General features: G+C 42.6%; 12 protein-coding genes across 15 annotated transcripts; 5 read left to right on the top strand and 7 right to left on the bottom strand.

Moving 5' to 3' along the window:
* Window positions 1–7,823: 7,823 nt before the first annotated feature.
* On the bottom strand, window positions 7,824–35,908 carry ccdc9b (coiled-coil domain containing 9B). 4 transcript variants are annotated; one of them, XM_080850061.1, is made up of 14 exons: window positions 35,682–35,908; window positions 29,955–30,050; window positions 28,737–28,835; window positions 28,020–28,184; window positions 27,357–27,506; window positions 22,668–22,745; window positions 16,958–17,142; window positions 13,987–14,036; window positions 13,534–13,584; window positions 13,315–13,417; window positions 12,271–12,304; window positions 10,780–12,007; window positions 10,121–10,203; window positions 7,824–9,256 (listed from the first exon to the last, which is right to left on the bottom strand). In XM_080850061.1, the coding sequence occupies exons 1-14, from the start codon at window positions 35,691–35,693 to the stop codon at window positions 9,230–9,232; spliced, it is 2,361 nt and encodes a 786-aa protein (XP_080706187.1). In that variant the 5' UTR covers window positions 35,694–35,908; the 3' UTR covers window positions 7,824–9,229. The 4 variants fall into 4 exon arrangements, with proteins under 4 accessions (XP_080706187.1, XP_080706188.1, XP_080706190.1 ...); XM_080850062.1 differs by having other exon boundaries at window positions 28,020–28,181; XM_080850064.1 differs by having other exon boundaries at window positions 29,955–30,040.
* Window positions 35,909–54,878: 18,970 nt separating this feature from the next.
* Window positions 54,879–76,425, bottom strand: mthfd1b (methylenetetrahydrofolate dehydrogenase (NADP+ dependent) 1b). The gene is made up of 28 exons (XM_080849827.1): window positions 76,324–76,425; window positions 71,952–72,036; window positions 71,513–71,572; window positions 71,239–71,292; window positions 70,944–71,080; window positions 70,016–70,116; window positions 69,542–69,678; window positions 68,992–69,103; window positions 68,606–68,733; window positions 67,650–67,747; window positions 67,027–67,200; window positions 66,547–66,683; window positions 66,138–66,184; window positions 65,935–66,042; window positions 65,627–65,701; window positions 65,212–65,314; window positions 64,929–65,005; window positions 63,825–63,965; window positions 61,938–62,006; window positions 61,136–61,247; window positions 60,663–60,802; window positions 59,609–59,650; window positions 58,379–58,479; window positions 57,622–57,799; window positions 56,571–56,678; window positions 56,041–56,193; window positions 55,773–55,884; window positions 54,879–55,536 (listed from the first exon to the last, which is right to left on the bottom strand). Exons 1-27 carry the CDS (start codon window positions 76,359–76,361, stop codon window positions 55,795–55,797), a joined length of 2,805 nt encoding a protein of 934 aa, XP_080705953.1. The 5' UTR covers window positions 76,362–76,425; the 3' UTR covers window positions 54,879–55,536; window positions 55,773–55,794.
* Window positions 76,426–77,435: 1,010 nt separating this feature from the next.
* Window positions 77,436–83,868, top strand: dorip1 (dopamine receptor interacting protein 1). The gene is made up of 5 exons (XM_080850654.1): window positions 77,436–77,603; window positions 79,950–80,474; window positions 81,162–81,251; window positions 81,415–81,549; window positions 82,078–83,868. Exons 1-5 carry the CDS (start codon window positions 77,518–77,520, stop codon window positions 82,262–82,264), a joined length of 1,023 nt encoding a protein of 340 aa, XP_080706780.1. The 5' UTR covers window positions 77,436–77,517; the 3' UTR covers window positions 82,265–83,868.
* A 5,570-nt stretch (window positions 83,869–89,438) lies between these two features.
* klhl28 (kelch like family member 28) lies at window positions 89,439–96,552 on the bottom strand. The gene is made up of 6 exons (XM_080850603.1): window positions 96,477–96,552; window positions 94,005–94,268; window positions 92,900–93,537; window positions 92,045–92,488; window positions 90,056–90,264; window positions 89,439–89,716 (listed from the first exon to the last, which is right to left on the bottom strand). Exons 2-6 carry the CDS (start codon window positions 94,266–94,268, stop codon window positions 89,553–89,555), a joined length of 1,719 nt encoding a protein of 572 aa, XP_080706729.1. The 5' UTR covers window positions 96,477–96,552; the 3' UTR covers window positions 89,439–89,552.
* A 1,795-nt stretch (window positions 96,553–98,347) lies between these two features.
* On the top strand, window positions 98,348–120,785 carry togaram1 (TOG array regulator of axonemal microtubules 1). Its single transcript, XM_080850342.1, has 22 exons — window positions 98,348–99,569; window positions 102,488–102,554; window positions 107,770–107,892; window positions 108,414–108,671; window positions 108,999–109,294; window positions 109,670–109,899; window positions 110,207–110,298; window positions 110,447–110,614; window positions 111,022–111,093; window positions 111,975–112,147; window positions 113,589–113,757; window positions 113,986–114,216; window positions 114,640–114,763; window positions 115,025–115,130; window positions 115,509–115,741; window positions 116,461–116,619; window positions 117,104–117,230; window positions 117,724–117,833; window positions 118,155–118,338; window positions 118,560–118,779; window positions 119,040–119,126; window positions 119,573–120,785. Exons 1-22 carry the CDS (start codon window positions 98,508–98,510, stop codon window positions 119,833–119,835), a joined length of 4,554 nt encoding a protein of 1,517 aa, XP_080706468.1. The 5' UTR covers window positions 98,348–98,507; the 3' UTR covers window positions 119,836–120,785.
* Window positions 120,786–121,599: 814 nt separating this feature from the next.
* fancm (FA complementation group M) lies at window positions 121,600–179,308 on the top strand (the record flags this gene model as incomplete). The annotated part of the gene is made up of 23 exons (XM_080850766.1): window positions 121,600–122,254; window positions 122,334–122,506; window positions 122,680–122,757; window positions 123,151–123,309; window positions 145,930–146,061; window positions 146,519–146,651; window positions 146,970–147,062; window positions 147,167–147,259; window positions 147,500–147,684; window positions 152,698–152,904; window positions 153,215–153,455; window positions 154,818–154,972; window positions 155,202–155,357; window positions 163,510–165,277; window positions 166,183–166,268; window positions 169,830–169,907; window positions 170,224–170,337; window positions 170,625–170,784; window positions 171,415–171,524; window positions 172,153–172,695; window positions 175,069–175,396; window positions 177,380–177,671; window positions 179,200–179,308. 23 exons carry the CDS (start codon window positions 121,600–121,602, stop codon window positions 179,306–179,308), a joined length of 6,048 nt encoding a protein of 2,015 aa, XP_080706892.1.
* soul3 (heme-binding protein soul3) lies at window positions 126,385–140,966 on the bottom strand. Its single transcript, XM_080850767.1, has 5 exons — window positions 140,411–140,966; window positions 131,519–131,613; window positions 129,751–129,892; window positions 129,228–129,411; window positions 126,385–128,847 (listed from the first exon to the last, which is right to left on the bottom strand). The coding sequence occupies exons 1-5, from the start codon at window positions 140,670–140,672 to the stop codon at window positions 128,676–128,678; spliced, it is 855 nt and encodes a 284-aa protein (XP_080706893.1). The 5' UTR covers window positions 140,673–140,966; the 3' UTR covers window positions 126,385–128,675.
* A 2,512-nt stretch (window positions 179,309–181,820) lies between the features above and the next one.
* On the bottom strand, window positions 181,821–191,856 carry slc25a29l (solute carrier family 25 member 29-like). Its single transcript, XM_080849782.1, has 4 exons — window positions 191,535–191,856; window positions 188,559–188,602; window positions 186,176–186,259; window positions 181,821–184,408 (listed from the first exon to the last, which is right to left on the bottom strand). Exons 1-4 carry the CDS (start codon window positions 191,560–191,562, stop codon window positions 183,653–183,655), a joined length of 912 nt encoding a protein of 303 aa, XP_080705908.1. The 5' UTR covers window positions 191,563–191,856; the 3' UTR covers window positions 181,821–183,652.
* A 949-nt stretch (window positions 191,857–192,805) lies between these two features.
* slc25a47b (solute carrier family 25 member 47b) lies at window positions 192,806–195,539 on the top strand. The gene is made up of 6 exons (XM_080850791.1): window positions 192,806–192,913; window positions 193,197–193,240; window positions 193,339–193,410; window positions 193,488–193,670; window positions 193,960–194,224; window positions 194,392–195,539. The coding sequence occupies exons 1-6, from the start codon at window positions 192,877–192,879 to the stop codon at window positions 194,667–194,669; spliced, it is 879 nt and encodes a 292-aa protein (XP_080706917.1). The 5' UTR covers window positions 192,806–192,876; the 3' UTR covers window positions 194,670–195,539.
* Window positions 195,540–195,947: 408 nt separating this feature from the next.
* On the bottom strand, window positions 195,948–202,728 carry wars1 (tryptophanyl-tRNA synthetase 1). The gene is made up of 11 exons (XM_080849849.1): window positions 202,718–202,728; window positions 202,156–202,287; window positions 201,868–202,078; window positions 201,591–201,699; window positions 201,388–201,507; window positions 200,899–201,081; window positions 200,235–200,335; window positions 199,898–200,010; window positions 197,148–197,321; window positions 196,676–196,816; window positions 195,948–196,165 (listed from the first exon to the last, which is right to left on the bottom strand). Exons 2-11 carry the CDS (start codon window positions 202,267–202,269, stop codon window positions 196,007–196,009), a joined length of 1,425 nt encoding a protein of 474 aa, XP_080705975.1. The 5' UTR covers window positions 202,270–202,287; window positions 202,718–202,728; the 3' UTR covers window positions 195,948–196,006.
* Window positions 202,729–203,636: 908 nt separating this feature from the next.
* wdr25 (WD repeat domain 25) lies at window positions 203,637–224,410 on the top strand (the record flags this gene model as incomplete). The annotated part of the gene is made up of 6 exons (XM_080849757.1): window positions 203,637–204,287; window positions 213,667–213,814; window positions 222,656–222,786; window positions 223,078–223,248; window positions 223,585–223,725; window positions 224,118–224,410. 6 exons carry the CDS (start codon window positions 203,637–203,639, stop codon window positions 224,337–224,339), a joined length of 1,464 nt encoding a protein of 487 aa, XP_080705883.1. The 3' UTR covers window positions 224,340–224,410.
* Window positions 224,411–228,719: 4,309 nt separating this feature from the next.
* Window positions 228,720–273,460, bottom strand: begain (brain-enriched guanylate kinase-associated; the record flags this gene model as incomplete). The annotated part of the gene is made up of 7 exons (XM_080850709.1): window positions 228,720–230,402; window positions 232,413–232,496; window positions 236,655–236,762; window positions 245,301–245,367; window positions 247,961–248,122; window positions 267,770–267,798; window positions 273,041–273,460. The coding sequence occupies 7 exons, from the start codon at window positions 273,458–273,460 to the stop codon at window positions 228,720–228,722; spliced, it is 2,553 nt and encodes an 850-aa protein (XP_080706835.1).
* Between the last annotated feature and the right edge of the window lie 14,898 nt (window positions 273,461–288,358).

Raw genomic sequence — 288,358 nt, 5'->3', positions numbered from 1 at the left:
TAGTATGTGCTGCTGGTTGAAAACACTGGGCCGCATCATAGTGGAATGTAAACCTCGTGGTCTTCTCGTCTGGGGCCGCTTGTTTTGCACGGAAATAAACAGTCGAGAGGGGAGGGGTTGGATGATGCAAATATTTGCGCCACCGACTTGACTTGTCCATAAATGCCCCTAACATGTGAGGTTGCCATGGCGACGGTGTCTGAGGTGTGTGGCTTTCATTTATGATGGACGAGGGATTGGTGTGACAGGAATTAGTGGGGGGTAGCAATTCAATGCTGATAGCTTTAAAGAGCCAGCGCAGTTGACTTCATCCCGGTCACATAAACGGTTAGTTGAGCTGATGTTGTATGTGAGAGTAGGTTTTCTCTGGGTCGGTTGTCAAGCTTTCCCGTGCTCCGAAAAGTATGTTTTTTATCCAGTTTTCTTTGACCATTTGGGATTAACTGAAACCGATTAGTAGGCTAATACGTTTGGATAGTGAAAAGCCCATTATCTCAGGGGTAAAAAAATAAAGAATAATTTTGTTTTGCACTGCTTGAGGGGTTATGGTAAGGTACATGTCCCATATACAACTACCCCATATTAATAAAATATTATTGATTTACAATGAAATCATTCAAGGACAATTCAATGACAATTTTCTTACAAACTGTGTATCTGTTTCAGGCTTTGAAATTGCATTTAGCCTACCATTTTCGGGACATAACATAAAAAGAAAAAAGACAAAGAATCATGAAATTAAATCATTTAACTATTCAGGTTGGTCTGGAAACGTAAACAGAGATTTAACAGCTTTTGTCCTTGTCCATCAGACATGTGTGGCTTGTCTCGCATGGTAGAGGATACTTTCTATCTCTCGTATTTTCTCGTTCCTCTCTTGCACATTTCCCTCCGATCCTTGTCACGCGTAAATCTGAGTTATTGACATGCGCCTAATAAGTAAATACGGCGAACAAATATTCCTGCGTTATTCCAGATTAAAACCACGTGTGCAAGCTGCCATCCTGTTAATTATTAATGCAGCCCGCAGCGTATAATAGCACGATGAGGTAGCTTAAGGCAGGGCTGTTCAATTAACACCCGGTATGTTGTCAAAGAGAAACACGTCATTTTAATTATCAACTGGGTCAAAGATTCGTTACAGAAATGGAGAGTGTTTGAATGGCGTCACTTGCACTCAGGGGGCAAACTTTAACCTGGCTCTCCTCTCTGTTGTCGTCAGCGACGGCGACGCGATCATTCTTAACGCTTCCCTCCTGTGTGTGAACCCACTCCCTCCTTAGCCGGGAAACAGGTGCCAGTGACATAAGGTGATATGCGTCTGGAAGCCAAGGCGCGATTTCTCCAGCCCTGGGCCCTATAAAAGAATATAACCATACATTACTGCTACAAACTTCACAGAATCCTAGTTCATCCACCTGCCTTCTTCATTTAATAATTCACTGTATGCAGTTGAATTTTGCATTATGTTCTATGAGGGCCCCTGGGTCGGTGTAGGGCCCTTGGAATCATCTGCAAATGGGGCAAAGCATGGGATTGGAGGTCTGATGTCAAAAGGCAACTTCAAGGCCCACAGTGTATTGTTGTGACTGCTATGAGACCAGATATGGTTTCACAATGCAAGTGTGTTGTTTACTTTATTGAGTTAACAATTCCCCTTGAAGATGCAATTGAAGAAGGCTTTGAGAGGAAGTATGCGAGGTTGGCCAACACACACAAGACTAGTGGTGACTGGTGCTAGAGGCTTTGTTGCTAAATCAATCACAACGCAGGATGGATTTAGGGTTTTGAGGACAATCAGTCAATAAAAGAAGCTTTAAAGAAGTTGTCTGAGGCTGCTGAAGGAGCTAGCCGGTGGTTATTCCTGAGGCACACACAGCTTAATTGGGGTCTTGTGAATGAACCTGTCCGACGTGAAGAAGCCTGTTGTCGCAAGATGTTTGGGTGCCTTATGTGACCAGGGTTCGTATCCCATTTATTCCCTTGCCTTAATCAGTTGAAATAGATCTGTTTGATTCATCTGGCTCCTAAACTGTAAACCTTGAGGTGCAGTAAGTATCCCATTGTATACTAGAAAAGTTAAACAAAACAAAAAACAATCACTCATAGCTTCACAACAATTATATAGTTTTGGACGCTAACTCAACACCCTCCCACAATATTATTGGACTAACTTCATTACCTTCATTATCTGTCCCATAGGATGGAAACAACATATGAAGAAAGTAATTCTGGGAAACACTGTCTATTCATTGCTCACAGAGAATTATATAATTTTTGTGCTGAAGATTGTTTAGCAAATACCCTAGTGCTCCATAGACCTGGAGAGGTGTTTAGTGTTGTTATACCTTTGTGTAAAATCAGCCAAGTCAATAAGTCATACTGCACTCACACAAAGGATAGTCAAAAATAGATTTCATGTAATTCAACAGCAGAAGAAAAACAAAAAACAGTATGATTGTGCCTCAGACTGTCTTTGCTCTGATAGTACCCCTGGATTTGCCAATGATCCTGTCTCTTTCTCCAAAGATAGTATTGCTAAAGAGTGATTTGGTCTAACCTGACCTCTATCAGTTTAAAAAAACTTTAAAAAACGGCCATGCTGTATCAGACACCAGACATGATGGTGTGTCTGTTGTTAGATGGAGATTGTGGATAATGTAACAGGAAGACCAACGTGTATGAATCCCTTTCCATTATGCATTCATTATAGGCATGGTAAACACAGAATGGTTATTTAATGCATATGAACACACACAAACACACACACGCACACACAAACCCTCTCCCCTGGCTGTGACGGATGTCCACATGTTTACCCTCAGATGTGTGTTTTGCACGTTGTGAAAAATGCATGCGTGCGGAGAGCATCTCACATCTCTGCTAAATCAGAGAGTTTAATAGAGCATAACAAACGTTGTGAACATGTGTCAGAACAAAGGAGGGAGAGGGAGAGAGAGGCAAGGAGAGGAGAGCGGTAGAGAAAGAGAGAGGGTAAGAGGGAAGAAGAGGAGGGAGAAGAGAGAGAGAGGAAGAGAAAAATTGTCAACAGGCCCATTTCCAGTAGGTATGACATGAGGAGCGTGATGATAAGATGAGGGAAATAGAAGGGAAGAAATGATGTTGATGTTAAACAAAGAGAAGTCAGGCATGTTTAGAGCCCCATCAAAGCACTGCAGTGTCTTAAGCTAGCAGACCCAGAGAAACCTCTTCAGCTCCTCTCTTTCTGTCATTCTGTCATCTCTCTCCAAAGAACATACACACGCCTACAAATTTCAATCAAGCTTTAAGCATTTATCTGTCATGTGTTCAGAAAAAAAGTGACATAATCCTCCCCCCTACACACACACACACACGCACACACGCACACACGCACACACACACACACACACACACACACACACACACACACACACACTTTAAATCCTCTCTAAAAACCAAATCCACACTTTATTCAGCTCTCTCCCACTAGCTCAACTGTCCTCACACCCACTGGCTTTGTGCACCTGCAATTACCATGCCATCTCCGCAGGGCTGGAGTAGCTAAGAGCAGTTAGCATGCCATTTCCGCAGCGCTAGAGTTGCTAAGAGCTGGTGAGTGCCAGTCCATGACATTTTCCACCCAAGAGGAGGTGTCTCAGCGAAAAACAATCAGAGGAAACAAAAGCAGAAAAAAGACAATAAAGAAACAAATAAGTAAATATAGCTGCAAGCAGCGATGGCGGTTTCCTCCTCCAGACATTGCGAACCAGGGAAAAATGTATTTTTGTGACAATTTGTCACTGTATAGAAAGATCCATGCTGCAGACTTGCCAATGGGATATTACATTTCAAATGCATTACTTTGAAGATCCTCAAGGGCCATGGCTTCAAGCTAAGAGTGAGAAGGGGTGTGGTCATCCCTACATTTCCTTAAATGTTGTGTGTGTGTGCTTGCGCGTGTCAAAGGAGCCTGAGCCTGTCCCTGTGTGTGTGTGTGTGCGTGTGTGTGTGTGTGTGTGTGTGTGTGAGAGAGAGAGAGAGAGAGAGAGAATCTGGAGCACACACGCGCGGAGGAGCAGAGAGAGAGACCTTCTACTGAAAATCACCCTAGAAATTAGCCAAGCATGCATGTTTCAAATATTCACCAAAAATCCACTTTTCATCTTACAGTCAACTTTTTTTCAGATTTGTGTACTTAACATTCTCAAGTGTCTTCACATGAACTTGTGATTGAATCAGAGTATCACTTTTTGACCTGTTGATGTGTAAAGCATTATTTTAGCGTTAACAATGTATCCAATTTGCTTTATATCAATCATTTTTTAAGATATGAAGTTGCCTTTGCACATGGGAACATGTTGTAGTGTCTTCCAGTGACATATCAAGTTTGGTGTTGATTTGTCAAAGATTTGCCAAGATATGACTTCACTTCCTGTTTGGCGCCTTTTCTGCTGAATTTGAGTGGCTGTACCGGACAACTTAACTTGTCGTAACTTTTGTGAGGCTAGGTCTGACCATCATCTCTGGTGATTTTGAAGAAGATTTGCCAAAAATTGTAGGAGGAGTAGGCTTTCAAAGGTTTTTGATAAAACCGGAAATAGCGGAAAATCAATATAACCGGAAATTGACGCCATAGGGTCTGTTAAATTCGTCTTGATCCAGGGAATCCAATGGTACCTCATTTTGAAAATCGGTCATACGGTTCAAAAGTTGCGTGTGTTACAAAAGTCCAACTTTGACCTGTTGGTGGCGCTAGAGTGGTGTAATGAGAGCCATGAAACTTGGTGTGAATGAAGAAGGGACTGTCCTTAATGAGTGTGCCAAATTTCACAAAAAGTTACCATATGGTTCTATGGGCTGCCATTGACTCCCATGGCAGGAGAATAATAATACCTACGATAACAATAGGTTACCTCCTACCGGAGGAAACCTAATGAGTTACAAACAACAACCCCAAAACAAGAGGACAACAATGAAAAAAAAAGATCAATACACAAATAAAGGTTTGACACAACAGGACTAAAACTGCAGAGGAGTGTGGAGAAGACAAAGTGCAGCAGTCTGTAAACAACAGGACAACAAAGAGAGAGTCACCTGACTCAGGGACCTGTAGAGGCATACAGGAGGCTGCCCTAGAGAGAGGCCGTGGAAAAATGTAATTAAAAGACTAACAGGCCTGTTGTGAGGGGGGTAGCCAGAACACCAGGCCCCTGGGAGGGGTGGAGGGGGACTTTTGAAATTAATCAAATGCTAATCCCATGTGAGCAGCTCTAAGAGTCAACGCCCTTATATGTATCGCAAGGTTTTTCAGAACAGTTTCGGTTCGAGATTTGATACAACAAACCGTAACATACCAGATGTTGATGTTTTTGTTGACATGAACACATCAGTGCTGTAAATGTGTTCTGTCCACCTTCCCCTGTAAGGAAAGTGACTGAAACCTGCAAGTATGTACATTCGTGGGTTAGGCATCACAGAGAAGAACCATTACTACAGTACATTACATTCAACAACACAGCAACAATATATGTAAAAGTGGCATTTTGTGTTGTTAACATCTTAGTCTGAATCTCATTGGCAGCTGGCACTGAATTATCAACTCGGGATACAAAGTCTTTTCTTTATTTCTATTATTAATATGTTGAAAGCACCTGCATATGATTTTCTGATATAGTTTGCAGGCTAATAAAATGTCAAAACCACAAAGAGATTTTGCAAAAGCATGTTTACAATTGCACCTCATAAATATATAAGTGCATTCACTATTTAGTCAATAAAGTAAAGCAAAAATAAATGCTTTGGTAGAAGTGGCATTTACAGTAGTCTGCTATTTCATATAATACAAGTCATGAAATAACATGGCATGGTTTAAGTGAAAGTTGTTAAACAAAAGAGCCCTGCACGGAGAGAGCAGTGTTGCAGGGCTGAGGGGTTGGATGGCACCAGGTGCAGTGGCGGGCTGGATGAGTCTCTCCAGACCTGTGCTGTAGTCTTGACTCAAGCTCCAGGTCTGCCCTGCTGTGCTTTGTTGTCAGGAGTTACGCGCACGTCACACTCACCATCCCGCTTCTCTGGGGACGCAGGAGGAGAAGAGGAAACACAGGGGCACACAGACAGGATTGTCGCAGTTTGGGATAATTCCGCGGGCAGATGCACACGCTTCGCCCAGTTGTTAGACTGATACAGACTTATTGTCGGTGCTAATCCTAAAAGACGAGCACAGACACCACACAAAGCTTCAAGAGATTTGCTAAACCACTTATGCTTTATTAAGTCCAAACTTTCTCTTCACATTAAGTGGCAGATGCAGGATGTTAGTTACCAACAGTGCTAATACAGTATCAATTAGGTACAGCATTTGTGCCTTTTATCAAGTGAACTTCAGAGATGAGCTTGTTCCATTACTTAGACATTTCAGGCACAATCCGATATATTACTTGACATGAAAAACACACTTTAGCATGTGTATGATCTGTAAATAAGGTGACATTTCATTTCCAGACAGATTTCCAAGGCATTACATTATGCACAAAGTAGGTTGCTCGAGGTATCAGTTTTTTATATACAACAATGTTTCATTTTTGTTTCCTTATTTCAGTTCCAAGTATGTGGAGTGTGGGTACACCTTGGCACAGGTACTCTCTGACACAGGGAGGGATGTGATTCATGCCAAATGAGGACCATATTCATTGGAGTAATGCGCTCTTTGAAGAGCAGCAGTAAATCAGTTTAATTAGTCAACATATAAGGTTTGTCACATTATCTGATTTATCAATTTGCAGTTTTAGCATTTAAATGTCAAGAATTTTCATTTGAGTTGCATGTTTTTAATACAAAGCTCCCTTCAAATACTCTAAAATGACACAGTGTGATAAGATATGGGCAGGAGAAGACATTTCCCATTGCCAGGTTATGGCTTTATACTAGTGCACGTGTGCAACATCCTTGAATCAGATATGACCCAATAATAAGCACACACCTTACTCTAAACCGTCAACATCAGAGGCAGCTCAATCCAAAGACAGCTGACTCCATGATAGGCTTTCCCAAAAGCATTGTGAAATGGTTGTGGCACAGGAAAGTTTGGTCCTAGCATATCAGTGCTTTTGGAAAACACAGCCCAGCCTCGTTGCGTTTCCTGAAAGCTACTATCATTAAATATTAAAATGGTTATTTTTTTTAACACTCTCTCTCTCCATGGTAACCACGATGGTTGCTGAAGCGATGCTTTTGGGAGACGTGGTCCACATCAGTCCCTGGTTAGGCACAGACAGGCTGGATTCACAGCTGACCAAGGCTAGACCTGTTCCAGCATCTGCTGTCGCCTGACCCTGGGCTCCCACCAAACCATCCTCCAGTGTCCTGCTGAAGGACACACTGATAGACAGCTAGGTGGAGCTGAGATTTCCCCAGGGGCCCTGTGACTGGGCGCTCTCTACCTCCTGTGATGAGGCCAAATGCCCTGACACCTGGCATGGTGGAGCTGCACATGGCTTAACAATGTGATAACACTGATCATTCAGCCACTGGCTCTGTCGACCATTTTGGCTCTGTAATCTGGAAACTGAAATGTGTTACTGAAATGCCTGACAGGATTATATAACTTTTTTTCCCCTTTCAACAAGACGATGATTACGCATGGAAATGAAAAGGATGGACACTCAGACTCACAACTGGGGAGGTGTGTCATAGCTCAAGTTAGAGAACATTTTGATTGCCAAACGGGAGATGTGTTTGGCTGCAATGCACAAAAGAACAACCAAATAATATTGTACAGGGAAGTGATCACACACACACAGCATATTCTTGAGTTTAGCTTAATTTCTTTCATTTATTGCAGATTGAACAATATGTCGATTATTAACATTGATAACTTTTAAAGAGTCTGGCAGCCCAAAAATGACTGCCTGGGATGAACCACAGGGAAAGAACACAGAGTCAAGAGCAAACTTCAACTCTTTAATAACTTTGCACAGATATTCAAACAGAGTCCGTGGTATAAGTAACAATATCAATTGCTTGATTCTATTATTCTTAACAAAATAAATTACTCTTTTACGATAATTTTGCTTTGAATTAAATAGGATACCTTGAAAACATAGCTTACATGGAATACAAACCCAAGCTGAACTGGATCTAGGGGAGCCCATGTCTACTTTTCAAAGCTAACTGTAAACATTGAGTGACTATTACTGAAAAGTTAATAGCTTATTTCTTGAGTGCAAACATATGTTTAAGTCTTAAATACTGAGCGGCTGGCATACAATGCCTTTATCTCACGTGGCCTCCTACTGTATAACACTGTTAAGGCATGAATAGACACAATTTCAAAAAAGATCAGTACCATGCAGTTTGTGAACTAACGGAGAACAAATAATCTGGTATCTGAAAGCCACTGAAGAACAATATTCAGATGTGAAAATCTTTCGAAAGAAAAATTAAATCCACCTGAAACTGAACTTTTTTAAACATTACAACACTGCTTAGGTGAACTGACTGAACAGCAGTACCTGAACCTTAGTAAGTCCGAAATAAACACATATAAGGCCATAGGATAAAAATTAAAAGTACCCAAGTCATAGAATAACTTTCCAGTCTTGTGACTTCTGTTGGAACTAACAATGCTGAGTTTGTTTTTCAATAAAAACCTTTCTGAATGCAGTCCCAGATACCATACCAAGTGGACTGAAAAAAACAACATTGGAGCCCTGTAATGGTATATACAAATACGCTCAATTGCACTAATAAGAACAAGTGTTAGGGCTTTACCATTTAAAAAAACTTCATTCAAGTTCAAGCAAACCAGACAATCATCCCTACGTAAGTTTACTAGTCATGTTCAACCACAAAACCCCTGTGGTCTTTTCAAATATTTGATACAAAATAAAGTGCTTGTAAACATCATAATTTTAAGCAGGTCGAAAAACCTAAAAGGACTTCCATCATTTGAACATTTCCTACAGTCTAACATACTGTCTACCATCTAAGCCAACATTCGTTACCTTTATCCAACAGTGATCAGGTGGTTTATATAAACAGCTTCATACAACAAAATTGTCCACAAAACACATTCATAGTGCTATTGAGGTTTTTTTTTAGCATTATGTAAGCGTTTGACATCTCTCAAAGTTTCTAAGAGTTAGAAATCCAAAGTTCAGAAAAAAGGCATTCTTTTTAAAACGTCTTTTGGTTTTAGTTTTTCCATCTCATTTAAACTTCTCTGATTCCAAACTTGGATCTGCGCCGCTTAGACCACTTTCCCATCCTCCCGTGCCTGCAATGCAGACAAAGACACAAAACAGGAAGTGAGAAAAACAAATGCTTTTTTTCTTTTTCTTCTTCAAACCACTTCCCTTACATAACAGGACAGTAATACATCACCCATCTTTCCCCTTTTTTTTCTCCTCTAACAGCTTTTGTCAAACCACTTTAGCTCTGCAGCTGAGCTCTTACTGAAAGGCTCGGCCAGGAGAGGATTTGCAATGCAAATGAACACGGCCAACTCGCTGTGCAGTCCTCTTCACTTCCAGCTGCTAAATGTAGGCTGCCGATAGAGCGCTCCACGGCACACAGGGCCCATCATATAACAGCTCCTCATCATTGATTATTCCTTTCTTTTGTCTATCAATCCATCCATGATTGCGTGTTTATCTTTACAGCAGATGCGCCTTCACCAAAGTAATTTACAGGTGAGCAATTCAAATTGAGTATTGGTGCAGAAGATTTCACTTGACATACATATCTTTACACCTGATGTGGATCTATTTAAAGATGCAGTTCACAATTTGGTTTTGTGAACAGTTGTTGAAATTTGAGCTCAATAGCTAATGAAATTAAACGGCTCCCTTCCGTGCCGCTGAAGCACTGTGTTGATTGACTTGGATTGTTTATGGCTAGGTACGAACACCAGAGTTATTTTCCATACACAGCTAGAAGACCGTGTGGAGCAATTCACTGAATCTGGCAAAAAGCGTATGGGATTAGAATCACTGACTAGACCTTTAAGTACACTGACCACCTGTCCATCTATCCATCCTTCCATCCATCCATCCATCTATCCATCCCTCAATCCATCCGTCCATCCACTCATACATACAACCATAGATACCTACTGTATACACCAGTATAAATCTCTTACCTTCTCTTTGCTGGTAACATGGTCTGGATGTGCGTCCCCGGTGTTTAGACTGAGCACAGACAGGCTGGAGTCAATCAGCTCCTCTGCGTGGGATGACATACATAAGCGGCCATAAGTAAACCTCCTTCAGTTCATCCCTAACAGTCTGCCTGCTGGATGTGCTGGAACGTCTCTGAAGGACCCTCCATAATATCTGTATTATAACTCATTGAACACTGTGCATGGTAATGTTGTAATGGTATAGGTAATGTATCCCTTCACTGTCAAGATACTCTAAACATCAAGAAAACGACACTAAGTTCTGCATTAACAAACCATAAGAAATACTGTCTAGGAATAAACCAAGCCAAACCAATGCTGAGAAGAAGCGGAAAGAAAGACTGTGAGCCCAGTGGGTGTGTTATTGCCAGTAAACTCCTATTCGGCAGGAGCTTTACCTAATTTAAAGAAACATTGTGGAGAACTGAAATTAATAGGTCACATATTTAATACTTTTACATCAGGCTCCTGACATCAGTTTTCTATGTTATCATGAGCAAAACGCAGGAATGTCACATAGTAGCAGTACGTGAATATCTTAGACACATGACACTGCTTTCTTACGACCACACTGCTTAAATGCTACAATGAAATGTAATGTGTCTGTGATGCAATCTCACCTGTGACTCTGCTTGTGGTCGTCTTGGTCTGCTCTGGGGCCTGCTGGTCTGGGGACTGCTGGTGGTGAGCCTGCTGGTCTGGGGCCTGCTGGTGGTGAGCCTGCTGCTCTGGAACCTTCTGGTCTGGGGCCTGCTGGTGGTGAGCCTGCTGGTGGTGAGCCTGCTGGTCTGGATCCTGCCGGTCTGGGGCCTGCTGGTCTGGGGCCTGCTGCTCTGGAGCCTGCTGCTCTGGGGCCTGCTGCTCTGGAACCTGCTGGTCTGGGGCCTGCTGCTCTGGAGCCTTCTGCTCTGGGGCCTGCTGCTCTGGGGCCTGCTGCTCTAGGGCCTTCTGCTCTGGGGCCTGCTGCTCTGGGGCCTGCTGCTCTAGGGCCTTCTGCTCTGGGGCCTGCTGCTCTGGGGCCTGCTTCTCTGGAGCCTGCTGCTCTAGGGCTAGATGTAGTGTTGTGGAGGCCTCTCCCTCTGTCTCTACGGTCAGTACGCTCTCAGCTGCCTTGGTCATTTCAGAGGCCATGGAGTGTGGAGGCTTCTGGGCTTCTCCATCTGGCTGTTTGTCCTCCTCCTTCTCTGTCTCCTTCTTCACATTGTCAGTCTCCTTCACTTGCTCCTTCTCGTTGTCTGCCTTCTCCTCCTGTGCTTCTTGTGCTGGTGCTGCAGGGCTGCAGTCCTCTGTGCTTGTGGGGCTGAGATGACGAGTGTCCTGGTCCTCCTGGTGCCTACTGTCAGTCTCCTCCTCCTGCTGCTCTGTCTGCTGCAGCTGCTGTGTCTGCTGCTGTGCCTGCTGTTGCTGTGGCTGTGATGGCTGCGGTTTGACTGTGGTGCTGTCTGGCTCTGCCTCAGACACGTCTGTCTTTGTCTGCAAAGAGGCCCCTTTCAACAAGCTTCCCTTGGTCTCTACAACAACGACGTTGAGGTTCCTCTGGACGTGGGCGCCCTGGACAAGTTTCTCGGAGAACCGGACCTTCTTCTCGGTTCCTTTGGGCGAGGCCGTCTCTGCGTTTCCTCGTTTGTCTGTGTCATCATCATCATCAGATGATGCATCCGTCTGCTTTGTTTTCAGGGAAACCGACCCAGTCTCAGCGCCACTGTCATCATCAGCAGCAGCATCAGTGGCGGCACTGGCTGCTGTCCCGTCTGAGTTCTGGGGTGCATCAGACTCAGTGGAGGGGTTATCGGGGTCACAGAGGGCGTCGAGCTCCTCTAGGAACTCCTCTAGACTTGTCTCTAAGGGCTGGAGGTCAGACAGGGGTGACAATACATCACGTCATGTACCACAACCAATGTCCTTTACATACAGTCATTTCTTGATATACTAGCAATGTATTAGAAACACAAATCTTAGAGGTATTATAATTGGAATGATCTATAATTACTCTCTGCACTTAATATATTTTAAAATATTTGAGAACATTGATAAATTACATATCTTCCAATGTCCTACTCAAGTATTATTGACTTAAAATTATATTTTATTATTATTATATAACCACTTGCCTGATTGTCTTCATCCGTGTCCTTTATGTCCCATCTGCAATTAAAAGAAAACATTATAAGCTTTAAGTAGTTGTTGTTATTTTTGTATTTTATTTGCTATTGGCACTGAAGTGATTGCAGAAATACAGAAATTGGTGTTGAATTTAACAGTGGATGCAAACTTCTGCACCATTGTACTTGTATTGATTGGCTTGTGACACAGAGGAACAACATCCTATACTTCACAAGTTTGACACATTGACTGACAGCTCTGAGGTAACAACTGAAGTAAGACAGCTGAGGTGTGTGTCTGTGGAGAACAGAAGAGTGAAAATCACACAAAAAGGAAGGTGACAGACTCATCTATCATACATTATTCGGCATCATTCATTTGATGTTAATGCAATACTGCATTTTCAAGCCAAAGGATCATCTCATTCACACAAAACAGATGGACCTGTTATTCCATTATTTTATGCTTGCAAGAACCTGAAAGGAGACCAAATTACTGACAGCTGGGGCCAACTACACATGTCATGTTTATTACCTCAAAGCACATTATGGCTATGCTGTTCCAATTGTTGCAGTCTAAAATGAAAGCAGATGCATAGGTCTTACACATTCAGATGAATTAAGGATGGCGAGGATTTTCTGCCATTCTAAAACCTGGGCATAACTGGCTAGCCGTTCTATGAGATGACTTCCGAGTAGTGACAGTTGTCAGACCAAAGTTTTGCAACATTTAAAGGTATAGCCCTTTATTTTAATCCACATTTGCTGTCAAATTCAGCAGCATTCTCCTTGTGTTCCTCTAGCTGTCTGTCCAGTGTGTGTGTTCAAAAAACACTGGTGCTCATGTGCAGTCCTGGCTCTGTATGTGGGACACAAAGTGTCTTGGACCGAGCAATACACCATTCTAACCAATCATCCCGCTCCAACATTGCTTTAGGAGCACTGAAGGGAGGGGCGTATTTGATTGTCTTTCACCAGCATCAACGACAACGACCACACCTATGAACCATATTATAGCATGACTGCAACGACTTTTAGGGGCAGGAGCGTCACCTCCGAGCTCTTCCAGTCAGACGGTCCTTTCCCTTGGCTTTGCTTCCCACCACCACCGATGGGGAATTCTTCCCCTTCCTGTCTCGGCCTCTGCCATGCTGACCTGAGCAGGACAAGGACAAGGACAAGATTGTGAGGCATCCCAGTGGCCAGGTATTGTGGGGACAAAAACATGCATTAGGGATGAGGTAGGGTTTAGTGAAAGATATATTGTCCCACCCTGTGATTCGCCGGCTGATTTTGGGTGGCCTCTTCTGGGAGCTCTGCCTCCTACAAAATCAAAAGTGGTTAAAATGAGTTACTTGGCTTCTGTTTTAAAAGGAGACAGACACCAGGATGGCCAAGGTGTTGGACTTAAAATCTAATGGACGACTGTCCTGTTACTAATATCAAGTCATGTTCTTTAAGATTTCGAAGTGGCAGGAATGTGAAATACGTTACAATTGTGGTTAAAAGTGTCAGTAAACCAGGTGTCAGTAAACCTGACCGACTGAGTTCCAAAGATTCCTGACTCCTTGTATGAGAGAGACAGGCATGTTAACAGCCTTTAAGTTCAGCATTACCAAATCATTATGGAAATAACACACTGAAATGAATGCAGAATAAACTTCCAGATTTAACAAAAATAGTTAAAGAGGGTGCATGCCTGACTGCCAGTTATGTTATACTTACCTCTGTTTGAGTGTGGCCGCTCTGTTTCCCCTGGGGTTTTATCTGAAAACCTGACGACAGCATTTGCACACAGAAATAAAAAACTTCAGTATACATTTTGGTTTCCAGAGAAAAGTATCAAGAGCCCGAGGACACAAATCTATTAAACATAAGTAAAAAATATGTCATACAAATGTGTGAAGAAAAAAGACAACTGTCTTAGAGTCTAAACAAAGAAAAAAGAGGACATCACATTGTTATATGGGGGCACTATCTGCACTGAATCCTGTGCAGAGAACAGCTTGAAGATTAAAGATTTTGGGACAGGGTTGAGTTATCTTGGTTTGCAAATGCCAGCCTGTCTTGTAACCCTAACCGAGACTAATGTTATTGCCATAAAAACATTTTGAAAACAAACTTGTGCCACGTTATTACAGTTGCATCAGTATAGATGATTATCTAAAGATAAAAGTAAAGGACTGGTATTTAGCCAACTCTGAAGCGTTACCTAATAACTTTAATGTCACAATTGTCCTTAAAGATAGGTAAATGTATGTAATAGGGCTTTATGTCCATAGTGCTGGGGTACAATTCTCAAGGCTGACAGATCCATGACATCAATATGGGCCATCAACAGAACTTCAGGCAAGCTATGATAAAGTTTATATTACTATTTTCTGTAACTGTCAACTTACATTACACCATACTTTATTAGAAGGGAATTACGATAACTGGCTCAATATGATTCATTCTTGCTCATGTAGATTCACTAGATGAATACGATACTAGTAATGTTATGGTTATTGGATTGACTTGCGAGAGACCACAACTACTTGAATCACTGAGCTTTTCTGCACATCCAGCTGGGAAATGGAATCTGCCAACCACACATACATTATTAATAGAGATGAGTAAGCAACTCAGTATAATCCTGTGAGATATCCTCGTCTCAGAATCTGTTCCCATACTTCTGACCGCAGCAGCACCACCACAGTGATCTCAACCTCCCGTACTGATTTTCCACTGGGATGAATGGGAACGAAGTGGTTGTGACCTTCACATCAGTAGCGTTCTAGATATGACTCTGCAGCAGCATCTGATACTTAATTGCAGTGTTTACGGTCTTATTTGCAGTATTCAGAGGCAGCATGGTGGCCCCCTTCTGTCTGAGAGGTGTTTGTAAACACATCCCAGTCACAGCAGCAATCCAGGTTCTCAAAGGCCGAGATCCTCTCCTCAATTAGGAGTCATTCCCTCCCCTGCCCTCTCTCTCTCTCTCTGGTTTGTCCTCAAACTCTGCCTAATAAGGCAAGGCATTCCAACACACACTAAAAATAGTCTCTCTCTCTCTACCCTCATGCTTTGCTTCTTTTCAAAGCCTTTTGAAATCACTCATGTGGGGGGGCAGATTGTGTTCATTTGTGCAGTGGTCCACTCAGGCCTGCTGTGGCTTGCTTGGACTCAGAGAGAAAATATTATCTCCAATGCCCCCCCACCCCCACAGATCAGTGACTGGCCATAACACACACACACATAACGCATGTTCATTACAGCACAACAACGCACATTCCATCTGTGCACGGCAAAACAGCTCTCCTCTCCCACACACTATTTAATCATAGACATTTGCATGGGAGCCCATGGGCTGGGGTCATCCGTGCCCTTTGACCCTCCTTGACAGAGGGCCTGGGTTTGATGGAGAATGGGTTCACTACAGGAAAGTCACTGCCTATTTATAACAGTTTCAGATACTAATTTTATTTGCCCTTGCACTACCATAGGTGGCAATGTGATCTAAATGCTCTGGAGGATGTTGCCATCTGTTTTTAATGGCAGAACTGAGACCTTAGGGAATACGAAAAACGAGCAGTCACAATTAACTCAAACGGCAGACTCAAATCAAATGCTTCCCTGCAAATGTGCCTTTAAAATGCCTTTAAATGCTGGGGTATGCTGAAAGTAACTGGCAAGGGGTCATTTGAATTTCATCAGGATTAATCAGTATGCCACAGAATGGAGCTAGTACAGTTTTACTCTCACTAGACATCTAATGGTGGTAATAATCAGGGACGTTTGTACAAAGGCAGGCATACCTGCTACACTGTTTAAGAAACAAAGAGTATTTCCATTTTTTAGGCAACTTGTCATGCTACTCTACTGCTTACCAACAGCCTCTACTGATAACAGGTGACAGATATTTACTCAAAAAAATGTCCACAGCTTCACTAATTTAGCACAAATTCAAAATGATGTAATTGAAATGTACCGCTGTTTACGCAGGTCTGTGTGTCGTTTCAATCAGTGTCCAATGTATTATTCCTGTCAAATGACTTGATTGACCAGATCTTGTGATTGAATTTTGTCTTGTGATGCCCAGAGTTTAAAATGTCAGTTGAATCATTTCATTGTGGCTCCTTGTGGAATGACGTACACACATTACCTTTCCACTGACAAACGAACAAATAAGGACAGTCTGACAGTAGCCTGAAAATGCAGCCTAGTAGTTTCAACATCCCCATGACGACAAATGAAGAGAAAAGTTGAATTCTACAGCCATGTTAAAATGTTAGTAAGTAAGCAGCTTCAATCAAGGCAGCTGAAAAAAAAAGTGTGAGATTTTTTAAACGAGTATGTTAGCATGGCATATGTGATGAATGTATGGATTGTATGTTAATATGGCTTATGGGATTAATTGGAATAAGGAAATGAAATGCAAGCAAGACACTATCTATATCTTCACCATCATTAAGGGTGCAACTAAATGCAGGCAGACAACAAGAGGAGTCCATTCATATTTAATAACTGAATATATGTTCTTACAAACTGATGCTTGCAAACGTGCAACAGACGATTCAAAAGAAAGCAGTTTTGTTAAGCTGGCATGCATCCACACCCACAAAAAGACCAAACAAATAAGAAACAAAACAAAACCAACAAAGTGTAAATATGAAACAAAAGAAAAAGGAAACCAAAACAAAAGCAGACAGCTTACACAAGCTGTGGCTTGTCCAGGTCCCAGGCTCTCCTCCACTGTCCCTTGGCGTTCTGGTGACGGGCCACACGGTCGCGGTCAATCTGCTCACGCTCGGCCTTCCAGCGCGTGTACTCCAGCTGCTCCTCGCGGGAGGTGGGGATGGTCAGGTCGGCCAGAGGTGGTGGATCCAGCCACACTGCATCCTGGGAAAGAGGAGGAGAACACAATGCCATGAATTATGTGAAAGCCAAGTTGACCAAAATACAAAATATATGGTTTCTTTTCTTTTTCTCCTTTTGGAACAATTGTACACTCTATAAGCATGTGAGCCTTCGCCACTGGGTGCCTTACCCACACAATAGGATGATGAGATAATATTAATAAGAGAACTAGTAAGTTACGATTTCAGTTATGAAATGTACAAAGTAGAGGATGTCAAGAACTCTCAAAAGTGGAGTTTACATACTGACACAAATGATTACACATGCAAAAATCAGTCAGTAAGTTTCTGGAAGCCGCCCAAGTAGTACTCTCTGTTGGACTAGTAAGTTACTTATTTGCTGTCATGCTTCGTCTTGTGTTGCACTTTCTGTCCTCCGTTGTGCTGCTTTCAAAAAGCACATTTCATCACAGCATCATTTCATTTAATTCATCAGGGCTAGAGAGAACTGACTGAATGATGGGGATTCATGGTGAAATGTGTTCTTCAGTGTGTCCAGGTTATATTCTAATCACCCATAGGGAGTACACTGCTGAAATTATGTGTACAAAAGGGTTATATTGGAAGGGTTGTTGATGTTTTGTGGCATGATTTCATGAAATAAAAATGTGTTTATTTAATAAAGCTTTCAGCCAAAAGGACATATCAGTTAACGGTCACAGGATCCAACTTGAAGTAGACACAAAAGTCCACAAAAGACTAAATTGGCCAAATTAGAGTACAGTGTGGCACAGTATAGGAGGGGAAGGGGCTATTGTTCAAAAACAGTGGGCAAAATAAGAGCAAACATCAGGAGCATGGTTTTAAATAGATGATTATAAAACAAGATTGCAATTATAACCTCACTGAAACCATGCCAATATCTCAGTTTTAAATTTGAGATGATAGTTAGGAAAGACGGGATTGGGGGAGATATTTTGTTCAAGAATTCAGTCAGATCAAGGAAAACATGCCTTCCTCAAAGGGTCAATAGCATACTAGTAAAACCTGTCTGCTTTTACAGCTGTAGACACCCTCACAGTTCACCACATACACATTACTCCATGGTTCACAATCTACGGGGGAACTACAGTGCACTTATAAAGGCAAGGAGAACACAAAAAAGGTCCCGAGGCAGGTTCTTGGAAACCATGACATTTGGGACAAATGTCCTTTAACTGTGCATACAAAGTACTTCTGGACAAACATACTATACACGCACACAACTTACATACCGGTATATACTACCGGTACATACTACTAATAAATCCATACAACATACGCTGCTTATATTACGTACTTAATACACAGATATTACATAATTTGCTTACTCTGCACAACCTGATTGTATTTCACACATACGAAGGTGGTGGCGAGGCGTTCTGAAGCATTGCCAGTTTCTATGGCCTCGATAGGAGGTCCTGCATTTAACCTTCTCGCTCTCTTCTCCCCATTGAGCTGAAAATTGCTTTCCCTTGTGGTGGTGGCGGCACTGGAAATAATAAGCCTGCGGACTGAGCTTCCCCTGCCATACGCGTCTATTCCTGAGTCTCCTCTGTGAAAGGTCAAGCTGTTTTTCATTGGCCTCGCTCCTGGGGAGATGGAGGGCTCTGAGCCAGAGGCCTGTCTGTGTCCTTCACTTCTCTTCTCTTCTCCTCTCTACCCCCTCCCCTCCCCTCCTCTCTACCCCCTCCATTCTCCTCTCCTCCTCTTTCCAGATCAGAAACTAAAGAGCAAGTTTCTCTACATAGTGTGGGGCGACAAGGCTTTTACAGCATCTGTTTGTGATTATGGCCATGTAATAGTTCGCTTGTCCTGAATGACGCAGGATCTCTCCTCTCCAACTCATATCCAAAAATAAACAGAAAGCTTGGTGTCGGTAGTCCCTACAGTGTCTGTCCATGATCATCACTGTCGAATGGTCCCCTTGTCCTGAATGACGCAGTTCTCTCCTCTCCTCTCCGCTCCTCCTCCTCAGGCTGATACTAAGCAACAAGTTTGGTGTCAGTGGTCCCACCACAGCATCTGTCCATGGTGATAGATGTCTAATGGTACTATTGTCCTGAAACACGCAGTTCCTCTCATTTCCTGAACTGAAGGATCCTGTTTGTGATCTGGGATGTTATTTACAGTCTCTCCCATGGTCCCCTTTTCAGCTGTGTGGTCAGCAGGGTTAGTGTGTATATGACGCATGATATCTGTCCATGTCAACAAGTGTTTCTCTCACAGGTTTCTTGTTATCAATGATGCCTTGTGCCTCCCATTTTGAGTTTCAAGAAGAGTTTCCTGTTTGTGGTCCCTTCCGCCACGGCGAATGACCCTGTTAGTTCCATTAAGCTCAGTCATGGCATCACCATTCACACTGGTCTTCACTCTTAGCCAGCAATTTGTCATGGTCAGCTAGATGTCTCACCGTCCCACCCCACAACCAAAAGATAACTGAATTTCTGTGGTCACTATACGGCCACTGACCACTGCTTTACGGTCTCCTCTCTTGTTGTTCCATTATCTTCTCTAAGGGCATCACTGTTCACACTGTTATATCATTGTCTGCAGTCAAAACAAAAACAACAAAAACAAAATGAAAGAAAGTGATTTAAACCTACCAACTACGACAAAGACATCTAGATACACAAACTAACTTGCACTTGCTTGAGTTTTTTTGACTGTGACTCACCTCACACAAAGGGGGCTCTCTTATTCCATGCAGGCAGTGGAAACAAATTGCTTCACCGGCAATAAACATCTATGCTATTCCATTCTATTAGGTTCCAAATGGGCAAGTGGATGTGGGGTAATGACGAGGTAGACAGACCAGCTGGCAGAGTGGCCGTCATAAAGCACTCCATGGCAGACAGGGCTGGCAGAGTGGCCAGCCGAATAAGACAAAATGAAGATGGAGGAGGAATCGATGAAGAATTTATGGTTTGTGGTCGTCTTGTGTACACATCTGTATCCATAAGCACTTAATTTCCCAAGACTGGAGAGCCTTGAGGCTTACATTATCTGAGGCATGTTGTTTTGGTTTTTGTTGTTGGTACCCTAGGGTCTGAGCAGAACACATGTCATGTGTGAAGTCCATACTCAGCATCATCAGCTCTTAAGAGTATCCAGCCGAACAGTGATGGACCACAATCAGTCCTCCCCTCTTAAGGGTTCTTCAGTCGTCGACAATCTACAAAAATCAAAATGTCTCCCTAGAAGCTCAAGCTATACCCTTCTTCATTCCTCTAGTTAAAAGGCATATAGTAAAATCCAACCTACCTCTCGTGGCTCTCAAAACTGTTATCTTAGAAAGTCTCGTTTTGAAGTGTTATCTTAAAATACATCAATAGCCCTGCTAAAAACAAACAGATTAGATCCCTCATTCTGACTTGAAGGAAGAGAGTCTTGGGAGACAGCGACACAGTTCCCTCTCCAGGTTCTCACTCCCGCAGGTCCATCCCCACAGGAGTACTGTGAGTGTTCATCTCCCTCGCCATCTGTTTTCTATGGGCCTTCCCAGCATGCCAGCTCTACTGGGGCCCAAAGGGTACAGGTGAAGGGGATGTTAGAGTATGTGTGTGTGTGTGTGTGTGTGTAAGTGCATGTGTGTACAAGTGTGTTTATGCGTGTGTGTGTAAGTGCGTGTGTGTACGTGTGTGTTGCACAGTAGGGCACAGTCACTGCCCAAAGGGACGAAGGCTCCCATGAGATAGTCTCCTTTGGTCTCCCCACCCTGTCAATCTCTTTCTGTCTTAATTAGCACATTCAATTTCCGGCCACCGCAGGGGACCCTGGGAACACACTGTGTCCAGCAGGGAGGCTGCCTCCACCCCCAGGCACTCTCAATCAATCACCGCTGGTGTGCTGTGCCGCTGAGGAGGCCGAGTAGCCTACAAGATGGCAGAGACCCAGTGGGGTGTTGGGGCCTTGGATGAGAATAATCAGTAAAGAGACGGAGGCACCGGAGGTGAAGTCAGAGCGATCCCCCCCACCCCCCACCACCACCACCTCTCCCCGCCCTGCCCTGCCCAGACTGCTCACACAGCCACAGGTGAGGAACACAGATGCACTGAGCTGTGCTGCTGCAAACACAGCACAGAACAACAGAAGACCTGGCTCACCTGTGTGCTCAGGTGTGACAAACACACACACAGACACATTACACGCACTCATGGGCATGAAAGTAACACACTGTTCTAGGAAACGGCTGAGCAAAAAAAATGAAAAAAATGATGAGTGAGCTCTTTAATGGAGCCAATATTCTATTTAAATGACTGAGGCAAATGGCCTTGGATGGAGTGGGATGATGTAGTGCACCAGTGACAAGGACAAACGACACTGCGCACAGTCCCAGGAGGAGGAGGGGGGAGCAGAAGCAGCTACAAAACAACAGGGCGGCACAACACCTGCGCTCCAGTCAACCTCCATCACACGCAACACGACTGGCGGGGCCAGCAACTCCAGTTAAACCAACTAGAGAAAACACACACAAACACACAAACTATTCCTACATGGCCCCATGAATCAGATTTAATAGAAAATGGTGCAAAAAAACGGTGAAACAACTCAAGTTGCGTAACAGGCAATCTGTGGCCTGAAAAATAAAATAAAAAAACTACAATCATTGTGCCAAACTACAATCATTGTACAATCAAGGCCCTTCTTTTCTCACCACTTCTCCTGTGCTCTCTCCTCATCCTCCTCTCTCTCTTTCCTCATGCTCCTCTCACTCTCCCTCTCCTCATCCTCCTCTCTCTCCTCATGCTCCCCTCTCTCTCTCTCTCTCCTCGTCCTCTCTCTCACCCTCTCTCCTCGTCCTCTCTCTCACCCTCTCTCCTCACGCTTCTCTCTCTCTCTCTCATCTTCCATCCTCTCTCCCTCCTTTCTCATCCTAATCTTCATCTCCTTCTCTCCTCGTCCTCCTCCTCTCTCTCCCTCTCCTCTATTCCTCTCTCACTCTACCTCCTCCTCTTGTTTCTCCCTCTCTACCCCGTTTCGTCCTCCTCTGTCTGTTCTCCTGGGCAGCTGTGTGTCCTGTTCAGGATCCTGCTCTTCCTGACACCTCTGCTGCTCTGCTTTATGTGACTCTCAGTGGGGCACCAGCGGGGGCGGATGAAGCAATATGCAGGTCAAGGAAGGGGTTCAGGACACACACACACACACACACACACACACACACACATAAATAGATCATACACACAAATGTGCACACACATGCATGCATGCATGCGCTCAGAACACACACACACACACACACACACACACACACACACACACACACACACACACTTTGAACATATATACATCCACATACAGACATCATAAATGCAGACAGGAATAGGTACACATACATTAATTACATTCAAACATAAACACACACACACACACACACACACACGGGTCAATTTGCAGCTCCCTGTGGTTGGAAGGCCATGCAGCATTTTGGCAGTGCTGGGAAAGAGTGGTTTGTGTGTGTGTGTGTGTGTGTGTGTGTGCGTGAGAGAGTGAGAGAGCGAGAGCGAGAGAGAGAGAGAGTGTTCTTACCTGGTAATAGGGGTCACACTCGGACAGCCAGTGAGACTCTTCCGCTGCAGCTTGACCCTCCTGCCTAGCCCCATCCTCCTGCAATCACAGAGAAAAGGAGGGATAGAGGAAGAGATAGAGAGAGAGAGAGAGAGAGAGAGAGACCAGGGGAAAGAATGAGAAGGAGGATGACGTAAGACAGAGCGAGGAGGAGAAAATGACAAATGCTTGATCAGTTCTGGAGATGACAATGGGCTTCCTTCTAAAAACACACAATAACCTGTGTGGTAATAAAAAAGCCCCTATATCACAGAAACATTTATACAGAGAAACAATCCAACAATAGTCTAGCAATGTTTCATTGGAAAAAAATATATACAGTTTTGACTGCTGACATCTAAGTGAAAAGGTAGAAAGTAATGAACACAATTTCCACAAGATTCCTTATTGTTTCCTGCCACACTGATTATTGGGGAAGATGTGCATTTGTAGATTATCGAGGATAACATAACATTCCATTCCATTGTCAACCTGACAGAGAGGCCCAGCCAGTAACACTGACAAGACAAGTGTCGCTCTATATTTGCCTGACTGAGGTGGGAGAAAACACACACACACACACACACACACACACACACACACGGCTATTTGGGGTTGCGTGAGGCAGCAGAAGAGGCATCACACATGCAGTCAAAGGTCTATGCTGCCCCCCAGTGGACAAACAGAGGCTGTGTCCAAATTCACCAACATGCTAACATCTCCCTCCCACTGTTCCAACTCATAGTTATTGTTTTCCTCTCAGCAGGGGGCAGAAGGAGAGTGCATAAAAAGGACACAGAGGATTTACATAGCTGTGCTTGATATGCTAAACCTCTCGGTTGGACAGCCTGAGAAGGACAGTGAGAGTTTCCAAGTAATCAACCAGTCTTGGCCACATTCTGATTACCTGTTTTTAGAACTTTTGATATGTGTATGTAATACTGTGCTTTTTATATTCTGTTATGTGTTTAGTCCTAGTGCGTATGTGTGTGTGTGTGTGTGTGTGTGTGTGTATGAATATGATGGTCTATTCATAGTGCTTATGTTAGGTTGTGCTCTGTGTTTCCACTTCAAATGGAAATTAACTAGTGTCTACAATTATTGAACAAAGCATTTTTTCTCTTTTCTGAGCTAATGTATTATGTACATGGTCCATAACGTAATACAAATAAATAAATAGATAAACAAATAAAGTACAGGACATTTCTTGTCCACTTTCTTATACAACCTAATGCCTCTTTAGGTTGAGTCTATCTAGTGGACTGGCTGGAGTTGCACTCAAACCTGTACTGGGAATCTGGAAGGGTAGCTAAACAGTATCAGGGAGAGAGTGGGGTTGGCATGGTTATGGCTGTGGGTGTGGTGGGAGCAGACAAACCCAGTGTCACTGCAGGATTTACGACACCTCTAATGACTCTTGAAAAAGCACAAATACAGTGACACAAACTCTCACACACACACACACACACACACACACACACACACACACTGACTCATACAAGCACACACACACACACACTAACTAAAACATGCACACACACACACACACACACACACACACACACACACATAATGTGTCCTCCTTCACTCCCTCTTCTCTCTCTACTGTGCAGCTCTGGCTCCCTGCCACCTCGCTCTCTGGTCTGCAGCATAATGAGTCTATTCAGAGCTGAGAGCAGCCAAATGTTAATTAGATTAAATCATTCTTTTCACTGGGGTGGGAAACAATATGCCAAAGAAGAGAGGAAGAGGGATGGTGAGAGGGAGAGAGACAACATAGAGGAAAAAATAGAGAAAAATAATACAGAGAGCGACTTCTAAAAACCCACTGTTCGGATGTGGGGAGACAGTTTGGTTTGTCCATTAGTGTGCTACCCAATAGTGGATAGTCGCTCTCCTCTCCACTGACAGCTGCTGTAATCTCAGTGCGACTGCACCACAGCTGAACCCTCTGGCACGGCGGCCATGACCATGGGGTGCAGGACCCCTCAGCCACGGAGACACAAACACCAAATGAATATACACCTATGTTCACACACACACACACAAACACACACACACACACACACATCACAGAGAAGCATGCACAAAGCCTGCACTTCACACACTCTCTCTCTCTCTGTCTCTCTCAAACACACACACACACACACACACACACACACACACACACACACACACACGTGAAGTTGCACCCTCCCAGCCTATGTGCGTGGGTGTGTATTTTAGATGCTTGAGTCTTACATGTGTCTCTTCGTGAGCATTCAAAGACGAACACTGTGCAAGCAAAGCTGTGTGTGTATGAAGAGTCTGTGTTCAGACAAGCAAGTGTGTGTGTGTGTGTGTGTCAGATGAGTCTTCTGACTGAGCGAATTTGGCATTCCAGGGCACCCGGCTGATCGTGCGGGCCAAGTAACACCCCCAGAGCTGGGCCAACAGCTGTTCCCTGGGCTGGGCGGGTCGGTCCCCTGACACATGGCACAGAGGAGGAACCATGGCATGACGACCGTGAGCAGAGTAACGGCACATGCTCTCAGACTCCCAGTTATGTAAGCCCACTGCACATATGACACCAAGGTTAAATAGAACCCTTTACTACTAAGCCAGCTTCTCTTTCCACAGATATTTACTTAATATACATAGTACACAGATATATATAGTAAACATAAGCACATACAGACAGACATGCAGACAGATACACAGCCAGCTAGATAAATAAATGGAAAAGTTGTATAATAAACAAATAGGTAAACCTGGTCAGCTGGACAAGCCAACACATAGACAGGGATGAACGGTTAGACTTTTACGAACTACAGGAAGAGATAGATAGATGGCATGAACTCCTTGAGTAAGCTAATGAATCAGACAGAAAGAGGACAGTAAAGCAAGGACAAACATGACGACACACACACACACGTATACATACATACACTCAGTCTCACATGTGCATGTACACACACAAACACACACACACACACACTTAAAGTACTACTAAGGAGATGCATTTCAATTGCGATCAGTACTTGACAGGCAGCTCCTATAAAAAACAAAAACCTCTCCCTTGTCAATCAATTAGGTGGCCCCGCCCCCTGACCTGTGGCCAGTGTGTTAGAAGAGAGCAGGGGAGGGGCTTCCTCTTATGTCTGACACTTATGCAAAACAGGGCAGCGGGGTGGAGAACTCAGACAGGGGAGGAGAGGAGGGGGTACCAGACAACAGATAGAGAGCGTGACAGAGAGGAGGGAGAGAGAGAGAGAGAGAGAGAGAGAGAGAGGGACAGAGAAGAGAGAAAGAGAACAAGAGGGTGGGTGAGAGGAGGAAGAAGGGTGGAAGAGGAAAAGAAAAGAGGAAGACTCATGGGGAAAATGAAAGAGGGAAAAAAGAGAGTGAAGCGAGTTTCTACTATGAACTGCGAACAAGGTCAGGAGAATCAGGTCTGGCGTTTCCCTTTCACACGTGTAGCGTTCTCACCTGGAAATATTCTGTTTGGTTTATCGCATGGTCACACGACACAGGACAACACAGGACGACACAGGAGAGCGACAAAGCCTTTTCGCTCGTCACTTATAGGTGTTCCTGGCTGGTGGCTACCAGGATATAGAACTAAACATGTAGGCTACACATTATTTAGCCAGGAATGCCCCATAAGTGACCAGCGACAGGGGTTTGCCTCTCTCCTGTGTCACTGTACAGTCAACCAAATGGAGTATTTCCAGTAGGTGAGAATGCGTTTGACACGGCAAATCAAATGATTTAGCTCACCAGGTAGAGCTGGAATTCCCATCACTAGCGTGCACAGATGTGCACCAGAACGACAGAGAGTGAGATCGAGAGTGAGAGACACATGTGCATCATTTTAAGAAAGTGAGCGTCTGATGGTGTATAAAATAAATTAAAAACAGACAGACCAGACAGAGAGGGGTAGTGAGCTAGTGAGTGAATGAATGAATGAATGAATGAATGAATGAATGAATGAATGAATGAATTAATTCATTCATTCATTCATTAATTAATTAATGAAATAATGAATGAGCAAGCAGACCGATCGACAGAGAGACTGGTACTAAATTGAATGAGAGAGAAGGGAGAGAGTTACACTCAACAGGTGGTTCATGAGTGGTTATGAATAAGAGGGAGTGAATGAGTGAGTGACTGATAGAGCAGACTGCGACTAGACTGAGAAAGAGAGGAAAGAGGGGAGACTGAGAGACAGGGAGACAGACTGAGAGAGGGAGACCAGACGGAGAGTGTGTGAGTGAGCCTGCTGAAGTGAACTGATTAACAGACATCACGCTGATTTATGCCAGGACTTCAGCTCCTGCACTCTCATCTGCTGCCGTGGGAACACACTACACTGCTTAAATTGGCTAGTGTGGGAATGTAAGTGTGCATGTGAGTGTGTGTGTGTGTGTGTGTGTGTGTGTGTGTGTGTGTGTGTGTGTGTGTGTCTGTGTGTGTGTGTGTGAACACAAGCTATCAACAGTATTTGTGCCTGTATCTTTCCTTGTTGTGTTGGCATATCACTGTGTGCAAGAAATTGGTGCATGTTTCCCATCACTATATGTGTGTGTGTGCACATGTTTGGCAACTGTGTTTGTGTGTGTGTGAGTTTTGGGTTTCTGTATGTTTTTATTTGTGTGTATGAGTGTGTGTGTGTGTGTGTTGAGAGCGCACCTGTGTCTGAGAGGTCCTCTTGCGAGACTGGCAGTGTCTTCCTCTCCTGGAGGACTCGATGCAGTTCTCTTCCTCATCCTCAGTGCTGATCTTGATCCCACCAGGTCTCTGAGGGTTGGGATCCGCAGACTCACTCACCACTCGGGTGCCCTGAGGTCCGGGCACACACACACACACACACACACACACACACACACACAAGTTGGCTAAATCTTCACCTAACCTTAACTGCAAACCTTAAAATCTTCAAAATACAAGTAGTTCACCCCTATATGCCAAAAAACCCACAAATCACCATGACAACAATGTGCAGCATTTCCATAAACAAATACGGAACACTTTTGAGCGTAGCCCCCAGATCCAGAGAGCACCAGCCAGCACTTTCACATACTTTCTCATGAAATGCTTAAACTTAATGTTTTTGAACTATATTCTTAACCAGCATGGAGCATACTGTGCGTTTATTGCCACTGTCTAGAAGCCTTCTCACATAAAGCGCATTTATATAGAGGTCCTTCATAAGGAAACATTATGTCATTATTAAAAAAAATGACAAATAATATAATCTCATTATACATCATATTACGATACTCAGCATACTGTGACATCATGGGGGCAAGCGCTGGTCCTCTTGTGTATCCTTTCCCCAGGTGTCATCCTCACCTTATTGTTTCCCACCATGGTGACGAAGAGTTGGCGTCTCTTGCCCCGGCCCATGCTGAACTGGTTGGGGCCACCGTCGGCTGCCTCTCCCCCACCTTTTGGGCCCTTGTCCTGGGGGGAGCCACCGCCGGACCCAGCTTTCTTCATCACCACCCGCGGCTCCTGCTTGAAGATGGAAGATGGACGTGCCAAGAGAAGCGGGGAGGAAGAAAGAAAGAAGCAACAGATAGAGAGAGAGAGGAGAACCTCTTCAGTACCTAGCTGTTTGTTCGACTTATCTGGATATGTCTGACAGCATGTGGCAGGAACCTCCCCCCCACACAGAAAAACAACTAGAGCCATACACATAAATACACATACACATATATTGTATCTGTCTGTTTGCCCACTTGCTTCTATTTGCCATACAGAGTACCAAGTATCAAAAACATTGACAAGGGGAGCTGGGGGGGGTCTACATGCATGGTCTCACCATCATTGCAAAACAGGTCTATGCCATGATCAATTTAAGGTAGCATTACCATAAGCTAGCATAAATTCCCACCCAAGACAAATTATATACCCTCACTTTTAAACAAAGTTTATCTACTGTTGAACATGATCACGAATAGGCCTATTTTTCTAAAGCTACCTACAGGTAGTTTGTGTGCACAATAAAGAACCATTCAGTATACTGGTTTATGAATACCTGCGCAGCCTCCACACACACACACTCACATTAGTGGTCTTGTTGATGGTGATGGAGAGCTCCTCTGACTTACGGCTCTGCAGAGCCATGCCCTCCTGCTCCGCCTTCTTCTTGTCCTCCTCCACCTCCTGATGGACAGTTAAAAAAAGATGGAGATGGAGAGTGAGCAAGAGGGAGAGAGTGAGAAAGAGTGGGAGAGAGATCTGGAACAAAAGAAAACACAGCTTGGGGGAGAAAGTGCTATTCCTTCCTGCCCCGCTCCTGGAGCTCCAGAGATAGGGTAAGGTGTCACCAGCACCAGTCATGGGTACCCCACGCAGGGAGTACCACACTGATGAAGATGGAGATCTGCACTGTACAATAAGTTACTTTGGATAAGAGTGCTGAACTATGAATGGCAAGTGTATAAGTTGATCCCTCCCTTGCAATCTGACTGTATGAAACACATGTCATTTTGTATGCCTGTACTCATAAAAATCTTTAATATAGAAGTACTGTTTATATGGGACAGAGTTCAACCAACAATCATCAAATTCAAATCATCAAGTTCAACAATGCAGGACAATCTGAAGGAACATTTTATGTGTGATGGAGCAGTTTGTGTGCACCTTCTTATAAATCTCAGTCAATATTCCAAGCAGTCAATATTTATTTATAGTTCTGGAATGTAAAGCTAGGTTATGTTTGCATGAGAGGATGAAGACTGAGATTAGGAGTGAGGGAGTAAGAGAAAGTACAGAAAGGACAAGTAGATGAGAGATGGAGAGAAGAAGAGGGAGAGAAGGAGATACATTAACATAGAATGGACAGAGACAGAGTGTGAACACAGAAAAGGTGAGGGTAGAGAGGGAAGACGACCAAAGAAAGAAGCAGAAGAAAGAGAGACAAATGGACAAGAATATGGATGGACAGGAAAGGAGGAGGAGGAAAAAAGAGAAAATAAGCGATTTGACACTACATGATCAACTGCATCGGAAAACGAAGACATTCTGGCTGCGAGGGTAAGATGAGGGGGCGAGTATGTGATGGGGCACACAGCATGAGAAAGAAGGAGAGAAAGAGAAAGAGAGAGAGAGAGAGTATGTAATGGGGCACACAGCAGAGAGAGAAGGAGAGAAAGGCTAAGTGATTATGTGAGTGAGGAAGAGAAAAACAAATAGAAACAGAGAGAAAAAGAATAAAATAAATAAAGAAATAGAATAAGTGAGAGAGAGAAAGCAGGAGAGAGAGAGAGACATGCCACCCACCTGGTACCTCTTCATCAGTGCCTCATTCTTCCTCCTCAGAGCCACAATCTTCTTGTCTAGCTCCTCGTCCCTCTGCTTCATCATTTCTGTGGGACTCTTCAGCCAAGGCACCGAGGGTGAAAGATGGCACACAGCACAGAATAAAACAAATAAACACACGGTGGAGATGAACCCAATCATACATTTAATTCAATAGCCAGTGTTTGAACACTCCAACATATGCTTTTCCATTGGTAATATGGCCAACATCCACAAGATTGACATTACCAGGCCATGAAACAGACTTTAACAAATTCATATGCCTTACGAGTGTTATTGATTTGTCCACTGCAACAGCTTAAGACAGCATCTTGAAATCATTCAAGGTGATGGAGCTCATATCAGCAACTTAAGTTTGCAATGTCCCCCTCATTAATCACCAGTAAATATGCAATATCTTCTGTGAAGATGTACATTATCCTAAGTGCATTATTGTCTGTGAAAGACATAATATCAATTTAATTATAGTAATACTGTATATGCATTCTGGTAATTAACACAAAACTCAATCCCAATAATGTTTCACAAAGATACACACGTGTTTCTTTATCAATAGGAGATAAAACTGAATATAAAATAGCCAGCGCTGCTCCAAAATAAACTAAATACATTTAAAAAACTTCAAAAGGCAGGCAGACTCACTATAATAACTGTGTGATACCTCCCACACAATAGTGCCCTTTGAGTATACAACCTTTTCTGAGATGCTAGGCTTTCAGACACTGTAATGGTAGTTCCCAGACAAAACAACATATTTCGAAAAATTTCTGAGAGCAAAATAAATCCATCTCGTGTCTGTATGTGAAAAAGGCATAAATGCTTTTTATTTGCTGTTGCTGATTGCAGAGGCCATGTATAGACCACAGCTCTGTGACAGAGTCTTTCTATGTGACTCAGCCTCTCTAGACTCCCTTGCAGGGACAGAGTTAGCTGGCTTTTCAAACCTCATCTCTTCTGGGTCTTCAAGATACACCAAGCCAAGGCATTCTCTGGCACCAGTTTCCTCAGATGGTGGAAAACGAGCAAACAGTGGTCTCTGATTGCAGTCCACTTAGGTCCAACAGAAGACGCAGATGCAGACATTTCCTGGCCGTGTGTCCCCCGTTCATCAATCATCGTATCAGGATGAAGTGTGACACAAACATGTGATCAGAGTGACCATATCTTCAAGTGCCCATATCATCAGCCACTGAACACTGACATATCAACATCACAAGATATCTCTTCTCCTGATTCAATCTCCCTGAGTATGTTAACAAGCACTCTCCAGTTTCTGTCTGACCTGATCCGTCTATGTGTACGTATGGTACAGTAGCTGCGCTGTTATGTAGCGAGTGTCTAACACATGGGCAGAGCATTACTGTGATGAGTGTCACACGGGGGGGAATGTGAGACTACAGCATCTCAGGCATTCAGCCGTCAGCAGGGTTACCCTGGAGAGGAACACAGTATCACACCACCCTCATCAGAGAGAATACACACACACACACACACACACACACACACCTTCCACAAAGTGTCAGACAACACCGCTCACACCACTGTGAGGACTCACATTTAGAAACAATGTGCATTTCTACAGGGGTTCGCTAATAGGCATAAGGTCCTACAGCTCCCTTAAATTGCAATGCAGATCATGACAGCCACAGTTAACCTGATACTCACTGAGATCACACCAGCCTTTTACCCAGAAACCCTCATTACCATGTTCTAAGAAGAAGCATCACAGCTCTTCTATGGCAATGAGTTGAAGAATCTTTCAAAGGTCTGGGTTTAAAAAGCAAAGACAAAAGAACAAAACAGCAATTTAGAAGCTTGCAGTCAAAGAGCTTTTACAGACAAGTTACAAGTGCCTACTAGGATCGTTCAAGAAACACTGACAGACGTTGCAAAGTGACAATCTACAGCTCTAGGCTCTTAATGTCAGACAAACAATGTCAAAGTGAATACATGAATGAATTCTGTGTCTTTTGTGGTCCTTTCTTGAGACAGCGACTCAGTGCTGTATCCTCTGATCCCAGAGTGGCTGGCTGGGCCCATCCTCCTGCAGGCAGGATAAACTTGTGCGCTCTTATCCCTACAGGGATACTCTATTATGGGCTAGGCATGTCTGAGTAATACTGTTACTTTAAATGGCCGCAGGACTGGGAGATTGAGTGTGTTGCGTGTGAGCTGCGTCTGTTGGGAGTCGAAAGGGCACGTGTCTGACAAGGCCCAGAAGTGTCAGATCTTTCTCACAGCTTCTTTTCAGCTGTCCTTAGTTCTTCCATTCAATCTGTCTCTTTACTTCCTGTCCCCTTCCCACACATCTCACTGCCCATTTCCTTCAGAACTGCAAATGTACAAAAGACCTGGATAGGTACTGAGTGTCTCAAAACACAGTGGGTTTGTGATCCCTATGGCAAAGTATACAAAAGAGGTGGAAGACATGCCTCAATGCTAAAGCTGAGTTGGTGTATCTTATGAATGACCCGCTTATGACCTGCTCTCTGTACTTAACAGCATAAACGTAAGTACTTGGTGACAGTTTCTGAAGTCTCCTGAAGTGTCAGGGCACTCCTGGTACTAAACGCGCCGCTAGTTTACAGAAGGAGGTCACAGCCCAGTATTTTCAAACTTTCAAACTTGATAGTCAGGAACTCAAGGCCAAAACGCTTCGCAGCTATAAAACCCAACAGTGCTTTAGCATCCAAGAGGGCTTGAAAACTGGGTTGTTTGGCACCACACTGTTTTAACTAGTGTACCTAACCATCTTCCCAAGCATGGAGAGCACAGATAGATGGGACCCATTTTCTGGACGCGTTTGTAATAAATCAGGACACACTCACAGAGACACAAAACCACAGCACTGTCAGAATGAAGAGAAACAGGAGCAATGGACAGACAAAAGAGGTTCCATAAGTCTCCTTTATTGACCTTAATGGGGGAGAGAAATAAAGTAAGAGAGAAAGAAAGTGAGCGAGTGAGAGAGAGAAAGAGAAAGTGAGGAGAAGAATAAAAGAGAGAGAGGGGGAGAGGGAGAGGGAGGAGGCTGGGAGTCAGCTGAGCATTCTCACGGCTCCATGTGTTTACACGAGTGAGCACAAACTTGACCCTCACTGAAGCCTCCCCTGGGTGAATACCTATTCAAAGGCAAATGCAGTGAGTGGGGTGCTGCCAAAAACGCCACTGGCTCCACCGTGTTCTCTCTCTCTCTTGCTCGCTCACGGCTCTCACTCCCACGCACAGAGCGGTGCTCGTTTAGCGCTGATGCAGGCCTTCATAGTGGCCCCCGCACAGGGGCTGTCAGATCAAATCCAAAGTGTTTTTCCTGCGGCTTAAAAGTCGGACGTGACATTCGCAAGGAGCTTTTTATCTGTGCACTTTGAACTCTTACTCCTGTATACGGCAACACACTATATACACCTCTCATTGAAAAAGACATACACGCAAATAATTGATCTCGCTCTGACACACACTTTTACTTTCTACAAGGTACAAATATAAACAGATCCCGCTCTCTCTCGGCCTCCATCCTACCAAGACAAACATTAATTATTTCAGACACAACACAGACAAACATAAACATGTGCTTTTGTGCATGCATACACACACAGTCACACAGACAAACACATAAAAACACGCACATACAAGCTAAAACATCCCATGGACTTGCCTTCGAGATCACAAAGCTAAGTGGAAGGACGTTGTTATTCCTGTCCACGTGCATGTCACGATGCGTCCACGCTGACGCATCACACACACAGTGCATGAGAGCACGCTCCGCGCACACGCTTACTCACCTACGGCTCACTGCTGATCAAAACCCATTTCTGACGTGGACATTTCTAAGGGAGACCAGAGCGGCCATCAGCACAACACAAGCTGGCCAAAGAGAGGGAGAAAGAACGAGAGGGCGAGAGTGAGAGAGCTGGCGTGGGGGCTGCAGAATCAGCATGGTAGAGGCGCCAGGGCGGAATACGCAGTTCCCTCACCCTGCTCAGCCTGGCATGAAAAGACACAGGGCACAATGCCCAGTCTGTCAATGGCAAGGGGAGAGGGAGACAGGCAGAGAGAGAAAAAAGGGAGGGAGAAAGCAGGGGAAACAGAAAGGTAAAGAGAAACACATGAAGTGTGCAGGGAAAAGCTGAAGGGGCGGATAAATAAAAGAGTGGTAAAGAGAATGGCAGACAGGGTGAAAATAAAGGGAGAGAGAGAGCTGGAGCTCTGCAGCGGCTGCCGTTCACCCGCTGTTGCCACAGTGAAGAGGGGAAAGAGAGAATCCTCGCCGCTCCATGTGGCATTCTGCTGAAAGCAGAACAATGACTCACAGCGTTCTCTATCTCTCCCTCAGTGTTTCTCTCGCTCTCTCTTGCTCTTGTAGCGAGCTGAGCACCCGGGTCTGTGCGTACGGAACCCTCCTGGGCAGCGCCACTGCGCCACGGAAAGGAAGGAATGGAGTGCCAGCCCACGGACTCATGAAGCACACCTGCCCCGGAATTCTTTCTTCCCCTACGCAGTCTGGGGTCTGCTTTCCATTTTGTTCTACATGCTGCAGTTGGACGGGGGATAAGGGGCTGATTTTGTTTACTTACTGAGGGCTGTATGTTTCATGCGGGGAAATAAGTTGCCCGGCCAATCCCCTTCTATCCCCAGTGGACGTGCCAAGCTTAGCGACCATCGGTAACTCACTTAAGATTCCCAGCATTCCTGTTTTTTGTTAGCATACCAGGACAGATTGATAGCTTAACAGCACATAATCAGGTGCAAAAAAACAGAGCGCTTTTTGAGCCACCAGGAGCATTCTCACAACGCTCGACCAATGATTCAAAAGTTGCCCAAATCAAATGGCAGATAACCAGGAAAGGGCAGCACCAGCAGCAGCAATAGGCCCGGGTAGAGATAGAGATGTTGCTGATTGGCTTGGCTCTTTGACAGGCTGAGATGAGAAGCTGGAGCGGGTGAGAAGAGCACAGCCCCAGCGGTCTTGGTTGTCATGGGGGTGCCTAAACACAACAGGCCACAGCCACGGTGGGCAGGAACAGAGAGAGGAATGAGGTCACACAAGCACGCTCTCTCACACTCACACATACACATGCAAACAGACAAAACTGTCAGAGAGGGAGCTAGTCTGCGTCCCACCAGAGCAGAAAAATAATTAAAAAAAAACCTTGTTGTTGTTGTTGTTGTTGTTGATCATGCAGTTAATAACCACCGTAGCTAAAATGTTTCCCACTTGCTTGTTGAGCTAATGTTTGTGAGCTAGTCTCCCATGGGCCTGGCCCTCTCTCCTCTCCCTTACCGTCCACCATGCTCAGTGTCCTGCACCGAGGCGAGCAGCCCCAGCTAACTGGGCTCTCTGGCGGAGCAGCTCTGCTTCAGCTGGCCACGGCTCTCTGCGCACGGTCAGACATGCGACGGTAGCAGCTTTAGTTTCATACTGGGCACCCAGACCGACGGGCAGAGGGGGAGAGTGGTCGGACTTCTCTACTCTATTCTGATCAGCTCAGGAGTAAAAACATATATAGCCGACAGACGATAGTGATGAAAGCAAGAGGTAGAGGAAACGTGAGAAAGATTATGACAGCCTGATGAGAAAGGGTTAGAAAGAGAGAGAGAGGAAGAGAAAGAAGGGAGAAACACGAGTAGAGGGAGAGAGGGAGAGGGAGAGAAAGAGAGAGAGACAGCGGAGACAGATAGAGGACTCACGGGTCTCTGCATGTCAGTGGCTAAAGCTGGGATCCTTCCAAAGGCACGGCAGCCGACGCGGCAGGGGGAACTGCGTGGAGTCTGCGATCATGCCTCGACTACAAAAAAGCCAAGTTGGGCAGCGAGCCAAGACGTCTGACAAAACACACCGTGAGCAACCCTGCTGACGGATTTCAGAGCACTAGGCTGCCTGTCTGCCTCTCCCTCTCTCTCACTCCCTGCCTCTCCCTTTCTTTCTCTCTCTCTCACTCCCTCCCTCTCCCGCTTGCTCAGTTGCTCCCCTCGCCCTCCCTCCCTCCCTCTCTCACGCTCTCCCCTTCTCTCACTCCTGTTCCCTCTTGAGCACTATTGGTCTCTTGCTGGAGCACTTGCTCCAAGTTAAAATTACCCTGAGTCCTGCACTGCCCCCTTCACATCCCCCCCCCCACACACACTCTCTCTCTCTCTCTCTCTATTCTCCCTCCCTCCTCACACCCACCACCACATACATCTCATTTCAGGAGATACAGAACATTTGGCAATTAAGCATTTAACTTAAACAGCAACCACCACCAAACAGAATCATCCACCAAAACAAACCAAGACTGCAATCTGAATCTGCCACTCTGAGTCTAATTCCTACAGTCCTCAGCCTGATAGGTTCCCTGTGTGTGAGAATTAATAACAAGAACCATTAATATATAGTCTGGCTCTCACACTCGGTCAGGCAGACCCTCTTTGTGACATCTGCCTGATCCATGCTCGGGGTGCAGGGATGGGGGTGTGGCTCCAAGGGGGATCCCCAGAAGGGTGCAAGGAAGAGGAGAGGAGGGTATGGGAGCGGACGGGAGGAGTGGGGAGGCCCAAGCAGCCGTCTGGAGGATTTCCCAGAGTTCTCTGTGTGCTGGGCGTGGAGTCGGTAGGCTTTCCATCTGGGGTGTCTCTCTGAGCTACATCCACACTCTCACTCTCTCTCTCTCCCTCCTTTCCTTCCTTCCTCCCTCCCTCCCTCCCTTTCCCTTTTCCTTCCCTTCCTCTCACTCACACACACACACACACACACACACACACACACACACACACACACACCAAGCCCTGGCCCAAACCCTGAGGAGATACAGGGAAGCTTGTGACTCACATTGTTGAATTTCTTCCAAGACGGCTTCAGCAGCACAGGCAAACAGGGCCGCTTTTGACTGGCCATTACGTGTGCCATCTGTACATTCTGTCTCTGGCTAGGGACGGACTGAACTACACTAATGAAAGATTAATAGGTCACATGGATACAATTTGGCAGGGAATGCTAAATACAAACAATACAAAAATCTCAACCAGGACTGAGGTTTTGCTATAAAAAACAAGCGAAAATATTTAAAGTATTTAGACACCTCATCAAATGATCTGAGGGAGTAGCCCTTTCAGCGTCTGACAATCACCTGCACAGTCACAGCCTTCTGTGAACTGAGACGCCTACTGTCAAACGATCACTCTACATTCATTAGAGGGTAAGCTTATTCTAATATTATTAGGGTACTGATATTCACGCACGAGTGGCAAATGAATCACTGCATGTAGCAAAGGAAAATAAGAAAATAAAACCATGTTATGTTATGTCAAACGTTAGACCCTAGTTATGAACATAGGCCAAACCTAACAAGTCGGTCTCGAATGATGCAACGAGGTGATAAAAAAAGCTGCTATCTTACAAAAAAAAGTGGAAGAACAATGGCATTAAATGCTTAATTACTGCAAACTGTAAAGCTACCGATATGGCTAATCAAGCAAAGCCTTCGGTAATATCACGCTGGCATTATCCTGTCATCCTCAATGCATTATCATAAGATTGGTCATGCTACGCTAAGGCTAGCTGGCATTAGCCTCCCATCTTCAATGCATTACCATTTCTTATGCTACGCGAAAGGCTCATTTCAATTTTTATTGATTTTTTATGCTACACTTAAGGCATATTTCACCAGCTACAAAACTTTAAGTTACCACCATAAACGAGACTATATTTAACTTTACCAGTGTAATTAGCCTATACATGCGGGCCTTACAAAACAAAACTTTGCTGTCACAGCAACTGATCGGTGATTGGTAAAAGTTAACTTTCTTTTGAAACTCGCTTTAATCAAACTTAATATAATGACCACGCTAACAATAAATGCACTTACATTATCAATGAAGCCAAGGTTAACAGAAGGAGGAAAAGAATGAAGCATGATGGAACGTGCCATGCGGTGGTTTCAAACCCCTTCTAGGGTTCCCTAACGTGAGTCTATTGCCAGAGTGACAGGATGTCTAACCAAACAAATCTTTGATTTGCTGTACGGGGGTTGGTCTAGATATCTGCACGTCTGGGCCTACACCTTCATAAATCATTATCCAAGTATTACTTAAAACGAATAGTACTAGTGGCTACTAACATACTTTGTTACTCCATCTGCAAGGCCATGAGAACGGGAGTTTTAGATTAGCCTCCAAACATTTTACAAACGGCATGAGGCCTTATTTGTGAAGGAAAGACTGTAATAAATGTTTCAATGAAAATTTCCTTAACAAAATTATACATGCAAAGATTCACAATCCGTCAAGGTTTACATCATTCTGAGTCAAAGATCAGAAAATAGTCCTGTGCACCTGATAAGCAGCATCAGGTCAACCTCTTGGGTATTGAAGCCTACTCTTGGCAGTCAGTGCATGGTGGATAAAAGTCATCATCTTTCTCAACATCGTGGAGGTATTGAGCACAATGAATAGGCCACAACATGCCACATGAGTAGATTTTTTTTCAGTGTGGTCATTGCAGTCATGGTCTTTCTTTCACATATACAGCCGCGAAAAAAATTAAGAGACCACTTTGAAAAAAGTATCAGTTTTTCTTTTTTTTACTATTTATTGGTATGTGTTTGAGTAAAATTAACATTTTTGTTTCATTCTATAAGCTACTGACAACATTTCTACTGAATTACAAATAAAAATACTGTCATTTGGAGCATTTTTTGCAGAAAAATGACAATTGGTCAAAATAACAAAAAAGATGCGTTTTTCCAGATATTGATTTCTGATCTCTTCCTAAGTTGAAGCATAAGTATTTTGTAGTTTAAGAATGAATATGAACTTGTTTTCTTTGCATTATTCGAGATCTGAAAACATCTGAAAATTTTGCTATTTTGACCAATTGTCATTTTTCTGCAAATAAATACTCTAAATGAAAATATTTTTATTTGAAATTTGGTAGAAATGTTGTCAGTAATATATAGAATAAAACTAAAATGTTAACTTTACTTTAACTCATACCAATAAATAGTAATAATTTTGTATAATATAATTTTGAAGTGGTCTCTTAATTTTTTCCGCGGCTGTACCTGCACCCCAGACAGCATGTTGATATCATCAAAAAGATCCTCAATCGGTAAGAAGTAATAGGCATAACAATGAAAAAATTAACACTTCCAGCAAATTCAACTGGCAGATTAATTCGTATCATTAAGATGATATATACATGATACATACAAAAATGATAGTGGATAAGATGTGGAGATAGAATTCAAGTGTAGAACAGCTTAGTGGGTATACAGTGTGCTCGTAATTTAGGTGTAACACAAGCGGGGTAGAATATGAGTTAATGCATGACGCTGTGATCGGGATGGGTAGGTGTAGGCAGAGGGTTTCTGCAAGGAGATCAGATGTAGATACTACAGCAGCATCCCACAGGGGAGACAGTCTAGACTAGGAGGGGAAGAAAAGAGACAAAGTGAGTGGGCAGATCTCGCCTGCCTAATACAGTACTTAATGGTTATGGTAATGAAGAAGAATGTTTTCACAGCCATCTGCGTAGCGGGTCACACTATAAGAGAGAGAATATTTGGTTACAGCCAAATGTTAGTAAACATCAATTTGATAATTAGAAATACATTAAGGTAAACAATTAACAGTAGGTAATAAGGTCACTTTATCAGTATTAATGCCATAGCATAATATGATATAGAAGGAGTAAGAGGGAGAGGCTGTCTGGCATGGTGTGTAGGAATTTTGTTTATATTTAGTTTTGTTGAGTATTGGATGGCTGGCATGATGCATGAGAATTTTAGTTATACAATGACAGCTAATGGTCATCGTCACCCAACCAAGGGTAAGGCAAAGAGCCAACATCTTTGCTTCTGTCATCTCAGAGAGGACTGAAACCAAAAAAGAAAGAGATGTTTTTGATTGTTTTATGTTTACCATGTAAAACAGGTGAAGAAAAAGCAGGTGCATATGGAAGGCTTATGAAATATACAAGGACTGTGCCTGACACTGCAGGCTACAAGACACACATACACTCACACAAACACACACTCTCATTCAGACACACACACACACACATGCACTAACACAAACACACACATACTTACACCCACAGACAGTATGCGTAGGTGCCACAAGTGAAACAAAGTTACCATAAGAACCCATAAGAATGATATTATATATAATACTATAATACTGTCATAATTAATATTTGTGTCATGTGTTCAATAATTCTCAGAGGATGGAGGATGACTAGTATGTCTAGAACTTTAAACCAAAGTATATTTTAGTTAGCTTTATCAAAGATGCACACTGTAAGGTAGCTGGCTGAGAGGGGAGTTGGGGGCGTCGTATTTATGATTTGCCCGGAGCAGCAGATGGGGTTGCACCGGCCCTGGTTGGGAGGCAAACATTTTTTATTTGTAGAAAAGTGAATTGATGGAGGAGCCACCCTTTGTAATGTGGCAGCCACATTTAAGAGTATCTTTGCAATTACAAAGTTTGTGTTAAAGACACCTGACCAACAGCTTGTGTTGGTAAGGCCGAAATACTCGAAATCCAGAGAATGAATTTACTCAAGACATTATGGGCTCTCAACACCTTTCAAATAGTCAATTCAAATAGCTTATTTGATATCTGATTTGTATATATGAAATAAGACATTCCAAAGTCATTACAAAACAAAACCAATAGACAAACAAAACAGACCAAAACTACACTCAACTCAATTATTTTGAGATTACTGTCTGGCTATCGGGTGCAGGGCCGTGTTTAACGAATGGGCTGACTGGGCTGCAGCCCCGGGCCTCGCCACCAGGGGGGCCTCAGGTCGCCCGATGTCGAGTGAGTCAACGGCACCGCACCGCGCATAACATTAGAAACATTCAGAGTGAAACAAATTATAATGCGCAAAAATGTCCGGTCAAAGAAAGCACGAGAGTGGGGCCAAAAGACTGGTCCGTGGACCGTGACCTTCTAATCGCAAAAGCCCTCAAGTACAAAGTAAGACTGAAGAAGATTTATTCACATTTCTAAACTTTGCTTTGGTTCGCACCACATCATTAAGACAGGGATAAACGCTTTTAATAACGCGCTTTCAAATACGATGATGCAGGTAACAAGCCAGGCTTCCCGGTTCCATCTAAATAGGCCTAATAAAACGTAAATTCTGTCAGCAATTGAAGATGTATGAGTTCTTATCCTCACGCATATCGCTGCAGATTAGGCTAATTCATTGAAAATTATAGACAAATTATGTGCAAGCCAGTTAGACATAGCTAAGTGAAATGTTTTAGCTTAGCTATAGAATCTTCCATTTTCGCAGTCATGATAAAATATTAGTGTAGAGGTTTTCACTGAGGTTTTTTGTCAGATCAGCAGGACTAAATAGGTTCTACACTCAGTCCAGTTTGTGAGGTATTGCGCAATCTGAGATGAAGCACAGCTCGTCGTTGCCTCATCGTCTTGCTGTCTCCTGTCTGTTTGAACAGGACATGCGCAAATTCAGCGATTTTGATTATAAAACTGCTCGAAATGATTGGAATCATGCAGAAAATACATTTATATCACAGACCAGTAGAAAATATTTATTTCCTTTGATCGTTATTTGTTTTTTTTACTTTAATGATGACAGGTGAAGCTCTGCCTCCCCTGACCGCACGTTGGTGCTCTCGCATAGAAACGTGGGCGCGGAGCCAAGCTGTTGCCTCACTAATAGGCATATGCTTAATCAATTCGTTATTTCATTCCCTGGCTATTTAGCCTTGTTTTTGCTTTTGAATGAATGGAAATATGTATACATTTGCATTATTGGTTTATTATTGTCTACAGTGTAGTCTACTACATACATACATTTTATCCTTGGCTTTAAACTGATCATATTTATAGAGTGGTTCTGTGGACTTTAAAACACTGATGTGACCGTGCACCTGGCGTGGGTTTGTGTGCGTGTCACGATGTGCGTCGGGGCGATATAGGGGCCTCATCCTGGTAATTAGCCCCAGGCCTCAAAATGTCTTAATCCGGCCCTGATCGGGTGGGGTACAGGCATCAAGCTCTTATTGTAGCAAAAAAAACAGCACCTGTGACAGTGGAATTTGTAGTTGTTTATCAGTAAATTTGAAGTCATAGAGAAAAAATGCTTTAAGAGTTACAAACTTAGTTTAGAGTTACACCTTCTCAAATTCTTCAATGCAGGTGCACAAATCCTATTATACGATTCACACAATAAAACTCATACACAGTTTAACTGCAGTTGATAAACATAATTCAAACACTCATCAAAAAACAGAACTTGTAGATTTTTTGGGGGGTACCCCAAATTGAGATTGAGTTTATCTCTTTCTCACTGTCTATCACCCGTGTCTCAACCACAGTGGAGAAACGGGGAGGGCGAATTTGAAACCACAAACGGTAGCCCTTGGCAGACTGACACGGCCCCTTGTCCGACGGATAGTTCGTTGGGAGAAGCAGCTCTCTTTGGGGGTTGGAAAGACACGACGGAATGGCTAGCACCCACTAGTGGTCTGGCCTTAGCATCACTTCTGGGTAGGATGCTTCGTAGTGCCTCCCCACTGCGAAGCGATGCCTGAATAGCATTGAGTGACTGACCAAACAGGCCACCAGGAGCAACGGGATAAATCTTCTCCAGTTGTGATGAAGAACAGCCCCGACTTGGTCAAGGAACTGTGTGTAACCGAGCACCAAGGCTGCTTATTCCAGGACGAAGTTAACTCTGTTATGAAATCCAGAAAGAGTGATAGGCACTGTTTCACTGTCGTAGGAGACTGAGGCAGAAACAATCCAGTGAACCTGGTGGGTCTCTGGACTGGAGGGGGGGAGGCCACATCCAGCTTCTGAGTCTGTCCCACTCTGTGTCCTACAGGTAGCTGGAAACTCAGACTGGGCTCCCAGTAAGTTCCTCATTGGACAGGCCATGCTCATCTATGCCAAAGTCAAAAATATTGAAGGGTCGAAGGCCTTGTTTTGTTGCAGTCGATGTAGGCAGCGAGCTTGTGCAGGCCAACTGACAGCCGGGCTAAACAGTAGATAGATGGAGACACAAGGCCCTTTGAACCTATTGCAAATAAGTCAAAAACACTTTCCCTGTGCTGACTAATGTCTAGCCTACTTGTTTAGTTCTGTAACCTGGCTTATGTTCAGCTCTGACAAAACGTAGCAAAACATTGATTTAAATGGAAAAGGTGGTGCATTGTACACCCTCTTGTGTAAGGCAAGCGCAGCTGAGAAGACAATTTTTTACGTTCTTTGTGAATAATTCTCGAACGTACCCCAAAGGCTGTTGCACGCCATTTCACAGCGCTCTGAGGAAACATGTCATAGCAAAACAGTGCCTCAGGTAACCACAAGCGATTAACTACACATAACAATGGACGTGTTGTTTGGCTGTAGCTGAGTAAGAGGGCAACACTAGTCTCTGGTTGACATGAGAAGGAGCACTTAATTTTTTTTTTTAAATGCATAATATAAATAATCTTCTACGCCCTACTGGAATTTTGCGCTCTACCCAACGCCTATGTTGTCCTGCTCCCAACCCGAGGAGCTGGATTCCTATGTGCAACAAGGGCGTCAGTTTGTTTTTAGAAGTGGTGGGGACAATAACCATAAGCTTGAGTGTGGTTTGAGTACCCTTATGTAAGCTTTTCATCCATTCAACGTTGCTTATGTAAGTGCTGGGTACCCTTATGTAAGCTATTCATCCATTCAACGTTGCATTACAATATGCTATATAGTGTATTGTCAGGTGTTGAAAATCCCATTCGAACAATAAAAGTTGAAAACCACAGATTGTGTTTTGGCTTGTTTTGCAAAACTGCGTTGAAAACACCAGGCCAGGGTATTGGCTCGGGATATGTAATACTATTACACATAGGACACAGAACAGTATTGGTAACTTAACACTTCTCTTGACATCAAAAAAGTTTACCAGACGAAAAATGTCAGATTGTAAAGGGTGTACGAAATATAACGAGGTGCTGATCATCAGCCAGTGGCGTAACAATGACTTGACTTCCCCCTTACCGTCGTAAAGTCATCAGAAACAATTATAATGCAATCCAGCGAGACGCAAGCTAATGTACTTATGATGTACAATACACATTAAGGGTTGCTACACTATGATGTCATGAAAACACCAATGAACACAGTATTTCATCGATCAAACTGATTTTGGAGAAACAGTGTAAAATGAGCAGTAGACAACACTTGGGGAAACATTAATACAACTTCTTCAGGGGGTTATCAAACATTATTGTGAATTACGAACATTTACATGGATTTATGGGAACGGCCGCTCGGCGCCTGCTGCAACCAAATGAACTTCGACATTGACTACGACATTGAAGCGAAAAAATACATTAGAAGTAGCATTAGGCGTATTATAAAACGTAACATGCATGACGTTTAGAATGGCATTCTACGGTAAGAAACAATAGCAGAGCCATGCACACCTCGCCAAAGGCTGATGTAACCAAGTGGTTATCCACAATCTGAGCTTTTGCTATTTGTTGCAATCATGACTGCTGAGAGATCGCTGCTTGAAAAGCAGGACGTGAACTATAGGAGTTGACAGTATATCAGACAGTAAACGCTATGTGACTAGCCTACCCTGGTGGGAGCTAAGTTCCGGTATTCAATAAGAGGAGGAGCGCACGATGCGCTACGCCTCATCTGGTGAATGAGACGCGCATTGCATGCAATCTGAGGCGTAGCGCACGAAGCGGGCCGATCGAGGCGCATTGCGCATTGCCTAATAAACGTGGTTGACACGGCGCACATAGCCTACTATAAACGTGGTTGAGACTCTTATTACAGCTCTTACTCTTTCTCACAGACAAAACAAATAGCTACACGCTCAAGCAATGTCATTTATTTTTTAAAGAGACAAAACAAATAGCTACACGGTCAAGCAATGTCATTTATTTCTTTAAGAGGAGGAGCGCACGATGCGAGTCGCCTCACCTGGTGAATGAGACGCGCATTGCATGCGATCTGAGGCGTAGCGCACGAAGCGGGCCGATCGAGGCGCATTGCGCATTGCCTAATAAACGTGGTTGACACGGCGCACATAGCCTAGGCTACTATAAACGTGGTTGAGACTCTTATTAAAGCTCTTACTCTTTCTCACAGACAAAACAAATAGCTACACGGTCAAGCAATGTCATTTATTTTTTTAAAGAGACAAAACAAATAGCTACACGGTCAAGCATTGTCATTTATTTCTTTAAAGAGACAAATCAAATAGCTATATGGTCAAGCATTGTCATTTATTTCCACGGAAAAAACGAAAACGAATCCAACTTACATTACCACTGCACACTGACAACCTTACAGATAATGTAGCCTATATAAGTTGTACTAGCATTTGTATTTAAAGTTTACAATTTAATCTACCAAAGAACTCACCGTTAAACAATACAACTCCCACAAGTTGACAATGATAACATGACGCAAATGTTGCGCGCGCACATGTGATTGACAACACTGGCGCACACAGGGGGTTGTGGTCAGCTTTACACATGAACTTCCCCAAAAATCAAGAGGTCAAAAAATTAGATTAGATTAGATTAATTAGATTAGATTCAACTTTATTGTCATTGCACAGAGTGCAAGTACTGAGACAACGGGTTCTTACCAGAAGTACAGATAGCAAGAGTTCAGAGTAGGCTATTCTATATTCTATAGTGGTAATATAAAATAAATAGATGGGATGTACCTATACAGTACAGATATGACAGTACAAGATATATGGGGTATGAGCAGTAGTAACATTGGCAGCAATAGTTGGTCATTAGTGCAGATTTGATATAGGTAGATGCAAAGGGCTGATGCAGGAGTAAGTACATGTGAAGGTAGCAATAGAAGTTATGAATGAGGTAAGAGGCATGATAAGATATACAGTGGTGGCCAAAATTATTAGAACACCTGACAGATCTGAGAATGATTACCTTTTTTTTGCCTCCAAAACATGATTTAATTTCATAATGTTCATGAAACATGCAGATGGCTGTTCTGAGCACAACAAATATCAGATGAAGTGAGTCCTACTGTTTTTATCCACTTTTATTATTTAATATGTGGTACGCCCACCTTTTGCAGCAATTACAGCAGCACATCTCTCTGGCATAGAGTCAATATATTTCTTGAGAACTTCAACACAAATGTTATCCCATGCCTTCTGCAACTCAAGCCAAAGGCTTTCCTTGGAATTTCCAATAGATCTGTCGAGTTTATTTTCCAACTTGCCTCGAATTTGCTTGATGGGTTTGAAGTCCAGACTTTGAGAGGGCCGGTCCATCATTTTCAATGTTCCAGCAGATTCCTTGTCGCCAGTAGATCCGGCAATAGTTAAAATAATGTTTAGGGTCATTGTCCTCTTGGAAAATAAATCCAGGCTCAATAAGATGTCTCCAAGAAGGAACTCTGTGCCTCACCAGAATGTTGTGGTATACTTTTGTATCCATGATGCCATCAATTTAGCCAAAGTCACCTGTTCCTGAGGCTTAAATTGCACCTCACACTATAATACTACCCCCTCCTTGTAAACTGTTGGCAAGAGACACCAATTTTTATATCTCTCCCCCTCACTTCGTGGAACATCCACGCTTTGCTTGTTGCCAAACTATTCAAACCTGGACTCATCAGTACACAACACTTAAACCAATCTTTCTTTGTCCATTTCTTGTGTTCTTTTGCAAAATTCAGGCGTTACACTCAATTGTTCTCTTTCAGTAATGTTTCTTTGCTGCTATTCTGCCAAAAAAACCTTCTTCTCACAGTTTTCGACGGACAGTTCTTGAAGACACTGTTGCACCATTAGTCATTGTGATGTTGATCTTGTAAAGTCTTTTTTAAGAAATAAATCACATTGAAATAAATTGCATTGTGAATTTTATTTTTCTTTCGAGCTTTAATAAGAGTCAACCACGTTTATTAGGCAATGTGCGCACGCAATGCGCCTCGAGCGACTCTCTTCGTGCGCTACGCCTCAGATCGCATGCAATGCGCGTCTCATTCACCAAGTGAGTCGACTCGCATCGTGCGCTCCTCCTCTCATTGAATACTAGTTCTTACCTGCTGGTGGGCCTTATTTCCGTTGGGCTGGGGGTCAGAGACGTAGCCTTCTCCTGAACTCTCTTCGCCACAAATCCAAATGAAGATAATTTGGGCAGTTTTGCCACCCTTTCATCCTGCTCTTTGCGTTCATGCCGCTTCCTACAGACACTTTTGAGTTTGAAGGGCACGGGGGAGCCTACTTATCGCTTTTTCAACATGCAATGCAACACAACACAGGGTGGGAAACAATCGCAACATTGTGGGTGGGCTATAGAATCTTTGACAACAAAATAACCCAGAAATCCTTGCAATTGTTCGATGGCAATATTACTTAATAAAAACCTGTTTCATTCAGCAAAAAGGCAAATGAGGCTAAATTAATTATTTGCTGTTGTCAAGACTGACTATTGTACAAATGGTTATTGGGCAAGTGATGGCTCATAATTATGAATAACTGTCACCGTAATTGAGAAATGTTTGCGAATTGATTGGATTGGATCATACGCAAGACGTACATTAGACGATTTCGATTGAGTATGTGGGGAGTTTTTTGGCCGCAATTGGTTTGCACATTTTAAAGTGGTGGGGGCAAAATTCAAATTAAGAATAGTGGTGGGGACATGTCCCCCCCGTCCCCCCCTTAACTGACGCCTATGCTGTTGCGGAATTATTTTGATGATGGGTTGATACCTTACCTAACCCTAAATTGGATAAGAGAATACCAAGTGTGCCATACTCTTTTTTCACAGTATAGTTTTGTGAGGTGATGGGCAAATCTAGGTTTCAAAGATTTCTATTTCACATCACAACTTCTTTTTTGCTCCAGGCTGTCTTTATGGATGGGTAGGCCTAGTGTTTGTAGCAATTAAGCATCCTATTTCTCAACACTTTTCTTGTCTTGCATATGGTAGACAATTGACTCTTGTTTGGAATAATCACAATACACCTTTGTTTTAAAAAGAAAATAAGATGGGCAACAGCTAGTATGTCTTAGTAGACAGATCATACCTTGCAGGGGCAATTCCACTGGGCAACAAGCACCGCAAAATGGATTCGCGCTGCAGACTTTATGTGGTGCCAACCTCGTTGTCCATCAATGAAATTAGGGTCCACAGTTGGGAGGCCACATTCTGTTTACAATTGCTGCTATCAAACCAGAAAATCCACACCTCACCTGAGGTAACTGCCACTGGAGTATAATGAACGCCATTGACAGTTGACATTGATAAGTCTGACTGAAAACAGAACTTAGTTGCACACACCCACAGTTATTGCACAGGAATGTCTGTTTGGAGAGTTTTTGTCTTTGATGACTCTCTTTCTTTTCACATGTTTGTCTTTCTTTTTTGGCTGGCTTGAGATGGTCCACCCAGTTACCTGTCTTCCACTCTCTGGGTGTGACCAGTGTGAAATCGCTATATATATATCCATCAGTTACGGACCTGCTGCAGCAGCGGAGGCAAACCTCCTGGATTGGGTAAGTGTTGAGTGCAGTGATTTATGCAAGGGCTGTTTTGCAGTTGTTCACTGGTTTATGAGACTTGTGATGGAAATGAGTTTGATGTATGCTTTTACGGATTTATACTTGGAAATAGAGAATTTTAACTTTGAATGATAGATTGTGAGAGGCAAACCAAAAGCTGCAAACACCAATGGAGATGCTAACAAATTGTACATGAAATAATGCTGTTTGATATGGTTTACACATATGTATTTTGCAATGTTACGTACTTGTTTTGACTTGTCTTTAACAAGTTAACACATGTATTTTCCAGTTTTACATACTTGTTTTTACCCGTCTCTACCAAGATCAACATGAGTGAAGGTAGGTTTTTATTTTGCATGAAAGTCACATATATTTTATTGGATTAAATAATGTATTTGTATTTGCTAATTCAAATTTGTGATATTTATTGCTCTTTGATATTTCTTTTTTATTTCTATTTTCTTTTTGACTAGAAGAACTGAAGGTAAGACCTTTTTTGCCTGAAAAGAACAAATAATTTATAATAATTTATCAGATGATGAGATACCATTGCATCATTATGTGAGTTAATGAGACCCAACGTGCTGTGAGTGATTAAATTATTCTTGTTCGTAGCCTCAGGTGGCTGTAGAGGAAGAGGAATCTGGATCTGAATCAGGGGTAAGAGCACTTTCCCAGCCTTACAGCCAATGCCCCTTAAATTGGAGGCATCACTGTCTACCTACCAGGTACCTCTGATTTGAACCCCTGCCCATCTCTTTTAGGAGTCTGATGGAGAAGCCAATGGAAAGAAAAGGAAAAATAAGGTACATTTAAAAAAAGCTGTGATTCTTTGGCTTGTGTAGAATGAGCCTGCACTAAGTGTATGTGTGCGTGCTCTGCACTGTCTATGCTAAGTAAATGTGCACTACACGTTTAGGCTACTTTAGACTTTACGGATGATGCATAACTGATGTAAGCAGAGAGTGGAGCGTAGAACCTGTTGCTAGCCCTGTGCCTGAAGGCTGGGTCGCATTCCGCTTCATGATTATGTTGAAGTGGATGTTCCAGTTCCATTTCACCTAACATATACCTATCCTGCCAGCCATGTGATGTAGTAACTTGTGCAAGACCTTCATTAGGAGTTCACTATGACTGCCAAACAATTCAGCAATACTAGTAACTAGTTAATGTCAGATTGTCAGTTTTGTGTACACAAAAAATGCATGCCTTAACAATGTACAGGACGTCAAAATTGCATTAAATGCATGAACTTTTACACGTGCATACAATTTCATGTAATAAGGATGCCACTTCAATGTAATAATGATGCACTGAGCTGCAGACCATTATACTGTATGTTTTTTCTTTTTGTCTGGTAATCACAAGGGGAAGAAAGGAGGGAAGGGTAAAGGAGGAGAGCACGGGCATGGCCTTGGTCCTGGAGGAGAGCACGGCAGAGGAGGAGAGCACGGCAGAGGAGGAGAGCACGGCAGAGGAGGTGGCGGTGGAAGAGGAGGACGTGGGGGACATGACTAAAATCCTGTTTGTCACCTGCACTCTCACTGCTGTAAGAACCAGCTCCAGGCTGTGAATGAATGCTTGATGTGCCAATAATTAATAAAAGTGTATTACAAATGGAGTTTGCGTCTCTGAAGTCTTTGAAGTCTGACGGTGATTCATTTAGATATGACTAAACATAGTGAGGAGTACAGTAGAAGATAAATCTATAGTTACACATTCATATCAATCCAAAAAGATTATGTGCACTGTGGCTCTTTATTCCTGGCATGAAATAATGAAACAACTAGGTAACAAGGAAAAGAATTCACTGCCCGTTTTGGTGAAACCTGCTGTAAAAATATGTACCACTAGAGGGCGCTGGAGACTAAAGGAGACTTTATGACTACCAAGCTCAAGTGTGATTGTTTTATTGCTATGGAAACTGCTCCTGAAAGTTCTACACATGAGGTATTTTGAATTGAAAACCTATTGTATTACACTGTGACTGTCACTTGAAGACAATACAAAGACTTCTGGAAATAGTGATTCAAACTGTCATGTTCTGTAGCAGTAAATTAATAATACAAAACACAATACATAGCAGAAAAGAGACAAGGAACGCTCATTTGTTCATAATTTTTTTTCAACAACATTATGCAATTATTTTACCAATAAATACAGTAAGGAATGGCACATACAGACAGTGACAAGAACAGATTGTTCCTGCAGCAACCGGCAAAGTTTCCTCATATATAAACATAAATACAGTGACTCAGTATTCTCCAATCTCTTCATAACATCCAGCAACTGAGTCCACAAGGTCCTTTCCCAACTGCCTTAGGGCAGCCTCCATTGCTGCCTGAACCAAAAGACGGGCTGTCTGGTAGAGGATTATCTCTGGTGGCTGAAGATCACTGAGCTGATCTCTAGGTTCAGGTTCTTCTCCCTGAGGGATATCAAGTCCATTTTTTCTAAGAGAACCATCAGGGCATGGCATGATTGCATCTACATTGTCCATTACTTCTTCAGGTGACAATCCACTTTCATATTGACAGGACAAGTTAATATCATGATTTGCTAGACTTGAATGGGAGGTTGTTTGTCCATCTTCATCCACTGTACTCTCACACTCCTGCTCAACAGCTGGGTCTTCCTGGTTCACCTCAGTTGTTACTGATGATTCACATATGAACAGGTTTTCTGAGGCATTAACTGTTACGTGGTTCTCCTCCTCCTTCTCATCTTCTTGCTTCTGACAGCTACTTACATGAGGTGATGTGTCGGCTTCATCGGTTCCATTTATTCCAGCAGCCACTGATTTCTCTTCAGAAAACAAAGTACATTCTGCATCATCTCCATCCAAATGAGTGTTGGGTTTACCACAGGTCTCAGGACGGCTGGCATCCAATGTGCAGGCTTTGGATTCACACTCTGATGTCACAGGTGTCACATCCACACTCACTTCTAGTGTCTCCATTTGAGGACCTCCATCATGGACACTCTGACAGACGCTGTGAATAGCCTCATCAGTGTGTCTGTTGGAAAGCACAATAGTCTCCTCCTGGATGTAATCCTGTGCACTTCCTATGCGCTCCTGAAAGAAAGGTGAGGGCTTCTTGGCTCTACGTCTCACCTGATGTCTCAACTGTTTCCTAAGGTTGAGGCATGGACAAGGGCTGTCTTCCTGGACAACAAACGCTGGCTCTGAATCCTCGTGGTTTAGTTTTGGGGAAGCCCGTTTCTCTCGCAGATAGAAGAGCCCCTTCAGAAAAGAGCGCTCTGTTTTCGTGGCATGCCTGAACTCATTCTCCGCAACTCTTGTCTGTTGTTCCACTTTTTGTTCAATGACTTGGTAAATAATGGATGGCCTAACGGCCATATCAAATGAGTCTCTTGTTTGTTGGTTGTAAAAAGTAAAATCATGGCTTTGATCTTCATCGCCGAGAGCAGGCTTGAACCTCAGACATCTCGGGCAGAAGAAATTCCTCCAAGAATTTGGTCTTGAGTTTTCTGATGATTTACTCTGTTCGCTTTCTTGATGAACTCTGTATGGTTTTAATGAGAGGTAGCAAGGTTCAGAGGAACTCTCTAGTTGTTTACTTTCTTTGCACGGACTGAGAGGATTTAGGGTGCTTCCAGAAGGCTCCCCTGCTGTCTCCTCCTGAACAGAATAGTTATAGTTCAGCATGGAGTTCTTGGATCTTCTGTGGGGGCTATCTGGTGTTTTGTCTCTAGGACTGCAGCTTTTTGGCTTGTACCTGGATTTACATTTGCCTAGGAGCAGCCTTGAAGGGCCAGTCAACTTTCTCCTGAGCACCACTTTGCCTTGGTAATGAGGCGCTGGAGCCTCCTTGAGAGACATCGCTAATCTCGATGTCCCCACTTCAGGTATGAGTCAGCTGGTTGCCCCCTACAGAACAGCAAACAGGTGATTTTGTTATAATTCAATGGTCAATCAACACTCGTAAGGAAAACCATTAATAACGCTTCTGTTCAATCTCTATATGCTGCCAAATTCTACGGAACAACAACATTGCTTACCATAATTGTGGCAGATGGCACAGCTATATCTGGCTTTCTCACCAGATGACTACAGCCCAATAGACTCACTGTGTCCATTTTTAGAGCAAATAAATTATTGTACGAGCCAAACTTTTCACGCCAACACCAAAAAACATTAAACAGCTGTAGCTCATTCAAAATGCTGCTGCTAGAGTTTTATCTAGGACCAATAGAGCGCATTACTCAGTTCTTAGATCTTTACAATAGCTTCCAGTTAGTTACAGAATGTTTAAAGAAAACAAACCGAGTAGGGCTCTTAGATCCATAGATCTAGGTCAGCTAGACGAAACGAGCCCAGGCAAAGAGCCCAGTTTGGAGAGTCCAAACCAAGCATGTCGAAATAGCGTTTAGCTGTTGTGCTGCATACTACAAGAACAATCTGCCAGAAGATCTTCGATCTGCCCAAAATGTAGTAATTTTTAAAACCAGGTTCAAAGCATTTATTTTTTCATGTGCCTTTCATCTAAAATATTACTTATCTTTTAATTTTGCACTGTGCACTTAATTATGTAAAGCACACTGATTTGCGTCTGTGTATGAAATGTGCTGTATAAATAAAGTTTCCTTGCCATGCCTTGAATACATAAGAACATAGAGTAGCTTGCAAGTAGTGTTGTTTGTTCTGGGTGCAATTCCTGATTGTGTGTTGTTCCCATAATTCTGTGTGTTCTCTGTTGATGTTGATTTTGTGATCAATCTCTGAATTTGGAATGTTTTGTGACGTCAGTTAACGTCAGCGTGTATTTTTTGTCAGTGGTTAGTTGGTGTGTTGTGCGTAAATACACCGGTGCAGATTTCCACATGTGATAGCGCCCTGTAAATTCTGTCTGCGTATAAGACCCTTGGCATCTCCTCCCGTCTGTATCAGTTTTCTGTGTCTAATAAACGAGCCAGAGAAGCCTAATTCTTGCGCCTTATTTTTAAACAGAGTAGACCAGAAAAAAAGCTAAAAAATGTTTATACGTATTAAAGCAAATGGAAAAATATAAACATGAAAAACCTAAACTGATATTTTACAAGTAAATCATTCTTGCAGGTCTCTGCAGGGTGACAGTAAAAGAACAGTCCTACAAAGTGACTCACAGTGCTGCGCGACCGAACAGTTCTGACCCTTTACATGCTTGCCCACGCCCTGTGACTCATAATTCACAACACAAATTGGTGTACATGTTTCTTAATTAAATGAATGTAATTTCATGAAATTTGCTGAATTAACATTCATGTTGAATTAAAAATGAATTTTAGAAACTTTGTGAGAAAACGGGCGCAAACACGCATTCCACTGTTTTATGCCTTTCACCGCAACAAAACAATTATTTGATTAAAACATGCATTTCAAGAACTGTCAGCGATCAAGCACCTCAGGCTACTCATCACACTAGAGCTTTAATGTAGACCACAGCTAATCTCGGCTGCACTCTCTTCAACTTTTCAATCTTCATTTGATATTGTTTAATACTTTCCCTATTTTTTTAGTGCAAGTTGTTCTCATAGCATGAAGAAATATAACGGGAGAAAGCACTTACTTATCGGTGTTTCTACTCCAAGTTCAACCGCAATATCTTGATGCCCGAGACACTGCAGTGCTCTGCAGTCGCATGCTTTGGTCTTGCTCATCGATGATATGCGCGCGCGCGCGCGCCCAAATTCACAAGCTCTGGAAAAGCATCGCGCTGCGTCTCTATGGTAACATCGTGATTGACACGCTGTATGAGGGAATATGAATATTATATTGTGAAAGACACAAAAAGTCGAATATCTGGTTAATAACATTCAAGATGTTACTGAAAAAGGCAGACTGTCCCCTCCATCTCAATTTCCACCACAACAGGTTCATATGTGATCTACACATAAATATGCAGGTGTGAAGATACACACAATGGTTGTGTATCCTACATAAGTGACATGACCAATTTTGCAAATGGTTTGGAGGAGTACTTGTTGGACAGAACAAACTAATTAAAAAAAGAAACAGGCCTTCTCCATGCATATGGTTCTATTTAGACCATTATTACATTGCAAAAAAGGTCAGACACCTCATGGTTTTCCCTGTCTTTTGAATAATAAGCCAGACATTTGTTAATCCTGGTGCATTTCTGAATGCTAAAAAAGACAAAGAAAATATATTTATCTTTAGGCATTGCATGTTCATCGCACAAAGCAATTGAAGACACAACCTTTGGAAAGTGCTGTCAGACAATGTCATTTTAATTCCACACCATGCATGGTGACAAATACGCGTCTGCACAGCATACAAATGCAAATGTATTTTAAAATGAAGTATATTTTATATATCAGTGAAAGCACACACATGAACATGCCACCAGTATTCATAAGAAACATTTATTTTTTCTTCACAGACATTACAATTTTAACCTTAGAATTACAAAGTATGACAAAGGCTGCAGTTAAGATTCTGTCACAGTACATAATCAGTCGTTTAGATTATTCCAGTGAAATGCATTTACCATTAGTACAAATACAGTTAGAACTTCGTTCAAATATACAATCCATGTGGTAAATTTAGTGTTGCTGAGTGAGTGAAGTTCAGGGTACCTTCAAATTCAGTTTGAATCTTCAGACATTAATGTCAGTTTAAAAAAAAAAGTGGAAGGTAACCAAGATAGGAAAATAGAAAAACCCAAATGACGACATTCAATTAAATGTCTGGTCTCTACTCTATATGTGGCTGCAATTAACTCTCATACTGGGCAGAGGAGGTGTGGGTAAGCATGTTTGACAGAAAGTGAGTGCATGTCTAAGTGTATGAGTATGAGAGAGAGAGAGAGAAAGAAAGAAAGAGAAAGAGAGCGATGGCGAGCGAGCACAAAAGACACAGAAACTAAAACAGAAACAGATTGATTGACATCCTCAACATAAAATGGGTGGGTGAAAGGGAGGGAGGGAAATGTTTCCAGTTCCAAAGCAACTCACTCCGTCACGTTTCCTCAAGACAAGAGGGAGAAGGGTCCAACCAACCATCTGCAGAAGCACACAGAGTGTAGCATGGTTTAAGAGGACAGTTGTGATTCCCATGGGTGAGTGAAAGAAACACAAAGAAATGTAGATAACAATATGTCAACATAATACAGAAGGGAGCCGTCAAGATTGGTCTGAACAATGAAAACGACACACTGTCATTTAACAGCAAACTCATTGAAACTGGTTTGGTAGAGCCAGGCGGTCTTCAAATCCTTAAATAAAACATAACTGCATACCAAGATATTTGAGTAGTGTCTCTCAGAAGAGTCCGTTGACCTCCCCGGTCACGGGGTCAAGGTCAATGTCATAAAAGCAGGGACGAGTAGGCAACCCTGGCATAGTTGGCATCTGGGTTTGACAAAGGGAGAAGTCAGTGAAGCAAACAAACAAAAAAACATGTACCTTTCATGCACAGTGCCCTGGAATTAGAGTACAGAGAGGCTAACTGATAAAAATGGGTGCTTTCATATTTTACTTTTCATATGTCGTGACCACAAAACTTACCGTGCCAACCAATGGGAATAGGAACCCTGCCCCTACACTGGCACGGATATCTCTGATAGGTAGGATAAACCCTTTGGGCACACCCTTCTTCTCAGGGTCATGGGACAGGGACAGGTGAGTTTTGGCCATACAGATGGGCAAATTGCCAAATCCCTGCAGAGAAACCAATCAAAACATGTTGAACATACAAATGTCCACATGAATAAGACTAGTTTTATCTGATTTGTTTTACAGACTGTGGAAACAATATAATAATATAATATAACAGTAATAGTGCCAGTTTCTTAACCACCCCAAAAGCATACAGTGGGTAAGAGCTGCACACAACACCCCAACAGCTGGTGATTACAATGCTGACTATACCAGGGGGAAATATTCATCGGTTTTCCAGAGCTCATGTGCAATGTTTAACCATGTGCAATCTATTTTCACACACTTTCACATTGTCAGTCAAGGTGGGTCTGGGGTGAAGCCCTTAAAAGACACTCTCTTATGCTCGGTGTGTGTTGCCATGGCAACGTGGGTGCTACCTGTCTGGTATAGCGCTCCACCTTCTGCTGTGCCTCAGGAAGAAGCTCGACATCATCTGCCCCGTATATTTTCTGGGCAATGATCCGGATCTTGTCAACAATGGGCAGCTATTGGGGACAAGTGTGCAAAATTAGACCGTCAAACAGAAACAAACACACATTACTGAATGCACACAACACACACATCAAGGCAAAAACAATGCATCACACCATCAGAAAACAAGAAAATAAAATTGTCCATTCAACACCCCCCCACACACACACTCATAAAACTCACACTTGCACAGAATCTATAATCCATGCGAGAGGCTTGGACATGCATCATTTCACCAAACACACACACACACAAACACACACTTTCAGACCATCCTGAATTATGCAAATCATTTTCTCACTTGGACAAATACAAAATAACTGTTCTATCAACAGCTGCCCAGACCAGATGCTGCACAGGGGTGTGAAAAATAGCCTTTTCCTGCTGCCAGACCAACCACCAACTACACCAACCTCCCTACCCACCCACCCACACCACCCGAGAAAAACCAAACAAAAGAAAAAAACACAGAGTGAAGAGAGTATAAAGAGAATAATGAGACAATTAATGAAACGCGTAGAGCGCTCCAGAGTTAAATGAAATAAAAAGACTGGAAATGAAAAGGCTCGGGATGGGATGAAATGGACGGCTGCACCATAAGCCATGGGGGCCAGAGCCTAATGGGCCATTTGTGCAGCCTGGGGAAACATGAATGGACGTAATGATCACAACCTGCGGAGAATGTATGGAGGGTGGGGGGGCGGTCACTACAAACCAGCAATTTTAAAGCCGCTCCCATTTAATTACAAATATGCTTTTAGTCGGAACAGCAATCATCAGACATTAGATACGTCTGTGGGTGAAAGACCTTTCACTGAAACTGGGTTTGGCAGAGCCAGGCTGTCTTTAAAAGGTAGAGTCCCGGATATTGGGAAAAGTTTGGTGATAGTTGAGCTTAACAGCCAATTAAATTACCACCCATTAGATATGATTATGGTTAATAGATGGGTGTGTTACCTCCGTGTCGTACAGGAACCTGAAGTTACTGGGTGCTTCTGATGCCTTCTGAACCGCCTCTCCCAAAGCCACTGCACCAGCGCCCCCCTCCGCCCAGTGAGTGCAGCGCACTGCGTCGAAGGCGCCGGCCTCCGTGGCCAGTTTACAGATCATGTCCAGCTCAGCGGCAGTGTCATTCCTACATGCGCACAGAGGAGACGATAGGATAGAATAGAAAGTCTTTACTGTCATTGTTTAGCTTGGCATACAATGAAATTTGGATGGAAGGGGGAAAATGTGTATTTGTGCTTAGAAAACTTCACAGTTGAAAAGCTCTATCCTGGGGCTTTTCCAGTGAGCTCTCAACACGAGACAGAAGAAAGGTAAAGTGGATTCAGAACACATTTAGACCCATTTTATTATGTTGCAGCCTTGTGCTAAAACTATTTTAATTAATGTTTTTCCCTCAGCAATCTACCCTCAACATCCCATAATGACAAGCGGAAAAACATGATTATTTTTTGCATTCTTTGCAATTTTATTAAAAAAAGGTGAACGGGTCTGAATACATTAAATGCACTGAATGCACTTTATAAAGGCTGAACAAGCCCAGCAGGATGGCAGGCTCACATTCAAAAGCATGATGCATCTCTCAAGGCAGGTCTTTTTTTGCCATACTCTACACTTCAATACGGATAAACAGGAACAGCAAGTAGTTTCCAGGATTTGGGCAAAACAACTTATTTAGGAAAGAATAATGATGACCAGTGGCACTCACTTGAATGCATTCACAGCCACCACAACTGGAACTCCAAAAGCTCTGGCGTTCTCCACCTGTTTCAGCATGTTACTGCAGCCCTTCTCCAGGAGCTCCAGGTTCTGCAGCGATACAATGAGGACAGTGTGAACGATGACTGTTTGGGATTAATGTCTATGCAGTGACACAGAAATAGAAACAGAATGTGTCTTACTGCAGACTAATGTACTATACTAATATAATTTACTAGCCCAAGTTAATTAACATACACCATGATGTGATGGACTGAAATGTGAAATCTGCACACAAAAAGAACATTAACTACTTCACTACGAAATTCACTGTCAGATCCAAAATGGCTAGAGGGAATGTAACTAATCCAATCCCCAGTCAGTCTTGCACAGATGCATCTCAAATGGACCACACAAGACTATGGCAGTCCATGAGAGATGTTGTCTGGGAATTCCCCGCCCCTTCACTGCATTTCATTTGCTCAGTTAGTCTGGCAAACTACTAAATGGAGGTCCACTTCACTCACGTAATTGGACACGCCTTTAACCAATCAGACCAACGATACTATACAACGATACAACGATCGGTAATAAAGCAAACACATATTGTTTCTGTATGAATTGTTTCAGAGCAAGTTTCTGTTCTATTTTCAAAGAAAACTTGCCTTTGAAATCATCCAAGACAGCCGCGAGAGCAGTTTATAGTTTGCTGTGCTTTTCTCTTAGGTTTCGCTTTTGATACTAGACGTGGTTATTTTAAATCCGCCAATGGCGCGCCAGGTAGCCAAAAGCCAGTTTGTGATTGGTCCCAGAGATCCTGAGAATGCTGTAATGAACGGCTGTGCAATCTTTGCCAGACCCTTTTCAGAGGCAAAATCAAATTGGCCGGAGAAGAGGGGCGGGACTTCGCAGACTATGAGAGATGTTCACTGTGTGGAGAAACTGAGGACTAGAAGCACGTCAGTAATGAACACTTACAAAGCCACACCTACATGCCTTTTTGCCTACGACCCACCCCTCACTTCTGCCAAACCCTGTCCCTCTAGCCAAAGATTTCCAAACCTCATTCAAACCCAGCCTTCAGGGAGCATTTGGAGTTACTGAGACATTTAAAGTGTTCTTTGTGTTGTAAATCCCTCCAACACACATTTAATCCAAATGTTTAAATGAAATGCTCCAATTTCATTTTCTCCCTCTCTAGCTCATTAAATGTTAATGCGTGAACCCCCCACAACATTACCTCCTCCAAGTACTCTTTCGGGAGCGGCATCCCAGCAGTAACCTGGAAGTGGGAAGAGGAAGAAGAAGGAAAAAGGTGAAGCAGGTCTGTGTCAGAGGTCTCCACTCAGGGTGGTCTCTACGGTCACCCCTCATCATGGCGGCACATTCATGCAGCAAGAGTTTGTTAGCGGGAGGAATATTTATCGGCAGGAATGCTGGCGCATTCTGTTGCCGTCCTCTGAAACCTCGGCTCAGTGGGAGGCATAATTACTTTTCTCAGCGGTAGCACAAAATCCATGAAAAAGATGCTGATGACATTTATGCCACGGCTGCTGTGTGGTAGTGCACAAACAGCACTGCTGCAGGTAAGGGAAATGGCACTGGGTGGAAGATTAAGGATGAGACCTGTTTTTGAGTGACAGGGACATGCTGTGCTGTTTATGTTAACTAAAATGATTGTCAACTGACATTTCTTTAATGTTTTGATAAAGTTCAACTGAAATATAAAAAAAACAGCAACAAACAAAACAAAACATGGTTTAGTCTCAGGGCCCAGGGTAACCACAGTATTAACGAGGGAGAAAATGAATTCAATAATTCTAGAATTAAAACTATGCAAGAAACATAAAACAATGTTCTAGAGCGCTCCTCTCCGCTCCGCATGTTTTCGATCTTTCTCTGCTGTACATACCAGACAAGCACTCATAAATGGCAGTCTTGATTAGAGAATGTCTAATTATTATTATTATTATTATTATTATTATGAACACTTACAAGGCCATGCCGACAGGCTTTTTGCCTACGGCCCACCCCTAATTTCTGCAATACCCTGTTGTCCCTCTAGCCAAACATTATCAAACCAGACAGCTATACATAGTAATATAATTATTATACAATGGGATTAAAGTTACAGTTATATTGTTGTACTTATTATAAGTTACAGTTATTGTAAAATAATTATTATTCAAAGGCATTATAAATCCCAAACCATGTGGACTAGAGAGAGAGAAGATATGGAGTGCGGTGGGTTCTTCATAAGCAGTAGCACTGAGAACTCTTGTTCTATGACGTACCTTTGGGCCTCCTCCGTGCATCTTCAGGGCTCGCACTGTGGCCACCAGAACCACAACGTGGGGCCGTAACCCTGAGTGACGGCACTTGATGTTGAAGAACTTCTCCATGCCGATGTCAGCACCAAAGCCCGCCTCTGTCACTGTAATAGAGGTGCAGAGTTCAGATTTATTCCCTGCTGTTTGGTAAACCCTTTTCATTCAAAAGGCAGATAGATGACACACAAGAAAATGTGAAATAAATGCGTGTAAACTGACATTACATTAATAGGGTACGTTAGCACAGTACATGTCAATGTACATGGAACACTTGCCTTTACTTTTTTGTTGTATCTCATTACAATAACAGTCCCCATTCATTGTTGAAATGTACTACATTACTAGTTTGATCATTGTGCCTTCATTAAAAAGCCTCTTAGACATTATGTAATGACAAAATAGATCATCAGGCAAGCAGCTGTCCCAGGGCCTCTTACCCACAAACCCCTTTGGTCCCACCAGCTTCAAGGCAATTTTATCAGCCAAGATGGAGGAGTTTCCATGGGCGATGTTGGCAAAGGGTCCAGCATGCACAAACACAGGGGTTCCCTAAAAGAAAGCATGAGTTAACACCAATGCATCTACAACTACATCAGCTTAAAAACCCAATGCTCCTTAACTGCAGTTTTTATGCCTAATGGTTTCTGGTCTTTTCTGGCCTTGAACAGGTTTTTAAGGAGAACAGGAGGCAGTTTTATAAATCCGTCATCCATTTGCATATTTTAGGATGCTGGATTTGAGGACTTAAAATAAAGCTGTGTTACCAGGGGCACTGCAGCATTAAGTGGGGGCTAAAACTGTTCTCATTTGTGACTCTCATTCACTGGAGAGGAGTTGCATGTTTTCCGACACACAACAGACACTGACAGTCTAAAGACCGATAAAAGAGAAATTATGTTTTTTTTTGTATGTTGGAAATGCTCCAGGGTGTTTTCTTCCCTCCTGCTGTCTTGTAAGATAAAGCCCAAACATGTCAGAATAATCATAAAACCAATTTAAGTCTTCAGGTGCCTCCTGAATCGCTTCCACTTGGAAACAGCTATTGGCAGCCATAACGTCCGTGCTAGTCAGTGTAAATTCAAGCACTCCTCAGAAAAGCCCACAGATTTTTCAGAAAAAAACCCCAACAGATATGTGCAGCCTTCATGGTGAAAGACACAGCAAAGATATTTCTACTCAGTGGAAGTACGCGGTTTTACTTATTTGACTATGTTTGGCTTAAAAGGCATGTTTCCTCACCTCCAGCGTCTGCATGAGGTTGGGCTTGATGGCATCCCTCATGAGGACAGTCAAAGCTCCACTGACACCCTGAGAGAGAGAGAGAGAGAGAGAGAGAGAGAGAGAGAGAGAGAGAGAGAGAGAGAGAGAGAGAGAGAGAGAAAGAAAGGAACACAGAGGCAAAGTGTGAGAGATAGACAAAGTGAGAGAGAGAGAAAGAGACACAGAGACAAAGTGAGAGAGAGAGACTGGTTGATTTACATGGCGAGGGTGAAAACTACAATGACAGTTTGTGATGACAAATAAATACAAATCTGTGAGGGTTTTATTCCAACAAAACGCAGTGAAAAAAAGACATATTATAAACTCCTCAAAAAAAGAAAGATGTTTTAAAGTGTGTAGCAAAGCCAGTGAGCTGTACAAAAAAAACGCATGGTCCTTTTCCCCCTTCCCTTAAGATGTGGAATCAATCCATGTTGCCTCTGGTCTGACCTCAATGCATCTGCCCACCTCTATCTTCCAAGGTTACAAGCTTTTTCCTTTACAAGAACACTTTATAGACAAAAGTATATTGACACCTGACTCTCACACATATTTGAGCTGTGTATATTGGACATCCCATTTCCAATCCAAAACCCTGAAAAACAGCCCCAGACCATTATCCCCCCTCCACCAATCTTTAGAGTCGGCACTGTGCATTACGGTAAGAGGCGCTCTCCTGGCATCTGGAAACCCAGATTCGTCCATAAGACTGCCAGAAAGTGAAGCGGGATTCATCGCAGTGAATCTGGTTCCACTGATTGTGTGGTCTACAGCTTCATGGCTAAGCTGTTGTTGCTCCTAGATGCTTCGACCTAGCACCGATAGTTGACCAGGGCAGATCTAGTACGGTAGATATTTAGCAAACGGACCTGTGGCAAAGACAGGATCTTTTGACAGTGCCACGTGTAGTCACTCAGCTCTCCAGTACGACCCATTCTGCTTCCAAGGTCTGTCTATAGTCAACATGTCTATTGCATGCCTAAGTGCTGGATTTGATCCACCTGTTAACAATAAGTCTGGCAGAAACACCTCAACTCCATGGCCATATAGTGCATATTTCTTTTCTCGCCCTCTCTCTTTCTTTCTCTTCCTTTCCTCTCTCCTCCTAACCCCCTTATCCAGCTTTAAATCATTCAGTGGCTTCATGACCACAGCCATTCTAAATATTGACAGCTCCATCCTAGTGGACACCCTCTAATTTTCATCACAACATTACCAGTGTCCCCCCTCCATTTTCTTCTACAACCCCTCCTCCTCTTTTGATTACCACTTTATTGATCCACTCTCTTGTGATGGGGGTGGCTTCATCCCTTTCTCTTCCCCTTTAAACGTATCTTTTTCTTCACATTCAGAAACAGAGTTATAGAAAAACATTCTTCAGTTCCCTCATCCATTTCTCTCTCTCCCTCCAATCAATGCGCCACAGCAGCTCTCTTGTGTTCAGAGACGTGGTTTATCTAGATTTTAACTGTCTCATTTTCATTAGTCTCTAATAAACCAAATTTTATATAATATAAACCTCTCTCCCTCTTTAATTTTTTCCTCTTTTCCATCAGCCCATCAGGTTCTTCCTCTTCTGTCCCCTCTTCCATTCTTCTTCTGTTTTTCCTTCTCCCTCCAATTGAGGAGCGACCTCACAAACGAGCTCTCTGGTGGCCAGAGAGGTGGTCTACCAAAATATTAACCCACAACATTCTCTACAGAAATGTTCAACAATTTCTCTACATTTGCTCATTCCTTGCTGTTCCATTTCTTCCTGTCCCCCTCCCCTTCCTGCCCCTCCTCTCTCTGTCCCCTAATAGACTCCTCTTTCTTTTCTCCTTCTCCCTTCATCTGCAGACCACCACCTAATCAAGATTCACTGACCAGGTCCTCTGTGGTGACTGGCTCTCCACTGCGGCTGGAGGCTACCACCATTTTGGCCAGGCGCTGCCGCATGTCCTCCAGGCCGCTGGTCAGGGCCAGCACGGCCATGATCTCACTGGCCACCGTGATGTCAAACTGACACTGCAGGAAAAAAGATAGTAAGATAAGAGACAGAGATACAGAAAGAAAGACAGAAAGAAACAAAGAAAAACAGACAAACTGGTTGGGGATGGGACCACGTAAATCGTATTGGCCAGTTTCTTACTTTTTATGACTAATGATCAGAAAATGGGATTCATAAAACAAAAAGTTAAAATCTGAATACTTTTCCATATGGTCAATAATTGTTCATCACACAATGAAACAGAAATGCCTTGAATCCTATTTAAAGCTCTTTTCTCCTAATAAAGGCTGGGGGAAGCTTGTGAGACCACCCCTTCAAAAGGTACACTGTGTAAGAAAAAAAACACCTATTATATATAATTGTACTTGATTCAAGCAGAAGAATTATCAGACTTTTTTTTAATACAGTGCTAATCAGTAGCTTCATTAACTGCTGACCTATTTCAAGCTACGCTGAAGTACTATTGGTGATTACTGAAAACCTATTTGCACTCAGGCTCTGGACGATTATTTGATTTGGGCGTGTGGAAACAACGAAGCCATAGCTCAATACTCCTCGGCTAAACATGCTGTATTGAATACAACCACTTAAGTAGAGCGTTGACAATGGCAACCTACAGATGGACATAAACACTACAATTATACTGTTATTTTTAGGGCCATTTCTCATTAAATTGCCAAGGCAAGCTTAATAATGGAGTTGTAGGCCGTTGTATAAGCATATCGAACAGTTTTAAAAACACAGAGTTCACGCACAGACTAAAGCTGAATATGATTATTTAGCAAGACCAGTGTGTGACATTCTAAATGTAAATGATGTCCACAGCCAAAACCTCTGATTGAAACATTCTACAACTATTTGGTTTCATCACATTAGATGATGAACTTGGAATATATTGTTCATTGTCTTGACTCATGGTCTGTTCAGTGCTTTCCAATACTGATCTGGATTCATGGTCTGTTAAGTGCATATTCCCATACTGATCTGGTGTGTCCTTTTTCCGTCGCTGACTCGCCAACAGTTATCTTCCTTAGGAAGCGGTCATTGGTGTCCAATACTATTGAGGACAGAGATAGACAGACAACAAAGTCAACTTAAGTAAATCACACAAAATAACCATTATAAAAGCATCCATCATATCTGTTTTAGAGATTTGGTCAAAACTTATCAACAGCAACATATAATTTCCGTTTTCACTAAGCAACAGGTAGGTGTGAGATTTAGAGATTTAACAGTATATTTGTGGTTGAAATAACTCTCTACCTCTCTGCCAGGTAATAGATTCAGGATCCATGTCCAGTCGAGCAAATCGAGTGATCTCCTCCTCAGTCAAAGTGGTTGGATCAGTTTTCTCAATGCCAAGTTTCTGTTTAGACATCATAAGAAGGCACCATATGAGACACTGCCCATGTATAACACTCAACAGAAAAAAACACTAAAAGGTACCCTAATGTATCTATACAGGCATAGTAAGAAAAAGACTGATCTCTGAACCAGAAAGCTGGTGATGGTTAACCAGAAGCTGACATAAAACAGGCACTCCATATTGTCCAACTAGCCTCACCGGAGAAGAGTCACCACACATCCATCTCCTTTATTGCAAGCTGCACATATATATTCTATACTGCAAGTTTCAACATGAAGTCTTGTTTTAAGTAGGATAATCGTTGATAATCACCTTTAGTCTGTTTATCTGGATAGGGGAGAACTTTCTCTGCCCATCACTCAAAGGCACCAGCCGGTTATACAGGGCCTGTAGAAGGAAGTGAAAGAGAGCCGATTATGAAACCATGAGCTGAAGGGGGGGGAGAGAGAGAGAGAGACAAAGGAGACAAATTAGGAGAGAGAAGGTGAGGAGAAAGGTGGCAAATTATGTGCGTCAGCAGCTCTGGTGTTCCACATCAGGGCTGTCATAATTTATTCAGAGCGAAGACTTCGCGTGGCAAATTGTATAAATAGAAAATCCTTGCAGCGGAGGATGTTTACATTGTCGGACTGGGTGGCTTCGTGGAACATGCGCGCCTCAATGGCCGCCGCCACCAGGTTGTTGGCAGCAGTGATGGCGTGAATATCACCGGTGAGATGGAGGTTAAACTACAAATCAAACACAAAATAGGCATAAATATTAAACAGAAAATTAAGTATTATTAAACATATGCATTAAAGATATAAAAATTAAGTGATCGTACCTCTTCCATGGGAATGACCTGAGAGTAGCCTCCCCCAGCAGCACCCCCTGAGAGAAAAAAAGCAATCAGAATTGTACTAGCGTGGCAAACAGCGAACATGGCTGTATATAAAAAAAAAACGTTTTGAAAGGGGTACAAATATGAAATTTGCTGAATTAAAATAGCTTCATAGATATGCAATAATGCTCAAAAATCCCTGAATAAAATCTGTCAAAATCAGTTTCAACAAAAATGTATACCCACTGACCCATACCTCTTCACAGAGCCCAATTAAAACAACCATCAGGTTAAAAGCCCTTGGCCAGAATATAGTCTTAAACTGAACATGTCCACATCCTTTGACAGAACTCCATCCACCTGTCAGTGTAAAAAGCCTATCAGAGGTGAGGTCAGTCCAACCCAAACGCACCTTTAATGCCAAATGTGGGACCCTGGGAGGGCTGTCTGACACAGGCGAACACGTTGAGTTTGAGGTGAGCACCAAGAGCCTGCACCAGGCCTATGGTTGTGGTGCTCTTACCCTCCCCCAGGGGCGTGGGGGTGATCCTGGAGGGTTATGAGATCGGAGAGAGAGCGTAACTCACACTGAGCAAGAAAGATACACAGTTATCATACAGTCATGTGAGTGAAAAAGACTCAAAAACTCAAATTAAGAAATGAGGAAGAAATAATGTAACAATAGTCCACAATGAGACTAATGTTAAAAGCCATACAGATGCTTAAGAGAGAGAGAAAATGAAAAAGAAAGAAATAAAGAAAGAGAGAAAGAAACAAGAAAGGGATGAAAGAGCATACAATGATACAAATTCTGAATGATGGACAAACAAATCAACCACTAGACATGAGAGAAAGAGAGAGAGAGAGAGAGAGAGAGAGAGAGAGACTGTACCCAGTGACCACCACGTATTTCCCATCCGGCTGGGCTTGCAGGCGATTGATCGTCTCCAGCTGGATCTTGGCCTTAGTCTTCCCATAGAGCTCCACCTCATCCGTCAGCAGGCCGATCTCCTTAGCCAGTGTGTCAATGGGCTTGGGCACACAGGAGCGCGAAATCACAATGTCACTAAGGAAGACAGGGGGCCCAGGGCCAACATTGAAGGGTTAATGGGTTCATTACTTCCTATTTCTTTTTCTGCATTCAAAATGAGATGGCTTGTGTTTGTCCAAAAGACATCACTGCAAAGCAAACAAAGTAAAACTACTTGGTGAGGACATCTGATGAAAATTGATGGCAATGAATGAGTTAAAATCTACATCATGCTCAGCAATGTGTGTATGTATGTATGTGTGTACTGGGGGGGCGGGGTAGATAAAACATGTAATGAGCTGGCCTAAGAAAATAAATAGAAAGCACGCACGCGCACGCACACACACACACACACACTTGAAACCACCTTACACATATCTTAGAAGCTCTACTCCTGCAACCCCGAGTCTGATCTGAAGGGTACATTCTTAAAAGCAATGTCTCGTGAGCCAAGTGAGCAGTGGGTACAGTGATGAAAGGCACACCTGGGCACGGGCTTCTGCAGGTTGAGATTGGTGTAGGAAATGTTCCACTTTCCAGGCTTGTGGGCGTCAAGGAAACGCTTGGCACTTACCACTGTATTCTGTGGAAATATTGCAAAAAAGACGAGGGACTTCATATTGAAGGCATTTCATGAACAGAAAACATATATATATATATTTTTAATATGAATATATTTCACTTTTTATGAACATCAGTTGATTGGTACCTATTGGTCGATTAATTGGTCGTTGACAAGAGTGTCAGTGAGAATTATGGCTGCCCGATCCGTATCACCTTCTTGATCAGTTCTTCACATCCGCACTCGGAATCACAAGGCATTCCTGCCTGATTTGTACCACGGATGTTTGCAGTGTTTGAACCATGTATTGCGAGCGGTCAGTTGTTTGACATCGGCCTGATTATATGACGGAATTGATTGTAAAAAAGATGCTTCAACGAAATAAGGTAGAAAATACGTTGGCTGCTGGGAGGATTTTTTCTTCTTTGTCCACCTCACATCATACTTTGTTATCTTTTCTACCGCTCTGGTTTGGGTTATCTGCCTTTCCCTGCAGAAACAAAGTCCTGCATGCGTGAAACGGATCAGGCAGTATTGTAAAGACGTTATATTATGCACATGCCCGGACTTTTGTTCATGTGCGGAACGGTTCAGGCAGCGACATGACTACATCAACACTTCACTCATTAGCAATGTGTTTATAAGGCTATATTCTTAGATCCATTTTCAAACTCAATTTTCAACTAATTTCCAATTTTTAAACACTGCATATATGTAGGCCTGTTTTCTACAAAAATTTGCAATACAGATTTCTCAGAATGCATTAACCTAAAAGTAAGGTGTTATGACCCATTTCACAACAGAGTTCAGGCCTTCATTTGGCTTCGAAGGTCAGGCCTGAGATAGGTCTGTGCTTTAGTGTGATGTATAGTTGTGTACCTGCATAAGCATAGCCACGGTCATGGGCCCCACACCTCCAGGCACAGGCGTGATGAAGGATGCTCGCTGCTTAGCCGAGCTGTACTCAACATCCCCCACAACACGCTTCCCACTGGCTTTAGTGCTGTCTGTAAAGACACACAGACACAGACACAGACAGTGACACAGAGACACACACAGCCACAGACATACACACACAGACTTAGACACAATACACTGGTGATATAGTGCAGAAGAAATGTCATGATTGACCAATGCTATTACCAAACAATGTTACAAGCTTATTGTCTGTTTCTCTGTGGCTTTGTATTGTGTAAACAATACCCAGAGTTAAGATAAGCACATTTTTGGTTTGGCTGGATGTTACCGTCTGCAAGACTACTTACCTGGGATGTGATTGATGCCACAGTCAATAACCACGGCTCCCTCCTTGATCCACTCCCCTTTTACTATCTCTGGTTTCCCAATGCCAGTCACCAGTATGTCTGCCCTCCCTATCTGGGGAGATTAGGTTAGGTACTAGTCAGGCTTCGGTAAATTATTCAGTCAGTGAGTGAATATGTTACAATATGGAGTTTATATTACAGAAAGAGAAAGAGAGAGGACACTTTACAACTGTTTAAAACCTTGCAAGAAATAAAGCACAAAGCTTGGGTAAAGGTCTTGGGAGTCAGAGTTAAATACATAGGCATTTTGCATATTCGAACAGCAGAAAAGCTCTGATGATTTGTTGACAGGAAACTCTGAATATATCTGTGCTACACTGCCCTCAAGTGTTGATGCAACCTCTGTGCAATTCTACAGTATTGTGAATACTTTCTGTACAAACTAGCAAATGTTATACAAGCCACGTCTATATCTGTGCCTTCATTTAACAGTGTGTCAATTCTGCAGCAGGGCGCCTGCATGTTAATTATAAATTAGTTTTGCTCTTACTTCTGCAGCCAGGTCAGCGGTTTTGGAGTGGCAGGTGGTGACAGTGGCGTGACTCCAAAGCAAGAGGTCGTGCATGGGAGCGCCAACAATCTTACTGCGTCCGACCACCACGGCTCGCTTTCCTGCAACCGACACACCTGAACACAGAGACAAAAAGCCAGACCACTTGTACAATTGAAGGTGGGGGCAGGGGGGGCGTTTAATAAATACCATGCAGAGACTAAATAGTGTCTGGAGGGTGTTTTTTTTTTTAAACAGGCAGTAGTTATGGGTATCTAAGCAAGGTTTTTCGCATGAAATAAATTTGGCGTGATTAAACCTACAGTAATATCTTATATTATTATACGGCAACAACAGTACGAGTGTTCTGATTGGCTAATGCGTAGTCATGCCAGCCGCATATTGCCCTCCTCACCAGTCAATTTGGACCCGTATAGCCCCATGACACACTTCTTCCCCCACACCATGACCCACCTGTCTGTTTGATCAGCTCCATGCAACCATTGGGAGTGCAAGGCAGGAAACAGTCACCAAGGTCACCCCGAGAGAGCTTCCCAGCATTTATACTGGTCAACCTGTACATCCCACACACAAACAAACAAAAACACAAACAAACAAAAAAACAAACACACACACACACACACCTGTTAAATACACTTGAAAACCAACCTTCTGGATCGTTAGGTCAGGCACTAAAACAGAGTCCTGGTGACCTTCATATTGATTTCTCCATAATTACAGACCACTGTTTAGACGGTTTATTGATGGCTTATAACCAAGTGGCATTCAAAACTGTGAAGCATCATGTTTCCTTTTAACAGGTCTTAAATAAAAAGAAACTAAATCAATAATCAATCCGCAGAGTGTTTCTCTTAATTACGTTTAACTGACCCAGTTGAATTCGGCTTCAGGTTGTGAGGAAGAACGCAACACTCAGCAAAGAAGAGACAGTCAATTGACAATTACACCAGGGGGAGGATTAGCAGCCCTTATATAAACTCTGAGCATTCAATTTGATTGACATCTCAAATCCATTATCTCTCCACAGCATCACTCTTTTCACTGGTGACACTTCAAACAATAAAAACCCAATTCATTAATGAGATTCTGTGAAATCGTGCATTTACAGCACCGAAAAAAAATGCTTTGTAACCAAACTAAGATCTTTAATTTTGCAAATTCAGTCTGTTAGTTTGCTCTTTCATTTAGAACACATTCTTCACCAGCATTTGTTCTGGCATATATCAATACACTGCAATAAAACTACAAGCCAACATAGGACATCCACAAAAGAACATCCTTGCCTCTGCTAGCCACTCCCCTGTGGAGGTCTCTCTGATACAAGTATCAACTGACGGTACCCATCTAATGCACCAACAATGCAGTGTGTCACATGACTCACCCATCCACATCTTTCTCAGGAGCTACGGCATTGGTGACTTTCTCAGTGTCGATCTTGTTGATCGAGTCCAAAGGCAGCTGCACTATGAGTCCATGGATGCTGGAGTTCTCGTTAACCTCTCTGACACTGTGTAAAACCTTCAAACAGGGAGAGGGAGTGTGTGAATAAGTGAGTGAATGATTGAATAAATGAACGCATAGGAAAGCATAAATATGTTTTGTATTCTGTTGAGATGATCTTCATCTCTAAACAGAGACTATGAATGAGATGAGCTCTATTTAGTGTTTGTCTTTACCTCGTCCTCTGTAGCGGTCTTGGGAAGTCTCAAGTGTGTTGCATTTATTCCAATCTTTAATGAGCAAAAACAGATATTCAGTGTCAATTTCAGTTGATGAAAAACATTTTTAATTGGAGGATGTCTAAATACAAAAAAAAAGAAACAAACACCTAAAACAACCTGTATAAGCCAATGTTTTCTTTAAATATCTTTCAAAATCAGTCATCTGTATAGGCCAGTCCTTTTCATATTGCAGCACGACTAGCTCAAGTAATGCTGGACTTGTCTTTACCTCAGCTGCTGCCTTCAGCTTCATACTGATGTACAGATTGGAATCATCACGGTCTCCAACCTACAGAGTAAAAACATATCTATTCATTTCCGTAAAAAAAGCTGGCAAGAATGTGGTGAGAAATCAGTCAGCCTGAATTTGGGACATCAGTCAGTCTGAATCATGTTAAGGTGGAGGGACATGCCAAAGATACAGTTCAGAATGATGCCAAGGGCAAATAACACTGGATCCACTAGGCAATAAACCTTGCAATTCTTGTAACGAATGTCTACAATGTTGTGTGCCTCCTTTAATTCTATCTCAAGGACACCCGCTGCAAAAAATGACAATCTTTTTACCTGCTTTCCTTCTGAATATGAAAGCAAGCAGTGACATGGAAATAAATAAGAGATTACATGAGAATTTTAAAAAGACAATTTTTTGGGGAAAACACACAGACCTGTAAGACCACCAGCCCGGGTCTGAAGTTGGGATCATGGGTCTTCATGGCCGCCACCTCTTTCTTCAGCCTCTCCCTCACCAGCCTGTGGAGACACAGAGTACCTTTAACAATCACACACTGCATGTGAACAGGAGATGGCAAAGCCAGACATCTATACTGTCCAACAAATGAGCTGCTAGCACCGCTGAGGTTCCTAATATTACACAATTTCAAAAGCCATCCAGCTAACCATGAAACTTTCAGAAGGTGGGGAGGGGTGAGGTGTTAGGGTTAACCGCTGAAATAAAATGTCAGAAGAATGGCAATTCTTCCACCAGGGCCAGAACTCTGTACTGCAATAAGGCCTGAGGCTACCTCCAGGCTTTCCCAAAACTGAAGTTCAGAGGGAGGCGTGTGGCAATTCTGAAAGCTACCTTTACCTGACTGGGTGAAGCTATAGCAAGAGAAATTAACTGAAGCAAAACCATTGTCATTTGTTAGTGCTCAGTTGTGGCATTAAAAATGTGGATATGCCCATGGTTGTGTTATTGAGATGGGACACAAAACTATTAAATTATAAAATTATTTTTTTTAACTCCTATAAAATGATCAACTGAATAGCACAAATAAAACACAAAATCCAATGACTAATATGCAGTTTGATTATTATCCCATTGAAGGTCAATATGTTGCGAAATCACTTTTGGCCATTCAACTCAGGACAATTGATTAAACTCTGGAGAATCGCAGCTTACATTGAACATTCCTTCATACAGATAAGCTTTTGTACACAAGACAGACCTTGTATTAAGTTTAGCCTGAGTATGCAATAGAGTTTAAAGTCAGTTTGGAGAGTTATGGGTGTTTCAACAGCTGAAAGGAAACAGAGACAAGAAAGAAGTCGTCTTTAAAAGTGTATTTTCCCTAATCTCTTGCACAAATCAAATCAACAACAAAATGAAGGCCCTGAATCATCATTTACCTCATTCACAATAGAGGATCAACCTCATTTGTGCAAGTGTTTGTGATATGCGCAAGGAACCGACCAAAGGTGTTCTATCTACAGACAACATACTAGGCCAGCTTGGAACTGGTTAGGAATGCTTGGTGATATTTATGTTAATAAAAGATTGCAGCAACATATTTAAATCACCATTTGGACCTAATTGAATCTATTTATTTGAACGTTATTTAAACCTGTTTGTTTGCGTGTCTGAACAACACCTACTTTAAATAGGCCTAGCTCACTGGTCTTGTTTGCATGTTTCATCACTTGTTTGGAGTGCATGCTACAGTACCTTGCGTAAGTATTCACCCCCTTGGATGTTTTACCCTTTTATGGCTTTTATAAATCAGTCATGGTCAATATAAGTTGGCTTTTTGGACAAAAAAATTCACAAAATAGCTCTCTTTAATGTCAAAGTGAAAATATATTTCTACACAGTTATGTAAATTAAATACAAATATGTAATGAAAATAAGTGCTTGCATAAGTATTCACCCCCTTTATCACCCCCTTTGTATAGACTGACCTAATTCAACAGAGGTCCAGCCAATTGGTGCTAGAAGTCTCACAATTTGTGTAATGGGGGTCAGTGTGCAGTGAATGTGTCTCAAGTGATTGTAGTATAACGACACCTGTGTCTGGAAGGTCCATTCACTGGTCAGTATTCAGTAATCAGTATTACTGGCTATTGTTAAACCATTAAGACCCAAGATCACTCTAAGCAACTCAGAGAAAAGGTTGTTGAAAAGTATAAGTCAGGGGAAGGATACAAAAAAATGTCCAAGGCACTAAACATCCCCTGGAATTCTGTTAAATCCATCATCAAGAAATGGATGGATTGTGGCACATGTGTAAATCTGCCTAGATCAGGCCGTCCTCACAAACTGAGGGGCCGTTCAAGAAGGAGACTAGTAAGATAGGCCACCAATAGACCTATGACTACTCTGATGAAGTTTCAAGCTTCAGCAGTTGAGATTGGAGAAACTCTGCATACCACCACTGTTGCCTTGGTTCTTCACCAATCTAAGTTTTATGGAAGAGAGCCACTGTTGAAAAAAAGGATCGACTACAGTTCGCCAAAAGGCATGTGGAAGTCTCCATGGTCAAGTGGAAGAAGGTTCTGTGGTTTGATGAGACCAAAGTGGAGCATTTTTTCAACAGTGGCTCTCTTCAATGAAGCTTTGATTGGTGAAGAACCAAGGCAACAGTGGTGGTATGCAGAGTCTCTCCCATACCAGCTGCTGAAGCTTGAAACTTCTTCAGAGTAGTCATAGGTGTCTTGGTGGCCTCTCTTACTAGTTTCCTTCTTGCATGGTCACTCAGTTTGTAAGGACGGCCTGATCTAGGCAGATTTACACATGTGCCATATTCCTTCCATTTCTTGATGATGGATTGAACAGAATGTCAGGGGATGTTAAGTGTCTTGGACATTTTTTTGTATCCTTCCCCTGACCTGTACTTTTCAATAACCTTTTCTCTGAGTTTCTTAGGGTGATCTGTGGTCTTCATGTTGTAACAGTAGCCAGGAATACTGATTACTGAATACTGACCAGTGAATAGACCTTCCAGACACAGGTGTCGTTATACTACAATCACTTGAGACACATTTACTGCACACTGATCCCCATATCACTAATTGTGAGACTTCTAGCACCAATTGGCTGGACCTCTGTTGAATTAGGTCAGTCTATATAAAGGGGGTGATAAAGGGGGTGAATACTTATGCAATCACTTATTTTCATTACATATTTGTATTTAATTTACATGACTGTGTAGAAATATATTTTCACTTTGACATTAAAGAGAGCTATTTTGTGAATTTTTTTGTCCAAAAAGCCAACTTATATTGACCATGACTGATTTATAAAAGCCATAAAAGGGTAAAACATCCAAGGGGGTGAATACTTACGCAAGGTACTGTATCTTTTGGGTCTATTCTGGTTTTATTCACATACTTGTTTGCTGTGCACAAATAGTCCTGGGCCTACTGCAAATACATTCCTTTGTTTCAAAACTTGTTTGGTTAATACATCCCTTTTGACTGAAAATGTTCTGTGTGGTTTTATGTTCCTTTTTGGTGCACAATACAATTTCATAATATCTAGATACATATTTTCTTGTATTTCATTCTGGGCTCCCACCTGTAGCAGGTGCTGATGTTGCTCTTTGTGACACATGACAATCGCTCATTAATTAAAATAGAATACCGGTATATAGATTAGTGAAATAAGCGGGGTGTTTGTTGGGCCTTGGGGTAGAAAAGGTTTGGAACCCCTGCTGTAGAGCACAGAGGATCTGAACTCTGATCAAGGCCACAGAGTAGCTGTGATGTAATTACCACTGTTATCTGTCTTAAGCAACCCATGACACACAAATGTCAGTTTCACACAGCCCTCTTGTAGACATACAGACAGACAGACAGACAGACACACACACACACACACACACACACACACACACACACACAATGTCTGAAAGAGGTCATTTGAAGTCAAATGGCCCTCTTGACAGGGCATTCTTAATGCAAGACTTGTGGGTCAGTCTCCATGAAATCATTAGTAAATGGGTGATGTGAGGGATCACATTAAGTCTCATCTCATGACAAAAGCGTGCATCTAAATGCGGAAGTGTGTCACCCATATAGTACTCAATCAAATGCAGAATTTCCAACTCTAACAGTCAAACAAGAAAGCAAAATTCACAAAGTGTGCAAGAGGCATCAATAATCTTGAGGGCCAAGAAGAAAAATATGTGAGAATGTGTAGGATAGAGTACCTAGGACAAAGTGACTGTTTTGAGAATCAAAACAAAACTCGTGGTCCAACAACTTAGCTATGCATGCAATACATTGATGGGAGGTAATGGCCCCTCTCAGTACAAGCTGCACTTCTGTGGTCTTCATTTCTACAGATTATTTATTTTATATATAAACGTATCCACAAACACGCAGAGCTGTTTAAGGCGTACTATTACTTTTCACTACTGTCTATCGCATGACAATTTACTAATAACTTACAATCATTCAGGCGACAGTTGAGAGCATAGAAGCAACGTGATCGTGGAGGTAGATGAGTCCATAAAAATTCTCAACGCGTTTGAACAGAAGTAGTCTCGTGGAAATAATTGTACTCGGTTGCACGTGGTGGTTGACGACCTGTGCAATGCCCCAGTTTACAACTCTATTGTTGCTGCTTGTGTCTTGAAAATCACATCATGGTAAAATCACAGCAGCACATAAATGAAATGCATTGACTGACTTATCCTTTCTAGTCACAGCAATAGCTATTCAAATACGGGCGAAATAACTTTACTTCACAAAGTTAAGTCGCACACACCCTCTAGTTTGAAAACTGATGAAATATGGAAGTAACATAATTATACTTACGCAGAAACTTCTTTACCGCTAATAACTTGAGCCGACATGGTGCAATTTGACAGTTGGCTACTTTTGCAGGACAGAGGATAACAAGACTGCAAAGGTAGCAAGTGGCTGGTTCCCTGTGCACTTTCACCCCAGTTCACTCAATGAAAACGATTGGAGGGTGAACAGACACGCAAAGTACGCAACGAGAGATGTATGTGGAGCTTCAGCAAGCAGCTAGCAGACGTATGCCTTAAAGTTAGTTCGGGAATAGTAATTGGCGTAATTTGGGGGCGGAATGACTGCTGTCAAACGGAGCCAATCCCGTTTAAGTTCGCATGCGCTGTGTGAAGCATTTAATAACCGCCCTAAAGTTGGTGTCCTAATGTTCAAATATGTTGCATAATTCTGTAGAACAGTACAATAATTTGAAAGTTAGGAACGTTCAAATCCCATTTTAAATAGACATCATGTGCTTAAATATAAGTGCATTTTGGGGGATACATTTAGGAGTGTTCTTTATTCATTGTCCAGCTACAATCTTCGCATGTCGAATATTATGCTTTATTGGGATAATGCAGCGTTAAAATGCATCTTGACCTCTTTGCGTCATAGCCTCCAACCTTCTGCATGGTTGTCACTTGGCAAGTATGACAATCATGGTGAATCAGGCAGCAATTACTTATTCTCTGTCACAAAAAAATCTCTCTCTATTGAATGTCATCTCTCTACATTAATTATTACATAATTTGTTTTATGACTCTAATTTCCTCGCCAATTAAAGTGCCTTAAGAAAAGACCACTATTGCAGGGGCTTTTTAATATTTCATGCATGCACAACCCTGCAGCATGTAAGTACAAAGTAGTGTCTGTTCCTAGTTTGTATTATCTTACGTAGGATACTTTTTAGATTTAAGGTAACCCATAAATGACACCAAGATTCCCATAAAATATACTGGAGATCAAAATAGACTGCTTTTCGACTGTGCAGTCTGAAATTGTCTTTGCTGGGTCATGGTCAAGGTATGTGTGTATACACATATACATGTGTATGTGGGGGGAGGGACATAAACTGTAAAAATGGGCGTACCTACGAATCATGTGTGCTACAGCTATATTTTTCTGTGGAGAAGCTGAACTAGCTTGCTAGTGATAGAAAATACTAGCAAGATCTCGGGCTTTTGGCCGGACCAAAGACATGAAGAAATTCAAGAGACGATGGAGAGTAATTTCTGCTGTTTAAACGACTCAGAAGACCTCAATATTTTAATATCTAATTCCAGCGAGAGGTTGCAGATCGAAAGGTAACATTAAATGACGTTAGCTCGTTCAGCTTCAGTTTACGTCAATGTTATTGTTTTTCTACACGCTAGTACAAGCTATTGCAACATGGTATATGGAAGAAGAATACAATGTGGCTAAATGGGAACAAAATCTGTCTATGAATGTTCTTTCCATTTATGTCGTCTGTGGAAGTAGACTATAGTTTAACACAGGTTAGTTTTAAGCTAATGTGACTAGCTGACTCTATTTTGATAAGACAGCTATGGGTGTCATGAGCTGTGTTTTGTAAAACCATCAGTTGACTATTATAGAAGTAATTTAACACAATCAGCTGTAGTTGAGTATTGGTGCACCAGTCTAATCGTGGTAAATACATGTCTAGCACACAGGCGTTTTCTGGATATTTGTTGAAAAACTTTGCAGGGGCTTATTCCAAGTACATGGTTTAATGACACACCTGGGTTAGTTAACTCCGAGTAAGTGGTAAACCTCCTAATAGATTCCCTGACATTCTAACTTATTCATTAATGTCCCAGCACAGCACAAGTTCACAGGACATATACATATGACGACAACATACACGTATGTTCCTCCTACTGTGGCCCATGTTTTTCCAGTTGTAGAGTTTTCCAGCCACTGGAAAACCCATTTGGGCTGGACAACGTCTATACTAGTACTGAAGCTTCTGGCAGAACACAGACATAGGGCTCTTCTTTTAGGAGGTTTACCACTAACTCTGAGTTAACTAAACCCACAAACTTGGAATATACCCCTGTTTTGAGCTTTACCACTGTGCCGAAAAGCTGAAAAGTACAGCTAAGCATGGCCAAAGGTGAAAATACGTAGATGTTTGGTAACCCATGTCTCAGTTACATAATGAAATTAAATATGCAAACATTATTAACATGCGTCATTTAGCCTGGTTAAGAATTAAGTCATAGGCCTGAATGTTAGCAGTTGTGAACTTCTCTCTGCTAGGAAGACAAAGGTAATATCGAGAAGAACCCTGGGAAAATAAATGAAAATAAATGAAAAATAAAAACGGACATCTCATGACCCTAATATCAGCCGGCGTGAGTGAGTTTAAGTCTGAATCCAGTGGGGGATGTAGAGATGAAACGGGAGCAACAGAAAAGGACAGTAGTGAGTCCCTTCTGTTATGCATATTTGGAGTAGTATGTGCCTACTCCTGCCAAGAAATGTGCTCAAATAATCTTTGTTTACCTTGGTAATCTACAAGTTCGTGTAGAGAGGTTTTCTGCTGTGGTACGGTATAAGCACACTTTCAGTCTAGTTGTCTAAGTATTTAATGCTTGTATGTTCAGTAGAGAGTTGACAGTTGGTTGGAGGGTAAGGTGACCAGATTTCTGAAATTAAAACTGGGGATGTATCCAGTTAGGCAGTCAATATATCATTAAATATCCAATGTTTTTATCTTGTGCAATAAAAAGGGGGACCGGTTTCATGTATTTTGACCATGGTAACTGTTGTACTGTACGCCAGCTCATGAAGTAAAACCTGCCTAAGGAGCTGCTGATCCAGTTGTACACTGCAGTCATTGAGTCTGTTCTCTGCACATCCATCACTGTCTGGTATGGACAGGAACAGTCTACAACGGACAGTCAGGTCTGCAGAAATGATTATTGGTGCCGACCTGCCCACCATCTAGGACCTGTTCACCTCCAGAGCCAGGAAACGTGCAGGGAAAATCATTGCAGACCCTTCACACCCTGGACATAATTTGTTCCAAACCTTCCCCTCTGGCAGGCGCTCCAGAACTGTGTATACCAAAACCACCAGACACAGGACCAGTTTAAGAGCCACTACACCCGGAGTCAAATTCCTTGTATGTAAAAATGTACTAATAAAATTGTGCACTAACTATGTTACTTTGTTAACCGTGTCAGAAAATCATACAATAGCCTACCATGGTAAGTGAACCTATGGTAAACTATGGAACATTCAATAAGGAAAATGGTCAAAATGACAATGATTTGATGCTGCAATGGTAGCCAAGACAAGAACAACGCGAGACGTCTGCTCTGCTGCCTGGTGTTTCTTAGGATTCTCCGTTCTGTTTCAGTTCACAGTTAAAATGGGGACATTTCCGGAGACAGCTCAAGCCAGGGAAAGGCCACCTAAAACGAGGACTATCCCTGGAAAACGGGGACGTCTGGTCACCTTGTCGAAGCATAAAGTAGCCATGGCCATCGCTGCGTGTGCTGTGAACTGAGTTTTAGGAACCACTAATCATAAATGAAGACAGCTTCTAGCACTTACCTTGAATCATTTAATGTGATGTATAGCTTTTATTCATCATAACAATATGTGCTTTTGTCTTGTTTCTATGACATTTGTCTTTTCAGGACCAAGACCCTGTTTGAGGAGATCAGGGCTTCCCTTAATAACAATGATGAAGAGGACCGTTCTTTCTGGAGGCCTGTGCTGCCATGGGGCGGTGTGTACACCATCCGGGCTGGTCGTAAGGCCATCTCCTGCATCCCCCTGTACGTGAAAGTCAGTCTGAAGAACACCTGCACCATCGATGGCTTCCTCATGCTCCTTTACGTCATCCTGCGGGACAACCAGACCTTCCCCAGGGAAGTGGGTGTGTTCCTGGGGCGAGCGTTTGTGGAGCACTTTCTCTATCTCATGGACTCGTACGACTACACCACCGTCAAGATGCTGTGGATCCTGGACCGCATGTCGAAACGGCAGTACCGCTCCGTCATCCACCAGGCGGCCCTGGAGATTGACCTGTTCGGAAACGAGCACGAGAACTTCACTAAGAACCTCAAGGAGCTCATGTCCACCATGCAGGAGAGCCTATGCAACAACTGGGATTGCCCGGCTCGCTTTCAGGAGTTCCTAGAGAAGACCATCAGCATCAAGTGGGGGGAACTATTTCTGTTTTATATGAAATATTACACTGTTTTGGATAACATATACTCATTCACCATTATCAGTTTTTTTATGTATGAGTTTTAGATTTTCTTGGTATTAGTTTTAGATGTCAAAAGGGCATAAGATGTAAATATGTAAGTACATCCACATAACTCGTTCTTAAGTAGTGCTTCTTTGGCTTCCTGTAGCACTAAGGACATAACAATAACACTGAATGTTGTTTACTTTGGCAGAAACAATCATTTGTCTCCAAGATGTTTATTAAACATGGCCTCAAAAGGAGCTGAGAGAATGGCCATAACTGGACACTTTCCAAACGCGTGTTCTTTTACCAGTGTGTTTACTTTGTGTCTTTCAATGCGACCCCCCCCGACTAAAATAAAACTCAGCTGTCTGGTGTTGACTGTAAAATGTTGAAAGATATATGATTCCTCAGCAGCACAGCGGTCTGACGGCTCTCTTCCCCTGTGATGGCCTTACAAGGGAAAGGGAATGGCATCTTATCAGGAGATCGTTTACCAATAGTTTGAATCTGTCATTTGATGTTTGTCGCTTGATGTTTGTCGCTTTACAAAAACAAATTGTATCAAGTGTGTTTGTGCACAGGACGTAAGCATATTATGTTCCTACTTTTCCTAATTTTTCCCATACATCTTCACTTGTTTTCCCCTTAGCCCTCCAAATGAGCTACCTCAGAGGGATCCAATCCAGTCTGCAGTGGATCAGTTCTTCTGCACAAGAAATGTGCTTTGTCAAGAGTTTGGGTAAAACTGCACTTCATGTCAGTTCCAGTGTCTTCTAAGGTGTCAGGAATTAAAATAAATGTTGAAATGAATGTTATGCAACAGACTCCACTCTTGAGCTGTGGTTTATCCATTGCTGACAAGTAACTTTGGGTAACTTTTTCCCATTTCCTGTGTTGCGCAGCTGCAACGGGCTACGGGAGTTCTCCCAGAGGGTTTTCAGCCACGGTCCCCCTCCCTTTATTATCCTCAACATGCAGATGTGGAAGTCGGAGGAGTTGTCCTATGTGCCCTACCATCTGGCCCTGTCCCACTACAGGTATGGTGAAGCACAAAACAGCGCTGCGTGTTGGCACATGTCTTGTAGTGGTAAAATGAGAAGGATGATTGTGCAGCTTAAGAATGTCAGAATATGTGTCGGCTGAAATGGAAAAAACATATTAAATCCAGTTTGCCTCTGTGCCGTCTTTGAATCTCAAAGACTTGGAAGGTAGCTCACTTATTGGAAACATTGCACTGAAAAATGTCACTATATATGGAAATTTAGACGTGCAATTTATTTTAGCTATTCTCTTATGTCTTTCTTCCCCAAGTATTAGTAGGAATGTGTTTCCTGTAATCGTTAGACACCAGTCATGGTGCATGGTGTTGAAAAATTCATGAATTAACTTCATATCAGGATTTGTGATATAATGCTCTACAATGAGCCTAAATACATTTTCACAAAGCTTCAGTAGAATGGGAATGCACTACTAGTAGTGCCATTGAGCACAGTAAAATATAAAGTCATGAACCGGTACAACCAGGAGGTGTCTCTGACAATGACCAAATTTGTGCTGTTCCTCAGATACTCCCTAGAGGGCGCCACACTCTTTAACAAAGAGGAGCACCACTATTCTGCGGCCTTTCAGATTGACGGCTCCTGGATGCACTATGACGGCCTCCGCAGCGACAACCTCATCCTGCTCAACAAGCCGCCTGAACTCCTGCTGCTCTCTTCCCTCGTCTACGTCCGTTGCTCTGACAACAAGTGAGCTGCCGTGGCAACTGAGTCGGGAGACACGGGGGGGTCTTTGGAGGACGGAGTTACCCAGATTTCAGGTGTTGCGGAATTTGATCATGTCAGTTTGCCAACCACTGCCACATCAATAATGGCATTCAGCAGCAAGAGCGGGTCTTGACTGAACGTCCTTCCGAGTGTCAGGGCAGAAAGCTGTTTAAGTGGCCTTGTTTCTTTTTTTGTTTGTCATGCCATTATTCTTGCATTAGGCATTTGTTCTTTTCTTGGTCTCTCTAAATGTTTCTTTTGATTGTCAGTTCTTGTGTTTCTTTATATGTTTATTTCTCTTTTTGTCCTCTGATGAGGTAACATATTTTGTGTTGACCGTTTCTGTTGAGTTGCTTCTATTTATGAAATTTTGATAATTCCTTGAATACTTTCCTAATGGTGTTCTTAGATTTGTCAATGATTGTTTCTTTTAAAAGTTGGCCACAGAAAATGAAAAATATTTTTCTTTTTGGTTTGCATTCTTGGAATCCAAGAAATGCGTGTTATGGACTATAATAGTTCTGGTTTGTTAAGTACAGGCTGAATGAGAAAAGCATTAAGAAAAAAGATCTGAACAATTAGAAAACATCTTGTTGGATTTTTTCTCATAGGTTTCAGCAGTACGCTCATTAGCTTGTTTTCCATTCTCCCTTAAAGTCGTCCAAAATTTACTAGTATGCTTGTGAGAAATGTAACAGTTAAAAGGGTTTATTTTATGAAATAACTTGATTTGAAAGAAGCACAGCAGTGATGAAATGCCTTGGCTTAATTTATTGTCCAATACTTATATGGATACTGGTTCTGAATTTAGAAGTAAACTGGTGCTTTTTGTTGTGTTGTGCCATTGATTTACTATGATACATCAAGATTACTGTAGGAACCCACTGAAAACTGACATCCTTTGTAGTTGTTGGTTTGAGTTTTCTAGAAAACATACTGAAGTCTAATATTAGCCTATATATCACTTATTAAGTACTGTCTGATATTGTAATGATCACAAATGTGTACAGAGTCAAGGCCATATATTTAACAGTACACATTTTACATTGTAAAAATCATGGTTGATCTGTACTGAGATTTGAATAGGTCAGACACTCCAGGCAATGAATGCAATGAACATTGCCTAAATGACATCATTATTATATTGGTTTTGTCATTCAATATGTAGAAGGGGTAAAAGTAAGTGACATTTGCAGATTGCACCAACAATTTCAAGTTATGCCAATTTTTATCTGTTTAAAAGGTTTCCACTTTCATGTTGCAAGTTGTTGTTGCTACAATATCTGTCTTGTGCTAAACCATAATGATGATGCTAAAATGTCCTGTGCTAAACCATAATAATTTCACAGAATCTACCACTGAGCTTTAAGGGAGTAACTGAAATAGTTATCAGTGATTACAATTCCTGGCATGGTCAATAATCACTATAATCAATAATCAGACAGTTGATCATGAGGATTTGGTCCCATCACATGTACTGCTGATCCAAGCTTATGACTCCTATTTTGCTCTGTAATATATAATGTCTGTAACAGATGTGCGGTTTCTAGTTTCTCCTTTGAGACAACAAAGGTAAAGTGTTTAACTATGCAGCACTTGTTTTTAATACTACAATTTGTTTTTTAAGCAATACAATATTTTTATACACTACAGTTATCTGTCTCTTATTTAAAAAGTGGTTGTCCACATCAGTTGGTGTGTGTATATGCATTTTGCATTGCATTTGAGAAGCTGGATTAAGTGAATGATGAACAAATTACCTTGTAAGGCAGGCATTTATTATGTCTCAATTCGGTACAATTGCACCACACAGATTAATAAAATGGCAGAAATCAAATTCACTCAATGCTTGTTAAGTGTGGAAAAGAAATACTGCTTCTACTCAGGCAGTGCCGGACCCAAGAACTGAGCTGGCACCAATCTGCTGTGGATCTGTCAGGCCAGGGCAAGATCAGCGACGTCAATCCAAGAGTCCAACTCTACCTGGGTATCACCTGTCTTAATTCCAGTAATAATCCACAGGTCTGTAAAATTCAACATCAACTGAATTCAGACAACGTTCAGACACGCCCAAGTGAAATGTAAAAAGAAGCAAGGTTGTTACACTGACATTTGGCCAACATTGACATCAATTTTTCAAATAACGACCTCACAAACCGACAGTCCCTTTGTTCACCTCCACACTTGACATCAGTCCTCATTTCTTTGTAAAAAAAACAAGCACTTTGGTGAGTGGTGGCAAAGCAGGACATGGTTAGGCCATGATAAATAAGAAACAAAAAGTAACAAATATAAAACACACATATACATACACACATATAAACAAACATACATACACATCCCTTCATTTTGCAGTTTCACGTTTTCAGATTACATATATGGCCATGAGATTCACTTTCTTGCAGTGGTGGAAATGGCCAAAGGAACCACCTCTGGAGAAGCAGCAGTGGTCATGTTTGTGGACATCACCGATCACCACATGTATTTAGCAAAAGGATGGACCCTTGGTGATGCCCAAATGGCTAACAGAAGCCTTAATCACAAATGGGTGGCATCCTTTAGTGTGTGTGTGTGTGTGTGTGTGTGTGTGTGTGTGTGTGTGTGTGAGTATGACCACATTCTGTTTGCAGAGCTGTAGACTTTTTAAGGGTTGATCTCCATGGATACACAGGTCCTTTCAACCCCAGGGTAATATCTGCTTTTATATGTACATGCAAAACAAATAACTGAAAAAGGGACAAAGTGCATGGGAGCAGGAGAAGCAGAAGAGTATTTTTGACTTATGGAGGGGGGGAGGGGCCAAAGTATCAGAAACACATGTATGACCTCAAAGCCAATGACAGAATCTTGATTTGAAATGAGCTCAACAGTACAAACTGGTGCACCCCAAGACACTATAATGAAATGCAATAAACAGTGCTTCTAAGCTCCTTTCAAACAGCACAAGATGACCATTGGTTATCTCAACAATAGAATTAATATATCTATTGCTTTCACATTTGAAACGCTATTCACTTACAATGGGGAAAAAAGTGAGAAAGTTACACAAAGCAGCATCGAGCGACCATACCAAAGTAGGAGAAATTAGGTCACCTTGGGAATGATTTCTTTGACTATTCCTTTAGGGATGACATATGACATGACTCCCATAATAAATCACAATAGAGGAAATTGTAGCAGCACGATTTCATATTAAACAAGCCAACTCAACCTTTTGTCTGCTAGGAAGCATCTCTTATTGCTAGTAAAAGACTAAACAGTCTTCATGTGTTTACACTTGAGGGTGGCTTCGTCTCGTCATGACTGGTCATCATTGCTTATACTCAAAGTTGATGTCACTGAAGCAAGTGGGCCACAGACTGATATCCCACTGACAAAGTTATGCACAGAGTTAATTTCAAGTCATCTACAACCGATTCCATTTGAATTGCTTGCATGTACAACACCAACTGCAGACCTGGTCGTGGTGGGTGGGCATAACAAAATGCTCTTTCGGGTTAAATACATGCAAAGAAGGCATATGCAATCTTACTATTTGTGCTTGAAGACATATGAAGCTGAAAGACACCAGTCTTCAAAGAGGCTTAAAATGTTGACAAGCTATCTCAACTGCTAGTCTGCTGGTTAAGAATATCAGTTGGAATTCATTAAGTGAGGGATATTAAGATGACATTTTTAAAGACAATGAATGCTATGTTAGAAGCATCCGAAATAGATGAAGAGCCAGCAGATGATCTGAACTGAGCAAGGCTACAAGGTAAAGCTACCTAAAGTGGCTTAATGCTAAAGTAACATTGCCACTAACAATAGCCTTAAGTAATATTAAAGCTACCAGCAACATTGTCTGCTAGAGACAATCAAATAACAATTACATTAGACTGATAAATAGCCTGCCATTAACAAAACATTCCCTATATTTTGATAGTCAAATCAGCAGTCACTCCCTCTCTTGCGTAAGCTCTAGCTCTAGAAATGCCTGCATCAAGATGGCAGGGTTGTGCTCCATCCCCACTGTGAAGAACAGAAGTCCCAAAGCTCCAAATGCCTCGTAGCTTAATATGCTAACCTAAGGGACTGCCCTAAAACTGATGAAGATATAGCACATGTCACTGTCACGCATGTCTACCAGTACGATGACAGTAGGCCTCTTCTGGTCAGAGGGAAAGATCTGGATGGGATCTTAAGTGGTCTTGTATGATGGATCATGAATCTGGGGCTATTCAAATAAAATATTTGGATTTAAAAACAACAAACAACAACAACAAAAAAAAGAAAAAGTGATGATAAATGTCTCACAAATGAATACCTGCTTCAATGAAAAAGCAGCTCTGAACACTTCAGCTGGACAAATAGGTTAAGATTGGAAGTGCAAAATTAAATGAAAAAAAAAAGAAAAGAAAAGAAATGCACCAAACTAAACCACAAACTCTTGTACTATTTCCTGCCTTCGACCAATGATTCATAACAGTTACCGACACAAACACACACACTCTTGTACAACTCCTGCCTTCACCCGACGATTCATAACAGTTACCGACACAAACACACAAACTGACATGCCACACGTTAGATCACAGCAATATCAGAAACACCTTGGCTTTTAGGAGACACAAAGATTAGGTCAATAGGTCATCCAAGAAAGTCTTATTGCATCATCTTAATGCCATACATACCCAGCCAATTTTACTATCTACAACTTACAGACAAAGTATCAAATGGTTTGTTAAGTGCAACACAGCATCCCATATTAAAGCCCCCCCCTCTCCCTCCCGCCAATCTTGACTTTAATGTACAAAGCAAATGCACACACACTCACACCTCTCAAAATATGGGATGTCTGACCTAACATTGTGGCTATCCCCCATGTCCCATGTTTAAAACCAGGCAAACAGGTGCTAGGCTAGGTCTGGTTTAAACAATAGTCCAATGGGCACACATCCGCTGATTCATTTCTTTGTGATGCTACTCCCTCCATAGACTTTGCAGGGACACTCTTGAAGGGAGGATTTGTATTTTTGAAATATCAGTTCCCTGATCAGACTAGACAATGTCCCCTTCCCTACTAAAGGCTAGGGCTAGAAGATGGCAAGAGCCCTTTACATGCTGAGGGCTTGCCATGTGAGAAAGCACAAAGAAAATCACAAGAGACAGAGACTGCGGTGCAGAGCACTAGCTTTCACACAGTTGCTAGGGTGAGATGCGGTCTATTTCTGGAACAAAAGGGTGATTTTTTTTTGAAAAATTAGTTTGAATTTGTGTTGAAGCACTTGTCACCACAAGCCCTGTATGTTTGTGAAGTAGAAAACTAATTACCCTGTTTGTGTTTTTCCAGAAGAGGCCACACCCTCGGTTGCAGTTGAAACACATGGATGATATGTTAAGGGGATGGGATAATTTAAGATTGAAAGGCAGGTTTGTTGACATCCTGAACAAACATCCTTAATCTAAGCTGAAGGATGGGAGACTGGTCCCAAGCATGGATCCCTTTATGAGTTAAACTGGACAACTCAGAACAAACACAGATAAGAAAATCATGTCAGGACCTGTGTGCATGGGGCAGACCAACAGAAAACACATCCAAACAACCTTTAAACTAAGGCATAGAGCCCTGTTAATGGCAAGGACTGGAGTTGGAGTCTCTCTGCCAAGCACAGTCTGGAGCTCTTTGATATCAAAGTCTCTTTGTGACCTTTCCTTTATGTCTCACACACACACACACACGCACACGCACACACGCCATTATTGCATGGACTTGTGAAGTACGTTTTTATCCTCTCCAACAGGTAAACCAGTGACCTAAATACCACAATGAAACACAATATCATACATGAAGTCTATCTCACACTGTGAGACACTGAACACAAAAAAGCTGAATCCTGAATCCTAAAAATAGCACCATTAAAGTATTTAGTACAAGCAGTCACGTGTATAGAGGTTGCAAGTGTGGTAGGGTTACTTTTCAATGAGATGGGATGAGAGGGGGAAAAAAATGGCTGAAGAACCATTTTTACGCATGCGCACACATATACACATACACACACACGCCTGTACACACACGCAGGCACGCACGCACGCAAAGATGCAAAGCAGAACAGGAGGGCAGAGTGAAAGATGCTGAAGTGCTACAGGTGTAGAAGTTTAGCTGAGTGGTACTGGAAGAATTCTCAAGACAACATAGTGGGATTCATGAAATTGCAAATCAACAAAACTCCATAAGTTCTGCCCGTACACACGCACACGCACGCACGCACACACACACACACACACACACGCACACACTAACCAAGTGCAGGAAACATTTACAGGCAATGCACTAGAGGATATATTAATTAATTAATAATTAATCTATATATATATATATTCTGTTCTTAACTTAAACTATTTACAAGAGAAAGATAAAGGCAGCCCTTTTTAAGTGAGTATAAAGAAAAGTCTACGCTATTTTTTTTTTACATCATTTTTTGTGAAGCACTGATTTTCAATGCAGACATTTCAGACTCGACCAGGAGCATCACCCCCTGGCCTGGCCACTTGTGTCGTGCACGCGCATACACACACACACACACACACACACACACACCCTTGTGAACTGATCGGTCATTTGGCCCAACATGCATACACACAGAGACGAACATGAATATGCGCATCCTGACCAGACACACTTTAAGGAACTAGAACACACTTCGGAGCTATGGCTCTGCTTGGAGCTAAGTGACCAGTGACAGAACACAAACGCGCTTGCCAGGAGTGAGAGACTGAGAAACAGGTCTGGTGTTACCACATCACAAAAACTAAACTAAACACATCAACACAGGGGTAAACAATGCTGCAGGAGAAAGCAAAGTGACTGAATTCTCCAATAATCAGGTCAAATGGCTCAGAGAGTCTTTTGCTGGACCCCAAAAGCAGGTGGTAGACAAGACACAGGTCCTTTTCTTCATAGGTCTCAGACCGTCTCTTGTGATCTGTGCGTTCCTCCTTGTCCTCATCCTCCTGTTCTTCCACGGGTCTCCGTCTCCGGTCATCTTTGTGGTCCCCGATGCCAGTTTGGCTGTTTCATCCTGCATGCACTTACTCCTCCCATCCAACAGGGGGTGAGATTTTGCCACTCCACCCTCCCCCCTCCTCCCCTCTGCTACTGCAGAGCGAAACGAGGATGATCTGGACGGCGTAGAGGACAAAGAACAGAAACAAACCCCAAAAGAAAACCATTCGTTTTTTTTCTTCTTCCTTCACGTCCCTCTCTGGAGAGTCCTTTCCTGGAGCTCCTAGGGTCAAAGGGCAGTTAGGCCAAAGTTACAGCGGCAGCACATCATGCCGCTGGAATCCAGCCAGCTGTCCGTGATGGGCTCGTACCGCTGCACGGTGTTCAGGTATGATGACCCCGAGTGACCCCCGACCACGTAGAGGTAGTTATCTACTACAGCAGCGCCAACCCCTGGAGAGATTGACAGAGACAACATTGTCAGATGCCTGGGCCTAAAATCATCTAATCACACATGGCTAATGGCAAGAATTACAAATGTCATAACTATTTCACAGAGACAAGTAATGCCAAATCTGTGGCATCTGTGGATTTAAAGTTTAATTTCTTGTTCTTGAAGACTGGCATGGAAAAAGGCCTATAGCACAGCACAGACTATATGATGTACTTATAATGCTTACATCTGTACTTCAGCCTCAATCTTGACCAGAAATGTTTAAAAGAAAGTGTTAAAAACGAACTCTGCCTGCTTTGGTATATTAGAGTTGTTAAGTCCTGTTGGGTTGCACTCACCTGTACGAGGCTCATTCATGGGCCGACACGCAGTCCACTGGTTTTGGTAGGGGTCGTACCTCTCGATGCTGGACAGGTGAGACACGCCATTGTGTCCCCCCACCACGAAGATGAAGCCGAGCATGACCCCCACCCCGAAGTTGATGCGCTTGTCAGCCATGGGAGCTACCATTTCCCAGGCATCTTTACTCGTGTCATAGCGCTCAACGCTGAAAGACAGGACAGAAAGAGTAAGAAAACAAACAGACAAAAAGGCACAGATAACTAATACAAACATTCAAATCATCACGAGACCATCTCAAGCCTGCTTTGCATGATGTCGTGGGTCTCTGGGTCTCCAAATTTGCATCCACACTCACTGGTGTAGCACTACCTGCATTCCTAGAGGTATATCCACCAGCAGAGACATTTAGCCATCACAACCAAATGCACCTCCATCTTGCTCTCTCAGGATTGCAAATAAAAGACACAGGTAAATACCAGGTCCGACCAACTCGAACCCAAATCAGTGGTATAAGTTAATTAGACTAGCTTTATTTTCTTCACTTTTAAACTGCAAAAGCTGTATATATATGCATTATGGGACGAAACCCAATATATTGACTGACACTAGAGGAAACAGAGCTGTTATATTACATAACTACATGACAAAACAGGCTACAATCCCATTTTCAAAACTCCACGGTCTGACGTTCTTAGCTACCTTGAGTCACTGGAACCCCATTTATAATCAAAGCACACTTTATTCATTTTACTCCAGACACTTTTTAGTTAACCTGCCACACACAAACAACTTGTTCCAGTCTTGAATCATTTTGGCATCATAAAAGTCATGAAACCATAACAACATTGCAGGGGACTTTGCAAACAGGGAATTACCTTTCAGAGCGGGTTGGTTGGGTGTGCGCTTGTGGGGGATTTTGGTTAGACTTGGGGGAAAAAAAGGAAGCCCTAGCGTGCCTGCTATCCAAACACATTCTCTGCAGGGACCCGGGTGTCAAGGAGACGGTGCAACAACAAGAGAACTCTCCCTGTGGTGGGAGCCGAGACCAGAGCCAACTCCTTCAGAGGAAAAAAGGGCACTTATCTCGGTTCCCAAGACTATCATTCCACTACGTTCTCTTTCCAGGACAACACATTCTGCTCACAGTTGACCAATCTAACATTTGGTTACGTCAAATAAACAGCTCAGAAGTTTGGCAACAAGACATTTGGCAAGTATGCCCAATGATAACTCAGAAGCCCAAGGGTCACTAACACTAGAGTTTGTACAGTAAGGAAAAACAAAAACAAACAACAAAGAGCGTACTAAAATCAGCTTTCCCTCCAACCAGCAGATTTTTTAGATTTGCAATCTGCACGAAACTCAAACTAAAGGGTCAAGAACACAATCAGTGACAACAACTCCACTGAATTCAACAAGTGTAAGTACAACCACTCAAATACATAAAAACATGCAATGGCATACAAAGAAGATGGCAATCAGTATCTGGGACTTTCAAATAACTGCAACTCCATTGCAAGATCTTTTAAAGAAAGGTGGAAAGTCAAATAAACAGCTTGTTAAAGAGGACCAATGATTTCCAATGTTAATTTTGGGGACTAGATGCTTCATTTTTCCAAAAAACATTATTTTTCCTCACATTTGTTCACCCTCTGTCTGAAATGCCCTGTTAGAGCTCTGTCTTTAAGCCCCCTGTCACGATGAGCCCTGTGTTCTCGGATTGGTCAGCTAGACAGGTAATAAGGATTGCGTCATCTTGTAACAAGAAGAATTCCAAGGAGGCGTTTCAGGCAGCTGATAAAGTAGACCTACTCCCTATGGTGTGAACTTTGGGCATTGGAACTCTGCAACTCTGCAGACCATTTACATGGACAAAGAGCTATACATCACACTAAGGAAAGAAAAAACTGCATCCTTAAGGTCCTCTTTAAGATGATAAGCATCCTTCAACAATCACCTGTTTCACAGTGGCACCTTCTGCTTACCTGTTCATGTGTGCAGGTCCGTAGCCCCCGATGGCGTAGATCATGCCGTCCAGCACGGCAGTGGCGAAGCAGCTGCGCGACTCGGTCATGGGTGCCACCGGCTGCCACTCCTTCACCTTGGGTGCGTACCTCTCAACCGACTGCAGGTAGTACTGACCGTCATAGCCGCCCAGTGCGTACAGCTCGCCCGCCAGCACCACCACGCCGAGCGTGCTGCGGCACTCGGCCATGCGCTCCACTGACGACCACGTGTTGCTGTCGGGGTCCCAGCGTTCCACCGAGCTTTCGTGCCGCCGGTAGCTGATTCCCTGACGCATGTGTGTGGCGATGCCGCCCACCACGTAGACCTTCTGGTCCAGGATGGCCACGCCGAACTCGTAGCGGGGCACACTGAGCGGCGCCAGGCCAATCCACGAGTCTGTCTGAGGGAAGTACATCTCCATGCTACAAGGAGGAGTAGGGAAGTAGAGGAGAGGTTGTTTCATTCGACACAGTAACTCAACTTTCAGCGTATGATGTTATGAGTTTGACATTATGGTTAATTTCTATGGATCACTGATGAAGAGCAATGATTATATGGTAAACAATCCTGGACAAAACTGTGTGCTAAGCAATGAAATTCCATTTTCCCTTTGGCAGCTCTGCAGTAAGATAATTGCCATACATAGTATGCTTAGAAAAGAGAGACCTATACGTGTAGAGTTAAATAATCCTAGAGCTGCAACATATACTATTATAGAAGTCAATGTTCAAATACATCTCTCAACAGTGTGCAGATAACCATTGGTTTGTTTCAATGCAGCAGACCATCTTTTACACAAAATAAAACTAGGATAGGTCCCATCCCATCGCTACCTCTCAAGTGTGGCAAAGAGTCCAGTCTTGCCCCCAACGGCGAGCAGGACTTTGGGAGCGCAGCGCGGCCGTGTGGACAGCACCGTCTGGTAGGACAGGCGGTGCTCGGGCATGAAGTGGTACTTGAGGGCCTCGTTTAGCAGGTGCTTGCAGGAGTGGTCGTCACGGATCAGGTGGTTGGCCTCATAGAGGCGCGTGAGGAACTTGACGCTGAGCAGCGGCAGACGCACACAGTGTAGCAGCTGGGACAGGTGCTGCTGGCGCTCTGTCAGGTCGTACTTGATCCACGACTCCAGCGCATAGAACACCGTCTCCTCTGTGACCACCTTCAAGCAGTCGTTGGAGACGATCTCGTCCAGCTCGGTACGTGTCAGTTCGAAGAACTCCTCAGTCTGGCACACCTCCTCGAAGTTCTCGCAGATGAACTTGGTGGCGGCAAGGCAAAGGTCGTGGCAACCGTAGGTCTCGGCGAAGCGGGAGATGCCAATGCAGTTGCCGGCATCCAGCTGGCTTTCTAGGAAGCTGCAGCACTCCTTCAGCACCAACTTGACCTGGAGAAGGTTGGCGGCAGGCAGGAGGGATTCCACCGTGTCCTGGGAGATGAAGACTGTACCGGTGTAGGCGTACTCCACAATGGCCTGTGGCAGACAGCGGATTATTCAGGAGATGTCTAAATATGCCTAAATGGACACCTTTACGGATTTACCTCCCCGAGTTAAAGCAACACTATGCAACTAATTTTTGCCATTTTTTGAGTAATGTTCTATGAGAAACTCCTTTTTTATCTTCTTCAAATTAATTTTGATGGAATATGGTCATGTTTAGGACAGATTAACACACCCATCATTCCCACTAGCCGTCCAGGCTATGCACAATAAAGTTATATGGTTAGGTTTAGAACACCCTTCGAAAAATGAAATCACCAATAGTGCCAAAAGGCAAGACAATACATTTTTCTTTTGTTTCACATTTTAAAGAATCCCAAATGGGTCATAAAAGCAAAGAGGGCACCAACAAAAATCAAGTGAAAGTTGATTAATGACTAAACAGTAGCAGATTCTCAAGGGATAAAAACAAACAACAACAAAAACGACAGTTCCATTACCTGTAGCGCGGTCTCATCAATGCACTGGAACTCCACCTCGGAGGTCTCCTTCTCAGACAGGTTGCCCGTGAACATGGCCTTGAAGTAGGGGCTGATGCTGGCCAGCACCACTTTGTGGGCGTGGATCTTGGCGTCGCCCACCCGCAGAACGATGTCGCACAGCTCATGGTCTTGGCGGAGCAGCTGAAGACCCTGCAGCAGCTGCTCTGAGTGGGGCCGCGTCAGACTGGCAAGCATGTAGGACTGGCCCTGCTGCTGGTCCATCTGCCCAGAGGAGAGACGTAAGGTGGTTAAGGTAACTGTAGCACCTGAATGCCTGAACTCCAGACTACTATGATTACTGCCATAAGTAAAAGAGACTCGTCTACACTGCAAAAATGCTTTTCTAACCTAGTGTTATTACTCTTATATTGAGATGAAAAAATCTAGTTGGTCTTGTTTCTAGCTAAATTGTGCTTACCTAGTGCTCTTTGGTAAGGTTATTTTTGCCTATTTCAAGCAAATATTACTTATTTTAAGAAATCTTAACAAGCCAAATTTGCTTAACGCACTGGCAGCCAAATTTGCTTGTTTTAAGCCAAATTTGCTTAACGCACTGGCAGCCAAATTTGCTTGTTAAGATTTCTTAAAATAAGTAATATTTGCTTGAAATAGGCAAAAATAACCTTACCAAAGAGCACTAGGTAAGTACAATTTAGCTAGAAACAAGACCAACTAGATTTTTTCATCTCAATATAAGAGTAATAACACTAGGTTAGAAAAGCATTTTTGCAGTGTACATAAAGTATCACAAGCGGTACAAAGATGATACAGCCTGACTACCCATCAGAAGTCCAAAAGAGGTAACTGTATTTGTTGTGTTCTACTCCAAAACACTGTGAATACAACCCTTTGAACACACATAGTGTTTTTTTGTGGTTTATTACATTCAACCTGCCATACAGGGTGCAGCAGACTTAACAAAATGTCGAAAGGCACAAGATGTCACAGTCAGGCTACTAATCAGAATGTAACAATATCCTTTGAATCCAATTTAACAAACAGATTATAGGCTCAACCTAGTGTACCAATCTCTTGATATTAAAGAGTAAGAAATCAATCCAACCAACTTTCTTCAAATGAGATCAGCACGGTAGGTAGTTCAGCAGAAGAACAGAGCAATGCAACAACTGATGAAAGGACATTGGCAGACCAACGTGTACCTAACAGAATGGTCGAGAATGCCAAAGCTACATTTTCGAACCCCTATGGCAATCTAAAACCATTTCACAATTACTCGCAGATATGAATATATACACGGTAGCTCTGCAGCACTGACTTTCTTATTGCCCAAGTTAAGTTCTTCAATCTGTGATTGCTAGCCTAACTTGTAAACTGTATAAATCAGTCAACCAAGAACAACAGATCACAAATGCGTTACATGTCGGCCACAAAGTAAGTTGAGGCGTCCAACCATTAGGTTGTCAAATAACCCACACTGCAGAGGAAATAACAAGTAAGCTAGCTGTTCGTTACCTTGGCGAAGCTAGCTACCTAGCATACCTAGCTCAATTTTAATATTGTGTGAAGCCAAAGCAATGAGACTTTAATTTCAGTAGGAAATACAATTATCGGAGTTAGCTATATATTTATTTCGAAAATATATCGCTGCCAATAACGTTACGGCAGTTATTTCCATTTTAGCAGTTGGTTGGCTAACTAATAAGCTAATTATGCTAGCCAGCTCTGCCCAGCAGATATGGTAGATAAATACTCCACCGAGGTGTCCTAGAACAATTTCACTTGGAGACATTTAAATCATTGCGATAGCTCAATAAGGTAAACTGGTTATCGTTAGCTTAGCAAGCTAGCTATGTACCATATTTTGTTTGACGTTTGCCTACTTTGTCAGCCAGCAGCTTGCAGTTTCTAAACAGTAACTTAACTTACCCTGCTGATATTAGTATTCTAATCAACATAAGGATTAACGTGTTGCTTGCAACCTACCTTATAAATCAAATGTGAACATATTAAAAGTTATGACAAGGCTAAGGATAACCGTTAACATCTCAGGTGACACCACCAACCCAATTAACGTTGACCCACTGTGTTGCCTTGACAAGGTTTGCGATTTGGTTGACACTTGGCTAACTTGAATAGCTTGTGTACTGCAGATCTCATAGCATCATATTATTTAGAAAAAGCATTTCCCCAGCTAAAAAAATAAGTTAACAGGGTAACGTTAGCTTGTCATTCTAAAGACCTTTTAGAAATGAACGCGAGATGTTGCTGGCTAGAGTATTCGCCCAGTAACTGTAAAACGTTATCTAGCATGCTATCGATAGCAATCATTGATGGTAGCTGGAAATCAAGTTATCCTAGCCCCTTTGCAAGTCCCAGTAGCTATTTGTTAAGTAGCGTTTTACGAGCACATTATTACCAAATATAAGTTACATGGAAAGGAAACAGAAGAGAGAAACATGCACAGCATACCTGTATTGATGCTTCAGCTGTTCCGAAACGATCACCTTTTATTGCCGTGGCGAAGTTCAATACAACAGCGACAGAATCTCTACCGTCTGTTAAGAAAACAAACACAAATCAGGTTAGGTCTGCGTAACTTCCGGAAGTGGGTGCGTTCTGTCCTAAAAGTAACATCAAAGCATAACCATACCTAAAAATTATTTGGCACAACCATCAAACTGCTAACAATAAAATGATGTACCAATCCAAACATTAGACTAATACACATATAGTTGTTGTAGAACATGCAAATGACACGCGACTGTTTTATAATACAACTAAATTAACAATCATATGAAGCATTTGCTTGCTATAATAAGCACGCCGCTGTCGCTAGCAATAGGATTTGCTCCCGTGTTGACTGTAAATCAGCTTTTATAAACCTTTGCCATGTACAGTAACTTCTTTGTCTTCCCATGTCACTACGTATAATTTAAATTCAAATGACATGAAAAACATAGACTATGTAAACTACTGAAACATACCGCATCAGCAATTATGAAAAATAATAAATGTGTTATGAAAAATTATAAATTGCAAAATTAAACGAATATCCATTTAAAGGATAGTAAAACATTTCTCGATTAATCATTATGACTACTACTACTATTATTATTGTTGTTGTTGTTGCGCTGTTATTATTGGGGAAAACACTGGAAAAGTGGAAACTCCAGTAACACACAATTTTCCGTAGGCCTTGTAATTAAAAGCAATATTGAACTGCACATCACGCTACTAACACCTGAAAATATCTTCCAGCACCATACTGCAGACAGTAAAAAGGTAACCACGGAGCAACACCCTCCTAGACCTGAGAACAAGTTCAAGTAGCTTGAGTCACGAAGGCTCGCGTCACCATGGAAGCAGTCGGTTTGTGACAAGCTACGCCATTTTGCTGCCTTGTAGTAGCTACAGATGGAACTACAGCGAACATATCATTATGGAATACATCAGAGCCATATAATATCATTCGAATAACGGTTTTGGACGAAGGAGAGTTTACTGATAACAGATTCACTGGATATGAGGTCGGAATTGCAGTGTTTTCAAAGTTAGCAGCTAATGAGGTTGTTAGCTGAATATCACGGCAAACCTTACTTTACGCGATGGTCAGTTAGAGCTAGCCAGTTCAACTTTCTGCATAACCATTAGCTAACCACCTAACTGTGCGACATGGAGGACAACGTACGTGGTCTGGCATGTTTTTTTTTTTTACATAGCAAAGTGTACTTAGGCAGTCATGATTAACGTGGCTAAGGTTGCAATGCATAAGTTGGTGAGCTAGCCTGGTAACGCGCTATATTTAGTTAGCAGAAGTTAGAACAGGAATGTTTTAGGGAAATGTCGCATACCGCAGTGCCTTTATTTAAGCAAACGTTGGCTTTCTTGACAACTAAAACAGCTTTAGCTGTTGGACTAAATAGTTTGTGAAATGTGTTTCATGTTTGTCAGTTAACATTAGACAGAGCATTGCAATGTGACAAAAATGTGACAAAATAATCGGTGTAGAAGATTCACTTCTTAGCTGGCTACTCATCGCGTGAAGCAGGCGAATTGCCAGGTTAAGCTGTCACTGGAATGTGCTTTGGCCATTGTACACCCATTTAAATCATTGAAAGTTACTGCGCTTGGCTTTTCCTTGATGCTGATAGTCGAATAAATAGAGCCTGCTTGTCGAATACCCAACGGAAACGTTATGCACATTGTAACCGGTGTATTTGTAACAGTTACTGAGTACTCGATCTTGGAGCGAGTGTTCACCAAAATTCTAAATACAAGAAACTAAAAAGGACTGTCGCTGTCACTTTATTAGGTTGGCCATACTGAACGGGACTGGACTAAGCAGTGCTTTCCTGCCGAGATGCCTTACACAAATTTGAGGTTGAATGTTACCGAGCTGATGATATGAAGTAGCCATTCGTGTTTGGCCAAGATGGATTTGAACCTTGAACAGTCCCCCAGTCCTCAGCAAAATCCTGTTGTCTCCATTCGTCTTAAATTATGACTGGGCTCCCGTCAGAACCATCAATAATGATTTATGGATTAATACCTCAGGAGTTACATGATCAGCTCCTGGACTATAAAAACTACCAGAACCGAACAAATGGGGTGGAGGAGCTCAAAAACATTCTGTTTGAGTTGGACTTGAAGCCAGTTCCGTCTGACAGTATTGAAGAATTCATCAGCTTTATACGCAAGCTACTGGACGACAGCAATTTCAAAGTCTTGTATGGCACTTTACAGGTGATAAACCTTCTGGTTCAGAAATTAGACTATAATGTAGAGACATATTGCAAACAGATCGTTTGTGTTGCTCTCAAAACCCTGGGAGACACCCGTGCTGTCACCAGGAATGAGTACATGAACGTTTTCCGGCAGCTCATGAGAATTGTAGGCCCACAGAAAGTCCTGGACCTTGTGATCGGACACCTCAGACACAAAAACTCCAGGGTAAGGGAGGATGTCCTCAACATCATCACTGCGGCCATGCTCACCCACCCAAGGAAAGACTTCAACATCTCCAGCCTTTGCTTCGAAGTGGCCCCTTACCTGGCAGACAGCAAGAGGAAAGTCCGCCATGCGGCCTTGGAGCTCTTTGCTGTCTTCGACTACTGCCTTGACACGGGGAAAAAGCAGCCACTGATGAAGGCGATTGACCGGGTGGAACTCACAGCGGATGTGGAGGGTCTTATGGCAGCTGTACAGGCAAGAAAAGCCAGACACATGCTCCCCCGGCTCTCTGCCGAGGGCATGGTCGAATATTCCTTGATCATACCCAAACCTGGACAGAGACGTTCGTCCCAGTCCGGCTCTGGGGCAGATGTGGACTGGGTGCTGAACGGTGGGAGAAGCAGCAGTGCCCGAAGCCAGCGGACCGAGCCAGACACAGACCGGCTGTGTGGCTACGGGAGCTTGGGTTCCCTCACAGATGACTTCCCTCTACATAGGAGAATCATGAGCGCAGGCAAGGGTAAAAACAAGCTACCCTGGGAGAGGACCAGCTTGCCTTGTGCACCGGACCCACAGCCTTCCAGTCCGTCCAGCAGAAAGCCATCTAGCAAGGTATGGTGTGGCGTCATTAACTGCCATCATTTACTCTTCTGTATGTCTTGCATTTCTGTCTGATGTATAATGTTAGTTAGATTAACAGTGTTTTTTTTAGCTTAAATCAAAATCAACTGAAGGGGATAATCTTGAAGGAAGAGAGATGCACCCTCGAAATCCGCATACGTTGAAGCACTCTATACATATTTGCACAGAGGTATTGGTGCTAATGCGAGCATTTGAAGTGACCTTTACAGGTGCCACAGATGAGCATTTTAGATGCCTTGAGCACCTCTAAAAATACCAATGCAAATCAGGCACTCAATGCTCGCTGATTGTCCCTTAGGGCATTCTTTGATTAGGCATGGTCATCACAATCCACTTCAAGCATCATATTTGATTGTTTTCACATTTGATTTTGTTCCACGGTACCATCAGACTTTTGTGCCACTGATCAGTACGTGGCCAAGTGTGTGTCTGTCCCCATTAGGAAGGTTTTACCATCTTCAGTTGTACCCTGGGGGAAGAACTAGGCCTATATTGTTAAAAAAATTTAAGGTTTTGTGTACAGTATGTGGAGTTCTGGTTTGCATGGGAGCAAATTGTGCCAGTCCAGTGTTTGTTTGGGTTCGTAAGTGAAGCCAGTCCTAGCCAGCTGGTGGCTTGCCTGCTGGAACCACTGAGCACCAGAGGGAGAGATGGTGGCAGTGTGTGTGGCATCTTTTAATCCATCAGCTTGACAACACAATGACTCACCACAATCATTAGTGTGGACAAAAGTTCCTGACTTGGTTTTGTGAGGGCAAGCTCCATGACATCACCCTGTGGCAGTATCCTGTTCAGTCAAGCCTTTCCTTGTAGGTCCCCTACTGCTGCTTTCTCACCTATCAGGTGATCAGTGCAAGCTTGTCTGTTTGCCCACACAGGCCCTGTTTCTTGAGTATCCTTGACAGAGTTGAGCACGTCTGTGGTTGCTTGGAGACAACAAGGATGTGAAGAGCTTGTTTTGCAAAGAAGACGCTTCTTTTTTTCTTAGAACATGCCAGCTGAAGGTGAAACAGCTCTTCAAATATTGCACTAGAATGAATCAACAAGCCAAACTGGAGTGAAACATAATCAGTTTCTTCTCTTTTCAGTACGAGGTGGTAGTAGTACATGAGTATGCAACAGGTTCCGCCGTCAAACAGTTTGTTTTGGATGTACAGGGAGGGAGGGAAGAAAATCAGATAAGTGTGTTGTCCCTCAAAGAATTACTGGATGTATCGGGTGGCAGGGTGCCCAGATTCTGTGGAGGGTCTCCAGGGAGGCCTCCTGTCAGGGTGAAGAACCGGCCAATCAGACAGGCCAGGTGTCGGGTTACACCCTCCCACAATGCATATGTAGAGTAAAGCGGGTGGGGGTGGAGAGAGGGTATCCGGTTCATCTTACCATTCTCCTGGATCTCTGCTCTACCCCACTTTAGCGTTGAATTGTGGATGAGGATGAATATTTGCATGATCTTCATCATTGCCATGGCCTATTATGCTTTTTCCTCCTGTGCTTTCATGTTGTGTAGTACATTTGCTTGACATTCATCGGAAATGTAGTTTATCTTTAATTGTGTTATGAATTCATCTTATAGGCTCTAGCAGTAGCACCTTTTGGTGCATGCACTGACAGGGGTGTTATGTCATCAATAGTCTCATCCTTGGCTGTGTTAAATCCCATAAAAATGTTCACCTCTGCCACAAAATCATTTAGCCCTAGTCTATTGGGCCTACCTCAGATATCTAAATGCTTTGCAGCAGGACCTTGTGTTTACCGCATTCACAGTCTCCAAGAAACCGCAGTGCCTCTCAACTGTTTCTTAACTCTGGTGTGGCTGGGATAGAGGCAAAGAAGGGTCCATGTGCCAATATGACGTCAAAAGCAGTGGATGACTGGGTGTGTGGGGTGTCCAGTAAATAGTTCTGCTTGTGTACTGTTGATTAAGACGCTGTCAGTGTGATGGTGTAAAGACACGCCCTCTCTCATATCTGCTTAAAAGCTCAATCAGGCCAAAACCTTTTCTTTGCTACCCATGGTGTGATTTTTGGGGTTGGTTTGTATGTATTGTGAACTGGGCTTTGCAATAGGGCTGAACGATTTGGGAAAATAATCTAATTGCGATTTTTCCCCAAAATATTGCGATTGCGATTCGATATGCGATTTTTAAAAATGTTATCCTTTTTTTTCTCCAACAAAACGTACTGAATGATTTAAATATGACACAATATTAGATACATTTAGTGTGAAATATTCTTTTCCACATTTTACATTTGTATTTAACTGCTCATTACAGAAACAAATCGGTGGCTTTGCCACTGTGAATTTAAGTTATTTAAACAAAGTCAATGCATGCAAAGACATGCACTTTTTAAAGTTGTGGTTTGAAAAACGCGTCTCATCACATCGCGATTAAACCGCAAATGCAGTTAATCGTTCAGCCCTACTTTGCAAGTCACTATTTCATGTCATGGGTTATGAAATTGTCAAGGATGCATTCAATGGTGGTAAATAAGCACAAAATGAGAGGTCGGCTCTTGTTTTAGACATTTAAATGGCCAAGGAGGGAAAAGGAAGTCAAGCTCTGGGGCTGCTCACGTCTCCTTGAAGACAACATTATCAGAGAAAAGCATGGCACGATCAGCAATAGCGGTTCAGTGTCTGGTTAAATAGTGTGTAGCTGTAGGTCTACAACAACACCTGTATACTGATCATAGTTTAACAATTTAATAACACAACAATACAAAGTACATCTGTGTAGGAATTGCTCCCCCTTAGGGTGATGTGAATGTATTGTAAAGTTGCATGACAACACAGCAGATTATGTAATAATGATGGTGTGCCTCTTCCTGGAACCTCTTTCATGTAAAAGACTTGTCTGTTAAGGGGCCTCTTTCATTTGAATCTTGCAGATCAGCAGCAGTGATGACATGCTCTCCTCCTATTCTCCACACCGGGGGATGTTTGTCTCCAGCTTTGGTAAGTCTGTCTGCTTCCTTCTCTCTTCCGGTCCTTCTCTCTTCCCCACTTAAATGTCTTCTTTCTTTCTTTCTTCTTCCATCCTTCCTTCTTTTGCTCTCTTTCCTCATCTCTGTTTATATTGCATACCTTCATTCTTGCTTCACTGCTTGATTGCTTGCCTTCTTTTCTTTCTTTCTCTCTCTCTCTCTCTCTCTCTTTTCTGTCTCAAGCCTAATTTATACTTCTGCATCCCTCTCCGTCCTCGAAAAAAAAATGGGCGGGCGGGGGCAGGCGGTTGATTCAGAAAAAATTGAACGTACTGGTCGGGCTTACATACTACTCCGACGGCTATGCGCCCTAAAGCCTATTCAACCTATTCAACGCCGGACCGCTGGGTGGGGTAACGACTGTTTGTCGAGCCCGTAGCTACCACATAACCTCTTTATTGGAAGTCATTGATTGTTTTTCCTCCCAACTGTCACTGACATGACACGGATGCTGCTTCAGGACCTGTCGGGCAGGTGCCGTCACATGGGCCTTGGGGACATGTAGCTCAGTCAACACTAGCATGTCTAATGCTATATATTCACTTGAGTAGGCAAATGTATCTCCATCGTGGTGGTCATTTTTTTGTGAAAAACATTGCGATTGATAACAAAACGATATGCTTATCTTACATACAATACAGAAACTATTATAAAACGATCCAATGAAATGAATACGTTCTTATTTTCTTTGGTGTTTTTGTCACATTCATACTGCAATGATCGCTGGGTAACCTTTGAATAACTACAACGCTATGACAATGCACTCATTGGCCACGAGACGGTTGCCCTTGTCAAAAAGTGGTAACGTGAATGTGTCACTATGAAACAAAGCATGCACACTTCGAACAAAATTACCCCCCAAACTCTGAGGACAGGACCAGAAAAATAAACCCACGGTATTCATCATACATCATGCAGTGTTATAGTTATATAAGATAAGATATAAGACACACAGCAAGAACATGCATACCTCAACATACAGTTGTGGGACTGCGATTTCAACCATGAATATGTTGAAAAACACATACATTAGCACACTTACTAATGATCCTCTGCCAGGCTCTCACACACGAAAAGTTGATTCCAAAACTCTCGAATTTAAGACAGAGTGGACTGACAAGTAGGCTATGCATTTGTGCTGCTTGTGGGCAGGACAAAACCGATGTGTTTAATCTGCAACGAGACGGTTGCCCTTGTCAAAAGTGTTAGCGTGAAACGTAACTATAAAACAAAGCATGCACACTTCGAACAGAAATACCCGTAGAACTATGAAGTAAGGGGCAGAAAATTAAACCCACTGCAGTCTTCATACCAGTCCACATGCAGTGTTATAGTTATATCAGAAACACAACAAGAGAATGCATACACATACATGCCAATAAACATTATTCTGATTCTGATACCTCAACATACAGTTGTGAGACTGCCTTTTCAACCATGAATATGATGAAAAACACATACAGGAGCACACTCACTTATTATCCTCTGCCTGGACACCTTTAATGCCCAATTTTCAAGAAGACGATCTTAGAGAAATCGTTGTGTGTGTGGTAGTCGTTTATTGTATAAATTCCTCCTCCCGGGAATCCTCACAACAGCGAATGATGGCAACTAACAGACAATGGTTGATGGTGGAGCTGGACTAGTTTGAGTTATAAGCAGAGGACGTGCTTGTAGCGATTTGAGCGACAACTACAACAACAACAGAACAGGAGACAGGTGGTACGTACGTTTACTAGATTTTCCGCTAAATCAAGCGTTAGCGTATTCACAATAACTCTCAAAAGTGTGCTGCTAATGTAGCTAGCCTCGCTGCTAATAAGTACAACGTTGTCGTGCCGATTATGCTCTCACACGCCACCCTCATTGAGGCAAAAGTAATGTTTGACTCAAATGTCTTTCACTGCCGTTTTATGTAAAGGCAGTCATTCTAAATAGGTTCTACACATACATGAAATACATTTCCTATTTAATAGATGCAAAGTAATTATGCTGCCAGCATTACTCCGTAGCAAATTACCTTAGATGTCAGTTGAAGCTGGTTGGAGAAGGCACTTTCAACACCGAGCCACCAGCCAAGAGACCAACAGTGGTCGGGAGAAATGTACTTTTCGAGGGTTTATATAAAATACGGTAGCTTAATGCTGCATGCTGTGCAGCTTTGTAGTTTACCAAAGTCGTACTAAAACATTTTGACAGAAAACAGGAAATGTGAGGTCCTGACATGTGTGATTCTGGAAATTATGTTGTTTGGAAATGATGTCGTAAACTGGCCAATCACAGCCAAGGGGGTCTCCGACTCTCTCCGTCTCTTTAAGAAAAGTTAGAAAAAAGCGTTTGTCTCCGACCAGCTCTCCGACGGGTCGGATGGGCGGCAACACCTGGGTGAAGGTGTTACCAAGGCGTGCCAAGGCGTGCCAAAGTGTCCCTCTACGACCAAATCGGAGAGAATTGTAGAAGTGTAAAAATGCCTTCAGTCTATTGCGACTCCTCTCTCCTGCTGTCTCTAGATCTCACTACACAGAGCACCCCCCCCCCCCCCCCCCCCCCCCTTCCCCACAAGCTGCAGCTGACAGATAGCTGTCAGTGATGAACAGCCCAGGACAAAATTAAACTTCCTCTGAATTGGATTAGCTCGATGAGTCCGAGTAGCCTCACGCCAGTTGACGCCTGTCTTTGACACTGGGATCATATACCGCTCCCGAAGTGATTCAAGTGGTTGCAGGTCAGCGTGTATAAACATTAGGGGAGGTTTGCTGCAACGCTGATTTGGCACAGGGATTCTCTCCCCTTTTAATATTCATGCCATTTGCTTTAGGAGACAGAGCTGCTATGCTGAATTTATATGCAAAGTACTTAAAAAGCCCAATCATACTAGGGATGAACTTAGGGATCACCTATTTTTATTAGGTTAAGAAGGTTACTATCACACAGGGCCACCCATTAACCACCCCCAAGGTTAATAAAGTTACTATTACCCCGTATTGGTTTATTATTGCTTTCTGTCAAATGTTCCAAGACAAACACACACCATATGCAAAGTACTGACTCACAAAACGATCCGTTTTAGTAAAGATATGGTTCCCAAGCTTGTATCTGGTTCCGAATGTCTCAGGAACATATAGTGTCTATATACTTTATAATTTACATCTTCTGCTTAAGGTATTGATGCCACAATGCACATAACATGATTCAAAACCTCTGTATGGTAGATAGTTTCATTGGAAATTGTATAGATGGCCTTATGCTTTAATGATAATAATAATAATAAACGTTATAGCACATTTCATGCAAATTAATGCAGCTCAAAGTGCTTAACAGCAAACACATTACGTGCACAAAGAAATTACATGCACAGTGATCCACATAAAATAGAGCTCAAATAAACATAAAAGCTAGGAAATAGTGCAAAAAAAAGAAAATTATAAAATAATAACAATGATTCAAATTTGCATAAAAACCATAAAAGAGTGAATAAAGATGAGAAGAAAAAAATGTATACTTAAAATGTATGAAAATAAAACTCTGCAGAGATATATTACATATAACCCCTTAATATCACGTTATATCATGATGAAGATCAAAATAATACACAAAAAAATTATATAATTAAATTAAATGTATTTATATAGTGTATATATATATAGTGCAAAGTCGTAGATAGTTAAAGGCTAAGATGAAGAGGTACATTTTTAGTTTTCTTTGAAAGATGTTAGCAAGCTGGCCTCCCTGATGTCTATAGGCAGTATGTTCCATAGCTTTGGGACTGATTTCCTATACCTAAACCCTAACTGGGTTGAATTTAATGTCTGTGACATTTGTTGGCGTTGATTAAAATGTTTTTGAGTCTCCATAGATCATTGGTCCTTGACGACTATTGTGTGGTTTGCAGCATGCAGTCAGGCAGTCTGTAATCTTCTGTTGATTGTCAGAAGAAAAATGCTCAAAATGCCTTCTCAAGTGTGAGCTGCCTATTATTACTGAGAATCCCCCCCCCCCCCCCCCCTCCTCCTTTCAATCCCTCTTTTCTTGCTAGTATGTTCAAAACATTTTCCAAGAGAACTATGTCAGGCAAAAGGTTTGTGGTAAGCCCCTTATAGAGACCTCAAATCGTATTTCATTTAGAGCTGTCCTCCAGGAGACCACGACAGGCATCTCTGCTATTGACTTTGTCGAGGGGGGGAGGGCTGTCACCATGGTAATTTTAGAAATCAGAGGAAATGATTCAGCTGGAGCTTGATGTAGTATGGCCTTATCATGCTACTTTCACATCTTTGTCACCTACTCTAATGGTCTTCATGACAAAATGCCAGTGGCCCTCCTGAAATCCAATTAATCTCACATACCTTGCGAGTCTAAATGGGCTTTTATTTGATCGATGCACAGAAACAGACCAGGGCCTCAAACAGCCAGTGTCTGTGGCTCAGCTTGTCACTCTAACACTGTTCCATTTGCATTAGCCATTTTAGTCTCGCCTCGGGCGACTGCTTTGCTTTTGCTCTGATGGCAGGCTACAGCTGCTGCAATAACATGTCCTCAGTGACTTGGATGTTTGATTGCTAATCTGCATTAAGAGTAGGCTTTTACTGAGTCATTTTTAAAACACTATTTTTACGGCAGTGGTTTGAATTTGTTAATGTCACACAATGGATGAACATGCTTTAAGCCTCATTGTTCTTGATGTTAAACAGACAGGATTAATAGTAATACATCATGTAATTAGTGTGTTCACAATGGTGATAAAACAGGCCATTGCTGGCTATGTAGTGTTATTCCAGCCGTGTGTGTTTGACCGAAGATCTGATGAAAGGCGCAGTGTATAGAAATGGGGCACTGTGAAGGCAAGACTGAACTTGACTCCTTTTACAGCTGGGCAGCAGGACACACCAGGGGGCCTCTGTTCCCAGCCTGGACAAACACAGAGCTCACAAATCAAATAGCCCCTGTCCTCACCGCTCTCCTGTAAATTGTTTTCCATTTCATCATAGCCCCAGAGAGCTCATTTGACGCAGGTGACCAGTGAGGCTCGCACTGGCAAAATCTTAGTTCGACAGCCCAGTTCAAGACAATTTCCTGTGACTTGGATTATTTAAGAATTTATTTTACATCTTAAAACATTGAATGTACAGTGGATTTGATGAAGACATTGTTAAATGCGTTGAGCTGGTGGTCTGATCTCTGTTCAGGATCAGGAGAATTGGCTCCATCCTCGGAAAGATGGAAGCACCTCGGAAGGCTACGGCGGAGCGGGAGCCTGGATTCCGACCCGGACATATTCAAGGCAGCTCTATCTAGTGATACTGACCGAGGTGAGAGAGAGGCTTCCTGTCCAAACTAATGGTCAGAAATGGGTTTTCACAGTGGCTAATATATCCTAGCTTAAGTGATACAGTATTGTCTCACATGAAATAGTTGGCCAATTAAATTCAACTTAAGTTTATTTATTCAGAGAGTGCCAAGAACAGTTGAAATTGACACTTTACAGAGCAGAAAGATTTGCATCCACCCCTTGGACTGAAAGAGGGCATTATGACATTTACATTAGCACACCCATAGCTCCATGAGAAAAGCAAGTTGCCAGTGAAGTGAACTTGACTTGCACAGTAGGTTAACCTGGGAGTATGAATTCTGATTATATGGAGATTATTTAGGGTGATATGAATGTAAGTGTCGCCTAATAGAATTACAGCATTTACATTTACATTGATCAACATAATACTTCCCATTGGCACAACACATTTGTATTGAAATCTGCATCAGCTATAGTTTATTGGTTCACATTGTTTCTCCTGCATTAATTGTGCACTGAGGAAATGCTGCATCTTTTCAGTGTTTCCCAAACCGGGTCGCCTCCTGTCAGGAAACCCCAGCGTGGAGCGGACCTTCTCTCTGCCCTCCAACCCCACGCCCCCTGGCTCATTCCTGCTGCCTTCCTACCCTCTGGCCTCCTTACCAGGGAGCATCCTGACCCCCACCCTGTCCCGCCGGCGCCTTGTTGATTCTTCCCTGTCCATGTCCAACACCTGGCCCAACAAGAGAGAGAGCAGCCCCCACCGCCGAGACACCAGCCCCTGGAGAGACTGTGCGGGTATGAACACATGCAGCTCCAAAACGAATACAACTTATGTAGTGTTCCAGTTACAGCTGTGTGTGGACCTGTGCTTAAGTGTACTTAGACAGTTCTTACACAGAACCTTAGATCACATACTACACAGTGGATATTGTTGTGATCTTTTCCAAGGTTGTTTGCTTTGATCAGCTGTCATACTGTGTGTGTGTGTGTGTGTGTGTGTGTGTGTGTGTGTGTGTGTGTGTTGGTGTGTGGTCCTGCTTGCGTGTTTTTGGCTTCTCTTGTCGTCTTTATGGATATGTGTTTGTGTGCGTGTTGACTCCTCTCTCTCTCTGTCCTCCACAGGTGAGGTGTTGTCCAGCAGGTGCTCCCCGCTGCCTCTACGAGCCTCTCTGGTCAGCTCGTCGTCCACCTCCTCCTTTCGCCAGGCCCTCAGCAGCTCCAGGCCTGTCTCCTCTGTGTCCCCCGTCTCGCCCGTGACCCCCATCACCCCTGTGATGGCTCTGCCTGATCGGGGCTTTGCCTCCAATGGCCAGAGGACCAGCAGAAAGGAGCAGCAACAGGTGGAGAGGAGGCTCCATTTGGACCTGGCTAACCTCGGGTTTCAGGACCATGAAGAAGAGCCTCTCAACCGCGAGGAGGTGAGCAGAACTGTCACTGGTTTGTCAGAGGCTTCCTGCAGAGGAGCTGTGAACCGGAGCTGCCTATATTAGCTTGGTGTGTCCATTTCAATGTGTGCACGGAAATGTGTGAAACTAGTTTTCAGAGTTTGAAGCTCGTCTGTGCAGAACTATAACTACTTTAAGATGACCATTAACACAGGTAATCTTGAACCTATTGAAAATAAGTGCTACAAATGAAGATTTCTATTTTTCCAGCACAGACTTCTCCTATGTCTTCTGTCTTTTTAAGTGTCTGGGAATTTTGGGCACCCGACATATCACAGTATTTCTTACTTGCGTATGTTTTCATTTTCTCTCTCCTTCTTTTTCCCTATCTGTCTTTCTCTCTCTTAGATGCTGAACTCCCTGCGCTCCCTGCGCAACAGTGCGGCTAAGAAGCGGGCCAAGGTGAGCCAGAGCGGGTCAGAACCCGACCCAGATAGCCCAGACTCTGCGGTTCGGCTGGAGCCGTCGCTGGACTCGCCCTCTTACATGTCCACTTCCGTCATCTCCCCGCTGAGCGAGAGCGGCCTGTCCAGCCTCTGTTCACCCCAAACCCCCACGCCCAACGGCACACAGACCAGGTGAGCCACGGGGCACTCCCAGCTGGATGCTTTTTGTTTTGTTTGGTTTAACATTCATACATTTATATGTACGTTGTTTTTTTTTTTAATCCAAAGTGACTCATCACACAAGATCCATTCGTAGGTCTATTTATTTATGTAGAAGATGCTTTTGCCCAAACTTACTTAATGTAAAAGGAGAGATACTCATTGTTCAAGAGGTACTGATTGTTTTTAAAAACCTGTAGAAACCTTTTTTGCAAAGGTGCTGACATTGAAGATTTTTTTTTTTGTAATATGCTGCAATATGTTATACATTTGTGTTCAGCCCAGGGAACTCTGCAACAAAGTCTCGCTCGGCACATGTGTCCTCCGCTAAACAGGGACCTTCTGTTTCCATGGAGTTTGCTTCTCTACAAGGTACTAAGCGTGCAGGGCTTGAAAAACAGCACAGCAAACACAGATTATGTATTACTTATTCTGACCCCTGACTTGTGATGTGATTGAAGTGTCTGCAGTCCCTCTGTGGTAATACATCTGTTCCCTGTGAACCTTATCTCTCTCGAAGCTGTGCCGCCTAAAGATAATTGCCCCTCAGAGGTGAGTGTGATTGGTCAGAGGGTGACCTATCACAACGGACCAGCGGAGCCCGAGGAAGACCGAAGCAGGCAGATGTCTCCACTTACTGCCAGACCCACGGGGCGGGAGCCAATCAGAGCTCTCAGGCCAGCTAAAGGTGAGTGCCCTCACAGCAGAACATTTTGTTCAATGTTTTTGTTATAAGCTCATTTGCCCTTTGTCTGTGATATTTGCAGGAGGCTGAGATAAAAGTGATTTAAAGAAATGGTCTGTAAACAGTTGTCTCTGCAATTTATATTTTAAAAAGGAATTTTATATATATATATATATATCTTTATTATGTATTATATAATATATATATAATATAGTATATGTATCAGCTATAGTATTTCCAATAGTAAGTGTTCATACAGATCCTAGCTTTAAGAAAGGGTTAATTTAAAGATGGAAAAGTTTTTTGCTGTTGTTGGTAATTCTCAGAGTAACTATGGCTGTTGTAAGGGTGTTGTCCTCTCTCTCTCTCTCTCTGTCTCTCTCTCATTCTGTCCATCTCCCCTTCTCCAGCCCCTCAGATGCTCAGTAGCTGCAGCAGAGCCTCTCCTGCAGGTGACATGTCTGAAGGTGTGGTCGGCAAAGGTCAGTCACTTGTCATAGTCTCAGATGTCCCTGGGTTATTTATGCCACCTCAGATAATGAACTGTTCCAGACTAGCTTCTCTCCCAGGACGTTAAATGTAAGACTTACTCAAATGACGGAAAGTAGGGCAGTGACTAAGTTGTGTATATAACAAAACAAAAACAAACGGGTCTGGCACCTGACAGACACTCAAAGAGATGTGTCTAACTTACTCCTCCACTGAAGGATGGCCTTCTCCAATGTCCCCCCCATCAGTCTTTCTATGCACGGAGAGCCTGCGTGGTTTTATTCCTTTCACTTTGGTTCAGTTGTCCCTGTTTAGGCATTTTTATCCTTTTCCAAAATGCTGACTGGTGCTTCCAACTCCCGTTATCCCTGTGTGGTTAATTAATGCAATGGCTTGTGAGTCGCTTTTCCCCAGTGGCTACAGGTGATTTGACAAAGAAAAGAGAAAACAAACACTAAAACCCACTTGTCATGGAGCCAAGCTAACCCACCCCTCTCTAGGCTAATTAGACTTGAGAAGAACCCTCCTTTCCGGAGTCCCCCAACACCGTTACTTATTTGTCCATACAAAAAAAGAACTCCTGCTGCAGCAACTCTATTGTTACCTACAGTCTCTACACCATTGTCATTTTCAGCACAAATTCCCACTGTCATTACAATTAAAGGGATTGCCATTACAATCAAAGGGATAGCCCCCACGGCACAAGTATAAGTCAATACTTGAATCTACATTACATTATCACTTTAAACATTTACTTTTGAACAAGAGACCTGCTACCTTTTGAGTTGGAATTGAATAGAGTTGGACTCATGTATCATGTTGGTTTCTACTCTGGATTAAATGATGTTCACACCTGTGCTGATTCCCTCTGCAGGTGTTTTTGGCCCAGTTCCTCCATCCAGTTGCCCAGGTGCGCCTTCCTCTTCATCTGAGCAAGGCGACTCCCCTGGCAGGGTGACCTGCGATCCTCCGGTGGGCGTGTACGGGCACGCGGTGCCAGGTGGCCAGCAGGACTCCGACAGCAACGCAGACTCCGAGGAAGCAATGGTGAGTCCCAAGGTGACCTGGGAGAAATGACAGTGCCCATATTGAAGAACATTCTTTGAAGCTCATTTGTATCCAAGATCTTCCAATATGTTTTATTTTTGACTGTATAGGCTAATATATACAGCCGCGGAAAAAATTAAGAGACCACTTCAAAATTATCAGTTTCTCTGGTTTTACTATTTATTTGTATGTGTTAAAGTAAAATGTACATTTTTGTTTTATTCTATAACCTACTGGCAACATTCCTACCAAATTTCAAATAAAAAATATTGTCATTTAGATCATTTATTTGCAGAAAAATGACAATTGGTCAAAATAGCAAATAAGATGCAGTGTCTTCAGATCTCGAATAATGCAAAGAAGACAAGCTCGTATTCATTTTTAAACTACACAATACTAATGCTTTAACTTAGGAAGAGTTCAGAAATCAATATTTGGTGGAATAACCTTGATTTAAAATCACAACTTTCATGTGTCTTCGCATGCTCTCCACCAGTCTTTCACATTGCCGTTGGGTGACTTTATGCTACTCCTGGCGCAAGAATTCAAGCAGCTCGGCTTCTTTTCATGGCTTGTGACCATCCATCTTCCTCTTGATCACATTTCAGAGGTTTTTTTATGGGATTCAGGTCCTGAAATTGGGCTGGCCATGACAGGGTCCTGATCTGGTGGTACTCCATCCACACCTTTACTGGCCTGGCTGTGTGGCATGGAGCATTGCCCTGCTGGAAAAAACACTTCTCAGAGTTGGGGAACATTGTCAGAGCAAAAGGAAGCAAGTTTTTCTTCCGGGACAACGTTGTACTTTGCCTGGCTGAGGTTTGTAAAAGACCATAAGGATTGAAAAAAGCGGACTGGAGGTTCTTCTAAGTTCGTCTTCTCTGATGAGTCCAATTTCACAGTAGGTGCAAGACTCTGTGGCTTGTAGGCCTCTCCAGGTCTCCGTCTAACCATCAGACGACCATGTGTTGGGCAAAGCTGAAAATTGGACTCATCAGAGAAGACAAACTAGAAGACCCTCCAGTCCGCTTTGGGTCAATCCTTATGGTCTTTTACAAACCTCAGCCAGGCAAAGTACAACGTTGTCCCGGAAGAAAAACTTGCTTCCTTTTGCTCTGACAATGTTCCCCAACTCTGAGAAGTGTTTTTTTCAGCAACGCAATGCTCCATTTTAAATAATTTTGAAGTGGTCTCTTAATTTTTTCCGCGGCTGTAGAGTTGTTCAAAATGTTAGACATAAAGACCGGTCGTATTTTCTTTGAATTTTGTATAATGATTAAATTAATACACAAGTCCTTGTGTTAGTTCAGTGCTAGAAAGTGAATGATTGCCTTGCTCACTGCTCTGCATCTTTGTTGCCAGATACAGCTTTTGTAATGGGCTGTTGTGTTTGTCAGTGAAGACAAGAAAGGTGATTATTCGCTCCTCCTCGTGTGTGCAGGAGAGGGTGAACATGTCTAAACTTGCACGGGACAAGATGCGGCAGCATCGCCTGGATCAGCAGGACGTCCCTCAGCCTCCAGCCGACAGGCAGAGGATAGCGAGGATAAGACATCGAACCAGAAACCCGATGACAGACAGCAGTACGGGAGAGTCGGGACACCTGCGAGGTCAGTTCAGACTTCAGGGTTCAGAGTACTCTGATGATGAACAACTCCATATGAAAAAATCAATTCGCAAAAGTCACACATTTATATTTTCTGACAAACCATTTATGTATCACCGTTTGAGTTTCTTCTACAGATTCATTAAATGCAAATGTTGGTCCTTGCAGGTAATACAAATGTCTCTCAATGAAGAACTTTCAATGAAATATGTCTGCTTTGTGGTACTCATAGACTTGCAGCTGAATGGCAGTGTGGTGGCATCCACAAAGTCAGATTCCCCCCAGGATGACGTCTCCTCCAGCCCCACCAGTCCCCTGGGACCCCAGAGTCCTATCAAGTGCTTCAGCCCCGCCCACCAGCCCAGCCCCCCCACGGTGCCCCCCACCTCCAGAAGCACGCTGCCCCGTCTGAGGAGGGCACCAAGCCTCACCAGGGCAAGGCCCTCGCTCTCCCAAAACACAGGTGAGCGTTTGGGTAGGATCAAAAGAGAGAAGGTTACAACGTGACACCTGTGCGCTTCTCAGTTTAGTCAGCTCAAGAGAACCAGCATATAGAAGTAAACATGGGCATTTCTCTAAGAGTAATTGGAACAATTAAGACAGCAAATGTAGAAAGTGAAATGTAGAATAGCAAAGTCTTACTGGAGCCTAGCTGGTGTGAAATACACATGCTGCTCATCACAGTCTGTTTTGCAACATATCCTCATTAAAGATGGATCTAGGATTCTAGAATTCTGATTAAATCTGTAGCTCTGCTATTAATTCTGATGTGGTACTCTCCGTCTCATCTCATCTCCACTCTTCATCTCTTTGTCTTCCTCCTCTTCTCCTCTTCCGTCTCCTCTCCTCTTATCACCCTCAACCCCACATCTCTCCACCTCCCCAGATGAGTTAGCCCCTGGCACCCCCTGTCAGAAGAAGGACCAGCAGGAGCAGCCGGAGCTCAGGCCCTTCTCCAAGCCTGAGCAGGCTCTCATTCAGAGCTTCAAGCTGCTCAGCTCGGACGACTGGTGGGTGCACTCAGCCTTTGAAACCCACGAATCACTTAGCCAGACTTAGTTATCTTACATAAGATAGATTTACGCTAGCATGAACTTCAAGAACTTGAGACAGGCAAAAGCCCCAAAAAATGTCTGGATGCAGCCACCATTGCCTAACTGAATCTCTAACTGAAAGTGCATTCGTTTCCAAACTGTATTATCACTTGGTGAATGAAGTGGTGAATGTTTTTAACGTGTTGTTGTTGTGCTTGTTGATGTTTGTGTTTGCAGGGAGAAGAAGATTGAGGGTCTGACGTTCATGCGCAGTCTGACCCAGTACCACTCAGACGTGCTCTCCAGCAGACTTCATGACGTCTGCCTCGCCCTCATCCAAGAGGTGACTGGGACAGTCCTTTTATGTTTATCCACAGGTCCTCAGTCATGCTCATGTCCTCTAACCTTAAATTGCGGCGCGTGCAACAGAATGAAAACATTCAATCACGGGCGCATTTGAATGGAAGTGCAATTATTGAGTGGAATCATGGAACCACCGACCGACAGAAAAGGAAACAAAAGATTAGCGATCAGGAAATGGATCAGAAAGAGAGAAAATGCAGGGCAGTAATTTGACACCACTTTAAAAAAGCCATAACAAACAAAATCCGCTGCACGTAGGGAAGTGTGAGCTATCCTGTCATCATGGACAGCATGTCCACATTAACATCAAAGTCACACCTCTATCTCACCTGTTGTGTGCATGTCTGTTACCCCTCAGGTGAAGAACCTGCGGTCGGGTGTGTCTCGTGTCGCCCTGGTAACGGTGGGGGAGCTTTTCTCTCTGCTGCAGCGGGGGATGGACCAGGAGCTGGACGTGGTCGCCCGGGCGCTGCTGCATAAGGCTAGCGAATCAAACGCCTTCATCCGGCAGGACGTGGACGCAGCGCTGGACAGCATGGTGCAGCACTGCACGCTGACACGCACCATGAACGCCCTGCTCCCCGGAGTCAGGTAGGTAGCTGCCTCTGCTTGGTTTATCACGCCCCAGAAGTGAGGGCACGGCACTGTACACCATTTTAGATTTCATCCCTGTATTGTCCATTTGTGTTCCTTGTCACTTTGCTTTAAGTTTATTCCAATCTGTTTGTAATTTATTTAGGTTTCCTCTGGTTAAATTGTTACAAAAATACAGCCTCTTGACTTAATTGTGAGCAACTGTATTGACATGATAACAGTACACTGTTTCTTAATGGGATCATAGGCAACCAAAGGCAAGTTTCTGCTCCATATATGGTTCCCATCATAGAGAGTAGACACAAACATGTGCCTCTTACTACACACTGGCACGTGTGCTGTTGGATAAAGCAGGGGACTAGCCCTGGCACTAATCCATTTATGTGAGGTAAAGCCATTTAAATTCAGCATAGGCAATGAATTCCGAGATTCAGAAAGTAAAAGGCTTCCAAGTATTTTGTGTCAACCATCTGGACCTGGCAATGATTCCTGGCTTTACTTAAACTAGGTAAACACCTTCTACATCATAATCTGGCTTGAATCATTGTTTCGTATATATCAGTCAGCCTACGGTAGTGAAATGGATCAGGGCTCTTTCAGAATGTATCAAGTTATGACTGTTTGGGTCACATACTTAAAAGTGACCCTATTTTTTAAGGATTCGCATAATCAGGCTTCTATCCTCTGTCTGTGTCTGTGTGTGCACACTCGCGTAGTCACTTAAACTCAGTGGTGAGAAAATGCACGGCCCAGCACATGGCAACCCTGGTGGAGAAGATTGGATCCAGCCGTGTCCTATCCGGTGGTAAAGACCTGACTGACCGCATTCTTCCTGCTGTCACCAGGCTGGCACAGGACTCGTCACAGGAAGCCAGGTGGGCACTTCCAACCTTCAAAGGACAATGGAGAGGAGATGTTTTAAATTGAATCTACCTTGCAGGATTATTTTCACCAAGCTGCTAACCTTGGCAAAGCAGAAGACAGGAGTGATTGTACAGTTAGTAAACATTTAGCTGAATATTTCTTTTAATAAACTATCGGAACTTTCCTGCTAGAATTATGAAATTAACAGAAAGGTTCTCCTATTCTCATGCAATGTGCAAGATTATTTGCACCCTTTATTTACAATAATGTTGCCCCACGACCAAAACCACAGATCTGATTAAGACCGTCCTGTTAACACACACTCATGTGTGAAATTCAGGCCTCAGTGGAATTTCACAAGTGCAAGAACATTTTGGCCTGAAGTTCACGTCTATTCCATACACATGAAATTATGTACTGAACTGTTTCTAAAATGAATTTCATAGAAACTCCATAGCCGTGTTGATGTTTGCTCCTTTGACATACTTCCTGCAGGTACTTTGGTCGACGGATGCTGCTGTTTCTGTCTTCACACCGGGATTTTGATAAAATGCTGGAAAAATACATCCCTGCGAAAGACCTGGCCACCGTCAGGGACACTGTCTTCACGCTGAAAACCAAGGTGCCTTGTCTCAGCACCCACGACTTATGTTGTAATTAAAGCTAGCTAACTCTCACACACACACAGACACCCTCACATACATACCCACACATGCACAGACACGCACATACACCATTTGTTTGAGTGCCTTTGACCACCATGTGTGATAACTGCTGCCTGCCAGTTAAGCTCATGATTCAATTAGGTATGATCCTCTAGTCTAAGTCACCACAGACCACAGGGCAACACACTATCTTACTATTTGCATTCTGGATCTTTGAGTCGGGGAGATGGCCTTGCTGTTAAGTGAATAATGTTTAGTCAGTACAGACACTATGTTGGATTTAAACGGTTGCATACAATGTGAAATGTTGTGAAATGTGTTGTTGCTGTTCACATTTACATGTAGGCACTTTAATGATGCTTTTATTCAAATTGAGGTACCTTGTAAGCACACTGCAATTACAATTATTGTTTTCCCAAGCTGAGAGATGCATGCCGTCTGTGTTTGCAGGGGTTAGGTGAAATGCCACAGGACACCCCCTCAGCTCGCGGGCGACGCTCCCTCCCAGGAAGTGGGACGATCCGAGCCTCGTCTTTGACCAGAGAGCCCCTGTCCAGCAGGTAGGCCACACCTTAGCAATGCAGTCAGCCCTGTGAATTTCAGTGTGTTTTACAGGTCAAGCTGTAAATTATTATTTTACCATGTGAATTCACCTCCAGTTGTAATTCAGTTCTTGGTTTCCATCAGTTGCTAACTATGATAAGTCTTGGATAAGGAGGTTGTGCATGAAATAGTGAGGGTATAATGTCTCCTTTTAATAGCAGTGTCAAGGTGGCTTGTGCCTCCATTTTTCTAACTGCAAAGTATAGAATATCCATAGATATTTTCATTCAGACAGAGATGGACTATTGAATTTTTTGTTTGTTTGTTTGTATTTGAAGCAAAGACTATGGGCAGTTCAGTAGCAAAGGCCAGGCACACAGCATTGCAGACAAGACTGAGTACCTCAAACACCTCACTGCCCTGCTGAACTCCAAGGACTTCCGCGAGCGCATCAAGGGCATTGAACAGCTAGTGGGAGACTGTGAATACTCCCCAAACCTAGTCATAGGAAGCATGTTTCAGGTAACACCTTTATCAATACATTTGACTTGACTTTCTCCCAAAACCCTTAAAAAGAGTGCACTGTTGTTTGCAAATTACAAGACTGTTGGTTTGATTTCAACTTAGGGTGAATGGGGGTACTCTGTTGGGGGTACTCCTGTTGAGAGATGTTGATTTTGTGACAGAATAATCAATCTGAATCATTAAGTTTGTCATTAATTTATGATTCCTGGTTTTTGTAGGTATTTGATGCCTTCAAGGCACGACTCCAAGAGTCTAATAGCAAAGTGAATTTGTACGCTCTCGAGGCCTTGCCCAGGATCATCTCTCTGCTGAAAGACAATTTGGCTCAAGTGGTTTACATATTGGTCCCTGCCATCATAGACAATCACCTCAACTCTAAGAACAACGCCATCTACAGTGCTGCTATTGGTGCCATTGATGAACTTATTCAGAACCTTGGTGAGTTTGGCATGGAGGGTGTTTTAGTTTTTCTTATGCAAGCGCTTAATAAAAGGTCAGGTTTTGACCAAATTTGGCATATTTTTGCCTTTTAAATAAGTTCACTAAAAAGCGGCCAAATGTTTTGAAATTTGTATTGTACTTGTATTGTACTATATTGTGCCATGGAGTGAAATTGGCTTTGTTGTGCTCAATAAAAGTTTACTAGCTAGTGATTTACCCTTCAACACTGTTTATAATGTTTTGTTCCCCCCCCCCAGATAACTCACTCCTTCTCCTACTGTTCTGCACTAAGGCCCAGTATCTCAGTGGGAAGGCGAAAGTTGACCTCATTGAGAAGGTTGCAGGTATAGTAAATGACTGCATTATGGCATTACTGAACCATATATTACTGCAACTACGGTAAAGCAAGAATGAATGTTGTTGATTTAAAAGTAAGTCCAAATGTTTAATTAGAGGTGTGAAACTTAGGATTCAGAGATTTAAAAAATTCTTGCCATAGTTTTGCCTCACCCATGCATAGTCAGTTGAGCGCTCCAGTTATGTCTACTAGGTTGTGCTACTTAGAGAAGTCACATGTCAGGGATTTCACACTTACTGAAGCTATCTAGACTATCGGCCTATCTGGATCAAGTATACCCAGCTGTGTATTTTGTAACTAACTGATGGATTGTGTATTAACTTTACATCTGTAATGTTTATCTTAATTTTGAAATAGTAGTAGTATAGATGGGTCACTTTAGTTCTCCAAAAAAAGGAAACACTTTTTTTCTCCTGTACCTTCCTCCCTCAGAGCTGGTGAGGGAGCTGTACCCACGCAAGCCTCAGATGGTGGAGCAGAAAGTGCTTCCACTGCTCTGGCACCTCCTGGGCGCCTCCACCAACAGTGGCACTGTCCACGGGCGTGGTGGCAGCGTGCGAGTGGCCACCACCAACCTGTGCCAGGCCCTGTACGACCACATGGGCCCTGCGCTGGCCGAGTGTGCTGCCTCGCAGCCCAGCAACACCCACAAGAGCCTGAATGAGCTCCTGAAAAGCCTGAACGCACCCAACTGAGCCAGTCCAACAGCTTTGCTGCTGAAATCCACATACTAATACCAAACCTAAACCTAAAGCTGATCTTACTTGAAGATAGAGATGTTTCTCACAGTGCCTGCACTTGTATTTTTTTCCTCGGTTTTCTGACATAACAATAATTATTCTTATAATAAGAATAAAAGCTTAACGATGGTTAAGATAGTGGCCCTGAAGTTAAATATTCCACCAAGAGATTTTAGCTGACAGCATCAGGTTTACATACCTTCGACTATTTTACTCTCTTTGCACTTTGAACAAGTAGGACTTATCATGGTAAATGTTGTCATGAACTTTATTAGAGATCAATATTGTTATATGATTGTCGATGGTGTTTTCTTGTGAATTTTTCAGATATTGACTAACACGAAACACCTTTTTGGCAGAATGTACCATTTTCAAATGCACAAAGAAACAGGGATATGAGGATGTATATTTTTGATGTTGATGAAATTGTAACGTGTGATATTTCAAAGATGTGTCTTATACGGTTGTTATAAAGATTTGTGATCGTCAAAATATGTGATGATTGCAGTAAAAGAAATGACTTTTGTACTGTATAGCTCACATGAATAGCCCAGTATTAGTTTAATCTGTCTGATGTTGCAGTATATAATTTATGTTGTGTTTATTTCAATGGCTCCTTGATCTCCAGTTAAAGATATAGGCTACTTTTGCGTGAGAAAGTCTTTTGCATGACCAAATGAATATTGACGGGATGAAAACAGCAACAAAAAAGAAAACTATATTTGTTTTTATTAAGGATATATTTTAATGTACACAGAGGCCTAAATCAGCCATGGATGTAAATGGGTTGTATTTATGAGGGTACCAACATTAAGAATATATTTGATGATTTATACAGACACTTTAAGCCCAGATCTGTAATTCTCTGTCAGCATAGTGCCAGTCCTTATAGCCTTAGAAAATGTTAAATTATATGGAACTTGTGAAGTGTAAGAGAATGATCTATAATTAAATTGTTTTATTTCTTTAAAAAGTTTATCTTGTAGGTACTTATTTTGTGTGCGAACCTTATTTGTATCCACTTAAAGCAGGTCATGACTATATACCTTGACCCGCCGAATTTGATGGGACCACGCAGAGTTCTGAGTATGCTTCTACGACTGCGTTACTGCAGTACTTAAGATACGCAGTTGTACGCTATCCGACGTTGGCGAACATTCTCTTGTGGCGAAAGTTGTCGCTGTCAACTTTGACCTGTGATGCAGGCTGCAGCGGCACATTTGACAATAGGAAATATTTATTTTTGTGAAAGTGAAGGAATTTAAATAACTCCATTGCGTTTACCTTTTCATCTTTACACGAATGGAAGTCACCGCATACTGTAGTTTTATGTCGGCGTTAGTGTTTTCTGTATTGGTTTCCAACAACAACAGTTTTGAGAAAGAAATTGGTCAGCAAGCTAGCCAATGCTAGCACTCGCTAACTGTGTTTTGTAACACTTATGGGTGTCTCCTGGGGTAGTTAGCTAGCCTGAAAACTGCGCATCAATGGGGTATCATGTATGGCATGTTTGCTAGCTGCCTGCCACAACCAAGCTTTGGAGAAAGTTTACGACTCCGTTCTCTTCGTTAAAGATATTAGGATACAATCCACACTAACGTTACGTGACAATCCGCAAGCTGTCGGTGTAATGTTAAATAGCTTGTCACGACTGTCTGGAAAGAGACTTAGATGTCATCTGTCGGGGGGATTTTGTGGCATCAATAATGTGCAGTTAAAATGAGTGGTGCAAATCAAAAAACGTTATTTCAGACATGGGGTGCCAGTGTACCGCACAAAGTCGTCAATGAGGTCGGGAAGAAGAACCCCGGACGTCGAAAGGTAAATCAAAACAAAATTTCGCAGAGGGTTACGAAACAGGAAAACGACAGTTGTCTGCCTCCACGCAAGTCACTTTGGGGTGAAATTGGTCAAGGTTCCACTTCCAGTGTCACATCAAATGTGGCAGAGGAGGAAGACGATGATGACTTGATGTTAGTGGCTGTGTATGAGGCTGAAAAGTCTCTTGAAAATGTTGATGGCCAGCATGACACCCAGACATGCGACACACTGATTTCTCCGAATGCAGTATCTTCGGACTTACCTGGTTTTGACATCTCCTCTGCTAAAGTATGGATTTATCCCACCAACTACCCAATCAGAGACTACCAACTGAAAATATCGGAGGTTGCACTTCTTCAAAACACACTGGTCTGTCTGCCAACTGGTCTGGGGAAGACATTTATAGCCTCGGTGGTGATGTACAATTTCTACCGCTGGTACCCATATGGAAAAATAGTTTTCATGGCTCCCACCAAACCCCTTGTGGCTCAGCAAATTGAAGCCTGCTACAAGGTCATGGGCATCCCTCAGGATCACATGGCAGAACTGACAGGTGAGCTCAAGAGTAGAGGTAAATTGAGATTGCCGTCTATATGTTTTCACCTATTATATCTCAAGTTGACCTTTCTCAGGCAGCACACCTGCACACCAGAGACAGGAGCTGTGGAGATCGAAGAGGATTTTCTTTCTGACACCGCAGGTGATGGTGAATGACCTGTCGAGAAACACCTGCCCTGCAACCCAGGTGAAATGTGTGGTGATCGATGAAGCCCACAAAGCCTCAGGAAACCATGCCTACTGTCAGGTACACAGACACAATAAGACCACATGCTGTCAGTGCAGGATCACAGATCATCATTAAATGCATGCAAATAACTAAACATATATTTAGCAGTGCAACATCTGCGATTCTAGTAGTTCAATACAAAACTTCAGATAAAGGAAAAATTTATATGTATGTGTTGTGTTTTTCTGCAGGTTGTCAGGGAGTTGGGGAACCAGACACGTCAGTTCCGTGTGCTGGCTCTTAGTGCAACCCCTGGAGGAGACATGAAGGTGAGCAAGTCTGCAGCTGCGTTGTCATTAAAAGCGGCTGGTCTCTGCCTCTCTTTTATCGTCCCTGCTACCAGCATGAGTCTGCTTTTGAGAATCTGCAGTTTCTGTATGAAAGAAAAGCTGCATGATGGAGAAAAATAATTCTAATAGTCGCTGTTTGGATTTAAGTTATTTTTTTAAACAGTACATAGTTGCATCACATCTTGTGGATGCTGTCTTGAATTTGAGTGTTAAAGTGCACTTTTTTGCTGCGTACATATGACATCAACACACACATTTTTTTTTTACCAGTTAACAGTGACCTCCTTACCACATGAGTTAAACCCAATATGTGCCATTAACTCAAGCAAACAGAAACAAGTGTCCTACTGGCCATTTTTTATGTCCACCTAGGCAGTTCAGCAGGTCATCTCCAACCTGCTCATCTCCCACATTGAGCTGCGATCGGAAGAGAGTCCAGACATCAAGGCCCATTCTCACCAGCGCAGCCTGGAGAAGGTGGTTGTCCCTCTGGGGGAGTCCTTATCTGGATACCAGACACGCTTTCTACAGGTAGGAAACTCTGGGGACTCTCTCATCTAAGTTCATTCACTGAAATGTTTTTTGCATTTATTTTCCTCATTTTGCTGCCCAAGTGCTAATTTGCTTGCCCACAAGATGGAACTGTTGGGACTGTCTTCTCAGATGGCCAAAGAAGGTGTGCTAGGTGGAGCTGTTGAGCTTTTCCCGAATATGCTTTTGTGGTTGTGCTGCCACAGTGTGGTGACTGTGAGTAGTGCTTTGAGTTGTGAGGCAGAAATGTGCCCTGTGTCTTCTTCTACTCATGGAGATTTAAACATGATCAGTGCTGTCAAAACTATGCCTGCAACTGAAAAACTGTGTAACAAGCTTGTATATTGATTCATTTAGCAGTACTGACCACCCACAGCCAGCAGCAGATTAGGGAGCTTTGTAAATACCTTGTCTTAAGCAAAACATTGCATCCAATTACAGATGGTGTCACCTTCCCAAATCCCACCGTCACCTTTAAAGCATTGTGTGTCTTAAGCAGTCCTAGTTCCCTGGTGTGCAATTCGCCCAGCCCTTGTTTCGCTTCACAAATGAGCTCATTAGGAACAACTCACCCAAACACACAGAGGCTCTCAGACTAATCTCTCACGAACCACTGAAGAGGCGGAATGCTGCACTGTTTGAGCCAATCCTTTTGCCGCCATCCCAACAACCACCACCCCCCCTGGGGCGCCTCCAGGCTTGCCAATGTCAGGGCGCATCAGCTTACCTAGAGAAAGTACCCCTGTGCCGGCCACTGTCTTAATCTAGGGGCATATGAACAATGTGGGACACCTGTGTGACTAGGCCAAGGCCTCAGACTACCCCAAAGAGAGACAGTGGGATGCGTACAATTATTTCACAGTGAATAAGAAATAGCACAATTTTTATTTTAAAATATATGAATGTGTATTTGTAATTATTGGTACTTGAAGCAAATAGTGTTATTCCCTTATGAGAACTTATAGTGGGATTTTTCACTTTGAGGGCATTTGGATATCACTGTGGAGCTTCTGATTCTGACAATATAATTCAGGATGAATAGATCTATGCAAGTACTACATATGATCACAATTTGGAAAAGAGATACTAAGAAATAACTTGGATATTTATTTTTGCATTGATGTTTGTGAGCCCAATCATGAAACATGTCCTGCTCTTATTTATGTAATAGCTATATGAAGCAAAAAAGATTAATTTGAAATTCAGTAGACATTATCTGGAGGATGTTATTAGCATCAAGCATACATACATTTCAGCTATGTGGATTCAGACCAGCAAAAAATAACTGGATTTTTTTTTTCGACCTGGGGCCCAACTTTACAAATTTTTAACACAAAACCTATTGGGTGGATATTCTACACAGCTACAATAATAAAAAGGACAAATTGAACTGAATTTTTCCATGGCACAATCAAAGAGGCTCTAGGTGACCTGGCATGGACTGACCCCTAAAACGTGGCATTGTATGGCTGGTAAGTGCCTGTGTTGACAGGCGAGCCATCACCCCTTCTGGCTGTCCTGACAGTATGGAGTGGGTGGAGTATGAAAGGAAGTGTAGGTTTTTGTATGAAGAGACAATAGGTGGCTCACTCATAACAGTGGAGAGGTCTATTTATAGACCAGGGGCCGTATTCACAAAGAATATTAGGGCTAAAAGTAGCTCATAAGTGGCGAATTTAGGAGAAACTCCTAAAAATAATGGGCGTGTCAGTCTTAAATGTAGGACTCCTAATTTTTTTTACTAAGAGCAATTCACAAAATATTTTATCCCTAAAAGTAGCACCTAAGTCTAGGACAGCTTAAAACTCCTCATGAGGACTCCTAAGTCACTAAGACCTATTCACAAAAAATCGTAAGATGGCTGCAGCCGACTTGGAATTGATAAAAGACATTGCTTAAACCGTGAAGGTATTAATATTGTCGTAGAATTAGCGCGGGATGCAATGACGCCTTTAAACAACGATGTGTCCCGAAGTGAAATGTTTGGAAACATAAAGATAGCCTATTTGGCTTCGCGGAAAACGCAAATGACGACACTGGGAATCATCATTCAGCCGTTTAATTCATCAAACTATCAACGCACTGTAGACCCCACATCATCCAACAGTTGGATGTACCGATGACTTGTGCATTTCAACGGAGAGCGGTCTGCAGCAGGTTTTTGAGAACTAACCAGCTGGATGCCGCTGGGGTGACAGTGGCTATTGGTCCTGGGACCAGTAGGCTTTCGCTTAGGCTATACGTTTCACGTTCGTTTCGCTTTGATCAATTAAGATTGGAGGGCTTAAAGGGCCGCATGTGCTGATATTTGAAGTGGTCAAGGGCTGGAAATATAATAGCCTAACAGTTTGCTGGGTGCTTTAATTATTACTGCCTTGATTACATGCAATTGCCATATTTTATATTGATCGCTTTATATTTCTCTTAACGTGCAAAGTGTCATTCCCGTTGGATGCACAAACTTGTCATCATGCGTGTGCATTCTGCTAACTGCACTGTCCATAACTATTTAATAAGACTTAATTTGAAGCCTAGGTTATTCTCTTATTTTCAGTCGATATAGTGGGATTGTTAGAGAGACGTCACGAATGAGTTTTTAATGAGAGAGCCTGTCAACAACCAATCACCGTCCTCACCCCTTCTAAACTCGTGCATGAGAAGCGACGTCATCCATAGCAACGGAGTTTTTATCTTAAGCTTAGGAGTTGGTATTATCCTTAGTATGAGTAGGTCTCAGAGCCGTTGTGAATCACTTTTAAGAAATTACTCCTACGTAAAAGGTTTTAGCGCGAGTTAGGAGCACTCCTAGTGGTAAGATAAAAGGCTTTGTGAATACGGCCCCAGGCCTACACACTGTCTTTGACTCAGGAGATCTCCATTTTGGTTCGCCCGCAGTGTGAACATACGTGGTTTGCAATGTTATAAACGGGTTGTCATTTCTACCTAAAAAGAGTGCAAAGGAAGATTTAGCATAACTAGCTTTATCTTAATGATTTTTTGCCTTTTTTTAAATACAAGAAAGTCTTCATGGGGTTTATGATCATAGTTATTTATTTTTATAAAAAGGAACTGAACATTAACAAAATAATCAATAAATCCACAGTAGCTCTTATTTGATACACATTGCAGACTAAGATACTATACAACCCACTTTTACAAAACACTTGGGGAAAGAAAAATAAATCAACAACCAACAAATCTGTCTAGCTTAATGATCCAAGAACACCAGAACTGTAGCAGTAGCAGTAGTCGTTAATCGGTCTCTTGCTCTTCCGACGAGAACCCAAACCCTCAGTCACACTGTGGTGCATGAGCTCGGGTTTAAAATCCTGTCACTGACTGCCACCGCTTGCAACATCGGGCAACCCTCGCACAATGCAGATGTGGTAGAGAATAGATGGCGACTGAGGTACGTCCATTGGCTATGGCATGGATCATTAAGTTGCTTAAGAGCAAGATAAGATTGAGAACAGAGTAACTTGTGAATCAAGGTAAAGATGGGATTTTGCCATGCCAGTGGAAACTCCTCAGGACCGTAAGTAAAGTTAGTCAACACGCAAAAAAACCTTACAAAAGCTTGAGCATGTTCAGGTTTTGGGTCAATCCAGAAAGCAATTATCTCTTTAAATGCAAATAATTTGGCAAACAATTTTAAACAAACTACTGGATGCACAGAAAGCAAACAAAATCAAACAATGCCACATTTCCAATGACAATTTTAAGCAACAAGGTTTCTATGGAGATACACAGTCTCACAGTGCAAAGACTCACGTCCAACCCAATCACATCAGCAAATATTAAGTACTTCTCTTCTATTGTCACCTTTATCAAATAAAAAAGAAAGTAGAAAAAGAAAATAGTTTCCTCTAAAATCTGCTCTGTAGAATTAGTCAGACCTAAAACATTAGAGCTAAATGCACTGAAAAGAATAACACCAAAGCTTTTATTATATTTTCCTTATGTAATATTTTTTCTTTTAAAAATACTTAACAAAAATAGCACTATTGCGCTCTCTCTCTCTCTAATTCATTCTTTCGTTCTTTCTCTCTCTCTCATTCTTTCGTTCTCAAACTCTCTTTCACATTCTATGTGAGCTCTATGGACTCATTTAAACAAGCTCTAACTGCCCCTACTAAATCTCAGTGTTGCCGAGGTTAGCTGGCTAGAGGTGCTTTATCACTAACACTGACACCGTGTAACATGAAAAATAGATTAATAGAGGTATAATTAGAAACTGTGTGAGAGAGAGAGAAAGTGTGTGTGTGTGTGTGTGTGTAGGTGAGTCGGTGGGAGTGTGTGACTATGTTCACACAGCATGGCTTAGACGACGAGGACCAAGAAAATGCGGCATGCTGAAGAGGCATGCTTGATTGTCATAAAGCAAGACGTCAGACGTGTGAATAGGAATATTTGGTTTGTAGTGACGCAGAGATTTCCAGGTAGTCAGGATAAAGGGGTGGCGCTTCGTTCCTATTTCCTCCTCTGTGTGTGTGTGTGTGTGTGTGTGTGTGTAAGCGCTCATACATTCAGCCGGTTTATCTATCTAAAGTTGGACATGTGGGGTTTGGGTGGTTCTACCCAAATCAGACTGCCCAGGTTTGTTTACTTTCCGCAGCCATCTGTGTGCTATGTCACCCTACATATACCAGTCACTACTCAGTAGTTATTAAACTGGACAGTACTTGAAATAATCCCCCGGCGTCCCCTGTAAAGTACCTGTCCAACTTCTGGTATTCTCTAAGAAATCCTTCTTCTAATGGCAATGCCAGAGAAACAGGCAAGCCTCAACGTAGCATAAATCCATAAAAGATCAACTACGATTACTTTTTCTCCACACTCTTCTTTCTTTACAGAGCTCTTAGCAAAAGTCCCCCCCCTTGTCTCCTCAATCTCCTACAGAATTTCTGATGGGTTGGGGGGTGGTGGTTTTGTATATCAAAGATGAGGCGGTGCCTTGAGTAGCTAACAATAGCCCTATAGCCCACCAATGAAGCTGTGCTAATGAGAAACTGTATGATTTCATCATCTTCCTGAAATCACAAACCATTAAGGTAAATTAAGCCCATTTCCAGGTCCAGTACCGTCACAATACTCCACCACCCCCCAACCCCGGCCCAATACGCACTCCAAAAATAAGGGAGAACGGTAGAGGTGTGCCTGTATGAGGGGTTAGGAACTGGTCAAGAGGGTGTGCTGGGTTTACATGTTTACATTTAGTCATTTAGCAGACGCTTTTATCCAAAGCCTCGTATTAGACTCAGTGAATGGGGCAAGAAGGGTCAGTTTGGATTGAACTTGGGTGGAGTTAGTCTGGGAGGATGGTGGGATAAAGGGAGAGCAGTCCATAAAGTTTAAAATCCAGGCGTTCAGTTCTTCTCCATGAACCAGATCTCGTTCTGTCGGTTGGCGTGGGCAGGGTTGGTGTAACCGGCAATAATGAAGGTATCGTTGACGGTTTCGTCAGGTGTGTCCAGCGCCTCTGCCATGGCTTGGATTTCACTCATGATGGTGACTTCATTGGTAGGACCAGTGAAAGCCCTGTTAGAGGGAGAGATACAAAATGAATTCAAACTAAAAATAGAAAACTAAGAAGTTACTGCACAAACAAGTAGAACTAGAGTAGAATACAGATTCCCATTACTGATACAACAGGCAGAGCAAAACACTACCAAATTTTGAGTTCACACTTCACAGGTTTAATTTCAGGAATGTGAAAGAGACACTGGGGCATAGGTGGTTGGACATTGGCATTTTGTGATAAGATCCCTCTTCACATTAGATTACAAGTAGTAGATTACAAGTGCAATTCTACACATGTTAAGGATGGTGTTAGGTACTTGTGTATGCGTTGTAATTGTAATGGGAACTGGTTGCGGTTGCTTGGCACTACTGGGTCAAGCCCTCATCAACCCACCCACCTGGAGTAGATAATGGCGGCGGACCACTCCTCGATGGTGATGTCCGAGTCCATAGGCCGTGGGGGCTGGGCCTGGTGCCGCTCGGGCAGGAAGTAGCCCACGGTCACGGATCGCACCAGGTCCCTACGTGTCTCATCGGTGCGCACCACGGTGACGATGGGTAGTGTCATGCCCAGGTAGTTACCTGCAGTGAGGAGGGGAGCAGTCATCAGAAACGGTCAGCAGAATTATCTGTCTTGCAATGCAGTGATGGCCGTGGCAAAATAATATTGTGGCTCGCCATGAGTAAGCCCTTGATTGAGTGTGGGGCTTTTCACAAAGCAAGATGTTATGTGCTGGGTAGCATAAATCTTGGAGACACCCACAAACTAAAACATGGACTTGAGCCAAAAGATGAGCCACTACATGTGGTTTCCCTCAATGCATTTACTCTGGCTGATAATCCTGCTTTGTGAAACACCTCACAGTTTCCTGATGGGTGTGATGGTAAACCAAACTTGTATAGGGGTGTGGGGGTAGTGACCTGTTGCGTTTTGCTGGCAGATGTATCTCATGATCCTCATGAAGCCGTAGCAGATGCTCTGCTCGTACGTTTCCTCTGAGACCGTGATGCAGGCCCAATAAGCTTTCTCATAGTGGCGCTTCTCGTAGTGCACATCCCCACACTGTCGTCAAAACACACAGGATACAGACAAGTATTAATCTACGTCCCACTTATTAGTCCCAACCACAATTTGTCTGAGAATATCAGATTTTTATTTGACCACGAGAGAGTGGGTGGAGCTGTTGGTTCCAAGGTGGTGTGGTCACGTGTGTTTACCACACACACACACACACACACACACACACACACACACACACACTTGTTGTGTTTACCACACAGACACATACACCTCGCACCTCCTGAACTTTCTAATGGCTCCTCAGCTAAGCCAACTAGGTCATTATTTATACCAAAACCTAACTGGCTTACCGCATGTAACATCTGCATGGTATAAAATAAGGACAGAGAGATTCCTTGGAAAACCTACAAACGTACATGAGCACACATACGGCACATGCCCCACAAAGAAAAAGTGTCAGTGAGGAGCAGAATTAACTCAAAGAAGTGACACAAGACTGTTCTGAGCATGAGTCAACTCTCAGTGTATGAGCTCCTTACCCAGTTGGCACTCTGATAAGAAATGTGGGGGAAAGGCAAAAGTACAAGGCTACTGACCCATCTGACTGTATACAGGCCAATAAAGAGTCATTTTGACATAGCAACACTGGGGTTTGTCTTTAAGACTGTGTGTGTGAGTGTGTGTGTGTGTGAGTGTGTGAGAGACCCATACAGTTTCTCCTGGTTGTGAAGGGTTGAGTGAATCTGAGTATATGAAGACCAGATGATCCCATTCTTAAGATCTCTGCAGCAAACTAATGTGACGTAAACGTGTGTTTTAGCTTCGACTAGTGTGGCAGGAAGTTGTGTTTCACGGTGTTGCCTCGCTGTAGCCTTACTATGAAGCTCCTAGCAAGCTTATGGTATGGGGGTTATGGTAGGGGGTTTCTGGACATGTCATTTGTAATCTCCTGCAACAAAAACATAGGCCTAGAGTTCAAGGGGTTTCTCACGGAATCCACTGTCCTCAGGGGATCCCTTCTCATGCAATTGCCTGCTTTGCCTCACCTGTCTCAACGCCCTTTCTCACACAAACACACACACACACACACACACACACACACACACAGAGTGAGTGAGCCAGATGTGTTCTCAGAGGTCCATTGACTGATAAGCTGGGATCGCATGAACAGATGGTCGCTACACACAGCCTCCCACAAACACAACAGAGGTTTTTTTTCCTGCCAGATATACAGCAGTCTAGCTCCTTCTGTGAGTGCAGTACAAAACACCATTTGTCCAAACCTAAGTTGAATATGTCATGACAGACTACTTTGCCAGATAGTGGGCAATCTTAGTCAATCATTACCATGTATAGGAGGTATCTTTGTGTGGGTGTGTGTGTGGGTGTGTGTGTGTGTGTGTGTGTGTGTGTGTGCGCGCGTGCATGCGTGTGAGAGAGAGTGTGAATATAAAACAACATAAGGCTGTGTGTCAGTAAAGGCTTATTCTAAACCAAGTTGTTGCTTGGTAGTGTGGTTCTTATCCTAGTTAATCCACACCACTTCAATCTTTAGAGTACAGGTGTGCATGTGTATTTTTACTGTGAGTATGTATGAGCGAGCTACTGTGTGTGAGCGGGAGAAAGAAAGAGAGAGAGTGTGTGTATGCGTGTGTCTGGTGCACTTGCCTTCTCCTTTCGGGTGATGAGCGAGAAGGGGACCCTCTCGCGAGTGTGTGTGCCATTATTGTTGCTGGTGAGCTGCTGGATTGGCTCTGCCATGTCTGTGGGAAGAAAGAGCAGTAGGTGAATAAGATGGAGGCGGCGTATCAAGACACACAAGCAGTCATAAAACTGCACAGCAGCCAGGAATTTCCCCGCAGTTCAAACAATATGAACCAGGTCACCAGGAACAAGAGAAAACCAGACACCAGAGAAATAATATAGTTCATAGACTTGAAATGACTCTAAGATGTGTTTTTCCCTGGCGTGCTAATGAATGGTGTTCATTACCACACACTACTGCAACAACATAATACACAACTGGTACACTCTGTACCTGACAAAGCACATTAGAGGAAAAAGACTTTAGCAATGTACTATGTTAGTCCAGAGCCAACTTTCTCTTCTGTCTGGTGTCTGTGTACTCTGTGGTTTAAGACGCCCCTGCGCTTTAAACCCCCTGGGCTGTTTGGCCCTACACATGCAGTCCTAAGAGCAGAAAGGGTTTTGTTTGTTGTTGTTGCCGCTGTGCTGTTAGTGGGTCAAATGTGTTACTTAGGGCTGAGATGTTTTTCTTGTTTGTTGTTTGTGTTTCCTCAGCGCAAAGCTGTAAAGCTGACTGCCAACAAACTCCAACAATACTCATGTTATTTTCTGTGAAGGTATAGAGTGCAATCCAACCTGCCTGACTGACTGAATCATAGGTGCATTCAAAATAGCAAACAAAGGCACATTTTTGAAAACCTTTTCAAACGGTTTTTGGTTTGCTTTGAGTTCATTCGCAAACAGTCAAAAATATTGTCTAAGGAAGAATATCTCTGCAAACAAACATGATTGCTGGACTGAGGGTTACCATTTAGATCAAACAATTTGGAATGTTTATACAAAAACCCTTCAAATTCAAAAGTCCAAAGAAAACGTGTTTGCCTCAAATGTTTTTTTGTTTTTGCCAAATTTGAGCGCGCCTCTGGTCTGGTTGTCAGCGCTGGCCGCCTCCCTCTGGCCTCTCCAAAGCAAAGAAGAGCAGCAGGGGCTTCCAGCAGAGAGAGGGGTTGCTGTGCCAAGCCACCCTCCCATAGGGGCCTCAATGAGGGCTGGCAGCCAGTGTTCTGAGTCCCCAGTGTACAGTTACATTTAAATGTAGTTATTTAGCCGACACCATTATTCAAAGCAACTTACAGAATTGTAGTTAAACTTCTTTTTTTTTATCAGTATGGATGGGATATATGGGTACGAAATTCATGACTTTGGTGTTATTAGTACATTGCTCTCCCAGATGAGCTACAGGGAGACTAGCTTATATAACACTATGCTGCTCTATAAACACAGACACCCAGCTGAGTACAGTTATCCAGCTATGGGGAAGCAATGGCAAAGAATGAATGTTGTGTGCTGGGGTCCAGTTATGCAGTACATCTAAAGTGAACCTGCTTGTTAAAGCAACTGAGGATGTTGGAGTCTCTGCTTCAGTTGACAAATAAGAGTCTGACCACTCCTTTCTCCCTGCTTTATGGCTAAACATGATTGGATACATGTGAATAAATAGTCTGTCATTAGTTAATGGGTTGGTCCTTTATAAGTCTGTGATTGGTTAGTATCTGTGATGTACCCTTGTGGGGGGGTAGGGGATGGTAAGTTCATGGGTGTTTCCAGATTCTGCATCACGTGCAAGGTGCTTAGCGTGAGTGTCATCGATTCAGTCATAGGACTTTCTTACCAAAACAAAGGCTTATGCCTTCTGTGTTTTAGTCTTTCCTCTCATCTCCGTGTGCCATAGAATGATAAACATTTCACAGTTTGTCCTTTGCTCTTTATTGATGATACATGGCGTGGTTTCAGTATTGAGACTGAGCCTGATTGCATGAAACCGTCTCATTGTGCAATGATGTATGGATTAGCACTTCCCGTGTGCACATTCTCCATGAGACAAACTCATCTTGGACCTCGGCAGATTTCATATATGTGTGTTGTGGCATGATAACACACAGAGTTACTTTAGACTAACTTACCTATTTCACTTGTTTGTCATTAAATGTTGGCCTTGTGCTAATAGTTCACTTCAGGCTCTGCATCATTATACCAGGTTATTAAGGGCTTTTGCACCATAGCTCTTTCCTAGATGAGCTTACAGTTAGTTTGAGCCGCGACTGCATTTAATGTAGAGTGGGAAGAGTGGGCATGCTGCCATGTGTTCTTCAGCTTAAATACAAGATGACATTCGATATGCCCTGACCATGGGTTCAGGTTCAACTGAGCCAGACTCCTGTTCCTATGTTATTAGGGGCAGTATTGTGGTTTTGTGCTGTAGCTGCGCGTTCTCGTGTGCGTGCGTGTGAGCGCGCGTGTGTGTGTGTGTGTGTGTGTGTGTGTGTGTGTGTGTGTGTGTGTGTGTGTGTGTGTGTGTGTGTGTGTGAGCGCGCGCGCGCGTGTGTGTGTGTGTGTGTGTGTGTGTGTGTGTGTGTGTGTGTGTGTGTGTGTGAGCGCGTGCGTGCCTGCCCCTGCCGGTCTATGTACATGGGTATTGCTGTTGTATGAAATCTGATGCCTGCAGGATTGAGGTGAGTCGGCTGATTGGAAGCAGAACACGGCCAGGGCTGTGAATCATTGATAAGAGGGACCAGGATGGCCCTGGTGCGGGGAAGGGACAGGTATGGGGAAGTGGCCGCGTGGCCCACAGCAGGGGTAGGGAGGGCCAGCCATCTGTAGCTGTGTAACACACAGCTGTGCACACAGTAAGCCTTTACCTCCTGTGACCGCTACAGAGGCCAGCTCAGGCTAGTCAAGAGAGGTGTTTGTGATCACACGCCACACACACACACACAGTCAATGCACAATGGTCTGTGTCTGCATGCAAACATCACATGCAGCATTGAAACACGTTTAAACTCAAACACACACACATACGGGTAAACCTGCAGTCTAGCTTGGGTTTAGCCTGCTGGATTGTCTCCTGTCCATAACTCTGAGACATGAGTTTTAATGCTAAAGAGTGCGTATTGAAAGGCTGCAGACGGGAACAGATGCCTTTTAACCTACATCAGGTTATTATCACTGGCCACACATTCTGCCGTTAAACCACAGGGTCGTCACGATGAGAAGGGCACACCTTCTCTTGGCCACAGGGAACGTGGTGAGGCTTATAAAAGCCACACCCTACTCTTGTGTAAGAGGACGGTGGTTGGGCTTTTCTTTTACGTTATCCTGAAACTACCTTTGACAAATCCTTCTGTTGATGGCACTAAAGCAGGATTGCGTGTTTGTGTGTGTATACAATGGTCAAGTCCACTTTTCCCGACATAACTCACTTGCAATTACTGCCACACAACGTTAAGATCGCTGTTAAGACTGTACACTGTACCATCATTGGAGACAAGACTTTGGGCCTACAGAGAGGTGCCCTCAATTCATCTGTGCCATTCATTTGAACCGGTGACACAGTTTGTATAAGAGCAAAGTCATGCAGAAGGGATAGAGAACTGCAAGGGAAAAGCGGATTATTGAGTTATGTTGTGACATGACTGGAAAGTTTGTTCAGCCACTTTCTTCAGAGATATGTGAAAGGATGACCCAGGCAGAGCATTGACCTGTCCAAGTGCTACAGTGCAAGGGTGCTTAGCTCATGGGGCCTTGAAATGACATATGAAAGCTGGACATGGAGGCTGAAAAGAATGAAGTAAAACAAATTGAGAAAAGGAGAAGCTTTTTAGCGATGCTTGTTATTTCGACCACACAAATCACAATGTAACTCATTGCAGGCATCTTCCATGTCCAAAACAATTATGACCTGGATATTCAAATACCAAGTCGATAAAGGCTCCCCTCCCCTCCCTCTCCCTCACTTGTACCCTCTTATACAGTAATTAGGCCTGACCAATTTTGTACCGACGACAATAGCTGCTTTGAGGGGTTCTTACAGTAGCCGATGGACTTTGTATCCCAAATGCCTTTCACAAACAAAAATTGAGGGCAAGTGGGGGGTGGCGTACAGTTAACTGTACTGTGTAGTTGGCCTACAGTACTTCTGGATGGGATTTGCTGGCTTATGCCTCTCTGCCAAACCCCCCCCACCCCACCCCCCACTGAGAGCTTTAATCTCCTTGAGTGAGAGCGCTGAACCAGCTCAGTGCTAAGCCTGTAGTGTCAGGTATTGGGCTGAGGCAACAGCCAGGGCTGGATGACGCTGAGGTGTCATACAGGGATGTCTAAGGACATCTAAGCCGATGGCACCTCGGGTACAAAGGTCTGACCACCTGCCCACCTTCACCTGTACCTGCAGGGGTTGTGGGGGTCAGGGCCTGAAACAATCAGAGAGTCCCAGCAGGAGCTTGGTTCTACTACCTACATCTTAACACTTGTGCATGCATAAATGAATAATATAACATCTAATGTACATATAAGATATATATATATATATATATATATATGTAGTGTATAATCAGAACATATTAAGGGCCCTAATTTCATTGATGGGCAACATGGCTTGCAACACGCAAAGTCTGTTGTGCTTAACCCATAGCTAATGTAATAACTTGGCAAAATAATTTTGCTTACTTGATATGAGCAAGATTCTGAGACACTGGTGGGTGGGTCAGCGCAATGCTTGGATGTGTCTGCGCACAGACTTGGGAGTTCCATGTATAAATGATTTATGTATATGAGTTCCTTCAAAGCAACACATTTTTCTAAATGATTTTAATGTCAGCACAAGAACCTCTGTCTCCTCTCTTCAGTTCACAACCGGAGATTTGTTCTTCGCTCTCTGGTACAACAATAAATGAGCTCTGTATGAACGTTAATACAGTATGGAGAAATCATTGTGATTGGCTAGTAAATATGGACTTCATTGCCACATCCACTAATTTCTCAACCCATTTATGCTTTAGTGCACCCTGCATTGAGTTTTGTACTGCTTGAGTGAAATTAGCAAATATAGGTATCATCGCCTATCCACAGGCTGCGGTTGCTGCCCAAAGAGTATGTTAGTATGTACATCTGTTCAGGTTGTATTAAGTGAGTCATGAGTGTGTGCTAGTAGTTCTGCTAAGCCTTTCAAATGAAGCAGAAGGGTTAAAAGGGTAGCTGTAGATTTTCCTTTTTTTTTTTGAGTCAGGCTCTCCCAACAAGAAACAAGATGGTGCACTCTCACTCTCTGCCTCAGGCCGACACGCAGCCACATGTCTGTCAGGTGTCACGCCCTCCCCAAATAAAGTGTGTGTGTGTGTGTGTGTGAGTGTGTGTGGGGGGGGGATTGGGTTATAAACTCTTATTTAGATTTGGACAGAGCTGGAGTAGGAGGCAGAGGGGTGATGAGCCCCCAGATATCACAAGGGTGCAGAGGGACACTCCCACAGCCCTACATAGCCCTCCAAACACACACACACACACATGTTACACTCACTCACACATTACACTTGCACACATACACACATGCACTCCCACCCATGCACACATATTACACTCATTTATACATTACACTTGCTCACACACAAACACACTCAAACATATACTCATATGCTTTCTCACATATACACACACACACACATTCACACACACACACACACATTTTACAGTCACTCATACATTACACTATTTTTGCCTCAAAACAGTGTCCTGTATATACAACAAAATGTTTTGAAAATGTTTTGAAAAAGGGAAAAACTTGTTTTCAAAACATTTCGTTGCCGTGAAGGCAGCCCCTAAAACCACATTCCATAGCCTCTGAAAGTAGGTCAGGACAACTCTGCATTCACCTTACCGCCCTTCCCAGCACCCCCACCCAGCTTGGTGTCATTGGAAACTGTCGTCAAGTCTGACGTGGCCACAGGACTTTCTGTCTGGTCCAAGGCAATGTTTTTAGTTGCTCTTCATTCATGGTATTTGTTGTTTTGATATGAGAAAACAGAAGTTGAGGGGAGAGGTGCCTTTTGAAATTACCAAAATTGGTAGAATTGGTATCACACATGTGTTGTATTTTGCACATTGCCTTTTTATCTGCCTCATGTTTCTGACTGCGACAGTGATTGACATCAGATTGACCAATGTGAATAACTTACTGCCTAGTCTAGGTGCTACATGTAGCCGCCAGACTGTTGTATTGTATTCCATTTTGTTCCATTCTTTTCTAATCTCTATTCCATAGTGAGATCCGCTCACCCTGTATTAGGGCTTTGACTCCGAACTTCGAAATTCGAATATAATTCGAATATCAAAAAATAAATAAATATGCGAACGAATATTAGGCAGCCCTTAATATTCGAACTTGTTAGGGGCATTATTTTTTTGTAAATGTCTTTGCTTGAACGTTGTTTTCAATTCAGATTCCGAAGTTTTTTTACGCATGAAGTTGTGTGAATCGCGAGATCGTTAGCAAGGCTGTCATTGGCAGTGGTGGTCCGTGCATTTCACGCCTTCAGCGATCCACCGAAAGTAGCCTATGTGAGCTTAAACATGTTTGTCCACTAAACATCGTATTGTCCCACCTGTAAAGCAGTTACATTAAACTGACCCGATCCTCATGATATCCATTTTTTTCTTGAAAGGTCCGTCTTGAAAATGGCGTTTCTATTATATTAGCGACCAGATCGATATCTCCTTCTCCTTCAGCCATTGTGGGTTGAAAATAAACTGAAATTTACGTTTTCGCTAATTCACCACCACCATTCGACAACTAAAATGTGCACTTCCGGAGGCACTGCGCCAGTCTGCCGCACTAGTGCGTATCCAATCAAAGTACGTGTACGTGTCACGTTCAACGTGATGCCTGCTAGCTGGCCCCAATGTCGCCAACTCGAATTCTGATTGGTTATCACAACTGTCTGTTTCAGTTAATTCAATTTAAATGATTTAAAAGTTCATTGACGTTGACTGATACACTGCCCTCTGGTGGACAAAACATATACAACTTAAGTTTTATACCATATAGGTCTTACTGAAGGCATTTAATGGTCAAACTATTATTAATAAATATTTGAATATATTCGAATATTAATATTAATAAACAAACGAACTTCGAATATGATTTTTAGGCAAAAGTCAAAGCCCTACCCTGTATGTAGGGGCATGGTGTCAACAGGTGCAGGGCCGAGACCGCAGAGTAGAACTGGTCACAGATCACTGGCAGGTCCGAGGCTCAAATTCTCAGGACCCCCTCCCTTTTCCCCCCGCTCTGCTGTTTTACTACAACCACAGACCATGTCTGTCTGGCTGAGTCATGGAGAAAAGTAGGTCAGACTGTCCAGGGGGTTGTGGTTTGACTGGCAGACTGGTAAGATCACAGGTTGGGTAGAGCTCCAGGTATCCATGCAAAAAAACTACTAGCTTAATGCTTAAGAAATAAAGAAAAGAAATGATAATTTTGACTTGACATATTGGCCACAGCTGTAACCTAAACAGCTAGTCTGATTGCTGACATCCAGGTGTAATCATCTGACTTCTTAGGGGATCGTTTCGATAAAGTGAAAACCATGGTGTAGTATAGCATGTGTTGCATGTTCTTGAGGGTGACAGTCACACGTTTTCATTTGTAACTGCTGTAAGGTTGCTTTATAGAATCACACACAACTTGTGAAACTGTCTGTACCCCGACTCTTCTCGAAGAACGCCACCATCACAAAGCAAAATCGGCTCTCTCAAACTAGTTTAACCCCTCATTGCTCAGTTCAATAATGCTGAATGTTTTTTCTTTTTTACGGTTTCTATCAGCATCAGCATGTATGTGCGAGTGTGTGTCTCTATGCCAGCCTGTGTATGTGAGACATGTGTATGCTGATTCACTTCCCCGTTGACAATACAGCGACAAAGCCAGGGCATTGCGTGACTAAGAGCAGGCGGCAGGCTGACCAAATGGTGTGAGCGTCTGTTGGGTTATGGCTGCAGACCAGACACTCAGCGCTTATCCCTTCCTGCTTTCAAATCCCCGGTGCTGATGAACCCAAATTAAGTTAATTGGCTACTTGTCTTGGAAAATAATAATGGTTTTTATTTTTATAGCAAACTTTAAAATGAGGTCTCAAGGTGCTTAATGGGTGATTTTGTTTATTCCATTTCCTACAAAGACCACTCTTTGATTTTAAGCAGTTCACCATTTTGGTCATGTTTTGACAGTGGAACATTGAGGTGTTGTATGAATATAGGCATGGATGTAGTGTAGAGAAATCTATCTTGTGTGAACAGCTTTATATTAACCGTAATTCAAAATAGATAGATGGTCACAGTAACATACACCCACCCAGACAATGCGAAACACCTCCAACTCAATCTGAAGCGAGGATCATATTTGAATCTACGAAAACGTAATAGGCCTGCCAGAACGCAATCAATTGAAGAGCAAAAGTATTTGAAACAAAACAATTGCGAGAAATGTGAAGAAAGGGATCTTGACTGGAGGATGTTAAAACATCGAGCTTCATCACTGACTAAATAATTGTTAAGTTAAGCGCCACCAGCCAAACCTAGCGGTGGAAATAAGAATCGTGTTCTGTGCATTGTGACCCTGAGCTTAATGTTTTGAGTGGTCGCAGCCTAAATGTACAGAGTTTATTTAAAGCCAAACATATATGATTTGCTTATTTTGGCCAACATGTAACTGCTATAATGTATCCGAATATCAAAGAACAATAAACAGTTAAAACCAATGTATGTAAACAGGAGATTGTTGAAACAACTGCTCATTTGCTCAGCAGAAAGTAGGTCGGTCGATAGGACAGGAAATGAACAAGGGGACGGCCAGCGTTGTTATTGTCATAAGCGTGTCTCGCGGACAGCCAACATGGGTGTATGTTTTTTTTTTAAGCTAACTTAGGTCGCTCGTTAACTAGTCGAGAACACGCCGTTTAAGCACCGTGCTTTAAGCCTATTTACCTCCAGGCACCTCCACACGATGTCCCCTCGCCACGTCCTGCCAGTAATGCAGCAGCCTGTCCTGATTCTCGTCGTCGTCCTCCTCCATGGTTTCGCCCTCTTCCAGGCTCCCGTTCCCGGAGTCGGAGAGCTGGTCCTCCGAGAAAGACTCGAGATCTTCCAGTGTAATCATCCCGGACTGGGATCCCATGCCCGGCCTGTTGTCCTCGCTACCCTGACTATGGCCCCCTCCACCATTTAAACGACAACCTCCCTGGTCCATACTTGCTTCCGCTTATATTTCGTGCCTGTTATTATAGGACCACTGATCTCAGCGTCTAAATAAATAAAATATACTATATTGTTACACTAGATACTGTAGAACTGTAGAGCCCGTAATTATAGTCGGAAAGGCGGTGAAAATAGCTGATAGCTAATCAGCCATTCGTAGCTTCTCATTTAGTTACCTTCATAGTGTTCTTACTTACGCACGCAGCGAGCACAGGTAACATTTAAACCTGCACTATTGTATCCGCTATCGTAAACTGCAACACTTCGACTCGTGTGGTACGTGACGTTTCCAGTCGACTACTGAAGTTGATGTTTATAAGAGCGGATGAGAGAACACGTGACCTAAAGTCTGACCCCTCCTTTCTGGGGGGGGGGGGGGGGGGGGGGGGATACTATGATAGCCTGTGCTTAAATCGGGAGAAAGGCACAATACAAAGCAGTAGCAATTAAGACTCACTTTTAAATGATACATTCATAGCATTGATTCGGCCACAGTATAAACATACATCTGTTTAATCTAGATTTGCTTTGTAAACAATAAAGTTGCGTTGCGTTTAAGTGATTTGCTTCTAAATAGCGACCTCTGGCGTTAATCTATTGGCTTCAATGAGAGAACGGATAAACATGTATCTCAGCCACAGTTGATAACATCGACACCTCGGGCTCAATAAGGACTTATTCCTGGCAAGTCTTGTCCGTCATGGCTATGCCATGCAAGACATGACTAAATGTCAAAAGCTTAAACATTAAAACTGAGTAATGTCAGCCCTAATGTCTGAATGGTGTTCCTCAAATAATTTTCTTTTTTAATCATCACAGATGTGATCAAGTCAGATTTGTTCATCCTGTTTAACATACCTTTTATACTCTCTTACCTGTTTACAAATGTAACTATAACAATTTCTACTGATGCTACTACTATTCATAATTAATACAATAATATGTGAATATTCTAAAGAATTAATTAATCATTTTCATTACTGATATTACTGAGCTTGACATTGAACACAAACTTTTTTCTTCTTCATAACAGATCATCCATAAAGAAATTAATGTCAGAAATCACTTTATATCTACGTAGAATATACAAGATGATTGAATAACCTTCCAGATAACGTAAAAAAATGACATGCATTGGCCTAAAGAAGTGAGTTGTGGGCAGTTGGTGTCCAAGACCCTTTAAGTTGTCCATCTCTCTAAAGATGTCTATGTGATGTCTGTCTCTAGCATTAGTGTCAGAAATACAGAATGCGAATTGTGGATGTGTATGTGTGTGTATGTGTTGGATGTTATAAGCTCAGGGGAGTGTACTGTTTGCCGTCGCGACACAGCCAGCTGCCATTCAGCACTCCCTGTCTACCCCTTAAAGCCGGGGGAATTATGGCAGCAAGCATCTTCCTCTGTGTGTGTAGCCCGGGCAGCAGCAGCAGTCACACACACACACACACACACACACACACACACACACACACACACACACACACACACACACACACACAAGCAAACTCATGTTCCATGTCCTCCATTATATGTTCAAAGATTGAGTGCACAATAAAAATATGTTTTACTGAACAGATGACCATTCACATTGTTTATTTGTTGCAGATGAAGTGCATTAGAGTATATTCATTCTAAACAAACAATATTTCTCTCTGTTAATGTGTCAGCAGTACACATTTTACATCATGTCATATACAACAGTATTTTTTTATAATGATATACTGTATATAATATAATGTGTCCTAACCCAAACGCATAGTAATATCCTCTAAGTATGTCATTACTGTAGATTGCTGCAGGTGCCCACACTGTCTGTATTTTTCCTGGAATCTATGATGTCATAATTGGCCTCCATCACCATGGCAACGGCAGTCGCGTAACCAATGGAACTGTTGCGTCCATCCCAAACATGCAGAATGACCATCTCTCCATGGCCTGCCTAGCTGCTTCTCTGCTCCTGTGGATGTGCTGTGCTGATATTAATAGTTGCACTGATACGCTTGGCTGGCTTAACACCAGTGTCTACTGGCTCCACTCTATCGATCCAATCATCTCTTTCCTTTACTGAGCATGCCTAATACATTTTCTGTGGTGGCCGGGACACACACATGCCACAGTAAAGGCCCCTCTGCCCTGTTTCTGAATGAAACTTAGAAGAGACGGGATCCAATCTTTTTCTTTTCTATTTCTGTATGTGTCTGTCTGTCCATCATTTTTGTCATCTGTCTTTCCCTTTTTCCCTGCCAGTGCTTGTCTCTGCATATACGCACACCATGCAGAAATATCCTCAGATGGTGTATCAGGTCATCGGTGGTGACTGTAATAACAAACTAGGTGGCTTTGTAACTGGGCATCTCAATAGTTTAATATGTTCATTTGCTTGTCAAATGGCCTCCTTAATCCAGCCCAATCAGCAGTGTTCCCAAATGTCACGTTCCCGGGCAAACCCTTGCGTAAAAAAATATCTGATGATCAGCCCTTGTGATCACGCGCCAGTGTTTCCCTCCGCCCGCCTGCTTGGCTGACTGTGACTTCCTGCAGCGAGGGCCTGGATGCCTCAATCTGTCACCTGTTTAATCTCAATCCTAATCTCTTTCTGACCGCTAAACGCGCCTTTGTCCCCTGCCAAAAAAAAAAGAGATGGGAAGATGGGAGGTGCACCGGCAGTGCACCTGTAGCAGTGTGAGTAAAATTCCAAACGGTGCTGAGACCCATATGGTACCATGTTAGTGATGTTGGTCTTTAATTCTGGGCTATTTTATTCTCCAACTGCATTGTTTATCAGAAGGAATGTTTTATTTGGCAACATTGGCCAAATTTGTGTGTATATGTCACACTCACACACATACACCCCAACACACAAATAGGCCGATCTAGATTTTTCGATCTAGATTCAACTGAGGTTGACATGATGTAAATGCCATCATATGCACACAGTGTAAACTGTATCTTGAATGTTTTTGCTGAATGTTTTCTTTCTCTGCATGTTGATTGTTACGACTGTGTTATCATCTGTATTTAGACGTAGATAACACTGGCTTTCATCTGTGTGTGTGAGTGTCCGTGTGTGTGTCTGGGCATGTGTTTTAACTGATATTGTTTAGGTTTAGCTTTTCTCTCCAGTTGTTTTCTGGGCAATGCCAGATGGAGTTGTGGATTTGGAAAGGAGAAATATATACGATATTGAAAAAGTATTGATATTACAAACACAAAAGCAAAAACTTAACTCTCTTAAAAGAAACCACCTATAAAATTGCTTTAAGTAGACCAATGCATTAAGATGAACACTTGAAGCGATAAATGCTAGATACACAGGCAGTAGCGAAATTCTCTGACATGGGCTGCCCTGGCTTTATAAGTGCAGTTCATGAGCAGTCACCATAACGTGACGTGAGTCACCATAACTATAAATAAAATCTCCTACAACTGTATGTGTGTGTGTGGGCATGTGTCTGTGTATGGGCATGTGTGTGGGTATCTTTATGTGTCCGTGATCATGGAGGATGAGGTTGTTGAGTATCCTAATTTTTCATCCACAATGTGTGTGTATCTCTGACACACACAAAGCAGACAGAAAGTCTAAACACGGGAGGTGTATGGGCTTGATTTGTTTGTGTTTATGTTTGTGTATTAGAGCGAGAAGGAGAGAGTCCCAGGAAGCTTGATTTAATTTTACCCAGTAATCTTCTTATGTAATGATTTGTAGAAAGCTTCAGCTGGCTGCCTCGTCAGAGTGGTTGAGTGGAGACGAGCTTTATGAAACTGCAAAAAAATTACGACTCCCCCCTAATTTCATTTACATCAGGACCTCATTAACTATAGTGGCCCATTCCTTGATTGAAGGTGTGTATAGTGAGTGTTGGGGCTTTTAAATGTGCTTTTGGAATGTCCTTTGCCATTTGTAGTTAATTTATTCAGTTCATCATGTTGTGGTATTGCACTCATTAAAAATACCCAAGCCATTTGGAAATGGGTTCAGCTAACAAAAATAGTTAATATAAAATTCATTCACATTCCATATCTTTTGACAAACAAGCACTTAATGTAGACTGTAGAGAGGTGAAGGTTTAAATGATCTGGACATATTTTCTTTGGGGTGTATACTGTATATTTTACTTTCACTTTCAGAAACCCACAAATGAAACAGAACTCAAAAAGACAACGACAACAAAATCTACTTACCCACTTCTAGTTCTTTCTCAGCTAAGCTAAGTGAGCTGGAATCATGTTTGACACCACGGTACTTTGGGCAGACACTCAACACTGATGTATTAAAAGTGCTGTTGTGCACAGATTGATGAAGGTCAGTGGACTTAACAGGTGTTATTGAATCCTTATCTTAAATAAACCCCAAGCGCTTGTCATATATCATTCAGTTATATGTGCCACAATTGATGGCATCATCAGATGATAAATCATCAGCCTGAGATGAGAAGGGTATGATAAAGGGGGAAACAAGCTACGAGATGCTCTCTTTTTAATTAGCATCCATGCCGCATTTAGAGAAAAGTAAGTTCTTATATTTTTTTAAAGTTTTACCATTAACAAGAATAATTCCATTCCCATCCGTTTTCAGCTTTTGTAAAAAGGGTCATGTTAACCTGAAAGTGGTTATCCTCAAGCTCTCTCACACAACACACCATAATTACAGTCATGAAACCCTGGATCTTTATGCTCTTGCCCTTGATTTCTTTAACAGATGTTTTATATTATTTGGTTGGCAATTGGTCTATTTTGTGAAGGCCCTCTCTGAACTTCCAAAATCTGTTATTCTCTCTTTCTCTCTCTTTCTGAGTGAGTCAGCATAACTATAAATAAAATCTCCTACGACTGTATGTGTGTGTGTGGGCATGTGTCTGTGTATGGGCATGTGTGTGGGTGTATAATCAGTGTCAGGGCTTTGAAATGTGCTTTGCCATTTGTAGTAAATGTATTGAATTCATCATGTTGTGGTATTGCACTCATTAAAAATAACCAAGCATTTTGAAATTTTGTTCAGCTAACAAAAATATAAAAGATAAAATACATTCACATTACACACACACACACACACACACACACACACACACACACACACACACACACACACACACACACACACACACACACACACACACACACACATTGCACCATCTGAAACGGTTAGAGTTAGATAAAGGACGCTGCTCCAATCCTGCATTGTGCGGGTTTAAAAGTTGCCCCTGTAAATTGCACACTGCTTCATCTCCTGGTCGTTTTGTTGGACACAGGTCCTCGAGAGGTTGACGGCACGTCTGACCCAGTTGCGGCTGCTGTCTAATCGTGACCTCCGATCGCTCACAAAGTACCAGCTCATCCTAGCCCGCCAACAGTTCCGCAGCAACCCGCCACCACAGGTTCAGGTAGGTCCTGCCTGCACAGCCACCAGGCTCAGTCACTGAGTAGTGTCTCATGCAGAAAGGTGCCTGCATATCAGAGTCGGGACAGTTTGAGTATGTTATTGTCAAAGTACCACACACACAACTTTTGTTGTACCTTTTTGTGCATAATAACCTATGTTACCTATAGGTCAAATCAATGACATTACATTTTGAAGACTCTCTGATTTCTGTCTGCAGCTCCGCCTAGTTTATATAAGTGCCATTAAAATTAAATGAGAGTTTTGCAATTCTTTTACTCCAATGTGATGGTATCATACCTCGACTGATGAAACATGGTGCTAGCTAGCACTAATGTAGTTTATAATGTAAATATCATACCTGATAGTAATACACATTAGTTGTATTACTGTATTACTGGCATTAGTACTTTTTTAACCGTATTACCACAGGCTTATATCACCGGATGTGTGTTATACAGGGGGCCCAGCATGGTGCAATAGAAGGGGACTTTGCTTTGTGCATCAGCCTGTATCACGGCTATGAGCTGCTTATGCAGATGGGTCTGAGATCTCTCTTCATCTTCACACAAGGCATCATGGGAGGAGCTAAAGGTAATGGCAGGAGGCAGTAAGAGCTCATTTTGGGTAGTCTGTACATTTTCTTTCTAGAGAGGCCATGGCCGACTAGTTATTATTGACTGCAAATGTGTGAAAGTATATCTTTACATCAAAGAGGCTATATGCTGTTTCTATATTTTGCAAATATTTTACACAAACTCCATTTTCCTTTCTGTCTCTCCTGTAATCTCGCTATTTTGCTTTCTCTTGCTCACTCTCTCTCTCACTGTCACTGTCACTGTCACTGTGTGTGTGTGTGTGTGTGTGTGTGTGTGTGTGTGTGTGTGTGTGTGTGTGTGTGATTATATATAGAGACATCTCGAGCCAGAAATGAGCTTCAGAGGAATATGGACTTCATGGACCTGTACAAGGAGATGGAGGCCATGTTTGTCAGGCCTACTGCAGGTACATTGTCATTTCCTTTGGATATTTAAAAAAAGTACATAAAAAAATGTATGTGTCGTCTTTTTGGCATCCTTACCCGCTTTAATCATTTTCTCTTACTCCAGGGCCTGAGGAGCCGTTGTTCTACAGCCATCCTAAACTACAGAAACTAGATGAGGTGGTGCTGCAGCACTTTCAGGCATGGTCAGAAACCTCAGGTAAGTAGCTCTTACTGAGTGTCATGGTGTAATGTCATTCTAGTCAAGTTTCCGCTGTTAATTTTTGTTGTTTTTTGTCTTCGCTCTGCATTTCCCCTATGATTGGGTTGCATTCATATTCCATGGAAGGAGGCAAGCATCGTGCACAGCACATCGTGCACGATTTTGTTTTCCATCCCAGGTTTTTTGCAACAACTGTGTTGTGTGTTTGCATGTTGTGTGTTGAATTCTGTCTATCAGGCTCTGGGGCGGCAGGGCAGGAGTTGAGCACACGAGTGATGATCTTCTCCTCCTTCCGAGAGAGCGTGCAGGAGATCGCCACCATGCTGAATCGCCACCAGCCCCTTGTCAACGTCATGACCTTCATGGGCCAGGCTTCTGCAGGCAAAGGGGTGCGAGGGTTCACCCAGAAAGAGCAGTTAGAGGTAAACATCAATTAAGTTTTATTTTACAACTCTCTTAAGTAGGTACTGGCCCAATCTTGACAAAGCTCCAAAATCAGTCCTAAATAACAAGGAATGTTTCCTTTTAAGCTTGTCCTTTTTCCTGCTGTTATTCGAAATCTTTTGTAAACATCTGGTCCTTCAATAATTGCCCACATACGCAATGGAAAAAGAATGCCGTTTCTTCTTTTCGCTTTTTGATCCATAATGGCTCTTTAATATCTATTTGTTGTTTTATTACAAAGCTTTTCATTCACAATTTATCTAAATCAATACAGCAATGCCACAGCCTTTCGAGTGGTGGAAATAACTTATTAAATCAGCAAGGTTGTTTTAATCAGCTCATCTTACATTTCTACACGCAATATGTCTAGTTTACTTTTTCTTTTAGTCATCAGGCTACACAGATTTCTTGCCCATGTGTTAAGCTTGGACCATTAAAGGGCATCAGCTTGTGGGCAATCTGTTGACCTCATTGACACCAGAGATGTGTTTTTGTGTGCACCTGCAGAGTACATGTGGTGTTTTTTAAATGTGGATTCAGGCGTAGGTGTTAGGGATGTCATAAAATACGGATATATTGAGTTTTCATCAGCATGTTATTTTTATATCGTTTTGTTTTTGAGGTATAAGAAAAAAGGAAGTTTCGTTTGTGGTTGGTGCATCAATCTGTCTTTATTCCAGTGTATAGTGCAGTAACTAAGCACTTGGAACATACTCAGGATTCAGCGGTGCAGATCTGAACAATAAGCATCTCCCACTCTAGCCATATATACTGTTAATTAAAACGCACCTCCTAAGCTTTAAATGTAAATGAGCTAGGCTTCTAATGCAAACAGGTCTGGCGACCTTTGTTGTTCTGTATGATAATCAGGTATCCTGACATGCTGCCTGAGATGGTTCCTAATGGCCTACCCCCATTCCCATTAGTTCAGCTTGACCTTTGTTACCAAAATAAGATTACCATTTTGGGTATTATGCTGGCCAACCTCGTGTTGTCTCAGCAGCTGCTTGATCATGCCTCTTATGTTCACTACCATTATATACTATAATTTCTTTCACAGGCCTTGATGTTTTCGAATTAGCCGTAATTTAAAGCAGACACCTAATATGATGCGTGACACCACAAAATCAGTCCAGTTGGTCAACAAATGAAAAGTTGTTTTATTGGCTAGTCTAAATCTACAATAAATTATCTTTAAAATAAGGGGTCATTTGTTCAATTTGGTGCAGTGAAATCCAGAGAAATTGGTGAAATTGTTTAAGGTATCATAATCTGAACAGAAATTCGAAGTTTCACAATCCAGACGTGTTCATCACATTGAAGTGGCCTTTGGAAGCGCGTCTTTTGGTGTTACTTAGGTCTGCATCTGTGAGTTAACCACGTCCCATTCATTTGGTCTTAACAGTTAGAAATATAAAGAGCTGGGAACTAATTGTGACATTATAAAAATGAAAGCCCCATGAAATTATTGAATACATTTATTTATATATTTATTTCAGAATGTATCTTGTAGCCACATTTATTAATATTACAGGCATATTTATTTATGTAATATTGAATTCAAAGGTATTCCATAATAGCTGCAAAATCTGTCACTGTGGTAAATGCAACTGAAATGTTGAACTATTTTTGTATGCCATACACTTCAAACCACTTCAGCTTTCCAATTATTGGGTTTCCATTCCACCGCCGGGCGGTAGGACTAGCTTAAAGAAGTGATTGTAAAGTGGTCTGGCCTTGGGACCCACAGTTTCCTATGGTCATTATTTTGCAAACCACATTGTATAGAGTTGAAACAATGAAATAAACATAATAATATAAACAGAAGCACAGGGCTTTTACTTTAAGTCTGGCATTGGATAGAAATGGATAGAAATATTTAAAATTTTTAAATAGATTTATTAAATTAAACAGAACACTGTCGAGTTATCTGGGGACTATTTTCTTCACCATTTGTCCAACTTTATGATTGAAACTTCATGTTATATTCTTCATCAAATGACCATATTTTACGAGCATACATGATGGTTTCTTTCCCACACACAAAAATGCTTTTCACATGGCTAATCTAAGTCAACTGTGGCAACTAGTGACACACCTGTAGGCAGCTGATAGGTCGAAGTTCTCCCCACTTACGCTACAGCAATACTCCAGCCAACACTTCGGATTCACATTTAGGGCCTGATTTACTAACAGGATTGCGCCCATTTCTGGCGTAAAATAGCGGTCGTAAACATAAAACGGTATTTACTAAGGGGGCGCAGCGCATATTAACGCCTGTGGGTTTGAACAGGGGAGGGCACGGAAACGTGGGTGGAAACGTGGGTGGAACGTGGGCATGGAGCGCAATTTAATGGGAGGAGAGAAGGTAAGTGCGCCTAATGATGTATTGCGTGGTATTTAATAAACTGCCTGTCGAGCGCATGTCCCTGATTTGCGGGCTAATTCTCCGCCTCATAAAAGCACATCTTAACCAGGAAGCGCATTTCCTTTGAGTCTGAAAACGTTGACATGGCAGCAGAGCAAGGCGAAGAAAGAAGACAGAGACAGCGCACAGAAATAATTTTTTCAACTCGTATAACACATTTTCAGTTAAGCGAACCACAAATCATTAGACGGTACAGGTTAACCAGCCACGCAATACTTCAATTACTGAACCAGATCAGAGACATCGAACTCTCCAACCGGAGATCACATTCCATTCCATCAGTTGTTAAACTCAGGACAACATAACAAATATTGGCATCGGATCATTTCAAACAGTTATAGCATCAGCAGTATATATCTCAGCCTTCACTCAGCCAAATATTCACCCAGGTACTCGACGCATTGCTACCGCGCACTGGTCAATACATTTCCCCACTGCCATAGCTGAAATTAAAGACATCAAACAGGACTTCTTTGGAAATCGCAAACTTTCCGAACGTAATTGGAACCATTGATTGCACCCACATGCAAACAGTCCCACCTTCAATCCACGAACACGTTTACCGAAACAGAAAGCACACATATTCAATGAATGTCCAGGTCATATGTGATCCCAACATGACCATTACTTACGTGGTAGTGGTCTGTCCATGACAGTTTTATCTTCCGGAATAGTACCATCTATCCATGATTGAGCAACGGTGATTTTGGAGAGGCCTGGCTACTTGGTAAATGTATTTGTTTCAGTGGGGATATATTGTAGTGAACCCATGTCCCTTGTAGAACGTATTAATCTCGCCATGTACACATCTATATTGTTATAATAGACAGTTTATGCATTAATGCCACCAATAGCATATTATTTATAATCGTGTTCTTTTAAACATCTCGCTGTAGGTGATGGCGGGCAAAACAACAATATAACCCATTGAATCAGTTTCAGTGATTGAGCGAATGTGAAACAATAGCTATATCTATCTCCTCTCCGCTGAACCTTAGTTTTTTCGTCCTCGAATCTCCATGGTGGGCAGTAACTTGCTGGCAATTTCTCCCGTCTTTTAACGGTGCGCTAAATAATGATTGCCCAGTGCTGATCTGGCTTGGTAAATATCACGGAAAATGCGGGGAAACACCGTGCGTTAATGTGCGAGCGCAGATTAAGCAGCGGTCGCATGTTAGTAAATCAGGCCCTTAGTAGGCTATACAGCTTCTGCTCACGCAGAACTTTTTCTGTCTCTTTATGAGATCTCCCCCATTTTCCCCTCAGCTTTTTCTATTGCAAAAGAAGCCTTTTAAACAGATGGATTAATTGGACAATCAACATCTTGAGGAGGGTTATGAACACTTTTTGCAGCACCCTGCACATTTAACCTGTAATAGTAACAAACAAAAAAAGTATACCACAAAATTAAAAGAATACAATAAAAAGAATACCATCCACCATGGTGCTCTTTAATATGCTCTTTAGGTACCAGTGACAGTTGGAATATCTATTCAATTGGAGTTGCCCACAGAAGAAACCAGTTTAAGAAACCAACATGGGGGGTATGACACAGCTGTATTTAGCACAGTGTCTATTTTAGGAGATGGTTGTCATGCAGAAACACATAGGTTACATGAGTGAAATGCACTGGAGTTCCCTGCTTGTCTAAACATCAGTGCCTGGAGTGCTGGGAGGAATCATGCTTTATGATCCTTCTTCCGCAGACATGATATAAAATTCAAAGATTTGGTGAATTATTTAGCTGCCGCCTACATGTTTTAAAGCAGACTGGTTGTCTCACGCTGTCATGAGTTAAAGATGGTGGGGAAGTTTGAGGTCTGTCCTTTTTAAATGGATCTTACCTCCAGGCTTTCATCATTGAAACGCGGGAGCAGGTTCGTCTTTATATTTTTCATATGTGAGAAAGAACGAACATGGTTACCACATTAATACTTACACGTTGCAATGTGCGATATGTAAAGGGCAGTTCATTCCAAGTTTTTTAGAATCAGTTTGTCTTCGGATGGAAGCTTTCCCATGTCAGTCCACTTGTGTTCGCTCGCAAGCTGTGCTCACTGACGTGCGATTCCTACCAGCTGATCATTCAGTGATTTGAACTTGCCCACCCAGATGTCAGACGAGGTCAGGTCGGCAACCTCCATTTACAAATCTCCGATAGAAACAGGGATGCACGATAGGTTTTTTTTCCTTTTCGACATTTTTCTCCAGCCTATAAACTTTAACAATTAAACTTTTCTCGTTGACGTAATCTCTGATATTGTTTGATATTGGCATGGCAACCAGCTCAAATGTAGTGAGGTGGAAAGTTAAATTAAATCACTCAGATATACCTACGTATTTGCCACGAAGCCTTGTAATTTTAATAGAAGTAGTATTGACTGGTATTTGAGCCCTCTACTAGGCCTAGGCTGATCCCTTGATTACACGTTTAGTCCGAGAGCCCTGGCTGTCAGCAAAAGAGCCAGTAGTGGCTCGCGAGCCACAGGTTCCCGACCCATGATTTACACGATAGCCACTTATAATAACCGTATGTTACCGTAACGATCCTGCTGTCGTGTAGGTTGTGCGGAAGTTTAAAGAAGGTGGCTTCAACACGTTGGTGTCCACGTGTGTGGGTGAAGAGGGATTGGACATCGGCGAGGTGGACCTGATCGTGTGCTTTGATGCGCAGAAGAGCCCCATCCGCCTGGTCCAGCGCATGGGCCGCACAGGCCGCCGCAGGAAGGGGCGCATCGTTGTCATCCTAGCCGAGGGCCGCGAGGAGAGGGTGAGCAATGACAGCTCTGAGGGTATAAGCGTGTGTGTGTATGTGAGGGCACGTGTGTGTGTGTCTATGTGTGTGAGTGCGCCTATGTCTGTGCCTGTGTCTGCCTGTGTCAACAACAAAATATGGTATTGTCATGCATTTTGGCAACAGCTCCATGTGTTCTGATGATATTTGCACATTCTTGCTCAAAAACTCAGCTCAACTTACCACTTATTGTTCATGCTGTGCTGCTAAGCCAGGCTAATGTCTAATGACTCAACTCATGAAGCATTTTTGCTCCTCTAACTGATCTCTCTCTGTGTGTGTCAAGACATACAATCAGAGCCAGAGTAACCGGCGCAGTGTGAACCGGAACATCCTGCAGAACAATAGCAGCTTCCACATGTTCCCCAACAGCCCACGCATGCTGCCAGAGGGCCTGACCCCCACCGTTCACAAGATGCACATCACCTGTGGCCAGTTTGAAGCCAGGGACACCAGCCGGCGCTCCAGTAAGGGTCGGAAGTCGATTGCAGAGGGGCGAGAGTCCCTTGTGCATCCCAGCGCTCTCGGTGAGACTCGACTGTATAGAGACTGAGAGACAAACTAACGCTCTCGCTGAAACCTCACTGTATAGAGACTGAGAGACAAACTAACGCTCTCGCTGAAACCTCACTGTATAGAGACTGAGAGACAAACTAGCGCTCTGGCTGAGACCGCACAGTACATCGATAGAGAGAACAAACCAACCCACTGGCTCAAATGGTTGACTGATCAGTTGCTCACAAATAGCTGTAGAATTCAAAAACGTAACCATCGACAGATTCTTGAAATATCCTCTCACTCCATCTCCCGCTTCTTATCCTTTTGGCCCCACTAATCAATGTGATTCTTGTTTTTTAGAGACGCAATAGCAGATTTGGAACCTTCCTGAGCTTCATATTGCTTAAAGCGCAGGAATCACAAACAGACTTTTAGAGAGGAATATGCTGCCTTGGCTGTAAAGTGTGACTGACTTACAGGAGCCTGTGGGGATATTTTTGTGTGGCTTTTAGATTTTTTTTGTAAAAATACTTGCATACCAAAGACTAAAGCAGCTACTCACTGATCTATGTGCCATACAGCCATCTCCTCTTTGTCCAAATGTGTGCAGTTTTCTCTATTTTCTTCTTTCTTGAAAGGTGATTTCAGTTGCATAGCTGTTGACAGATGTACTTTTATCACCCATCCCCGAACTGCCAACACCAGGCTCTTTATGACTTTGGTGAATATGGGCTAATTGGAAATCTTAAGCAGGGATTCTCATAGTACGCACATTCTTCAGAGACTGGCTGAAAAAGAATACCCACTGCACACTGACGTCATTTTACTTTAGTGAGCATGTGTCAGCATTTATGGTAAAGTCATGATGGAGAGGCCATTGGCCACATCATGGTGAAAGGTTTTCTGAGGTATGTGGATGGTCTTGCTTGTTGTAGACCCCTATTACTCCCCGTTTGAGTATCTGTCCTCTGCTGCAATTCATCCCCATCTTAAAGCAAGCTTTACATCTGAAATGTATAGGCCTCCACTCCAAACCAATGTCTTACACGAACAACCATATCATACTACTGCTTAAAGAACATGCCACCTTGTAGGTGTAGGTAGTCAAAGGCACGTTTGGCTTTCACCATGACCCCAAGCATAAAATTCTCCTACCTCACAAGTATTCACAAAGAATGTCCTTAGTCTGAATGTCACGTCTCATATGTCATTTCACTTTAGACTTCACTCTTAACTGAACATTTTGTGTGTGTGTGTGTGTGTGTCTCTGTGTCTGTGTCTGTGTCTGTGTGTGTGTGTGTGTGTGTGTGTGTGTGTGTGTGTGTGTGTGTGTGTGTGTGTGTGTGTGTGTGTGTGTGTATGTGTGTGTCTGTGTTTTTTCTTGTACTCAGTGAGATCTCCTGAGGAGAACCAGAAGAGAGATGGATTCCTGAGTCCAGCTGAGTTCTCTCTCTGGTCTTCCACCATGCAGCTGAGAGAGGACGAGCCCCACCCCACGCTGCCTCAGTCCCATTTCCTGTCTCTGTCCGCAGATGCCCCTCCACAGGTACACATCTCAGTCCACTCAAACCTGCTGCTCCGCTTACTATCAGTGAGAAACTGCACTAAAGCTGACTCGGGGGATAAATCACAAGGCAATTGAGCGTTTTTGCCTTCTCGTGAGCTGCTTTAAAAAAGTGTATGTGATATCTGTGCATGCATCTATGCGTAAATGAAAATGTGTGTGTGTGTGTCTGTGTGTGTGTGTGTGTGCATGTGTGTTTGTCTTAATGCAGGGCGAGGCTGTAGATGGACCTAAGCAAGAGCTTTCTCTCTGGGAGTGGAGGCACTGGCAAAACCGGCCTCAGTACACACACAGGGTGGGCCACTCTGAGCGCTGCCTCCATTTTACTGCCATCACAGACTTGATCGACAACCTGAAACAAGAGGAGGTGAGGAGAGCGCGGCGTGGGTGGGCGGGTGGGTAGAAGAAGACGTCAGCACCATGGAATGGTTCCTTTTTAACAAACCTGTTGTTTTTCTTTAGTACTACACAGCTGAAGCTTCTCCATTCAGTGAATTCGTATGATTGAAACTTCATGTTATATTCTTCATCAAATGACCATGTTTTACGAGCATACATGATGGTTTCTTTTCCACACACAAAAATGCTTCTCACATGGCTAATCTAAGTCAACTGTGGCAACTAGTGACATCCCTGTAGGCAGCTGATAGGTCGAAGTTCTCCCCACTTACGCTACAGCAATACTCCAGCCAACACTTCGGATTCACATTTAGTAGGCTATACATCTAATAATAATACGTCAGGAGTGACCACAAAAAGCCCAATTACTTCCATTATGCCAGGCAGGGATCGGTACGTACTGAGTACAGCGAGTGCAGAATCTGTCTGTTGAAAAATATATTAATTTGCAGTGGCAAAAACATACAAAGAGCGGCTGTCTTTTGAAGCTGATTGCAAGGCAAGTTTATTTAAATAGCCCAATTGATTCTCATTGGCAATTCCAAGTGGTTTACAAAGGAGCAGATAAAAGAACTTATATAAAATAACAGATTAAAACCGTAAAGTGCATTAAAACGAAGCTAAAAGAACATTATAAATAAATACAAAAATCAAACGTAGTAATATTCTATTCTAAAGTATATGTCTAGTAACAGTAACGTTCAATCAGTTAACAAAAAGCTGGGAAGAGTTGGGTCTGAAGTCTAAATTTGAAACTGGCTACAATTGGAGTACCTTTGATGTCATCCGTAAGTTTGTTCCAGGTCGATGCAGTATCCCAGCTAAAGGCTTCTTCACCGTGTTAAGACGGTACGTATAACCAACAGATCTCTCTCCAGTGATCTGAGAGATATAAAAACAGGTGTGTACTGCTGTACTGTCTGAGAGGTAATTTGGCCCTGTCCCATTTAGTGACTTATAAACAGCAGTGCTTTAAAGTCAATTCTGTGACTTACTGGAAGCCAGTGACAGGACCTAATTGTTAGGGGTGGGAATATCTTGGCACCTCACGATTCAATTCCGATTCAGAGGTCAACGATTCGATTTTAAATCGATTATCGATTTAAAATCGATTTTGTAATTAAAAAAAAAAAATATATAATTTTAACACATCCATTTTATGTTGAAATGCAAGCTGCATCGATTATTGCATTGCTCATAGAAAGTCAAAATTGTGACAAGAAAAAGCTTTTTCTCTAATAAAGCAAACAGAGAAGGTAATTCATCTGTTGATTTTCTTTAATTATCACACAACACAAAGAAGGAAGTGATTTTAGACTCTGAGTTGCAAACTCAAATGATTTAATAGTCGAAATGCATCGATAATCGTTTTATGGGTTTAAAATTGATAATCAATCGATAATTGCATTTCAACATTAAATGGATGTGTAAAAAAAAACGATTATCGATTATCAATTCTGAACCGTTAAAACGATTATCAATCCATTTCGACTTTTAAAACATTCGAGTTTGCTACTCAGAGTCTTTGCTACACTTCCTACTTTGTGTTTGATAATTAAAGAAAATCAGCAGATGAATAACCTTCTCTATTTTTTATTAGAGAAAAAGCTTTTCCTTGTCACAATTTTGACTTTTAATGAACAATCCAATAATCGATGTAGTTTGCATTTCAACATAAAATGGATATGTAAAAAAAAAAAAAATAAATAAATAAATAATTTAAATTACAAAATCGATTATAAACGTTTCTGAATCGAGAGAGAATCTTTTTAGAGAGAATCGAGGAAAATCGAATCCCCCACCCCTACTAATTATTGGAGTAATGTGGTCAGTTCTTCTCTTTTCATAAGAACTCTAGCAGCTGCATTTTGTACAACCTGAAGTTGTTTAATAGTTGAATTAGTTTGACTATTCTTTTTGCTTTCACATGGCTGAGAACTGAGTTTGCGGTCAATTAAGACACCATTGTTTTTAACAGTGTTCTTCGCATTTAAAGTAACACAATGCAACAATTATACTTCAGGATTAGGGTTAGGATAAGCAGTTTAACCTTAAAATAACAGCTTGAAAACAATTGGGGTGCTACAATGACTTTTAATATGGAGAATTGCCTCCGTGCCATTGCCATACCAGGGTTCATAGGCATATAACTTTGTTCTGTAGTTTTGCCTGTGGCAGCCCGAATTTCTACTGTCTGCCTAAGTAGTAAATAGCTTATTTGCCGTCTTGCTTTGTCTTGTGTTCCACTTGCTTGATGTTTGACTGTGTAAGGACAGTCGTTGAGTAACTAGTTTGTCATAATGTCGAAGTCAGCACATTTCAAGAGATTTCGTTAGTTTTAGCTGCTAGCATACCGTTACAAATAGCTATTGATCCGTTGTGCTGCTTTAAGTTATTTTGTGTTAAGATGAGTATCAACCTAAAATCTCCCTTCAACTTTTCCAAATAAAATAATTTCAGTTTTGTCCTTGAAGGACATTTTGAGACATCCAGCTGTCAATTGGGTCAATGCTTTGACAGAGATATTCAAAAGGACCATAGTCATTAGGTGAGAGGTAGCTTAATAAATTGGGGTGTCCTCAGCATAGCTATGATAAGAAATCTTACTGTTTTTCATTATATGTCCCAGTGGTAGCTTAAAAAGGTTGGATAAAAAATGCCCCAAGATGGACCTCTTGACACCACAGGTCAAGGGTGTTAGTGTTGAGGTATGATTTCCAGCAAAGGATTCATAAAAAGTATTCCACATCCTGTTCCTATGGATGTACAGAGTATTCAACAAACACAAAAATAAAGTTATTATATGCTCTAGTCCCTAGATAGAGTCCTATCCCTTTTGGAGGTCTGTGGTGAAGTTATTGTATATCCTTTGATTTGGCTTTTTTTTTTTCACAAGTGAACAGGGTTGTTCATCTGAAGGACAGGGCATCCATGTCAGTAGAGAGCCTCTATTCAGCCTGGATGTCTTTGTCACCAGTGTGAAAGGGTAGCTTCAGTAATATCTCCATCTCCATAGCTCTTCATATCCTGATGAGCACTTTCTCTCATGGCCTCTTGGAAATGGAAGCCTTTCAATTTAAGGCTTCAGCACTGATTTTTTTATCTTTTATTCCAAGCAAAAACAAATGGAACTATATTAAAGAAAGAGTTACTAAAGTCAGAAATAATAAATAAAATAAATAAAAAAGACAGCGCATGATTACTGAACTGATCAAGGCAATTCCTCCTTCCCTTGTTTGTTCGTTTTTTCACCGAGACCATGCGGCGAGATATGTGAGTCACGCGGCCAGAACTGCTGGGACACAATTTACACTCCATTCACTTAAGGAGGTCAGTGTTAACCAGAGCGAGGCCCAATTGGGCAGGTATTGCTAAGACACTGGATCGATCACTGCACTCTCACCACATTAAAAACAACTTGGGTCCAGAGAATACGCAGAGCTCTGAAGAGAAATGCCCTAGATGCAGCCCCCCCGAGCAGGAAGAGGAACTCTACCTTGATTTAAAGTGGTTTAACATGCGAGTTTGGATCACATATGTGCAGTATACTAAGAGCTGCACGGTTGGATAATCATCTCTGGAAGGTCAGATACCGTGGTACCCTTTATTGCAGGGATTAAGGACCCAGGCCCAGGGTATTAAATACCAGATCGAAGAGTGCTCACCAGGTCAGTTATATAGACCACTGACCTGGTTCAGATCCTTTGTTGACCTTTTTGTTTTCTTGACGTCAGGGTTCTGGTTTGTTTTTGCAGACCATCTGTGGTGCCGGTGTTAGGGTCGTTCTGATTACAGCCACAGATAAAATAAGGAGAGGTTTGTGCTACTGTAGTCCTCTTCATGTTTCTTCTAATCTTTGAGCTGCTATTTCTGTGTGTTCTAATGTGAGAAGTTCAGTGTAGTGATTAGGTGTACAGCAGTGTGCTCTCAGATGTTTGCTGTGCTTTTGAGTTTGAGATTAAAACAGCACAGAAACCAAAATAAATGGAACCAAAAATTTGATTAAAGGCTTCAGAGTGTAGCTCCAGCACAGTGCTTCTGTCTCCTCTGTGGTGAAGGACCCATCAGTCACCTCTGCACTGTAATCCCATCAAGGGTAATCTTTTTGGTGGTGAATGCGTCAAAAAGAAGTTAAAGGGTCACAAGGGGTCATGCCCTCCTCCCCACCCAGCACCTGTTCCATCTCCATTATTGGTTTGTTTATTAAGACTTTTATCTTCTGTCCTTAGATTTTCTTTCCACCAAACCTTTATTCTATCATTTCGCCAAGTGAAGCCACAAGAATCTAGTATTGGATTTCTATATTGACTGGATTTGTTGTCATGGAGACAGTCAAGCGTGTCTTTTGTGGGCTTAGTCCTGTAGGCGAAGGTAGGGTGTTCTCCAATCAACCCTCCATAATCAAATGACCCCGGAAACTGGCAATTTGATCACCTGGGAGCTCTGTGGACAATGCTAGCCTCATTTACTGGAGCAGAGAGAGGGTTGTAATTAAAGATGTAGAAAGAGATGATAATTTACTGGGGGTGAATTTCCTTTTCAGTGATGGTAAGAGAGTCACAGAGCCCTGCTCCCTTGTCTGATTAGCATTCAGTCTTGAGCTAGATTCAAGGCTAATTCACATTGCCTCAACATATGGCAAAAACCAGCAACATCCATGTTTGGGTTCTATTGGGTCGGTGGTAATCCCCGATTAGACATGCTTAATCAGTGATTTTTGTATTGTAGGATGTTTGAATAATCTGGTATGATTTTCCAACAAACTTTAAAAAGTATGTTGCCAGGACGGTTCTATCTCCATAACTCAAAAGAGAGGTGTGTTTTTACTTTGAGTGAGGTGTTTCTCAACCTGCAGCTGAATTCTTCTGAGGGTAAGGCTCCCTCCAAAACTGCCAAATTCCAGATTGAGGCTGAGGATTAGGATGGCATTGAAGAAAAGGCTTGTGTGTATCACCAGTGGAGAGGTTCAGATTTGGAGGAATTTTCCCTGCAGAGTAAGCTTTTTCTAAAGCCACAGAAGAGCCAGGTCACCTCATGTGGGAAAATACATTCTTGGATATGAGGTGTTACTGGAGAAATAAACTCTCTGATAGTGGCATACCTTTGAACGGATCATTGATGTTGTCTTTTGTAACTGTTCCTGTATGGTTTGGTGTTTTATTGTTAAATGCGCCGTGTCCAGTTTCAGCACACTACTCCTGTAGTGCCATGGATAGAGCAATAGTGTTGGAGAGGTTGGGATTTTATCATCTCAGCATATGAGGACTGGAATCTACCGTCCTTATGGCCGTCTGTGGGTAAATGCATGCCATGCAATGCCAATCCATCAGGCATTTCACCTCCGTCACTAAGGGTGACAGCACTAGGCACTCTTATGCACTCTCTTATGGTTGATGGGAAAAGAGCTGTGCTACCTGGGCCTCTCCCAATGTCAGGCATCTCATCAGATAGATCCAGGGTCATGGAATTTTATAATCCAATTTTCTTGGCCTTGAAGTTATCCAATCAGTAAATTCATTGAAAGTTTTGGAATTTGATAAATTGTCACATCTAGGTCAAATTAAACGTATTATGTTATTGTACACTTCTATAGATAATGTTTTGTGTGTCACCACATGGAGAGGGCAGACGCTGTGTGTTTGTGTGTGTGTGTGAGAGAGAGAGAGAGAGAGAGAGAGAGAGAGAGACGGTTTAGGCAGTATTACTTTAACAGTCTCATCAGTTTGTATGTGCGTGTGACTGTGTATATGTGTCTGTCTGTGTTTTCGCCAGCTAAATCTTTTGTTTGGGGTTGTGTATCTCTATTTGTGTGTGTGTGTGTGTGTGTGTGTATGCGTGTGAGAGAGAGAGAGATTTACAGTCAGTCTCTTTTCACGTCAGTGGTTCATTGCTGAGTCTGCGACCTTTTTATTGGTGCTTTGTTTCAGGTTCACCCCAATGCTATTACCTTCATGCTCTTTGCCAGTCAGCCACAGGCTCAGCTCACTCCCTATAGGATGACGTTAGAGGGGGCTTAGTCGCATGGCCTCAATTGTTGGAGTATTTTTTTTTTTTCAACTGACAGCCGGCCAAAGAGAAAAAAATACAGAGATGCAGATTCTTGGGAGGAAAATGATTGTGGCGCAATGCAGAACTAATGAGAAGGAGTGAGTGGGAGAGGAGGGGAGGGGAGAAAGAGGGAGAAAGAGAGAGTGTGTGTTTTAGAGAGAGAGAGAGAGAGAGAGAAAGTGTGTGTGTGTGTGTGTGTGTGTGTGTGTGTGTGTGTGTGTGTGTGTGTGTGTGTGTGTGTGTGTGTGTGTGTGTGTGTGTGTGTGTGTGTGTGTGTGTGTGTGTGTGTGTGTGTGTGTTGTGTGTGTGTGTGTGTGTGTTTGTGTGTGTGTGTGTGTGTGTTTTACAGGGAGTGAGAGTGAGAGAGAGAGTGTGGGTTTGTGTGTTTTAGAGAGAGACAGAGAGAGAGAGTGTGTGTGTTTTAGAGAGAGATATCAACTGAAGCCTGTCTCTGTCCATCCAGAGGTGTTCAGTGTTCGCTTATTTTTTTTTTTTCATGTTTCCCTGCTTCTGCCTTCATGATGGGAGGCATCAGGGCAGGCTGGCTCCTCTGCTTATATAAGACTTCTCAGAACAATTACATAACCCGGGGAAGCTCGAAGTAGGCCAACCCGGGGCGGCCTCGATGTGCACGCAAGCAGCCCGCAGAGGGAGAGAGGGAGAGAGAGGTGAGAGGGAAAGAGTGAGAGAGATTGAGAGATGGGTGAGCGGGAAAAAGAGAGAGTGAGAAAGAGGGGGGTTAGAGGGGGGGGCAAGATATATAGAGGTTGGTAAAGCATTACAGTCAAGCAGATGAGTAGATGCAATGCATCTGTTGTGCACTGGCAATGTACACACTATAGTGAGAGAGAGAGAGAGAGAAATTAATGGATATATAGAGAGAGAGGGGGCCAGGCAGCTGCTAGACAGTAGCTGAGGATGAGGAGAAGTCAACTCTAACTTGCATCCCTCTGATGTGGTCTGGTCCAACCCTCTTCAGCTAGAAAAAGGGAAAGAAAACTTGCTGATTGAATTTGTTTTTATTTATTTTACACGAGCACTAGAGGGCCCCAGTATCATCATGGAAAGTGACTCCCACGTCACTGGGCAGCCTTTGTGCTTCCAACTCCCTGCGCACTTTCAATGTGAGCCGGCGGATTGACAATGCAGCTCACCACAAATCAAAACAGCATTTATCATGAATTTGGCTTTTAATGTTAGTATGTTTGGTAAAACCCAAAGCAACTATTGTAAACCTCTACTATCGGATGGCAGGAGAATTATTAGCTTAAGTTAAACTTAAATATGCCGAAGTTATATTGACTACAACCTTGAGAAATGCCAGGTTTAATATTTGTTTCACAAACTCATCTCATCTTATTTTATTATATTTTTCAATCAACAGTTGTATCACAGCCCCAGTTTTCATCAAGAAAACCACCAAGTGACCTGGAAAAATCGGATTGGTTGTGTAAACACATGTGCAACTAATGCACCCACTCCCTTGTAACACTGGTTACACAGGAAATAGGTTGGGAAAGCAAAATAAGCATTAGGCCCTGCTGAGAGATCAGAATGTGCAGTCAACCTTTTTAGAGCTGTATTGGGACTCAGTGGGTGTTCAGTCTACTGTGTTCCTCAATGGAGGTGCCAATTTGTTCTGTCCTAGAAAACACCTGTCTGAAAGACCCCTGCCTTGTGCTTCTTCAAGCACAAATGGCTATTTAAGTGTTGCGAGGTCTTTGGTGAACTCGCTAAGACGACCTGCTGCTGTACATCTCACCTCTTAGTGGTGCTTGCTGGCATGGGGTCCTAATAGGATTTTATAATACTCTTCCACCAAGGCCCAGCAGTACAGTAGTCCTTCCACTACACTGAACACACCTTGGTGATGTTTTCTGATTTTTTTTTTGGCTAATGCTGAAGGCTGCAGAGCTTAAGAGAGATTATCCAAAGCAAACTTTAATATCACAAATCCTTAAATCTTAGACCTCATTGTGTCATATTTTGTTGCTGGTTTAATTACATCTGGGTTTGGATGAAATATAGAATCTAGTCTTCAAATGCTGCTATTGTCTTTGTGTCTTTAACAGGGTGAGTGCAGTTATGAGGCAGAGTTGATGCCGTATCTCCACAAAGAGGACATTGCTGGCTTCCAGGACGATAACCGCTGGGAAAAGAACACCAGAAGACAAAAGGACCCCAAACTGTGCCCCTCAAAATCAAGAAAAAAAACTAAATCCTCCCATACCTCGACTTTTTCAGAGGAGTTAGATGATGACATTGTGGACAAGAAAAAAACAAAGGTGGCACTTGAGAGTCCCTGGACTATAATCAAGGATAAAGTTCCCCCTGAGACAGTTCCTGATTCCAGACATAACAATAGAGGCTTTGAGAACCAGAGTCAGCGTTCCACCGTCAGTGTCGACCCACTGATCAACATGGATTTTGACTGCATCATGCACAGTGACGAAGATGGAAGCCCAACAAAAAAGCCATTAGGGGCAGAGTTTAAGATGAGTATTGGTGTCCTGGATGGCACAGAGGATGAGCAGCCAATAACTCAATCAAGCTCACATCGTGATGAACTGGCAGAAGAGCAGAACTCAGTATTTGAGGAACTGTTTTATTTACCAAAGGGGTGCAAGAACTCTAGACTCAAGCCCTTAAGAGAATCCTCACCAAGCTTAATATTGATTCTAGAAAATGTCAAACAGTTTCTTTCCAAATCCCCACCCCTTATTGTTGATCTGGATTTATCTCAGACTGTTGCCTCTTCCAATCATGAAACAACCAGAGAATCAAAGGAGGTCCAATCAGATCTGCTACATGAAGATGACCCATTCCAGATCAATTTCTGTTTAGAGGAAAACAATGATGATGATGACGAAGATCAATGGTTGGAAGGAGATTCTGTGAAAAATGTTGGTAAAGAAATGTCTGCAGGTTTTCCCAATGGAAAAGAAAGCTCCCATATAACACATGTACCAATGAAGGCCACTGAAGGCTTGCATGAAATGACAAACAGCCCATCATGGGATGAGGTCTTCGGGGACATCAACATGGAGCCCGAAGTTGAAGATAACATCAAACCTGCTCAGGCCCTGGAACAGGCAGGCCTGAAGGGCCAACTTCAGCACAGCATCCTGAATGAGAGTGTTGACCTATTTGGCGACGATGAAGCTTTTCTTCAAGTCAGTTTGCCAGACATACAGACCCCTGTTAAGAACCTTTCCAACCATACAGGCAGTGAATTGGTGGAGGTCAAAGACGAGACGGAACCTGATAAAAACGCAGCAGAGACAGTTTTCAAGGCCCCAGCAGACTCATCACGAATGTGCCATGTCAACACCACATCACATAGCGCCCAGCAGAAACCTGTCCAGAACTCGGAACATTTTGATCTCTCACAGGACTTCTTCTCTGTGAACTTTGATCTTGGATATAGTATTGAAGATGAGGATGAGGATGAATTCAGGGACGACCCGCAGTCTGCTCCAGCTCTTGGCAAGCCTGAGCATAAGCAAACAGAAAACACATCACACAAACATGGTCACAGCATCGGCGCCTCCACCCCAAGTAGTCGTCTCAAGCAGGCAGGCGAGACTTCAGCTCTGAGTGCCAAAGAAAACTCTCTCCTCTCACCCAGTCTCACTCTACAACAGAGATTAGCCATCAGATCTAAGACCTCCACACCATCTCATTACACACAAGTTTCACGAGACAGACAACAAGAGGCTGCTGCTACAAACTGGAGCCTGGACACCCCTCAGAGAGAGAGCCGGTGGATAACTACCAGGAAGTCTTTGCTCCAAAAAGCAACACTCTCGGTAGATCATTCTGTCCACTTCCCTCAACCAGGTTAGATGGACATTTTTGAAGTCTCTTGTATTCTTTTGTTCTCATATTGTTAAATCAGGGACCTAGCAGATTGAGTAGGCTTTAATTGAAATGATATCAAGGCCAAGTACATCAAGGTTTATGGCTTGTAGAAGCATCTAATTTGCGAGGTGTTGGAACGTCTAACAGTCTAACAGGCTTTGGAAATTAGAGATGAAACACTAGCATGAGATGAAAGGATACTCACACTTTCTATTAACAAGCCACTCAGGACTTTTGACCAAATTGTTCTTTAGCTCAGAACTAATCTAATCCCTTAATCCAATAAAGTTGAGGTTTTTATGTTGGTGACCTAGATTTTTTTAAAGCAGGCTAACTACGTGTGATTTTTCAGTCACATTTCCGGAAATTGTAACGGTTACAGACCAATCTTTACAGCCTGAGAAGAAGAAGCACACTTAGCCTCCATAAATGCTTTGCCATCTTCTATTCATATCCACATGAAAAAAAATCAATGTTTTTTTTTTCTTTTTTCTTTTTTCTTAACAAGGCAAAGGCCAAGGACAGTTTTTTTTAGGCATTCCTGCTGCCCTATTTTCACAAATTGGTTTGGTGAAACTGACAGAAAAAAAATAAGAAAAAAAACATTGATTTTGCGTGTTTTTTTCAGCGTGTTCCTTTCCTGACAAGAGCTCCTCTTCCGTACTGACCTCCATGCCTCCTTTTGTGTTAGGTTACATCTCTGTCTGCCTTTTGTGTGTTACTGTGTAATGATGTCTCCCTGCTTATGTGAGCATGTCTGGGTGTTTTATGCATATTCCGTGATTCAGTGTGTGTGTGTGTGTGTATGCTCACTTGTGCATATGTGTCAGCAAATGTGAATATAATTTATACTATTTACATCTCTGTCTTGGCATCCTTCTCAGAGCACCCTGCCAGTGACAGTGAGGATGATGTCGTCGTACGGAAGTGCAGGCGCCAGGGCCAACTCAATCCTCTCTCTTCCCCAGAAGTGTGTACCCTCCTCTTACACACACACACACACCACACACACACACACACACACACACACACACACGCACACACACACACACACACACACACACATGCCCTCTTTAACATTCACCTCAGCTCCACCTACACTAATCAGCCTGGCTCTCTGGGGCCTGCCCTGGAGATCTTATAGAGTTTCCTATCTACTGTCCCACCGTGATGATAAAGCACTGTCAGTCACTGTGCCGCCCGGAATCCTAATTACAGTGCATGAAATGCCCTGTATTGTTATTCCTAGGCTTCTTCTTCTTATTATTACAGTGCATGAAATGCCCTGTATTGTTATTCCTAGGCTTCTTCTTCTTCTTCTTATTCTTGTTACCTTTTTTTGCGATTAATTCAGCCCGAACCGCTTAACGTAGAAACTTCATTCAAACTTTGTTGCGTAGGTCTTGTAAAGGACACTTATGCTATGTATTTTTCACTTTTCTAAACTTTATACTTTTTAAGATATTAAATAAAAACTAATCTAAATTTTCCCATTGACTTACATTGGGCCATTATGACATCATAATAGGGTCTTTAAACTGGCTTGCACCTGTGCTTCACTGACAGCTGCACCAAATCAAAGGAACCTCTTCTCTGTCCCTCTCAATTTAACTGTATAGGAACATTAAGACACCTTCCATTCTCTACTTTTTTTTCTCTCCATCTCTCCATCTTTCTCTCTATCCCTCTCAGTCTACTTTTTCTCACACTCAATCTCTCTTCTTCACTCCATTTTTATCTCCTTTTTTCAATATTTTCACTCTCTTTTTCTCTTCCACTCTTCTTTCCTTCTTCCACTCTTCTTTCCTTTCTTCTTTCCTTCTTCCACTCTTCTTTCCTTCTTTCACTTTTCTTTCCTTTCTTCACTCTCCTTTCTTCTTTCCTTCTTTCACTCTTCTTTCCTTTCTTCTTTCCTTCTTCAACTATTATTTCCTTCTTTCACTCTTCTTTCCTTTCTTCACTCTTGTTTCTTTTCTTCTTCCACTCTTCTTTCCTTTCTTCACTCTTCTTTATTTTCTTCTTTCCTTCTTTCACTCTTCTTTCCTTCATCCTCTCTTCTCTCCTTTCTTCACTCTTCTTTCCTTTCTTCTTTCCTTCTCCCACTCTTCTTTCCTTTCTTATTTCCTTCTTTCACTCTTCTTTCTTTTCTTCTTCCTTTCCTAACTTTTGCATTTCATGCACTGGTATTTCCTTCAGGAAATACATTTTCTAGTTATTACAGTGCATGAAATGCCCTGTATTGTTATTCCTTGGCATTTTCTTCTTCTTATTCTTCTTACCTTTTTCTGCGATTAATTCAGCCCGAACCGCTTAACGTAGAAACTTCATTCAAACTTTGTCGCGTAGGTCTTGTAAAGGACACTTATGCTATGTATTTTTCACTTTTCTAAACTATACTTTTTAAGATATTAAATAAAAACTAATCGAAATTTTCCCATTGACTTACATTGGGCCATTATGACATCATAATAGGGTCTTTAAACTGGCTTGCACCTGTGCTTCACTGACAGCTGCGCCAAATCAAAGGAACCTCTTCTCTGTCCCTCTCAATTTAACTGTAACTAGGAACATTAAGACACCTTCCATTCTCTACTTTTTTTCTCTCCATCTTTCTCTCTATCCCTCTCAGTCTACTTTCTCTCACACTCAATCTCTCTTCTTCACTCCATTTTTATCTCCTTTTTTCAATATTTTCACTCTCTTTTTCTCTTTCACTCTTCTTTCCTTCTTCCACTCTTCTTTCTTCTTTCCTTCTTTCACTCTTCTTTCCTTTTCTTCTTTCCTTCTTCAACTATTATTTCCTTCTTTCACTCTTCTTTCCTTTATTCACTCTTCTTTCTTTTCTTCTTCCACTCTTCTTTCCTTTCTTCACTCTTCTTTCTTTTCTTCTTTCTTTCTTTCACTCTTCTTTCCTTCATCCTCTCTTCTCTCCTTTCTTCACTCTTCTATCCTTTCTTCTTTCCTTCTTCCACTCTTCTTTCCTTTCTTCTTTCCTTCTTTCACTCTTCTTTCTTTTCTTCTTCCTTTCCTAACTTTTGCATTTCATGCACTGGTATTTCCTTCAGGAAATGCATTTTCTAGTTATTCTTCTCACCTTTTTCTGCGATTAATTCAGCCCGAACCGCTTAACGTAGAAACTTCATTCAAACTTTGTCGCGTAGGTCTTGTAAAGGACACTTATGCTATGTATTTTTCACTTTTCTAAACTTTATACTTTTTAGATATTAAATAAAAACGAATCTAAATTTTCCCATTGACTTACATTGGGCCATTATGACATCATAATAGGGTCTTTAAACTGGCTTGCACCTGTGCTTCACTGACACCTGCGCCAAATCCAAGGAACCTCTTCTCTGTCCCTCTCAATTTAACTGTATAGGAACATTAAGACACCTTCCATTCTCTACTTTTTTTTCTCTCCATCTCTCCATCTTTCTCTCTATCCCTCTCAGTCTACTTTCTCTCACACTCAATCTCTCTTCTTCACTCCATTTTTATCTCCCTTTTTCAATATTTCCTTCTTCCATTCTTCTTTCCTTTCTTCTTTCCTTCTTCCACTCTTCTTTCCTTCTTTCACTTTTCTTTCCTTTCTTCACTCTCCTTTCTTCTTTCCTTCTTTCACTCTTCTTTCCTTTCTTCTTTCCTTCTTCAACAATTTTTTCCTTCTTTCACTCTTCTTTCCTTTCTTCACTCTTCTTTCTTTTCTTCTTTCCTTCTTCCTCTCTTCTCTCCTTTCTTCACTCTTCTTTCCTTTCTTCTTTCCTTCTTCCACTCTTCTTTCCTTTCTTCTTTCCTTCTTTCACTCTTCTTTCTTTTCTTCTTCCTTTCCTAACTTTTGCATTTCATGCACTGGTATTTCCTTCAGGAAATGCATTTTCTAGTTTTCATTTTGCACTCCGTGGTCCCATCATGCTGCCCTGGTATGACCAGATTCACATTCACTTACCCTTCACTAATCCCAGGGAAGCTGGGCCGGGGAGCAATAGGCGGGCAGAGTGCAGCTAGTATCCTCCAGCTTTGCTTATCGGAAAACACGCTCCCCCACTGTTTTAGATGGGTTCAGTGGAAAACTCCGAGTCCTTGTTTCTAAAGGATCTTTTGGTCTGATTATCTGTTTAGAGTCCTTGTTTCTAAAGGATCTTTTGGTCTGATTCTCTGTTTGTTTGGAGGGTTTGTTCTCTTTTAGAAGGAAAAGGCTGTGAGGTGGTTAGTGGGGAAGACTGTGCTGCTGCTGCTGTGGTGTGTGGGATGAGTCTGTGTTTGAGATTTGTCTGATCATCAACTTTAGATAAAGGGAGAATATGGAGGGAGACAAGGAAAGAGGCTAGGTTAGCAAGTCAGTGGTTCTATAGAAAGTACCATAATGTTAAGGCCTTGGGCTCTTTAAAGTGCTAGTCTCTATTGTCAATGTCGCTATATAAATCAATCAAATTGAATTGAATAATCCTGTCATAAATGCATCCCACCATTGTTAACCCACTCACTGATTAACCCCATTGCCACTGACTTGTTGTCGTCTGTGTCCTCTCAGCAGTCAAGGGTCTTAAGCGATGTGGACTCCCCTGTGCAAGTAACCCGAAAGCGTGTTGTTGCCCCTCGCAATCTCATGGTAAGAGTGGTAACCTACATTATTTCATATGGAATCAGATTGTGCCTAATTCAAATATGACATGCCTTTGGGGTTAGCTTCATTCCTTAATCACATGGGTGTCTGGCAAAGTGTATTTGACAATGCAGGAACTAATCTACTCACTGTCACGTTTGCCGTTTGAAGCAATTTATAGATCAGTGCATTATTTTACTCATAGTTGTCACAAAGACTGGTGACCTCTTAAGTCAGATGGTTAGTAAGGTATTTATGATCACTGATACGATGTGTGTTTAATAAAGATTGGAATCCTTGTTGCTCGTCCTGTTGTTTGCAGTCGGAGGAGAGTGATGTGGAGGCTTTGTCTGATAATGACTTCAAGGACTCGTCCTTCAAACAGCCCAGAGCCCAACCTGCCCGCAAACAAACCAAACAAGCGCACACATCAAAGGTGAAGCCTGGAGACTGTGCTCATTTATTATTAAGTCATTTCTAATACCGGTACATAGTTTGTGTACCACAGGCAAAATGTTTGTTGTGTATTGTTTTTTATAGAGGATATGCTTAACTGTCAGCAAACTGGGAAAATAAATGCATTAGTTGCACTAAGCTATGCAGCAGGATTTGTAGTAGAAAAAAACACTCAGGTACCAGATTATACAACAACAAAAATTAGTATCACAGCTGTTGCATGACAATAAAGTCGCAGTTTGACATCCCCTCTGACTACATTTCCAGGGGACAGTGCGCAGAAGACGGTGTCAGTTCCTGGATGAGGAGGCAGAGTTTTCAGAGGAAGATGGGTCTGTGTCTACCGATGAAGAAGATGGCGAAGAGCAGAACAGGACCCTGGAGGGCTTTGTGGTGGACAACAGCCATCTCTCTCAGGGTCTCAACGGTACCCTTACCAGCCTATCAGAATTTGAATCCCTCTGTTATAACAGAAGATATAACAGAAAGGCGTCAGATGTTTATTAATATCTGGTGTTTTACTTCACTTCAACCAACACTTCAGAATCACAAGGATGAACTGAACGATAAGATAATAGTCTCTTACCACCTCTTGGTATGATCCTAGGGGTGATCATAAAACACTTAAGCCAATGTTAAACCAGTGGCAAATTAGGATGAAGACAAGTTTTAAACTGTATTTAGATGAATTCACTTTAAAAAATTCCTTCTCATCCTAATTGTGGAAAGGGCAGTTCTATTAACCCTTGACTAATTCGATGACAGATAGATCAGCTAATAGCCATGACTTTAGCATAACTGGATTCTGCAAACATGTATGTTGACTGAGGAAATACACACTCCTAACAGACACTATATACTTTCTGATCAGTCGTCAGTCATAAACTCTGTGGTTGTGTTGCCAAATTAATGTTAAGACATGTTAATGCATTTCGAAAGGCTGCATATGACCAGAGAGAAAAACGTTACCTACTGACGCTCTTTATTCTAAATTCATCTTAAAACGTGTGTGTGTGTGTGCATGAAGTAAGCTAAACTAAGATTGTTTCCTCTGTAGATTCAGAGATGCAGGGTTTTTACCTGAAGTCGGTGAGGAGCCCGGCTCTTCCTGGAAAATTCAAAATGGTGTACAAGCCCACCAACAACAACATGGACATCTTCTCACAGGTAGGGCCTATACGAAAAAATCAATGAAACTTTAATATCTTAACGACTTACATTACATTATACTACTATTAATTCAATTGCTGTGACTAAGTAAAAAGAAAACACTTTTTGCACACTGAAAACACTTAAAAGAAATGTTTTTAAAGGCACCCAGTGCAACTTTATATAAACATTCAATGAAAAATAAACATTCAATTTCTAGTCTTTTTTACACGTAGTAAGTTTCAATAACTCCTTACCATTACATATCGACATTCAAGGAGCAAAGATGAGACGTCGTTGTGTGAACAACAACAATCGCCGGTGGGGAGAGGCCATTTTTCCATTGACTGGAATCCTGCTTTATTTATTGTGGGTCACAAAAAATAAAGAAAATGGCGGCGATTGTTATTGTTATCGATTTTCTATCAGTTCTCACCACACAACGACGTCTCATCTTTGCTCCTTGAATGTCGATATGTAATGGTATGGAGTTATTGAAACTTACTACGTGTAAAAAAGACTAGAAATTGAATGTTTATTTTTAAGCCTCGAAAGTTGCACTGGGTGCCTTTAAAGTAATAATTTGCTAGCATTGATAACAATGTTTCCTGTAAGTGGCCTCAGTCACCTTGCTTCTGTGCGGCAGGTGCCTGAGCAAGACGAGACGTACGGGGAGGACAGCTTCGTGGTGTACGGCAGTGACGTGGAGGAGATGGAGAGCAGCGAGAAAGACGAGGAGGAGGAAGAGTTGGTGAAGCTGATTGGCGAAGACTCCTACGTGGACGGGAGGAGGAACTATGCGACCCGGCGCAAGGCTCAGCTCAGGCAGGCCAGGGGCAGAGAACCGAGCCCTGAGCCTGCCGGGAAAACCAAACGCTCCCGGATCGTGCGCATGGAAGACTCCAGCGATGAAGAGCAAGAGAAGAGTGGGAAAACAATGGAAGCCCCGAAGCGAGCAGCCCCAGCCTGCCCTGAAGCAGCCAGAGAGAAGCAGCAGCCAGTCTTTAAGGCTCCGCTGCTTCCCCCACAGTCCTCTGCTGCTGCTGTGGGTCGCTCACATGGGTGCAGGCCTCAGCCCAACACGCTGGAGCAGAGGAACCGCCAGAGGCTTCAGAACCAGGCCCGGCTGTCAGAGGAACTGGACTTTGACACAACGCCCTCTACCCCCTCTCTACGGGACAAGTCGCAAGTATGTGCAAATCGTTCAGTCACTTATCTTAAGCAACTGTGATAATCTTGGCATAGCTTGAGCTTAAGCCTTTAAAAAGTTCATGTGAGGAAAACCAAATAATACCGCTTTTACTACAATAGGGATTTATAAATGTACACGTCAGGAGGCAACTCCATCTGTGGACCGTGGCTGGTAGTGGTGTCCTCATCTTAATTGTCCTCTGTGAGATTTTATATATATACAGCCGCGGAAAAAATTAAGAGACCACTTCAAAATTATCAGTTTCTCTGGTTTTACTATTTATTGGTATGTGTTCAAGTAAAATGTACATTTTAGTTTTATTCTATAACCTACTGGCAACATTCCTACCAAATTTCAAATAAAAATATTGTCATTTAGATCACTTATTTGCAGAAAAATTACAATTGGTCAAAATAGCAAAAAAGATGCAGTGTCTTCAGATCTCGAATAATGCAAAGAAAACAAGCTCATATTACTTTTTAAACTACACAATACTAATGCTTTAACTTAGGAAGAGTTCAGAAATCAATATTTGGTGGAATAACCTTGATTTAAAATCACAACTTTCATGTGTCTTGGCATGCTCTCCACCAGTCTTTCACATTGCCGTCGGGTGACTTTATGCTACTCCTGGCGCAAGAATTCAAGCAGCTCGGCTTCTTTTCATGGCTTGTGACCATCCATCTTCCTCTTGATCACATTTCAGAGTTTTTTTAATGGGATTCAGGTCTCGAAATTGGGCTGGCAATGACAGGGTCCTGATCTGGTGGTACTCCATCCACACCTTTACTGGCCTGGCTGTGTGGCATGGAGCATTGCCCTGCTGGAAAAAACACTTCTCAGAGTTGGGGAACATTGTCAGAGCAAAAGGAAGCAAGTTTTTCTTCCGGGACAACGTTGTACTTTGCCTGGCTGAGGTTAGTAAAAGACCATAAGGATTGAACCAAAGCGGACTGGAGGGTCTTCTAGTTCGTCTTCTCTGATGAGTCCAATTTTCAGCTTTGCCCAACACATGGTCGTCTGATGGTTAGACTGAGACCTGGAGAGGCCTACAAGCCACAGAGTCTTGCACCTACTGTGAAATTGGACTCATCAGAGAAGACGAACTTAGGGACCTCCAGTCAGCTTTGGTTCAATCCTTATGGTCTTTTACAAACCTCAGCCAGGCAAAGTACAACGTTGTCCCGGAAGAAAAACTTGCTTCCTTTTGCTCTGACAATGTTCCCCAACTCTGAGAAGTGTTTTTTCCAGCAGGGTAATGCTCCATGCCACACAGCCAGGCCAGTAAAGGTGTTGATGGAGTACCACCAGATCAGGACCCTGTCATTGCCAGCCCAATTTCGAGACCTGAATCCCATTAAAAAAACTCTGAAATGTGATCAAGAGGAAGATGGATGGTCACAAGCCATGAAAAGAAGCCGAGCTGCTTGAATTCTTGCGCCAGGAGTAGCATAAAGTCACCCGACGGCAATGTGAAAGACTGGTGGAGAGCATGCCAAGACACATGAAAGTTGTGATTTTAAATCAAGGTTATTCCACCAAATATTGATTTCTGAACTCTTCCTAAGTTAAAGCATTAGTATTGTGTAGTTTAAAAATTAATATGAGCTTGTTTTCTTTGCATTATTCGAGATCTGAAGACACTGCATCTTTTTTGCTATTTTGACCAATTGTCATTTTTCTGCAAATAAATTATCTAAATGACAATATTTTTATTTGAAATTTGGTAGGAATGTTGCCAGTAGGTTATAGAATAAAACTAAAATGTACATTTTACTTTAACACATACCAATAAATAGTAAAACCAGAGAAACTGATAATTTTGAAGTGGTCTCTTAATTTTTTCCTCGGCTGTATATATATATATTTAAGCAATATAGCACGAGTGGGAGTGGGGTAGGTAAGGGATAATCCCACGGGTGGTGTTCGGCCGTAGCCACCGAGGCCGCCAGGCCGAGTGGCGTAGGCAACAACACCCGTGGGATTATCCCTTACCTACCCCACTCCCACGAGTGCTATATTGCTTTTATAAAACAATTCTACAGTCAACAAATTAACATTTCAACACGAAGTTATTGATTCAAAATGGTTTATTTCGCCATTGTTTCTCCGCAACAAAAAATAGTTCCATTGTTAACGTCTTGCTTTGGAATTTTAAAAACTTTTAATTAACGGTTATCATCAATGCGAATGTTTCATCGCGGAGTGATTTATTTTTAGCTGTGAAAAGTCCCGTAACTGTAGGTATGTTGACGAATAACCTATAGCATGGAACGTCTCTCGTCCAATCAGAAACAGCTAAATTACGCGCTAGAACCCAATTGTTTTATAAATATATATATATATATATATAAATTAATTTATGTTCAGGCTGGCAGCTTCACCCTCTCTGTGGATCACGGCCCTGGCCCATCTCCCTTGGCAACGGGTCCGGTGTGTGTTCTGGTGGACAGCCGCTGCATATCCAGCGGGCCGGATGTGATCTCAGCGCTGCGTCTGCGGCACGGCGTGACGGCGCAGGTCTGCTCGCTAGACGGCTGCGACTTCATCGTCAGCAACCGCATGGCAGTGGAGCGGCAGACGCAGGCGGAGGTGGCGGCTGCGCAGAACCGCAAGCGGCTGCTGGAGAGGATGCACAGCCTGCAGGGCCTGTTCGAGAGGGTCTGCCTCATACTGGAGGCTGACCGAACACGCCCAGGTAACAGAACATGGTGATTTTGATCCTCTGCTTTGTGTTATGGTCGCAAAACCACCTCAAAAGTGCGTTGTTTCTGCACTTAACATAATTACATAAATTAGTCTTAGAGATGAAGGCTGCTAAAAAAAATCACACAGACTGCAGTACAAGTTATTATATGTATAAACCTATAGACACAGTCATGGACAAAAGTTTCAGATTGCTCTTGAGAAAATTGTCTTTTTCGCTCTGAATGAGTGGTTGCATCGGAAATGAAACTGTTTACATGAGATTGGGTCATCTTTCTGTCTGCCTGTCGTATTTAATTGACCATCACGCAGTAAACACGTTATTGCACCACACTTAGTTGTGCATCACTCATGGATGCAGAGGGCACAGATTGTGGTTCTTCACCAGGAAGGATATTCGGAACGAGGGATTAGTGACAAAGTTCAAGTGTAGTAAGACTTATGTTCACAAAACAGTCGTGAAACTTGCAAATTCATGGACATTTTCGTGTGTTGAATATTATGTTACCAATAATGTCCGAACTATTGGTGCTGATCTTATTCCATAGCAGTAATGCTCTAATTGTAGTTCTGGTAACGTAGCTGTAGTCGGTGCCTTAGCTACTCTCCTGCTGAAAGCACAATTTATTAAACATGTTCAGGATTTCAGGATCTCAGGAGCACATCTGTTGTTACTGTCTATGATTCAGTCCTGCTGTTTTGTTTTGTTTTCCTCGATGCAGAACTGCTTCTCTTCCCCTTATCCATACAACAGCTTTGGCAAGAGTGTTATTGTTTCTGACACCACATTAGTAAACAACTCGACAATAAACAGAGCCTGTGAGAATGTGTGCTATGTGTCAGAGACAGACTGACCATACAAAGCCAGGCGTCAGAACTGTCCTGGAACAGTAGTCCAGTGCGGTTTGATCCGTCTGAGTTTGTCCACAGCACAGTGTCTTATTCTATTTTATCAAAGTGCCTCGCCAGAAAACACAACATTATCCAAAAGGGATAGGCTCGCTGGGCTTGTAGACTGCCCAGACAGTTAGTTTCTTTAGTTTTCCAAAGGCTGTAATGTCAAATGACTTGATTTTGAGTCGTTCGCCTATTTTTGCCGGAAGCTAGATCCCTAGGTGAAGCACAGGGAATACATAAAAGACCTAGATGGGGAAAAGTGTTCAGATTTTTACAACAGAAACCCATCCTGTAATACCATTAGGACCCTGGGAATTAAGACCAGTCTTGGACCAGGGTGCTATTTATAACCAGAGAATCAGTTTTAACCCATTGTAATCCTAGTTTTAACCCATTGTAACTAGGCGTAATCCCTGTCTGAGAAACGGACCCTTTAAATCCTCGTTTTGGTGTAGTTTATGGCCCTCGGAGCAGATCACACCGTTGAGAGGGACCAGCAAAGAAAGAGAGCAGCTGGCGAGGTTGCGGTTAGGTTAGGTTAGGTTAGGTTAGCACCTGTGGGGGGCGGGGGGCACTGTCATTGTAAACTCCTTCAGGTGGCTTTGTCCCTCTTTGGTGGATACACACGTGGAAAGGCTAAAGGCTCTGCTACTGGGGCTAAGACATGCTCATCCGCCCCACTTCCCAACACGCAGACGCCAAGAGTCTTCCGTGACTCCACTAATTCACTATCACCATAATGTCTGTGTTTTTTCATTTGTTTTCTTATTTAGATATAAAGACGCCATGTTCTCTGGTCTTTCATCCATAGGAGTTAGAAAATAATCACTATCTAATCTCCAGTGGTGGCAAATTAAAGCCAGATTAAAGATTGATTTTATGACTAATAACATAATTTTTTCCCTCATTTTAAGATCAAAATGCCATAATGTTTAGTCATAATAGTTTAATAGTTAATTGTTCACCATCTTCTCCATTGGTAGCTGACTAAAAGCATAATAGGTAAATCTAAGAAAATGCAATCAAATCGAAGTGAAAATGTGAAAACCAAGGCTGATGTCCTGCCTGTTGTCCACAGGAGAGGCGTCTCGACCCTTCCAGCGCACCCGTTACTATGACAGTACGCTGGGGGGGCTGGTGCGGGCGGGGATCAGGCTGCTGACCAGCGGGGGGGCCGAGGACACCGCCGCCCTGTTGGCCGAGCTGGCACGGGTGGAGCAGAGGAAAGGCGAGGCCATCGGCGTGCCCCTGGAGGTGAAAGGTCACCAGCAGCAGGCGCTGCAGTTCTACCTCACGCTGCCGTGTGTCAGCTACATCAACGCCCTCAACATGTGCCACAACTTCCACTCCGTCGCTCAGCTTGTTGACAGGTAAGATGTCAGAAGATGGCCCATGTTTACGTCCATTCATTTAACAGACAATTTTCCTCAGAAGTCAGAAGGTGAGGTACACATTTTTATCAGTTAAGTGTCCTTGGTAATGGAACTCATGACACTGGTGTTAGGAGTGTCTCGATTCACCAGTACAGCTATAGGGGCGTTGTTTACTTAAGCAATAAGCCCCAAGAGGCCGTGCTTTGCGCTGATTTTAGAACAGGTAAGGGGAGTTGTTAGGCACGACGCGAAGCGGAGTGCCTTTAAACCCCCTTACCTGTTCTAAAATCACACAAAGCACGGACTCGCGGGGCTTATTGCTTTTCTAAACCTGTTACTAGAAATATTTGATATGGTTTCATAAATAAAGACAATTCAATTTAAGAAACAATAGTTTAATGATAAACCGTCATTCTTCCGCCACTAAAAATTATAGTTCCTAAATAAATTGTTGCCACGCAACCCTTTAAGCAACGCAACTGCCAAATGGAACACTGGGTATGAAATGCGCTATATGAATGCCTTGCCATTCGCTGTGCAGTAATATGGAATGTAATCAGGTCAAATTGTAAGGTAATGCTGGATTTTACAACGGCTTTTAGCCAATCACAATCAAGGATTTGAACAATCAGGTTTAGAATTCTGTTTACAGCATCTGCTGTTCATGAGATGCCTCGTGCAAGCTTTCCTATTCAACCACTGCATCCCAACTACTGAAAGGGTGAAGGCTGAGTAATGGAACTGCGTCATACGACTATTGTCTCAGTTGAACAGTTGGCCCTCAAACTGCCCAAGACTTATAAGTGGAACTGCTTTTGCTACACAGATAATGAATTTAAAGGACATATTTGAAGAATACGAATGAATATGAACCTACAAAAGCCTACAGGGTGCCATGCCTCTCTGTACCTTTCATTGTTTGTGTGATTGGTCTTGGTCTTCTATTGAGAGCTTATTATGTTAGCGTTGTGGTTACATGCTGTTGATGTAACACCTTTCAGTTGTGTTAATATATCTTACGACACAAAATGCACTTAGTCCCCATGAAATTGGCCATATCAGTGTGAAGTAGACCACACACAAAGAGTGTGAAATACATTAGGATAATGCAGCCTCTATTCAGTCTATGAGAGGGTGTATGACTGCGTCCGCAGGCCTCGCTCTGTCTGACCTGATATACGATATGAAATTGCTGCCCCTCCTTATCTTCCATCTGTTCGTTTTTCAAATGGCCCAGATGATTTTCCTAAACTATCTGATTTGTCCATGTGTCTGATGAACCTGATGATTTGCTCTGCTTCATTTGCCTTCTCACTGCCAAGGTAATAGGGGTGTGGGATGTGAAGGTCACTATTGGGTACAATCATGTTGGTCTCCCACTCAGTGTTTTTCTTTCAATGCCTGGCTCATTCACTCTGACCTTTTATATATATATATTATGTGTGTGTGTGTGTGTGTGTGTGTGTGTGTGTGTGTGTGTGTGTGTGTGTGTGCACGCATGTGTGTATGTGTGTTTCTCTCTCAGTTCTCTCTCAGCTCTGCAGAAAGGTGCACATGTGAGTCGCTCCAGGGCAGAGGAGATCTACCGCTGCCTGCGATACTCTTGTGACGTCTCCCTGATGGCCACTCGCTGAGACCTGCACCCCAGCACTGTGTGTGTGTGTGTGTGTGTGTGTGTGTGTGTGTGTGTGTGTGTGTGTGTGTGTGTGTGTGTGTGTGTGTGTGTGTGTGTGTGTGTGTGTGTGTGTGTGTGTGTGTGTGTGTGTGTGTGTCCACAGCTAGGTCTGAGGCTCAACACTGATTATGTACGCCTCAACAAGTGGCGTGAGCGCCCTCCTCAGGAAACACACTAAACATCCTCAAACCAAGGTGTCTATTAAGGCTCACAGTGCATACCCAGCGGTCAGGCTGATGCACTTTACATGCCCTTAAACTCAGGCGCTGCGTGACGCTTGCTTTGAGTCCCCCACCAGGTCAGACTTGACCATCACTTACATGTGCCTCCACACTGAGATGCTGCTGAACTCCTCATTATTGTGCAATGAGGTGATGCTCAGTGTTAAGCGTGTACGTCACCGTATCAAAGTGGGACTTGGCACACTGTGGGCTCCCTCCTCAGGTCAGAGTGTGTGTGTGTGTGTGTGTGTGTGTGTGTGTGTGTGTGTGTGTGTGTGTGGTTCAATGCTCACCTGTTGTCCACACCAAACTCTGTGCTTACTGACTGGACCCCAGGACTGAGGTTAGACTCCAAGCATTGGCATCTGAGCACCTCTGGTGATTAACATCAGATTGTGAGCCATTGCTTAATGAGTATGCCTCTAGTAACCCCCATCATGACACACAGGTCCAAAATGAAAGCACTCTAGTGCTCAGATTCAGAGCCAGTACTCTAATCCAGCGTTGGACACCAGATATTTTGAGAGTTAAGGCACATCCTGCGGCAACATTTGTCCATTCCGGTGCATACCAGCAGTAGCATCGTCACTCTACATTTTTTGGCTAATCTCTCTGTCTGCAGACATAAACTGATTGTGAGGAACACTTTGTTTTCAACCAAAACAAACAGTACATTCTCCCGGGGACTCTTTGGCAGTCAGCATAGCCCCTTTCAATAACTCAAATACTTTTCTCCATCTGGAATGCAAGCCTGGCCTTATTCCCAGAGAGAAAGGAGAGGTTGTTAATATGACTTATATCTGATTGGGCCTGATCATATATCATTCATCATACGCACTTTATGGTATGTGATTTACCAGTGGCTTTCTTTTGTGAAGTTTTTTTTGCTTGACATGATGGGAGTAATGTTACATAATGACTATACGCTGTGTACAACTGAGGGACAGTGGAAATAATATGGTTTCAGTGAGTTTTGCTTTTATAAAGCCATTAATGATTTCCCTCATGGAGTCAGTGGACTCAGTCTGGGTTGTTAAAAGTAAGTTATTTTTCTTGTCATGTTTTTGTACCTGCAATTTACACTAAATAAATAAACATCCTTAATATAATTATCCAGTCCCTGTGGTTGAAGTCATTTCTGATTGGTCTCCTTATGGTCCATTAACCATACGCTACAAACATTAACCATACGCTACAAACATTAACCATACTTTTGTTGAGCTGTTGAATATGAATCCACACTGAGTCGGATCATTTTCCCATGAGTTCCACAACAGGGCACTCATTAACCAGACATGCCAGCTCAAGATTAACCCTCACTACCTTTTCCAACTTGTGTTAATTAAGATGGTCTCTCTATTGCTGTCCAAGTTATTGGAGTATGTGATAGCAGTCATCCAACCTTCACAATCTAAATATTCATGTCACTTTTAATTAACTCTTTGGTCATCCAGCAGCAGTCGTGTGTCAAGTTTACCTCTTATGGGTTCACTGGGAAGGAAATTAGCATTTTAATACATCAAGCTTATAGCCTGCCACACCAAGCACATTTAGAGAGAGTGAGTTAGTCCACTGGAGATGCATTTTGTTGCAGAATAATGCTGGGATGGATACATGTTTGCCATACACCAGTTTTATAAACCACAGGTTGCAGTATTAGATATTGATGCACCAGCTCTGTTTTGAGGTCTGTGTTAAAGTGTTCATGCTTCTGTGTAGCTGTCTGTATAATGACATAAATTCATTAAATATATATCCTAGTACAAAATGACATACAATTAATTTCATTCATATATATTGCATAGGCGCAAAGATGTAATTCATTCCTGGTGCGTCTGTACCAGATATGTTCTGTTAGTTACATATCACATACATTGGTTATGCAACTTAGACTACTTAGTCTGCTAAAACAAATATTGCCATAGATCCCTGTACCACATGTGCTTTCACCAGGATACTTAGTAGTCATCAGAGAGTCCTCCTGCTCATCTGTACTGGCAATGTTTTTCATTTAAGGGTTAGTCTCTCCCTTATATGAACATTAGCAGTCTCTATAACTTCTGCACGGTCACAATTAGAATAAATATTTTATGGCTTAGGGTTAGTCTGTGTGATGCTTGATAAGTATGACCATTGTGTCATTTACTCTTCATGTCCAGAGTCTTACCTTTTTTGTAACCACTACAGGAATGGGACATTTTATGTATGTTTAGTTGAACAAGTTGCATAAGATGATAAATTACTCAAAAATACACTTTAATATGCTTTATTCAGCATTTGTTCTACATCAGATTTGTACACCAAAGGTTGAACTTCAGCAACCACTGTATCAAACTTCAGGCAAATATATTCACACCTCCATATAATTTCCCTATAATACAACAGCCCTTAAGAAAGAGAAAACAAAAAAAAGAACAAAAAGAATAGACAGCTGCTTGGGGATTTGCCCTTCCTGGGATGAAGTCCCTTTAATCATGGTTACACTCTCTTCCACCCATGATCTTGATGGAACGCATACAAAACCAACTAGCACTATACAAACAGTTTCATACAAGCAATAACCCTTTATCAATCATTTTCTATGTCAATAATGACGGCATCCCATTAAATTAGTAAATGTAAAATAACCAACATTTCCAAATACAAAATTGTTGGGTACACATCCGTGTAAGCAGCATACGATTTTCAGATGGAAGTGGTATTGGGTTAAGGTGCTTCAATGATCATTTAAGATCATTTAAATAGGTCAAATGCAACATTTTCAGTGTGTGGTGATACTGTGTGAAGTTAACCCCGCATTTACAGTAACGTATTTACTTACTTTGACCTCAGTTTCTATGGTAACATAAGTTTGATGATATCTTGCTAAAGAGTTTGCTGCATTTCGCCAATCTACGCAGTCAGGACTGCAGTTCATTCTGCTGCGCTGATTTCACTTTTCAAAAGTGTAATCACTACAGTGTTCACGCTTACCATAAAAGCAGCATTAGGACGCACAATAACTTAGGCGATTGACATCAAGCATGGGATTCCACTAACCACAATCGTGGGATTGACACACAGCTGGGAGTCAAAATCATAGGAAATCATAAGTGCAGTTGTTGACTTCAAACAGCAGACCGCACCCTACTCTGGAATGTGGCAGTGAATTCCAGTGGGGTGGGTTAAAATGGGTAAAGAAGAACACAAGGGAGAGAGAGAGAGAGAGAGAAACAGAAACAGGGGTTGGAACTCCTGGGCCATCAGGGGTACGTACAGAGAATGGCTTAGAATCCTTAGGATTCCTTAGTTTCAAAAAAGTTAAAACATTTAAAAAAATATTTTCATATAGTTGTGTATATATGCATAATTGTGTGATGATGAAAGGCACGTATATGCGCATACAAAAGAGTGTTTACAGGTTGCTCTGTGACAATACATGAAAAGTTGTCATAATACTTTAGTAAAAGCCGAAGGCTGTAACAGTTAAATGACTGCGCTGCTATTTAGCATTTGGATACATCCAAAACGCACCAATGACCTTATTTACTGTCAAGAAATCCTTGAAAGAATTGTTGTGAACTAAATTTTCAAGCTTACTGACTGCAGATTTGCTTAAAATAACAAAATGGTTTAAATAGTATTTTTATACGTTCAATTTACAGTCTCCGTCACGGGCCTTCTGTAGAGTCGCTATTGCGATATCCACAATCACATGAACCAAGACCAGTGGCTTTGTTCACTACATAAAGGCTCAATATGCAGTTTACTCATTCAATCTCAGTGATTGCTGACTTTCCTTTGATTTTCCTGTTGTTTAAAGTGACTGAAAATTTTCCATTCAAGTTGTTGACAACTCAAATTAATGCTATAACTAAACCGTTATAAATGAAAAGAAAGGACAGGTTGACCTTAAAAAAAAAGAGGAACTAAATTAGGGTGAAAAAAAAATAAAGGAAAAGGACATTTTTGTATTTACACATGCAGATTCCACCTGCAGATATTAAAACATCCCCATAACGTCTCTCAGGTACCCAATCTGTCCACCATCATGCAATGACCATAACACCCCCTAGAGGGTGCTCCAGAGCACACACACATGCTCACAGGCTGGTGGTCTGGACCTGCTGTTGCTGGAGGGCCTGCGGTGGCACCTCACAGTTGGCCCCCTCCTCGTCACGCATGTAAATGAGAAACAGAGTCACCGTGGCGAAGGTGGCAGCATTGACAGGGAAGGCGCGAAGGAGGGTCGAGGTCAGTCCTCGTGAGAACGCTCTCCAGCCCTCGCGCTCCCAGCTCTGCCGCACGCAGTCCGCGATCCCGCTGTAGCGGTTCTGGCCGCCCACGCCGTCCGCCTGCAGCCGGGACTTGATGACGTCCACAGGGTAGGTGGACAGCCAGGAGGCGATGCCTGACATGCCGCCGGCAAACAGCAGCTTGGGTATCATGTAGCCGTCCTCAGGCTCGCAGCCCAGCCGCCGCGTCAGCACGTCGTACGTCAGGAAGTAGATCCCGAAGCCCGGCGTCTCGCGGATCACTGTGGTCACCATACCCCGGTTAATCCCCCGGAAGCCCTCCCTCCGGTAGATGCGCACCAAGCAGTCCAGAGAGTTCTTGTAGAGCTTCCGCTTAGACTTTTTCTCGCCCAAGCCCTGCATCTGCATGCGCGTCTTGGCCAGCTCCATGGGGCAGCAGATCACACACTGGATGGCCCCCGCCGCCGCCCCTGCCAGGAACTGGTTGAGGGGCGTGTCTTGGCCCAGCCGTCGCATGGCGTTGCCCTGGACACCGAACACAATGGCGTTGATGAAGGCCAGGCCCATCATTGGCGAGCCGATCCCTTTGTAGAGGCCAAGCAGCTGTGGGGGACACACACACAAGCAACCAAAAAAGGGACAAGCAGAACCAGGTCAGCTGAAGTCACGACATTCAAATTTGGAAACGTAATATGCAACTCTTTCTGAGGAAGGACAAAACATTCTCTACTTTGAAACAAACCAAACAGAAGAACTAGCCTGAACAGAACTGGCTGCAATATCATTAAGGTACAATGAAATACTGCACAGGACACAGGGTTTCTGATGTCCCTAGTGCTTAATTTAGACTCTTACCCCTTTTGACCCGGTCCTCGGATGTGTCACCCAACCTCAGTGACGCCTGCTGAGGCGTGTCTGAAAGTAACACTGTGCTATGCTGACCGCTGTGTTGCCAGGCCAATAGGCAATGGGATACCTCTGAATGGTGGCCCTACACCAGTACACACCCAATGCGGTCAAATGTAAAGGCGGAGTACAACGTTGAGTTCATCCTTTTTGGACGAGAACATACCTCGTGCCCCAGCTAGTTTCCAAGTGGGCTGAATGACAGTGAATGAAATTGAATTTAGGCTTTGGCACATGCAGCCATCGTATAGCACATGTATACCAAAATTACAGACATGGCTGCTACATTGCAAAACAGTGCTTTGAACACCCATAGTCTTGGTATATTACAAGTATAGCACTTGACGTGAAGTTATTATCTGTTTTAGCAATGACTTCCACTGATTACCATCAAGGTTTACCCACAGTTTTGAGCAAAACCTTTTTCTATTGAGGAACTTTAATTTTCAGATCCATGGTTCCAATAGGAGTTCCATTCCCTGCACCGATTCACACACGACCCAATGAAGCATATGTTCATGAACATTTTAGGGATAGAGTGCATGTATGGAACACATTTTAAACTACGCCTGTATACTACAGGCCACAGTGGATATTCCTAGCCTGGATACCAGCCTGAACTCCGCCCACAACATTTTTGGTCTGGGAGATTCAGTCTGGACTTGAGCTAGTTGGGAGAGATTAAACATCTCGGAAAAGTGATCTGATCAATCAAATTGTAAGGGCGGGCTTTATACGTTGATGGACAGATGACCAACCAACGCTTGAGTTGATTAGATAGATAAAATATACATCGAACAAAGATGGCGCTGTCTCGGGAGCTTAGTGGGACATATTTTATAAGATTTAAGCTATCTACACGACTTTTTTATGTCTACATTGACTCGGTTAGTTGTGTATGTGCAACACAAATGTTGCCGAGGATTGTAGGTCTTTACTGAAGTGCTCTAGACCATTATTGATAGGTTATGCTAACACGTAGATAAAAAAAACATTGAAACAAATGGTAGCTAGCTATAGCCTTGTTGCGAATAAGTACGTGAGCAGGCATATCTCACAGATATTGATAGCGCATTCATTTTGAAAGAGGAACAGAGAAACGCGATCAAGGCATTTGTCCATCGAAAATATGTTTTTGCCGTCCTTCTTACGGGATCCTGTAAAAGTTTAAATGTATCAGATGGTCATACTATGTTGCTCTGATTAGTTGTACGTATCCAATTGAGTGAAGAGGCATTTTTTTTCCTGGTTCGTTGAAACACGCCCCATAATCACAGCCCAATGGCTCAGCATCAGACTCATATTCTGACTAGAATTATGAGTATGACATCGTCATGCTAGGATATTCCACTAAGGCTAATGAGCAATTTGGTTATCACGCTATGCTCCCTGTTCTTCTCATTAAGCAAGCGCATCAACAATTTATGACAGTCCATTCAGGCACAATGTGAAAGTAATACTCACAGACTCTTGACGCACAATGGACTGGAAGCAGTGGAATGTTCCACGGTACAGAGGCTTGTCCACACTTTGAACCTGCAGTCTGACCTAAAACAAAAAAACCCTCTAAGAATCTGGCAGAAAGTCCAAGTTTATAATTAAACTACAAAATAGCTAGGCTAAAGTAAAATATTACATCTAATAGACAGCAAACTCAAACTTAAAAAGGTAGGGAGAGAGGGGGAATGTTACACAACAAAAATATTTTTGCAAATGCAATGGGTAAATTGGTAAAAGAAAAAAGGGGGGGGGGTACAATTCTACTTCACCAAACAAAGTAGTTAAAGTAAAGAAAATTATTTGTATAGGTCTCTCTCTCTTTTTTTTAAGGTCACAAATGAAACACTGGGAGAAAAAAACTGAAAAATTGACCTTGACCGTACTTACTAGGTCGCACACATCCGTGCAGAGCTTGTATATCCCTCACCCTCATCTACAACAAACGACACTTGTGCTGTTAAAAACAGCCCCCTTAACAGGGGGGCAGAGCATCAAGGCAAATTCTGGAGATCACAGAGCCTTGGCCCTTAAGGCTTCGGCCCTCTGCCCTGTTACTCTTCTCCACATGCAGACTTTGGCAAGGTACAGAAACTCAAATTATTTCATGTCAGAAAGAGACCTCAAACTATCACGACAGAAGAGTGACTGACTAAACAAAGAGGAGGGGAAGGAGGTACTCTTACAATAACATGTTAACATGCTTAAAAAAAAATCAGAGGAAAACTGAATGATCCTATTATGGAAAACATACTTCAAATCACGTACCCAAAGAGGGGGAGTTCTCAAAAAACATTGACCCTTGTGATTTTGTGATGAACTGAAACTGCTGTTCTTTGGTCTACTGAGTCATTACCACACTGGGATTCCCAACCAATCACGAGTCTCAAATAACAAAAAAGTACAGTTATTATATTGTTATTATCTTTAAGTTACCGGGTAGATGGATGTGGCATCTTGTATACAGGGGGATCCTAGAGTCAACAGAACATATTCAAATATACAAACTCCTAAAATGTGTTAATTAAAATACAAAATACTATTTGAGTTTTAAATTGATTAAAAAAAAATATTTACCATTACTCTACACATACAGGAGTGATTTCAATGCTTCTCCAGACTCAGAGTTGAGTGCTTCAGTAATGTTCCTCTAAAAACCCATTAATTTCCCCTCAACCTTTCATGACATTTAGACTTGGGGCTCTGATTGTTTAAAGCTGCAGCATGCAACAACGTAGAGGTAAAGATAGATGTAGATCACCCTACAATCAAATCCTCAATTGCTGTTGGTTAAAATCAGGCCAGGCCTGGTGACCAAATTTCCCAGGGCCTTGCATGAGAAGCAGTGTGTGAATGCTGACGACTCCAGCCCCTGTGCAAGCTCCAAAACCGCTATTTGCAACAGCTGGCCAAAAAGCTGGGAGTAGGCAGGCTGGCAGGCAAGGCAAGGAAACAAGTTGAAGAAGGGAATTAGAGGAAAAAGTTTGGCATAATTGTACATGGCAGAGCTCTTTGTTCTTGCATGCAGCTCTAAAGTCATTGGCAGGCAGGTCTCTGCATGCACTGCACACATGCGCTCTAATATGCAGGTTGACATCGTTTAACAGACTATCGACTGAGACAACAAATGCCAGCCATAGGTTCAGTGCAAACCACAGCTGGTGCAGACAACCACTCAATGGAGGGGGCCTGAGCTGGTTTGTGCGGAATCTCAGACCTACAAACCACCCACATAGCAGCTGCTGGCTCTGAAAGGGTTCTCCTACTGATCAGCCCTATTTACACTGTGGGCCATCAGCCCAGGAACTTTGTCCTGGCCTACAAGCACCAGGGCTAGAGTTCCTATTAGGTGCTTTTCCACCGCAGGAACTAGTGGGTTGGTTAAGGGTGGCCCACACCTCTGTGCGTGTTCTTCCAACACCTCTTTCAGGGCCATTTTTGTAGGACCTCTTTTACAACCATTTTTTGGGAAGAAAGGAGAAATGAGAAATGAGGGCCTTTTTCACTGCAGGAACTCATGGGCTGTTTTAAGTGACTGGCATCTAATGTCATATCACCTCATATCAAGATTGGATCCATTTCAGAGAGCAGCCGCAATCTGGGTTCACTGCCCTACTTTTTTTTTTTTTATGTGCGCTTAAATCAATCTCCTGCAAGAACAGATGTTGTGAGGTTAAACTGTTAAATTGTCAAACATGCACATAATAGCATAAGTTGCCATTTTGCCTTTGCAAAAGCTGCGCATATTCCAAAAGGGATGAAGCTGTAAACATGAATCATGTCAATCTCTGTTTGACAAACTAGAACACTGTAAATTGTAATGTTACTTAAAGAAAACATGAAAACCCACCTTTACAGTATCAAATGGGTGTCCCACCAACACACCAGAAGCACCTGAATAAAAAAAAAAAGTTTAATTGACCTCTTATGTTGCAAATGGGAATATCTGCACCTGGACAAACTGAAAAGCAAGGGGCAACTGTCCATGATAACAGGCAACTAGCTCACAATCATTTCAGGTAGCAGTAGTATAATTATAACTGTAGTATAACCATTTCCAGTGTAATAGATAATTACTTTTCTAATAATACCTACATTTCACATAGGTAATAAACTCCTGCTGACTAAGTAAATATCTCTGAAGTGTCTGAAAACTAAGCATACACATTATGTTGCAATGTTGTTAAAAGAATGAGGTGTGTTTGCTCTTTCGGTCGACTACTGTAGCTCAGTATTCAAATCGTCTCTCTGTCCTGTGTAGCCTGTACCTCTGTAGTGAAAGTCCTTGACCCGGGTCAATGAGAATTACTGACATTTTTCCAGCTGCGTCACTGGAGAAATGAGGCAAGCCTAAGAGCACCCACCAAGTTCACTGTGAGCAAACCCTTCGCAAAAACTTACGTGTGATTCAAACCGTTTAACAGACCCACCAAGAATAAACATAATGAAGAATAAAGAACAAAAAAAAAAAACACTACAGGCATGTCTTAAAACTATTATCTCACCTAATACCTTACAAAAATGTATGGAGACAAAACAGAAGTGAAAGTTGTGTTTGGTAGAATAAGATAACGATTACGAATTACAAACATGCTGTGATTTATCTTGGAGACCAAGCTATTAACCCAGCAACTATGCACTCCAGGCAGTTATGGGATGGGCATTTCAAGCAAAAATATAAGAATCTCATCAAGCCATCACAATTTGGATTTTCGACCAAAAGCAGCACTGAATCAGCCCTAGTTTAAGATCCCCAATGTCCTCTTGCGTGTGTCTGATTCTGATCTACTCTCGACCCTCATTTTCTTTGACCCGAGTGCCACCTTACATTATTTGTATCATCTTACTCTGTAACACATGTTCTTGTCTATATACTCTGTCTTTGTCTCAGTAAATGCAAATAGCATTAAGCGTCATAAGTTTTCAAATAGCTTTTGTGAGGATTCAGGTTCTCCTGCATGCATAGCCTCCTTCCTGCTATGAATAACCCCTCTCCTTCACCATTTGTCCTCTGCCATTACAACAGGTTTTGTCCTCCCTATATGCTTATTTAGCATCATAATAGCTTCCTGGGAGAAATGAAGGAGATTGTCATGCCAGTATTACACCATTCCAACGTTTCTTAGTAACAGTAGCTCCACCACCTGTACGCAAAATACACACACTGTGTACCCTAGCAGTGGGGCAGACTGGCAATTTTGTATTGGTTAGCAGTGTACTGGGTGAACTTGAAGCGGGATTGATGGAAGTGAAATTGAATACTGTCAAAGTAAACTGAAATAATGTCAATGTTCGAAATACAAAAAAAGGAAACAATGTAGTTTGATTTAACTTTTTAACGCAACAACAACAAAAGGCAGGTGGTGGAGCATAGTGGCAGGCTGAGTTGGCATAGTAGTGATGCCCAGTCTGGACTTGGCAGATGTGGAGCTGGAACTTTGAGCTGGTGCAACACGATGCTGCAGGGAACTGATTCTGATCAGTGCACCATCTTAAGAGAGACAGTGTACCCAAATATTCACAATATAATTAAAGTTCTACTCATGATGCCGGTCACAACTGCTGCAGCAGGAATGTTATTTAGCTGCTTGAGAAGTTTAACGACATAGGGCCCAAAGTCCACACCACTGGCAACATGCAAAGAACATTGCGCACCTGGTGGTATATCACGCCATACATTATGCCAAGGACGGCAGATGACTATTGCTACACCCACCAATTACTCAACCGATGTATGCCTGATTGCGGCCTGTCCTCTGTCAATGTCAACCCAAGCGCTTTGTTATTAAGGCTCTAAGCCTACCTGAGGAATAGTATGGCAGATAAATTGCTCTAATGAGTATTCATAAAGACACTGAAATCGATACGAAAAGGGTGTTGAGGGAGTTTAACGCAACATGGACCAGGAGAGTTAATCTCCAGGGTTGATTTACTACTGCAGGGTTGATTTACTACTGCATATAATTAGCTAGCAAACGAGAAACATATTTGCTGAGCGAAGTTTATTTTTTCTTTCAAAATGCGTTTTAAATCCACGTGTTAGTCCTCAGTCATTTGATTAAGTACTTGCAAGTTAGCTTACTGGCATCTCATGTTCCCATCAAATTACAATGCGTAGTCTGTTTTATAAAATAATGTTCCACTCAGCCAATTTATTTTTAAACGTGGCTTGTTTCGCAGTGCATTTTTCACTGTCCCATTCTCAAGGCGCTCTCGCTTACTTCTGTTTACGTCAATAGATGTTTTTTTTTACGTTTACTGAAAATGAGCTGCTGCCACTGAAGTTGTGCGTGGCACATTGTATGGTGGCACATCTTTCTTGAGTGTGCCTACAGTGATCGAAAGCCTGCAGCTGCCCCTGTTTTTTTATACTCAATTCCTTATCCTCCAAAACTAACTAACAACTCAGGATTTAGCCACTATCAAATATTTATGAATGACAAGTATGATGGTTTCCCACATCCACGTGGATTACAACTCATGGCCTATCTAGAGTAGTGTTCAATGTTGAATAGGCTACAGATGTGCGCAGAGATTCCCTCCATCCAACAACCTAACCAGCGTTATCACCAGGTATGTATTTTTTCGTAATGGATCGTGTATCTTGTGAAATTCAAAGCTAAAAAAACACTACTGTTGACAAAAGGTCAAGAATGTGTGGCATTTCCTTATTTGCAAGTAAAAAAAAATTAAGCACAGATGGTCGTTTAGCAAAGTTAGCTTCCTGGCTGAGAAGAAGGCTGCAGGGCGCGACTGACTTAATTGACTCCGAAGCCGATGACTGATGTTCAAAAAATGACAACTAACCGGTTCTTCTCAAACTTACCTCCAATGCAACCTGCGACGAAATCCATTCCGTTTTAATGAATAGTGTTTTTGAAGTTGTTGTCCCCCTCTTCCGTCCAATCAGAATTCTTCTCAAAGTAGATGATCCCCGATTCAGTGTTACTTCCTACACACTGGTTGCTTCTTGGGATCACGCTAGCTGAATTAGCTAGCAATGCAATTTGGCGCTTTTCTGACTGTATACTTTGACACGTAATATGTATTTAGTGTGCAAACCTGCAGTCCCAGTGCCTGATAAAAACTTGACCTAACCAACGTGTCCTGCGACCTCGACTGCTCACACCTCCCATGCGTTCGATCTATTTTCGTACTGAAAGAAGCCTACAGGGGTCTGTCCTTTGCCTTTTTCAGGAAGCGTTTTGTCCAATCGGTGCTCTGTATCGAGGACAACTCCCCTAGCAAGCACATGAGCAAGACAGCCCCTTACCGGCTTCTGTGCAGATTAAATATGTTACATTGTAAACTGTCCATTCATTTACATTGCTAGAGGGAAGCAATTCTAAGTAACTCAGTGGGTGGTTTTGGAGTCGGAGCCGTAGCCTACAACCCGTAGACTTTCTGTATAGTAAACCACTTTTCACTGTAAATTCAGATTTAATTGCTCACATTGTCACCTTAGAGTGAGTTAGCAGCGAATTACTGGACTCAGGTGACCGAAGGGTCCAATTCACCGGTCGTCAGACAGCATGAGTTTGCAGCTGGCCTACTATAAAAGTCAAATGTATAGCCAGGTCACAATAGTCATATTTTTTGCTAAAGCTGACATAGAGGACAAAGATTAAATGTATATCCTAGACCTAGACCTAGACTTTTCTGCATACATCCCAGGCGGCCAGGTTTTTTTCTAAAGGTGTGCACTGACGTATTGATTCTTGACTGTTGCTGTTGTCGCACTCTGGTCGTAAATCAAGCGAAACATCGCGTAGCTTACGGCACTATACTGCTATTGGCCAGACGATTCCTACGTTGAAGCTGCCGGTGACTGCAGCGAGATGCCGGATAACCGGCGGAATGAATAATAATACATGGAAAGGCGAGCTAGTGACCAATGATATAGATTTCTGTCAATTTTCTTCTATCTTGTTATAGTGCCACTGTGATACCGCAGTCCAATGTTCAAGAGCAGGATTACCAAGTGGGAAATGACACAGCTTAGCCATATAGCTCGCTAACCATGATAGGTTAACGCTAGGTCATTTGTTGGTTTTGCTGTTTAGTCAACGTTCTAAAATTGAACTAGTGATATGGTCAATAATATAGTACTGTATAGGTAGGTACCAACATATCAAGGAAATAGAAAACGTATTATTATAAGAAGAAGGATGCATTTGGCAGATTTCATTGCTGGCTCAGTTGGAGGTAATGCATTGCACCGTCCCATTGTTTTAACTTGTATAATCTACAATTATGACAGTGTTGATAATACAGCTGAAGGTCACACGATTTACGAAGAATACTTTGTAATCGTCAAGCAATCGTCATTGTATATGAAGACACGATATCTTATCGTCTTCATTTGTTCTGTGTGCAAATACTGTACCACACATTAAACGAAACATGGTATATGCTATGCCATAACCCGTTATCGCAGTTGTAATACTTCCTACAAGTGGATGCTTAGCTTGCAATGTTTTCTGTCTAGGGGCCTTTGGTGTAGCTGTGGGCTATCCGTTGGATACAGTGAAGGTAGATGTGAAAAATGACGAATATATATTTTCTAAATGCTTGGTTAAAATAATCAGGTTATACCCTTCATTCGATTTTTGAAAACATTTGACTTGTAGGTGAGACTGCAGACGCAACAAAGATTCACAGGTGTCTGGCAATGCATCCTGTCCACTAGTAAAGAGGAAGGGGTAGGTTCTTTGAGATCACTCCTTACAATTTACAGTCCTGTTGGCACATTCTTGACCCCAGCACTTTGACTCAACAGGTCAGGGGCTTTTATAAAGGCATGTCGATGCCTGTTACCACAGTGTCCGTAAGCTCCTCAGTGGTTTTTGGTGTATACAGAAACGTTCTACAGTGCCTGCGTCAGCTGCGACACGGCAGTCAAGAGGCGCCCTCAGCCAAATTGGACATCTTCCTTTCGGGGCTGGCCGGAGGTGTCGCTCAGGTAACGCTTCTGATGTGTTATTACCCTTTTAACTCAGTATTCATCAAGTACTGTGTCCATAGTGAACTAGCAAAATAATTGTCACATTAGATAAGAAAAAGATGACCCATATGCCAGCCAGGAGTGCCCCATCTTAATAGGGGCTTTGGAATATCTGCCCTGCCCTGTTACATTTCTGTTTCACGTGAAGCGTCTCATTAATTTCAATTTCTAATGAATAGACTGGAGAACTACCAAGATGGTAAAACCAGTTTGAGTCTGAGTCATTTTTTTAATTTTATTTTTAAAGGTATCAGTGATGGCCCCTGCTGACATTGTAAAAGTGCGACTTCAGTGTCAGACAGAACCAATCAAGGCCATGGACCAGCAGTTCAAGCCCAAATATCGTGGGCCCATACACTGCTTGATCACCATAGTCCGTGAGGAAGGCTTCTTGGGGCTTTACAAGGGAGCTGGGGCTCTTGCCCTACGAGACGGCCCTTCCTTCGCCACGTACTTCCTCACCTACAACACCATCTGTGATTGGCTGACTCCCGAGAAGGAGAGTAAACCAGGTAAAGGCACCCACACCGTGAAAAATGCACGGCTCTCTTTTCTTAAAAGCACAATTAGATTTCCTGACATTGTGAAAGGGTTTTATTTTTTATATTTTATTTTAGAATGGAAGATGATATTGTAATAAGATTGCTTGAAGCGTTGTGATGTGGTTTTTAAATTTCAGAGTGGAAGGTGGTGCTGTTTGCTGGCGGAGTGTCAGGCATGTGTGGCTGGTGCTTCGGGACCCCAATGGATGTGATCAAGGCTCGTCTACAGATGGACGGCCTGGGAGAGAGGAGATACAGGGGCTTTTTCCACTGCATCACGGTCAGCATTCGAACAGAGGGACCAGGCGTGCTCTTCAAAGGCCTTGGGCTCAACTGCATACGTGCCTTCCCAGTCAACATGTCCGTGTTTGGCATGTATGAGCTAGTCATTCGATTACTACGCCCAGTCTCTTAGACCGGCAGCATCTTAAGGTGTAGCGTCAGGAAGTAATAAGCCACCAGGTGTTTGGACTACACAAAATAATGGATTATTACTTTCTCAATCTGGACTACCTCTCACCTCAATGTGCCTACAGCAGTAATTTATCGTTATAGTACTGGAACAATACTTTTGCAGTGACTACCTCATCACACAATTTGCTGTTTTTATCATTAAGATCTATTCATTCATAAGGTTCTCATTTTAACTACCTTGAACATAATCCTTTTTACTGTAATTATTCATGCTCTGACACAACATTTAACCATATTTAATTAATCAGCTTGCAGATGTTTGGTGTATTATCTGGATCCATATCAGTGACCTCATTGTGCTGCTATTTAAGTCACTCATTTCATGCTTGATTATTACAATACAATTACATATCTCACCATCCCTATTCATGTAGATCTGTGCATTCATATTGAATACTGAACAAAGTGAAATTATCTTGAACTGTACCTCAAATTAATGGCAGGATTTTGTTTAGTTTAGTGAAGGTACATTCAAAGATACATCACATTCCATAGCACAAACTGAATAACATTGTGTCCGCCACAGCTCTCTGCAGTCGGCCAGAGCCTTTGTGAAGATAAAAACAAAGAAAGTAACATAAAAATGGTGGCCTGGTTGTTCACTACTGTATCAGGCATAGTTGGTGCTTCCAGAATGTTTTGTTTGTTCCTTTTCTGCACAATCAAGGATCATCCCGTCTGTCATCATTTCATTTTGTACACAAGAACATTTCCTGTGAGGATGGATACATTTAGTTTTATGAAGTGATCTTGTTTGGAATGTTGCTGCCAAATTCCTGTAATTTCCCACAAAACACAAATCCAGCTGTGTTTTGCTAATTTTCCGATAGTAATATAAGAGTTTTATGGGATTTATTTGTAAATATTGATTCACCATACAAATATGTAATATAACCTATTGTGTTGTTCATAGAACATCATATCTATATTTAACTGTGAAATAAAAACTCAAACAAAAGATGGACACTGTCATACGCATTTATTTCAGTTTTCGTACAGCTGAAATCTTTCTGAATTTATCATGCTCTTGTGCACTGCTTTAGACTAGATTTCCTAGACGTACAATGTGCAAGGTAACTGTTAAAGAGACATTAAGGTGTTTGTTTCTGCCTTCAAGTTATGAAATGGTTGTATAAGCACATGTAAAGGCTCTTTATGTGGTGGAACTGAAGACAACATGATACTGTGCTGCAAGGAAGTACAGCATTAAAACGCAGCTACACCCCCCCCCCCCCCCCCCCCAACTGCCTTACTGCACTCGGTCAGTGTAACCACCCACTAGTAGTTGAAGTCTAACTTTCGTGGTGTCATGAACTGTTTGACCATGTCCTCTGTGACCTGCTTGCGTCTCTCTTGATGGGTAGAAATTATTGGCTGAAGGGTTTCGATCAACATTTTCTTCAGTTCTCCTGTCAACAAGGCACCACTGGAATAATCCTGGAAACATAGATGAATTACAGAGTGTCAACAACACTTCCCAAAACATGGGCAGTCCTTACCAAAAGAGTTTGGTCCAAGCCATAATCTCAGAGATGCTTCATTTTGGAGGGCCTGTTATATTTCAAGTAAGATTTGATTGGCTCTGCCTATGCCATTTTTAAATCAATACTTACTTAAACTTATACTACCCTGTCACTAGCTACACTGTCACTTTTGTTTGCTTATCCCAGATTGTGTGAAGCTTCCAAGAACACTTGCAGGTCATACACGTTACATACAACTTATTCAGGCTGGAGTTCATAGGAATGAAGCTTCCAAGAATATTGACTTAGACAAGTTCAGGAAGAGGTTTACTGTGTGAAATATCTGAATTACACAACCTCATCCCTCCTTAGGTATTTTGAAGTGCCTATAGGCTGTTTAGTAACTATTTGGCATTTGACCTGAACGTAAAAGTATATATATTTTTTTAAAAGTGTAAAGATAAAGCTGTGTAGTGACATTCACCTGTCGTATTTTCTCGAGCTGTTCGTCGTCCTCCAGGAAGAAGGTGAGGTACATGAAGGCCACGTCCACCTCAGTGTTGCCACCATGTTTCCTGTGCTCCTCAATAGTATCCTTGCCTCCAGAGAATGCGTACTTGTTCACCTGTGAGGCACATTATGTTTCACTGGCTTTAGTTACAAAAACACAGGATTGAGAAGAGAGTAAGTCAGTTCAAGTGAATATAAAGAACACTTTGACCACTTTGGACTGTCTTGTTGCAAAACCACAACAGCAGGATCAATTCAGACAAGACTAAACGTGCTTGAGTGAAAACCAAGTACTTTCACCCTTGTTGGATACAGTTTGCTGTAACTTTCTCAATTATCATCTCATCTTGTACCTAAGGAACCAGTATAAATACACGCCCAGACAATGGAGGTTAACAAGTGATGCTTTCTCAGGGGTATCTGAATGCAGCAGTGTCACCCCATACCTTGGTTTTGATCTGTTTGGGGGTGTCTGTGAGGAAGATAGAGGAATTGGCGTCGCTGGCGCTCATCTTGGTTTGCGCGCCCTGCAGGGCAGGGAAGAACGTTGAGTGCAGGAGCGCTGGTTTGGGGTAGCCGATCCGGGGAGCCACGTCTCTGGTCATCCTGAAGTAAGGATCCTGGGGAAGAGAGAGAGAAGGGGAGAAACACGTTAAAGGGTTGTTAAACCTTCAGACCGCAAACAGAACACCACGCAATAGGGACGCTAAAAGGTGCAGTTGGTTAAAAACTGCCTTGAGATGGAAATACTGTTTCTGTGTATAGATATACAGCCGCGGAAAAAATTAAGAGACCACTTCAAAATTATCAGTTTCTCTGGTTTTACTATTTATTGGTATGTGTTAAAGTAAAATGTACATTTTTGTTTTATTCTATAACCTACTGGCAACATTCCTACCAAATTTCAAATAAAAATATTGTCAATTAGATCATTTTTTTGCAGAAAAATGACAATTGGTCAAAATAGCAAAAAAGATGCAGTGTCTTCAGATCTCGAATAATGCAAAGAAAACAAGCTCATATTCATTTTTAAACTACACAATACTAATGCTTTAACTTAGGAAGAGTTCAGAAATCAATATTTGGTGGAATAACCTTGATTTAAAATCACAACTTTCATGTGTCTTGGCATGCTCTCCACCAGTCTTTCACATTGCCGTTGGGTGACTTTATGCTACTCCTGGCGCAAGAATTCAAGCAGCTCGGCTTCTTTTCATGGCTTGTGACCATCCATCTTCCTCTTGATCACATTTCAGAGTTTTTTTTATGGGATTCTGGTTTCGAAATTGGGCTGGCCATGACAGGGTCCTGATCTGGTGATAGTCCATCCACACCTTTACTGGCCTGGCTGTGTGGCATGGAGCATTGCCCTGCTGGAAAAAACACTTCTCAGAGTTGGGGAACATTGTCAGAGCAAAAGGAGGCAAGTTTTTCTTCCGGGACAACGTTGTACTTTGCCTGGCTGAGGTTTGTAAAAGACCATAAGGATTGAACCAAAGCCGACTGGAGGGTCTCCTAGTTCGTCTTCTCTGATGAGTCCAATTTCACAGTAGGTGCAAGACTCTGTGGCTTGTAGGCCTCTCCAGGTCTCCGTCTAACCATCAGACGACCATGTGTTGGGCAAAGCTGAAAATTGGACTCATCAGAGAAGACGAACTAGGAGACCCTCCAGTCGGCTTTGGTTCAATCCTTATGGTCTTTTACAAACCTCAGCCAGGCAAAGTACAACGTTGTCCCGGAAGAAAAACTTGCTTCCTTTTGCTCTGACAATGTTCCCCAACTCTGAGAAGTGTTTTTTCCAGCAGGGCAATGCTCCATGCCACACAGCCAGGCCAGTAAAGGTGTGGATGGAGTATCACCAGATCAGGACCCGGTCATGGCCAGCCCAATTTCGGGACCTGAATCCCATAAAAAAAACTCTGAAATGTGATCAAGAGGAAGATGGATGGTCACAAGCCATGAAAAGAAGCCGAGCTGCTTGAATTCTTGCGCCAGGAGTAGCATAAAGTCACCCGACGGCAATGTGAAAGACTGGTGGAGAGCATGCCAAGACACATGAAAGTTGTGATTTTAAATCAAGGTTATTCCACCAAATATTGATTTCTGAACTCTTCCTAAGTTAAAGCATTAGTATTGTGTAGTTTAAAAATGAATATGAGCTTGTTTTCTTTGCATTATTCGAGATCTGAAGACATTGCATCTTTTTTGCTATTTTGACCAATTGTCATTTTTCTGCAAATAAATGATCTAAATGACAATATTTTTATTTGAAATTTGGTAGGAATGTTGCCAGTAGGTTATAGAATAAAACTAAAATGTACATTTTACTTTAACACATACCAATAAATAGTAAAACCAGAGAAACTGATAATTTTGAAGTGGTCTCTTAATTTTTTCCGCGGCTGTATATTGGAGACTAAAAGGGACTTCGTTTCTTAAAGAAGAGAAGAAAAAAACCTTAGCTTAACTGCTGACAGTGCATAAAATTTAATTTCCCCTTTTTACCCTATTTCTCAACATATCCTACTATTGGGTGAAACAATACAGTATAGTAGATAAGAACAATTGTTTGCCCAGTCCTGTCTGATTAAAATGACCATCAGCATTACAATAAAACTGTCTGTACAGTCTAGTGCAGTAGAACAGCACAGGCACCTATTTCTGAGTCAACTCTGTCAGATACACTGGAAGAGGACATGGTCCTCTGTATGTGGTTGACCCACATTTTGTGGTGTATAACACGGTCAGACACTGAATATGCTCAAGTGTACACATTTACTTCAAGAAAAATATTTCCTAAGGATGTCTTGTAAACTAAATAGGTTACTGGGACACTACAGCTCATGCGTTCTTTCTCAGTGGTACGCCATTACTGAGGTGGGTGTACAAATGGTGTGTACATGTTCAGGATGGTAAAGCAGGTAAATTAATAAATAATGATAGTAGGGTATTATGTTTTTAAAGAACTTAATAAGAGCAGGTGTGCATGAATAAGGTCACAATCAGATTACTTTAAGGAAGGATACTCAGAAGGCTTATGCGATAACCAAGCCAGTGAGATTTCAGTGATATGAAACAGGACTGGTGATAGTGTCATGGAGAGAGAGAGAGAGAGAGGGAGAGAGAGACAGAGAGAGAGAGAGTTAGATGGAGACAAAAAGAGACAGATACAGAGATAGTGATGATAATGTCAGACCTGGTCAATGGCACAGGGGATGAGACACGTCACGTCCTTCCTGTCATTGAAGATCTGGGGGAAAGAGTTGCTGAAGGAGGGAGCCGCCTGAATCGCTGGGAAGCTTATCTTTCCTGTGAGAGGTCAGGAGAAAGAGATAGTTCAGACAGGGTTGAGCTCTTCAATATTTCAGATATGATATAATAAACCACAGCTAAATATTTTCTAATTTGTTGCATTTCTGGAAGGTATGTGTGTGTAATTTGTCAAACACATGATCGTGGGACGTGACTATTTTACAGAACTATTTTTCCATTATAAAGCAAATATATTACAGTACATGAATCATGTGACTAACCAATGCAATCGCTGTCAGTGAAACCAAAGATTCCCTTTACTTGGTTAAAGGTAACGTGTTTCTGGATCTTCACCACATTTCTGTAGAAGGAAGGACTGCTTCTGTAAAGGGACAAAAGCGCTGCCATATAAGTCAAATGAATTTAATTAAATAATAAAGCATAGTATTAAGACATTTTACAAAAATCATGGCTTTTTGTGAAAGCGTGTTTTGAGTTTTTTTCCTGTGTTGTTTGTATTAGGCCAGGCTTTAAACTGAACTATCAAACAATTTGAAAACTAGCGAGCTAACAACCTAACAGTCTTGCAAATACCAACAGCAGCACATCTGGCACTGATTAAATATTGCTAGCATGCAAACGGGTGACATAGTTGACAATCTCATGCTCTGAAAGCTTTTCTTACATTTTCTCGAGGTGGTCCATTCCAGACCATAGAACTACATAGTGCATAGTCTGGACAGCTATTGGGAATTACAGGTGTGTTTATATGTCCTACACGTGACCATATATCATTATAATGAATTTGAAGATGACACCAAATCTATACAAAATATTTAGCAAATTGTTGCATAGTGCTGATTTAAACAACCTTAAATAACAACAAAATAATGTATTCCTCAGTGGAACATGTCCCTTTCTGAAATGTACAGCTGTAAGTATTACCCCATGTATTCTAGGTCAGAGAAGATGAACGTCTTGTTGACGTCAAAGCCACAGGCGATGATGTCTTTGGCGTTCTCCACAGCAAAGCGTTGGCAATCCTCGAGCGACAGGTCTTTCCAGAGGTACTTCTCATCATCCGTCAGCTGAATGACCAGCGGGATGTCAAACACATCCTGAAGCCACCTTATAACAATCGAATATTGACAACATGGCGTCAAGTTCAAACAACCACACAATATTGCAACATAAATAAAATTGGTATTGCCACATCACCTACAGTTCATAAAAGGGACTTAGTTTCTTGGCAATACAAACACATGTCTGTCCCTAGTTGACAGTACATTTTGAAGGAGAATCTGCTCTTAAATACCTCTGTTGCTTTCTTTTTACAAGTCAAATGTTGAGGTGAGGTAATTCAGCAAAAAACACCACAAAGCAGCATCAGCCCAACAGAATAAGGCTGAGAACAAATGAGGAAAAAGATCTTACTTTGTGAAAATGAAGGGGATGAGATGACCGACGTGCATGGCTTGAGACGAGGGACCGCGACCCGTGTACAGGTAAAACGACTTCTTATTCTCATAGGCATCCAACACAAGATTCATGTCTCTGGAAGAGAAGCAATACACAACTTAAGAGACAGAGGCAGACTTTTAGGGTGTGGAATGAAACAGCTTGTAACCAAACCTCACCTGTGAGAAAAGAATTTTCCTCGTCGCAGAAACCTGTGTGCCCTCTGTCCTGTCACTTTCTCTATTCTGCCCACAAGCTCCTGGTCAATCTTACTGCTGCCAAATCTCACTGAGAAACAAATGATAAAACACACTGATGCATTTAGTCAGTGGCAAACATATGACTATAATAAGGTTTTCAAAGAAAACTTACACCAAAAAATATCAAAACAGTTATTATTTTACCATTGGATTTATACCTACACCATATCATGTTGGTTACAGTGTTTATACCTACCGATGAGCTTGTCGTAGTCGACTCCTTTCGCACTATTTGTGGACACAGTCCAAGGGTCCACCAAATCATCTCCTTCTTCAGAGGCCGGTCCATTATCGGACTGAACCACATTGTCAGTTGGTGGACATCCGGCTTTGTAGTCCTGGCCTGTTAACTTCTTGTAGTCAACTTTCAGCTTCAGCAGCAACTGCACAGCTGTATCAATATCAGCCTGTACATACAAGAGATATTTTACTCATTCATTTTGTATGAAGTGAATAAACACGTGTATTGGTTTTATTCTCTTACCTTGTCTGCCTTTTGTGTTTTAAGGACTCGGACTTGGTCGCCTTGGGCAGACAGCTTCTCGTACATTTCCACTGGGGTCAATCCTACTGACCCATCACCTTCACAGTCCGTCATCTTCAACCCGGTCAAGAACTGTCGGAATATAAACCAGAAAAGGAGTAAGATCATAATTGTATTTACTTAAGTGTATAATGCAAAGATTTACACAAATCTATCACCTCCCGAAAAGCTAAATGGAGAACACAGCATCGTGTACCAAGTGTGCAACATTCTACCTCAACAGTAAAATTATTTTGTATCCCACTATTTTTGTCTGCGATCAGGTCTTATTATGTGTTCTGTGGAGGGGGTGAAGAGTAGTAGCAAATACATTACAGTGACAAAATGGGAACACCAGATCTGTCATAATCCATATGTTGTTATTTGCAACGTTTAGAGTTGCTGCCTATTAATACAAACTCCAAAGCTGGTAACATTGGTGGTGTTCAATCTGTAACTTTGTGACATAAATACATTCATAGCGATGGGGGAAATTGCTGAAAAATCACGTTGTTACACCTACCGTGTGGTGATATTACTTCATTCAACTTGCATCAGCCATCGACTGTATGAACCAGATGGTTAAGCAGGTACAGCATCATCAACGTCCCTAGTGCAACACTTGCAACATCATTGGTTCCCCTAAACAATTTCAAAATCATTTAATTTGAAATGCTCACAGATATATATATATATATATATTCTTTATAAAACACAAAAGGATACATGCATACCAGCATGATAGTTTCCATTATGAATATTAAAAAGATAGTTTGTTGGCCATAAATACAGACTGTAACATGGTGGACGTCTTATGGCGTGACAATGCTGAAATGCTACAACAAAAGTCTCCCCCATACCACAGGCTTTCTTAGCAGTGAGATCATAACTCAAATTGTATGTAATTCCCCTAAAACTTTTATTTTGTAAACACCGCAAAGCCGGAAGTGTAAAGTATTTCCATACCCGGACATATACGCACATTAATTCAAATATCATCGCAATGGCTTTAGTAGTGAGAATTCAAAGAATTACGTTAGTGGTCAAAACGGTGAAGTTTTCTATATTAGGCTTACTGTTGGCTTAGGCTGTCTGGTAACTGGTAAATGTCGGTGGTTAAAGGCAGTCAGTTAGTAAGTTGGTGCGTATTTTCCCCACCATAACTAGTAATGAGCTATGCCAAAGCGGTCCTGTTTTGCAGCATTGCTATAGTGTTGAAGACTTAGGTCTTGTTGTTGACCGCGCCATGAGGAAATATCAGTGCATATTATCAAAGCAAAAGTGTGGTGTTCTCAGGTCAAGTATATTGTACTTTGTCGAAGGCTAGGTTAGGGTGCTTCAGTGGATCTGGATCATTGTGTAATAATAGTTATTTCTCCAGCAGGTGGCAGTGCGGTGATTGTTTTACATTTCACTCAGTAGTACCCAAACACATCCACACTATGGCGTTTTTGTCTCTAGTTGCGTATGAAGACTCAGATTCAGATGAGGAATCCGGCACGAACAATGAGGGTGTCAGCTTCACTTTAAATTGTGACAGTGCGGTCGAGCAATTTCTTGGAAGTCCTGGCAGCTCTGCAACTGGGCTTCCTGAGGATAGACAGTGCACCAATACAACTTCTGTTGGACCTCTCTGGCCGTTTAAATCTCCTCCATGGCAACAACCACAATTAGTGGATAGTTGCAAGACAGCGTTACAAATTTCTCCCCATTCCTTACCACAGAACCCTGCTTGTCCAAACCCTGTTAAGAGGCTTGCACCTTCCTCAGCGGGAGTGAGACCTTACATCCCAAAAAGACAGAAACTGGCACCAACAGATGACAGGGTGTCGCCAGGTCCAAGTGTCAGAGGCGGCCCTGTCGAGGGGACCTCCGCCAACACCACCAGCCAGGCCTCTGGCTCCCGAATGCTCTCAGAGGTGTCTGAGAGAGTGCGTCCCTTTTTGGGACAGAAGGTAGGCAGGATGGAGCTGCCCAGGCGTTGCCACCTACAGCTCCAGGCTCATCAGGGACCGGTCAACACGGTGCAGTGGTGCCCAGCACCTCACACCAGCCATCTGCTCCTGTCTGCCTCAATGGACAGGACAGTCAAGGTAAGGAGTGTTATTGCTGGCACTGATTCAGATGTATGATGCCAGGGATAAAAGATATTCAGAGGTTATAAACATTCAGCTTCAGAAAGTGCTAGTAAGGACTGCTGAAAAGTACTAGTGCATACTAGTAAAGAACAAGTATGTCACAAAATCCCCATTAACATGTTTTTAGGTATCTAAACATGGCATGCATAAACATGTAACCACAAGGGTGTCTTTAAAGTTCCAGAACGTTGTTTTCTGTGCAAACCTTTTGACCAAATGCCTAAAACCTATATAAGATGAATATGATTATGGATGACAAACAAGAGCAGGCGATTTGTTTTTTTGCTGTGGTAATGCTTTCGGGCCATCACGACTCCCCCAATCGAGCCTGAAACCTATTATTAGTGCAGCTAGGGAAATCCGCTCATAACAATGAACCATTTTGCATAATGCAGAACCCTCTTTGTTTAAAAAAAAAAAAAAAAAAACAGCCCTGTAAGTGTCAGAGAATCTATGTCAGGACCCAAGGGTTCCACTTCCTGCCGAGCCACAGCGCCACTATCTCGTTACCGGGCGGATTAGAGTTCATCCGTTTCCCTCGGAAAGGTTAAGTCACACCGGTGCGGAGCGACTCAATATTTTCATTCCGGGGGATATTATGTTTCCGAACTGTCAGAGGCCTCCTGACGGGCATGTAACAATTAACAATTTAAATATTCATGAGGGGGATTTGCCTCTATCTGTGCAGAGGAGTACCAGGGAGAGCAGAGCAGAGCTGTAGCCAACAGCTGGGGGAGAGCGACAAAACAGGTGGTGGAGACTCACTCGTGGCAGTTCTGCAGATGCTGCCACTTTACCTCTGTGCCATCCCAGCACTGAATGCCCTGCTATCGCTAACTTGTTATACTCAAATGTATGAATGAATCACCCCCCTGGGACGGTGCTGGTCAGTGAAGGCTATGCACTCATTGCATTTCAAAATCAAGGCAGGTATTCTTTACAAACACTGTTATGTTGATCAAAACACCTGTAAAGCCATGTCTTTACATGCATGTGTAGGGCTTTTGACAGACATCCCTATAATTCCCTAAACATTTATCTTGGTTGGCAGTGGTCACAGGAGTATCAGTTTACTATTACTTAGTAGCAACTGCATTTGTTGTTGGGGAGATTCATTGTGAGGGAGATTCATTCTTTTTTTTTATTTAATTTTTTTAAACTTTACCTTCTCTGTGTTCATGGAGCAACTTTAAAAAGGGCAAATGTTCAGTGTTTAGTGGTGCTTTGTGCTTAGACATGATGGACATCTTCAGATTTTAAGAGCCTTTTAGATTGTTTGTTCTGGGCTTATTACACTGTCATTCCTACAATGGGATGTGAACTGGGTGAACTTGGCGAGGATGTAGATTTTGGTTAATGTTCCACACTGGCCTTTTGGAGGCGCTGTTTCACTGCACATAGTGTAGTCTGTAGTCTGTTTATGGTCCCTTATTATGTGTATCTTTCAAAAGGCTCTCACTTTCTGAAGGAAGCATGTCCTTTCACCAAATTGGTCAGACACTTTTCATTGTGTCCCAGTGGTGAAATCTTTCCAGTGTGTTTGGGGTTGCTCTTCGTAGAGACTCCTAAAATTCAACCTAAAATCTTGCGAACATGTTTGCTTATGGCTGTTGTTGCCCTGGAAAGATATCTCCCTTGTTGCACAACAACAACATGACCTTTCAGGCGCTCACTAACAAATGCCCAACATTGTATCAGGATATGGTATTTATTTATGATTTTGACAACCTGACAAATACTGACAAAAATAAATGCCTTCAAGTTGCCCACAAGGACAGTAGAAGGCACTTCTAACTGTACACCAATCCATGAGCTGAAATTGTACCATTAGTTGGATACCATCATTCCAATCACAATTCAACACTGACTCAGTGTAAACAGAATCAGTTACCCAAATAGCATCTGGATTTATATTACTTTGTATCAATTCACTTCAAATCAAAACATGGTCTATGCTGCAAATCTGAGTTTTGTTTTAATGGTGTGCAGTGCTCCGTATTGACCAATTGATTTAATGAGCCAGCATATCACTCTTCCTAAGCCTCTCAATGGCAGATGCCCTTGTGTGTGCACTGCATTAAAATTATATTAAATGTTGTTTTTTTCCCTCTGTCTTACTTTTCTTCCTCTCATTCTCTCTTTTAAATTCCTTCCTCATCATTTTCCTTTCTTATTTTTCAATTTCTTAAATATTTTTCTTTCTATTTTTCCTCTTTTTATTGTGTTTTTACAAAGTTGCTGGCTGTTGACATTGACATGTCAATGGTGTCTGTCCCAAGGCAGGATGTGAGATCTGTCCCACTTTCTAATGCTGTTTCATGCTCAGCTCAGCACTCTGTTCAATAATGAAACACATGCTGATGGAGAGGGCCCACTGATCTTCAAAGGCCCTTGCTCCCTCGCCTCGGCCCGGGGAGAGAGACAGAGAGTCGGAGCACGGGGCTAAGATGGCACGTCGAAGGTCCGGCCCTCGCTCCTCCAGACCACCCACTCAATTACAGACAGTGGTCCAGAGAGGTCAGTCCCCCCCTGGGGCATCTCAGCAAGGGCATTTATCTTCCCCATTTAGCCTCCCACGCACACTATCTATCCATGCTCCTGTGGAGATCTGCCCCAGAGGGAGCCGTCAGGTGCGGGAATCCTTTCAATACTCCCGACCGTAGAGTACTGCCCCATCCCAACTGTCTGGTGTTATCACTGAGACCTCGCATTAGCCTTCCTTCAAAGGAAGAGTCTTTTGCAAAAGGTTGTTGGTTATGGTTGGTTATAACAGTTAATCAAAATACAGCCCACCCTTCTGTGCTCCTGAAGTAACATGTTGATTGGCTGTAATTTTTTATGGCTCGGTCCAAGCCACTATGTTTGTTTCCCATTTACAGAGCCAGGGCTGTGTACAAACAACAGAGGTTTGTCACTGAACGGACAGGTAGGACTGTGAGGAGCAATTCACTGAATTTTACAAAAAGTGTATTGGATTACAACCGTGGAATCCACCATTATGCCCATAGAAAACTTGGCTAGTTTTAATGTGTTTAGGGAAAGCACACAAGCCCATAATATATTGATGATGGAGCTCTTAAATGATTATTTGTTGTGCTAAAAGGCGTTTGTTTCCTCCCACGTGTCTGTGGGTCCCTCCAGCGTGCTGCAAATGTCCAATTAAGGACCATGTCACGCTGGCCATTGATTTTGGATGCAGCAACTCATGAAAGAAATATAGTCACTGCCATAATTAATAGTGGTTGTGGTAGGGGATTGAATTGAATTCGGTGTCTGAATATTTTTCCAAGTATTGTATCAATACTAATATTTCACACCAAAAATCACTTTCATTTTGATTTGTTGGGATGCACTGAATGTATTGAGAGGTTACTAGGATAGCAAAATCAATAGCTTTGACAGTCCATTATAGTCAAGTTATTCTTTGGCTTAATACTATTTCTATTGTAGCATGTTCGTATTTCTGTCAAATAATCTATATCTAATCTAAGTCACAGTATAGTGAAGAATCACAACATATCATTGAATTGTGACCTAGCAATCAGAACCTAGCCCTGGTTCATGTCCCTGATTTAAAATCATTACTTTGCATTCTAACTTGTGGAAAAACATTATACATAAAAACAAATACAACTCCCAGTATAAGGAAGAATCTGAATGTATCAAAGAAAGATGGGTTGGTTGAATATGAACAATCATGAGATGTGTGCTGGGTTATGTCCCTAATGGCAAAGAATACCATCTTTGCATTCCAACCTGGGGGGAAAACACTTAGAGTGGGAACTTTTGCCTAAGTTTTGCCAATACTCCAACGCCTTGGAGGCTGAAGACCAACAAGTCTCCACACTCGGATGGCGTAGTCCAGTACTCACGTTAGTGTAAGCGCTAATACCTCCTCAGCGCTAATACCTCCTGAGGGTCCGATGACCCAGCGCACCTCTGGCCGCCCCCTCCACTCCAGCTCACTCCTCACTTCAGACGGAATCTAGACTTTGGCCCCACGCCTCCGTGGGTGGCAGAAGACAGGGCACGGGCGCGTGAAGAGCCGAGAGCTCCACCACAAAGGCCCTGCTGCCTGCCTTTCGCAGAGGCTGTTGCCAGGTGATCTTGTGCCCATGGGCGTTGAGTGGGAGGAGGGGTGGTCGTGCCATGGTTCTTAGGATTAAGCTGACCTACCATTCATATCCTCTGTGAAATAGGATGCTGAGGATGAATTTGAAATACATGAATGGCCTGGGTTGAATGCTTTTTTGAGTCTTTCTGTTTCCAACACTAGTGGACATTTTCATGGTCAGACCATGAAATCTAAACAGTATTTATTTATTTTTTACACCCACACTATAGGCATAGTTAAGCATTTCTTCCTTAACAATGCCTTATGGTCATAAATTGTAGTTGTACCCATTACCAAGATTAATAGCTGCCAGAAATGTGTAAATTCTTGGTTTTAAACAAGAGTTTAAATTGGCCCAGTGCACAGCACATAAAAGTGTATGTACTGGTCCAATCACTTACCTTTTGGTCAATGATGTGTGTATAATTAAGTCCTTCATGCCACATCACACAAACCCTTTTAAAGTATGGGCCTCGTAGGCTTGCTGAAACAGCAGCACTTAAAGGTGTGCAGTTGTCTGCATGTCACATTATAGCTATGCATTGTACTTAGGCAGTAATGTGCAGCGTAATTTAATGATAACATTAGGGAGGCATTTATTCATTTTAAACTGACCAAACATAACGAACACTTTGTAGTTTGTATTTATGCATAATACAACATGGAACAGAACTTTAAACGAACACTTTGTATGTATGCTGCTGGCGTTCGCAATCGCCAGCTTTGATAGCTCAGCGTGCACATTTACCAAAGGTTACTGACGGTAACATCAGCATTGCTAGCTAGGATAGTCACCATACATACCTCCAGAGTCTCTCGCCAGAGACGGAATAAATAATAAGAATAATCTTTGGAGGTTATTAGCTAGCTTGAAATATTGTATTCAGATCTTACCCAGTGGTGAAATAACATGACTAGTCTACAAGGTTGTGCTGGTTGCATTTCAATGAAGAGGTCGTAGGGTTTCTATTTTTTTTTTTTTTATTGAGACCTGTATGCCTTTGCTTCAATTATTGTTGTGTCCACTTCGTTGTTGATCTTAATATTTTGGATATATCCTTCCACTACATATTGCAGTCCCTTTTGGCTTGATCTGGAGGATACCACGGAGGTATTACTCCAAAAATCATCACTCATACTGACAGTTATAGCGATCGTACCCGTACTTGCCATGGCTTTAAGGTTGACAGTTCCGTGAATTGTGTCGGACGTAGCAACAATAACTAGGGGGCGGAGCCCTGGCGATCGGTCAATTAGATTATTTTCCCAAATAGTTCAGCCCTAATTTAAGATAAGGGACTTCATTTCAAAGTTTTACAATTTTGCTGTCTATTGACCAAAATCCAAAGTATTTCCAAGGCTTTTAAGTCTGCGGACTAGTTGGGTTGAGTTGGGCTGCCTTTGCTGGATTATTCACTTGTTTCAATTTGAGCCACCCTCTTTTTCAGTCAGTGAAAGTGAAGGTGTGTCTCATGTCCATCATTCAGTGCGGTCAGTGCAGCGGTCTTCTGAGATACTCTTAAAATTGATTGTAAGAGCTGAGTTATTACATAGTGTTATTAATACAGGTGTAATATATATATATATATACAGTCAGAGTCATAATAAATAGGCTATGACATGCTGTGGTGAGGTGAGTGTTTTGGGGAAGGAAACAGACACCAGAGAGACTTCACCAGGACTCATGTAACATCCATGAGATTTTCCCTTTGGCACTAATGTCTCTGGGGACCATGGTTCACCACCAGTGTGTATTTAACCGCAGTTGTTTGAACCGCCTGTCATTCATATTCTCACACTCTCTTCAGTCTGTTTATTGGTCTGTTTTTGTATCAACATGAGAATAAAAAAATTTGATGTTGTTGAGAGTTAGCACTGTCATAATAAATAGGCCTAAAATGAGGTGAAAATGAAATAAAAAAACACATTGATGATTTGATTATTGTGCATTATGTCCATAAGAGGCCAAATCAGCACAACATGTATACACACCTACATTACAAAATAGACAAATAATTATTTAGGATAGGGCTGAATGATTAATCGCATTTGTGATTAAATCACGATATGGTAAAAGGCGATTTTCTAACCACACCGTCCGCGATTACAACTTGGTGTAATAAAAAATGCCTTTTTTTAAGATGGAAAATTTTGCACACAGTGATTAAAGCAGCATAACGGATCAATTGCTAATCGCTAACGAGATGCTAGTTGCTCAAACTAGTGAAATCTCTTGAAATGTGCTTACTTTGACACTATGACCAACTAGTTAGTCATCAACTGTCCTCACACAGTGAAACATTAAGCAAATGCAACGAAAGACGGCAAATAAGCTACTTACTAGTTCGGCAGACAGTAAAAACCGGGCGGCTTCAGGCACACCTACATAACGCAGTCATTTGCCTACGGACCCTGGTATGGAAATGGCACAGAGGCGATTCTCCATATTAAAAGTCATTGTAGCGCCCCAATTTTTTCAAAGCTGTTTTAAGGTAAAACTGCTTATCCTAACCCTAATCCTGAAGTACAATTACTGCATAAGGCCACTTTAAAAAAGTGCATGCCCTGTGTTTATACTTTGTTTGAATTACTTACTAAATGCACAGTGGCAAAGCCGATTTGTTTCTGTAATGAGCCGTTAAATACAAATGTAAAATGTGGGAAAGAATATTTCACACTAAATGTATCTAATATTGTGTTGGTCATATTTAAATTATTCAGTACGTTTTGTTGGGGGAAAAAAAGAGGATAAAACGAATATCGCATATCGAATCGCAATCGCAATATTTTGGGGGAAAATCACAATTGACCGATCGCGAAACTCCTCCCTAGAACGGCCCTTGTCCAATCATACCTTAGCAACGGCTACTAAGAGAAGAAGGTCCGACAACTTTGAGGTCTGAGCAGCGTGGTTAAACAGTGTGCCTATGGGACTTGTAGGTATGACATGAGGTACCCTGAGAGATTAGAGGGATACGTCGTTTTTTTCCGCTTCCCCAAAGACCAAAACACATGCGCAAAAGTGCCAGCTGTGTATTAAACAGTGTGGTCACCCCACACCCAACTAAATATATCGCAAAATACACATAGTCTGCTCCAAAGTAAATCAAGCTGATTGCTGCCAGCTAGCTATTGCTAGGCATGATGGCTAACTATCTAGTTGAGAGAGAGAATCCCCCAACAGTTATGGTCCATGAATACTTGTATTATTACCACTAGAATAACATAACTAGTCTATCCAACCAAAGTGTTCATGTTAAAAAAAAAAAAATGTTAATGTATGTGCCTGTCTAAATGTCACTGTTACTGTCTGTATGATTGCTCGCAGAGCTGTTGAAGCTATCGACAGCAAACGCCAGCATTGAACAAAACTTTTAACGAACACTTTGTAGTTTGTATTTATGCATAATACAACATGGAACAGAACTTTAAACGAACACTTTGTATGTATGCTGCTGGCGTTCGCAATCGCCAGCTTTGATAGCTCAGCGTGCACATTTACCAAAGGTTACTGACGGTAACATCAGCATTGCTAGCTAGGATAGTCACCATACATACCTCCAGAGTCTCTCGCCAGAGACGGAATAAATAATAAGAATAATCTTTGGAGGTTATTAGCTAGCTTGAAATATTGTATTCAGATCTTACCCAGTGGTGAAATAACATGACTAGTCTACAAGGTTGTGCTGGTTGCATTTCAATGAAGAGGTCGTAGGGTTTCTATTTTTTTTTTTTTTATTGAGACCTGTATGCCTTTGCTTCAATTATTGTTGTGTCCACTTCGTTGTTGATCTTAATATTTTGGATATATCCTTCCACTACATATTGCAGTCCCTTTTGGCTTGATCTGGAGGATACCACGGAGGTATTACTCCAAAAATCATCACTCATACTGACAGTTATAGCGATCGTACCCGTACTTGCCATGGCTTTAAGGTTGACAGTTCCGTGAATTGTGTCGGACGTAGCAACAATAACTAGGGGGCGGAGCCCTGGCGATCGGTCAATTAGATTATTTTCCCAAATAGTTCAGCCCTAATTTAAGATAAGGGACTTCATTTCAAAGTTTTACAATTTTGCTGTCTATTGACCAAAATCCAAAGTATTTCCAAGGCTTTTAAGTCTGCGGACTAGTTGGGTTGAGTTGGGCTGCCTTTGCTGGATTATTCACTTGTTTCAATTTGAGCCACCCTCTTTTTCAGTCAGTGAAAGTGAAGGTGTGTCTCATGTCCATCATTCAGTGCGGTCAGTGCAGCGGTCGAGGCCCAAGACAGATAGGCAGGCAGGCAGACAGACAGGCAGACAGACAGGCAGGCAGGAAGACAGACACACAGACAGACAGGCACACAGCCAGCTGTGCTAGTGCTGCTTTTTCCCCCCCACAATCTAATATTAATTTTCCGGTCGAATGTCTGGGGTTTTCTCACAATTCCATTACGTGATATTATAGAATATTTGTTGACAGCCTTAGTCTACTGCACAAAAAAAAAGATGAGCACAATGATCTCTCCGCAGGCCAAGCTTCAGTTTAGGCATACCCATATTCCTTGTGTTCTGTGTGTGTGTTTTCCTTGTGAGGAACATTGGCATTCATTTATGCACAGATTGAGGGAGCGAGATGGAGAGAGAGAATCAAATGAGAGGAAATTTAATTGGCACGATCCGTAATAAGTTTAGGCTTGAACCTGTTAAGATCTTGTTTCATTAAAAAAATGTTTGTCAAGAGGCAGGGTTGCAGAGAGAGTGACCGAAAAAGAGAATCACTAGTCTGTGTCATTCACGTGCACAGAATGAAGATCAGAATAAGCTGTGACAAAACAATACCGTCGAGGTGCCACACATTCCCAAAAACAACAGTTTGTGTTGATATGAGCTTATATGTGTGGGTGAGAGAGGTAGGGAAGTGTGTACTTAAGATTCTCTCATTTGAATGTTGGTTGGGCAACAGGGATTTCATCACATTTAAAAAACAATTCTGACAAAAAAAACCTTTTCCCTCAGATTTTTCCCTTCATGCAGTCTCCTCCTTGTAACAAGGAATTAAATTTAGAATCAGAGAGACATGCAGTTTGTGATGAAGCCCCGTAGGAAACCATGTTTGCTTCGGTGCGAAAATCCTCATTAGTGTAGCAGAATGTGGAACAGAAATGCGCATTGTGACTAATTAGCCGACGTGTTTGTTGCGTCTCTCTCTTTTCTCTCCGTTCTTTGACGTGGCAGATCTGGGATGGTGCAGAAAGTGGGCGGTGCCTGCAGGTGATCGCCGCCCACAGTGGGGCCGTGAGGGATGCCTGCTGGTCCCCCTGCGGCCGACGCCTCCTCTCCGGCTCCTTTGATACCACGGCAACGCTGACAGACGTGGAGACAGGTATGCACGGAACACTTGGCTCTCCTGGGGTGCAGTTTAGGTGGAACACTTAAAGCCTGGCTTCATTCTGTAATCTGTTCACTGCTCAGGATGTTCTGCTTCAGGAAATGGAAATTCAACCATGCCGTTTTCTCTGCTCATTTCAGCTACTAATTTTCCATCTGGTTTACATCGTAATGTCATATCACCAGTTCACATGGTAAACACCAGCGTCTCTACCCACATGTAGTGTTGGTTCACATCATGCAAAGCATGTTTTAAGACATGTTCAGCCATTAGGATAGTAATCAACATTTTTGGAGCGCGTTTAGATCTGAGTTTGGTTAGATTTGCGTGACTGATTCAGAGCGATTGACTGGCTGTTGATAGCCTGCCAGTCTAACAAGTGCAAATATGAATCCCCAGGGCTGAAACCTCCAACACCTTCAAAATGTCCCTCAGCACTTTAAACAAATGGTTCCCATGGATAACCAATAGCTGCTTCTTGTTGGTTTTAACATTTTCAACTCTTGTATGGTTTCTTTTTACAATCAAAATGCTATGCTTTAGCCCAGGGGTCCATTCTCAATTAAATTAGGCTTATCATTATTTCCTCCAAAAGATCAGTAGGAAATAAAACATTACCTGAAATAATTGCAGTGAAAATATACTCAAACAGTGCAATGGAGAGTGATTAATCAGTGAATGGTAAAAGCTTTTCAAAAGTTTAAAGGTTTATTTTGAACAGGGCTTGTAAAAGCTACTTTACCACATGCTGAAAACCTGTTAAGTAATGAAGGGGCATTAGAGGCTATGAAGTTGAAGGCGTGAAAGTAGAAGCCGAGCGGCTGGACTCCAGGGATTGTTGAATTACCTTTAGCCACCTCACACACTGTGGACACGCACACAAATGGCCTTTCACCCCACCAGCCTTTTCATGACCTGGAACTAAAACAGCTGTGAGCGTAATAGAATGAAGGTGATTTTTTTATTTTTTTTTCATCTTTTTCTTTACTGGCCTACAGCTTCAGTGTGGGTGTTCAGAACAACATCTTTATAGGAGTGAGAGAAGGTGGGTGAGAGGAGGTGGGGGCTGAGGAGTGCACAGCACAAACTTCCTCTCCTCTACATGGCTGTCAATTCTGTCGATAGAAGCCCATGGATAATTGCTCCGCAGACCCATTTAGTATCCAGGCAGCACAGGAGAGGGAATGGAAAGCAGGTATATTGCCAGAGGTGGGGGGGCCTTTGGAGTGGCGGTACTCAAGCCCGCTATGCTGATGGCATCCATTGGTGCTAGAGTAAATGGCATCGGTAACACCAACAACCCACACACACACACATTCACACACATACAGACTTCCGGGCATTGTGGAATATGATAGTAATGGCAGGATATCTGTGAATGATGATGGTGGGCCTAAATCCTCCCACCACCGTCCCCTCCAGTAGTGGAGAAAAATGGCATCTTCTAATAACGGCAAAGTTTGGTTTAAGTTAGAATGATGGGCATGCTTTTTTTCCGCAGCTCTGTTAAGGGACTCTGGTCCCTCAATCATCTCTCAGCATGTCTTAGGGGAAAGATGTGTATGCCAATTTATAGTCCAGGTGACGAGAGTTGCTCGACAAAAAATGCCATAAAAGAGATCAAATATGTGTCTGCTAGGTTGAAGACCTCATTGCGCGAATCTAAAATGTTGAAAGTTTTTCGAAAGAGTTTTTGTTTCTCACTCTGATTAGTTGAGTTTTTAGTTAAGGCTGTAGAGTAGCCTTATATAAAATGTAGTATATATATGGTATAGAATATGTGGTTTTTAGCATCTTCCATAGCTAGAAGTGCCAACTGCAAAGTTTATATCTGAAACTTTTCCTCAAATAATGGTCAGGGAGATATCATTTCTGTGTTAATGATAGAATAATAAAGTTTAAAGAGACAAAATGTGCCATTCAGTGGTCAATATGACTTGAACTAGTTAACTAATGTTAGATGGCTTGGTACTTGAACTAGTTACCTAATGTTAGTTAGCTAGGTACTTGAAATAGTTAACTAATGTTAGTAAGAGCAGTTAACTCATGTTAGTTAGTTAGGTAGCTGAGTAGCCATAGAAATGATATGTTCTGTTCTGAGGCAGTTTGTCATCAGCAACATATTATGAAACCCATCAGATGTTGCGCCGTTGCCAGACCTTCTTCGTTTTTTCTTCATTAGAGTGTCACTTGTCCCCTGGACTATTGGCCTTAAGGGGGTGGGGTGGATGGTTGGGTGGGTGGTTGTAGCAAAGGCTGCATCATTTTGACACACCAGACGTATAGGGCAGGACTGAGACTACTTTGTCAGCCCAGGGGCCGTGCCACTCACATGGTCCTGTCATTTGTCAAGGACGATTGTCAACCTCTCTCACTTTAAAACATATTTTATTTTCCCTTTTTCTCCGCAATGCCCATTTACGATTATGGCAGCTTCAGAGCAGGACGGAGAGGTTTGAACCCTGCCATGTTATTCAAGAATGGGCTGAAAGCTTCCCAAAACACTCCCCGAAATGTGACCACACATTGCGGACGCAATTTAAAAAACACAGTTTCCTATATATGTTAATGGTTTAGCACGCAAGAAAGAACGTCAAGTAGATTGGCACATTTCTGTTTGTCACACACAGAGTCTTTAATAAGCAGTCGTGATTTCCCTCACCCTCCTTGAGCCCTTGAGAAACGGGAGACTCTTATGAGTAATGAACGGTGACTGAGCACTTCTCCATCTTCTCCCCTTCTCTTCTTTATTTCTCTCTCTCCCCCCTCTCTCTTTTTCCCCCTACACACCCTATGTCTTCCTCTCCTGTCTTTCTTTTGCTCTTTTATTTTCTCTCTCTCTCCGTTTCTCTCTTCTTCACTCAGTCACATCCTTTCTCTTTCTCCCAGATGAATAGGTTTCTGTGTCTGCAGAAGCTAAGGCCTAACATTTACATTTCCCTTGTTTAACAAACGCTTGTAAGCTTTCATCCAAAGCAGCTCTCGCTCGCAGACTTGAAGGAAGCATTTTCGCTATCAGTTTTGGCTCTTCTTCACAGTTGTGTTGAATTAGTTATCTTTGTGATTCTTACTGAAGCTTTGTGATTCACCAGCTGAGGCAGAAACCTGCTAGCTTTTCTGTAACCACATCAAACCAGACTGCTTGCACATTATTAATAATATGTTATGCCCATTTGTCTCAGGGATCCCACAGAGATTCTACTGTATATAATATTTACATTACATTTATATTTAATCGTTTAGCATGGTTTAGCACTGTTATCCAAAGCCACCTGCAGGAGATGTGCTTCCTGGGTACTGAGCCCATGACCATTTGTCTTCACAAGTTGAGTGACAGGAACATATAATGACGTAATAAACTAAACAGAACATAAGTAATAACTTGGCCGTGTCTTCGGGATTTTTCAACCTGGGTCCTATTTGTAGACCCATTTGGGTCCAAGTTTTTACTAGGGCCAATTTGTTAGGCTTTCTCACAGCAAGGACCCAATCGCAAACCAGATTGCAAAAAACTCAGGATTTATTTTCTTCCAAAAACAGAACACGCAAAATATCCAAAAAGGGCAAAAACACAATTCCAAAACGGCAAACACAGAAGAGCAAAAATCAGAGTCCAAAGAGATAACAGGCAAACAGAATTCCAAGGGCAAAACACAGAAGATCACAAAACAGAAAATCGCATACAATACCACTCGGGAAAAGACAGAATTCGGGCATAGATCCGCATTGAAAAGAATTACAATCCGACAGTGAACTAAAGAGGGACAGAACAATATATAGCAGGGGGAACAGAATTACACAGGTGAACAAACATAGGAAAACACGTAGCAAAACAGTAGCAAAACAGAACACAAGCAGCGATCGCAATAAAAATGTCTTAGATCGCTGGGATCTTAACACAATTAGCTAAATCAAAATGGGCCCAGTAAGAGCGCTAAAACTGGCAACTATCAAACAGCTTTACATTGGAATCCTATGATCCAGTCCTATATGTCAAAGTAAAAAGGTTTAGGTTAAAAGGTTTTCGAAAGCAATGTTTTCCCTTTAAAAAAAGATTTCATTATTATATAGGCCATTCTACCGAATTCGTGTAATATGCAGTCCCTCAACAATAAAAACTATTTACAAAACAATTAGGTATTTAGGCATAAATATTTACTTTATTTTAAGTTTTTTTTTTCAATTATCTAATTTCATAGATCTTTATGATTGGGTTTAAACAGAACTTGGAATATTTAGATTTATTGTGGGTTTAATTTTTAAATAAATAAACTATACTCAAAAAATCATGTCCCCAGTTTTCATGTCACTACCGAAACACAAGAGTTTTAGTCCATTGGCTGAGCCTGTGTTTTAGCCACGACCCTGCATTTTTGACCATGCAGTGACACTGCATCCCTGTCCCTCATGGTTGAATGGTAAGTAGCTAAATCCCATAGTTTTTATATAAATGTGTTCCAAAGTCTGAAAATCGACGCGTAACCTTAAGAATTGTCACTACCGAAACCCATGTTTTCTTCAATTAAGTAAACCTTTTGGGGTTTCATGCAAAATCTTATGTTTGTATATGTGTACACCTCAAATCAAAGATTTGTTTGCAAGCCGTGTGCTTGCTAGAATTCTTTATTTATGCTTAAAGTTAGCTAGAATTGTCACTACCGAAACAGTCACTACCGAAACATATGGTAGTGACCTGATGATTTCTGTAGTGACAAAATGAAATGGTAAGTAGTTCAATCCCATGATTTTTAAATAAATGTGTTGTGTGGACTAAAGGGCGGCCCAGAGCACCTTTTGGAAGATTTTGGGAGAGAAATGAACATCCATCCAACAGTGCAGTCACTACCGAAACAGTGCAGTCACTACCGAAACAGATTAATTGTATAAATTGAACTTGAAAATTTGGTAAAAATTTCATTTTTATGGATTTCATTGTGAAAACCTTCAAGAAATACTTGTAAAAATACTCTTCAGAGAAGGGAAGGAAACACAATCTGAACAGGTCAATAATAATCCTTTTTTACTATAGTAAATGTGATGTTTCGGTAGTGACAATGTTTGGAAGAGGAAAAACATTCCAACACATTCTGAAAATACAATATAAAAATTGACTGTTCTTTTACTAGATATGTGTACTTTAGATATGGTACAATATACATACGGACAAAGTTTTGGGAATAAAACATAAAAAAATTCAAAATATTTCCGACCTGACTTTGCACCAATTCGGTAGAATGGCCCATATACGGCAAAAACATCTTTTCAATCGACAAATGCCTTGATCGCGTTTCTCTGTTCCTCTTTCAAAATGAATGCGCTGTCAATATCTGCTGAGATGTGCCTGCTCACGTTACTTAATTAGCACTCAAGGCTAGAAGCTACCATTAGTTTCAACGATTATTTTGGCCAACGCGTTAGCATAACCGATCAATAATGGTCTAGAGTGCTTTAGTTAGGACCTAAAATCCTCGGCAACACTCGTTTTGCGTATACCCAACTAACCGAGTCAATGTAGACATAAAAAAGTCGTGTAGATAGCTTAAATCATATAAAATATGTCCCACTAAGCTCCCGAGACGGCGCCATCTTTGTTCGATGTATATTCCGGTATATTCTATCTATATCTGTCCATCAACGTATAAAGCCCGCCCTTACAATTTGATTGGTTTAGATTGCGTTTCAACCTTTTTGAAACGTTAAATCTCTCCCAACTAACTCGATTCCAGACTGAATCTCCCAGAACAAAAATTTTGTGGGCGGAGTTCAGGCTGGTATCCAGGCTAGCCCTCCATAGGAACTCTGTGGGATTCCTGTTCCTGTTTATGTTGTATTCAAAGTATAGAGTTGTAGGATTCGAACTGAAAAGATAAAAAAGGAAGAGAATCTTTCAGCCTCAGGAGAGTATGGAGCAGTTCCAGGAGGAGAGAAGGACAGAGTGTAAGAGAGAGAGATATAAAGAGAGAGAGAAGGGGAAAGAGAGATGGCGGGTGAAATAAATTGGATTTATTTGAAGGGCATTACTGATAAGTGGCAGCTGCTGCCTCTTCCCTTGACACTGTTTGACTCCAACCTCAGCGAGAGTGGGTTCTTGTGAACCACCTCAACCAGAATGTGTGTTGTGTCTCCGCCATTTTAAATTACATGTTCATTTATAGCTACAGATCCTTCTCTCCAGTGTTAATTTGGAGGAAGCGTTTATTCAAAGTTATGTAAAGTGCAGGGAAACTATATATTTCAGTATATATTTTTTACATAATATATTAATCACTGATCCGGTAGGCATAGATGAACCACCCTCTGCTGTACCCGGGGAATTGAAGCAGTAACTTCAGCAGAATTTTTGTGAATTTTCTCTCTTGAAGGAGCCACATAATCTCCCAGTCATTATCAGATGCCTGGTGCTGTTAATGATCTGAGTTAAAAGGAGGTAGCGGTTTCTTTAACCTTACTCTGTACTTTTCCTCATCTTGAATTTGGGATCAGATGAGAGGGAGAGGTCTCATTGCAGAGGCTCTGGAAGACAAACGCTGGCAGTGAAATGGAAGCATATCTTATCTTTTCCTTTTTAGTTAAGCTAATTACGTTTCTTAATTAAAATGTTGAAGGCTGTATTAATTATGCAACGGGGAGAATGACTTATCATCTTCTGCCCAAACATTAGGCGCACATCCAGATGACAGGTCCCCTCGTCTGCCTTTGTCACGACAGGATAACCAATTAAACGGCACGAAGGAAGAGAAATGCAATTTTACTCCACACCACAATCTAAAAAAAACGAGTATCTCTCCTTGTTTATCTGGAAGGAGACAGCCTCATCAATAAGAAGGAGGCATAATAGGTGATGAAATGGCTTTATTTGTGTCAGCCAATGCCACAGACAGTTTCATTTTGCTTAGGAACGGCTACTGCCTGGCCAGAAGCCAGTCAATTTGTTGTAATGTTATAATAGTGGAGCAGTTAAACGCAACGTTTCAACTTTTTTTTACCATGTGTAAAATTGTGTGCTATTGAACATTTCCCAATTAATTTAACATAATAACGAAACTGACAAAACGGACAAAATTCAAGAAAAAAAATGAGGCAATTTATTATCAATATAAGCACAGTACATTTGTTTGTTTTGATTTAGGATGTGTTGAAAAATAACTTATGTTATTATATATTTTTATTTAACCGTGTAATATGGGATCAAATCTCAAAAAATGTGTTGTTTTTATCACAAACTGCACAACTGTTATGCTAAACTGGCCCACTATAAGGCGTCCAGCAAAAAGGCTGAGTTGACTGCGGGAGTGCAATAGAATGTTATTTGTTTGACACAGGGTACGGAGTAAGATCTAATTTCTGATAAAAATACCTGACTGTCGGTTCATTCACACTGCAGCACGCAATGCCAGTCGAAATCTGTTGGGGAAGGCAAGGACTCTGAGGTTCTATTTTATGGGGCCCTCAATCATTTGAGTGACTCATGATTTGGCACTGCTATCACCAGCGTTGGGTACTTTTTCAAATATTCAGTAAAAAATGACTTGCAATATGGTGCCCCACTTTTTTTGTACACAGAGAGAAAAAAACAAACGGAAGCCACAACATCAGAGGAATGAACAGCCAAGGCAACCCTAACAAGCCAAAACATGTTTTGACAGTATGTTTGAGTCCCAACTCTACTGTTCTGACAGTTTTAGATTACAGTTTCATTTGGGGTTTTGTGTTTTTCGCAAAATGAAAACATTGCTTCTCGAAAAGGCTTTTGGCGGCAGCTTGGTGAGACCCTCTTTGGCTGTGTTCCCATGACTATGAGTGAAATCACCCCGATTGAGTTGGTGTCTTGTTTTTCCTGAGCGGAGTTGAAGATGCCTGTAAAGAACAGATGTGTTATTGCAGTACAACAGCCAAACAGCCATGAAACACTTGGCCCTCTTCCATGCATGTACCCATGTGTATCCCCAGGACAACAACAAATCATCCTCATTCATCTTTGTACTATGTGTTAGTGATTAACGTTAAATACATGTGTATCTGTGGATACATGCTCATTTTAGCCAGAGGCACATACAGAGTCTGTGGTTATGTTATTTAGTATTGTCAGCTGATTTGAACACAGTTTTACCTTCAGGTTAGATTACATAATGTGAGCATGGTGTTGAATAAAGCAATAATGTACAACTTGTTACCTATAGAGGTCTAATTTGATCCAAACATATAACTAAAATTGTTGCCCCTGTGCATGCATTTGTACATCTAAGTGTTCTGTATTAGAAGTCTGCTCGCTTGTTGAAAGAGAGGATGGTAAACAGAGCATTGTGAATTGCTCTAATGACTATTGGTAATTGAGCCATTTATCTTCAAAGATGTGCATGATTTCTGAGCTCTGCATTTGTGTGTGTTTGTGTGTGTGTGTGTGTGTGTGTGTGTGTGTGTGTGTGTGTGTGTGTGTGTGTGTGTGTGTGTGTGTAAGAGAGGGGGGGGGGTGTAAAAAAGAAATAACACAGCAAGATATATTAATTAGAATGTATGATCTGGTTTGGAGAGAGTCACAATTACACAGTCCCTTCTTACTGCTCAATAAAAATATGCTCAACTCATGTTCTTATCTAATCTCCTTCCAGCACATAGCATTGGCACATTCATTAATTTGATCTCAGCATGCTGAAACAAACCCTTCCACTACATCTCAGCTATCTAGAAACATTTTATTAGATTAAAATGTAGGCCACCATTGATCAACGTCCCAGTTTAAGGTCAGCTTGCCATGTCTAAAAGGTCACACAATCTCTATAGCCATGATAGATTTCTCCAGTTAGTGAACTTTGCGTCAATGCGTTTCTTCCTCAGGTTCGGAGGTCGTTAAAGTGGGGAACCAGTTTAAGGTGACCTGTCTTGCCCTGCGGCCTAATGAACCTGACGTGTTTCTTTGTGGAGGCTTTAGCCCAGAGGTCAAGGCCTGGGATGCACGCTCCTCTAAGGTCAGACCTTAAGACTTTTACGTTAAATTATAAATTGGTTCTTTGTGTGATTCTGTGACCTGACCTTTTGGTCATATAGTAACCTTGTTATCTTTAAACTCCTCAACCTGTTTCCAGCAAAAATAGGTGCTCCTATGGATACAAATTACATTTTGAACATATATTCCTGTGCAAGACTATTTTAATCCAAAACAGTGCTTTATGTTTAAAAGTTATTGTGAGATTTTATTTTTGTACAGTATGCTTTTCATCAACACTATTTCTTTGTAAAAAAAATAATAATAATCTTAGATGGTGAGAACATACAAGGCTGGGATACAGCAGACCCTGGACATTCTGTTCCTCTCTGGAGAGAAGGAGTTTGTAACTAGCAGTGACTCAGTCAGTCGCGACTCGGCCGACCGCACCCTCATCGCCTGGGACTTTGGAACCACTGCCAAAGTCTCCAACCAGATCTTTCATGTGAGAACAGTGTGAGATGGGAAAATGATGCCCATACTGAAGTCTAACTGTCTGTCTTTCCAGAAATATTGAAATACATCTCTTGGGTACAGGCCTCTGATTCATACATGGTTGCAATTTCGACATTTTTGCGTCTGATTCTGACTTAAAATCACTCTAGACTCTAATTTTAATTAAATATCCACTATAAATATATTTTTTAAATATCATGTTTTTCAATGTGAAACGCTTTTTGCATCCTTAATGTTACCTTATGTGTTGTATTTCTGCTGTAGTTTTTTCTTAATGCATTCTCTGGTTTGAACTCTTGTTTGCTGTGCACATTCATGAGCGCAGGAGAGATACACCTGCCCCAGTCTTGCATTACACCCAGATGACGATTCTTTCGTAGCACAGACCAACGGGAACTACATCGCCATCTTTTCATCGCAGAGGCCGTACCGCATCAACAAGAGACGGCGCTATGAAGGACATAAGGTCAGATGTTCAGGCCAGGCGCTGTTAGATCAGATCAGAACACACTGCTCCACTTATCGACTATAGGGTCGTAGCTAACAGTGATCCGGACATGGCATCGATCTCAAACAGCTCTGAAAACATGCTGATAAAAAGCGATTGGATTACTGGTGTATAAGGATTTAAAGATTATTTAGCAAATATCTGTTGTCTTACATCAGCCTGTAAATGTTGTCTTACATCTGTTTACATTCTGTAAAGTGCCTTGAGGCAATAGTAATATTATAATAATAATACTCTACATTGAAATAATAATGTTTAATAATAATCAGTAATATATTAATAATTACAATAATAAAACTAATATCGACCTTCTTAAAAATATATATATTTTGCATGTGCTTGTCTTGCAGGTAGAGGGCTATGCCATCCAGTGTGAATTCTCTCGGTGCGGATCCCTGCTAGCTTCGGGGAGCTCCACAGGTTGCGTCCACTTCTACGACCACCAGAGCTCTCGGACACTTCACACACTCCAAGCCCACCAGGAGGCGTGTGTGTCTGTGTCACTCCACCCCGTCCTGCCATCAGTGGCGGCCACGTGTGACTGGAGTGGCGAGATCAAGATATGGAACTGAGCAGGGATGTGTTTCCCAAAAGCATCGGTGCACATGAACCATTGTTAAATGTGGTTAAGTAGAGACTATCATTTTGAACTCTCTGTCCCCTCATTACCATAGTCACCATTATTAAGACCTGTCACTCAGGGGAGTGTGACACACCAACCTGTAGTACCAACCTGGCATCTCATCGGGCTTTCTCTCTCTTCAAGAACACTTCTCCAAGAACAATATATGGCACAAACCTGACAGACGGGGCCCAGTGTAGTCCTCAAACTCTAGCCACATCAACACCTTTATGCAACTCAGGTAGACAGACAGACAGACAGTTGATAAAACAGTCGATAAAACAGTCTTTAGCTTCCTTATATGCTCGAGTTCAGACAGACATAGCTAAACTAGTTCCTTCTGGTGTTTTCAGGCGTGACACTGCATTCTTAGTGTACTGGTACGTGCATGAATGCTGTCCTTCTGTTGTTTAAACTTGGATGATGCAAATCTGCAGCACAAATAAAAAGAGCCCCTTATTTTAGAGGATTCCATTTGTGATGCTGCTGAGTCTGTGGTGGTTTTGATTGGAAGCGGGAGCTGCAAGCGAGACATGTTGTTGACAGTGATGTGGCCACAATGGCACTCATATTCTACCTGCTGAGAATGCACAGAGGAAGCTGTCCAACAAGCGCTTTGTTGAATTCTGAATGGCCGAACCAGAAGGGAAAAAAATGTCCTTGCAGCATTTTCTCAATACACTGTATACCTCGCGCTCAAAAAGAAGGATTTGTTCTCATTCCGCTTTAATCATACACTGTAAATCCTTGGAGGGCTTTTTAAAGGACATGACAACCACAAGGTTTTTGTTTTCTCTGTGCCTTTAGTATGTACCAGAGAGCATTCACATAAAAATATTCTCAATACAATATTGTTAGTTTTATGTTTGCAAGGGTTTCACGTGGATACTTGAAACTTTTGTAGATCTGGTTCATAATAAATCTTCCCCAGGCTTTAAACATTATTTTCCTTTTTCACAAGGCTTTCTTATTTTTAAGTGAGTTTTAGCTGAGGGGGTGGGTGTGAAGAACTTGGGGCATGCTACAGTGTGTAAAGATCAAAGAAAAGTTCCACAATTAACATATCAAAGGGCAAACTGCTAAACCTCTTTGTAGGTTTATCATCAGGCGCGCTAAAGTATGCAGCCTCGCTATATCAGCCAAGAGCAGGCACTTGTCTAATTGTGGAGCGCATCAAACAATTGAATGCTCACAGGCACTGTTATCCCTCCTCTCTGTATTTGTGGCACCTCAGTGACGACAAGTTACACAGTTTTTCAAGATGAGAGGTATCGTCACTCTTGACTATAAGATGTGCCTAAATTAGTACTCAGCCTCATCTGTACACAAAGAATGTTCACTATTCAGACGTAGCAGGCAGAAGCCCCCTTTCTTCAAAGCTTGGCACTGTACAAATGTAAATCAACACGGAAGATGTGCACAGTACAATTATGGTCATGATTATGTGGATACAGTGGCCTTCAAAGTGTGTTGATCCTTCATCTTTATTAAGTAAAGAAACATACAACAAAAATATAGAAACATGCATGTGACAAACGGCTCACCTCTCTCCTTGAAAACTGTCTGGATATTTGAGGTAGAACAGGACAGCTATACACTTGTTAGGGCAGAAGAAATTAAGAACATCCAATTTGACGAGGAAAAAAAGATTCATTCTTATATATGTATATGTCAATTATACACATATTACAATTCAATATTTTAATCATATCCACAACAAAAACGTTCTTTTTATTTTAAGGATTAGTAGAGTTTTTTTTTTTTTAAATCTGTTGTGTGTTTAGAGAGTCCCTGTGCCAAGCGTCTTCTCAGCTGGGAGAAAGGATGTGCCCTTTCTCCTGTTGACAAGTCACATCAACACCTGAGATACCAAGGCACAGAGATCTAAGCCAATGCTTAAGTCTTCCTTCTGACTAGAACACTATTATAGAGCTTCTTTCATGGAGGGCCAAGATTATGTGCAGGTTTCCATGTTTCTTGTCGTTTCTGTATGTGATCAGATTTCACTGTATTGCATCAGGGAAGTCTGGAAAATCAGCCTGTCTGCCAGCAAAAGCAGCCTCCCTGGTGATCGTCACTGAGCCAAGGTCTCAGGAGCATCCACTCTAATGAAAAAAAAAAAAAAAACCTTCGGCTGTGCAGTGAAAACAATCTGCAGTTGTTTGGTATTCTTTGGATTTTCTCCATCAAGGAACCCTTGAAAGGTTCTACTCAAAAGCTTATGGTTTTGAAGAACCCCTCTGTGGGTATTCTGATTACTTTTATTTCTGATTACATTTTGTAGCACTAGGGGACTTACTGCGGGGAACCTTTAAGACCTACAAAGGAACCTTTTTAAATAAAGGGTTCTGTTGTATTAAATAACTTAAAAACAGTCTTAAGCAAATATTATCCATTGGTTATTTAAGCCTTTTTACATGAAGGCTTCTACTGACTTTCTTATGTGCTTGTGGCAAAGAAACCCAACATATCCCTCAGCCCTCATGAATGGAAGACCGTGCTCTACCCTCCCAGAAGCCCCAGCAGGCATATATTCTCCTCTCAGGAGCCTTGAGTTGGGGATTGAAACTAACCTTTTTATGTTTCTATGGAGAAGGCATTGCAGGACAAACACACCACAGTGGAAAGGATAACTCGGAGCAAAGTACCTACTTTTGGTTTGGATCAGTGCGGTCCATGCAAAAAAACTTCCAAAGGAAGTGTTCCATTTTAGCACAATACATAGAACATTTGCTGGTCGATGTATGGAACACTGGAAAGACATGTAGACAGTATACACATATGCACTACTACCCGGCGTAATCAACAGAACTGGGGTCTCCAGCTACTGAAAAGAATTAAGGCATGAATATACAAATGGTGTTTTTGACGAGCAAGTGAACTACTAATACATAAATCATGCTAGCTTCCATGTCTCCTGTAAACCAAAAGGGTTTTTTTGTGCAGAATCGTTGGTCCAATCTTTAGAACGGGTGCAGTAGATATATATTCAGAGCGAGGTGCTTGAGGCACCAAGGTCATGGTTTTATTTCCCAGGTGCTGATAAACCTTATTTTTAAGTCATTTTGGATAAATCTGTGTGCTATGTTACGTCTATTGTGAATGCAGTCTTGTGATGTGATGTGATGACACCTAACAGAGACGTCAAACTTTGTGTTCTCATTAAGAATCTTGTCATATTTTGGAAAAACACTTCAGGGATGGATGTACAGGGTGGTGTTATGACTAGCTGTGAGGTCTAGCCTTGTGCTAGATTTCAATTACAGTTACAAAGACAGTTAAGACCACAACTAGAATTGATCTCCTTTTGGTAGATTTAAGTATTACTTCCTGAAAGAGTGTCCTTGGCCTACAACTTGTTTAAGGATTATACTCTGTGTGATTTACTTTTACTTGGTATGTTCTACTCGGTATGTCGTAGTTATTTTTGTGAGTGTTGTGAATGTTTAGAGTGCACTCATTAAGGTAACAGTCTTTTCTGGAGACTTGAATTATGTATACAGTTTCATTAAAATGCCAGGGCTGAACTAGAGGACTAGCCCTTTGCCTGAAAATGTTCCTTGGAATTAATGATCCAGATATATTGATGACTGATGCTTTAATTGCTCCAAGAGGGGCCAAGAGTGGGATGAGTAAAAGAAGAATAAAAAGATAAAACATTACTGATGCAAACCATTTAAAAGTGATCAAAGCACTTTTCCGTCTCCTTCACTGATGCACTCACTTACATGAGCCATGTCCATATGGGAGAGAAAAAGCCAAATGTTTGCAGAGATGCTAGCCTAGCTTGAAACATGGCTATGTCTCAGCTATGTTAAACAAAATGACAAGTCCCTTTAAGGGAAAGGAGTATGGATTCTATGTTAAATACCTGCAGTTAACATGGTGCCCCTATACATAATGGATAACTACCCAATGGCATGATACTGTGTACTTATGTTGTTAAGTTAAAGTAGTAGGTGGTTGGCCTGAACAAGGTAAGGGAGAAACCTTTATCGGTATTTGAATAGGTATGAAAATATAATTAATGAAATGTGTAAGGTATATGGGAGTGGAGATGGTATTTATTTGAAAGCTAAGTGTGTGCTGAAGATTTGATCAGTTGTTGAGGTCTTTCAGCCACTCAATTCCTTCCTTTCCATCAACAAAGTACAGATATTACAGTTAAAGCCATTCGCGAACATTCATAGTGAGCCTGGTTAACCGTAATAATTCCATACCACAACCAAAAAGAATCTTCTACTGTAGTTATACCAAACCCACATTAGCTAAGCTATGGGCCCCTCAACAGAGACTCCTTTATTCACGTCCTCAGAAAGACTTCGCTTTGTCAGTTCAGCAGCGTCCCATACAACTGAGCCTTAGTCAGACTGTCTTTTCGAGTGAGTCCCGTGTTGCCAAATTTTTGGTACTGCGTAGGTGTCTGCCTTTGGGGGGGTCCAGGGGGGACCGGATGGGGGTGAGGGTGAGGGTGTTGGTGTGGGTCCCTTTGATAGTGCTGCATGTTGGAGGAAGAGGTGGCTGAGGCATTGTGGGGACTTTGGTGCAAAGACTCAGCTGAGCTGTTTGGACACACGTCCACATACTCCTTCTTGATGCTCCTGGGAGTGGCTCCTTTGTCCTTCGAGCTCCCTGACTGGAAGATGCTGCCCTCGGACTCCTGGCTGTCATCTTTCGATGCCCTGTAGAGGGCCCCCTTCTCCTGCCTACGGTGGGGTAGCTTGGGGCTCGGGCTTGGACTAGCCGAGGCGGCAGCAGCAGCGGCGTGTGAGAAACACGGGTCCAGCATGCGTCCGTGGAAGACAGAGTCGTCCCCCTCCTGGAAGCTGCTGTAGAGGGGCCCCAGCTTGATCTTGGCAGGGCTTATAGCAAAGTGGCGCTCGGAGAAGCTGAACGGCGAAACTCGACCGCCCGCGCCTCCACCCCCAGCCCCGGGGCTGCGGTAGGAGTAGGCGTTGAGTTCCTCTACGCTCAGCTGACGCCAGCGGCGGCTCAGCTCATCTTCAGCCCCGTGAATGCCCACGCCGATGCTGCTGCTCCCGCGGCTGTCCCGGCTGTCCCGCCGAAGTGCCCCTGATGCAGAAGAGCCGCTGGCATTACGCGACGGCAGGTGAGGTGAGTGGTATGGCTCGCTGAAGCAAGATGGCGTACGTGCGTAGACGGGCGAGGAGGCGCCACCACCGATGCCACCATTCAGCGGGCTGCCGCCGTGATGGGCCACGTGTTGGGTGCTGCGGGACTTGGGGAATCCCGGGCTGTCCTTCTCGTAGGATGACGTGCTCTTGCTCCCGCCTTCCCGCCAGTCCCGGTATAGAGCCTGCTGGGAGGAGGAGAGCGTGCTGCCCAAGCCACACCCGACCTTCTCGTCTGAAGCGGCGCTAAAGCTTGAGTAGGAGCTGGACCCCGGCTGTGATCCGGCCGTGGCAAAGTCATGGAAGGAGGTGGAGGAGTGGTGGTGGTGGTGGTGGTGGTGATGGAAGCCTGGGTGGAAACCACCCAAGCCGTCCCCCACGTTGACTCCCCCCCCACCGCTGAGGCTGCCGTCATCCTCGTCGGGGTTGCTGTCGGTGGAGTTCTGTGTGTGCAGCAGCTGCAGCCCCAGCTCATTGCCATGCACGTCCACGCTCTGCCGCCGTTCCTGCCAGCGCTCGCGCCGACGCTCTTCCGCCGGGCAGTACAGTGCAGTGTCGCTGCAATACAGATCTGACGTCTTGTATGCCGCGCGGCGTTGAAGGTGTTCCCCACCACTTCCTCCCCCTCCCAGTCCCCTTGTTCCAGTACCATCTCCTACACCATCGCCGGCGGAGCCGTAGTGGTCAGTGTCCTGAGGCTGTGGACTTGGCGACCGCGTCACCGGGCAGCTACTTCCGGGCTCCGGCTTCTCCAGGACCTTTCCGATAACGGAGGCGGGGACCGAGGCATCGGAGTAGGGAGAGTGGCACATTGCCACAGTGCGGCCGCGGCCTTGCTTCTCCATGTGGGAGCTCAGACGCTCCTGAAAGTCAACTGGGAGCTGAGAGAGAGAGATGGGAGGCGAGCCGAAAAGAGATAAAAGGGTGAGACCAAGCAAGGAAAAGAAAAGCTTTAAAAGATACAAAGGAAATAGGACAGAAGGCGCAATATGTTATTGTAAATGCAAGAGAGTGAGACAAGCCACAAGTCTGATCCTAGAGAGTTATTTTTAAGAGAGATTAGGTGTTTGACAAAGAGACAGCTAAATAAATAAAACAGATGGGGAGAATGCATCACAGAGAGAAAGCCCTATTATAAGTGCGCTGATGAATCCTTCGCCTTAGAGCCGCTAGTGCCTGAGAAATACCACAGCTGAATCAATCAGCTAGCTGTAGTTGTAGCTACACTCAATCCCTGTCATTCTTACAGTCATTTAATTTGGAAGAAATTGGACGCTTGTTAGTTAATAAAATCCCATAAAGCTGCCAGCAAATTCAGATTGGGTTATTGATCTCAATATATGATTATTATTTAAAAAGGAGGAATGGTTCAGAGCTAAAAATAGGGAATAAACCAATAGTATCAGGGGGAAAGAGAACAGGGGTAAGGACAGGGATGTTAATATATAAAAAATAACATAGCAACAGTTGCTATAAGAAGGTCATTTTGAAGGTTTGCCGTGCACAACATACTTATTAGCAACTAATTTATAGCTATGTAGTACCTATAAAACTCCTCCTGACATTGATACCAGCATTCCTGTGCGAGACATACATATTCATGATGTCCTCATAATGCTGCATGTTTATGCAGCAAAGGTAAAGTGGTGCTGGAGAATGTGTCAGCGCTGCATCCCCCTGCACTCTAATGTATAGTCAGGGTTCAGAGAAGGGATATATTTTCTCACGTCAGCTCAGTGAAGATGAGGAGCCCAAAGAGGCTTTTCAGCATTTGCTGTTTCTAATGAAGTCGTCAAGGATTCTGCTGACTACGCCGCTGTTGGGGCAGTTTATTTATTAATTTATTTATTAGATCTATGTTGTTTATGTCCAGCAGTCTCCATCCATCAGCATTAACTGGAGCAACACCGAGTCAGGTGTAAGCACAGTGAACTTGAATGCCACAGTACTGTAAAGTGTCCAATGAGACAACAGTTGTGTTTGGTTTTATTAATAGCACGTGTAGTGGGTCAGGAAAAATGCTCTTGTCAGCAGCTTTAAGCATCTGTGGGTGCCTCTTGATTTTTATTTCCCAGCTTTCAAACGCTCTGTGCACCGTGTTCATAGCATAGATTTAAATTAGACCATCTCTTTAAGTTTCCATCTGGAGATGTATAGATTTACGCAGAACATATATATACTGTACATAAAGAAATACGTGCAAAAAAAAAGCAGCATGCTGTTGCTGGAGATGAAAATATATCTGTTGTTATTTTCAGAACTGACTACACTGTGGTGAGTTAAACAGAAACTACAGGAGATGGGCCTTGAAAGTTGTTGGTGTCTTAATAAATGCCTGTTTTTCTCACTTATAGTGCCTCACAACTTCATGTGAGTGAAGTTTATTGTGTGAATATGGAGCACATCTGCCAGATGAGATATCATGTTCAAATGTTGCATGCCTTTCAGCCGAGATATAATTTTCAATCACTGACATTTAAACTGAAAGATTAAACTTTGAAAGGTTGGTCCTGGTAACCCTGAATTGCTTTTTAACATTTCAGAAACTTTTCTACTTAGTTATGTTTTTTAGTCCAGTTTTTAGTTATTCTTGACAAGACCAATACCGAAATTTCAAAATTCATAGTAGGTATGTTGGTATGTTCAGATCAGGTCCAGATCGTCATATGTTCAGATTTCTCAATGTGATGAAATGCTTAATTGTGAAAATTCAACCCTTCATTCAATGGTTTATAGCCAGCTGGCAAAGCCGTGTTGACTTGAAAAGAAATGGGGTGAATGCCTTTATCATGCCCTCCTACCTCATACATATGTAAATATACAAATTATGCTTAGGTACTGTGTACCAACAAGCAAACATTGCCTTCAGAATGTAAAAAGGGCGGTTTTACCTCTGAAAGCTTGTGCGATCGGTAATGGGATTTTCCACACTGAAGAAGCTGAGCCGCCAGGTTGCAATCCTTGCGGTACAGGTCCTGTGGGAGAGGGAAGAAGTCACCTTCAGCTGTGAGAGGACTGTGGTCTCTGAAGAAAACACCTTCGTCATGATGATAAGTCCTGTTTCCAGGTGTAAGGCACAGAGCAATTTATCAAGTAATCTACGGTAATAAATAAAACAGCTATACATATTGAGTTTATGTATATTGATTTTTGTACTGATATACAGACAGGTTTCTTGTTAACTAAAACTAACTTGCCACAGTAAAGGTTACATGCGAAAACAGATAAATAATAGAAAAAAATAATAAAAAAATCATAAAACCCGTCATAATCTTTCAAAATTCAGCCACGCGTTTGCAGCAAAACATGATTTTTTTTCACGGAGAAAATGCCCTTCAGAAACATAAACGTAATAGGAGGACTGCAAGTTTTCTACTTCCCTGTCTTTTTTAATCTGGCTTTTGCAGAGAAACAATGAAGTATACTGCTTGTCTGGAGCTTTGTCTGTCTCACGGGACGGATGGGGGAAGGAGAGGGCTACATCAAAACAACAAAGCTGTCAAAGACCAGGCCAAATCTATCAGTGCAGAAATAAAAAAAGGTACTTAATTTTCCTCATCAAGCTTTCAGGGGCATCATGGTAGTCAGTTATGATCCACAATATTGTATCCGATGCCCAGAACATTCTCCTCACTATTGTTGTGCTGAAATGGATTTCATTAAAATGGGCGCTCCATCCCTCCCTGCCACAAAAAAAATGTCGACCTTGCCTAATGAGCCTTTCCAGCCTCTAAGAACCTTGCTAAACTTGACACCCCTCACGCTGACTTCAAAGGACAACATTTGACTGGCCTAAATCGTGCTCTGTTTCACAGTGATCTCTTGTGAAACATCTGATTTTGTGCCTTTTTATCTTCACGACACAATTGGAACCTTGACATTTTCGCAGACTTTGTACAGAGATGCCTTGACTGCAACCAGAACATTTTGACATTAGCTGTGTGTTTCCCCATGGGTGGTGTCAATGCATGTTGGCAAGGCTAGCCTCTTGCAGGACCAGCATTTGAGGGGGAATGTCATAACTCGTCAGGAATGGCCTAATAAAAAAAAAAAACGATGTCCTTCCATCAGAGCCATTGGATACCCTTTTTTTTATTCACTCCAGTGTTTACGTCCCTCCTCTCAAATTCACCGACAACACATTGCAGGTATCATTCTCTGCATCTTAATTTAAAAAGTAACTCAACTTCTAAACTTGAGGGTGTCCCTTTCAAGCATGTTACGCATGGAGAAATGGGCCCCTGAACCACCTATCTCGGCACAAAGAGCTTTTCTTAGCGCTGGAAGGTCACAGGTCTGACCCCAATCAGCTCTGCAGGCCCCGCCTGGGATTTTGGGCATTAGAGGCGGCGTAGAGGTCTCCCCTGCAGTGAGCCCACAGGGAATGCCAACGCAATTGAAAGGCTTGCGTTCACTCCTCACCCACAGGGAGGAAGAGGGGGAGAGAAAGACAAAGTAAGGGAGATATAAAGACAGAAAGGAATAATGAAAGAGAGAAAGAAAAGTTAAAAAGAAAGAAATCAGACTGAAAGGGAAGGGTGGAAGGATATTGAAAGAAGAAAATGGATAGCGGCGAGGCCAGGCTGACACCCAGGAGGAGAGGGAAGGTGAGAGAACAAGAAGGTTGTCTGGAGTGCAAACTTAATGTGGGTCCCATGGGCTCGCACTCTAATATGGCCATGGGTCAAATATCTGCCTGATTGAGTGACTTATGGGCAAAATAACCTGTTACCTGTGGTATTACTGTATTAAGTATTTTCTCTGTCCTGTCAATCTGGGAACAGGAGTTTTTGCTTTACAAACTCAAAGTGGCTACAGTGGCAGTCCTGGCTCCCTTGTGTCTGAAGAGAGAGTTGTGCCCCACACCCCAGACAACTGCTGAGCTGCTTATACCAACAACAATCAGTCACTGCATTTTTTGTAGAAAAGATGTGCAATTGGAAGTAGCGATGCGTGACTTAAAAACTGAGGAAGCCCCAACATTAATGTGGAGGTGGGGAAGGCGGTGGGTGTATTTATACACAAATTTGCTTTGGTGCTGTCATGACCATTAATCTAGACAATTTCATGTTACAAGTATATCACCGATACTTTTACTCACAATAATAAAGAGAAGTCGTTTCAAAATACTATTCCAGGTTTTTTACTAAGCTAGGTGTGATGCACATCAGCGATAGTGGTCTGTAAAACATTACGCAAGCAGAGAAACAAACCCTGTTTAGTTGTAGCCTAGCCTAGAAGATCGTTTGCAATTAAGCATCACAGTTAAAAGACAGATTGATTAAATTATTAACCAGTGGACTTTGTTTTCTCGTGTTTGTTAACTGACCTGGATAAGTAGGCTAATTCACTTGCATGAAATTAATCAACACAGTATTTTATTGACGCACGTTTACCATGGCAGTTCACTGACTAAACTCAATGGATGGCATTCAGTTATAATAGTGTGTCATATCTTGGCATGACTGTATTTCTGATCTGGTTGGGGTAAGAAGGATACAAGGTTGGATTCCCTTGCCCACCCATTTGAAATTTGGTGTATGTTTTCATGGCAGCCAAAGATTCCTGGACACTCTCTACACACCCACAGGGCATTTTTCATCTTTCACAGTTCAGTGAGAGTGGTACAAAACTCAACAGTGATTGGCTAATTATTAAAAAAAAAATAATAATAATTCAGACAAGTAGGCTTAAACCTAGTTTGGCTTCAATCAGACAGCAAAAATGTATGTGCAGGCCTACTTTAAACAATTTGACCTTGAAAAGCTTTCCTGTCACCAGAGTCATGGTAAAAATATAATGTGCACAAACAAAATGTAAAAACATTGACGTGAACCTCTCTCCTGGGATAAGAACCTTGGTCACCCAAACATCCTGCAACAACGGGCTTTTTCACGTACTACAGGTTAATTCACCTGTCTCCAAGTAGTCTGTGAGGGCCTCAGCCATAAGCGTTGTGGTTGATTTAGCTACAAAGCCTCTAACATCTATCCTCACTGGTCTTGTGTGTGCTTGCCAACCTCGTTCCTTCGCCTCAATTCTTCTGCAGTTCTGCATACTTTTGCTTCTTCCTTTTAAATGCTTTGAGGGAATTGTTAACTTAATAAAATAAATAATGCACTCATACATAGTCACAACAATACACAGTTTGCCCCATTTGCTAGTACTGTTTGCACCTGCCTGGTGTCCACTTTTCTACTATCCCTTTCATTAATCAGCAAAGAGTTAAGCTCAACTTGTTAATTCTCAAACCAACATGCCAATAATTATGTCTCCAAGTGTAGTGACTCTGGGTCAGAATGGTCAGACTGGACAGAATATGTCTGAGCCAACACTCATACACAACTTGCAGCTTACGTCAACTTGCAGTTGGGAGAACATCATAAGCGGTTCAACATTGTGCCAGTTCATCCATTGCCCTTGCTTTGCAGGAGAAGCCACTGCTTGTCTAGTTCCCTCTTCTTGCTCGCAAACAAATCTGGTTAGAATCTGCCTCCTCCAATGCAGCCTTATTCTTATGCTTTCCAACTGTCACCTAACCCAAACCCTACTCTTCCACTCTGTACCTAATATCCCTATGCTGTAATGAACCTTGGGCATGTTGGACCACTTCTCATGGATTTCACTTCTTCCCCGTTTTTACCGTTGGAGCAGTGTTCTTGACTACTGGATCCTTGGGCTGTGACAAAGTAATTTCCAGGCTAATCTTAGCACATTTGAACTCCTCCCCCAAACTGGTCAATGGTAACTTCAAAATTACTTTTCCATACACTGCTACAGTACTAAGACAACCTGGGACCCCAAGCCAATTCCTAACTGCCTTATTCAGGATTGTCTCAAATGTATCCACCTCCAAAATAGCAACTTCATACACAGTCAAAGGCCACCTTATGCGTGGCAAAAGTCCAAAATGCAAACACAACAATTAAAATGTACCAGACAAAAAGGTCTGATCAATTGTATTGATAGCCTTCACAGTGAATTTCTTTAAGTTCTTCAGCCCGTCCTCAGGCATTCAGCGTGGAATTGTACCACCGCCTAAACTCTTCACTGGTTTCTCCACAATAGAAGGAATCACCTCACAATCAATATTAAAAACTCTCTTCCGCCAGCTCTCCATTACTGATACTTACATTGTCTTCTCTGAGCTTGTCAATGGTGAGTTTGGCTTCCATCAGGTGATTGTTGAGAACGATGATCTCACGACTGAGCGCCCTCTTCTCCTCCTCGTGGTGTTGATTCTAAAAAAATAACCACCGAGGCATATCAGCACAAGGACATTAATTACACCACAACAACATTGTCGTTGTTTATGCAGACAAACCTCAGGGGACAACTGTGCTTCATTTGTGTACGGGACCCTTTTCCTCACGGTAATTTGTCTCCTAGTGAGGTGAGGCTTGACAAATGAATCTACCAGCGACAATAATGTGTTGCTTCAGAAATCAGGCACACTTAACTCTCTCCCGATGAAGCCCTGAATCATTGAAAGAGCGACATGATGCTGTCCTCCATTTATATTAGTGGGAGTTTTGTGGCAGATTTGACAAACGATGTGTACAATCTCATACCCCATTCACAACGGGGTATTTGTTTTGCAATGCAGAGATATGTGTGTGTCTCTGTTTGTGTGCGTGTGGGGGACTATTACAGACGACAATTAAAGTCAGCTGAACCAATAAATGGGCATTGATATTCAGAGCTGTTATTTTACCCCCTAATTAATCAGTTGGTGTCTGTTTCTTGACAGTTCAACTCTCAGACACCTATGTGAGTGTGTTTAGGTGTGTGTGTGTGTGTTCCAAGTTCATTATATAAAGACAGAGTTAGTCCTCATCAAACTCATCTTTCAATGGGGAAAATTGTTATTCGTTTTTAATCTCTTAATGTTTGATAAGACTTGCGAGTCTTGCATGTATACCTTACTGCATAGGTATGCACCGTTTTTTAATCATCATTCATCATGCTGTCTCTCCTGCCTACGGTGCGCCATGGGGGTGATGCCTCTGCTTTTGTCTGCAGTTGCTCTATGGGTTTAGCAATGACATTCTCAGTTTTCTGTGAATATTAAGTGAATTAGCCATCGTGACTAACAAACACAGGAGATACTCCTTTTCTCTTGCCTTCTCTACATGTATTAAAGGCAATACTGTTCTTCATAGGCGATCACTGCATCCTTAAGCAACAGGATCTCTAAAGTTTTTTGGACAAGAATTGCAAAAAGCAAGAAGTTTTTCTCAGAAACACAAAATGTTTTGTTTCTGGATATACAATGGTAAAGGAGCAATACTATTGAGCCATTGTGGTATGTTTTGTAAGGTGGAATGCCCTCTGAAAATGAACACCCTGATCTCCAATATCTGAGCAGATAGCCAGAGAAGCAGTATATCAGAGGAATCCTCTCTGATTTTCTCACAACAAAAGACATCCATCGTTTGTATTCACACCAACCCCCATGCATTGAGTGCTATCAGGCACAGCATGGCCTGGTCACAGTTTCACTAATTACCATATCCTGTGTTCTTTTAGCACCTGGCTGCTTGCTTCAACCTTCCTCCATTGTCACAGCAAGTGCTTCGGGATATATGTGACTTCCAATGTGCAAATGTATAGGAATGTAACATATTCATGGTATAGCCTTGAATTGATCCTTGTAATGAGCAGTTGTGTCATGGTTTCATTGCAATCTAAAGTATCGGCACATGATTGTGTTTTTGACTAGAATCTCTCTACTGACTATCAGGAAGTAGTTGAGCAAAAGGGCATTGTTTTAGGAAACTACAATACTGGCAATACTGGATTGGATTGGACTGTAGCAAATGCATAGGAAGGAGGTTAGACTATTTAACATTAAGATCTCTCCCTTTGTTGCATTCTTTTACGCCTTTTCAACTTCTCTCTTCTCTGCCACCCACATCAGGGCTGTCATAACTAAATGTACCATTTATTGTAAGAATGAACTGTTCATTAATTCAGCACTCATACAATTCCTCCTGTACCATGCCTGCACTTACTTGATATCTAGCCAAATGTTACAAAGTGCAAGATAATGTTACAATATAATATAATGGAGTCACATAAATTGGTCTTAGAACAGCGGTGATTGAACCAGTGTAAAAAGTTGATATTGTAATATTTACCACTCTAAAACATTCTTCTGTCCCATTAAATTCAGACACTCGTAACCCTTCCAGCCTGATGTTTTCCATCTTCAGTAACGCATAGGCTGCCCTCTAACAGCTTGCCCTTTAAATACATCAATAAAATAATAATATTCCATAGCTCTACCTTAACTGGAGACTGACTGGTTAGCATGCAGTCCCTGCCTATCAATAATAAAATGGGGAAAGTTGAGAAATGAAATGAAACGCAGATGGGGGGATAGTGCCGAGCTTTGCGCTGTGATGAATGGCGCCACACCGGAAGAATGATTCCTCACTTTAATTACAACACTGAGGGAGACACAGAGCTCTGAGTCACACCGTAGCAGTCCCTGAGCTCTGGAGACACCAGTTTCACACACTGCTCGGCTGAAATAAGTGGAAATGTAATTCAAAACCCTTCATGGGAAAGAGCAAGTGAGATAGGCAGATAGAGAGAGAGAATGAGAGAGAGAGAGAGAAATCGAAAGAGACAGCCATGTGGAAGGGTAATGCATAGGTAATGTAAAACAAGTTTGACCAACATGTCACATTCTACTCTTGTGGAAAAATACAAAAAATGGGCAGAGTCACCCAAGTACATGGCCATGAAATCTGCAGAATTGAGTTATTTCCTTAAGCTCTCTGTATAGTGCCTTAACCCCAATGCCATGACTGACACCTATTGTGAAAGAGTACATTTTTAATGCCAAAAACATAAAGAAAGCCCATATTGGCAATTAGCATTTTCCTCTCCTTCTACAATTCAATTATTATTGTGCCATTCAGCACAGAGTGTTTCCATGGCAACATTTTTGTCATATCAGGGATGTACTCTGAGCCACATAACTCTCAAAAGACCTGACATTGATTTACTGGTGTAATGGAATTAGTATGGAAAAGTACAGGGACAGATCAGTGCCTTCATGTCCTGGTCAGTGCCTGCTAGAATAGGGAATGTGTATGTGTGTGCTATGCTGACTGTGTTAGTGTATGTGAACAGTGTGCTCAGTGTGAACTTTGCTTCTTGGCTGACAAAATAGTCTGTGTGTGTGTGTGTGTTTGTGTGTGTGTGTGTGTCTATGACAGTTGTGAGGACTATAAACATATCCACCGTTCTCCTTGTCATTCAAACAGACTCAGCTGAACACTTCTGACTGTCAACCCCTTTGAAAGGGCCCCTGTCCATCACATACCCCCCCCCCCCCCCCCCCCCCCCTTCCCACACGAGTCTGAGGCGGTGATGCCAGAACTGAAGATCAAACCGTTTTCCTGAGGTCCAAAATTGTCTGGTTGTGGAATTGTGGAAACTATTTCTAGCTGTCGGTAAAATGCTCCATGCAAATACTGTGCAGAAAGGTAGAAATAGTTTGAATCCAATTAAAAGATTATTCACAGTCCCTTCACCTTTGACCTTTATGTTTTTGTGTTGCTTGAACTCTAATCCTCTCTGCTGAAAAAACATGAAAATGAAAAAGAAAGCTCTTTTCAGGGGTATGCCTCTTGAGGACTCCAGTAAAACAGAGCTTTCTTTCCTCACTGGGCAAGTAATATTGAGGCAGATCTTTTTTTTATATAACAAATAAGATCACTCCAATTTATTATCCTTGCGCTGGCTAACCCATGGGAAATTGGGGGAGGGAAAAAAAACAACTATAATTTTTATTGATAGTGTCAAAGCAATTTACAATGTTTACTTGTGAGCAATTTCTCCCTGAGATAAACTGTGCAACAGCCTGCCATAATCCACGTCTGATATTCCAGGCAGTTATCGGCATCTCTGAGTGCTCGCTGAAGTTGAATTCTTGCCCGTACGAGTTTACCGAGAACAAAGAAGGAACAATAATGCAAATTGGGAGCTGCACAGGTTGGCTGCTTTGGTGAGTCTCCCTCGGGTGTAATTTGTGCTTTTCATTGAAAAACCTTGACTAATGAGAGTGCTGCAAATATGCCACCTTGAAAAAGCGGGGGCATGCAAAAAAAAAGAGAAGAAAGAGAAGCAAAAAAAGAAAACAACCATCTCCAATCTCTAAGACCTGTAGACTCGGCTCTGCCACCTCACAAGGTCTATAATTAACTCTGGTTTAAACGGGGGCTCTCGAGAACAAACGCTAGGCAATGAGTGTCCAGTTCAGGAAAAGACACACTATGTGGACTCCCAAAGCCTCTCGAAACTAGCCCCCTCCATGCTATGTAGGACAGCTGAAGAACATATGCTGAGGGAAAGGGTCACAACCAAGACTGTAACAATTTGAGTTTTTTTCCCCTCATTTGCAATAGGTCAAACTCCCTATCCAGCCCCCTAACCTGATTTAGCTGCACTTACTATAGTAACCTATATCCCTATTTACCTGTGATGCTATGAGTAGTACTTCTCACTTCCACAGAGGAAAATAAATCAATTTTAAAAGCCCTCCTAGGATCATTTGATGTTAATTATGAGACACCTTGTCTGTGTTGCAGTTGCAATGGGCCACTCAGGGGAGAGACAGTGCTCCCCAGTCACAGCCATTATGCAATTAATCAATGCCATTAATATGAGGCTTGATCTAGAGTCTCACACTTAGAGACATCATTTGCATGCCTTAGTGTGCCGTGGGACTTTTGTAATTATTAATTTTCTTCAAATGTTTTTCGTGTCTGTGTGTGTCTGTGTGTGCGCGAGTAATCTAATCTATCTAGTCATCTAATGCATTTTGGACAGATATGATGAATTACCTCTCTTTTCTCCAAACCATATGGAGAAATTAAGCTTGGACTGAAATTTAATTGGTTGATTCTTCTCCCCATTAAAGTCCATTAAAACTCAATGGAAATTGGCAGTGAAATACCCTAATTCATTTCTGTCTGCTATTTTTCTGTCAGCCTGGCCTCTAGGGCTGCAGAATTCTTTGCTATTCTGAACCAATCTCTCCCATTCACAGAGTTGAATAGCCAGGTAATGAACCAGTAGCCACCCAGTATTAACAGAAATATTTTATGCATCCAGCCCATTGTGACAGCAGAACTCCTGGTCCTTCCACGTGTGATTTGCATGAGGAACACTCACAGGATGGATGCTGAGTCAGTGATTTGGACCCAGCCGGATCAGTGCCAGATCTGTCCCAGAGTCCTTTGCAATATGTGTCCTGCTCAGCCAATTGTGCTCTCCAGCTCACACAGCTTGACCTTTACCTTGCCCTCACTTTGGTCTGGAGAACTGTGTGAATCAAACACGGCCATTGTGTTGACCTTTTCCCATAGAGTATGTTTGTGTGTGTGTGTGTGTGTGTGTGTATGTGTGCATGTATGTATGCCTCTCTCTCTCTCTTGACATTGTCCTGGAGTGGAAATATTTTCCCTTGAAATGCTACTGCATGACATCAAAAGAAATTGCAATCACATTGTGACAGGCCTTCCAAGCAATTCCATTCCATTCCGGCCATGAAGTCTGATTAGTTTGACTAAAAGCTCTTGGCTGACAAGAGGGGCATTTTCAAACCCAAGCCATTCCAAAATTGCAGATATAACTGCACTTATGCATTGGAGTTCAGTAGCCCGTGACGGGGAGAGTGAGGATGGCTCAAGATAACCAGGTAATATGGAGTTAGACAAGCGGACTGATCAAAGCATTGCTTTTAAAGTCAACAGTGTTCATGTCTTTAGCGCTGCAAGAAAATACATTTGCTTTTATGAGGGCGCTTAGGCAATCTAGCTTTAATATGTCAATTATAGTCATTTTGTGTGTGCAGCACGTATGATCATGCTTTTGATAGCACACATAAGGAATGGTGTCGGCGTCAATTACTGCAACGGCAGCCACAGGCAATCAATCGCTCTTAATTGTGTGAAGCGGAGTTGAGTCGTCCAGATTAATTTCACAGGCAGTCTGCTTGTATTAAGGAGGCTCGGATGGCAATGGAGATGTGGCTTAAAATATTAGCTCATGGATTAATCACTTTTCAATGTGGATGGATTTTTTCTTTATCAGGAAGCGTGCAGGAAGTGAAGATTCCAAGTGACAGGCATCCAGCATTGATGGGGAGATCAAGATAAGGTGTTCCTTTTGATCGCTTGGAGGGCTATATTAACACGATCCAGCGAGTAATGGGTCAGTAACAAGGTTCTGTAGCAGGCCAATCAGTTTGGCCATTGATCGCCTTTGATCATGTAATTGCTCAGAGAGTGAGTGAGAGAAGCTCTTGGTGTGAGAGGAGTTGTTGGTATTGATCACACACATACCATACATACACACACATGAATACACACACACACACACACACACACACACACACACACACACACACACACACATCCAGGTGTCACAGATAACTGGGGTCAGATCTATTTTCTAGTACTTTCTTTTCCTTTCCTACTTTGTCCATTCTTTGCTGTTTTCATTTTTTGCTTTCAGTATATTATGTGCTGTGTGTAAAGCTCTATTTCCCCCTTCTTGTAATGGATATTTAGAAATGTGTCAGCATGAATGATAATGTTGTTGCAAATTTTTAGAGCCCCGGTGGGCTCAGTTTGATTAGCCAAAAATGAATAATAATAAACACATAGTGAACTGACAGTGGACGTCTGTGGACAGGATGAACAGCCAGACAGTGATCATAGCGGACGGCAGAAATCCCATTTACCCTCCACTCTAGCTCGTCCCTCCCTCCCTCCAAAGGGCCGATATGGCCGAGCTCCAATGAAGACCAGCCCCGATGGGGAGGATCACACTGTGAGGATGTACTGACTATCAGAGTCACTCTCTCATTCTGTTTTCACTCGTTAACTCAATTCTCCCCCTCTATTTCTATGAAGCGGCTAAAGTAACAAACCACATCAGGGCTATATTTCAGGAGGATTAAGTTAATTTGTTTATTTATCACAGCTATACGCCTACCTGTTGTAGGCTTCATCATTCATTAAATCTTTACCTATACGTATGGGAAATAACTGTATGGCTTTATAATAGTTAAAAAAAAAAAGGCAAGCTAGCCGGAATTTAGCAACAAAGCTAAAACTATCCAAGCTTATTTTACAGTGCTTTGTTTTGAAATGCAATCATTACACTTACTTTCCCAGAAACAACAGAAAAGCTCTTTGCTGATTGCTGGCTACTCTGAGGCTACTCAAAGCTCTTCAAACCCTTCACCCCCCCACCCCCTCCAAACAATAAATGCTCTCCAGCCCCCCTACCCGCAACTTTGCTCATACAAATAGCCATGCTTTTGTAAAGGCCTGGCTGTTATCCGAAGGCTGAGAAGAGAGCAATAAAGGCAATCATCAGGAGGCTGTCAGGGCCGTCAATCAAACTGTGCAGACGCGGGGCCAGTAAATGCCTCTGTTACTTCACAAAAACAAACACAGGTATCTACGAGCCAAAAGTTAGAACACAGATGTCTCTGATTGAGTTTGATAGACATTGCATCAAAGTTTTGGGTTACCTACTGTTAGTAACATGTCCCACATTGTACCACACAAACGTACTATTGGTCCCACACTTTGTCTGTTTGCATCTGGTCACCATACCAAGGCATGTACAGTGCAAAAACTACTGCTGACAAGGTAAGCAATTGCAGTCCCATATACCAAACTCTTTTATCCACAGTGCTTGGCAGTAATGTATACATTTTATCACATTTGCTCCCTGGGAGTTTAACCTATGGCCTGTGTGTTGTTAGCACCACGCTCAATCAGGTCGGCTACTAAAAACTTTCCATTGCTCAGCTTGAGTGAATGTGCAAAGCTGAGACAAAGTTGCTCTTGAAAGGGCCTACGCAGCACTGCAGTGGAGCTGATGCTGCTGGGCCTTGTCCTTGTGCAAGCCCCCCTATCTGAATACCCTTGACAGGCACACAGAGTGCTGATCTGGGTGCAGGAGACTTCATCTGTCTCCCTGGTTCTCCCTGAGCCCAGCAGAACTCTCCAGGACAGCTGTAAGCTGGGTGAGAGGCAGAACTCCCCAGGACAGCTGCAAGCTCAGTGAGACAAAGTGCAAGCCCTTGCCCTGCTCCATTTAGACCTCGTGACCTGTTTGTCCTGCTCTTAGCCTTGCCATTGGCAAAACCCCAACAGCAAGAGAAAAGCACGGGCACAATTCCGGACAAATATAATGATTAAACAGAGACATAAACTCAACAAAACATTCTGTTCAAGAGTTAGCGATCGTTCAGATTGTGGTGCAACTTAATGAAGAGCTCAGGCTATTTGGAGGCAAACATTTAAACTCTGGATCAATTCTCAAATACATATTGTCATCGCCATATCATATTCTTAACAGCATTATAACCAGCATCAAGAGCAAGGTTTCAATAGCCATAGACTGCAAAGTAAATCTCCAAGGAGCAATAGCCATAGACTCATCTAGAAACTGGACATCATCTTAAAATAATCTAAAATGGCAAAATTACCATCATCATCAGTAAGAACATCCAGCCACACCACACAGCCACATCCTATAAACTGACTTTTAACATAAACATTCAGCAATTTAATATTTTTATGCTCAAAAGGAGCTGTATCCTCTGCCTGGGGCTGTGCTGGGCATCACTGGAGCTGCAGCGCTAGCTACTGAGCGCAGCTCTGCTGGAGCCTAAGCCTCCCTGAGCCTCCCTGCCTGCCTGCGGTTCCCTTCTGGAGGTAAAGCGTAATCAGGCCTCTCACCGTGCCGCGGACCTTCTCCTCCAGGTCCTGGTTGATGCGCTGTAAGGCTGCATAGCTGCTCTGGATCCTATGGAGAGAAGATCAGCGAGTAATGAGACTTTGTTTGTCCTGTGTGAGGCTGTGGGGATGAAGGTGTACTGTGTGGCTGTAATGATGGCGGTGCAGAAAGGTGTGCCCAGGGTGCCCATCAGTCAGATGGCTCAGTGAACCAGACTAGGCTTGTGCACTGCCAGCAAATTGTTTGTGTTGAGTTCTCTTCCACTCTATCCATATTGATGTGGAGTATGTTTCCGTCATCTATCCATAACCAATAAAGGTAACTCATAGTAACAGTAATAAAAGGTTTATTAGCTTACCTATCTCACAGGCTCAAAATGTTTAGTTTTTTTAATAGTTCTTATAGATTTAGCAGGGGTCAAATTAAGAGTCCCATAAGTGTATTTCCCCTTAGCTTACCTAACACACAGAATGGGCATAATTAAAACGAATAAGAATACAAACCAGAAACACAAAATTATACAAATTAAAATATAATACAAAAAACAATGGATGAGAACACATAACTCAACAGTTTGCAAGTAAAAGTTAAAACATTCAACATTAAAAGCAGCTTCAGCTACTGTAACAGATTTGAGGTCAATGCGTGAAGGGTTTTAAAGCATGCTTGTCTTAAGTATGATGTAGCTAGCTTAATCAAAATCAGGCTGATGGTACCACAATGAGAGCAGAGAGAGAGAGAGAGAGAGAGAGAGGGAGAGAGAGATCAAAGCCAGAAGAAATTATTTATTTGGTGTTCACAGGGTACTTTCAGAGATGTATAATCAAACTCTGCATGAAGTAATTCATGACTCATAAATGAGATGAGCTTGGCACTGTTTCATCCAGCCTCTCAAAGACTAATTTGAAGACCAAACAATATCCCTTCCTACTGGGATTCCAGCATGTTAGAGCACTTAATATATCAAATCCCCATTTACACAGTTCCTTCAGTTTTTCAGAGGAAATAATGGCAATGTGTGTATGTCTTCAAGTTTTTTAAGTAGTGATTATTTGCACATTGCTACTGTTCTGGTTTGACAAAGGTTTCTGTGCATGACTTCCCAACGTGTGTGGCACAGTCATACAATTCACAACCAGTTGAATATCCGCACTGTGCTGTTGCAAATATTCCTCTATTCTCTGTGTAGCAACTTGGCAACTAAACATGCAATATAAACAAATGAGAAAAATTCCCAAACAATGTATCTGTGATGAATTAGAGGCACAAGAAGAAATGCGAGACAATTCATTGCATGTAAATTGCACTTACAGGTTTGCCTCTGATTGTTCCATGAGCCGTGCAATTTCCCTCTGTAAAAGCTCCTATTCTGTCAGATTGATTGACAGGCCAGGCAAAGTGATGGAGAGGACATGGTGAGAATCTGATGCTTTATATCAGCAATTACTCCAGGCCCTACATGCATTTCTTTCACACTTGAGGAGCTAAAAATAAGAATCTTAACTGAACCAAATTTTCAACACGCTGTCTCTTGGAATTGTGGAGTCTGTGAAAGTTGAATCTTGAATGTTGCCGCGGGCTGCGTGGCCCAGAAAGCAGTTGAATGGTGACTTAAAGAGTGGGAAGGAAAAAAGCAGCTCTCTGCTTGGTATCAAAGCGTCCTGATGAAAATAATGAAAAGGCCTATTCTGACTTGCCCGGCTTCCTGGGTACTCCTTCAAGGCTGACAAATTAGCATTCGCAAAAGGCCAAACGTTTGTCTTCTGATTGTAGTTTAGCTACCTGTCCATTAAAAGGTCCATAAAGGGGATATTTGGCAGAGAGAACTATCATGTTTAGACTTTCTTATACTTTAGCAATGTCATTAATGAGGACTAACAACTCATAATTGTCATTCAAACAGCTCATAAAAAGTCAATCAAATGTTCTTTTAGGAGGCTCTGATTTGTTGAACCAAGTATGTTTGTAGAGAATTGAAAGCGAACCATGGCCTAGCGCCAGAACACCTGTGCGCTGTGTGTTCTCTCATGCCGAGTTCAAAGCATAAACAAAGCATTTGACAAAAACATAAACTCATTTCAAGCCCAGCATACTGAAAAATATATATTTTTGAAGGTTTAGTGCTGGACTATCATGTTAACCCTTATTCACAGGAATTTTTCAGTTTAGGAGTTGAGTATGACAGTAAGACAGAGCAGTACTCAGGGGAAGAGGGATTCTATGCATGGCGATACGTCAATTTCATTTATTATCCTGAAATAAAAGGGATAGCTATATAGTACTGGTACTTTTTTAATACAGCTTTTGTATTCTTTCACATTTTATTGACATGATATATGTCAACATTTTCTTATAATGAAAAGATTGTCTGTTTTGGTCTGTCTGAGTGTCATCATATGTGTTGACAATGGCAATGCCATTTTATGTTACAAACTATTTCTTTTCAATTCAGTGTGAATAAGCATAGACATATTTCTGTCTATGCCATCTTGCACAATAAATGCAATACAAAATTCTCATATGATAAAAAGATTGTCTGTTTTGGTCTATCAGATACATCCTATGCCTTCTTCCGAATCTAATGCAATACACTGTTCTCATGTGAGTAACAGATTGTCTCTCTGTCTCAGGGTGCTGTGCTGATCCTGCTGGGCCTCCTCACCTGCGGAGTTTGTCTGTGAATTTCTCAAGCTCCTCCTGGGCGCGGCGCAGCTCCGTCTCCAGGTACTGGCGGGTGGAGTCGAACTCCGTCTCCAGCTGCTCCAGCTTGTGGGTGGTGTAGTTGAGACGCTTCCGCAGGTCCTCCTTCTGCTCGTGCAGAGAGCTGGGCGGCCAGAGAGGAGAAACAAGGACACCGCATTAGGCTACATAGGGCCTCTCTCTGGAGTTAGGCAGGCAGGCACGGAGGGCCTAACATGTGGAATGATGAGGTTCCTAATGGTCATCTTAGGAGCGGTGAAGGAGTGGAGCTACTGTCTGGGTTTTCAGAAGTGTATACTCCAGTGTAAGACCAAACGTAGGGCCTGAGACCACACACACACACACACATACACTTGTTTTCTTGAATCTGTCCTCCTCACATTCTCCTTTGTGAGTTGGTATGGGTCACTTAACTTCATAAATAGAAACCAATCGCAGGGTATCGTCTCAGTATAAGTGTGCAGCAAAATTGCAGGTACGATTGTGAATGACTTAACTCATCTGTACAAGGTCAGTGTTGTGAGGAGAGGGCCCTATCAATCCTGGCTGATCCTAGCCACCCCCTGTTCAAGGAGTTCAAGCTGTTTCCGTCTGGACTTTAATTTACCAACATGCAGGACAAACAGATTTAAAAACGTATTTGTCCAATTGCCATTGGTCGTTTAAACAACTCTTTTTATGTTGTAGTCATGGTCCACTGGCTTTATATTTGAACCTGGTGGGATATTTATGTAGTATTTATAGTCCATTTATTATTTGTCTGATGTTTGTGTGGATGCTGCTGACTGTACAACAAATTGCCACTCGGGGATAAAAAAAAAACCTTGACCTTGACACACACCAGCACACACAAAAGTTTTATGTGTACATCAATGCATTGACCTTCCATATAAGAGGCTCAAAGACAACAATGAGGTTACTTAGTGACTTGCATAAATCATTCACAAATGGAAAGAAAATGAGTTTTCCTGAAAGTCTTGCATAATAGGGTCACTAGACTACCTTTAAGAGGCTAAAGCCCTATAGTGATTTGATAAATATGCCGATACATTTTATAGAAATTGGTGGCATTTGACAGCATTTGATTGATAACATGGAGAATCTGGCCTGATCTGGCGGCATGACGGAATAATAATGACCAGTGCATGATCCAAGGGGCGCCGCCAGCCTTACCACAGAAGGGGCTCAGGCGGGTGGAAGGGGATATGAATTTGAGATGAGAGATCACACACACATATACACACACACACACACACACACACACAGAGTGAGCTAGGCCAATGCTGCTAAGCCAGGTTAGACTCACAGGGCCCATATTGACGGACGTGGGTGGAATTTAACGATTTTCCATCCGTTGGTAGAGAACAGGGCCTCGCTCCCAGCTCTGTGCTGTTATAGAGTGTATGTATGGGAGGCTACCTCTCCTGCTGTCCCTGTGTGTGCAGACATGGACTGAGAGCCACTGAGCCAAATGGATTCTGGAAGGGGGGCGGATTCTGGTGTAGCGTTCGTGCTTTTGTCTCTCTCTGAAAAACTCTCAGATTTCTCTCGGAGAAACTTTGTTTAGTTTGTGTATATGATAAAAAAAAATAGAGAGAGACAGAGAGAGAGAACGAGAGAGAGAGAAATAACAATGCACAGAAGGAAGGTGCTAGGGAGCCTCTGTGAAGGTGTGGAAATTGGGTTGGTGAGACCATGATAGGTTTCCTCCGCCCCCTCCACAATCACATCCATCCTCATCCATTTACCCATCTAAAATAGCTGCCTAACAGTATGAGATGATGTGACCTTCCTTCCCATTTCCCCTCGCAAATGACAGTATATGAGATGATGTGATGACTCTTCCCGCACAGGTGGGTATTTTCCGTGAGCGACAGCCTCAGGGGTAGAGTAGGTGGGGGGGGGGGGGGCACAAATGTATTTGGATTCATACTTCTCGCCATCAGTATCCCAAGCCAAGCAGAATGCCTCAACAATTTATCAAACTTGTCTGAAGTGTCTGCCAGGGAACTCAGGTGAGTGGTGCTGACAGTGGCGGTGGTGCCGGCGATGGTCTCCTCCTCCATACGGATCAGTGCCAACAGCTGTCAGTTGTTCTCCGAGACTCCGAGGCTTGCGAGACTGGATTACAATGGACTGAGACGCGCCGTGTTTGATCCCCGCCGTTAGCATTTGCAGTGACAGTTGGAATTATTAACGTCTCTATTGTGGAGCATCATCACAGGCTCCCTCATTATCATAAAAGGTGATTTATTAGCCCCATAACGTAGCAGACATTGAGCGATGGCAGAAAAGGATTACATTAGGAGTGACACATGCTGCACGAGTGACACTCAATTTTACCTGATGCTCCAGTGATGGACTGGTAATTTCCCGCTAAGTATAGGATATGTCGGTTGCATCAGCCTCTTCACTGCAGCTTTGATGTAATGATGTAGCTCTTGGGATCAGCGCAGATGGGAATTATGAAATCATAAGGTGGCTAGTTGGAGGGGATTCGGTGGTCGGGGTGATGGCTGAAACCTTTCATTTAGCAGGGATGACGTTTAGGTTATATGGAGGAGCTGGGCGCAGCAATAAGAGATGATGTTGACCGTTAAAATGAATGGTGGCGGGTGGGAATCGATGAAAAATCTGGTGACCTTTTTTTCAGGCTCTTCTCCAGCGCCGGCCTTACCTTCGTTTCTGGTGCTTAGAACCATTCCGTGTCGACTTGATCGCCGTTTTCCCAATATATATCTTTTTCATGTTTTGTTCTCTTTGCGTCCGCAGGTATGTGTGTGTGATCTTGGCGATGAGGGACGCCGCAGTCGGGTGTCTTTATAGGACCTACGTTTTCCCTGTGGAAGCAGAAAGGAGTTGTCTATCTGTCTTGATCCTGCCAACAGAGCACAGACACAGTGTTTGCAGTCACAGAGACAATTAAAGTAGAATAGAGGGCAAATGTACAGGCTTCAGCATCTCCATACAGCCATGTAGTCTGTCTCTGCTCAGAGGTTTTTCTTTTCAAAGAAAGAAATCCAAGCTCATGAAATCAATCCTGTACCCTTTCAGAAAACCAAATACATACACCCACATGCCGTCTAGATTTACTGCATACTGTAATCCTGCTAAATCCTTGTTTACCTTTACACCTGGTCTACGTCCTCCCAAAATTCAACATGCACACACACACACACACACGCATACACACACACACACACACACAAACAACTTTCAAGGTTAGAACATCCTATCCTGGATCATCTTAAAGTGAACAAAGAAAAGATGCTCCGTGGTGTAAAATCTTTACAAAGACTCCTTTGTCTTCCATAATAACCTTTGCAGTCATATTTGCACACAAACAGACCTCTGAAGCAGATTGATTAAATGGTTAATCTCCCCTAAAGCTCAGCCTCACAGTATCGTGCTTTAGGTGCCAATGGAGTGTCGATTCATCAGCTTCAATCTTCCCTGACATTGATTGTGATCAGTGCAGGGCTGGGATGAGAAATATTGCCACTAATCTGGTTACTCTTTTCTCCAGAGTACCCACCGTTCACACTGTTGGCCTTCAGTGAACGGGGGAGGGGTCTGGATGAAGGATTTTATTTGGTTGTGTCTTTCACTCTCAGATGTTTTCACCGTGATGTTGGCCCTGAGCACAAGTACAAAAGACTCCACAAATTGCGTGGTGTCCGCACATGTCTCTCACTCACAGCAGCTTAGAAGTAGAGAGGACGAGACAGTGGTTAGGAATCTACCATTAGCCATTTTGCAGAGAGACGGGAGAAACAGAATGTAGTTCCTCTCAGAACATATTCGTCATCAGTCAATTTATGAACAGACTTGAAGACTAAATGTGCCCCCAGACATTTTCTATGAAAGTCTGTTGCACTCTTCATTTTTGGGAATGAGAACTGAAACCGACCAAAGGTCCAGTTAGAACTGTCTAATTCCAAACTATTTGCTTTGCCCTTTTCAGCAATATCAACACCTTGCTCATACGGATAACGAGATTTCAAAGCAATCGAACACAAGGACTATCCACACCAGTGCTGTTGCCATTCAGCCCTTACCCCTGGCTATGCAGTGCCCACCACCTGTCAACATCTAAACTGCTGTGGCAGCGGGACAGACAGCTTAGAGATGGTGCTAGCACCACCAAATTGGCTTAATATATTAAGGTGATCCTACTGGTCTTGTCTATTTCAGACATGTTTGAATTCCTGTCTACTGTTTTTATCCCGTCTCCGCTTCAAGCCTAAATGACTATTCTCCTGTAATTACTTAAAATGGCAGTTGTGTGTTTGTGTCTGTGTGTGTGTGTGTGTGTCTATTTCTCTCTCTATCTCTGTTGGTGTGTGTGTGTGAGTGTGTATGTGTGTTTTGTGTGTGTGTGAGAGTGTGTGAGTGTGAGTGTGTGTGAAAACTCTGCATTGAGCAGCTACTGATCCATTCTGAGAGGAGATGGTATGCTTTTGCATAGGTGATTTTGAAGGGAGGTAGTGTGGCATAATGCATAACTAGTCGAAAAAAAAAGAAAAAAAAGACCATGAATCCATCAGCATAAATACAATTATTTGGACTAATTTGACACGGAATACTGCAAATCATGATGCGTTTGGCAATGCACAGCGGCACAGAATAGAATTTGATCTGGGCTGAAATTAATGTCAGTACTTTTGTGTTTGAGACTTTTCTGAGACAAACTCAATGTCTTTAGTCTGGAGAGGAAGTGTTAGTGTGTGCGCCTGAAGCATCACACTTACGAATAGATTGAATTCTTCATACACTGAACATTGCAAACTGTTGGTCACATAACATCACCTCTCCACAGACAAGCATTCTGCCTCAACACATACTCCAACACATACTTGAGCGTGTGACTGAGCGGCGGCTAGTATGGTAAGCCTGTGCAGCCGGCAGCCTGCTCACTCTTTAAATGCAAATATGAAAGTATGTCAGCGCCTGTTCCCACAGTTCCCACAAACACATTAATATGCAGTGTGTAAAAAAAGCGATTTTTGGTGGACCAGCTGTCTGGCTTTAACTACACCAACCTGCACTGACGGCTACAGTAGTCCTTCAAGGGCTTTACACTTTTATACCAAAACCAGGAACTTTTAAAAGTGAAAAGTATTTGTCCATGAATTCAAGGATAATTAAGGGGTAGGTATATTACTACATACAAAAGAAAGAAATTATCAGACTCAATTCACCAAGTAAGGCAAGCAAGCATATGTATATTATGGTGGGATCACACTGACCAGTGATAGTACAATCAGAAGCAGCATAATTTCTTTTGTTTGTTATAGTTCGGCAGCAGATCAGTTTAGACGTTTCTATTACACCGGAGACATGGGAGCAGAGCTTTGATTTGAGTAAAATTTTGTTCAATTTCCAGAGCGTAACGTGATGCTCATCAATCAGTTTGATGTATCCTGGGAACATTTCAGGCAACCTGACTAATCAAAGCAGTAAGATTCTATATTATTATTTAATTTCACAAAATTCTAACGAGATAGAACTTTTATACTAACTAATATAATTATTATGGTCTGTCTACACTGCAAAAATGCTTTTCTAACCTAGTGTTATTACTCTTATATTGAGATGAAAAAATCTAGTTGGTCTTGTTTCTAGCTAAATTGTACTTACCTAGTGCTCTTTGGTAAGGTTATTTTTGCCTATTTCAAGCAAATATTACTTATTTTAAGAAATCTTAACAAGCCAAATTTGCTTAACGCACTGGCAGCCAAATTTGCTTGTTTTAAGCCAAATTTGCTTAACGCACTGGCAGCCAAATTTGCTTGTTAAGATTTCTTAAAATAAGTAATATTTGCTTGAAATAGGCAAAAATAACCTTACCAAAGAGCACTAGGTAAGTACAATTTAGCTAGAAACAAGACCAACTAGATTTTTTCATCTCAATATAAGAGTAATAACACTAGGTTAGAAAAGCATTTTTGCAGTGTATGTGTTGTGCTTTGCTGCTACCACCATTATTTTCTGTGAGATCCCACCTGAGAGTACGCAATGCAGAGCTTCAGCTTCAATCAAGACGAATGCCAAGTATACTATGAAGAGTGCATTGTAAATATAGCAATACTTAGAGTAACAGTGTTAATCAGAAGCGAAAATAGACACATTTATAACAAAATATATACGTATATATATATATATACTGGGAACAGACAGAGGAAAGTGAGAAGGCTGACACTGTAATAGGAGGTAATGGTTGCCAATGATGAAGAGCTAGACAGTCATTTTCTGGGTCTGCAGCTGAATGAGGGGACCTTTGTGTCTCGCTATTTTTTTCATCCTTGTTGTTATACTTTCTCTCTGTTCCTCTTAGACTCGTTCACCTTTGTTCACTATTCCTCTTTCTGCCACTTCTTTCTCTCTCGCTGTCTTCATGTCTGTGTTTATCTCCTCCTTCTTCTCCTACTCACGTTATTTCTTTTCTCACCTTCCTCTTTTTACCCCCCTCCCTTCCCTCTCTCTCCCCCCCCCCCCCCCCTCTCTCTGGCACACACTCCCCAACCCCCAACTTTAACAGAACTGTATTCTGATTCATCCCCTATATTATCTCCAGAACATCATCTACCAGGGAAGTATCAAACAGGCTTAGGTATTGTGTAGTGCATCACATGTGCTTGCCATCCCATCGCTCAACCCAGACACAAACACCCTCCAGTCCATTAAAGGGCGTGATGCTTGTTTCCCTCTCCCCAGATCACAGCCGACTCTGGAACGGACTGGGGCCAGAGCGGGGCCACAGTGGGCTACTGTGTGGCTCCCTGCCTGAGGGGGCTGGATGAATAGGTTTCTGTTGATGTATGTGTCTATGAGGACGTGCACAGTAATGAAAACCCCTCTGACCACACAACACAATAAAGTTCTCTCTAAATGAATGTCTTATCCTGGAGCCGTGTAGAAAAGGGCGTCTCTCTCATTCCCCCCCCCCCCCCCCCCCCCCCTCTCTCTCACACACACACATCGATACACTCTCACTTTCTCACACTTACTCTCTCTCTTCTCTATCTCTCTCTCCCTCTCTCCTCTGTCGCATTGTAATAATGTTTCCATTCAAGCCCATTACGGACCCAGCAGTTGCTCTGCGCGGTGGTGATGGGTAAACAAAACTACTCGACTTAATGTTGCCAGCTTTGTGTGTTGGGCAGTCGCTGTGTTGCAGGCAGTTATTACCCAGGACATTATTCCCCAGACGGGCTAAATTATAAATGAAGTCGTTCTGCCGCTGCCTCTCACCTCCGTCTTGCCGTTCATGGCTGTGGGTTTAATTAATGCCGGAGATCTTTTATTTGGTGCTAAACAGGTGCTAAAGGTCGAGCAGATGGATCAGCCCTCTGAAAGTCACTGTTCCACCACCCCACAGGAGAGAAGTCATTTGGGGGAGTGATAAATAATGGTGAGATGCAGAGAATGCACACGCTCACACACACACACACACACACTCATACACACACACATACACACAGACCCATACTCTCTCTCTCTCTCACACACACACACCCACACTGCAAAAATGCTTTTCTAACCTAGTGTTATTACTCCTATATTGAGATGAAAAAATCTAGTTGGTCTTGTTTCTAGCAAAATTGTACTTACCTAGTGCTCTTTGGTAAGGTTATTTTTGCCTATTTCAAGCAAATATTACTTATTTTAAGAAATCTTAACAAGCTAAATTTGCTTAACGCACTGGCAGCCAAATTTGCTTGTTTTAAGCCAAATTTGCTTAACGCACTGGCAGCCAAATTTGCTTGTTAAGATTTCTTAAAATAAGTAATATTTGCTTGAAATAGGCAAAAATAACCTTACCAAAGAGCACTAGGTAAGTACAATTTAGCTAGAAACAAGACCAACTAGATTTTTTCATCTCAATATAAGAGTAATAACACTAGGTTAGAAAAGCATTTTTGCAGTGCACACACACACACACACACCTCCTGAGACACATTACCCAGTTGCCATAATGAGAAATGCTAAAATTTTAATGAACGGAAAACAATTGCTCCTCTGGAGGCGGTGGGGCATGCTGATTCGCTGGCAGTCAGCGATCTGGCAGATAAAAGACATCACTCCAAAACTTTGCCCCTACTTTACACACCGACACACACAGCAGCTTGGCTGCACTGGTCTTGTGAAGAAGCGCAGCGGCCCTGATTGCTTCACTTAGCAAGCAAGCACCTCTGAAGCCTATCTGGCCCAGTTTTGGCCCAGTTCTGGCCCAAACTTACTCTGACCGGACAAGGCAAACATTTGCGTTTTTCATTTGCTTTGAGTCCACCACAAACGTTATTGAACACACACAAATGGTCTGAGGAGGAAGTTCTCTGCAAGCAAACAAGGGCACTGGATTAAGGGTTACCACCTAAATCAAACAATTCGTATGCCTTGAACGTTTGCCGAAATCTGAACGCACCTCTGATTCTTACGAGACATAGCAAGATGATGATTGTTGTGGTGGTAGTCAACAACCATCATCCAGAACAAACAAATCATTAGTCTGAGAAAGAAGGTAATGTGTATGTATTAACTTTACTGCAACCTTGATTGTGGTTCTTAACACTCCTCTTGACGTCATCTTAAAAGAATATTGCAGACCAAAATCAATTAGAAAGATCTTTTTTTAAATTATGTAAATTCAAAGGTGAAAAATTCTCAAATGAATAAAATTGGGGATCAAATTCAGATATGGACAACAGGCAAGAAGCGCTTAGCAGAGTTTAGTTGCTGGTCCAGCCATTATAATTGCCGGAGACATTGGCTTCCTTTCAAAGTTTAGGAACTTCCTTCAGACATTCAGAATTAATAATGTAATATTCTCTTGCCAGAGATTCCTGTCAGAGTTCTGAGTTTGACTGTCTGTGGATTGGAGAGAAGCCATGTAGGTTCAAGAGGCAATATAGTCTCCAGGATAGGCACTTTCCTACCCAGAAAGAGGCAATTCGCTCAATTTCATTCTGGTGACTCACCAATCTCTGTGCCCAACTGGATCTCACCAGCAAGGCGTCACATGGAGAAATTAGGTTGGCCCTGTACTGGGAAACCATTTCTCCTTCTCACAGTTTTTTTCTTCACTTCTTTTTCTCCTATTGCCACTCTCTCCTGTCTGAGCAGGTGTCCCTATCTCCTCTCCCACTAATGAGATTACTTAATCTCTCTCTCTCTCTCTCTCTTACACACTCAGCTACTCCATCTCACATATACTACATGGGCCCCTACACACAGAAATGCACAAACACATACACACATAACAACACACACACATAGACACACACACACACCAGCTGCTGAAGCTGCTGTCACCCATGAGCAACCCCCCCCCCCCCCCCCCCCCTGTCAGAGGCTTCAGCTCAGGTGCCAGTTTGCTGGCAGACTAAGCAATGGCAGAATTTAATTTTTTCTCTCCATATGGCCTTAAGTGCAGCGCAGAGCCAAGCAAGATGGCAGTGTCAAACGCATTATGTTAACTGGTGGATTGTCGGAAAAACAAAACCCTTAATGAGATTTTGTTTTGCCTTTGCCATTATTTAGATAGGACAGTGAAGATAGACGGGAAATCCATGGGAGAGAGATAGAGAGTGGGCGTAAGAAGGAGGACGGCAGGCTGGAGTCGAACCCAGGTCCCCCTGGGCACCCATGCTTGGTTGGAATGCTACCAGTGCCATGCCCCCCCACCATGAGAGGTTTCTTTGTGGATCTGTTGTTTCAGCATCTGATTATCTTTGAGGATTTTCTCATGCTATGCCTTTTTAGTCTTTTTAAATCAGAAACTGATCATTTTCTCCCTGTTCCTTTAACAAAATTTGACTCAGAAGTGACACTGAGATCATAATTATAGTGTCATTTCCCAAGCAATTTCACCGTATTTGCCAAGAGCACATTTTGTTCTCAGAAACACACCTAGCCCAGGAGATGTTTGAAGGATTAATTTCCTCCTTCCCCAAAAATCAGTGAGAACCAAAATGAGACCAAAATTTAAAACAAAATAAAGAGGAAAGTACAAACAAGGATGATTCTACGCTCACATTCATTACCCAAATCAAATTAAAGGATGCTTTGAGCTGTGTGGCAACCTTGGCAGCGGTAGCACACACCGTCACCTCCTCGGTATTGATTCCTGTTCTGGCAAAGGGAGCTCCTGATATCGCACTTCTCTAGCCCGCAGCCTCATCATGCTCACTCTGCCTTCACAATAGCAGCACAGTTTAGAAGGTGAAAGAAAAAAGAGAGGAACAAATTCAAAAAGGACAAGAAATCTTAAATTGTATACTGCTTGTAAAGCTGAAAATGGGATTGTGTATTAGATCCTGTCTGTGATAGGGAGCATAAGAGATGTCACAGTATGCAGAAATTTCCTACTGTTTTAATAGGCAAAAAGCTTATCTTGTTCAAATTAATTTAGATAGAATATGGCAATGTGAAGGAAAGATATTCACACCTGTTGTTCCCACTAACAAGCAATGCAGTGTGTGGTTCTGTGGTCTGAATCAGAAACCCAATGAAAATGGAAGAAAAGCCCTCAAAGAATGACATCAGAGCCAACTGTGCTGGTGTTGGTATTTGCGTGCCTTTTAGGTAGCTCACTCTCTAGTTTTACCCCAGAGCCGTACTGCTGTTTTAACCGATCCATTTTGGTTGGTATGCTAACACATGTACCACAGCTCCCCTATCATTATATCTTTAGGTTTTAGTATTTTTAGGCGATTCCTTGTTTCTGCATCCATTTTCCGTCAGGACTTTCTCATGCCCTGGACAGAATTCTGTACCCACCTCTCTTTAGATCGGAAACTGATCATTTTCTACCTGTTCTTTCAGCTAAATGTGACAGGAGATCAAAATGACACTGTAATTTCCCAAGCAATTACACTGTATTTGCCAAGAGCACATTTTGTTCCCATAAACACCTAACCCAGAAGGCTCCTTCTTCCCCAGACATCAGTGAGACCAGAAAAAAGGAGAAGGGTACCAACAAGGATGATTCTTCGCTCACATTCATTACCCAAAACAAATTAACGGATGCTTTGAGCTGTATGACAACCTTGGCAGCGGCAGCACACACCGCCACCTCTTCAGTATTGATTCCTGCTCTGGCAAAGGGAGCTCCTGATATCGCACTTCTCTAGCCAGCAGTCTGATGCTCGCTCTGCCTTCACAATAGCAGCACAGATTAAAAGGTGAAAAAAGAAAAAAAGGAAACTTGTAAAGCTGAACATGGGAATGTCTATCGGATCCTGTCTGTGTGAAGGATCATGGGAGATCCACAAATGTCCAAAACATTGTTTCTAATTCACTGGAGGACTTTGAATGTCACAGTACGCAGGAATATACAGGGGGACATGTCCTGGTGGCTTGAGGTTCGTTTTGGCCTGCTGTGAACAGTCAACCTGCCCAGCGATAGTATAGCAGGCAGTAATTAGTTGACAGACCTCTCGGAATCCACACATCTGGTGCGACTCTTACTCTCGCTGCAGTGTTCCCTGATATCTTTCTTACCGATATCGTTATAGGAGCCGCCCAGCAAAATGGGCCGTTTGAAGAAAAGCAAAGGTGGAGCATAGAGGGAGAGAATAAAGAGGAGAAAGCCCTTTGCCACAAATGCTGCAAAATAAGCTACACTCGCCAGTAAGGGACCAGGTCTTATGTCGTGGAGGAATTATATTATAGCAATGAGTACAACATAGCGATTATAGCGGTAATGTGCTTCAAGTAGTAAAACTAGGGAAAGTGTACACACTGCAGCCTACAGCGAAAGAGGCTATACAGTAAGGGAACTATAATACATCCATGAATGTAACACAGTAGCCTGTATTCTTTTTTTTTGTTGTTTTTGTTTGGACTCCAGGAAGACTAGTGACCCATTTTGTGGAAGCTAATGGAGATCCAAATAAAGAATAAATGCTTGAAGTTTTAAGAAGGCATGTTGCACAATATTAAAACATGTAAAATATTGTTGTTTCTCAGAGGTTTCTCACAATTTTTCTAGTGCCAAATTTGACAAGAGAGTCAGATTTTCAGATTTATGCTATATGTTGGGCAGTCGCGAATTTAGTTTCTCCCATATAAACAGATGCCAAACTAGTCTGGTACCTGTTACATCAACAAATAGGCTTAGAAGTCCGATGGTTTGGCTGAACAGGAAGGCCTGGGATGGAATCAAATTCCTGGCCTGAATCTTCGTTTCAGTAAACCCCTGCAGGAATGCCCTACTTTTTAAAGTATTTTTCCATAGGCAACAACATCCTCTTCAAATCCATTAAGATGGTCATGTGAAGAACATATGTGCACACCTGTTGTTCCCACTTACCACCCAGGTGATGAACAATGTGGCTCTTTGGTCCTAACAGGAACCCAGTTCAGGTCAGAGATAGACATATTAAGGCTTCTGTATATGTTCAATTAGCATACTGTTTGCTCTCTGATGGGATGGTGCCACACTGGTGTAAAGATATTCTCATTTCTGCTGCAATCTCACTTAAGCATCTCTCTGGCATTGGTTACTCCCCATGGCGACCTGTCAGAGCTGGTTAAAATCCTCACTGAGTAAAACTCTTCACAGAAACCACAACAGCAGCAGAAGAAATTACGGCTCTTGCCAGTGTGCCCGTTGCAGTAAACAGGAGGCAGATGAAATGGAGGGAGAAGGTGAGGGGGAGCTTGATTGAGGAGCCAAGGCTTTACCCTCAAGGCGACAGAGGAGAAGATGCAGACCTGGGATCAGATCCAAGGAGAGCATTCGTTTCAGCAGAGCCCTGCGAGGCCCGACTCTCTTGCTTGTGCGGCTGCACTAGGCGGAGAAATGTAAGGCTGGGTTGGGGTGAGATGCAACCGGATCAGCCGGAGAATCAGCGATTAGAATAACACCATCCTTCAGTGCTGATAAGGATGAGGAGGGACCAAGAGGAAAGTATGGCAATGCTCAAGTTGATAGGTGTCTGCCTGGTTGGTTTGGTGTCTGCCTGGTTGGCTTGTGTGCCAGAAATGTTCTGCTGGTCGTTCCCAGCAGCTGCAACAGCAGCAGGAAGACCAAGTTGGGATCAATTCAATTTCAGTTGTGATTGATTTATATGACACCATTAACAGTAGTAGAAATGATCTCCAAAGTATAGACCGGGAGACTGCAAAAGTGCAGTAAATCCCAGACTCCAGCTCTGCGAGAGCAGTTTATGCCGCACTTGCAGCAGAACAAATCACTTATCGAAACCTGAAGGTCTTGTGCTGCTACTGATAAACTTTAGAACACCGAAGTTTGTATTAAAAGAGCTCCCGTATTCACACTTCCTAATAGCCGTGCTGTGCACAGAGCTGGACAGTTTTTGATGGCAATTACAGGCGGCCTGAATCACCATTATCACACCCTATTATCTCTCACAACAAAAGCCTCCCTTGGTGACTCCATAAAACACAACTTCAGCTCACACCTTTGTCATTAATTAGAGAAGCATGTCATAAAAAAAATACTTAAAGAGTTTTCCATTGATTTCATATTGTGTAAGGATAGAGGGGGTGGAGGGAGATACCAAATCCCTCTTCTAGGCTATTTCACGCTCAGAGACTGAAAATGCTAATGCAAGAGAACTGAAAAGATCCCCACAGCCCTGACTGATTGTAAGGACTCATAATAATGTCCCCATAATGCCACCTTGTGACCTTCAGCTCTCATAGTGCCTGCTCAGCTCTTGCTAGTCTCTCACTGAATAATGGCACCTCCACAAGAAAATCTCGCATTGAAGCCTTGTCTAATGCAATTCATTACAACAGCATTGTGGTGTAAATAATGCTTTGCTGCGTTGTGACAAATTGTCCCTCGGTAGCTTACGTTATTCTGACGCATGTATTAATGGAACACAGGTCAGGGAGGTGAGAGGCAAACCCTGTTGCAATTAAACCCTTTAAATGAATTTGCATCTTAAAATGTAAAATGCCTCGTGGAGTTACCCTTAAGTGTGTGTGTGTGTTTATGTGTATGTGAGAGTGTTTTTATCTTAGTGCTTCGTCTTACATGAAGTTCTCTCTGATCGCCTTCTATCCTTAGAAAAGTAAATGCATTTGCATGGAGGTATCAGAAGGCAAACAGCTCCTCATTTCATTTCACAACAGCTTTTGTGTGGTCTATTTAGCTTTGCATTTGAAAGAACATCTCCACAGATGATAAGGAGCACACACACACACACACACACACACACATATATAGATGTAGCCCACTTAAAGTAAATTGCTTTCAATAAACAAACTCAATATGCATATGCATGTTATCACGTATAATTTGTTAAGGATGGACAGGCTGACAAGCTGAGTTGATGGAGAAGCTGAGTCTGAATTTCACAGCTGTCGACCAGTGGCGTTGCGCCCATTGACTTAGGGTGGATACATGCCCTCCCAACATAATGTGACCAAAATATCAATCAATATATACAATATTCAAACATTATTGTCAACATTGAATTGTGGCTGTTATGTTCTAATGTTATCAGTGGAAAATAATTCCTTTTTTTTATGTATGCATCTAAGCTGTCCAGACAGCCATTACGACCCATACGTTTATAACTCACAATTCCTCTGTCATTCCTAACTCTAGCATTGGCAAAGGCAGCTGTCAGTGACTTCAGCAAGACAAAGTAGCTCAGACATCCAGAGGACTGTACAGGTAACAATTAAGTGTTCTCCCTTTGTTATGCGACGGTTTGTTAGAGATTGTATAGATCAAAATTATGGACAAGTTGGGTAATTGACCAATAGTATGATAAAAGCCATTAGTTGACCCACTTTTTCTTCTTCAACATTCGTAGTAGGCTAATTAGCCTATGTCTGGATGGGCTATGTAGCTATCTTAGCAACATTGCATTTTGGCTCTAAATAGGCTAGTCAGGAACAGGGTTGGGAGGATTACTTTTATTGTATTCCGATACAATTACTGATTACCTGTTAAAAGTTGTATTCAGTAACCTAATCCAAGTATCACAATATTAAAGAAATGTCACTTGATTACGTTACTTTTGGATTACCTCAATGGCCAATGTGCAAAGACAACAGAAAAGAGAGATGGCTTTCACTTAAGCATATTCTGTAAGTCAACTGCACAATGTAACCTTAGAAAAGAAAATGAGGAAACCAAGTTTTAAGAATTAAACCTGCCCTCTGCTCAGTGTTCATTATTTTAAAGTGTCCACTTTCTGAACTGTCAAAGAGAAGAAATTCTTAAAGTAAATACTGACAGTTGGCCAACGGGTTCAAAGTTAAAATATTAGGCGGACCTACAGAGTAGTATAGTATAGTAGTATAGTTTAAATATGCTGTTTGAATTTTGTTTAAGTGATAGTCGCGGTAACGTGCGCATTTAACTTACATGTAGGCAAACACGCTTTGTTAATAAACAGATGTTACTCAGTCACACATCACGCTGAAACTTAAATTAAACTGCCATGAACATATTTCGGTGAGGGGCTTGTGTTTTATCCAAACACGATCATTCCAGTAATCACCCCATTTTATTTTGTTAGTAGGCAAGCATTGCTAACCGGTTAGCCAACCAACTATAACCTTAGCTAACTGGATGTCTGTGTAGACGTTAGCAGTGTTGGTCTTGCCTGTAAATGCTTCATGAAATTTGAAGTGGAGTTCTTGGATTTCTTCAGTATGTTCACCACAGGGAGCCATAAGGTGCACATCCCTGCAGGGATGCTCTTCCCACTTTCAGCTTTGAGGACAAAATAGTTTCGATATCATCATATGGATTTGTAGTTTTCTCTGTTGTATTTTCGTGATGTGTTGTAAAGTACGCATGTGGATGATAGTATATTGTTCTACATTGTAAAATCTATTTGTAATACTGTTAATAATCCAATTTTTGCTAAAGTATCTGTAAGCTAATTTCGTCTTTTTTTTTTGTAACTACCGGAATACCTTTTTTTGTATCCTAATTACGTAACGCTGTTACATGTATTTCGTTACTCCCTGGTCAGAAATAACAATCCAATGCATATCATGCATTAAAGCCCTCAGAACTAATAACATCATTGATCAAAACAATCCCCCTCCCCCCGCCCACAAAGATTGCTTGACACAAATGCTCCAACCCCCCCAGCCCCCCCCCCCCCCCCCCCAGCCCCCCCCCCCCCCCCCCCCCCCCCACACACACACACTGAGACACGAACACTGACACACGCACACACTTCTCATGCCTCACACAGCCATCCCATAGCTGAGAGGACGGAAGTGTCAGAGCTGTCAGATGAGCTGTCAACACCTCACCAGGATGCAGAGAGACAGGGAGAGGAAGAGAAAGAGGGAGAGAAAGACAGAAAGAAAGAGTGGGGGAAAGAAGGGAGTGGGAATGGATAAAAAAAGAAGAGAAAGAAAGACAAATAAAACAGACAGCAAGAATAACATTGAAAATGAATGTGTGGCCGTCCTGAAGAGGAAGTGAGAACAAAATGACAAGAAAATGAAAGAGAGAGGGAGAGAGACTACATTATACTCTCCACCAGTCAACCAGGAGTAACGGTGGCTGGGTCAACTTGTGCTTGGTGCTGCATTCTTAACGCAGGGGGTAAAATTGGACCCTGGCACCCAGGGTGAGAGAGAGAGAGAGACACATTTCGACTTCAACCTGATTGCTCTGGGACAGATTGGGCACAGAGGGGGTGAGACACAGGTCAGGCCCTGGCCAGAAAGAAAGAGGGGAACCAAAGCAGTATTGACCACAGCCATTAGTCTTGTCTTCAGGGCCCCTGGAGCGGCCGCTCGCCTCCGCTGCCAACACCACAGCTATCTGTCTCAATCACTACCTCACCACCATGGTGAGGACGTGCTTCATCAAATGCAAACTTTTGCAGTAATGATTCTGAGTTTTGCTTGCGGTCTGCTGTCTCATCTCGAACGACTACAATGATCAGGCGTCTTATTTTATGCAACTTTGAAACCTTTGCATTGTAAGTGGGGCTTTTGGTGAGGATGTTTGCAGTGCATGATGCAAAGAGAGAGAGGGGCGAGGGCGGGGGTTGCGTTAAGAGAAACCTCTGCATTCGAGTGAGCATTTATGTCTCCTGAAACCCAATTAACGCTTGTCCCTCGAGCAGCTCTCACTCTAGTCTCCCAGCTAGTGATGTTTTATCGGACCAGACACAACACCATCGATTTCTACACATCTCATTCCTGCAATAATGATCAAACAGTTAACTTCGAAAGACTAAAGACAGACTTCTGTGAATTTGTCACAAACTAGCCATGGCACAGGGGCTGGGGGAGTTTCCCAGAACACAGACTCATCGGCACATACGAGGAAATATGCCTCCGCTGTGCACATAAGATTAGATCTGGATTCTTCTAGCGCAGTAAAGAGGCAGGAGCCCATAAGGCACAGTTGCCTGCTCCCCAATGTGATAAACCCAAGCAGTGAATGGAGCATCACTGCCTCCACATCCATACCCACCAGACCCCTTGGTTAAACACAGTGTCAGGCGGGGAAATGAATAGGACCCATAAAGCTGCTGGTACTCTTTAGATAGACTTTCATCAAAAACTTTACGAGTAATACGAGCAGTTTAGGGCAGTTTGTACTTTTTAAAGTCATCAATACATGCTCCATCTAATCCTTTATTGTCAATTTACTGCACCTATTTGCCAATATACCTATATGTATAGTAGCTTATATAGGTATTGACAGTAGGCTCTTACTATTCAAACACATAGCTAAACTTGGCACAGGTAAAGTCTGTCAAAGGGTCTTTTGGGATGATTTCTTGAACAGTTCTTGTAGACTTTTGTGTCCGTTAATCCATTGCAAATGTGTGTGTAAAGTTACAGCCAACAAGCAATTCATCTGATGGAAAGATGCTGCAGATATGTTTTCACAATACAGCTCTAACTCTAATTTTTATGTATTTCCACTGTCAAATTAATGATTTTCCAATACCAACTAAACAACAAATCTGCCATTTTAGGAAAAATAAGGGAAAATATGAGGTTACTAGGTGCATATACATCTCTACATTCTCTCTCATCTTTCTCTCTGCAGTGTCTTTCCCAAATCCCATTTGTAACTCGGAGACCCCTTGGAGAGTGTGAATAGACTCCATAGAGAATAGAGAGTGAGAATAGCCCCCATATGGCTCAGTATGAAACAGACTGGTCTTCATCTTCACCAACAGGACCCAAACACACTCATAACTTCCCTTACTTCTGTTAGCTTGTAGGGATAGATAATGTGCTTCGTATTATTTCTCTTGAACTCCCTTTAAAAAAAAAAAAAAATGATTATTTATTTCTTAGACAGATTATCTTCAACAGAGTGGGTCATTTCAAACTCCCTTCAAAAATCCCTCCCATGCACTCCCTGAAGACAGAGGCAGGTCAGGGGTTGTAGATGCTTTAATTTAGTAATAGCCAGTTGGGATCATCTGTACAATCAATTTAACTCCAGGAGATTAATGTAGGAGGTGAATGCAATCAACCTCCTCCTGAAGGAGAAGCAACTTGGTCCCGCTGCTCAGGGTGTAATAACTTAAAGGCCCTGTGTGATAAACAGTCTGAACAGGATTTATTTTAAATGTGGTATTTGAAATGTATGCAAATTGAAGGACAACAAAAAACTGGTTGATTGGATAAAATAGATTAGAAAATTAAATTAGTTTTGGAAATTTCTACAGCAAAATCTGTCACTTTTGGCGGCAACAACCACAACAAACCCTCGCAAGATCCTGGAGGGACTGCGATAAGTATTAACCACCTGGCACCATTTTTGTGAGTTTCAACCATGTCATGGAACTTTGATAAAGCATACACCCAACACTTCCTCCACCAGCAGTTCATACTTTGCACATGTAGGCTTAACTTGAAAGAGCCACACTATGCCACAGTATTATATCTCACAATCAAATTATTCTTTTAAAACTGAGCCAATCCAAATGTCAACAGAGTAGCATGCAGCACGAAGACACACACACACATACACACACACACACAGACACACACACACACACACACACACAGACTGCATATGAGAAAGTACTACTTAAACAGTCACTGCACCTTCCATTTGCCTTCATATTTCTATAGCAACCAGCTGTAAACACACACCATGCTCTCCACATCTCTGACTTTACACATTAGTTTAAAGCACTCATTATATTGTAGGAAATGATTCATCTTAACATCTTAGCCCTGAAATCAAAGCGGCACTAGCATCACAATGGCATCAATAAAGACCTTGGCTTTCACGATGTATCTCAGAGTGATAAACTTACAGTATGAAACTTGCTCAACCACACACACACACACGAACACAAACACACACACACACACACACACACACACACACACAGACACACACACACACACACACACTTGGAGGAACAGGTCCACACACAAACATAAGTACACATGCATGTAGCTTGATGACCACACACACACACACACACCCCCCCCCCCCCTTTAAGCCCCTAGAAGGCTTTCTCTCCCTTACCGTTTACAAGCTTTAAGTCTCATTTTCAGATAATCAGATCTCTTTATTCAGGCGCGTGCCTTCTCTGCGATCTCAGCAGCAGTAGCAGCATAAAAACATGCTTCCTCCAGCTCTCTCCAAACAGTAAGCTCTGAGCTCAACAGCAGTGAATGAAGCCAGAGGAGGAGTATGCGAGAGAGGGAGGGAGAGCGAGGGAGGGAGGGAGGGAGGGAGAAAGAAGGAGAGGAGGGGAGGGTGCAAAAAGAGGATGGGATCAGCACAAAAGAAAAGTGGTGTAAGAGAAAAAGAGAAGTGTCTCACCTCATGTTCTGCATCTCACCATCAGAGGCCTGAAAGGACAGAGGGGGAGAGAGAGAGAGAAAGAGAGAAGGAAGAGTGAAAAATAATTGATGGATATTTATCCCTTTCTTCCAGTGACCAATATATCTTGGGGAGTGGAGAGTGCTTTAACAAGCTTTCGTGCCTCGGCTCAGCATCCCAGAGAGCTAACCTTAAACCCTTCCTCATCTGATTGAGTGTAGAGAGCGAGGGAGAGAGAGAAAGAGTGTGTGTGTGTGTGTGTGAGAGAGAAAGCGAGAAGGGATAGCATAGGCCGAGAGTGTTTGAGTGTGGTAAAGAGAGAGAGAGAGAGAGCAGAGAAATATGCAGTACACAGCAAAACATCTGAGAACCCTCACTGCAGACTCTCTCTGGGTAACAGGTAAGACTATCTGTTGAATTCACCCATTAGCCCTGATATCATCCCTCCTATCGTTCCCCTCCAATTCCCTACCATAACTTGATCAGGAGGGAAACAGGATCATCCATTCTTGCCACATGTTCCTTATGCTCTTTTTGTGCATAAATTATGCAAAATTGTGAGTTACCTAAAATAAATTAGCAATTTTATTCAGACGGAGCTCGTGGTGCAGAACCAATTAGAGTGGAGTTCTCTATCTCTGCCTCTCCCATGTCACTTGGCGTCATGTTATTTCGTTCGACAATTAAAGTCAATTAGTGACAAACAACCCCAAACAATCAGGTACGAGGATGTGTGTCTGCTGTGAGTGTATATGTGTGTTTGAATAATATATAATCAGTATTAACCACCACTGGCATATTTGATCATTGAGTAATGTAATGTTAAAACGTCATACAGCCATGGACCTCGTATTGACATTTCATCTGCTGAAGGTTGGCCATGGCCGAATATTCTGGATTCTCATCCATATCAAAACAGAGTCTTCTCTGGGGGAAGGTATAGGTGCACACAACACACACACACACACACACACACTCTCTCTCTCTCTCTTTCTCTCACACACACACATACTACACATGCACATGCACACACACACATATATATATATGCATGGCTGCTGCTGCTGTGTTAGCTTTTAGCTGGAGGGGAACAGTACATTTTGTGTGTAACCTATAGACCTCTTTGGCCCACACACTCCTTATATATGTATGACTGCTGTTGTTCGGTCTGCTGTTGGGAAATATTACATTTGTTGTATTAGCCACAGGCTATTGAGGGTTAATGCACACACACACACACACACACACACACACACACACACACATATGCATGAATGTTCATGCTGTGAAAATGTGTATGGTCACAGCTAAAATTGCTGGGGGTTGCTGAATGCACTAGGGAAACACTGGGCTTTGTGTGTTAACCACTGCCCGCTGAGAATTTGTGCATACAATCACACACACACACACACACACACACACACACACACACACACACACACACACACACACACACACACACACACCCTGGGTTTTGTGTGTACCAAAGGCTGATGAAGGCAGTCACTAAGGCGTAGCATGGATGACTCACCGTCAGTCCCTGAGTAATCCCTCACTAAATTGTAGGGGCCTCTCTCTGTTTCTCCCTCTCTCTTTCTCTCTCTACCTTTCTCTCTCTCCCTCTCTCTCCCTCTCTCTCTTTCTCTTTCCATCTGTCTCTCTCACTCTCTCCTAGTCTCTCTCTCCCTCACACACACTCTTAGTCTTTCTATCAGCCTTATGGTCCCTCTCTTTCTGTCCCTCCCTCTATTTGTCACCCTCTCTCTCTCTCTTTCCCACTCCTTCATTTTCTCAGTCTCTCCATGTCCGATTTCTCACTCTCTCCCGCTTCCTATCATACCGTCTCTCCTCCTTCCCCACCTCTCCCCTCTCTTTCTCCCCCTCCTCCTTCCCCACCTCTCCCCTCTCTCTCTCCCCCTCCTCCTTCCCCACCTCTCCCCTCTCTCTCTCCCACTCCTCCTTCCCCACCTCTCCCCTCTCTCTCTCCCCCTCCTCCTTCCCCACCTCTTTCCTCTCTCTCTCCCCCTCCTCCTTCCCTACCTCTCCCCTCTCTCTCTCCCACTCTGACATCTGATGGAGGCCAGGCAGACTGGGTTTCGTTTACCCTGCAGGTCAAACATTACATGGACCTATGCAACCACATCTAACTGTTGATCGGGTAAATAGGGTTTAAAGAGGGAATACAAGCATACATGTTTGTGTGTGTGTGTGTGTGTGTGTGTGTGTGTGTGTGTGTGTGTGTGTGTGTGTGTGTGTGTGTGTGTGTGTGTGTGTGTGTGTGTGTGTGTGTGTGTGTGTGTGTGTGTGTGTGTGTGTGTGTGTGTGTGTGTGTGTGTGTGTGTGTGTGTGTGCGTGTGCCTGTGTATGTGTGTGCCTGTGTGTGTGGAGGGGGGTGTGTTGGGGCGTGTGTGTGTGTGCAGGTGGGCATGTGTGTGTATGCGGGTATGTGTGTGCAGGCATGCATATGTGTGCGTGTGAGTGTGAAGGAGTGTGTGTGTGTGTCCTTGGCTGTGCTTGGTTTTATGATGCACTGTGAGAATCATATTTTAAATGGGTTTAGCCTGTGGTGGTGACTGGGGAAATAGCTGTTGTTTTCAAACAGCTCTGCTAGAGAGAACTTGCCAGTGTGGAATATCCTTTCAGTGCTATTGCGTGTGTTTGGGGATAGCTCATAAGTCCTAGTGAGAGGTGGGGAAAGATAAAGATAAAATTATTGTATTATGGGCGGACCGATCTCCCCTACACATCGGCCACCCCCTATACTCCCCATGTTGAACACGCACTTTTCTTCGTAATGCCTTAATCCAAGAGCTGCGTATAATGGATGGCAGCAAGACAAACTCACATGCGCACACACAAACACACACACACACAAACACACAGCGGCACGCTCCACTGTCCGCCCACTTCACCGCCCACGCACACACACACGCTCATGCTCCGACTCGCACCAGCAGATAAACACACTCACTAAAATACACAGACAAACACTACCCCTTCCTTCTCTTTCTCTCCCCTTCTCTGACACCCACACACACACACACACACATATATACTTATATCTATATGTTTATATAGTAAATATAAATATATACACACGATATATATATATAGATAGATGGATAGATAGATAGATCACATGCATGCATACATGTTGCATACGCAAACATACACATACATATACACACGGGCATAAACTGACACAGTTAACATATGAATGGTTGCTGACTGACATACTGATGCAGACACACATACTAAATGCATGAGTGTGGCGGCAGAGCCCCAGACAGACTGCCCCTGCCTTCAAATCCCTGCCTTCCCCTATGCTGTGTCTCCCTGCCTTTGTGATTCACTGCTGCTCCTTCCAGAGGGGCTTTTCCTTTTGTTGTTTTACCCAGTCACGACTCCATCGAGTTGCACAGGGAACAGAGGGAGGGGTGGACTGACATTAGCTGTTCATAGCACGCTCACACACACACACACACACACACACACACACACACACACACACACACACACACACACACACACACACACACACACACACAAACACATACACGCTGTGCATAAATTTAAACACTTATATCCACATGCACACAAGTCATGTGTGTGCATAAATACGCATCCTAATATGCAATTCACATGCACACACTTGTATACACACACATACAACATCATGTTAGCACACACCTTCAACAAGCACAAACACACACACGGCGACCAACACCCCTCAAAACATAAATATATGTTTTGTCACATGCACACACATGCAAAAAGTACCATCACACACTCCCTCAGACACATGTTCATACCTTGCACAAATATTAACACGAACATTCTCATCTACACACACACACACACACACATATTCACACATACACACACACAAGCAGACCAACCAGTTGCTAGGAGATGGCACTGGTTGAATGAAAAACTATTCTCTGGGATCTCACTTCCTCTCTTTCTATTTCCCCGTATTATATTATATAAAATCATATTATTTATTCATTTCTAATAGGCCACAGCATGGTGGAGTGTAAAGTTCAAGGTGAGTGGCCACCTCAAGCTTGTGACATTTTAGATTGTGCCAGTGGCTAGGGAGCGGCCCCAGACAAAACCCGTTGGGTGGTCGTGAAATATTGATGTGGACTTTGTTAACAGGGAGATAGCAAGGTAGGATAGGTTTCAATGTCTCTCTATCTCTCTCTCTCTATTTTTCTCTCTCTGTCTCTCACACAAACACACACACAGGCACATTTACCCAAACGTACACACTGATATACCTCTACCCGGTCTAGATGCTGCACAGTGAGTTGTGTAGTGTTTTGAAAATGAGCAGGAATTAGGGTATATTTTTACTAGGCATTTTTTAAGGTTTGGAAGCCTACCTGCATTCCCCCCCCCCCCTCTCTCCCTCTGTCACTGTCTCTGTCTTTCTCCACGGCTCTGTAGCCCCTGATATAAATTACACGCGCGCGCGTGTGTGTGTGTCTCTGATGCCGCAGTCTGCTAATGAAGGGGGGCATCTGCAGACAGCAGTGAGGGGGAAAGTGCTGGTTTTCCTGCTGGCTGGGTGCTCAGCCCTCACTAAGGCTGAATCTCTAACTTAACATATAAATGTAGGGGCCCGTCACACATGGTGGGCTTGGTGAAACAACAACGTGAAAGGTAACGTGCCATCTCCAGCCCAGCAGATTTACACCGTGTGTGAGCACAGTGAGTCTTGTTAGAGTTGGTCAACAGTGTCCCTGCTGTCGAATCTAAATACCAGCCTGCATTTCCGAAATCGTATTCATTCAGCTGCAGTTTGCTGAATCTACTGTACGTGGCTGTTGCATGTAATTACTTGTTCCATGCAATTAGACCGCAGAATGATGGGACCACCGGAAAGAGTTTTACATTCTTGGGTTGAAACGGATTTGTCACTGCCATAGCTGTCAACTGTGTGTTGGTGCGACGACACACACTTTGTCTTTATTTGATCAGCTCCTCAAATGAGCTGTTTAATGGAACAAATGTGTGGCTAGAGATTTGAGAGAGGCTTAGTGAGCACTTGCTGTGGAGACATAGAAGCTGGCACATGAGAGATACTGCGACAACAGAATTATTATCATAGCAGTCTGTGTGTCTGTTTCTGTGTGTGTGTGTGTGTGTGTGTGTGTGTCGGTGTGTGTGTCGGTGTCTGTGTGTGTCGGTGTCTGTGTCTGTGTGTGTAGGTGTCTGTGTGTGTGTGCGTGTGTTTTGTGTTTGTCTAATAGTGGGTCCACTCACCATGCTGCTGCCAGGTCTGGGAAGAGATGCCGTCTTGAGGTTTTTTGTGGAGCCGTCAGACCAACTGATGCTCGGGCTCTGGCCCCGCAGCAAGTTTGGCCGAGCCTGGTGTTCAGGGTTGACCAAAATGCTCCTCTTCTCTCTCACCCGGTCTCTCTCCCTGTCTCTCTCCCTGTCTCTCTCTCGCTCCCTTTCGCGTGGGTGCTCCCTCTCTCGTTCACGAGCATGTGACACCACCTTGGCCTCTCGGTGCGACCCGCTCAGGCTCAACTCGTCCTGTCGCCGCACGCTGTCGATGTCCGTCTCTAAATAGGTCTTCCCCACCGCTTCCATGAGAGAACCCTCGTCGCTGGTTCTACGCAGGCTGTCACTGGACTCCAGGATCTTGCAGCTCGGTAAACACTTGGACCACTGGTACATGGAACCTGGCACGTTCCCACCTGTTCTCCCCCTCCTTTGGTCTCGGACGCCAGGCTCTGCACTTGGGCTAAACCATGAACCGGGCATAGTCACCAGCGCTGGTTCTCTTTGTCGGACCCCCCCGAAGGCTTCCAGACTTCCCGGGTCCAGCACCCTGCACGTCACCTCGTCCAGAAACGCAGAGAACTTGATTTTGGCCTCAATCTTCTGCTCGATTCTTGTGGGCACGGCCGATGCCGTCGTTCCTTGGCTCGACGTCAAACTCTGCAGCGAGTCCACCCTGGAGGTGAACTGAACTTTCTCCAGCACCTCCTGGCTCTCCGCCCGAGCTGGAAGTGCCGCCTGGCAGCTGTCCAGGCTCTGGTAGCCAGCCTCTGAGTCACTGGCTGTCACGGCTGGTTCGGGTCGCCCCCCGGAACCTGCGCGGGCCCTGAAGACCTCCTCACTGTGCTGCTTGATGGAGCTCCGCAGCAGGCAGGTGGCCCCCGAGCTCCAGCTGTTGGTGTCCCAGCTGTCGTCCTCGCTGGAGCTCCCACTCCTATGGCTAGAGCTCGAGCTTCTTAAGCTGGGACTCGAGCTCCTCAGGCTGGGGCTGGCGCTGCGAAGGTTGTGGTGAGACCCATGGAGCCGGGACGTCGACTGGCAGAGGCTTGAAGCTGAGCCTTGCAGGTTAGATATTGAGGCTTGTAGACTGGCCGGCATGGAGCCTTTGAGGCCTGTTAATGATCCCTTGAGGCCGGTGATTGAGCTCTTGATGCTGGAAGAGGATCCCTGTAGGCTGGCACTGGAGCCATGAAGACTAAGAAGCGAGCCCTGCAGGCTTGGATTAGAGCCATGCAGGCTGGGAAGGGATCCTTTGAGGCTGGCGTTGGACCCGTGCAGGCTGTGCAGGGAGCCCTGGAGGGTGGGTGAGGAGAGGCTGGAGGGACACCGGGGCGGTGGTTCCTCATCCGGGTCGCTCTGGCGTCGGGAGAACACAGGGCATGAGGCCGTGGAGGAGCAGGAGCCTCGCTCCTGCCGGCTGGCGGCCATCTTAGGCCTGGCCTGTCGCTTCAGGGTTGCCACGGCGCCGTTGGCAGTGACCCCGCGGCCCGTTTTCACGGTTCCATTCTGCATCTTTTTCGGCCCTTGAGAGGCGAAGGCGGCAGCACGGACTGGGTGCACACACAACTGGACCATGGCGAGCTGGGAGGCGCCGGTTTCATCCAATTGTCCTACCCCAGTCCCCCGGCCCCCACACAGCCGTCCCACATCCCAGTGCCTGGCCTCTGCGCCGATGCCTGCTGTGTCACCGTGACTGACACACTTTTCCAGCCCTATGCGCTGCTACACTGGGTTAGATCAGGCAACACAACACACACACACACACACACACACACACACACACACACACACACACACATTAGGGCATCATATGGATGTGGGAGACCTACTTTTGTTTTCGTCCTCCATGGAACGGACATACATCGTCACATGTTTAGAGTTTTTTCCCCCCTGTCATGTAAAAGACATTAGGGCTCAACAAGTAAGCAACGAGTGCTGTATGCTTAATTAATGTGTGTATTGATATCGTCTAACGCGAGATGGTGGTCACGTTAACGGGTCAGTGGCTCGTTGGGGTGGCGTGCGATCAATGTCAGATGTCACGTGGACAGGAGGAAAAGCGGTGGGGCCGAATGGGTGTTCGATAAATCAATGCTTGGTTGGAGTTTGGACTCGCACATTTGCAAGTTTCTTTTCTGTTCTATTTGTTGTTATCTGACAAGGTCCTCCACAGTGCCTCTTTCTACCAACTTCTGTTTCCTTCAAAGTCTCTCTTTTCTCTTTCTCTTTCTTTCCATTTTTGAAAAAGGTCCTAAAAACAGCTACAATTCCCAGACAAAAAAACTTTAGTAACTAATCCTTCCCTGCCATCAGAGACAGCGTGATAATTCCCACCTCATTTCTGCATGCATCCGTACCCGTGGAGGCTTTCAATATTTCATTAATGATACCATAGCTTTGGAAGTGACAGACAAAATTAAGGAGATCGTTAGGTAATCCGTACGTCAAGTCGAATATGCTTCTGTGACACCATGGAGACGTGTGATCATTGTAGCTGTGCCGTGGCAGAGTGGAATTATAGGATGCCGAAATTGTGACAGCCAGATATTCCCTTTCAGAGGTAGCGATAAAAGGACTTGGGGAGTTAAATCCATTTTTAATAACCAGGTAGTGAGACAAGAATACGGCTCATCTGCTAAGGTCTTCTGCCTGCTCCTAGAAGCATCTGTTCCGTGGTACATCTTCTCAAAGATTCCTTTTTCTTCTTCTTAAGACTTTTCAGACACATTTGCACTCACGCTTATTATTGAAGGTTTTGGCTGAAAAAGAATCTAGGACCCCATAAATATGAAAGATGCTTTAAACAAGGGGTTCCCAACCTTTTCGACTCCGAGGCCCTAACTCGTATTTGTAACAGGTCGGGGCCCAACAGACACCCCGCTTATTTTAGCGAATCTATATTCCATTAGGCTAATTTAATCTATAATCCATTAATTCTAAATAATAAGCGATTGTTATGTGTGAGGAAAAGCAACATCAGCACATGCCACAGGTGGAAGCCTAGAAATAAAAAAATAAAAATCTAACTCTAGATATTGCATCAAAATTGTATTGTGCACCAGAAAACAACATTAATACACACAGAGAACTGAATTGCAGTTGGCCTAGGCCTATTTGTTCACAGCAAACAAGCAAGGAAATTAAACCAGAAAAGACCCAAAAGATAGCATGTACTCAAAACAAGTGATGGAACATGCAAACAAGACCACTCACCTATGGTTAATTAAAATAGGTGATGCTTCAGACATGCAAACAAATAAGTTCAAATAGGTCAATATAATGATTAGAATAATTTAAATAATGAATTAAATCTGTTTCTGCAATCTATTATCAACATAAATAGCACCAATCATTCCTGGGTCGTTTGAGTTGGTAGCTGTCCACAGAAAACCATATCCACTGCAATGATAACGCACAAATTTTTTTTTACTGACGTCCATCGAATCCTATACATTTACAAGTAATCACTTCAGACAGCGTGTATTTTAGACACTGTTGTTTAATGGTATTTTTTTCGTGCTCTCTCGCCGTCAAGCAAGGAATATATGCGAAACACAATGCTGCCACTCGACGGTAAATCGTAACAATTATCCCCTGAAGCAATTCGGAACCCCTCAGTCAGCCCTCCGTCTTCAACTATGTTGATGAGCCGACAGTCACTACCAACCCAAACTGATACAGCATTGGTAACCTTGTCACGGACTGGTCTACTTATTTTTCTAGAAACGTTGTGGAGTGTGGGTTGCCAACCATCTAAACTGGGGTTGCTTTCTGTCGGGTGCTTTGCATTAAGGTGATAATTTAAAGACGAGTTGCTTCTGTGACAGCTAAATTCAGCTTGACAAATGTTACATACAACTTTAGATTTGTCGATTGTTCCGTCATTTGGCCTCTTAAACAGAAACTCTCCGCCAAACAATCCCTCAGCTCTCTCCATCTCTCACTACCGTGTCGGTCGCTCCTGCCCTACTGACTGCAGGTACGCGCCGGTTTCTTGTCAGTGGTCAACGCACACCGGAAGTAAACAAAGTTGCGTTAACTGCATTCAAATATTTGTATCACATTAATCTCGGCCACAATAATATCATAGATGTACGCGTTAACTTTGACGTCCTTCATTAATAGTGTTCTCAATTTAAAATCAGCTCCGCGGCCCACCAATGGGAATACAAATCTGAAACATTTTCGCGACCCAATGGCTAGTGCTCCCCATGGGTTGAGAAACCCTGCTTTAGGGTGGCTTTACACGACAACGCTCCCGGGTGAAAACGACAAAATATTTTATCAGATGTGCCTTTCGTTTAGACGGCGACAGCGTTTTTGGGGCTTGAAAATCTTAAAAACGCTCCACCGTCACGTTCCCGTCTAAAGGGTTGAAAACGCAAAAGTGTGCTCTGAGCTGCTCACGCTGGCTATCCTTGCCTACGCGTTGACGTCATACCCATGTGCAGTACATCCAAACACCAACAAACGTCAGATTCAACATTATTTTAATGGCCACACATACAGGAAATTAACATGTCGGATTGCTGCCATGCTTTGGTTTTCCGAATTTCGATTTCGCGCTAAGGAGAGAAGTAGAAGGACGTTTCAACGCATGCGCGCGCTCTTGGTGTTGTTGTATGACAGTGCTTCACAGTACCACCTAGCCACCTGGCATGCATACTACATCAAGTTTCACACATTTTTGCGTCCCCGTGTGCATGCAGATTTCCACCCAAAGTCGCTTGTCTAAACGCGAAATAAAAAGTGGGAACGCAACGCCACTTTTGCGGTTTGTGTTCAGATCGTTGTCGTGTAAAGCTAGCCTTAAACCTTTGGAAAGTGCAGTAGGCGTGTCTGTGTATGTGTATGTGTGTGTGTGTGTGTGTGTGGGGGGGGGGGTAATTGAAGTGGACCTCAGTGGAAAACTAATACGTGGTCTCTGCTGAGATTAAGAGAGGTGAGCACATGGTTTATATAGGGTGACCAGATGTCCTCTTTTACCCGGACATGTCCTCTTTTCGAGACCCAAAATATGCGTGCGGCAGGAATTCGAAAATCGTCCGGGATTTTGCCTCGTCGGATGTTTATGTTTCTCTGGGTCTTAAACAAACTAGTTATTACATCCTTACAAGTTTTGGAAAGGGAATGTCCCTTATGTTCCACCTTCTTGCGCAAGCTCTGACTGTAGAGAGAACTGTCATTGGCCTACTGCCTTCCCAGTGTTGCTAGATGTATGATAATTATCCTCCAAATACGATCATTTTGAGCCTTTGATACAATACTTCGCAATTCCCAATCTGGGAATTACCTTGCCGCCTCCAGTAGTTGCATTGTTTACAATAGTACATGACATCTGCATGTGGAAAAGATGTAAAAATTCCATTGCGGGGAAGGGGGCGAGGTCCCGCAACTAGGTGTCCTCTTTTTTACAAACTCAAATCTGGTCACCCTAGTTTTAAGACATATGATGGCACAGAGAGGAAAAGAGGGAGAGCTGGAGTTCGTGTATTTGTGTCTGTGTGTGTCTGTACAATTGTGTGTATGTGTGTGTGTTTGTTTGTCTGTGATACAGGTGATGAGGAGTAGAAACCAAATGAGAGTGGGGGGGAGTGGAAGTGGAAGAGGAAGGCTGTGGATATACAGTGAACTCCATGATGATTGTCAACATGTACAGGGGAGGCATAGCCCAGAGGGAGGTTGCACAAAGGGCGCGTGTGCGCCCTGGCCACATGCCAGGCACAGGAAGTCAATAGTTTTCACAGCTGCTATTGACCAGACCAGACCAGACCAGGCAAAACTACTAAGCAATTACAATATGCATCTCAAAATCCCCTATAATCCCTGCAACCAAGACCTTTATAACAGCTAGTTTGGATAGCTTGAAATGAAATGCTTCCAGACAATAAAAACAGGTGAAATGTATGTGTTATGAAATATATGGGACAAAAAATAGGTGAAATATGTGAATATGAAAATTGATGTATGCTTTACAATATATTTATAAAAGATTCTCATTATTATGGGGATGTGAAGGTTGTTCGGTCTGCAAAATAAACACTATAGATGATCCATACCTCAGAGCGAGTGTTATGCATCTTCAATGTATTGAATCTGAGTTCATGCATTCTTTCCACTGGAATGCCGTGCCTGCATTGCAGTTGTGAGCAGGTGCCGTTTGAGAGTATGTATGTTAGCTGGCTGGGGTGTTTTACAAATGTTGTGATGTATAAAACAATTGGGTTCTATTGAATTATTTAGCTGTTTCTGATTGGACAGGAGACGTTCCATGATTTGGAATATCCCAGGACATCCCAACCTAAAAATAAATCACTCCGCGATGAAACCTTTTGTAGCGCGTTGATACAATTAAGCGATAACCGTTAATTCAAAGTTCTTAAAATTCCAAAAGACATTGACAATGGAACAACTTTTTTGTTGCGGAGAAACAATGGCGAAATACATTTTTTTTTTAAATCAATAATTAATGTTTACAGTAAATGTTTAATTGGTTGACCATAGAATTGTTTTATAAAAGCTTACATCTCATGTCATTGTCATTGCTTACATCTCATGTCTCATTCTCACAACTACAAAAACATACAAATAAGATTCTTAAGCAATATAGTACTCGTGGCTACGGCCGAACACCACCCGTGGGGAATATCCCTTACCTACCCCACTCGCACTCGTACTATATTGCTTAAGTATCTTATTTGTATGTTTTTGTAGTTGTGAGAATGAGACATGAGATGTTAGCAATGACAATGATTCACTATGCTCCTCCCCCCCATGGCTTTCTCTGGACTTCTGCAGTAGTCAGGCAGTGTGTTCATGTGTTTTGGAGGAGTGGCTTTGGAAGGATGTTTTTTTTTTGGTAGTAAATCTATCCTACTCTTGCTGGTATATCCAGCATTGCCTACTCTACCTTTAACGAGCACATAACCTTCACTCAGGCACTTTTCTGTGAACTCCATAGCCTACTGGCTTTTTAGACACATTTCATCATAAAATAGCTGTCATGCTTTTTTTGTAACACAGATGTTTAAAAAAAAAAAAGGAAATTAAGTTATTTTCCACTTGGCCCCACAGGTTATATATAGCACTTCCCCAAGTGAACAGATATAGCACGTGTACTGTACAGCCTCGGGTCTATTTATAGCTTGCTCAATTACGTGTGTAAGTGTGCAGGTCCCACAATGGCCCCACAAATGTCAGTGTCATCCATCAAGCATTGTGCTCCGCAATAGTAGTATTTTGGGCAGGGTCCATGTAATTTCAAGGGACCCAGTAAATTGTGGATCGTTTGGCAGACATTTTGTGTTGTTACCAAGGTAACACATTGGTTTAATATGCAAGGGTCATGGGAAGCGCTCAGTCTAAATGTTTAAAGAGTGAAGATAAGAGAATTCGCCCCAATGGAAAAGGTTTATATGTCACAGCTAAAGTGAAAGTTTTCATATCTAGTTCATATCTAGTGTAACATTATGTTAAAATGGCCATTCAGTGCCATTTCAGTTGTGATAATTTTCAACTTGAAGTAAACAAAGAGCCATTTTACCCTTGTTCTCTATCATGAGAACAAGCTCAAACTGACACAACAAATATTCCGATTATAATCTGTAAATCTGATTGTTTAGAAAATAATTATTTTTATTCACGCTTTTATGAAATTCAAGTCATTTTAGAAAGATTATTATACTGTGGCTCGGCTATGAGGTGTTTGTGTTACAATGGGGGGATTATTAAGTCAGCAATTTCATCATAATATATAATATGATATATTCTGCTGTTTCATCTTCTTGTGCTACCCTGAGACAAAGAGGAAGATCTACACAATTATCAAATAGCGGATAAAATTACCTGATCGCTTTCAGAAAACTACAATTAGTGAAACACTTAAAGACAAAACAATGTAGAATGCTTAAAAGCTTAAACTAATCAATTACCTTGGGTCCCTATAGGAAACGTCAAAAGGCTCTAACTACAACTCTTTGAGTTTAGGGTTCCTCTCCTTCTTCTCCAGCTTTGTGGCATTGACAAAGGGTTGTGAAGGGTTATGGATTTCTACACAGAAAAGGCTCCAGAAGTGGTTCTTGTTTTAAACCTTTCATGGATATTTTTCAAAAAGCTTTTCACCATAAGTGTGATATATATATGACTACTGATGATTTTATTTCTGCTATCATAACATATGCATGTCAGTTCAGATACGATGCCTTGTTACAGTGCACTCAGCAGCAATATACTATCAGCTGAGGAGAATAATGTTTTTTATGAACAACTCCGAAGAGAGTGTGGTTTGACTGGGTTGGCTAAGGAGCTAATTACAAAGAAAAGAGCCCTCATGGTTTAGCATCAGAGACCAACATTAAAGCCTTTATCATTTAACATCTCGGGCTAAAGTGTACCTGGCACATAGTCTCTCATTAAACGGTTGGTCATAAATTCAGAACCCATTATCAAGAGTCCATTTGTACTCCATGTCAACACTTCAAAGAGCCTTTGGAGATATGCGGATAACAGCAGCCTGGAGCTTTGTGTGTCTGTTCCTTTGTTCCATCTGTCTCTCTGAACAGATGACTGTTGCACGCTGCCACTGATGGAGGGCTTCAGGCTCTGCATCTAGGGCCCCACAGTGGGAGAGGGTACTCAACAATGTCAGTATGGATGAAAGTGTGAAAAATGTCCCTGCAGCACTCTGCCATGAATGCTTGATGTTGCCATGTCTTGTCATGCTTATCTGATTACTCAAACACTTCAAATGGTCTACTGGCAGTTTTAAACAGACATCACGACCAGAGAACGGTTTTACACCTGGACATTTAAGAGATGCATGGCTGTTGCCCATCTGCAAAATGCTGAACTGTAAACCAAGTGCACAAAACCAGATCATAACACCATTCAGAGTGTGCTGCAAATCCTCTGGATATTGAACCACTTGAAGCTGATGGGATATTGCATCTTTAAGGGTGCCATATCATAACTCACCACCTCAAGCTACCGACCCCTTTAACATGCACTCAGTTTGCACTGCGGCCCTGGCAATAACAGAACGAGCGATCAATAACTTATTTAACTGTGTTAAACTTGTCAATACTTGGACGCTTGAAGACATTTCAGTGAATTCCCTGCAGTGGCAGCAGCCCTGTATAGATACTGATTCCAATCATAAAGTGCAGTGAAACGGACCAGGCATCCCTGAGGCTGGTGCAGAGGCTTAGGCTGCTGAAGCTGAGGCGGAGGCTGCTGAGGTGAATATAGAGGCTGGTGCAGAGGCTGAGGCGGAGGCTGCTGAGGTGAATATAGAGGCTAAGGCAGAGGTGAATATAGTTGCTGGTGCAGAGGCTGGGGCAGAGGCAAAGGTGGATATAGATGCTGGCGCTGAGGCTAAGGCTGCTTTGGAGCGATGATGAATGTTCAGGTCATGGCTCTCCATCAGCACATGTGTGACCCAGCTGTGATGCACTGCGGTGGAATCGTTCAGTTCAGCTTGACGTGAGGAAATGCAATCTGACCTGTTGGAATAAACGTTAGCTTTAAATGTGTATTGGTTGGTGTATTGTTGGTACTTGCTTTGGTAGTTTGACACACTAGATAAGATGACCACTAAGTCACAGGATATTGGCTGAGCACACAGACCAAAATGTGCACGCTTAAACACACACACACAGTCAAACACATGCACACACACACACACACACACACACACACACACACACACACACACACACACACACACACACACACACACACACACACACACACACACACACACACACACACAGGCTATTGTTAGCTCATAGGGCACAGCAAAAGCACCACAGAGTAATTGCATTCATGACCTGCATGGCTCACTTCCTGATTCATTTTGAAACACTGCTGGTGTGAATACACATAGATACTCTCACACAAACACACACACACTCACACACACACACACACACACACACACACACACACACACACATACACACACACACACACACACACACACGCACACACACACAAACAGATACACAGTCACACGCAACCCCACACCCCCACCCCAGCTAAAAACACACACACATACAAACACAGCATGTAATGCCACTGACTGACGGGTGGGTAATGGAGAAATTCCTTCCAGACAAGTTGGCAGCACCGATTTTCTACCTATCCACTCAGATCATTGTCAGTTCTCTCTCCCCCCTTCAACCACAGATTGCTTCATTATTCTGTGCTTTTCCCCCCACCTCTCATATAAATTGCCGTTCTCACGAACTCAGAGCCCCAGTGTCAACATTGACATCTCCATGAAAACTACAGAACAGGAGCTGAATGTCTCTGTATGGCTCTGCTTAGTCCTGGCCAGAGATGAACCAATTCCTGGCCAGATCTAGACCAGATCTAGGAAATTCAGCAAACGTTTGAGGCGACTCAGTTTTCTTTTGACTGTTTTTGTGTAAACATTCTAAATTGAATTAAAACGATAACCCTTAGCATGTAAGTAAGTAACTGAATTTCCCTACGGGGATTGATACAAGTTTATCTTATCTTATCTTATCTTATCATTGCTATGTACAATATGTTCGCCGAGAACTAGGCCTACGTCTTCAGAACGATTGCGCGTGTTGGAAAACGTTTGTGACCAACAACGTATCAAATGAGACATATGCCTCATGTACGACACAGGCAGGACAGTTAATATCAAGGACATGAGGACACAAATGCTGTAGCCACATGAGATGGGTGGCCATTGCTCCCCAGTGAATATGGACAGCGTCATGCCCCATCTGCCATGAACTGATGCATCGATATTGATTCCTGTCCACAAATACATCTCACTGTGGTCAATGGCTCATGCATTTGTAGTATTTCCTCTGGGATCAGTGGTTAGGGTTAAGAGGCATCTTTTCAAGGGCTCTTAGGCATACAGCTCTCATTGTTGTTATGAGGTTATCATTCAGGGTCTTTTTTTATCATGCGTGCATAACCTACAGGTGTCTGCAGTGTAATTAGAATGAGAGAACTGAAAAACCATAAAGCAATTACAGCCCTTTATATTTTGTGGACATCTCATTAGAACTACTGTATGCCATACTGCAGATATATTCTTCAGTATGCATATGTATGCGCTAATATGCATAAACTAATCATTTATGATGGATGTGTTATTATAATGAAATTCCTTATTATAAAATGTACCGCTATATTATGTTGTTACATTTTTATCTTGTATCTCAGTGCCGTGAGAGACCAATTTATTGCATATGGTTTGTGCGATGTCCCCTCTCATTAATTCATCATTAAATAGCTGTGCCTGCTGACCTTGTAATGGACTGATTATGTCCTGAATTATTTGTGGCCTGCTTGCTTGGTTTCTGGGTCTGTTCCCTGGCCTCTCCCTCAGATCCATTCTGTCATTTCATGATAAGTTAATGAGTATGAGTATATGAACAAACACCAGAAGAATGGAAAATGCAATTAAGAGACATTAAAGGAACACATACAAAATATATGAAATAGCAGTCATAAGATTTAAAAGAGTACCTCTTGTGCAGTCTTACTGTTGTGTAGAGAAATTAATATATAACTCATTGAAATTAAGCATATTTGTATGTCCAACAGTACCCTCTAGTGGTGAGCATATCTCAAATAACTATTTTCAAACAAAGAAAGCCTCTGCTTTGGCATGTCCACATCAACAACACACAGAGCACAAAAGCTGGCCGTTGGCACCAATCCAACATTGGACCACCCAACCCTTTTTAAGTAGTGGTAATAGTAGTAATATTAGTAATAGTAATGGTGTTCTATTGTTATACCGATATATTTATAGAGGCAAGTTTCTTTTGTGTTTCAGGTGTCTCTTCTCTGCTGTCGTTGCCTCCCTTTGTCAGATTTGTTTGTGTGTGTAGTCACTGCTAGGAGGCACAGTCCTCACTGCACTGACGGAACATCAGGTTCATTCCCAGTCATGCACGCCCTGTTACCGTCTGACAGCCACACCTGACCTCTCACTCTCCTCTTGGCTGAATCACCACGACAGACGAGGGAGACACACACACACATGCACAGACACGGGCATACACACAGACAGAGAGAGAGAGAAGAGAGAGTAGACACACACACATGCACAGACAAGGGCACACACACTGACACAGAGAGAGAGAGAGAGAGAGAGAGAGAGCAGACACACACACACACAGATACAAACACACACACATGCGCGCACACACACAGATACACACACACTACACACACACACACATGTGCACACATACAGATACACACACAAACACACACTCACAAAGAGAGAGAGAGACAGACATTTTTTAAGCTTGTTGCAGGCTTGCACAGGTTGTCTCTCAGTAGGTCTCCAACCCCCCTCCCTCTCTATCCCTCTGTCTATTTCTCTCTCTCTCTCTTTCACTGCTCTCTCTCTCTCACACACACACACACAGACACACACGTTATCACCCAGCGTATGTGATGTTCCGTGTGCGTTAGTGGGCACAGAGGATGCTCTGCATGGGAGATCACAGAATGTGCACACATTCTATGGAACCATGCTGAGCACAAGAGCAAATACGGGCCGGATGAATAACAGAACGCCCCAGAAATAGGGTCTGGAGCTGCATGGGGGAAATGGATGTCTGTCTCTTTTGTTAAACAGACAATAATTATGCTTCTTCCTTCATTGAATAGGTTGTTTCCTTTTAAAAAGAAAGAGAGAAATAGAGAGAGGACAGGGGAAATGGTTAAGACACCCTGGCAGGCATTCATATGTAGGCCTGTATATATACAGTATATCATAAAAGCACTGTGTGGATTAATTAGTATAGGAACTTGGCTGGATACCCAAAGTGTGTGTGTTTATGTGTGTGTGTGTGTTCTGATCTTAAAAGATAAGTGAGGTGTTTGGAGTCTCGTCGACCACCCCCCCCCCCCCCCCCCCCCCTCCGCCCCCCTGCACACTGTTATGTTGCACTGCTACCAGCAGCAGCTAGAGGCTCCCTTGGGAAATGATGGTGGTCATACGGCATGTTTTATTTTTTTATTATTCTCTCTATCTCGCCGAAAATAAAACCTAGACAGCCTCGTCCTTGTTTCCATGGTGACAGAAGGCTTGCATATGCATGAGAACGGGTGTGTAACCACAGAGGGCCTAATTATATATTTCTTTTTCCTGGGAGCGTGCTGTGAAGCTTTGTGACACACACCCGGGTCACGGTAATCCATCAAATCTCTTAAAAGCGCTATTAGTTATTTTCAGATTGTGAGGATTAGTGTCATAAATGCAATTACCTGGGAAAGGAAAAGGTATCCGCTGCAGTTACCTACTGCTGTCACACAGAGCAAAAAGAGCACGGACTAAGGCAAGGCATTCAACATTTCTCTCTGTGGTGTTGAGGCAGAGCCACACTGCCCAATTACAGGCACCTGTGAGGTCAGACTGTGAGAGCTAGTGTTAAATCACAGCCGGCAGTTGTGAATACAGTATTTAACAACCACATTAGAAAGTACGAAGCAAAGTTAGTGGATGTTTTTAATTGCACTGCTCATTTTTTATAGCCTTGCTGTTTTCTTCTCCACATTCTGTACAAATGAGAGTCAAAACATCTAGAGGGTTATACGTCAGAGTAGAAGTGGGTTTGGTCACGGGCAAGGGCACACTCCCCCCATAACATACCACATATCGTTCCTTGTTTAAAGAACCCATTGCAGTCTGTCCAACAATCAAATACATCCAACTTCTCTTAAGTGTTCATGCATTTCTAGTGTCCCCACTAAATTGTTGATGAAATGCTGAAACATAGCTGGCCTGTAGAGAGTGTGTTGTGTAATGCTGGCTAATATAAAATCTAAAAGGTTTTGCAATAATGCCATCCCTGCATATTAAATATATGTTACATGGCATTGAAATACTGTAAGCGAAGGCAGTCCAACCATCTTCAACCACACTCCAAACACTTTGTGGTTAATGTTACATCATTTCAATCAATCAACACATGTTCCCATGAGGAGTCTAATATAGCCCATTTTAAAGTCAGAGTGAGCATGAGTGGGGAGTTGAGTCATTACTACATCTCTTAAAATGTTCCCTTGTGTAAACACAGACATCGGTGTTGTCAGTGTGAAAACATCCCTGCCCCCAACCGACTGTGTGCTTACAACAACAGTTATTGCTCCGGACAGATCACAGACACAATAATAAATAATGATAAAGGATTCTGTATGAAATGGGTAAATAAGGTCTTTGATCCTTTAATTAGCGGATTAGAACACCAGCTGTTCTATTTCATGCCAGCTGAAAACCAAGCAATGAATCTCACCGACTCCATCACCATCTGATTTTCACAAATACTGACAAAGAAAAAGATTGGCTCATCTACTCATTATTCATAAATATTTAGCCTTTTCAGAAACACTGTCATGCAAGTGGCTTTAAAGGTAGGTGAGCCAGGAAAACACATGTTTCTTATTCAGCTAGGTAGACATTAGATCAACGTTTTAGGTTACTGACCTACCTATCCACAACTATTATACTACTCGCCCCATATATGGTCTGTTTGCATCTGGTCACCCTAGCACAGACTCAGGGACAGACTCAGACTCAGGGACAGACTCCAAATGGGAATCGGTTCGGGAACAGGAACAATCTTAGAGAGAGGGACCCGGGAACATACTACTTGGACAGTTACTGGCACAGGGACAGAGACAGACACCAACAGGGACAGGTACCAACGTGGGAACAGGAACCACCACAGGAACCGGAACCACCTCAGAAACAGGAATCAGAACCGTTTCTGTAACAGATGAGACATTGGCTGGGGCACTGGGGCACAATGCAGCCTGTCCAGAGAGTAAGTCACTGTGCCAAGCTCTTCTATGTGTGCGTTAGTGTCGGCTGGGTCCATAAGTTGGTTAGTTCTGTCAGGAATAGCGAGAGCACTGCAAAAAAAGGGGGTCTTCAAACAAGATAAAAAACACACTAAATAAGGGAAAAAGTACTCAAAACAAGTGAAAAAATCTGTCCATGCAGCAAGATAATTTCACTTGGTAAGATTTCTTAAATCAAGATTTTGGGAAGACTTGTTTCTAGATTTAATAAAGGCATTTGGAAGGCTTAAAATAAGACAAATATGCTCATTCTAAGCCGAAATGACTTGAGATTCAACTTTTTCTAGCCCTGAATGAAGTGAAATATACTAAATGCAAGATTAAATACCTTGAAAAGCAAGTTTTTGCAACCTCAAAATGAGTGAAACATACAGAAAACAAGCACAATAAAATACTGGTGTTAAGATTATACATCTTGAAAAGCAA

Source organism: Sprattus sprattus (assembly GCF_963457725.1).
Source record: "Sprattus sprattus genome assembly, chromosome: 13".
Lineage (NCBI taxonomy): Eukaryota > Metazoa > Chordata > Actinopteri > Clupeiformes > Clupeidae > Sprattus > Sprattus sprattus.
Note: the sequence above shows the minus strand (reverse complement) of the source record. Positions and strands in the feature narration are given on the sequence as shown.

Bases quoted from the DNA above. Each gene is read 5' to 3' on its own strand.
- wars1 (XM_080849849.1), bottom strand. From the start codon at position 202,269: ATGACGGACTGTGAAGGTGATGGGTCAGTAGGATTGACCCCAGTGGAA. The intron at 202,079-202,155 runs GTAAGAGAATAA...TTGTATGTACAG, and splicing joins AAACACAAAAGGCAGACAAG to GCTGATATTGATACAGCTGT. The intron at 201,508-201,590 runs GTGAGGTTTGGT...CTTCTCTTCCAG, and splicing joins GGAAAATTCTTTTCTCACAG to AGACATGAATCTTGTGTTGG.
- slc25a47b (XM_080850791.1), top strand. From the start codon at position 192,877: ATGCATTTGGCAGATTTCATTGCTGGCTCAGTTGGAG. The intron at 193,411-193,487 runs GTAGGTTCTTTG...TTGACTCAACAG, and splicing joins CCACTAGTAAAGAGGAAGGG to GTCAGGGGCTTTTATAAAGG. The intron at 194,225-194,391 runs GTAAAGGCACCC...TTTAAATTTCAG, and splicing joins CGAGAAGGAGAGTAAACCAG to AGTGGAAGGTGGTGCTGTTT.
- slc25a29l (XM_080849782.1), bottom strand. From the start codon at position 191,562: ATGGATTTCGTCGCAGGTTGCATTGGAG. The intron at 188,603-191,534 runs GTAAGTTTGAGA...TTTTTTATTCAG, and splicing joins CGTCGCAGGTTGCATTGGAG to GTGCTTCTGGTGTGTTGGTG. The intron at 186,260-188,558 runs GTGGGTTTTCAT...TTTTTGTTTTAG, and splicing joins ACCCATTTGATACTGTAAAG to GTCAGACTGCAGGTTCAAAG.
- klhl28 (XM_080850603.1), bottom strand. From the start codon at position 94,268: ATGGACCAGCAGCAGGGCCAGTCCTACATGCTTGCCAGTCTGACGCGG. The intron at 92,489-92,899 runs GTAGCGATGGGA...TCCTCCTTGTAG, and splicing joins CTCTTTGCCACACTTGAGAG to CATGGAGATGTACTTCCCTC. The intron at 90,265-92,044 runs GTAAGCAGAAGG...CCTGTCTTTCAG, and splicing joins GGACCTGCACACATGAACAG to CGTTGAGCGCTATGACACGA.
- togaram1 (XM_080850342.1), top strand. From the start codon at position 98,508: ATGACTGGGCTCCCGTCAGAACCATCAATAATGATTTATGGATTAATA. The intron at 109,295-109,669 runs GTGAGCAGAACT...TCTCTCTCTTAG, and splicing joins AGCCTCTCAACCGCGAGGAG to ATGCTGAACTCCCTGCGCTC. The intron at 115,742-116,460 runs GTAGGTAGCTGC...ACACTCGCGTAG, and splicing joins GCCCTGCTCCCCGGAGTCAG to TCACTTAAACTCAGTGGTGA.
- ccdc9b (XM_080850061.1), bottom strand. The intron at 12,305-13,314 runs GTGACGCTCCTG...TTTTAATTGCAG, and splicing joins CTGACTGGAAGAGCTCGGAG to ATGGGACATAAAGGACACGG. The intron at 9,257-10,120 runs GTAAGAGATTTA...TCTGCATTGCAG, and splicing joins ATGTTACCAGCAAAGAGAAG to GCACGGGAGGATGGGAAAGT.
- dorip1 (XM_080850654.1), top strand. From the start codon at position 77,518: ATGGAGAGTAATTTCTGCTGTTTAAACGACTCAGAAGACCTCAATATT. The intron at 81,252-81,414 runs GTAAAACTGCAC...TGTGTTGCGCAG, and splicing joins GTGCTTTGTCAAGAGTTTGG to CTGCAACGGGCTACGGGAGT. The intron at 81,550-82,077 runs GTATGGTGAAGC...GCTGTTCCTCAG, and splicing joins CTGGCCCTGTCCCACTACAG to ATACTCCCTAGAGGGCGCCA.
- soul3 (XM_080850767.1), bottom strand. From the start codon at position 140,672: ATGGACCAGGGAGGTTGTCGTTTAAATGGTGGAGGGGGCCATAGTCAG. The intron at 129,893-131,518 runs GCAAGTGCACCA...TTTTGACGACAG, and splicing joins TCATCACCCGAAAGGAGAAG to TGTGGGGATGTGCACTACGA. The intron at 129,412-129,750 runs GTCACTACCCCC...TCCTCACTGCAG, and splicing joins CTGCCAGCAAAACGCAACAG to GTAACTACCTGGGCATGACA.
- mthfd1b (XM_080849827.1), bottom strand. From the start codon at position 76,361: ATGTCGGCTCAAGTTATTAGCGGTAAAGAAGTTTCTGC. The intron at 61,248-61,937 runs GTGAGGAAACAT...GCTTTCTTTTAG, and splicing joins ACCTCATGCAGACGCTGGAG to GGAACCCCTGTGTTTGTGCA. The intron at 55,885-56,040 runs GTAAGTTTTGTG...TGTCAAACCCAG, and splicing joins TATTCCCATTGGTTGGCACG to ATGCCAACTATGCCAGGGTT.